Raw genomic sequence first — 288,358 nt, 5'->3', positions numbered from 1 at the left:
CGTTCAGGGCTAAGGCTATCGCGGTTTCCTCCGCCTCGTTTGCGTGCTTAGTGCAAACGGACGCAGCGCTAATCAGCGTTCCGCGCGCGTCTACGACCGAGATTGCAAACCTGTTTTCGTTGCCGTATTTGGCCGTCTCAACGAAGAGTACGTCTGCCCCATAAGGATTAACTCTTTGAAGGATGGCTTTAGCCTGTGCGATTCTTCGGCCCTCGTTATATACCGGATGAATGTTTCTCGGTACGGGATCGACCGTTATACCTTCCTTGGCCTCTTTGGACAGGGGGTATCTGTCGAGCGGCGGTTGTATGGATGATATACCTGCTTCGTTAAGGAATTTGTTACCCGGCTTACTTAACGAAAGCCTGGAGATCTGTGCAGTGAGATGTGCCTCGATTAATTCGTCGATAATATTGTGAACACCAAGCTCCAATAGTTTCTCCGTGCTAGCACATTGTGGGATGCCGAGTAGTCTTTTGATACCGGACCTAATGATCGCGTTGAGTTTGTTCCTTTCTGCTTTGCTCCATTTGAGGAAAGGCGCCTTGTAGGTAACTCGACTGATGAAGAAGGCCTGAAAGACCCTGAGTAGGCTGTCCTCCTTGAGTCCCCCCTTTCTACTTGTAACTCTGGCAAGTTGCCTGAGTATATTGTGCGCCTGTGCTCCGAGCTTTTTTAGAGCTTCTGCATTACATCCTTTGGCGTCGCAGTCTGTGTTTTTCTCGCTTACGCCTCGTCCGGTACCTATGTCGAACCAAACAATCGGCATGTCGTAAACTTGCGTCGAACGAACGAGAGCAGAAATCTCGCCCTCGCCATCATGCAATTTTCGTCACCGTAGTCAAGTTGCAGCGGTCGTGGCACACCCCACGCTCGCCTCACACTCAACTGCTCGCCGTACGTTAGTCCACCCGGTAACGCTTTGTGGAACACCGAATAGTGCCGGATAGCCGGCTATCTGCAAACTGCTTCGCATAACATTCATTCGCACAGCGCGTGGGATCAGTATATTTCTTTAAGCTAAGCTTTATAGGGCTCACAAGTTTCGGTGGTGCTGGTGGTATCACGCCGAAAAGTGGGCCGATCCTGGCGATAGTGCAGAAAGGGTCCAAGCTCAATGGCACATTCCTTGGACAAAAAAAAAAAAAGAGAGATCGAAAAAGAGAGAGAAAGAGAGAGAAAAAGAAAGAGAGGAAGAGGGAGGGAGTGAAAGAGAAAGAGAGAAACAAAGGAGAGAGAGAAAGAACGAAAGAAAGAAAGAGAGGAAGAGCTAAAGAGAGAAATAAAAAGACAAAAAGAGAGAAAGGAAGAGAAAAAGATAAAGAAAGACAGAGAGAGAGAGAGAGAAATAAAGATGGAGAGAGTGAAAGAAAGAAAGAAAGAAAATCACCAGCCCTTCCTTTATGTTTAAAACGTTTATGTTTTATTGCCGTGACATGTGAACTTTACGTTACCCTGACGAAGATCAGATACACACACGACAAGTTTCGCTTACCCCCATTTTCTCGACAGGGGAAGGGCTGGCGATTTCGTTCTGTTATACATTCTTAAATGCCACGGCCACGGCCTGTGTGTGCATGTTAGTGTGCGTGCGTGTACGTTTGAACGTCAAAACAGCTACGGCTACATTCCTTTCTTTTTACTTGCTTGAAAATTTTGCCCCACCTTTCACATCTCACCTCTCTCTCTCTCTCTTTCTCTCTCTCTCTGAAACTTTGGTAAACATTTGTTAATTAAAAGACGAGGAGCAGCCGGCGCTGTATGCAAGCGCCAACATCTTCTTGAACAAAGATAATAAAAAGAAGAGGCGGCTGTGTAGGTCATGTGATGCGCGGAACACACAGCCGACTGTTTATTATAGTAAAAAAAAATAGACGGCAAGCGAAGGCAAGCGCATTCGACGGTGAAAAGCCATGAAAGGGAGCCATGATGTGGGGAAATTAGGAGGCGTAGGTTGTGTTGGGCGGGATCATGACAGAGGTAATTTATGGTCTCTATAGAGGGGCCTAGGTATTATTGTCTTGTTCTATAGCTGGTAATACTAAAAGCACAATAAAGACGATCATGCAGATAAAATTTACCGGCTATTCCACCGCTGCTGCTGATAAGAACATGCGTTTATCCGGTTTACGATTCATTCTATACTTTACCTCAGAATTAACTTCCAGCACTAATGTCTTTGAAGAACCACTAGTGACGTGGGTTCGATTCCGCTCAGCATCGGATAAATTTAACCCTTTAACTAGCAAGATAAGAAAGACGACCTAGAATGCTTTTATTGCTTTAGTTCTTTACTTTGCTCAAGTAAATGTCAATAGAAATATTAAACGGTTTCTCTCAAAAATAAGCGAGATACAGTAGGTCAAAAGTATTGTTGACCCTGGGGCGCTATAATGTAAAATGATTCCAAACTGTTTGATTCCAATTTCTGCAACCAGCCTCCACGATTGGTCAAAGCATTTTCGGGCCACTCCCAACTTCGCCTGTCTGTCACGTGACGTCACGAAAACCGCGATAGCTCCCCATCTGATATAACGTGTACACAGTGATTATGCATGATTAAGCTGCACAAAAGAACAACAATCATTCCTCATTCGACGCCTTTTCACCATTAGCCCTCTGCTATTGGTCCAATGTTTTCTGGCTACGCCCACTTCTCCTGTCTATCACGCGACCTCACAGAACCGCGAAAACTCACCACGTCAAAGTGACGTGTACGCGCAAAAAAAAAAATGCAGTAATATGTCGAACAAAACTGAAAATTTTTCTGAATAGCCACAGTCTGCCCCGTTCCGAAAGGAATAGAAGATGGCTGCCAGCCGATCGCTCAGGCCCTCGCTACTCGCACCTGCCGGTGAGCGTGTATTTATTTGCGCATGATGAACCTTTCTGCATGGCAGTAAAACGTTATCCAGCCCTTTCGGCACGTATACGACATCGCTCTGCCAACTCTTCCTTGTTGAGGATCCGTTTTAGTGGCACTCTTATCCTTCCGTTGCACACCGCCGCGATTTTCGACCGGCCACCGCAAGCTAAGTAAAGCGAAGCGGACCAATCAGAGAAGGCGGCACCACCCTCTTCCTGCGGTGATCTATTTTCAGTGTGCTGGCTCGGCCAAATCGAAACCCTCTCCACTAGAGCATGCTCCTCGCCTGTTGTCAGCCAATTAGATAACAAACGCCTCTCAGTGTAGACAATGTTATTGGTTTTGAAAGCGAACAAAGGTGACCTCCTATAAACGAGGAGAGTGTTTTACTGGGTTGTTCAGACAAAACAGCGGGTCACCGCCCGATGCTTGCGTCGGTGGTTACGTAAATTTGACGTCAGGAGTTTGGAATCGAACAGTTTGGAATCATTTTACTTTATAGCGCCCCAGGTGGTGAAAGGTACACGTATGGTTCAAAACTGGTCTCTGGCACTTGCTATGGCAAGGTCAATGTGTGTTCTTGAGATGGACCTTTATGGAGTTAAGAAATAAGGGCTTGCTTAAAAAAGAAAAAAAATCGCATTGGTAAGAATATGATAAGATATGAATACGCAGGGTAATCTCTACGAGCTTCCTTTGGCGAACCCTGTTGGTGCATAAAAAATGGCAGCGAAACACGTATTCCTGCCATTGAGTCTCTAACGTTAATCCGCTGCATTTTTCCGTGGCATGCATTACACGAACTGGCTGCGAAATTTCATAGACCTATTTCTTTTCGATTTTTCAGTATTCTATTGGTCTATTCAGCACATTGGATAAGTAATTGAAGAACAATAGGCCTAAGTGTGCGGATGATATATTTCGAAGACTGTCTTTGCACAATACATTGCGCAAAACAATCTCATATTCCGTAGCACGGTAAACTACGAAGGAAAGCGATGGATACATGCGGCAAACCCGCCTGAATGTGGACGTGCAAATTGAGGAGCGCTTGTGCTTCGTTGAAATACCGTTACAATATGAAAACGAAATATCCTCTAGACAATGCGTGCCCGGCTTATCAGCTTCATGCACGCATGATCGTTTCTCGACTTTCCCACGAAGAACGTTTTACGAAACACTCGCAACTGAAAGACAGCTTACGAAATCGCTAATGAATGGCGCGTTGCGGTTTCGCGTTTCTGCTGCGAATCATTATTCGGCATACGCATTTAAGTTGACCCTGCAACGCACCCGAGAAATCTCGTCAGACGATATCCAGTTAGCAGAGTCACGATGCGGCAATTTCTTGCACTTCGTGCGAAGGACGTGACATTGATCTGGGTCACAATGACCATTAGTCTAATGTGGGATTTTCAATTAACGTTCGCGTGACATTACGAATAGTGCGAGGAATCTGCGGCATTACGTTTTACAGCCATTTTAATTATAGCGTAATTAGCTAAATACCATTAGCTCATTCATCTGAGGGCGTCGCCCGAGCTCGCGGAGACACCGAACTTCGCCAAACTCGAGCATTCCTGCGTAGCCCTCCAGGGCTTGATCACACAACGGTTCGGACAGTGAACCATGCACTTGCACTCGCGTGATTGACGAGGATCGCATTTTTGCGGACGCGTTTTGCTGACCAGTCACGCAATACGAACGTTACAGGTACTTTTGTGCTTCAATGAATAGAATGACGTTTTGTTAAGAAGGTAACTGGAACGCCAATGCACTTCTCCTACAGTTACTTTTGTGCTTGAATGCATAAAACGACGTTTTGTTAAGGAAGTAAACGGAACGCCAGTGCATTTCTCCGGAAAGTTCGGGAATTAATATCTCAAAACTGCCGTCATCCTGAGAACTCGTTCCAAGTGGATCCGCCTCGCGAACTCCATGGCTACAATTTGTAAATTGCAATATAGGACATAACGTAATTAATTAAAACTTAATTACTGAATTTTGTTATTTATTAGAATAGGCATTTCAATTTGTTCTGCAAGTAATATCCGCCTCTTCCAGTAGATCAGCTCATGAACTAGAATTGTGCCATCTGCCACAGGCAACCTGTAAACATTTTTGGAAGTGTTCGCTGAAACACCCTGTACGTGACTCGTCCAAGTTCCAGCGCAATCACTGGTGCCCGCGTGCCTTCCACAAAGTACTACACAATTCGTGTCGCGTATACAATCTGTTTGCAAAGAATTCAGCGAGAACACACACAACAGATAGAATCAACCATAACATTCGACCAAGTTCCATATCATGCAGGGGCGTCTTGCGCTGAGCGATAACCTTAAGTTAGCGGGTGAAGTATACAGTCCCCAGAAAACTATACCGTCCAAGCACTCCGTACAGATAGTTAACCAGCGTAGCTGAAAGGTGCGGCCCCGGTGTTTATCTCCGGGGTAATCCTGACGGTTCATTAAACGACGGCTTAGTAGGCTGCCGGACCCTCGGCTCGCAGTTGCTGCTTGCGCTCGGCCACCCGGGCCTGTTCTTGTGCCCGGACTGCAGCACCGGCACGGCGAACACGAGCTCTTTCACGGTGCTGCTGTCGGCGCTGTTCTTCGTAAGCTGTCAGCTATTCGGGAGTTCGTACGATGCGTGGCCTACCCATGCTGAAGTCGGAGAGGAACGGCTGCACGCGCGCTCGGCTGCGACGAGGACAACGACGTCACTGACGGCGCAACGAACGGCGCACCTCTTTTTCTCTTTTACGTGTAACAAGGTAGTTCAAGGGCGCGTCACAGGTCCCGGAGCCCACGACCCGGAGTCCACAGGGGTATGTGCCATTGCGCTTGGACCCTTTCTGCACTATCACCAGGATCGGCCCACATTTCTGCGCACATCGGACGGACAGATTTTGGTTTCGCCTAGCCATATACAGCTTCGCTGTAGAAAGATATGTAAGTACAGGTGTCAATATAACCATGGAAACAAAGAGTCAATAAAACTTGAGAAAGCATAGGTGAAATTAACTGTTAGATTTAACGGAAATGAAGAAACAATAAGGAAAATATGAAAGTGGAAGAAAAGGCACTTATCGCAGGTGGGAGCCAAACCCACACTTTTCGCGTTACGCGTGTGGCGGTTTAGCATTAAGTTGGCCCTAAACCACTTTTTATCAAAGTGTAGAAAGCCATTTGAAGTCAAAAAAGGCTATTTCAGAAATACTTTGCCGTAGAAAGTACTTCAAAGCGTTCAGCAGAAGCGGAGTTATTTGCAATCAAACACGACTTGTGCTCCTGTTCCTTCTTCAATGCCTTGCACTACGAATGCTACGGCGGCGTGGGGCGTAGCCACAACGCTCCGCCTTCGAAATGTCACCGTGGCGCACAGTTCAAATTTCATTTTGGATGTTAACGTAGACGCCACGACTTCCGATTTTGGTGCCTATGACGCGCTAAACATATATCCAAACGCGGTTGTCCTCAACGAGCCGCGGTTCGCTTAGCCGGTGGACTCGTGACGGCACCCCGCGGCGGCCGCGGTTTAGCCGACCGCAGCGACCAATAGCAGCCGCGTATGGGAGTGCGCTTTGTTACGAAATAACGCATCCTAACAATGGTGAAAATCATGGCTTCTGTTGAAAAGAGAGCGTGAGAGAAAGGTGACTTCGCACTCGACTTGCGAGCTCCCGGCACCGCGTACGACAGAAAAACTTGGCTGAGATGTTCACAGCAGCCTATGCTACCCGCGGACTATGTTATTTCACCAAGCATGAGGGGTGGTTCAGGGCCCCACTAAAGTAGTTCGGTGGCAGTATCCGGTCCACTTCTCTCGGCAGTTGTGTTTGTGTACTAGATCTACAGCCATGATAGTGTTAAACAGCGCGACTCACGAGCATTTCGGTTGATGTAAAGAATATTTTCAACCCCAAGCGTACATCAGCCTATCCCAGATGCATCGGCCTTCATTGACGCAGTCCCGTCGTTTTCTACAACGCGCTCATCACCATGAATAAACTTTCTGTGTTATTCCCACACCATACCGTATGCTTTGCGCCAAGTGTGCGGCCCTTGAGAAAACGAAGCGAGAGTCAAAATCAAGCCCCTCGGTTTCCCTTATTCTCGCTCAGACAGGAGATGTGTATCCTAAGCAGTTACAGAAGCAAGCTGTGCGCTGTTATTTGTCGAACCCATCGTGTACAGTTGTATATGTAGGGGAAGCAGCACAATACTGTGAACTAAGCATTATGAACGGTATGCAACGCCATGCCTTTATTTGACTTGCTTTATGATTCTTACCTCGCGTGCTTTGTTACCGTAGTGAAGTAATTAGGCGCAGTTTTGTACTCCCGCATTCACGCACACACCAACACGCGCAAATACTCAAGAACACCCCCCACACACAGCGCTCAATACCAGCTGTTTATTCTGCGAATGGAACCCACATTTAAACAGAAACACGCATATGCCGTGACCAACATCAAAGCCAAGCATATCAAAAACAAACAATTGACACACTTTAAAGCCTTGCATCATGAAAGGAAAATTCCGCCGGAAACAAATATATGGATGATTCGCTAATGCACTGATCCTTATTCTTTTCGATGAAAAAAAGCTTCTATAGTGTTACACCTGCCGTTGGCACATAAGAAAGCATGGATCAGATTCAAATGAAGGTACATGAATCCAGGCATTGAATTGGCCAACGTTGGGTCTACAATAATCCCATAGATTGAGCTTACTGGCCGAGACACTTATGCAGAAGCTAAAACCTGGGATACAAAGGGAGTGATCTGGTTGGGAATCTTCAAAGATCAAGCCACAAGTTGTGCCCTATATACACAATCTCTCCCACAATCTAAAGAACGTCGCGGAGAGGCATGGAGTGCCGCTGGTTTTTTCGGCGCCCGAGAAACTCTGGAAACTGTACCCGCGCATACGCAATGGCAGAAAGCGCGGATGCCAGAAAAAAAATAAAAAGAAAAAGAAAAAAACACGAAAAGGCCTTCGTAAAGTGCTTTATGGGAGTAGTATACTCCATTACATTGTTCTGTCGAAAAGTGTACGTCGCGCAACCAGAGGCATGTTCGAATGACCGGTTAGGGGAGCCCGGGCTAAAAATATTTTTTTAAAAAAGAGGACAAGAATCGCCACCTCGTTGCGCACATTGCATCATGTAGGTGCGAACCACGATTTTCTGATACGCAGAGTCTCGGGAAAAGCGCAAAACTAACGGCACATGTAGCATTACAACTTTTTACGGCGAAGCGGTATACCTCTCATTGGTCGGAAAATTTCGTGGCGTAAACACGAAACTCCATTCCCCATACCAGCTGTGCGATATGGTGTATGGAGAGAGAGAGAGAGAGAGAGAGAGAGAGTGAAACGAGAGTATAAAAATAGCCTCGCGCAGCATAGCGTATGCAAGGTGGAAAGGAGGAATGAAGGCATGTGGTAGTGGGACGCGTAGAGCTGTTGCCGACGCCGATCGCGTTTCCCCGCGTTCGCGCCGAACGCGCCTGGTGTCCGTGACTGCAGCCGATGCCTCTGGCGGCGGCTTGGCCGGTTTCGACCAGACAACTGGACACTAGTTGCTTCCGAAAGACTGAAGCGACAGCTAGGTAAGCTGAAACCAGGCGTCGCCGAAGAGAGCATCCCGAGTTTAGATTGAGGGAAGCCGAGCATTTAAATGAAGATCCCGAGGCTTGTGAACGTGGCCCGTTGCATTCATCGCGATACTACGCAGAACATCGCGAAGAAATCCTGGGCGCCAGGAAACTACGTGTGTGGTTTGCCACTACTTCAATAGGCTTCCGCTGGTCTCTGGTGTTTGCGGTAGCAGAGCCACGCATAATCTTTAGAGCGAAGCTGTATACCTCTCGTTGGGCGGAAAATTCGTGGCGTTAACACAAAACGCCATGTTAACAATTGAAGGCAAACGGCATATCTTGCTTTGCAATCAGGCATACAGCATATATGTATATATATATATACAGGGTCTTTCAGCGAACACTCAAAATTTATTTAAGGTTGCCTGTGGCAGATAGCACAATTCTAGTTCATGAGCTGGTCTACTCGAAGAGGCGGACATTACTTGCATAATAAATTGAAATGTATAGTCAAATAATTAACAAAAATTCACTAATTAAGTTTTTAACTAATTACCTGAGGGCCCATATTGCAATTTTCATATTGTAGCCGCGGAGTTCGCAAGGCGGATCCACTTGGAAATAATGCTCAGGATGACACCAGTTTCGAGATATTAATTCGTGAACTTTGCGGTGAAATGCATTGGCGTTCCAGTTAGTTTCTTAAGAAAACGTCGCTTTATGCATTGAAGCACAAAATTAACTACAATATATATATATAAGGTAACTGGATTTTTCAATGGGCCAAGGGTATTTAAAACAATGAGAAGCAGAACTTCGGGGTTGTCTTCGGTTTATTTACTCAACAGTTTCGATCGGTGGACCGACCATTTTCAAGGTCGGTCCCTTGGAAAAGGTCGGTCCACCGACCGAAACTGTTGGGTAACTACACCTAAGATAACCGCGAAGTTGTGCTTCTCATTTTTCTCTCTATATATATAAGAGGCAAAATGGACCTGGGCTGGCCACGTTGTGCGTAGGATGGATAACCGGTGGACCATTAGAGTTACAGAATGGATAACAAGAGAAGGGAAGCGAAGTCGAGGACGGCAGAAAACTAGGTGGGGTGATGAAGTTGGGAAATTTGCGGGCGCAAGTTGGAATCAGCTAGCGCAAGACAGGGGTAATTGGAGATCACAGGGAGAGGCCTTCGTCCTGCAGTGGACATAAATATAGGCTGATGGTGATGATACTTGGTGACGGGTCACCATGCTTTCATATATACAAAGGAGACCCGTCTAGCAACTCATTCAGGTCATTCTAAGACTGCCATGGGTAGACCTCGGAAATTAAAGACACCAGAAGAACAGCGTGAATACAATGCTCGACCATGTGTGTTGTTTGATACAGCTTCGCTGGACATTCACGTTTGCAGGGCGGGATGGCGTCCAATTTTTTAGACCGCAGCTCTTAGCCGCCCGTTCTTGCCGTGAGCGTCGGCGCGTCCCTCGTAAGCCAGCAAACGAGCACTGCGAATGATGAAAGAGCGAACGCGGAGCACAGCGGGGGATGAAAGACGGTGATGGCGAAGAGGGCGCGAGAAGGAAATCGGAGGAGGAGGGTGCAGCGGAACCATGAGGCGGAAAGTAGAGGAGAAGGGTATGGCGATAGCGTGAAGAAAAGCGTATAGCCGCGCAAGACTGGCTCTGCGACGACGATGGCTACGAGATGGCGCAAGAGTAGAGACCGTCGTCTGTTCACCGATGACGCCAATGATAAGGCATGCGGTGAGCGCGTCCACAATTACCATATGTGGAAACAAAGCGCTGCATGAGCGAAGGTCTGCCTGCGGCGGCTGCTGTGAGTCGCGCCCCCGCGTCATCCACGCGTTGCCTCTCGCGGTCTTTCGATTAGCGAGGCAGTCACTTCAAAAGGTCGGAAAGCGAGCTCGTTGGTATGCATCGATGGTGAAAAAAAATGTTGGCTCTCCCGTAATTGAGAGTAGATGTAAGCATGCAATGGCGGCCGGCAAAGCATATTGGTGCCGCAACGCAGGCCTGAAAGCTTACTGAGCCGGAATGAACCTGTTTTGAACTGAACCTAATTGCAACTTTCGTCTCGGCCAAACAACCATCCGCGGCGCGCCGGACGCTGCCAGCATGGTCCCGCAGCATGGCGCCATCTCTCGAAGGAGGTGGCACAAAACCCGCGCCGTGGAACTCATGGACCGCTGGCGTTGAAAAGAGCACAGGCAACCCTGTCTCAGCGCTAAAATATGACAATCAGGTGTATGATGCCATTTATCTGCCTTTTGAACGTCGTTATTGGAAATGACAAATAAAACTTCGGTGTATTAGAAGTCAGACACCGCTTTTTCTTAAGTTTTGACTCGTTGGCCCGATGAACTCGTTTTGTTCCCCTAATGATGCCCGGATGTTCTCGTTTGAGTGCCCTGATAACGGCTCTTGGCTTTTAGCTCTAGCTCACGTGAAGGTCGCCGACAACGGGAGCTGAAAGCATTTCATGCCTCCAGTCACGCACGCTTCGCAGTCACGCCATACCTCGAAATGAAAACACGTATAGAGCAGCGCTCAAATTTCGCATTAGGGACTATCGTAATCGTCGGTAAATTTTTTTCATGAGAAATAATAAGGATCAGTGCGTGAGCGAACCATCCATATCTTTGTTTCCGACGGAATTTTGTTTACCTGATGTAAGGCTTCAAAGTGTATAACTTGCTTGTTTTAAGCGAAGCTTTATAGGCTCACAAGTTTCGGCGGTGGTGGTGGCGTCACGCTGAAAAGTGGGCCGATCCTGGCGATAGTGCAGAAAGGGTCCAAGCTCAATGGCACATACCAGGGACAAAAAGAAAGAGAGAAGGAGAGAGAGAAAGATAGAAAGAAAGAAAGAGAAAGAAGGAGAGAATGAGAGAAAGAAAGAAAAGGAGAGAAAGACAGAAAGAAAGAGATAAAAAGAGAAAGAAAGAAATACACACAGAGAGAGAGAGAAAGAAAGAAATAAAGAAAATCACCAGCCCTTCCTTTATGTTTAAAACGTTTATGTTTTAAACGTGATATGTGGTTAACGTTACGGTACCATGACGACGCTCAGATACGCACAACAAGCTTCGCTTACCCCCATTTTCTCGACAGGGGAAGGGATGCTATTTTTTTTTTTTTTCATTTGTTTGGCTTTGATGTTGGTCACTGTGCATGTGTGTCTGTATAAATATGGGTTCCATTCGCTGAATAAACAGTTGGTAGTGAGCGCTGTGGTGTGTATGTGTGTGTGTGGGGGGGGGGGGGGGGGGGGGGAGGTTGGCTTTTGAATTTATGCGTGTGTGGGTGTGTGCGTGAATGCGGGAGTGCAAAATTGCGCCTAATTACCTCAACATGACGAGTTACCAACTAGCCCAACAGCAAGTTCTACTATGCTTTGTTGCCATTCTCATGAATTCAAGAATATATAACGATAACACATTATAACCTCCGTGCTACGGAATAACAAACCACAGGTTACACCGGGGCAGTTACGTTCACTCACTGAACATTTACGTTGATTATAGGCATATCGCGATACTAGGTTATCAGTATGAAGTTGGTACCAGATCGAAGGGGTTAGCAAATGAAGCAGTTACTGCCTTTATACTACTCGGAATCAGAACAGAATGTATCAAAAATATTGAATATAGGGTATCTAGAGCGGGATAAGAAAAAGTCAAGGTTGGATTGCACCTCACAATGCAGTGATAAATTGATGTCCTGTACCTCGATCAGCACGTCGATTTCCGGAAGACGTACGACCCTTTTTCGTGTCATTTGCCGGCAGACTGAAAAGGCATTGATCGACAAAGACTCCAGGCTACAACCTCATGGTGATTTCCAGATCTCCACGCCGGTCGTTCGGTGTTGATGGCGAGAGTATAGAGTCAGAGGAGAACTACTGCGACGAGGGAGAAGCGCGGACGACGCAGTAGAAATCGACCGAGAGAAACGAGACTCGTAAATGGAGCGAGAAGTTATCGAGATCAACAGCAATGGCGTTGACGAGGTAGGGGGGGGGGGGGGGGGGGGGGGGTGTTTTCGGCGAATGGCAGCAAGGAAATTACTTGGGGCAATCGTAGATGTAGAATCAGAGGAGATACGTACGAGGACACGCTCTACAGCATACTGCCCGGCCCAACGTGTACTCTCGCAGATCTGAGCTGGTTTTAGCGCACGCCCTCTCAGTATAACAGGAACAAATCAGCTCGATTCGAGACAGTTTTCACAGGCAAAGGTTCTTGGACGGAGGCAGGTATTCATCACTGATGCAAAGAAAACAATGACAGGGTCGCTGCAATTCTTCAAATTGACAGCTTATACAGACAAGCTGCGGTGAGTGTCGTCACGGACGTGTGGCGCTGACGTTAGCGAAAGAGCAGAAATGAATTTGACGAACTCCGCCATGATTCATTTCGTCGTGAAGACAACGTTAGGTTTAAGCTCCTCGCCCAGAATGTCGCTAACCTGAGACAACTCTCCTGACTGCATCAACCCTCATTTCCTTCAATTTTTTCTTCCTTTCTCAAGCTCGTAGACGTGAAATAATCAGATACATCTCATCTGCCCCACATTTTCTTCAATGCCGGTCGCCTCCAGCTTCCAGGCTAGCATTTAGCCAAGCTCTTGGCCAGGCTAGCTTCAAGGGTAGCCCTTAGTGTAGCTTGCTGATAAGCCAGTTTCGAGGAGGCTTGTCAATGGTCTAGGCTGCAGACAAGGAGTCGGACCCTTACTGCGCATCAAATCCCTTCTTTTACTCTCTCTCTCAGTCGATCGACACGAGAACAATTTATGGTAAGGGCAAATGCCTCGCGTAATTGGTATGAGACGGGATTAGGCGACACAAGGATGTTGCAGCAGACGTTTTGTGCGTCGCCAGAGGGCTATTGCAAGTGGTCGATTCACCGTGACGTAGAAATGAGGTCTCGCTACAGTTGTTCGTCGATCTCTGAGGTAGTTGGAGGCAAACAGTGTTCGTGAGCACCATGCACTCCGGAATCCCAGACCACGCGTGCCCCTGCAACGCTCTGAAAGGCCTTTTGGGCGACGTGACCCAATAGAAGCAGCTCTTGGGCATTTCCCGGTGCTCTGTTATCTTGCTTCTCCACAGGAAAGTAGGACTGGTGTCGATGGTGACTCAGAAGTATTTGCCCCGAGGCAAACAGCCGAGACAAATAAGTTCCAATCGTGCAGGCACTATATAGTATATAAACAGGACAGTTTCACGATTCACAGGTTCCTTCAATGACGCTAAAATGTCAACATTGTTGAGAAATATTGTTTTAGATTTGATTTTACCTATCGAAACATTCTTCAAGCTCAAAAAGTATGCATATTCAACACACATGTTGGAATCTATGTGAAGCGAAGCTGTCTCGAAGCGGGTAATGAAATGCTGCAAACGTAAATGCGATGCTTACATTTATCCTTATTTTCATCCCCACGCAACGTGTAGCCTCATGCAAAGTTTATGTTTATGCACTACGCCGTTCACAATCTATGCTGAAATGCAAACAGCAGTTTGCATTTTTCTTCATTTTTCGTCAGCCTTTTTCTTTCATTCTGCATAATTATTACTAATTTGCACCTCAGGCCAATCAAGCTTAAACCGCTTCCTCTTTCCTCAATGCCTCCGGCAGCGCTCTTCGCATGTAAAATTGCATGTACATTATGTCTTACTCGAACAACAAAACCATTGCCAGTGCATATTTTCCTTTCTTTTTTCATCTTTTTGGCAACATGCTTGTTCAAACAGGTGAAGTGGTCAGTAGACTTAGCTTGCGTAGGCGGCAGTGCGTATGTCAATGTAATTGCGTGTTGTAGCCTTTAGTTCAAACTTTTGCGCAAACAGGGAAGGTGGGGAGCAAAAAGTGCGCTTTCATTCATCTTGTCCCGCCACCTTCCTTGGCCTGTCTAGTTTCCGGCGAAGACTTCGTTACACTAAATCATGGAATATTAGGCCTATTCGATTCAAACAATGTTTCCTTGCACCTTGTGCTTATTATTCACGATGCGCTCCACCAAGGCCCTCGAATCTCCGAAGTCCGGCGGGGCACTGTGGGTAGCTTCGTCCTCAACAATGCGGGGTGCAAGGCAAGATGCCTCCGTGGTGCAGTGCACCCTTGAAGCTTGCAGCGAGTGGATGGAGCGCAGCGCACAAGAACCGGCCATTCCGGCACCTTTTCGTTTGTGGTGCCATTCACCTTTTCTGAATCGAACAAACCTATCAAGTGCGAAGGAAGCACTTTAGTGGCCCGGGCTGCCGGCGTGTAATGTGATCTCGTGTCGTCGTGGTCACGCGCAAAAACATGGCCAAAACAAATGCAGAATTGATCCAAATCGGTTCAAAATAAGCTAACGTGATTCATAATATTGCAAAAGATAGGCATAATCAAGCATTAGGCGCATTAATTAGCAGAAACTTGTGAAAATCGTGAAAATCTAGGCCCGGGCTGTCGGCGTGTAATGTGATCTCATGTCGTCCTGGTCACGCGCAAAAACCTGGCCAAAACAAGTGCAGAATTGATCCAAATTGGTTCAAAATAAGCTAACGTGATTCAGAATATTGCAAAAGATAGGCATAATCAAGCATTAGGCGCATTAATTAGCAGAAACTTGTGAAAATCGTGAAAATCTAGGCCCCCGGGCTGTCGGCATGTAATGTGATCTCATGTCGTCCTGGTTCCGGGCAAAAACAAGGTCAGAACAAGTGCAGAATTGATCAAACCCGGTTCAAAATAAACTAACCTGATTCAGAATTATGTAAAAGATAGGCATAATCAAGCATTAGGTGCATTAATTAGCAGAAACTTGTGAAAGTCGTGAAAATCTAGGCCCGGGCTGTCGGCGTGTAATGTGATCTCATGTCGTCGTGGTCCCGTGCAAAAACAGGGTCAGAACAAGTGCAGAATGGATCAAAACCGGTTCAAAATAAACTAACGTGATTCAGAATATTGCAAAAGATAAGCATAAGCAAGAATCAGGCACATTAATTAGCAGAAACTTGTGAAACTCCTCAAAATCTTGTAATGTGATCTCATGTCGTCGGGGTCACGCGCAAAAAGAAGTTCTGAAAACAGAGTCAAAACAAGGTCAGAATTGATCAAATCCCATTCAAAGTAAACTAACATGATTCAGAAGAATTTAAAAGATAGTAATACTCATGAATTAATCGAATTAATAGAGATTCGTTAAAATCACTTCTATCATCAGCAAAGCTTTGGCTCCGTGAGCGTGTGGTTTGGCTCCATGTGTGTGGCGGTTTCCCACCAGTTGTGTCTTAGCACAGGTGTCAAAACGGATGATGGATTGCTAAACACAAGATTAACACAGGATAAAACAAGATAAACACACGGAAAACACAAGGGAAACACCAGCGAATCAGTGCTTCGCACTTCCAAAGCTTTCACGTTGAGTGGAACTGCATTACCGCCGAATTTACCAAGACCACTGTCCCGGACCGGTACCCAATTTCGTTAACTTGGTAAGTACCAAAATTGGCATAGTATGTTCGCTGTTCGATTTATATTCGTCATACACAGGAGTGTATGACGAATATAAATGATAGGTCATGAAACAACTGCCTAAAATGATAATGACACAGCGAAAGAAGATTAACACTCAAAAACTACTGAAATGGGTTTGGACGTGGGCACTAAGTGAAGGAAACACTAAAGGATGATGGTAGAAGTCAGGATCATGAGCATAATTCAACGGAAATGACAATGACTCAGTGAAAAAAGATTGCCACTCAAAAACCAGTGAAATGGGTTCCGATGTGGGCACTAAGTGAACGAAACGCTAAAGGATGGTGGTAAAGGTCATAGTCATCAGCATGACTCAGCAAAAATGACAATGACTCACTGAAAAATATTAACACTCAAAAATAACTGAAATGGGTTCGGACTAGGGTACTAAGTGAAGGAAGCACTAAAGGATGGTGGTAGTCGTAATCATGAATATGACAAAGGCTTTCGCCTTAAGGTCTCTTAGGCGTAGCGAAAGGTACTCCTGAAGACTCATGACATGAATATCATGACATGCGTGTCATGTAGGTCATGAAACAACCGCCTGCTTCTTGGTTCTCTCATGGTCATGTCATTTATAACTTGGTGGGCTCAACACACACTGCTTCGCATAACATCGAATCCACAGAGCGTGGGATCTGCCGGCTTTTTTTTATCGGTATTATGTGAAAAGGATTAGCTGTCACGTTGACAAAATCTGAATCATTAATTATCACCTTTAAAACATTAGCGCAGCTTGCAATATGTTGTGCAAGGCTGGAGAAACAGCGGAGCTGGTGATTACTTAGCTTCTTCCAGTTTCGCTAGGGTCGGCTAGTTTTGCTACGTTCGGCTAAGTTTTGCTAAGCTCCGGATGATACTCCGTTTGAGCACACAATCGCATGCACTCGTTCTCGGCTGGCGGCACGACGAGCTTCAAGCTGAGCGGCATTCTTCTTCTGGAGTCTTGTACTTCTTCGGCCGTCCCATGTTACATTTACATAGTGCGAAGTCTACGAGAGTTGTGTGTGTCGCCGTCGCGGTGACATTATCTTTATAATCAGTGTGGCGTCATGGCCAAGCTTCAAAAAGTGTTGTCATGACTACGCAAAGCAAGAATTGCGGCGCTAAGCAATGACATGGCTGGGCGAATCTGGGTAAGTGATTGCTAGGCGACCGCTTGACGGAGCGGTCGCCTACTGGAACGCGATGTCGGCATTTCAACGCAGTGGAACGCGGTATCGGCATTGCAACGTGGTGTCGGTGTTGCAAGCTGCGCTATGCAACGCGCAGTAACGTCATCGCTGGCGCGGCGATGGAGGAGCGTTGCTAGAGCTAGGAGAAGCGAGGCGCAGCTGTGGCTAGTGGCTGCTAGGCAACGCAGGTGACATCATCGTTCAGCGAGGATTTTTCGTTCGCGACACACGGACTGACGGTCAGCTTAAACAGCTCCGCTGTTAAAAATTATGAGCCCGCAAGGAATAATTCACGAGCATGTATATGGTGCGCGGTTGTCTCGCTCCATTTTCTTAGCTTTCTACCTCCCCTACATTTGAACTCCACTCCTATTCATTTCAACCCACGACCTTCCGCAGCCGAGGTGAACACTCATCCTTAAGGTCATATGGCTGCGGTCCCCTAGAATAAAGAGCAGTTCCCCACAAGTAGTGGAGGCGCTGAGTACCTCACAATACTAAAGCCCCCTGGAAAAAAACTCAAGTAGCGCCATTCGCGTCAGTGTGCAGGTGCCTCCTCTCTCGTGCGTTTTGTAGATTGTAAATCAAGTTAGTTGAGGTGCGCAGCCCTTTGAGCATGTCCCTTGGCCGGAAAGATGGGCTTGTGCAATTATCCCGATAGGGCACACCAGGGCGGTGCGGTTCGGAGTGGTGCAGTGGGAGAGGTTCGATAGTAGGTAAAAACTGGAGGACGCGTATGCTTCGCCTTCAAGAGTGGAACGCGATAGCGCTATCGGGCCCCGTTCGCATCGCATTTTTGTTTTGGTGGGCTTCATCGCAAGACAGGACGTGCGAAAGCCAGCTTGCAAAGACCAAGTTTAAAACCGATGCACTTAAAGTCGGCTTCACTTTTAAACAGACATGCATTGGTGGGAAGACGTTTTTTTTTTCAGGGGCAATATAAGTCGTCTTATATTAAAATGTGAAGGCCCTAGCACATTTTTAATTATTTTATTATTTCTTTGGTATTGCCCCGACGTGTGCGCGTGTCCAAAACGCATTAAGCAGGCGAAGTCCCAGTTTTACCTGCCGAGGATGCGAGCGCCATCTGGATAATATTTCGCAAGTAAATTACCCGAGCGCGTCGTGTTGGTATGGTGGAAATGCTGGAAAAGGGGTTTGTGTTTGAGTTTCCTCGTAACAGAATTTATGTTTTCTCGTACATTCAAATTACAATCCCACGCCACCCATGTCTGTTGGTTGTGGTTAAGTCGTACTTTAGCATTTTTCTTACGGATTTCACTGGGATAAATTCAATTTTTGTTCACCAAAACCCTGCACCACGGGGAAGGCCTGTGCGTTGGGGGTGGTTTGGTATGATTTTCTCCTTCGCTAACACCTTGTGCCACGCGGAGGGCCTGCGCGGTCGGGGTGGTTTGGGATGATTTGTTCTGCCACGGACGCCGACGCTGACGCCGGATTTTCTGCGACATGGGGCCCTTACGCTGTCGCGTTAAAATCTGAAAAGGTAACGTTGAGGACGACAATGGAATGTATGTAGAAGCAAGGGGCGGGATTTGTGTAGTGTCTCATAGTGTAAAAAATATGCGGTATTCAATCAGTCAATATATAGAAGTGCTCACACTGTGTTTAAATGCATGACATAAATCCCCTGAGAAATGAAACCTATTTATTAAAGGTCTTCACACAGATAAGTTTATGCCGATGGTGCGGTTATGATATGTTCACTATTTTAGGGGGACACCGTGTCACGGAAGTGGTTTATAGAAGATTTAAGTCAGTTAAACGCTTATACTGGCAAGAACCATCCACGCAAGCAAGCGGGGCAGAACGCGAGTGCGTTTGCATGCAGACGCGCTCAGCGTTGATGCTCCTTAAGGCAGCGCCACTGCGCTGGAAATAGACATCAGGGTAAGGTCAACACTCCTAGACACTATGATTTGTTGGTAAGGCCGGCGGCGCTGAGAAATCACACGGTTTCAAACGTGACGCACTATGTTCTTAGAAGTAGGGTGCCTACTTAGAAGGACGAGCAAGCGCCATCTGGAATGTCTGCTCGCTTAGGCGTTGTTTACTTGATGGAACGCAGCACGCTCGCCGAGGCAGCGATGGGCGCCGAAGACGCAGCTCCCGGGTCTGTATCGTCCGGCTCGTGGCTCTCGCGTCCGTAATTTCTACAAATTCTGGAAAATGCTGGGGATGAATTGGTAGTGCTTATCCTGGCCCAAAAACCAGGACTAGCTAGGTGCCCATCAGCTCCGCTGTCTCTTTAGCACTGCGCCTCCAGTGCAAGCTACGCTACCTTTTTTAAAGACGACAGTCTTTCTTGGGCTACCTAAACGCGAAAAACTTTGCATGTCTGTCTGTCACGCGGTTCAACCGGCTGGCCAAAGCCGATTCCACCGCCCGGCCAAAACCAACCAAGCTACTAGCACTGGTGGCGCTGTATAATGTCAACATTATACAGCGCAAAAGAAACCTCAGGCCTATTTGAAGCAAAATATATGTACATAACGGTGACCCGCAGCATTCATTTAATAAAGAATACACATTGGACTGATTTTATGTTATTATGTATGTTAGTACATGAAAAAAATAAACGCGTTAGAAATGGTGTCTAAGAGACGCGGCGCGTTAAAAACAAAAGCCAACAGTAATAAAATATTTGAACAGATGGCGTGATAGCCGGGCGGACGCGGGAAATTTGAATTGAATTCAGCAAAACCTCCTTTGCATCCATCATGAGAGGAGTGAGAGGGGAGGAGAATAGCGTGAGGGGTGGGAAGGGGGAGAAGAGAGGTTGTTACGTATCAGGGGCGGCAGAAGACTATCGTCTTTCGACGTCATTTGCAGCAAAACAATCAGATAAGCGGCCAATTTTTTCCAGGGACTTTATACAATGTAGTACTGAAGGCAGCCGTCCAATGGCAAAAAACTTTCTCGTATGAAAGAAAAGCTTTGTGAAGTTTCTCAGATCGCATTAAATGCGCCGTCAGCGCGACATCTATTTGCAGGCGCCTCTCAGGGCCAAGCACTTCAGTAAAGGCTCGGTGGAATAGACATTGTAATTTGTAACTAGCGTATTTTTATGCACGGTATTAGGATAGGAAACAAGATGCGTGCCGTACGTGCAACAAAACTGTTTTCCGTTTTCGTGGGAAGTCCGGGCCATGTGCAGACCAAGTACACAGCCTCTCGTTTGCATGTTCCTGCGCTCCTTAATTAAGAACGCGTGTTCTTCCATCTTCACCCTTCTTGTAGACGTTACAGATGAGGCACCTAATTTGTGCCCTTACCCGTAGCGTCTACAAGAAGGATGAAGCTGAAAGAACACGCATCCTTAATTAAGGGGTGCAGGAACACGCAAACGAGAGGACTGTTTACTTGGTCTGCACGCGGCCCTATAGTAGAGCGGGCCCGGGTGGCAGTCCTGTCCAACGGAGTCCCGGAACAGGGGCCCGCCTGACCCTAGCCAGCATTAACTTCACTACAACATATAATTTTTGCAATAAATGTTGTATTCATTCATTCATTTCAACTTCATCCGTGTCAGCTTCAGTAGCACGCCAAGGTATCAGGCAACAGAGTTAACACCTCTAGACAGCTTGTCCCCTCTCTTCCCCTCCCTTTGCGTTTCTTACGCTCTGCAAAACAGGAAACTTGACAACGCCAACATCGCTACGCAGAGAAGTAGCTATCACTTTTTGTGCTGCTGTGCAGAAAAAAAAAATATGCAACTCCAACGCATATATAGGGTAGGGGGAGGTGGGCAAAAGAAAAAAAAACTCCGCTTTAAGCGTAAGTGTGAGCTGAATAAGGTTAAGGGGAAGTGAGAGTGAAATTTCATAAGCAGGGGTCGCTGACAATGAGGTTAATCAGCCCCGTGTGAACAAGCAGCCGTCGCCACTATATTGTGTCCAGAATTTCCGGCTCTACATCAGTACACCTCGACTACCGAAATATAAACATATTGCACGCGATTAAAGTAGGGACACTTGTGGTGAATAACCATAAACATCGCAAGTGGTTGCACGCTGAACAGGATGGAAGCAAACACAAACGTACGCATTGGCATTAGTTGTGTATAGGGTTTAATAGGCATCGCTTGACTGGAGCTTCGCTTTCACATGGATGCCGACATATGCGTTGGATCAGCATGCTCCATGAAAAAAAGTATATCTGCCCTGGAATGCAAATTGTAGACTTTGCAACCAACCTGAGACAATACAATCATCATCATCATCATCATCATCATCATCATCATCATCATCATCATCATCATCATAATCAGCCTATATTTTATGTCCACTGCCGGACGAAGGCCTCTCCGTGCGATCTCCAATTACCCCTGTCTTGCGCTAGCGTATTCCAACGTGCGCCTGCAAATTTCCTAACTTCATCATCCCATCTGGTTTTCTGCCGACCTCGACTGCGCTTCCCTCCTCTTGGTGCCCATTCTGTGACCCTAATAATCCACCGGTTATCCATCCTACGCATTACATGGCCTGCCCAGCTCCATTTCTTGCGCTTAATGTCAACTAGAATATCGGCTATCCCCGTTTGTCCTCTGATCCACACCGCTCTCTTCCTGTCTGCTAACGTTAGTCCTAATATTTTTCGTTCCATCGCTCTTTGCGCGGTCCTTAACTTGTTCTCGAGCTTCTTTGTTAACCTCCAAGTTTCTGCCCCATATGTTAGCACCGGTAGAATGCAATGATTGTACACTTTTCTTTTCAGCGACAGTGGTAAGCTCCCAGTCAGGATTTGGCAATGCCTGCCGTATGCATTCCAACCAAATTTTATTCTTCTGTAAATTTCTTTCTCGTGATCAGGGTTCCCTGTGAGTAATTGACCTAGGTAAACGTACTCCTTTAAAGACTCTAGAGGCTCACTGGCGATCTTGAATACTTGTTCCCTTGCCAGGCTATTGAACATTATCTTTGTCTTCTGCATATTCATCTTCAACCCAATTCTTACACTTTCTCGATTAAGGTCCTTAATCATTTGCTGTAATTCGTCTCCATTATTGCTGAATAGGACAATGTCATCTGCAAACCGAAGGTTGCTGAGATATTCGCCGTTGATCCTCACTCCTAAGCCTTCCCAGTCTGAGAGCTTGAATACTTCTTCTAAGCATGCAGTGAATAGCATTGGAGAGATTGTGTCTCCTTGCCTGACCCCTTTCTTGATAGGTATCTTTCTACTTTTCTTATGGAGAACCAAGGTTGCTCTGCAATCCTTGTAGATATTTGCCAAGATATTCACGTATGCCTCCTGTACTCCTTGATTACGCAATGCCTCTATGACTGCTGGTATCTCTACTGAATCAAATGCCTTTTCATAATCTATGAAAGCCATATAGAGAGGTTGATTGTACTCCGCTGATTTCTCGATTACCTGATTGATGACAGGGATATGATCCATCGTAGAATATACCTTCCTGAAGCCAGCCTGCTCTCTTTGTTGGCTGAAGTCAAGTGTTGCCCTGATTCTATTGGAAATTATCTTGGTGAATATTTTATACAATACTGAAAGCAAGCTAATGGGTCTATAATTCTTTAATTCTTTAACGTCTCCCTTCTTATGGATTAGTATAATGTTGGCATTCTTCCGGCTCTCTGGTACACTTGAAGTTGTGAGGCATTGCGTATAAAGGGCCGCAAGCTTTTCAAGCATGATATCTCCTCCATCTTTGATTAAATCTACTGTTATTCCACCTTCTCCAGCAGCTTTTCTCCTGGTCATGTCTTTCAAGGCCCTTCTAACTTCATCGCTAGTTATAGAAGGAGCCTCTGTATCCGGTTCATCACTATTTCGAATGAAAGTAGCTTGGCTGTTTTGGGAACTGTACAGGTCAGTATAGAATTCTTCCACTGCTTTTACTATCTCATCGAAATTGCTGATGATATTTTCATGCTTATCTTTCAGTGCATACATCTTGCCTTGTCCTATGCCAAGCTTTCTTCTTACTGATTTCATGCTGCGTCCATATTTTACTGCTTCCTCAATCTTTCCCACTTTATAATTTCGAATATCCCTTACTTCTTCTTGTTGATCAGTTTCGACAGTTCAGCGAATTCTATCTCATCTCTTGAGTTGGACATTTTCATGTTTTGTCGTTTCTTTATTAGGTCCTTTGTTTCCTGGGAGAGCTTACCTACTGATTGCCTTGGTGCCTTACCTCCCACTTCAATTCCTGCTTCGGTGATCAACCTAGTTACGGTTTGATTCATTACCTCTATGTTGTCTTCATCTGCCTTTTCTAAAGCTGCATATTTGTTTGCGAGCACCAGCCTGAATTGGTCTGCTTTTACCCTTACTGCCTCTAGGTTGGCTTGTTTCCTCTTGACTAATTTCACTCTTTCTCTCTTCAAATTGAGAGACCTCACTAACCTATGGTCACTGCACTTTACCTTACCTAACACTTCTACATCCTGCACGATGCTTGTATCGGCAGAGAGTATGAAATCTATTTCATTCCTTGTTTCTCCATTAAAGCTTTTCCAGGTCTACTTCCTGTTGCTGCGCTTCCTGAAGAAGGTATTCATTATTCGGAGCCTATTCCTTTCCGCTGTTTATTACTACAATACTGTTTTATTAATTGTCGTGCCGATGTCTTTTTTTTTTTTTTGGGGGGGGGGGGGTGTTGGGAAGGGCGAGGGACATTTTACAAGGAACTATAAAAAATTCAATGCCCTTGCACTACAGTGAAGATGGAAGACAGTGAAGCTGTGGCTATGGTGGGTCTGCTGTAGTGAATATTGTCCCCACGATGGGAATGGGGGTATCGTCGTTGGGTATCACCCAACCGAACATGTCTATCATGAACGTTCCGGTTGAAAAACTCGCGTTGAAACCTGGCCGTCACACCGGGGAAGTTGGCGCTAGTATTGCCGAGGCGTACACCACCGTTGTCGGGTTTCTGGAGGGCATGGCACACCTTAGAATCGGCACGTCGACGACGAGACCTTTCCGGAGCGCGTTCGCGGCGGCATTGCTCAAACGCGTTAGGACACGTCGTCAGTTGCTAATGAATGGCTCATACCCCCTGAAGCAATGATAGATAGATAGATAGATAGATAGATAGATAGATAGATAGATAGATAGATAGATAGATAGATAGATAGATAGATAGATAGATAGATAGATAGATAGATAGATAGATAGATAGATAGATAGATAGATAGATAGATAGATAGATAAACTTTAATCCAAAGTTAGTTTTGTCTTGCCCCAATGGGGCATCGCGAATGGTCGGGGCCCCTATTCCAGGGCTCCGCTGGCTCTTGCCATCTTCTCTGCTCTCTGGATCAGCTTGAGCTGGTCGTTGAGGGCCGAGCTGGACAGCAGTGCCTCCCATTGCTCCCTCGTGGTGTTCGTGTCATGGTGTTCTATGTTGTGTAGCGTGCACTCCCACGCAATGTGGTATAGGGTTGGTGTAGCCCCACACCACGGGCATTCGTCCCTGTAGGCTGTGGGGTGCATGCGATGTAATATGTGTAGGTTCGTGTGCCTGTCTGGAGCCTACGCCAGGCAGCGGCATGCTCCGTCTTTAGTATTCGATGGGGTGGGGGATATCGCAAGCGACTCCCTCTGTGGTAGTTCAGGATTTCTGAATACAACTCATACCCCTCTAAACGCAGCTTCCCCATTACGACGACAGAAGAGAAGCGAAATTCTGCGCTGCAATGATTAGCGGCAACGTAGCCAGCTGTGTAAGCAGACGATGACGACGAACGCGGGATCAGTGGCACGAGCGCGGGCCGAGCGCGCACTTCGTGCTCGGCACGCGTCATCCAATGGCACGAGGGCAAACCGAGGGGCGCGAACGAGCCAGCTGCGGAAGAAGACGACGACGCTCGAGCCAATGCTGATGATGATAGTGTTTTTCTACACGCGGACACAATCATGGGGGAAGTAGCCCTTAACAGCTTTGCTGTAAAAATGAACTACCTATGACGTCTTACGCGGTATCCGGCTGATCCCGTTCAAGAAGACAACCGGTACCACCCCATATGATTTGCTCATGTTATTAGAACTTTATTTATCATGGAGGAGCCGACATGCCAAGCCACCTCGCTCGACAAGGTCTGTTTTTCGAGAAGAGGCTGGTCGAGTGCGTAGTGTGGTTGGAACCTTCGATGCCGTTCCTGAGTGGCTTTCGCAAAGTGGGCGCTTGTGTTTGTATGCCCAGTTTTTGAACTCTCATTGGAAGTGTAGCATATAAGCGTTTGTTATTCGTTTGTATGTTCAAATGTAATGTAATTCACGTTCGCTCGACATTACTAATATTTCCATGCAATAAAGCAAAAAAAAAGCAAACGAAAAAAATTGGAGGACGCTAAGTTTCGCTTTTAAGAGTGGAGCGCGATAGCATTCAAAGATCCCTGACTGCTTCTCACGCTTCCCGACAACTGCAGCTTAAGCAACCGCAATAGGTCACCGGGAAACACTGGCGGCGAACGAAGGCGAGCTTTCTGGTAGAAACGCGGCCTCTCGCAGTGCCTACACTGCGGTGACCGCCCCACCCTACTGCATATGGTCTGGCTTTGCCAAGACGTTGTGCATCCCATTCCAAACCCCACCCTCACCTCCTGGGAGGAGCGGCTGACCGACGCGACGGCGACTGGACAGCAATGGCTGGTTGACCATGCCGAGGCGGTGGCTGCTACCGATGGGGCCCCTGACTAAGGGCCCCACCTTCGAGGCACAACTGGTCTCCATGATATTTTAATAAAGTTTATTCTCTCTCTCTCGCGTGGGACGATCCCGGAGATATTGCACAGCCGCGCCAAAAAAATTGCATAATTTTCAGGTTTCCGTTTTTGTTTCGTACTTTTAATATTTCAGTCTGAGAAGATTTAACATAAAAGGCATGCGCTGTGGGTGTTTTGTTTCATGACATTTGTTTGTGGATTGCCATTCTCAAACTTCCGAGGAATAGTTTTGCCAAGAATGCAAGACAAGGTATGAGCAACATTAATGATAGAATGGTGTGGCAATATAGCCTGCACACACCGTATTTCATATAAGAAGGCGTGGCATGTACATGTACCTAAATATATTCGGATAGCCTGCGTGGTTGGCGATGATTTTCTGCGCCACCCGCCGACATCGCACACCAACACGCTGGTTGCCGACGCCGGATTTTCTGCGACACGGGGCCCTTAACGCTGTCGCGTTAAAACTTGTGTAGCTCATATGGCAGAGCCTTCACCCCGGAAAAGTGTCGGTCCCGGGTTTAATCCCCGGATCTGAACTATATGTCAACTGCAAACTTTTTTTTTAATGAGAAAGCTATGTGAGCTTTTTTATATTATACATTGAGATGGATACCAATTTTCCCCCTCTCAGACCACATCGAAATGCTAAGTCAAACAGCTACCTCTACCATTTGACCAGCCCAACAAGCTAGGCAGGTGTATTAGGAAGACAGGCCTTTGACCACTGGCATAAGGTAACTGCCGTCTGTTTCTTTCTTTTTCGTAAGCTAGCTAATAATCTAAAACATCACCTGTGCTCCTGAGCCGGAAAACAACCATCTGTACACGTACTCTTCTTCCACAGCTTCAGAGCTTCTTCACAGCTTTCATTAGCTGCTTCCATCTCATATTTGTTATTATTTCCAGCAAACTTCCGGCATTACTACCTCACATAATGGAAAACAACGAATTCATCCGAATTAGCATTCGATAGACAGGAGGTTCCAGATCGCTCGCTGAGAAAGCACTTTGCCCCAATATCAGCTCAGCGAGCTTCTGAGGCGTGAACACGGTGCGGTGGCTAAGTATGTGGTCTGCATACTGCCTTACCAGTGCAAGTAGCGGCCAAGATAGCGGCGCCTGCAGGAATAAAAAATAAAAATATAAACACGACACCGCAGTCGCCGTATAAACGCGCTACTTCAGCAGATCATTTCGGCAGGAAACTCGGGCGCTTAGCTACCATTCCCATTTTCCCGCACGTGTCCGCACTTTACTGCCAGCGATCTGATTACTCTGCCGGATGCGTCGGCCATCAGTCGACGCTCTGAAGCAGACGAGGCATCGCTGGCCGGCAGTGTGTAATTTGCGGTCGCAGCCCCAGTACCACCGCCATGATGTCGATCACTGCGTCTGTCGGCGTTTCTCTTCTGTGTGCATAATTTTCTTCAATGCAGGCGAAATCGCGATGCAAATTCTGCGACACGCGGTCGTCGATACGCTGTCTTTGGGCTCCCACTGCTTCGATCCTTTTTATTTGTGCTCATTCGCTCGGCCGCCCGTCCCGGGGCTTTACGATAGCCCCACCTGACTTTCTCCATTTCGTTTCAGAAGCAAAGAAAGCATAATCATAATTTGGCCTCAATTGGGAAGAAAAAAAATATTGCCGAAAATCTTTCGGCTTTCATTTTCTTTGGATGGGCGCGAGCCTTCATTTATTGGGCCGTTTCAGAAGCTTTGGAAGTTCTTCTTTGCTGAAAGGTTTAGCCTTCTTGTTTCTAAAGATTGGTATGTAGAGTCAAACACTATTGTATAGAATCCAGCTAAATTGAGTCATCCTTATAAAGAACCATTAGACGATCAATACAGAAAAACAACATCTATGGCAATAAACGTTGTATTAAAGAATTAAAGTGACATGGAGAAAGGAAACGAATGATGATGATGATCATTTATTGGCATGACCTTTGAAACGAGGTGGCGATAAATAGTCACCTGCCCTGCTTGAGTTAGTCCGGCATGCAATACCTGCCTTTCATTCCACCATTTTTGTATAAATCTCCTTAATCTTTTTTCTCTTCCTCAAAGCTTCTATATCTACTTTGTATCGCTACTTATGCCTGTAACGGATCCGGTCGTATTAATCTCTTCCCTGCCCTCTTTTCCACTAGTACGCTAAACGTCTCATGCTCATCTCGACTGCTGACCATGTGATGCTATGACCCACTTTAAATCCAAGCGCTTCTGGAAGGTATACGTTACCTATGGATCTCACTGGGTGAATACCTTCGCATTCCATTAGGTTGTGCTCAGTTGTCTCCAGATTTTCGCTACAGAAGATACATGTCTCATCGCGAATATTTGCTCCGGTATGTTCTTGTACCCAGGCAACCAGCTCAAGCCTCAAATAGCAAGCCACTGCTATTCGTGTTATCTTACAGATTTTCCCTTGTAATTTATTTGTTCCGATTCCTGTAAACCTCCATGGTATTTTTGTTTCATTCTTTGCATCCAGTTTACTGTCTGTTTCCCTGACTTTCTTTTTGATGATTCCTGTTGTCTATTTACTCTTTCAATTACCTTGTATTTGGTTGCCAACTTTTTTGACCTCTTCCTCTGTTCTGTGCCCAGGCTTCTGAGGTAAAGAGAGAGAGAGAGCAAGCGAGAGAGGAAAGGCAGGAAGTTTAACCAGAAGCGAGTTTCCGGTTTGCTACCCTACACTGGGTTGGGGAATAAAGGGGTTGGAAAGAGTGCGACGATAACCCGGGCATAGGTAACAGAAGAGGCGTTCCGATCACAGGCGTTCACACAGGCCAGTGGACTTCTGGAAGCACAGGAGCGCTTGCATGGCCTTCTGATGCAATGTTGAGTCGCGTCGATGTTGCAGAATTCTTTCTTCCGATAAAGGCTGGTCGTCCAACTGGTTCAGCACGACGGAAAGCGACTGTCTCTGCACACTGTATTGTGGGCACTGACAAAGAACATGACGAATCGTCTCCGCGTCCGCACAATCGCCACATGCTGCACTGTTGGCCATCCCTATGCGGAACGCGTAGGGATGGCGTAGGGATGCGGAACGCGTAGGCATTGGTGAACGCGACGCCCAACCATAGCCTACACGGAAGGGTCGCATCTCTTCGAGGAAATCTTGGTGGAAGTCGAAGGCTTAATGTTGGATCCAAGGTGTATAATCGGGCGTGCATAAAATGTGGTTTATTCCAGTCTGATGATACATGTGCCCTTTAGCAGCCCATTTAGTTTGATCCATGTGCAAAGTCTTTCATAAGTCTTACTTGAAAACTAAATTTGCTTTGTGCTTGTTTGACTTTAATAGAGCCCCAACCTATGTCACCCTGCACTGCCTCATTGGTGGTTTTACCTTGGGCTCCCAAAGTCAGGCCGGCCTACCAATCATTGATTGACTTGACTGAGAGATATCTGACTTTAATCACGGAATGTCACTTGCAAATGTTAGCGCTGGCGCCATTGCTCCCGTTCCAGATTCTATGCACCACCTCAGATTTATTGCGGCCCCAAAGTTACTGCATTCCGCTTCCCCTTCATTCTTAGATTATTTTGGTGGGCGCTTTAGTAAGCCTTTCCTTCGTTTATGTACGAGGGGAAGTCAAAAAGTAAAGGGACTTATGAGAAAAGGTACATATATTCTAATGATAGAAAACTGAAACATGCATTATTTTTCTACATAACCTCTGTGCACTTCAACACGCTTTGCCGAACGTTCAACAAATGTTTTGATGCCGTCGGAAAATAAGTTTTTTGGGTTGCACCTGTAACCAATTTTGCACCGCATCAATGACTTCTGCATCGGCTGCAAATCTTCCCCTGAGCGCTTCCTTCAATGATCCAAACATATGAAAATCGTTTGGAGCCAGGTCTGGACTGTATGGCGGGTGTTCCAGCAATTCGAATCCCAACTCCTTTATTGTTTCAGCCGTCCCTTTGGTAGAGTGTGTCCGAGCGTTATCTTGCTGCAGGATGACACCTTTTCGCAGTTTTCCACGACGTTTGGGTCTGATTGCCTGGTTTCAGCTTAGTTCGCAACACATCACAATAATTCTCTGTTCACAGTTTCGCCTATTGGGGTGAAATGAATGGCTACCGCACCTTCCATGTCCCAGAATATTGTTAGTATATTCTTACCAGCCGATGGGTGACGTTTAAATTTCTTAACTTCTGGTGATGATGAGTGTTTACAAACCATGCTCGCAGCCTTACTTTACGGTTCGTGATGATGTACCCAAGTTTCAAGTATTGGCGATTTCTTCCACTGTGATTCGTCTGTTTTCCATCACCATACCCTCCACAACTTTCAAATTGTCCTCAATCGCTGACGTCGATGGCCTGCCTGATCTTTCCTCGTCCCATAAAGAAGTTCTTCCCAGTTTGAAATGCTCTATCCATTCGTAGATCTTGCTTCGCGATAAAGAACTGTCACCATACTGCGCTTGCATTCGACGAATAATTTCCGCAGGTTTAACACCTTCCGCAAACAAAAAGCGAGTCACTGCCCTCATTTCCTCCTTGGTGCGGATCGACAATGGAGCTGCCACGTTTAACGGTCTGCTACACTCTGACAACTAGCGATGGGAATAAGAGTAACACGTTCCACCAATACGTGTTGCAGACGACACTGATTCAGCGCTGTATACTAGCAGTGTTACCAAATTTTAGAGCGAGAAATTGCAAAAGTTCCTTTACATTTAGATTTCCCCTTGTATATGCCCAGGTGTTTGTACAGCTTGACTAGGGGTATGACTTGCTGTTGAATTTACACCACGTAATTACTCGTCTTAAGATTATGATCATGATCATTAAAGATCATAATTCCTTATTTTTCTGTGCTACACTTATAGCCAAGATTTTTCGTTGCGTTGCCACACATATTCGCAAGTCTCTAAATCTCTTGCATTGTCCGCTAGTAGCCCTATGTCATCCGCATACATCAGTCCATGGACGTCCTGTTGTATCCTTTTCCCATAACAAATGTCAGATAAATCAAACCCTACTTCTCTGTTTTACAGCCGTCTTTTATGCACTTAAAACAAAGCGTGAGTAGCAATGGAGGCAGAGGAAATTCTTGCTTGAGTCCTTGGTGAGATTTCACCGCTCCATTGCATTTTTGGCCTTCCCATACAGATTGCACTTGGTTATCCCTCTATATCTCCCTCAGCAGCTCCACGAAATCGACATCTATGCCTTCGTGCCTGCGAATATTCCATAACAATTCCCTGCAAGACTTCTGCTGGAGACGTCTTGTGACGTTGTGGTCAAACAGTGCGTGGAAATCGTCACCGCATTTTTGTCAATAAGCTATAAGTTCTGGTCATGTGCCGGCGCAAATATACAAGTAGCTACAAAGATTTCAGATGGGTAGCCACCGGAGGGTACGCAAGATTCTTTTTTGCGTTTTGCGAGTCTGCAAATGATGAATATCGTACACAATTTCAAGTTCAAAACAGGTATACTTTGAGACATTGGAGTAAAAAATCTCGCTGTAAATATATTGGAGTCACATTGTTCACGTGTAGAGTGGACCGTCTTTGAAATTACTACTTTCAAAAGGTGTTTTAAATGTTCGAACAGCGTGCATGAAAGGAAAAAGACATGTCATATCGGCCGTTGCATTTTCTGACCAGCCGACGCAATCACCAAGTTTCTGTTCTTGCTTACCTGCTTCACCGCAGTGAAAACTTTCTGATCTCATTAGTTTAACGCATCTGCAGATGACAGTAGTCTGCTACAATCTACCTTAACTGTATTTGTCGTAATGAAAGCTCGTAACCATCATTCCATGCACTGGTTTTCTAATATTATCCTGAGCTATAGTCAAGCAGCCACGCGGGAACAATCCCGTTAGGTTCGAGTATTAGGTTTAGTATGGCGACTGCAACTGCAACGTCATCAAAACACTGCGCAGTAGACTGCCGAGGCAAAAGAGTTTGCTACGGTGACTCTAGAAGCACAAAGGTTTCCAGAGAACCGAGATGAGTTTGAACATACTCATCCTCCATTGCAAGCCCCATGTAGACAATGTTAAAACAGATGTCGATATAGAAGCAGTTTCAGGACTAGCGATCGTTACAATGAGTGAAATGGTGCGAGGAAGCCATCAGCAGAAAGCCAACTGGCACATTCTGACAGTGTGAGTAATGACTATCGCGTTGGCAAATCGCCGAAAAGTCTACTGAAATGTAACCAGCCGGTTTAAGTGGTTTCATAAGAGATCCTTTTCTGTGCTGGTGAATTCGGTCTTTATTAGACAGTGTACCTTCTTTTTTTATTGATTGAAAGGACTGATCTGCTACATTAGTCTATGCTTCGCCGCACAGATGCAGCGTCAGTCATTTAAAGGTTTTTGTTTTTTGTGAATGACAAAGTGTCAGCTTGGTTGAGTGGAACTGAGAGTGTCGTTAACCGAGGACCGAGGTAAAATTCCTGCTTGCTATTCAGAAAATTGCACAATCCTGTAGTGAGCAGCGGCTTTGCAAGCGTATAGGCAAACAGACCTCAGACGAATGTTGGAAATGTTAGTGGGGACAAGGTAAAAGCACCAACTACAAACTCAGCTGTAAGTATAATTTAGGAGAACAGAGACTTTTTTCTCTATGGCACTTTAGAAGCCTTCCGCATGCAGTACTAAGTTTATCAGCACATGTGAAAAGGGTGGCAGTTTGGGCCCCCACGTTGGTATACTAATAAACACGTGTGAACAAGACACGGGTGGTAAAAAAGAGAATGTAGCACTTCTTACTAAATCATACGAGGAAAGAAAATTGATCCAGATACTTTTAGGCGGAGCTATCGCGCGATAAACATTTTACAATCTAAATACCTTTGCTTTATTTCTGTACATACTGACGAAGGTTTTTGAAGCAGCAGCATTTCACTTCTCAGTATTTAACTACTGTCACTGAGGTTTACAGTTTTAATTTCGGCAACTTCCACATTTTTCAAACTGTTTTATGAACATCTTACTTTAAGAAGAAGCTAAAGGGGAACGCTAAAGCCATATAAAGCCGAAGGCTGCTATCCACCAATTTTAAAAATCCTGTTCGCTTATGGTAAAACAGAGTACGCTTTCGGTAAACTTGCCCCGAGTAAAACAAAAATAAAAATAAATTTTGTAGGTTATTTTTTGTAGCTCGCTACTGTCATTTTCTTTGTACATTATTTCTTCGTTTACACAAGCCTGCATACGTAATAAGGTTCTCTTACTCACGAGACCAACCCCTTTCCAGGCCGACAGTCTCGTAGCTATCGCCCTAACCAGCAACAATTACCATCCTCCTAATGTATGTTCATGCGTTTCTTCGGCTTTATTTTGAGAAACGGCAAGCGCGAAAAAAAAAAAAAACGACGGTTCCCGAAACTTTTTCGAAGTTTCAACTTCTTTTGTTCAAAGTGGCTTCCTCAGTTTCCGGATGGTTAAATAATCGCGAAGAGAGCTAGCTATCCGAAACTCCCATCGCCGGCGCAATCACTTAGACGGGCGCGAAACGCTGCGGCGCGAATGAGTTCCTAATTTTCTCATTCACAGCCGTCGCTTCCAACTCAAATTTCGCAAGAAGTTTGAGGAAGTCGAGAAAGGAAGTCGCGAACTTTGACGAGAGAAACGCAGCTCCTGACCAGAAAAAATGACATCTGAAGAGAAATGGAGGCCACGTATACCAGCGCTGCGCCAAATGTCCGTTCTGCGATCGGCGCCTCGTACCGGCTGGTATATAAATTCCCAGGAAGAGGCTCGAGAACACCGAAAGTAAGTCACGGTTCGAGTTTCTTCAACGCTCAACTTTCCATAGAAAAAAAAGACACCTTTTTATTTATTTTCGTCGGGGTCGCAATCACAGACGTGACTCAGCATTTCCGGCTTGGTGGCTTTGCTCCTATTGCGCGACGTCAGTGAGCCGGCATTTCAGGGATTTGCGACGTGTCTCTTTGCCTTATATTCAAGAACGCCGACAGGAAGTAAGCCACGGCACCGGAAAAGATGCTGAGGAATTGAAGCCGAAACACCACGAAGGGGGCTTTACAACCAGAAAAGGTTCACCGTGTCGGGTCCTCTTAGGATTCACTGCCTCCAAAGAGATGTCTCTGCATCTTCGTCGAGAGTAGAATAACATGTGCGCTCGCCGCAGACGCCTAGTGCCTCTGGAGTGCTGCTCACCACGAGGTCGCGAGTTCAATTTCGGGCCCAATTTTCGATTGAGGTGTAGTGCAAAAAGACATGTGTACTTATATCCAGGTGCACGTTCTCTTTCCCTACAATCGGGAAAATAGGTGTTTTTTTTTATGTCACGGCAAATTTTTTTTTATGAAGGAACTACTGCGCTCAATATTTAATGTAATACATAAACAGAAAGCAAAATGAATGCACTTTTCACGCATAAAGGTTTTATTAACGAGATGTATGTACTAAAAAAGATATAAATTGTTAAAATCGAAATTGTGAGATAAAATTGAACAAAGTTTGTAAAGACACGCTTGTATCTACTAAGCAAAAATTGTTACGAAAATTATGAGATATACAAAATTTGTTGCCGTCTGTTAGGATCTATCTCCGAAAAAATCTAAATGTTTCATTCAACAGGTATTTCGCTACAAAAATCTCACTGTAAGCACTACAGTTGGGCGCGCCTGGCGGCGGCCGCCGATGTTCCGGGCCATGGTTTGCGTCGTTCTCGCTTTCAGACTCAAAGTCCGACAAAAATTCGGCGTCCTCTGACTCGCTGCTATTCGATGTATCGATAAGATCAGCCGCAGAGGCAGCGGAATCGCGATATCTGCGATCTGCCGAAGCGCGCGCCCAGTTTCTGGAGCCGGACATTTTTGCCTTCTGCTTTGACGATCGCGAAACTTTGGAGCGCGTTTATAAATCACCGATTGGCTAGAGTGACCTAGAATTGACCTAGTGACTTCAAACTTCAAAATATAGGGGAGTGTCCAAAGCACCGGCCCCGCGAGGGCCTTTTTCTGTGAACTGCCGCGCCGCGCCGCTGCTGCTCCTGCCCCGTGGGCTTTCCGCGCTCGCGAAGCGCGCGGGAAGCGAGGGTCGTCTGCTACGCGCTGTAGTTTTTCGCGTTCAGTTTCCACGCAAAGCACTTAAAGTCTATTTAACTTCAACAGTGCGGTGCTGCATGGAGATTACCCATCTTTGAGCGTTGTCTCTGTGCTTGGGCAGCAAGAGAATGCAAAAACTAACGCGTCAAACTCATCAGCGCGGACTAGCTCTGGTGCTAGAGTTCGGGAACGGTAATGCGGTAACTGTGCGTGCGCATAGAAACGCGCTAAATGAGCCCGCGCAAAGAAAGAACGTAAAAAACGGTATTCGCATGAGTACGCACGAAATAGCACCATGCTTGCAAGAATAAGAGTAACGAATAAAGTAAATTACTCGCAAAGTCAAGTGAAATACCTACGCACGTGCAGTAACCGCTTCGCTCACCACTACGCGCTTTTCACTCACGGTCCGTAGTGGTTTAGAGCCATATACATATGTATTTATTCATAATTTTTTTAGCCTCGACAATACTTTATTATGAACAGAGCGTAGTGAGAAGGTATAAGGGAAACAAGAGAAGGAGCAGAGACGCCCTAACGCCGCAATATTGTTGGCCGATTTCGCTTCAGAGATAGCGTACACGAACAATTCTTGCTGTACTCTATCTCTTCAATACGAACTTCGCGCACGATGTACCTTAAGGTTCACCGTGAGCGAAGCTTGTTTCAAATTCAGACATTCGAAAGAAAAGCCACCCCAGCCAATAGGTAAAGAAACATGAAAAAGGTGAACAAATATATATTTTTGTAGATTGAAATGAATAGATAGCTACTAGTGGCCTAGCTATTTACTCATTTCTTATGCAAAAGTTATTGCAGCAATAGCCTTGTTTTAATAATCCGCGAATCCTCTCTGAAATGATCAACATGTAAATTCTCATGATATCATAGTTATTGCTTAACGTGTGATTTTTTTACATAAACTAACAAGCATTCATGGCACGTGATGATGTTTGTGCTTGCATTATATTGAGTGGAAAATCGTCTTGAAAATTACAATCTTTTATGCACTACAAATATTGCTATTGATTCTACATATCCCTAAAATAGTTACCTTCAATCAGTAAAACATGAAAAGTTTATGTTCTGGTGATTGTTGCCTCTTCCATTACGTGACTACACGAACGTAATTATTTATCAGTAAGTATATTTGCTGTGTACGAGCCAGCGAGCATACGCAATAAATATTCCTAAAGTTACTTTCATTTTAAAATTCGCTTAGTGTTTGCGCTCTTGCAACACAAGAATTAAGGCGAAAGACGAGTTGCACATCCGTAATGCATCACGTTCGTTTTCTGACGTTCGCTCGTAATTATGAAATGAGGCGTACGCACAAATTGTTGCGCTGTTAGTGTTTCATTTATTTTGGTTTGTCTTATTTTTTGCCGCCGTATATTTCTCGCGTACCCTTTACCTACACGGCGTGGTAGCTTAGTAGCTTCGGTACGTTGTCCAGGACTGCTAAGCTCGAGAAGGCGGGTTCAATTCCCGGCCATGGCGGCTTACATTTCAATGGAGGCGAAATGCATAAAACACCCCTGTACATAGATAGTTGCACGTTAAAGAACCCCAGGCGGACGAAATTACCGGAGCCCTCCAATACGGTGTCTCTCATAGCCATATCGTGATTTTTCGATGTAAAACACCTGAAATTATCATTACTATTATTACCCTTTACCTGTGCTGTCAGTTCTTCATGATATATGGGCAAGTTCGACACGCGTTGAGATCGAGATTGGCATTCAACACGTTCTTATCGTCACACCCACACCATCAGAGGGATTTCTGGCCGAAAAATGCGGGTTTGCACCACACGTGATATTGTTTTCGTTAATCGCGACTTGAATGCAAGTATGTCAAGCTACTAATGCCATGACCAATCAGTCACCTTAGTCACAAATTCGTGCCTTTCCACGCTATACTTTGGTATATATACCAAGTGAACGAGACGCGAAAGTTACGCGGTTTGTATTTATTTTTGGTACCGCGGCCGCATCGACGGACACATTCCGCTTCCCAAGAGCCTGTTAAGGATTTCGCCTTAATAAAGAAACAGCAGAGCGCGGAAGGCAGTCTTATAAAACAAACCGAATGCACGAAATAAAAGAAAGGGAACGATAGAGTGTAAAAGCGTTAGCATGAGCTAGCCATATCTGCCAAGTTCACCTGGTTATCATCGCGATCTCCAGCTTATTTACTTCTGCAGCACGTTCACGTTGCTGATTTCACGCATAACTAAATGAAGTAAGCGCGCGGAATGCGTTGCTCAAACAGCCGCGTTAGCGCGGACCAAGCGAGCTAGAAGGATAGAGACACAATACCCGTATTCACAGCCGGCAAGCGCGTTCTCTGTGCGGTGCGTCACTGCGGTATTACCTTGCGATGACGTGGTACTTAATCTATCCCAAATTATCGCGATCTTGACTAACAGCAACCAAAATATCAGGCTCGTAGCAGACGGCCGCCGCCTTGACGCGGCTTCCGCAGCGGAGAAAGCCCCCGATGTTGATGATGATGATTTATTGGCAACCCCTTTGAAACGGAGCGGCGACAAATAGTCGCCTAGCCTGCTTGATTAAATCAGGTATACTATACATGTTCTTTATCGAGCATTTTTGTATACCTCTCACCATTTTTCTTTTTCAAAAATTTACCTTGTACCGCTACCAATGATTTTAAAAGATCAGGTCATATCCATCTTTTCTCTGCTTTTTTTTCCACCAGTACTCTAATCGTCTCTTGCTTATCTCTACGGCTAATCTGTTGACGTTTCCTTCCACTTTAAACCCAAGCGCTTCTGGAAGTTGCACGTTACGTACGGTTCTCGCTGGGTGGATCCCATCGCATTCCATTAGGATGTGCTGAGTGGTCCTGGATCTTTACTGCAGCACACACATGCCTCATCTAGTTCCGAATATTTGTTCCGGTATGTTTTGGTCATTAGGCAACCGGCTCGAGCCTCAAATAGCAAGGCACTGCCCTTTGTGTTATTGTACAGATTTTCCCTTCTCATTCGTTTCTTCTCATTCTTGTAAATCTCCATTGTCCTTTTTGTTTCCATTCTTTGCATCCAATTCACGGCCTCTATTTCTCTCACTTTCTTTCTGATGACTCCTGGTTGTCTATTTACAGTTTCGATTATCCTGTACTTGGTTGCCACCTTCCTTGACCTCTTCCTCCATTCTGTGTCCATGCTTTTCATGTAGAGATACTTGTGCACTTCAGCCGGATATTTATTTTCATCCATGTTCCTGAGCCTTTCTTCAAAACTAATTTTGAACTGTGCTTCTGTGACTTCAAAAGAGGCCCAACCCATGTCACCCTGCACTGCCTCATTTGTGGTATTACCGTGGGCTTCTAAAGCCAACCGGCCTACTGATCTTTGGTTAACTTCCAAACCCGACAAGATATCCGATTTTAAGCATATATTGGCATTTACGAATGTTAGCGCTGGCACCATTACTCCTTTCCAGATTCCACGCACCGCCTCATACTTATTGTGGCCCCACAGTGCTCTGTGTTTCATTACTGCTGCATTTCGCTTCCCCTTTATTTTCAGATTATCTTGGTGGATGCTTGAGTACTTCTTTCTTTCATGTGTACGCCGAGGTACTTATATTGCGTCACTGTGGGTATTACTTGCTGTTGAATTGGCACCACGAAGTTACTCGTCTCTTCATTAAAGATCATAATTCCTGATTTCTCTGTGCTAAACTTAAGGCCTAGATTTGTCGCTGCATTCCCACAGATATTCGCAAGTACCTGTATATCTTTTTTATTGTCCCCTAGTAGCACAATGTCGTCTGCGTACATCAGTCCAGGGGCCTTCTGTTGCACCATTTGTCCATTACGCATGTGGAATAAATCAAAACCTAATTCGCTGTTTTCCAGTCGTCTTTTTATACCCTTGACGTAAAGCGTGAACAACAATGTTGACAGAGGGTCCACGGGTCCACGGGTCCGGTACAGCAGCGCCGCGGCGCGGGAGTTCACAAAAAATGTAGTAGTGGTTTATTAAGGAAAATGACACTCGCTCCTGCCATGCATGCGCGCGGCGCTTTGGATACTCCCCAATATTCGAGGTCACTCTAGCTTAGCGGGGGAAAAGCGAACTGCTTAGAAAACAAAAATACAGTTTCTCCTCTTTCACGTCCGATGGCGCAGTGTGTCCGTGAGCGGCGCGGAAGGTGTCGAAAACAGCGTTTTGCACTAGAATACGGTTGAGTGGGACGAGCGGACGAGCTTTGCAGTGAGGCGCCCGACGTGGAAAAATACTGTGGCGGCGCTGCGATCGAAGCGGATTAGGCCGCATCAAGGTCGCGCCGTTGGAAACCGCTGGCGATACGTCTCGGCAGGATCATTTCTACTACTTCGCGCGCTCGTATTTGCATTCAGACCGCTCAAATGATCTTTATAATTGCATATATGACATATATTTATGCCTGAAGAATAAATTCCTCTCTTTCTCTTTATTTTATTTTTTAATGCCACTCGGTGATTGCGCGTGCATTACGGCCGCAGTGTCGGCTTTCATTATACTATGTTATTGTACGGTTCCCTTTGGAGAACAAATATTTTTCTCGTTCTTCAAGCAGCGTCTATCTCTCGTGTGTATTGTTGCGTATATAGTTTCCCATCAGTAGGTCTTGCGAAACGCAGACGACGAAACATATGTAACCTTCCTGCTTGCCGCTTCAAACAAGTAAAGCATATCTGCCCCATCCGGCGCCTTGTACTCAGATTTACGGGAAGCATCACTATAAATAAAAAAAAAAAGGGTAAACTGCAGCCATTCAAGTTTGCGCCTTCCTTGCGTAACAGAATGCGGAGTAATTGGTACGGGGTCATTGATTGCGGTCGGACTTCGAGTGCCGAAAACGGTTTTAGTTAGTCATTCTATATGCTAATCTTTGGCTGTAAGCCTTACGTGAAATTTTTTCCACTCGATACTTCAAAAAAGAAAAAAAAGGAAGAATAGAAAACAAAGAAAGCCTGCGCGGTAGCCTTATTTGTGGCTGTTAGTGGATACGGCTTTGCGCTGCTAAACTGCATGGAGTTCGCGGGTTTAATCCCGGTCGCGGAATTCGATGGGAACGAAATGGAAAAAGACTCGCTCACTTCTATTTAGGTGCACGTTAAAGAACCCCAGGTGGTGAAAACTAAACCGGGTGCCCCATAATCATATCGTGGTTTTGCCACGTAAAACCGAAGAATTTGTCTAAATTAAAAAAGAAAAGCAGGTGGCTGCGTTCCTCGGCTTTTTTTTTTTTTTAGGAGTGTAAAAAAATTATTCTCGAGTCTTATTTCCGAGAAAAACATGTCATGATGATCCTATATTTCATACATAAATGTAATGCCGTTCTCAAATGTATGACCGCTCAACTGAGCAGCTTGTATATTACAAACGGCTGCTTTCAGTTATCCGGTGCACTATCATAACGACCATGATGAAACAATTAAAGGAACGGCATGTCTCACATACACGTAGAAATTTGCGTTCGTTGAAGATGATGATTGTGGTACCACATGGAGCACCCAGATTTAATGGGTTGCAAACATGGCGAGACTGCCAAAAAAATTTTCTTGCATGAATCAAATTTCCTTGCTTGTATCGGGCACGTGCTATTCACCTACAGCCGATAGGGCTCGCACATGCGCAGTGTACTTATACAATGTTATATATACGACGCATGCATTAAAAACCTCGTTCGTTCTTGTGCTGCACCCTGCTGTTGCCTCAGTCATTTATAAGCGCGATACAGTTATCAGATTTACAGGCTGCCCCAAAACGGGGCGTTTATATTGAATGACCGCTAAGAACTTGTGCGTTAAGTCTCTCAGGAAGTGCGCCTCTGCGCAACAGCCACGACTCTCCGGCAGCACAATCATTCGGAATAATAGCCCTCACTTACATCGGTCACTCACCTTTGAGACTTCAATAGTGCGTTTATGCGTTAAATTCGAACGGAAACGACTATTCGGCGTCGTACAGTATATCAATCACACTTGCATGTATATATATATATATATATATATATATATATATATATATATATATATATATATATATATACACCGTCACTCAGAGCTGAAAGCGCGACGTCCGGAGCGGAAGCTGGGCGCGTATAGAAAGCCGTTGTTTGCGTAGCTCTTCAATGCTCTGGCAAAGCGTGGTGAGGTCGCTGACCGTCTGAGGATTCTTTGCCAAGAGCATTTGGAAGGCGTCATCGTCTATGCCTTTCAATATGTTCTTGATTTTGTCATCTTCGGACATATCTGGGTTGATACGCCGGCAAATGTCAACTACATCTTCAATGTAGCAGGTAAAGTTTTCGCCCTCTTGTTGGGCACGACAGCGAAGCTGTTGTTCAGCCCGAAGTTTGCGCACAGCAGGGCGACCGAATACTTCTTGAAGTTTCGTTCGGAACGCTGTCCAGGTAGAAAATTCAGCCCCGTGGTTGCGTAACCAAAGATGGGCGACCCCGGAAAGGTAGAATGGTACGTAACCAAGCTTGTCAGCGTCATTACGTTTGTTGTGGGTACTCACTCGGTCGTACGATGACAGCCAGTCCTCTATGTCATGATCGTCAGTGCCATTGAATACGGGAGGATCCCGTTGGCGTGGCGCACCAAGACAGACAACCGGAGGTGGTTCCGGGGGTGGATTGGTAGGACTAGTCTCCTCAGGCATGGGAGATGTGACAGGGATTGTCCGGCTTCAGAGATCCAGGTTTGCAACAGGTCCAGCACCTCCACCAAATGTCACGAAGCAGTTGGGGAAGTCGGTGATCGCGACTAGAACGATAAAGCCGTGAGAGGTAGCACAGCCGATCGAGCACAGACAAGGTTTATCTCTCTCGTCGTCGTTCTCTATCTCATAGCCACATCCCCACTGCTCCTTATTTAACAGTACATTATATATATAAGGTTTGCCTGTTGTGAATATTATGTATGCGAATGAGAGTTTTGTGTGCAGTATTCACTAATACGTGTGTTTGTTACTGCAAACACGTGCGCTTATTCCCCCCGATCGGGAGTTCTCTCTTTTTCGATTAGTGCATTTAGAATATGTTATTTTTTTCCTTACATATACACGTATATCGTGCAGATATATATATATATATATATATATACCCTTTGATTTAATTACCTAGAAATGCTGACACGTACACATGTTTATCTTTCACCGGTGGCCGCTTTCAACATTGGCTGACAAATGTTAAACGTTATCGCTCGGCGCAGTACGCGCCTGCATCGGAAGCTTCTCGGACGTTATCAATGCTTCTATCCGTCGTCTGTGGTCACCGACGCCCATGTAATCTGATTGTATGAGCGACGCGAATTGTCTAGAACTTTCTGGAAGACACGCGGGCATCAGGGATTAATCTGGAACCTTCGATGACTCAGGTATAAAAGCCTACGCGTTTCGCCGCTGATCAGATTTTCGACGATCGCCGACTGTGTTCGCCGCTATCGTTGTGCTTTGAGTGTACCTTGATTTTGTGGGCACAGGTTCGCCCAATAAACAACCAGTTTCGTCGTACACAGTTTTACGACTGTTTTCTTCAGCGTCACTACTACGTGACATCTGGTGGAGGTGCTGGGTGCGTTCATGCAGCGAACGCCCCCGCAAAGCCGCGATCCAAGCCCGAAACCGGAGGACAACGCCAACGTCACCAAGGACCAGCGAGCTAGCCGTAGGCAGCAAGGACTTCTGCCGGAGTACGGACTTCTTCCCGAGAAGACCACAGCGATCAAGGCCAAGTCAACGACCTCAATGGCAGCCCCAGCGTCCCCCATCCTGCTGCAACAACCTCGGGAGCCCCCGACCTTCCGTGGATCATCGGCTGAAGACCCTGAAACCTGGCTGGAGACATACGAGCGGACTGCGACGTTCAACAAATGGAGCGACGACGACAAGCTACGCCATGTCTATTTTTCGTTGGATGACGCTGCTCGGACGTGGTTTGAGAACAGAGAGACCACCCTGGTTACGTGGGACCTTTTTCGTGAAAACTTCGTGAGGACCTTCACGAGTGTCGTACGAAAGGAGAGGGCAGAGGTTCTCTTAGAAACCAGAGTGCAGTTGCCGAACGAGAACATCGCGATCTTCACGGAGGAGATGACTCGCCTCTTCCGCCACGCCGACCCCGACATGTCTGAAGAAAAGAAAGTTCGGTTCTTGATGCGGGGTGTCAAAGACCAACTATTCGCCGGATTGATGCGCAACCCGCCCAAGACTGTCGCCGAATTTCTTTCCGAGGCTACAACGATCGAGAAGACGCTTGAAATGCGCGTCAGGCAATACAACCGCCGTGCCCTGACAAACTACGCCGACGCTCAAGCGCTAGGCGCCGACGACCTGCGCGAGACCATCAGAGCGGTCGTTCGTGAGGAGCTGCATAAGTTCTTTCCCAGGTCGCAGCCTCACGTGGCATCTATCGCCGACGTCGTCAAAGACGAAGTTCAGCGCTCACTTGGAGTTCCCGATGTGCAGCCACAATCGCCGCAACCCCAGCCAGAAGCGCTGACCTACGCCGCCGTCGCCCGTCGTCAAGGCCCCCCTCCGCGCTCGCGCCAGGGCCCCGTAACGCCGCAGTTCCGTCGTCCACCGCCGCCGCCACCAGCACGCCCGCCCGTCGCCCAGCGCAGCTACCAGAGGAAGACGGACATTTGGCGCGCCCCCGACCACCGCCCGCTCTGCTATCACTGCGGGGAAGCCGGCCATGTCTACCGCCGATGCCCATACCGCGAAATGGGCCTACGAGGGTTCCCCGTCAACGCGCCGCGTCCCCATCGAGGTGAACGACCGCGCGACATCGCTGACTACCTCGCCGGAGCCCAGTGGCAACCACGACCATCCTCACGCTCGCCGTTACCAGGCCGCTACATCTCGCCGCATCGCCGTCAGTACAACGGTCCCACCCGGGGCCGATCTCCCAGCCCTTACCCGGGAAACTAAAGGCAGCAACCGATGGAGGTGCGGTTGCTGTACGACGCAATGCCGAAGATCCTCCGACGCCGCCGACGACGACGATTCGCGATTCATCACGACGAGATATCAGCACGCCGCCTAGCAACAGCCTCGACAACACTTCGCCGCCGAAAGAAGACCTTCCGACGCGACGTAGCAGCAGCGAAGCAAGCCGACGTAGCCGTGATCCGACGCCACGACTTAACCGCAACGCCAGACGACGGTCTACCGACTTAGACGTGGTAATCGATGGTCATAGCGTCACCGCTCTCGTCGACACTGGAGCTGACTATTCCGTCTTCAGTGGCCCGTTCGCCGCCAAGTTGAAGAAGGTGAGGACGGCCTGGAAAGGTCCTGATATCCGGACAGCGGGAGGCCACCTAATAACGCCGGCTGGAATCTGCACAGCGCGAGTCACGGTTAACAATCGCACTTACCCGGCGAGCTTCGTAATCATGCAGCACTGCTCCAGGGACGTCATCCTAGGCATGGACTTTCTAAACCAACATGGTGCAGTCATCGATTTAAGGTCCAGGTCAATAACGCTTTCAACGCACAACGCGATACCACCGGATACAGACATCAGTTACCATGCCTTGAATGTGCTAGAAGAACAAGTCACCGTTCCGCCTCGCTCCAGTGTAATGATTTCCGTCGGTGCCGAAGTGCCTGCAGATATGGAGGGCGTCATCGAGGGTGATCATCACTTACTGCTCGATCGTGAAATTTGCGTCGCTAGAGGCATAGCTAAGCTACGTGAAGGGAAAGCAAGGGTGATGCTCACGAACTTCAGCCCCGAATACAAGCACATTAACAAAGGCACCACGGTCGCCTACATCGACGAAATAGTACAAGCCAGCAGTGCGTTCGCCTTCACGGATTCCAGTGCACCTGCAACGACGACTATAGTACCTGAACCAACTTTCGACGTCAATCAGAACCTTCCCAGGCACAAGAAAGAACAACTAAAGGCTCTGCTCATGCAATACGAGGATTGCTTCTCGTCGTCGTCAAAAGTTCGACAAACCCCTGTCGCCAAGCAACGCATCATAACCGACGAAAATGTCCGGCCACTCCGTCAGAGCCCGTACCGAGTTTCGGCGCGCGAACGCGAGGCCATAAGGCAACAAGTCGACGAAATGCTACGGGATGACATCATCCAGCCGTCCAAGAGTGCGTGGGCGTCCCCCGTGGTGTTAGTGAAGAAGAAGGATGGAACCCTACGTTTCTGCGTCGATTATCGTCGCCTCAACAAAATCACGAAGAAGGACGTATACCCCCTCCCACGGATTGACGACGCCTTGGATCGACTCTACAACGCAAAGTATTTTTCGTCGATGGACCTCAAAACCGGCTACTGGCAAATCGAAGTCGACGAGAGGGACCGGGAGAAGACTGCGTTTATAACACCAGACGGACTGTTCGAGTTCAAGGTCATGCCGTTTGGTCTTTGCTCGGCGCCTGCCACTTTCCAACGTGTCATGGATACAGTACTGGCAGGCTTGAAGTGGCAGACTTGCCTCGTCTATTTGGACGACGTCGTTGTGTTTGCCTCAAGCTTCGAGGAACACCTCCGGCGCCTTGAAACAGTTCTTCAAGCAATCAAGACCTCCGGACTCACGTTGAAGCCAGAAAAGTGCCGCTTCGCATATTAGGAGCTCTTGTTTTTGGGCCACGTCATCAACAAGTCAGGAGTGCGCCCCGACCCTCTGAAAACTGCGGCCATCTCCAACTTTCCTCCGCCCGCTGACAAGAAGACAGTGCGTAGATTTCTTGGACTGTGCGCCTATTACAGGCGCTTCGTCAAGAATTTTTCACGGATCGCTGAGCCACTAACGTATCTCACGAAGACCGACGTCGAGTTCAAGTGGGAGACGGCGCAAGTCGAAGCATTTGAAGAACTGAAGCGACGCCTGCAATCGCCACCAATACTTGCGCATTTCGACGAAAATGCCGATACCGAAGTCCACACCGACGCAAGCAGCGTAGGACTCGGCGCCGTGCTTGTGCAGAGGACTGACGGACTAGAAAGGGTTGTAAGTTACGCTAGCCGGTCGCTATCGAAGGCGGAAGCAAATTATTCTACAACAGAAAAGGAGTGTCTCGCCATCATCTGGGCTACATCAAAGTTTCGCCCCTACCTCTATGGCAGGCCCTTTAAAGTTGTAAGCGACCACCACGCCTTGTGTTGGCTAGCTAACTTGAAGGATCCTTCAGGTCGCCTCGCACGATGGAGCCTGAGACTTCAAGCATTCGACATCACCGTCGTTTACAAATCCGGGCGAAAGCACGCTGACGCCGATTGTTTGTCTTGCGCCCCCGTCGAACCGCCGCCCCAAGACGACCAGGATGACGACACTTTCTTGGGACCCATCAGTGCCGACGAATTCGCCGAACAGCGAGCCGACCCGGAACTAAGGAGCCTTGTAGACCACCTGGAAGGCAAGACCGTCATTGTGCCGAAGGCGTTCAGGCGAGGATTGGCGTCGTTCTTCTTGCAAAACGACATTCCCCTAAAGAAGAACTTCTCGCCTCTCCGAGCCAACTATCTCCTCGTGGTACCCTCAGCATTGCGTCCAGAGGTTCTGCAAGCTCTCCATGACGACCCAACGGCTGGACATCTCGGTTTTTCCCGCACTCTCGCGAGGATACAAGAAAAATACTACTGGCCTCGCCTCTCTGCTGACGTCGCCCATTACGTAAGGACATGCCGAGACTGTCAGCGACGCAAAACACCGCCGACAAGGCCAGCCGGGCTTCTACAGCCGATCGAGCCACCTCGCCGACCGTTCCAGCAGATCGGGATGGACTTACTGGGGCCTTTTCCGACGTCAACGTCCGGGAATAAATGGATCATCGTAGCTGCGGACTACCTCACCCGCTAGGCCGAAACAAAAGCCTTGCCCAAAGGCAGTGCCGACGAGGTAGCCCGATTCTTCGTTGAGAACATCCTCCTGCGTCACGGTGCCCCGGAAGTCCTCATCACCGACAGAGGTACGGCCTTCACGGCTGAACTAACTCAAGCCATCCTGCGATACAGCCAGACAAGCCATCGCCGCACCACCGCCTACCACCCGCAGACGAATGGCCTCACCGAGCGCCTAAATAAGACCATCGCCGACATGCTGGCAATGTACGTCGACGTCGAACACAAGACGTGGGATGCCATCCTTCCGTACGTGACCTTCGCATATAACACGGCCGTGCAAGAAACGACGCACATGGCGCCGTTCAACCTGGTCTACGGAAGGAACCCGGCAACGACGCTTGACGCCATGCTACCAGACGTCGCTGACGAAGAAAATCTCGACGTTGCCACCTATTTGCAGCGTGCCGAAGAAGGTCGACAGCTCGCCCGCCTGCGCATCAAGAACCAGCAGAGAGCCGACAGCCGACACTACAATCTTCGACGACGCTACGTCGAGTACCAGCCCGGAGACCGTGTTTGGGTCTGTACTCCGATACGCCGACGAGGACTTAGCGAGAAACTATTACGTCGCTATTTCGGACCATATAAGATCATCCGACGTATTGGTGCACTGGACTATGAGGTCGTGCCAGACGGCATTTCGCAATCACAGCGGCGCCGTGCACGACCCGAAGTCATCCACGTGGTGCGTCTTAAGCCTTTCTACGCCCGCTGACAAATTTAGGTACTTTGTTACTTTGTTATTGTTTTTAACACGAAAGTGTTTTATTCCGGGGTCCACCAAGACTTCAGTGACGTATTTCCGTCACGGAAATACGTCAGCTTACAATGTACACGAACATAATACAAAGAAAGAAACCAGAAGAAAAAGTTCCACAAACATGCAAAATTTGGAAATCGAACCCACGACCTCTCGGTCCGCGACGATAGATCGCCGAGCGTTTAACCCATTGCGCCACAAACGCAATTGCAGAGAGCTACACAGACGCGCCTTATATATCTAACACTCCTCCGTGTACCTGCGCTCTTGCTCGGGGCGGTGCCGCCGCCTACGAGCAGAAAAGAGAAGTACTGCATTATGACACTAACGCGCACCGACAGTGAACGCTTCGGTGGTCTCATCACTACGACTATAGTGCCTAGAATATACTTACTAGTGTGCCGACCGCCGGGCGTTTCTAATGGGAGACGCTGGCACCGCCGGTGATGCCTTCCGCCGGAGGCCACCAGACGGCGACACTGTTTGGGACCGTGCTAACCGAGCGGCGCATCGCGCGTCGCTTGCGCTTCGGATGCACTTTGGATGCGCGTTCGTAAGCGCAGTCGGTTGCGGCGCGTTGTAGCTTTCGAGCAAGTAGCATGTGGTGCCGCCGCATGTCATTGAAGACACGTTTCACTTTCGTGTTCTATACCGATTCCTATATAAGAGGGATCAACCACATTTTTTTGTTATTTTGTTTATTACGCATGGTTTTGTTTTCGCTTTCGTGTTTGTAGCATCGGGACGATGCTTTTTAAGGGGAGGGTATTGACACGTACACATGTTTATCTTTCACCGGTGGCCGCTTTCAACATTGGCTGACAAATGTTAAACGTTATCGCTCGGCGCAGGACGCGCCTGCATCGGAAGCTTCTCGGACGTTATCAATGCTTCTATCCGTCGTCTGTGGTCACCGACGCCCATGTAATCTGATTGTATGAGCGACGCGAATTGTCTAGAACTTTCTGGAAGACACGCGGGCATCAGGGATTAATCTGGAACCTTCGATGACTCAGGTATAAAAGCCTACGCGTTTCGCCGCTGATCAGATTTTCGACGATCGCCGACTGTGTTCGCCGCTATCGTTGTGCTTTGAGTGTACCTTGATTTTGTGGGCACAGGTTCGCCCAATAAACAACCAGTTTCGTCGTACACAGTTTTACGACTGTTTTCTTCAGCGTCACTACAATACAATACATTGGTCATTTTTCGCGCCAAGTAGTAAATAAACCTGGTTTATTTCACTCTAATATTTTTTTATTCGATCATTGTTCCTGATCAATATCCACCAACAAGAAGCGCGCATAAGATGATACGATATCAATATGAAGATTTTCTTACGTAGCCTCATGTTGCAGAGATACCAGTTACTTTTCGAAGACAGTGCTAAAAACAGCAGTTTACCTGGCTAAACTACATTTGGTACCGTCCGTCAAGAGTCATGGGCGCATCAAAGCAACTAAAACATAAAAATAATGTACTGCACAGACGTTTTGCGAGAAAAGCTGGGCGACTGCCAGCGTCTGCGTAGCGAACGCGCGCTCGCTAGCAAACGACGCGCTTGACAACGACAGCAAAATTGAAGACGTCGCGTTGTATAATCTGCCTCAAATATATATGTTTGGCAAAATGGTGTAAACATACATTTGCAGTTGAAATAAAGCACTATTTTAAGAGCGTACTATGCGCAAGCAGCCTCGGTGCTCGCAAGGAAAGTTGATCGGCTTGATCGAGCTGAGCAGACTGCTGTGCAGAGAGCATTACAAGCCGCAGCTCGCCGTCGACGCTGGGCGGACAGTTGAGACCATTCTCGTCTAAACGAGACGAAGAGACTTTGCCGCGAAGACTCTGTTATGCGTGGTGCCGAAATTGGAGCTACTCTTGAGCCGCTCCACCAGCTTACGCTGTGACTGTGCTGCGTGTGCCGCGCAGGCCTGTGACTTTTTTGGGTCCTTCGTAGGCCTTACGTAGAGCTTGTACTCTGGCTTGCCTCCTTTCTCTGTTGTATTCAGGATGTATATTTCACGGCATAATACAGCCACCGTGATCTTCTCCCTCAGGGGTAGAGGGACGCGCTGTTTTATGGATTCTTATTCAACTGGGTAGCCCAGTCTGCTTAGCGTGTCCCTGCCCGTGCTGGTGAGCTTGAGTCGCTCTATCTGATTTGTCTTTTGGGACTCTGCTAGTTCCTCCCAAGTATTGTGGATGCCCAGGCTGAGTATCTTCCCCGTGGACGTCGTTGGTGAAAGCCCCAGTGCCAGCTTGTAGGTCTTTCGTATTAGAGTGTTCAATTTGTCTCTCTCACTGTTCTTGAGACCCAGGTACGGGGTGCCATAAATGATTATGCTGATTATCAGGGCTTGTATTAATCTGATCGTGTCCTGCTCTTTCATGCTGTGCTTTCTGTTAGTCACTCTTAGCACCAAGTGCGCCACTTGTGTAACTGTCACTTGCAGCTTTTTAATGGCGGCGAGACTGGCACCGTCTTTTTGGTAAGTTAAGCCCAGGGTACGGAGTATGTCCACCTTGGGTATGTTGACTCCGTGCAGGATCAATGTTGGGTCCGGTGTCTCCTGGGGAGGCCGCCCTCTCGTCCTCTTTGACAGCGTAAGCTGTTATGGGCTCATTCCAGTAGCCGTTTCGGTTCGCGGTCATCTTCAGAAGATTGACAAGTTGCACCTCGTCGATGGCTGAGACCGGTTTATGTACTGTGTTTGCGATGTTCTCCACTGTGGTCGCAGTTTTTGCAGAGACTTGTTCCGACGATTTCGATGGCAGCGCTGGCCACGATGGCTCTGAGAGGCAGAAGGCCCCCCCCCCCCCCCCCCCCCTTCTTTTCGATGCATTGTATCTTTGTCATTCTTTGGACACACTGTGTTTTGCTTTGTCGAGGCATTTCCAGTCGCTTGACCAGCACTACGGCAACGCATGCTTTCATCTCCTGCTGACTTTTTGGCTTTCTTTTTTAGTACATTTTGTTCTTCCTTCAATGAGGGACATCCTTTATCCGTTGCCAAATGTTCGCCTTTACTGTTAGGGCACCGATATGTCTGACTTTCACAGGAACCTACATGGTGATTCCCACCGCATTAAGCACAGGCCAGATCTTTGGCGCAAAAGCCCTGAAAATGGCCAATCTTAAGGCATTTATGGCACTGTAAGGGCCGTGGTACGAAAGGGCGAACAGGTTAGCGCACAAGTCCAGCCTTTATATGACTAGGCAGCTTTCTAAAGGCAAACAGTATCTTCATACACTTTGACGAGCCAAACTTACGAAGGCTAATTATTTTGCATGGTGGTGTGCAAACGATCCTGCTCTTAAAAAAGTCCTCTTTGAGATCCAAGTCGACATCAGATACCACACCAGCTGCTATATGCGCACCCTGTGGTATGTATAGGTCCGCGTTTGGACACCGCAGATTTCAAACAAACGAATAGCAGAGTTTGCACCATCCTATCCTCTGTTGTGTCAATGACTATGACATTTTTTCAGGGGTTCACGCGAACTTCTTGGATTAGTCCAAGGGCAACTTTGAAAAAGAAATCACTAAGTTTCTGTCAGGAGATAGCATACAGGCTTACCGTCGCGTCAACGGGCATGAAAGCTACTGTCGTAGTCACGATGCTGTGATATATGATGGTCGCTTCGCTTGAGGACGATGCCGGAGACGTCCAACTCGGACGGCGGTGCTTGGCAGGTATGAAAGCATCCGAATCTTTCGATCTTAAGTCACAAAGCTTACAATCAGCAGCGCCTGATCTATACTGAAGAACTGAGCCTTTTCCGAGACGTCGGAGGTCGGTGATGGCCGCCAGATGAGTCCAAGACCATCTATTCCATAGCAAGCTCTGCGGGGAGGATCTGCCAGCAGAGTAGGAGTCTTCAGGGTTCAGCACAAACGTCCTTGCTTGTTACTGATGTACGAAAAGCACATAAATAGAGAAAAACTTCAGCACCCGCAACAAACCACCAACCAAGCACGAAACTTCGTCATCGTCTACCAAGCTATAAAAGAGCGTAAGAAGGCGTCTAGAGATCATCGAGAAGCGAAAAAGTTGGGATTACACGAAGGAGAGCTTCTCATTAGATGGAACATATACCGACAAAAGAAAAGGGTTGTGAGTGAGCTCGTGCAAGAAAAAATTAAATGCACAACTGAACGTTGGGTGCATAACATTTTCGAGAGAGACAAAGGCGCACCAAAAAGATTCTGGAACCATGTAAGAGATTTCGGAGCTCCAAATTAAAGTAATGCCGTTTGGATTATGCAATGCCCCTGCCACATTTGAGCGTATGATGGACTCCTTGCTCCAGGGTTTTAAATGGTCCACGTGTCTTTGTTACCTCGACGACGTCATCGTCTTCTCGCCAACGTTCGACACTCACCTTGAGCGTCTAACAACTATACTTGATGTATTTCGAAAGGCGAAGCTGCAACTGAACTCGTCCAAATGTCGTTTTGGCCGCCGCCAAATTAGGGTTCTGGGCCATCTCGTCGACGCTTCCGGAGTACAGGCTGATCCCGACAAAACTCGTGCTGTCCGAGACTTCCCGGTTCCGAAGACAGCCGCAGACGTTCGCAGTTTTGTTGGGCTATGCTCGTACTTTCGTCGTTTTGTTCAAGATTTTGCGGCAATTGCTAGACCCCTCACTAATCTGTTGAAGAAAGGCGTACAATTTTCGTGGGGTACTTCAGAAGCCACCGCCTTCTCTCGTCTCGTCACTCTTCTCACCTCACCACCCATTCTCGCCCACTTCGACCCTGATGCCCCTACAGTACAGATGCCACCGGTCATGTTGCTCGTCGGCGAAATTAAGGAGCTTGGATACTGAGAAAACGCAAGCAGCAGTGCTGTCAATATTAGAGCAGTCAGGGTCGTCAACAGGGTAACGTGACAAGCTGTCAGCGTCTTGGTGCAGGCGGCCAGACTTGTACACCACGGAATATGAGAACTCTTGTAGCCTCAAAGCCCATCGACCAAGCCGGCCTGTAGGATCTTTTAGCGATGAGAGCCAGCAGAGGGCATGATGGTCAGTGACTACGCAGAAAGGACGACCGTAAAGGTAAGGCCGGAACATCGCAACTGCCCAGACTACAGCAAGGCATTCCCTTTCCGTAATGGAATAGTTGCGCTCCGATGGTGATAGGAGGCGGCTTGCATAAGCAATAACGCGATCCTGGCCACGCTGACGCTGGGATAAGACGGCACCTACGCCATGACCGCTGGCATCTGTACGCAATCTGTAGGGGCAATAAGGGATGAAGAAGGTAACATCTTCGAAGGAGACGATGCACTGCTCTACGTCAGAGACACTGTTAGGGCTCATTTCGGCACAAAAGAAAGCATAGTCCTAACAGATCCAGAACCATAAGAGAAGCTTGAGATTTCAAAATTTACCATAGATAGTTTTTACTGGAAAAAAGCAGAAGAAAATGTCCCCAATAACACCGCCGCAGGACCCGATGAAAGCCCGATACAGCTAATCAAGAACCTTGGTCCAAATTGCAAGGCACTGCTGACTAATGCCACTGAACAACTTACTAAAACTAAGAAAATGCCAGTTGGATGGCCTGAAAGCAAGCTGAACGGGATCTACAAATGCAAAGGTAATAAGGATAGGAGGATATTGTACAGACCAGTTACAGTAACGTTGGTGGTATATATAATGGACATGCAAGCGATAAAATTACAACTGTCAAAATAGGCGCAAACAATGTACTGGGGTAACTACAGAATTGGTTCAGACCAGGCAGACGCTTAGAAAATATTTTTGTTCTAACTCAGTGCATAGAGATTTCAGCAGCTCAGAATAGACCTTTATGGATAGCATTTGTGGATATTAAGGGAGCCTACGACAACGTGGACAGGCATTTATTATGGTATATTGTCAAGCACGAAGGTATATTTCACGATTTCGTGGAGCTGCTGAGGGAGATATATAGAGACAACCAAGTAATATCTGTATGGGAAGGCCGAAATTGTAATAAAGTGGTGAAAATTCACCAAGGAGTGAAGCAAGGATGCCCTCTGTCTCCATTGTTGTTCACGCTTTATGTTAAGGGCATAGAAAGACAACTGGAAAGCAGTCTATTAGGAGTTCATTTACCATACATGCGTATTGGACAAATGGTACAACAGAAGGTCCCCGCACTGATGTATGCGGACGACATAGTGCTACTAGCGGACAATGCAAGACATTTAGAGGCCAAAAATGTGGCAACGCAACGACAAATCTAGGCCCTATATTTAGCACGGAGAAATCGGGAAATTATGATCTTTAATGAAGAGACGAGTAACTACGTGGTGTCGATCCACAGCAAGTCATACCCATAGTCAAGCAATATAAATACCTCGGCGTATACATAAACGAAGGAAGGACTCAAGCACCCACAAAGATAATCTGAAAATAAAACGGAAGCGGAATGCAGCAACAATGAAACATAGGGCGCTTTGGGGTGACAATAAATATGATGTGGTGCGTGGAATCTGGAAATCAATCATGGTGGCAGCGTTTACGTTGGCAAATGACATTATGTGCTTAAAATCGGATCTCTTGTCGGGGTTGGAAGTTAACCAAGGATCGGTAGACCGGTTGGCTTTGGGAGCACATGGTTAAAACCAAAATGAAGCAGTCCAGGGTGCAGTGCCGGGTTGGGCCTCTTTTGAAGTCAGAGAAGCGCAGAGCAAAATTAGTTTCGAAGTAAGACTCAGGAACATGGATGAAGATAAATGGGCGGCTAAAGTGCACAAGTATCTGTACCTGAAAAGCGTGGGCACAGAATGGAGGAAGAGGACAAGAAAGTTGGCAACCAAGTACAGGGGAATTGAAACTGTGAATAGACAACCAAATTCATAGGAAAGAAAGTGAGAGAAAGGGAGACATTGAATTGAATATAAAGAATGGAAACGAAAAGGACTATGGAGACTTACAAGAATGAAAAGAAAGAAATTGGAAGGGAAAATCTGTACGATAACACAAAGGGCAGTGCCTTGCTAATTGAGGCTCGAGCCGGTTGCCTAATGACCAAAACATACCGGAACAAATATTCGGAACTAGATGAGGCATGTGTGTGCTGCAGTAAAGATCCAGAGACCACTCAGGACATCCTAATGGAATGCGAAGGGATTCACCCAGTGAGACCAGTACGTAACGTACAACTTCCAGAAGCGCTTGGATTTGAAGTAGACAGAAGTATCAATCGGTCAGCGGTGGAGGTAAGCAAGAGACGTTGAATATTGGTGGAGAATAAGCACCAAAGAGACTGATAAGACCGGATGCATTACAGGCATAGGGAGCGGTACAATGCAGATACAGAAGATTAAAGAGATGTATACAAGAATGCTAGAAGGAAAAGTATTGATAGCTTATCTGAGTAATTCAAGCAGGCTAGGCGACAATTTGTCACCGCCTGGTGTCAAAGGGGATGCCAATCATCATTTTCGACAACGCGGTGCCCGATGTGCACGTTCGCGACGTCGCTTCTTTGCATGTGTAGCAATATTCGCTTTCCCTGTGGCACACGAGGCGTCGCACAGTCTAGATGAATGTAGCATCCACGACCGCTTTCGCGCCCTTTCCTTTTATGCTTCGACGCCGCGGTGCTGCTCGCTGTGCATGTTCGCGCGTCCACACGCTTGCGCGTAACCCGCGTTCAAGAAGTGAAACGTCGAGAACTTTTTGGTAAGCTGACCTAAGACAATACTATACAAATGACATTATCGGATGGCATAGCGGCTGCGTCTTAAAACAAATTAGCAGCGGGCTGTCAGCTTCTTTTCTAATACTGTCCTAGGCAAAAAATGACAGCGAGAGTGGGGACGGTTATAGAATTTTTCATGATGTACACATGTTCAGACTAAACCGTAGCACTGAAACCAAAGGAATTTAATTACCAAGCTTCCTCTTTGCAGTCCTTGTTTTTTTTTTATATTCAAATGAGAAGTATGGCTGCGGTAATTAAAATGCGCACTGTGGAATTCTCGCGCACGTTCGAAGTTCCCTACTGATGTTTTGCCGGGATCCTTCTTCTTGATTCGGTGTCATGACCTTAAACGCGCCTGTAACCCGGCGATCTATAAACGAGTCACGTACGAAAGCGGTGACAATTATTCAAGAAACATCAAGGAGATCTTTCGTTTAAAACTTATGAATTAAAACCTTTGGCAAGGACTTCCTGCTTTAATTTTAATAATGATACGGATCTCCTTTAGCGAGTGCTTCTGAAAGAGTTTAGTAATGTTTCTCGCTTTCTTTGTCTTTTCTTGATCGACGTATGTCATTTGAGCTTTTGCGTGTATTTTTGTGAATCGCGACGATGTAAGCGAAATCACGCCTGCGTTCGTTCCTTCGCTATCTTTGCCTAATTCAAATCGTGCCTCTGAGTTGGCTGCTGATAGTGGTAAATCATTTCAGCAGAAATGCACAGTGTAGAAAAAAATTGTGAGTAAGTAATAATTGTTATCCAACCGATAGTTTAGTACATAGATTCGGGCTTCGAGAAGTAGCATGAAGCTGCAAAGGAAATTTATGCGCCTTTGAACAGCGGAGCTGTTAAAGCCGCCCGTCAGTCCGTGCAGCGTGTACAAAAAACCTCGCTGAACGATGACGTCACCACGCGTTGCCTAGCAACCATCTCGCGTAGCGGCGTGTGCTTGGCCTCCTCTCCGTGCCGTGCACATGTTCCTTGAATGGGGCGTTAAGGAGAGGGAAGGACAGCATGTGCCTGGCGCGCGCTATGCTCGGGAGAGAGAAAAAGAAAATGAGAGCGAGAGAGAGAGAGATAAATCGTAGCAGCAGCAACGAGGCAACGCTCAGAGCTGCTGCCGACAGGGTTCGCGTTTCCCCCGTTTCCCCGCATGACTGCAGTAGGAGCCTCTGGCGGCGGCTCGGCAGGTTTCGACCAGCCACGCCCCGACAAGTGTGGAGGCGCAGCTTGACCGTGAAATCATCGGGGAGATAAAGCTCGGGGCCACAGTGACGGCGGCAGAACTCTCGTTACTCTGTGGCAAGTACATGTAGCCTTGACATGGGACGACCTATGAACATCCGGACATCCGAAGAAGCCGCTCATCTTGAAGCGCGTCGTACGGCCAAGCAAGAATCTGCGCGTCGGCGGCGAGCCGATTCGGAATACTGTGCCTAGCAGCACTTAGCATTTCCTAGCAAAACTTAGCCAAGCCAAGTAAAACCTGTAAGAAGCTAGGTCGATCACCAGCTGCGCTGTTTACTCCAGCCTGCACCACTAGTGCAAGCTGCCCACGTTTTTAAAGCGAGAGCTTTACTAACCTAGTCGAGCCGAGTTTCGCCGTCGCCAGCAATTTGACTTTCATTTGACCGCAGCTGCACCGTAGCCTTGGCAACGGATCACGTGACTCGCCGCGCCGAGCTTCACCGCCGGCTTGGCTATTCTAGGTCCCTCTAGCTTGGCATATGCGCTCTCCACAGCTGGGTTGCCGCCTGACCACGTGACTGGCCATGAGCCTGGCTAAGAGGAGCGCCGCGATCGTGCGAGCTTGGCCATGGGGCTGAGGCGCTGGACTTTTGAAATACTGTGGCGTGCAACGAAGTTAGCTGGGTATAGGTTAAGATGAACAGCGTCCCTTGAGTTACAGAGGTATCGCTCACTTTGTGCGTTATATTGAATTCTGTGAGTAGTTTTCAGACTCTAAAAGTGCTTGAAACGTACGCATGACCTTGTGCGCTACCGCCTGCATCGTCGGACATGGAAATCGAGTGCTCTCTGTTTCGACAAACCGCGTCGAAAGCAGGATTACCTGACGATTACGCTGAGCAGCGCGCGGTCCCGAAGCGCGGTAGCCGCCGTTATTGGTGCTTGATAAATTGCCATGAACATGAGGGTTGTAATCCTTATGTGTGATTCTATCGGTTGGCCGGAAAGCCGTACGAAGCGGAGCGATGAAAGCGCTGGACACGTGCTGTTCTACGCATTAAGTACGCAAGAGAAACGCTGTCTGCTACGTATACATGTAGGGTATTTACAACCTATACATGTAGGGCAAGCAACGCGGCTCGTTCACCTGCCGAGTGCCCCGAACGAATTAATGAGGTTAACCAGGCAAAGTTAACAAAGGGCTCCGTCAACGCCAGCGAATAGCAGCCCAACGTAGTTTCGGAGCGCGCAGCCAACACGGGGCAGGTTGCAAAACCATGGCTGTCAGCATGCGAATTTGCGAACTGCCACCGCGCACATGTTGAAAATAATGCGTAACTGCCGTGCTTGCTGCAAAAGTGCTTGCGAGATTGACTGTGCTACAGAAATGGCAGTGGCCCGAATGCGCGAACTGGGGCCGCCGACGGCCGCGGCCAGCAGTCGTCGGTAGACCTTTCATGATTCCGTTTCATCGTTATTTGCAGATCATTTTGGGTTTTTTAAGAGCAATATCTTCATACATTCATTGTCGCTAATCGCCTAAACATGCCTCGTAGAACTTTCCTGTATTTCAATGTCGTATGACATTCGCTGAACTTGCGAGTGGCAGCGCGCCGAAATAGTCCCTGCGATCTCCTGCACGTCGTAAACGTACTGGGCGTTGATGAGCTTCCTGCTTTTTTGAAGAGTGCTTGGCCTGATAAATTCTTGCACGCCTGAAGTTCGCTGAAATCCAAACCGCAGCAAACGCGACAGCGGCGGCTCCATTGCACTCCTAAGCTTTCAGCAGCATACGGCCACCTTTCCGCCTACTCAATACCCAACGAACTCGCCGTATGGGGCGCTGTTTAGCGGCGTTTTGGAGCGCCGCCTAGGTAGCGAGCCTTTCCCATTGACGAGAGTGAGGCCGGGCCGTCTTCTCTCAGCGTTGTGGGGGAGCGGGAGGCTTTGAGCCGTCGTCTTCAAGCGGCGTCTGACCACCCCGCGGATATCGCCCTGGAGTTGCTTCACTGGAGAGGGTCCGGAATGCCAAGCGCGCGAAGCAGCAATCTCTTTTGTAGCGTTAGCTACACTGGCCTAGCCAAGCCCGTTTCGCGCGGCACATCAAGAGCCGTGCTGCGCATGCGCAAGGATCAGTGATGTCACACGGCTTGCGCACCGGAGCCACCGGAGCCGGCACCTCTCGCGCACTCCGCCGCCGCCGCGCGCCACTCACCGCCGCTGGTCTGCGCATTCCAGAGGAGTGACGTCGTAGCTGTGGTAGACGCACTGGCGCCGGCGCGCGCTCGCTGTGCAGTCGCCGTCTGACACTGCGCTGGAGCCGCTGCGCTTCTGACTAGCGTTTGCCAGTGTGGTATAGCCATGGAGAAAGAGAGCGCAAATGCTGCTCAACAGCGCAGAAGAACGGAGAAGCTTGACTCATCGGATCCCGAAGAAGTTGCCTGGCAATTAGCGGTTGAGCGTAGGAGACAACCAGGAAAGCTAAGAATAATCATCTGAACCTTTGCTAACGCTACGTATATCCTGGCATAGCCGAGCTAAGCCACTGCAACTTTTTTTCAATGAGCTTCTCAGAAAAAAAAAAGCTTCATTGTGCAAAACCTTTTCCTGGTCGGGAAGTCACCCGAGACCAAAGGTTTTCTGCGGCGATCGCCCTACCATTTCAACTGAGGAGGCTAGCAGACCGCATAGCGAGCCCTAATCGATCGACAATTAACTCGAACCGCAGGGAAATTAAGTATGTCAAATCAGTTCTGCGGAAATTTGCTATGTGGCGGAAATTTACAGAAATTTTGTTTACTTTTCACCCACGCGACAGCATTATGTAGCTACAAATAAATCCCATTCGAGAAAACCGTATGGGTTTCCTTCGTAGCGGCATGCTGCGTGTCAGGAGAATGACAATTACATTCCCTTTTCAATTTTACGCTAATGTGCCTCCGTGACGTATTTCTTGCCTCGAGTCTCTCTTATTTTGACTATGTATTCTCCGTATACAAATGTCTGCACGCTCATCACTGAGCTACTCTAAGGCCTGGTCTACACAGCCATCGTCAGGTCTTCCCATACCCTTCAGGGCACCGGAATACGTCAGGAGAGAGAGCATCTCATCGCCGGTTTATCGTCTCCCCACTCGCTAGTCCCGTTGGTTATGGATCTTGATATATTTGTCGTTGTTCTTGTCAAAACGCCTTCAAACTTCTCAGACGGAATCATTTCGTCGACCCCTGTCAAGAGTAGGCTCACTTCCTCAGCTGTGTAGAAATTATGTTGTACAAGTATAACGTTTACTAGAGGGATGCTCTAACCGTCTCTCGGGTAAACGCAAAAAAAGAACGCAGTTTTGAGCAATCATTTTATTAAATGCACGGTCCGCAAACTTTTGGGCAAAGCCCGTGTAGGCACGTCAATATTTCATAATAATCACGTTCATAGTAATCACGTCAATAGCGAGGGCAGACAGTGGCTCTTCTGTGCAACATGCCACATTTTTATTGGCAACCGATTCTCTTGACGCGTGATAAAGTTATCTCGCGCTGTCACTTCTGCGGTGCACAAGTGGCCGCCATCCCGTGAAAGACGTGCGTGCGTGCGTGCGTGCGTGCGTGTGTGCGTGCGTGCGTGCGTGTGTGCGTGCGTGTGTGCGTGCGTGTGTGCGTGCGTGCGTGTGTGTGTGTGTGTGTGTGTGTGTGTGGTGTGTGTGTGTGTGTGTGTGTGTGTGTGTGTGTGTGTGTGTGTGTGTGTGTGTGTGTGTGTGTGTGTGTGTGTGTGTGTGTGTGTGTGTGTGTGTGTGTCTGTGTGTAAGCATGAGACGTGATCCAATATTGAAGGAACAGTTTCACTCGTTAGCAATGGATACATCATCGCCATCTGCACAATCTTCCCGCCTAGATTACTGAATGAGTGAAGTACGTGACGCTCAATAAAATGATCGCCGAAGTGGCACTCGTACAGATCTTAAGTAGTTTAAGCTTTTTAGCTGCACGGCGAAGTGCAAGCTCTCTTTTCCAGAACAGTTCTGAGTCGCACGGCTTCGAGAGCAGCGATATATTCGCCCGCTGCTTGTATTTTGCAGCCTGACTTATATCACTGGGCGCGATGCAGGTGATGTCCCTCCTGTTGGTTTTCGTCTGTGTAGGAGCATTTCACCTGGTCCCAGAACCCGAGGGGTGTCGAAGATCGCCCACAGCACCCATTTCACTTCTTAAACATCGTCATAAATTACTAGAACTAAAAAAACCTATCGTGGCTGGCAGCAAGCTCAGCTCAAGGCGTAGTCTAATGTTCAGACGATCTAAATAAGCGTGTTTCGAGGTTGGTTCATCGCAACAAAAAACACAACACATTTATATATTCTCTTACCCTAAGTTGATCATATTGTTTACAGATTTAAGCGGAAAATAAACAACTTGAAATGTTACAAAACCGCAATAACAACATACTGCGTAGCAGACGACCGGCGCTTCGCGTCAGATTTCTGAGCGTGACGCCAACCTTGCTGTCGTAACGCGGAGAAGCAGTGAACTACGCCGGTCGGCACGCTTACCCATCTGGCCGCCGTATCCATGTTCACTCACGCACGCTCACTGTTCTCGCTGATTTCTCTCTCTCATTTCGTCCTTCAATCTCCTTCTCCCTGCGTATAGGACAGTAAAACGGATGGGCTTCCAGCCGGTTGACCTCAGTTCCTGTCCTTTCGTTTTCTGTCTCAATTTCTCTATAAAGAACATGGAGGGCCTACCCTTCTCGTGGGATGCGCTGGCTACATTAATTATTTTGGCCTCGTTACAAAATTCGTAACATAAAAGAACATGACGTCTTGTGACATTTTTTTCCACGCCACGTTGTTCTCCTACTTCAAGCGCAAGCTGCAAACGATTTTCGGATTTCAATCAGCTGAATCATCAAAAAATTTGGTTACACCGCTCTCTCTCGAAAAAAAAATGGCGGACCGAGACGTTTCAATTCCAACGCATCTTCGCTCCCCTTGACGCGTCTGCATGAAGAGGATTATTTGTCGAATTGAAAATGTGAAACTCTGTTCACTGACATGACGCTAACTCCTACTTTCGCGTCGCAAACAGCCGAGTCCACCTCTGTGGGTAAAAAAGCTATAAGGACAAGTATGCGATCACTGCTCATTTCGTAACAAAGTATTTCAGAACACGGACGACGACAAGTATACTAGTCGCGCACCAAAGCGAGCGATACATCGGTCAGGACTTTGTGCATTTGTAAGCGTGTACGCGCGACGAATTTTGTAAGCAATGATGCGGCTTACGTATCCCATTTCTTGTCGCTCCCACTAAGGAACCTTATGCGTATGGATCAAGATATGTAGGTGTTGGTGCGTGCTAGTGTTTGGTGTAACAGACGCTCCTTTTGTTGGTTTGGTTCGCTTGCTCGCTCGCTCGCTCGTAAGGGTGAAGGTTGAGCTTGGTTGGCGTGGTTGAGCCAACCTCGTTCGCTCGTTTGCTTGTTTGTTTGTAGAAGTGCAGGGGGGGGGGGGGGGGGGGAGGTATGAATAAAAAAGTGAGGCGAGCCATACCCCCCGAGGGTCTCCACACGATGAGCCACGGTCGCAGTGAATTTCTGCGTGACACGAGGAACGCCTTCACCCTTGTAAAAATCGTTACAATAATCCTGTTGTGTTTCTATTACATTTCTTCCTGCAATTGAAATGCTTTCCGTTGAAATGCAATTGAATGTCATCCGCAACTTTCGCAAACGAAATTTTGCTTTGGGCCGACCTTTCTGCCAGTCGCCCAATCCGCGTGATGTTTGCGGCCCTCTGCCTTTCCTTAAATGGTGCCGCAGCCTCCACGGTAGAGTGATTTCAAGACATCGTTGTCCCGCTACCAACCCCAAATAAAAAAGAAAGAGGAAGAAAAGAAAAGAAAAGCTTTGCAATGCTGACGAGAACGGGTTAAGTCTCCAATTGCAAACACGCTGCCAATTTCTCTGAAAGGATTAAGTTTGCTGCAGCCGTCCTTCTTTGATAGTCTTCGAGCCAAGTTTTTGGAGTCTGGATGGGGAGAAAAAAAATGAATGCTGCAATCCCGTAGTCGAAATCAGGTAACAAGAAGCGGCCTATGAAAAACGAGAACGTATAAAATGTAAAAAAAAAGTAGAAATAGGGCTTGGGGGCGTGAGGTCTCATTGCTCCGAAAAGAAGGGTAAGTAATATTGACAAAAAAAAAAAGAAAATTTAGGAGTGGAACGCTCATCTTAGTCCACTCGAAGACCACAAAAATACGGCAGGTCGGATCTGGTTCCTTTTAAGCGATTGAGCAGAGGAAAGTTTCCTCCTTGCCGGTGTTACATGTCTTTTCGAATTTCAAGCCGCGGAGCGATTTTTTTTGTAAGGGGATTCCATCTTGCTTTGGACCCGTAGAGCTAGCCCTGGAGCACTGCCTATAGCTTGTACTGCTGTTCCCATAGAAAATCCACAAGTAAACTACGGAAAAAGTAAACATGAAGGAAGTGTTGCGTTTGTGGAAAAGCCAGAACCACTTTCTTAGTCCCCCGCACATTCGTGGTGCTTCCCCAGCGGCGAAGAACGGCCCACAGCTTTGATCCCGGCCGCGGCGGCCGTATTCCCATGGGGGCAGAATGAAAAGCGTCCGTGTACTTAGATTTAGTTGCGCATTAAAGAATCCTACGGCGTGCCTTATAATCCTCATTAGGTTAAAGAAATTGGCAGCCGATCCATGAAGTGAATGCTGATGATGGAGCAAAGCTCCTTGGACGTTTACGGCTGCTGCTCGAGCTTTCGCTTCGGGGTCTTGCTGCCGTTGCCGGCGTGCTGCTGCTTCTCGTGCTCGTAGCTCGGGGTTAGCTTCGCGGCGTTGCCGTTGGGCTGCCGCGTCTCGTTCTCGAAGTGTCGGACCACAGTCACGACGTTTGCACTTACGTTCGCGCTCCTCCATACTGCAGTGCTAAGTCTAGCGACAGTGGCGCGGCGCTGGCGCCACACCTGCGCGCGGTCGGTATATGCGCGCTTCGTGCGCTCTGCGAACGGTTCTGCGCATAACGTCGTGCGCTTGCTCGGAGAGGGGTTATGGTTGGTTATGGAGCGGCGCCAGCGCACCGCAACACCTGTGCGCGGTCGGTATGGGCGCTGCGTGCCGACGGGGAGCTACGACGACGACGGCGACAACGGACATCGTGAGAGCCTAAGGAGCTTCGCTCCTAAAAAATGTCGTAGTTTCACCCGCAAGGCGAAGCATAAATTGCGATAGCAAATTAGTAGAGAGCAAGGATAGTAGTTTTATCAGCTGTATAAACTTGGACATGCAGCAGCACCAGCAACGCGCACAACAGCGTTGTCGGCGCCGTCGGCGAGTCGGCGCTTTATCCGCGTTCGATGGGAACGCGCGCGGCGTTGGTGACTGCTGCTGGTGCCTCTGGGTGCGGCTCGAAGGTTTTCGACACGATCAGAACGGGACACTCGTCGAGTCGAGCAGCGTCGGAACTCTTTACCACCTTCTCGCCTCGCAACGTTTTTACATAAATACGCATTTGGTGCCGCAGCTAAACGTCGCCTCCCCTCCCTCCCTCCCGTCTCCCCGGGGCCTTTCGCGCAACGGAAGAAGTTGCGTTTGCTTTATATATATGGTGATTGTAAAGGACAGAAAGAGACGCTTCATTCTGCAGCCCTTCAGGGAGCACGGTGCAGAACGCGCGTTTGCTCTCCGCCGTGCATTCGCTCCCCGTGAAAGCGCGCGTCCCTCGCGCCCTTTCACTCGCACATACAGCATACGGTGCGCGGTGACGATTTCATCGCCGTTTGACGTCATACGGAACCTCACGGCGACGACGACGATGACGACGCCGACGGAAGATATCTGCTCTGAGTGTCCGTGTATATAATTGCTATCGCAATAAATTGTGCCAGCCAGATTTTATTGATTTTAGGCACCTATTGACCTATTCACACTGTGACTTCGATGTAATAATTATGACATCCTAAAACACTAAGCGCAAATAAAATACGGGCAGCGGAAAACAATTTTTGGACTGTTATTTTTTTAAGCGATGCTTTAGATGTCTAGGCGAAATCACCTGTGTACAGAAAGCTATCATCATCAGCATTGGCTCGAGCGTCGTCGTCTTCTTCTTCAGCTGGCTCGTTGGCGCCCTTCGTGTTGCTCTCGTGCTCGTGCTCGGCACGCGCTCGTGCCACTGCTCCCGCGTTCATCGTCGTTTTCTTCTACAGCTGGCTGCGTTGCCGCTCATCGTTCCAGCGTAGAATTTCACTTTTCTTCTGTCATCCTAATGGGGAGGCCGCGGTTACGGCGTATGACCCATTGCTTAAGGGAGTATGAGCCATTCGTTGTCTTACCGTAACGAACAGATTTAATTTTGAAGCAATTTAATTTCGGAGATCACATCCTATGGGCATGTCCAGCATTAATCAGCAATACTGGGGTCGCGGCCTCCAATGAGGGCCTTCGGGCGCGTTGGGGGACTGCGCTGCTCAGTTCAGGCCTGGACCAGCAACTGTGGGCTATCCAGCAGGCCGAGGAAGCTGCCGGGAGACACGGTCTCTCCGCTGGCTCCTAGGTGGGAACCCAGCCCAGCAATCTGCCGGAAATAAATAAAGTTCTTCTCTCTCTCTCTCTCGGAGAATCGCAAAGGACAATAGCAGGCGAATGTTGCTATCCACGCCGCCGAGCAAACTCGAGACATCGAAGGCAAGCGACCACGGCGGACTGCAGGCGTACCATCAGTGATGTTCTCTCCGTCGCAGCCGAGCGTGTGTGTAATCCCATAATTGAGAAATACTTTAATGAACCCTCGGAATTAACCCAGTGATAAACACCGGGGCCACATGTTTCCACTTCGCTGGTTAACAATCTTCACGGAGTGGAAGGGCCAACAAATTTTTACCTTTCTAACGATCTCCCTTTTCGAGCTATGATCTTCTCTTTTGTTTTTAGGGGCGAAGCTCCTTAGGGTGTGGGTCTGTCCCTCCTCTGTAGTATGTCGTAGTAGTAGTAGTAGTAGTAGTAGTAGTAGTAGTAGTAGTAGTAGTAGTAGTAGTAGTAGTAGTCGTAGTAGGTAGCCACGTCTACTTTTGTGAAAAAAAATGTCACAGTTTCGCCCTAAGGGCGAAGCAATGAATGCGATAGCAACACAGCAATGTCATACGAAGTAAGGTGAGCGGCTTTGGTAGCAATATAAATTGTAGTAAACATGAGCTGATTAAGTAAGCAGGTGTGCTGCGGCGTAAGTAGAGCGACATGAAGAGAGGCTCGATGACCACGAGAAGACGCGTGTGAAACGGTGGTGTTGACGAGAAGCGCTTCCCGTGGGCAGCGCGTGCGAAGGGACACACCTGTAGCGCTGCACTGCCGATCCGGGCAGCATTGCATGTGTAGCGTGCGTTGGAAAATGTGACCCGACTATTACTAACTGAATAAACAAGCGTGGTGTGAGCGCACACAAACAAACACGAATAGATCACACTGAATGACTGCAGACAACGACTGTCAAAACGCTGGCAGCGAGCACATACGCCGCGCAGCGGGCGAAGGTACGTGCGGTCTATCGCTTCAACGGAAACTGAGCGGCGAATGCACGGCGCATTAAGGTCAGAGCCGTGTGGAGATAAGAGACGGTGCGGATGAGCGACGAGCGCGGTTGTTGGCAGAGTAGAAGTGCGAGGCCCTTGGAGCTATCGCTTTAATGCGCCCTTGTAAAGCTGTAGTGCCGTGTGGTGCGGTGGAGCACTGCCGATTTCAACTCCAGACCCAGAGTTAGAGTTACTGTATCTGGCTCCCTGTGGGAGCCATATACAGTAACTTTACCTGGAGTCACCCTTCAGCGCCCCAGCGTCCTGTACGGCGAAAGAGAGCGAATGCGGCGATAGGACAGGCCAAAATGCCAGCGTTCCACCGCGGCCACGGCTGCTCCGACGGTTGGTTTAGAACCCTGTTCCCTCAGCACAGCCAGCCCAATGCTCTAACTACTCGACCATGTGCTACACATTGACCGAGGTTTGCGGTAAAACGGTTAGATAATGCAAACACAACCCCTGGAAAGTTCGTGAAGTACCCTAAGAATGCTGACCCATTAACAGGAAGTGCGTTCCAAATAAACCAGATGCCCTAATGTGTGTGACCCAGATCATCCGGAAAGAACGGGGACTCTTGCGAGAAAGGAAGCGCGGGATTACGTTTCAAATGTCAATGGTTTTGGCACCGTGCAGCGGTTTGATAATTTACAAGTCCGATCGCCGATGCGTTATCTACGGAATGTGTGCGATGTCCAAACCTGGTGAGGAGCGCTTCAGTATTGCCTCCCTCCTATCCTTAAGGAAACAATTTTCCATTGGGAACTAGGTGCCTGGTTTTGCTCGTTCCTTGTAATTGCAGAACATTGTCGAAACAAAAATCGTGATTGTTGACATTCCTCTGCACTTTTAGTGTCTGCGTTCTTTGTTTATTTTATTTGCGTTCACCTTTATTACGAGCTCCACTGATTGTTGAGTCAATTTCTAAACGTGTTTTCATTTATGACTTCACTGGTTCCTCACGTTGTTTTTCTTGCATGCCAAATTTTCGATATTTGTTTCACTCCCGACACTTGCGTAGCCGTATATGGAGCTGTAGTTTCGCAACCTAAATGTCTGTTCTCACTATAAAAGCAATGACCAGGAATATATTTCACAACAAACATGAAATTTCAAACCATCGCATAAAAGTTTGTTCACCCGAATTTGCCTTTACTTATGAATGTAATGGTAATTTAGCCTTCCTAAATTGAAGACACTTTTTTTCTTGTTGTTAAATACGTGTATTGGTGCGAGCGAAGCCAAAGTTTTTTGTTAGCAACAAGAACAACTCTGGACACCCCGCGACGTGGTAAGGGGCTCCAGCGCGTGAGCTTAGACTCTGATCTCACATGGAGAAACGTTTGCCCCGAGGTACACGGCAGAAGCGCTTACAAATTCTCCGAACGATCGATTGCCGGCAAATTAGCTTTCTCCACGTCGGCCATCACTCGGCATCTATGCAATGCCAGATAAATTAGATTATACCGAAGAGCTAACGTGAATGCAATTAACCTCGTATCCGGCGCTCACTGACGCAATGCATCTGGGTAATTAATTGGGCTCCAAACTTTAACGTGACCCTGTAGAATGAGCCAGCAATCTTCCTTCTATGTGCTGAACCCAGCGTGCTGTGGTAATTGGTTTAATCAAAGCTTCTATGGTGTTTACGAATAACTCTGTTTTGTTAGCGATCATTTGTAGGTATAGCGTACACGACCAACTTGTATCAATTTTCACAGGAAACGCCTCGCTCAAAGTAAACGTGTGGTGCAAGAACATGCGGATCCTTCACATGACGACGATTGCATGACGATGAAGTAACAACAATTATGGCATAATGAGCATGACGAAGATGGCATGGCAATGAGATGACGACACAGCATTGACGACGATAGAGCAACCACGATGACATGACGACGCACTGAAACCATGGCCTGGTGAAGGTGGAATAACGGCAATGGTGTGACGACCACGGCATGACGGCAATCAGATGACGACACTGAAATGGCTACGATATAAGGAGGATGATGGAATGACAACGATGCCATGATGACTAAAGCCCCTATACTTTCGGAAAAGTACCGCCATCCTATGAACAACGCCGCTTCTCTCTATCCTGTATCCCCGATTGGACGATTGCTGTCACGTGATAGCGTGCGCTTTCACTTCTTTATATATATTGTCACGAAGATAGCGTAAATACGAAGTGAACTTGACCGCGGGCGCTCACAAGGCGGGCGCTGGGAGAAGACGAGGACGAAGGAGAATATAGAACAGCCGGCCCAGTAATTTTTCTTCCCACTGCCGCCCGATTCATGGCCAATCCCCCATAGTGGGTTGTGCTATTTCTATAGGCACCGAACCAAACCAAACCAGGAACGGGTGCTGTCTCTGTGTCTCTCCTTTACAATGGCACAGCTGACGAAAGCTCAGTCTTTAAGGCGCTCCAGCCTTCAGCACCGTGCTGCGGAGGCCTTGCATCCTCTGGCATCTCGCCGTCCAGGTTCCTTCTGGCGAGGGAACGCCATCAACGCTTCCCTTGTCATAGATGCCGCGCCTGGGACTACCTCGACCTCCGATTCGCCAAGGCATGCCGTCCACGCTGCCTTAGACATGGATCCTCGCCGTCGTACCTTCCTCCTTCGGCCAGGGAACGCCGTCCACGCTTCCCATGCCCTGGATTCCTGTCCCATGATATCAACGTCATCTCAGCCAGCTGGGGATGCTGTTCACGCTCCCTTGACCATGCTTCCGGCTGCAGTGAGTACCGCGGCCACCACCAGTTCTGGCTCAACGGATGCCGTTCGCGCTCCCTTGGCCACTGGTCCGGCTGGCCCGAGTGGTATGGCCGCTGCTGCCGCCTCAGGGTGCGTGGATTCCACCCCTGGCTTAACGGGCGACTCAGCCAGCAGCTTGACGAACGTCATGCGAGCCATCTCGTTGCTGACACAACACTCCTGTTTATGACGAGCGCCTTCGCATCCGTCAGCGGTTGCGTCCTGCCTGGGAACGCCGTCCACGCCTCCCTGCAGCCGGCGTTCGTGGACATACCGATGTTTCGCGGCTTTCAAGACGACGTCATCCTTTTGGTTCGCACCATCAACGCCCTGGGTGATCGCCATGCCTGGCCAGACCACACAAGATGGCTGGTTGCCGCGAAACGACTTTGCGGTGCCGCCAAGGCATGGGACGACTACGCAGGCACTAAACATGGGTCGTGGCCTGAATGGAGTGCAGCTCTGATGGCTGCTTTCGGCCCACTTCCTCATGCCTGCGGTGAGTCCGATCAGCGCAGTTCTGCGCCCGACTCTTCGGCGAGCGACTGCTCCGATCCTGCGGCAGGTGTGGCCAGCAACGCCTCGAGAGGGAGGGCCGCCGGCTGCCCCGCCGTGGACACCGGTTCACCGGGTGTCGCCGTCGGTTCTGCCGGGGACGGGGGGGCGGCATGGCGATTTCTTCCCCTGCTTCTACATGGCCGTCTGCGCCGGGCTCGCCGTTAATCCGAGCTCGCCGAAAGAGAACAGCCTTCTTTAATGATTGCCGGCAGTCAACATAACGTGCGCACACCTGCGCCCTTCGTCGTCCTCTCTCTGGCAATCTTGTGCCTGTAGTGGGCAGCTGACTTATGACGAACGGTGCCTGTAGTTGGTAGCTTACTTCGCGTCAATACGCCCCACGTGAAAAGCGACCGTCCCAGTCGCCGGTAAGAAAGCGCAAAGGGCGACAGAGGGCGTTGGAGAGAGTTGATCAGAGGGGAACTTCTTCGCGGACGTAGTCCGTACTACGTGGACAATCTCGGCTCGTGCCCGCCGTCGGCTCGAGCTCATATTAGTACTCTGAGGGACGACCTCGTAGTTCACGTCGCTGAGTCGCCTGACGATCTTGTACGGGCCAAAGTATCTGCGCAGTAATGTTTCTGACAGCCCCTGATGACGGACGGGTGTCCACACCCATACGTAGTCGCCGGGTTCGTACTGAATGTTAATTCGGCCACTGTTGTAACGGCGTGCGTCGGCACTCTGCTGGTTGCGGATGTGGTTGCGAGCAAGCTATTGAGCTTCTTCGGCTTTCTGGATGATGTCGTCAGCGTTGTCACTTGTCGTTCCGTTGTCTACCGGGAGCATGACGTCTAACGGTGTTGTTACGCAGCGCCCGTAAACCAGTTCAAATGGTGTGAATCGGGTGGTTTCCTACACAGCCGTATTGTATGCGAATGTCACGTATGGTAGAATTTGGTCCCAGGACTTGTGCTCTACGTCAACGTACATCGAGGTTATATCGGCCATAGTTCTGTTGAGGCGCTCGGTTAGTCCATTAGTCTGTGGGTGATAGGCCGTGGTTTTCCGATGATTGGTGTGGGTCAGCGTGACGGTCTCCTGCATTAAGTCAGCAGAAAACGCAGTTCCCCGATCGGTGATTAAGATGGAAGGGGCCCCATGACGTATAGTACGATTTCATGGACAAAAAACTTCGCGACTTCTGTAGCGGTTCCGCGGGGCACAACTTTGGTTTCTGCGTACCTCGTTAAGTAGTCCGTTGCGACGACTATCCATTTGTTTCCTGCGGACGACGTAGGGAACGGACCGAGGAGGTCCATTCCCACCTGTTGAAACGGTGCTGGATGAGGGTCCAGGGGTTGCAGAAGACCAGCAGGTTTCAAAGGTGGAACCTTGCGCCGTTGAGAATCACGGCAGCTTCTCACGTAGCGCTGAACGGACGAGAATAATTGTGACCAGTAATACTTCTGGCGTATGCGCGCTAACGTCCTGGCGATGCCTAAGTGTCCGGCACCCGGGTCATCATGACACGCCTGTAGCACTTCTGCGCGCAGGGAAACTGGTATGACAATAAGGAACGTTGGTTGTTTTCGGAGTTATTTTTGTAGAGCACGTCGTTCCGGAGGCAGTAAGAAGTCAGATGTCGGTCGTGGGACAACAACGTCGGCTCCCTGAAGGTATCTGATGAGGGGAAGCAATGTGCTGTCTGCACGTTGGAGGTCAGCCATCTCGACAGTGTCTACTACAGCATGAAACGGGAAATCTTGCTCTATGTCACAGGGCTTTCAAGGTATAGGTGCACGTGAGAGGCAGACAGCGTCGCCGTGCTTCTGTCCGTATCGATATACCACTGTGACGTCGTACTCCTGAAGGCGGGCGCTCCAACAAGTGAGGCGGCCTGAAGGGTTCCTAAGACTCGCAAGCCAACACACTGAGTGGTGGTCACTTACTGCGCGAATATAGGTCGACCGTAAAGGTAGGGTCGGAACTTGCCGATGGCCCAAACGACAGCTAGACACTCCTTTTGAGTCGTGGAATAGTTGACCTCCGCCTTTGTGAGACTGCGGCTCACGTAGGCTAGTATTCGTTCGGCGCCGTCTTGCCACTGAACGAGTATAGCACCGAGCCCCACGTTGCTAGCGTCTGTGTGGATTTCTGTGTCAGCCTTGTCGTCGACATGCGCGAGTACGGGGGCTGTTTGCAGTTGCTTCGGTAATTCTGTAAAGCCTTCCTGTTGTTCTTCCGTCCACTCGAAGGGTACATCTTGGCCTGTTAGTCTCGTTAATAGTTCGGCGATCCTTGAAAATCCTTCGACAAAACGACGGTAGTAGGTGCAGAGACCTAAGAATCGCTGAACTGCCTTCTTGTCTGTTGAACGCGGGAACTCAGCGATGGCAGCTAGCTTCTCGGGGTCTGGCCGAACACCGCGGGGGCTGACTACGTGTCCGAGAAACTTTAGCTCCTGAAAGCCAAAATGACATTTCTCAAACTTGATTGTCAGATTTGCTTTGCTGATTGAGAGGAGTACATTCCTGAGTTGTTCTAGATGTTCATCAAACGTTCTTGAAAACACCACAACGTCGTCTAAGTAGACTAAACACGTCTGCCATTTCAGTCCAGAGAGAACAGTGTCCATCATCCGCTGAAATGTCGCAGGTGCGGAACACAGGCCGAATGGGAGGACCTTAAATTCATATATTTTATCAGGAGTCACAAATGCCGTTTTTTCACTGTCATGCTCATCTACTTCAATGTGCCAGTTTTCCGCCTCAGCGCCATGTTGAAATTCCCTCTCGCAGCCACCGTCACCGGTGGAGGTGGCGGCGTGCGCTCGGCCTGAAAGCTTCAACGGGAACTTTCAAGGGGGCGCCACCGTCGACTTGCTTTCGCAAGCAAAATTTAGAGAAAAAAAATCACCAGCCCTTCTCCTGTCGATAAAATGCGGGTAAGCGAAGCTTGTGTGTATTATCTGGCCTTATTCAGGGTAACATTCGGAAGCTGTCGCCTCGGGATTCTCTGCTCGCCGCTTACGGAGGGCATCTGCTTCGGAAGCCCTCGTCGGGATTCTCTGCTCGCCGCTTACGGCAGGCTTCGGCTTCGGACGCCCTCGCCTCGGGATCGTCGGCTCTTCACTGACGGCGAGCCTCAGCTAGGGAAGCCCTCATGCTAGAATCGGCACGTCGACGACGAGCGCTTTCCCAAGCGAGTTCATGCCGGCGTTCATCAAACACGCAAAAAAAAAAAGCGATAACCAAGACGCAGGACAAGAAGGAGGCAGGCACACACACAGTCGCGGGACCTACAACTAACTTATTTGAAACATCCACGTACTTTTATACACCGCTTTTCCTGCGCAAGTGCACGTACAGAAGATGGAAACCAATCACACACATTGAAGAAGTCAAACAAACCCCGATAAAAACCGCCACCGCCAGAAAAAAAAAGTGTTTTATATACAAATTTACATGTGGTATTTTACAAGAAAGGCTCCATGATATTGAAGCCATCTACATGCTAACATCTTTGCATGTTCTAGCGTTTACATCTCCGAGCATCTACATGGTCCAGTGTCTACATGGTGGAGCCTTTACATGATCAAGCGTCTCGATGGTCAAGCGTCTGTCACAGCACTCCAGCTCCGCTTTTTGTGCAGTTAATTTACCCCTTTCCCTCGATGAGGGAATTCACTGCAGTCCTTCTTGGCCAATCACAAACTTTGAGCAGTTTGCAATATCCCGCCCAATGATGTGTCCCGTTCCCCGTCGGGCTCCGCCTCTAATGTCGCCTGATCGCCCCCGCACACCAGTCAACAGGTGGTAACTTTGCAATATCCCGCCCAATGATGTGTCCCCGTTCCCCGTCGGTCTCCGCCTCTAATGTCGCCTGATCGCCCCCGCATACCAGTCAACAGGTGGTAACTTGGGAATCAAACGTCGACGGGGTTCCCACGGGAATGCTCGGCGTTGGACCCGTGCAAGTATTAGTGGCCTCTCTGTGACGGTCAGTTTCACGGGGCCCGGAGACTGGCCTTCATGGACACCACCATTTCCAGGGAAGGCGGCGGCTGTTGTCTCGGAAGGGGGGCTCCTGGCTTGCGCGTCATTGTCGGCACCGCGGGCCTCGTCGTATAGTTCGGGCAGGCGCCGGTGCTTCCTGGAAACACCCCAAAAGCGACGTTGTCGCTTTAGCGCCGCACGAGGCCGACGACCCATTGAAGCGGGGTCCCAGAACTCGTCTCGGCGATCAGCTCTGGGCAGTCGAACTGCCGAAGATACAAGACAATTGCTCGTTCATTCGCCCCCGGGGACGCTGAATTAGTCACCAGCTCCTTGGCCTCGAGGAAATGACGAAGCGTGCACCAGCACTCTACAGCTGCATGTCTGCCGGCGAAACATTCTTTGTCCCGAGGGATCTTCAGACACAAGAACCCCAGGACGAACTTCTACAACCAGTGCGGGAATTAATCGAGGATAACGGGATGGTTGCCTTTCAGAACAAATGCGGAATTGCACTCGTGTCTTTTCTGGAGCTTCTGAGTGTGTATTTGAGGTCCACCACCGTACAGCACAGGGACAAGTATGTGGTGCAAAAACAAGGCATCTGTATTGGTTCGAGCGTCGCGCCTGTTTTGTGTAACATGTTTTTGGCCAAGTTCGATTCAGCGTTACCTAAAGCACATCATGATGCGCGTGTTGTCAGGGTGTACAGATATGTCGATGATTATTTAATCATGCTAAATATTTCTCCAACTGACCAGCTATCACATGTGGCAGATCAGATCAGATGATTACTGACACCAACGGATAATTAGATTAAGTTATGGAAATATTACGTTCTCTGAATGAGGTATCTAGGATAGTCCTTCGATGGCACTTTAGGAGGCCTTCAGATACCCGTGTCGAATCAATATTTGCCGCTGTAAAGCCTGGCCATAAAGGTTGTAGTCATTTTGTGATTGATAGCTGAAAGGAAATAATTTGTACCATTCTCTAAATTATCGAGGTCATGAACCTGGAAATATTTTTCAAAATATATTTCAGTGTGTATATAACCCAGATCACCTGTGAAGGAAACCAACAGTCGGCAAAACCAAGGCAAGTATAAGGGAGTGTTTCTAGCTTTTTTTTTTAAGTTGTGGTGTTGAATACTTCTAAATTGATTGTGTAATCATTTAGGAAAGAAATAATTCATTAGAAAGTTTGATCATGGTCCACGTGACACGCGCAGTAATACAGGACGTACCACGTCGGCCACTATGGAGGAGGGTGGCACTGGTCAACAATATCGAGATTAGCTTACACTAGACATAAATACCCACAAATGTTGAAGATTGGACAGCCGTCGCCGTAGATCAGTTGGTAGTGCACCGGACGCGAAATTCGGAGGTTGTTCGCCTGGTTGTTTTTTCTTCTACTTTCTAATCAATTATTTCTTTTCCTGAATGATTACACAATCAATTTTGAAGTATTTAACGCATCTTAAAAGGGAAAAAAAATAGAAATACTCACCTATGTTTGCCTTGGGTTTCGCCGACTGATGGTTTCCTCCATGTGTATGTCATAACGAGAGCCTCAGTATCCTCCCCTTGTTGGCAGATCACCTGCAGCGAGTCAAGGCTCGCGTGAAAAGGTATTTCTCTGACTTAATGAAAGAGCGCGAGCGTTGTGGTGTCGCGACGGTGGAGCGAAGGCCGTTATTGGTCTAAACAGATGCATATAACTGTTAGAAAATGTTTAAAGATCCGTTTAGCTATGTTCTGGTCCTCCTTTGCGGATTTCTTCGGTTTATTATAACAAACTATTGTCTTACTGATTCACCCAGGTGTCATTTTTTTGCAATTCACACGTAAAACTGTCAGTATGAACAGAAAAGGCTGACAGCACCGGTCGAGAGGAAGCTGCAGGGTTTTGACATTTTGCCTGTTTCTTCAGGCCATGGTAAAAATATCAAGCGCTGTCAAAACAAATTTCGAATCCCGAGTACAGGCCTGGAGCATCGATTACACAACCGCAATAAAACAACAACTCACAACTGCTCAGGTGCAATTTTTATTTGAGGTGTCTCCTGAAACTTTGCACGAGAAAGACACGGGAAAACAAAGGAAGGAAATAAAAGGTGTTAGGCAAAGCTGAGTTGTAGAAGAAACTTGTGGAACCCTGGCTGAGGACACGTGCTGCCTTACAATCGTACGCATGAGCATCAATAGGAAGGATTCGAATATTCTTCCGTATTCCGGATACCATGGCACGCATACCAATACTCTTGCTTCCGTACTTGCTGTGTGCACCCAGGCATAAAAAAGACCACATAAAAAGCAGACCTGCAAGAGTCAGAACGTACCCCTCGTACTCCGACGGAGCTTCACTCGCCACAGAGGGAGGCGGCCTGCTAATGGCGCCGACGAAAAATGAAAACACAAGCAAAGCGTCATTTCGCAGCGCGTTTCCCTGGCCACGGCCCGAAGGGCCAATCATCGCTCAGAAAAGCGCTGATTCGAGAGGCGGGAGAGGAGGACGTGCGAGGGTCTTCGGCGCGGCGGCAGAGTTCAAAGAATTTCGGTACTTTCAAATTATCAAGGGACTTTATGCCGCTCTAAGCCACTCACGTATACGTGTCCAGAAACCGGTAATCCGCAACGGTAAGAAGATTGCGGACAAACTAAAGCACTGTTCTAGAGATTTCTAGTTGGTCCGCAAACGTCTTACTCTTTAACAGCTGCTTCTGTTTAAAAAAGAAAAAGTAACATAAATGCTTTTTAGACTTCGAAAGCACACGGAGCACCGAAGCATCGCACACTTTAGCATACACTCTCAAAGACGGTTCGATATAAGTTCAGAAAGCGATTAACGACGCATAAATGGCGTGTAATGTTTCGCAGCATCGACATCAAAGGAGTCGCCCGACGTTGCAGGAACAGAGACTTAAACATCGTTTGTACAGTGCGCGTGTACAGAGCGTAACAATAATGGCGCGTCCTGAAAGCCGAATTCCTGCAATCGTTAATTGCAGCAAAAAAAAAAACTTTTTTGTAGTAACATATATTTACGCTATTGAGGATGCAACGCGTCGGACTATTGCTGTCGATTTTTGTCAGGGACAGCGCCGACACGTGTCTGACAAAGCATCGCGGAGTTGGAAATTTATTGATCGGCCACGTGTCCTTGGTGTTCACTGTGCAACATAGAGCTGCGGGCCCTTGACGTAACATGAGACTGTCTGAATCATTAATAGCTTGTCGCAACAAACCTTTCAATAGAATTTGCGTTCTAAATTTTTGTATTAATAAGTGTGTAAACATCTATATAATTGCCACACAGAGAGAAACAAAAGCGTTCTAGCAATTGCCCCCCCCCCCCACCCCAGAAGGACATTACGCACACTACATTTAGAAAAGCAATAATCTGAAAAATTATCCAGAAAAGCAAAATCGCAATATATTTATCATGCGGAACTTCCCTTATGTTTAGGTCCTTCGCTCTCAAGGAGCCATTATGAGCCTGCGGAACGACGGGAACTGGTATCTTTTGTTCTCTCTCTCTTCCCTCCCAGCACTCGTGTTGACGCGCGACACTGTGAACTCTGACTTTTACGTACTAAGGCATTACCCAGCATTAAGAGCCTTTCTCGATATATTAGGCTGGCGTCAAGGGTAATATAAGCCTGACTGTTCCCTGAAGCACGGTGAATGAAAAGCACGCTGTAAAAAGGATGGTGAAGCAGTTGAGACACATCGTTCGCTGTCGGTGATTGAGCGTTTGTGTCATCTCATTCTACGATGACGGCGAGTAGTTAAGCTTCAACCGCCCACTGAGTGGCACTAAATGTATGTTTTCTATCGATAATGAGCATTTTTACGGGGGTGAAAAAGCTTATAGAGAAATGGAGTCCCTGATCGTAAACGAACGAGGGAATAAAAAAAAGTCGCAGCTTCGCCCGAAAGGTCAAGCATCGATTGGGATAGCAAATTAGTGGACAGCCATACAAAGTAAGGATAGTAGTATTATCGGCCGTATAAACTTGTAAACATAGGCACACTAACTAAATTAACAAGCATGGTGTCACGCGCGCATAAGCAAACATCAACGCATCTGATTCGATGGCCGCGGAAACTCGCTGTCAAAATGCTGGAGTGAGTCAGCGCGCCAGCAGCCGCGAGTGAATTGAGCTTCTTGCCGGCGCTCGCATAAACGCGATCTTAGCCTCGAAAACAGCGAGGGCGGAGTCTGCTCCCGCCTTCGATTATCACTTTCAAGATACAGGTGCGCGGGCGGGCGCTCGCGGCGCAGAACGCCCCCCCCCCCCCCCCCCCCCCCCCCCTCTCCGGAGCCTTCCGGCCCCGCTAGGAGCGCACGGCCGCAGTAAAGCGTGGCTCCTCCACGCCTCTACGCCTACTCTGGAGCATTGTGCGCGACTGGAAGACTGCTCACCTGCTTCCCGCTTCCAGCCCTTGCGCGCGCGAGCCGCGATTGCCGGCTCACAGTTGCATGCTTTTACTCGCACGTACAGCGGACGGCGCGTGGCGACGATTTTATCGCCCTTGGACTTTATACAGAACCTCACGGCGACGGCGGCGGCAGAAATGCGCATGGAGTGTCCATATAATTGCTACCGCAATAAAAGGCTAGACAGATTATGTAGATCAACTCACTGTGGAAACCGATGGTATGCCGAGCATTTCGCAGCTAGCTGGATATTCAACACAGCTTGGTGTTCTGCGAATGATTCCCAGATTTACCGACATGTTTGTGTAAGGTGACCAATTGTGTGTGCCCCGAGCGCAGTGAATGCACCTAGATGATGGCGATGACATGACCTTTGATTTATTGCATGATACACCAGCATAGAAACGTTACAGCTTGCTCCGTCACGAGCTGAACCGATCCCGAAGGCGGTCGAATATGGTGATATTCATTGATAAGTTTCAAGGTAGCGCCAAATCTCCGCTTTCCCGCTCCCTTCTTCCTCTAATCCTTCCACATGGAGCGCCGCTAGCGCCCCCAAAGGTTCCAAACCTCTCAACACCACGTGCAAGGACAAGTTGCTTACCGTTTGTGTCGTACTAAATTTATTATGAATACTCGTTTTATTGCGATAGCAATTATATGGACACTTCAACCGGATTTCTGCCGTCGGCGTCGCCGTCGCCGTCGCCGTGAGGTTCCCTATAGATAAAATCTGCGCCGCGCGCCGTATGCCCGAGCGGAAGCGTGCGGGGACGCGCGCTTATCACGGAGAGCGAACGCACTCAACCTCCCACGCGCAAGCAAGGAAGCGGCAAGCCAGAGCCGGAGGGAGCGGGGGGGGGGGGGGGGGGCGCAGTTCTACTCTGCCAACAACCGCGCTCGTCGCTCCGCCCGCACCGTCTCTTATCTCCCCACGGCTCTGACCTTTATGCGCCGTGCATTCGCCGCTCAGTTTCCGTTGAAGCGATAGACCGCACGTAACTTCGCCGCTGCGGCGTAGGCGCTTGCTGCCAGCGTTTTGACAGTCGTTGTCTGCAGTCATTCAGTGTGATCTATTCATGTTTGTTTGTGCGCGCTCACACCACGCTTGTTCATTCAGTTAGTAATAGTCGGGCCACATTTTCCAACGCACGCTACACATGCAATGCTGCCCGGATCGGCAGTGCAGCGCTACAAGTGTGTCCCTTCGCACGCGCTGCCCACGGGAAGCGCTTCTCATCAACACCACCATTTCACACGCGCCTTCTCGTGGTCATCGAGTCTCTCTTCATGTCGGTCTACTTACGCCGCAGCACACCTGCTTACTTAATCAGCTCATGTTTACTACAATTCATATTGCTACCAAAGCCGCTCACCTTACTTCGTATGACATTGCTGTGTTGCTATCGCATTCATTGCTTCGCCCTTAGGGCGAAACTGTGACATTTTTTTAATCTGCATTCCATGATGTAAATCATTATTAATGAGTGTGTTACGGCAAACAATGCTACGTGGCAGAAGTTTGGAATCTTTTGGGGGCGCTGGTGATCAGTGCGGGTATGTGGAAATGCCACGTGACCACATTAGGCCAATTACGCATGGGCAATGGATGGAGCGCGCGAGGAAAGGAAGATAGCGTCTAGATGAAAGAATGGCGCTAACTTGAAGCCTTACAATGTGAGTGAAAGAGGCGCACTTTAGATGCGATCTGAAGCACGGGACGGACAGCGGTAATATTGAGAATTATTTGCGCGCTCCATTTCTAGGCACGCTCGCTCGCGCATTTTTAAGGAAATTGTTGCTATGCAACATGACGTACGCGCCAATCGCCTCAAAGCGCTAGTTGGCGTTGGCACGAGAGAAATACGCATGATAATGTATTTCGAGAAGAGGCTGCTCAAGTGCGTAGCGTGGTCGAAAGCTTTCATTCCATTCCCTGAGTGGCTCCCTCATCCGGACACTCGGGATTGTTGGTCCGATTTTGAAGTTTCATTGGATTGTGTAGGCGTAATGCGCGTTATGTTTGTTTGTATGTTGTCTAAGTGTACTGCGAATAATGTTCGCTCTACATTACTGACATCATTTCAATGCATGAAGAAACATTATCTAGCGCAATGAGTAGAGCATCCAGCTGTTAAGCTGAGGGACTCCAGGGCGGTCCACCCTCAAACACGTTTTCCTAATCTTTCTTTTTTATTGCGATAGCAATTATATGGACACTCCAAGCGCTTTTCTGCAGTGGCCGTCATCGTCGCCGTGAGGTTCCGTGTAAAGTCCAACTGCGATAAAATCGTCGCCGCGCCGTATGCTGTAATGTGCGAGGGAAAGCGCGCGAGGGACGGGCGCTTTCACGGAGAGCGAACGCAGGGCGGAGAGCAAACGCTACGTCTTCCGATCGTGCTAAAGGCCGTGGGGGGATGGGAGGGAGGGAGGGGAGGCGACATTTAGCTGCGGCACCAAATGCGTATCTTGCGACCGCGCAAGGGGAACTGGCGACTGAATCTACCACGCAAAAGGAGGAAAGGGGGAAAACAGGGCGAGAGGGAGGGGTGCTGCTTTTAATCCGGCAACAACTGCGTACTTGTACTTTGCGCGGCTGGGAGATGTCGCGCGCACTGTATCTCGAAAGCGATCTCCACACGGCTCCTACCTTTGTATGCGCTGTGCTTTCGCCGCTCAGTTTCCGTTGAAGCGATAGACCGCACGAAACTCCGTTTACTGCTTTTGGCGCACTTGCTCACGCCAGCGTTCTTACAGTGATTGCCTGCGGTCATCGAGTGTGATCCATTCATGTTTGCTTGTGCGCGCTGACACCATGCTTGTTAATTCAGTTAGTAGGGGAATGTGTCCAAGTTTATGCAGCCGATAAAACTACTGTAGCGCCCACGTCGGTGGGCGCTACACTACTATCCGTACTCCGTATAGCTCTCTACTAATAAATTTGCTATCGCAATTGATGCTTCGCCTTTCGGGCGAAACTGCCACCTTTTTTTTCTTTCTTTTTACACGAGTTCTGCAGCTGCTTTCGTGTGACACTGAAGGCTGGCGTGCCGCGACTAGAGCACTGCACGGGCCCGGGCTGTCCGAAGCACTTTTCGCCATGCTCGGGCCGGGCCCTTGCTTATTCAAGCCGGGGCTTGAAATAAATTATACAATAAACCTCTCTTCCAACCATTTCCCTGTTACCGCTTTTGCGATTGCAATATTAGCACTCTCGACACTATTATGTTATTATTACAATATTATAACGCTAACGCACGGGATGTCTCTGTCTACTTGTGCGTTTATCTTATGCTGTATGCTCGTGAATTCGCCTGTTTACGTGCAGGTATATATATTGTAAAAATTACCGCCTCTTCCACTCCGTGCAGAAGGTCGAAGAACGAAGCTGTGTTATAATTACACCGAGTGGTACGAGTGTTACATGTGCATGTGTTGTACGTGATGCAATTGCGTAAACACAAGTAAACACAAATCTACAACATGAACCATGCTTTTTTTTTCGCATGCAAGTTGCGCCGCCCCTTTTTTTTTTGTGCGCCAGTAATGAGAGCTAGCGACGAGCCCGTTCACGAGCCAACTCTCCCTGACGTTCGCGGTAGGCAGCCTCTTTCTCAGGAGTACGCATTTTTCGTAGTCTGAGCGCGTGGACCGCAGTGCGTCTTTCTCTTCATTACACTCGGCCAAGCGGCCAAAGGTAGCTCAGGTGGTTGGGAGGGCGCGCTGGTGATGGAAATCCGCAATCGCCAAGACTTGGGAATGGGAGTGGTCATCATAAGGGCCATCAGGTGCGCAACCAGCTTCTCTGGGGTCGGCACTGAGTGTTACGCTCGTGTCGCAGTCTCGCCGACGATTATCTTGTCGCACTTCGCAAAGCACGGCACACTGAACAGTGGCTGGCCGCTCTGACGCGTCGTGGAAAACGCGAAATCCTCTGCTCAATCGTCGCGCACCTCTTCGCAACGTTGCCGGTGACAGATCAAGGATCGCCGATGCACTCGAATCTACCAAGCTCGACAAAATACCGACTACGGCCGCGTTGTCCATGTCCGAAGGTGGAGTCAAAAGCTATGCCTGGTCAGAAGCCGCGATATTTTCCGCGCTCGAGCCATGGAGCAGCTGGTCTCTTGTCCGTCTGATAGGGAGCTTTGGGTGGGACGATAAGGTCTTACAAAGCACCATAATATCCTTGCACAAAGCGATTGCCTTAAGCGCATATTTGTAGAACCGCCCCGCGTCGTGTATAGGAGAAATAAAAATTTACGCGACAGTTTGACAAAGTCAACCTTAAATCCAAGCCGTGGCACAGGCCTTGCAACAAATCACGTTGCCAGGTTTGTCCTCACATGAGGACGACACAGAAAGCAACCAGTACCGCGTCCGACTTCTCTGATCAAATCAAAGGAAACTTTACATGTGACCCCACCAATGTCATCTACCTTCTTGAATGTACAATTTGTAATCAACAGTATATTGGTCAGACGGAGACACCTTTCAGGATACGATTTAATAACCACAGGTCAGACACAAAATCTCTTTTGAACCTTTCCTTATCCAAACATGTCAACCTTCCCAGTCACTCTTTCAATGACTTGAAAGCGACAATATTGGAATCGGGCTTTCGTTCACACTATGACCGGGAAATTCGCGAGTCCTATCTATCTATAAGTTTAATACCACCGCCTCGGGTATTAATGAAAGCACCGGGAAACTCACGTCCTTGCCTTCTGATTAGAAAAATGTGGTTATAGCCGAAAGTAAATTTCTTGTAGTCTAACCGCGACGCATGTAAAACGGTCTATATATATATATATATATATATATATATATATATATATATATATATATATATATATATATATATAAGCTGTATGCCCACCTAATTTTCTGAAGCTATGCCATTCCTTATATATCTTATTCATCGCTGTCAATACAAAGTATAGCAGTCACCGTTGCAAAAGAAAAAGTAGCCATCTCTTGACGTTTCCGTACGAAAAAGGAAACGCATACATGTTACGTGACAGAAATTTCTCATATTAGACCGATGTCGAAAATTGCCTTAGGCGACTCTATCGCACAGTTCAATTACGTAGGTTCGCAAATCAATCTAGTCACAAGTAGGCAACTACGTGAGTTACCGGTACCAAGTGGAGTTCTTCGTTTGCTGAATCTTTTAGCAAGAAAACGCCTGTCAACTGTCTCTGTCCAGCTCGTGGGCGGGTTGATGTGCAAAATTACAACCTAAGGCGGAGTGCACACAACTAAGTTACCAGATCAAACTGATGTGTTCGCAAAATGTGGGTCATGTTCTGATCCAACTACATATTTGAAAACGCCACAAAAAACACCGCGCTGAGCACTGACTGTCATGGGCTTGATTGAATGTATTTTCGGTGTTATGTAGTGACATAGTCCATCCTTTTTGTAGTTTAGACGCCAATGTGTCAGGAAGGAACGACGCCCAGGGACGCTGGACGTCTTGCCTCATTTAGGCAGCATACGTGAAGCGACTGTACTTCATCCATTCCCGCATCCGGCGGCCTCATCGCTGATGCAGACGGGAAGCGACTTAAGTGGGGCACGTCAGCAGCACAAGTGCATTCAGCAGGCTCAATACCTTTGGACGCCCCGAGAAAGTACGCCTCGTTTACCCCAGGAATTCGAAATTGAGCTCGGATGAGATACGAGACAGAGAAGGAGTAGTTTGTCGTATCTGCGACTCTGTGAGCATTCTCCTAACCTGACACACCGGGTTTACGGAGAATACTTGGTCAATTTTGTCTTTTTTGTTTGTTTTTTTTGAAGGGGGGGGGGGGGGGGGACACGCGTTTCCTCTTGAAAGTTCAGCGAGTATTGTTATCGTGTAGGAAATCTAAGGACCCTACCAAGAGTGCTCGGAAGATGGCAGGCATGCATTTAAGAATTGCGATGAAAGCAACATAAATTAGAGTGAAAACGCTGGTGAGTGATGTAGTTAGCATTAAGAGCAAGTGAGCTATGCACATAATGCAATGCATCTAACAAATAATCCAGTGTTCGCTAAAGGAAGATATTGGGCGCCAATAGAGCAAAAATCTAACCCAGTCGAAAGCGACGCCGCAGGCTCAAATGAATTCATTAAATGAGGAAAATTTTCGGCATAGGTTAGAGCCTAATGACGCGGAACAGGGGATACTCCAGATAGTTTGAAGATGCCAAGGTCCTTCGGTGGAGGTAAATTCAAAGCCCTAAATCCGTCAATGCAGTTCACATTGGTGTTAATAACCACAAGTAGCTTCTGATTTGCCAAGCCTTGTCATTTTTATTGTCCCTCCCCTGCCAGCTTCGTCGTCTTCCCGATGTTCGCAACTTGTTCGTGGACACGTACAATTCCGTTCTTTGAAGATTCAACTCTCGTGCGACGATACAAAAAGGTATTCCCAATGATCGCAAACTCTAGCACGCCGTCATCATTGACAATGACAATTCCACTTTCTTCAGGACAGCTATTTGCATTACAGTTTGCGCTATGCGATACGGTCCCGAGTGTACTTCATACTGGGAAAACCTTTGACGAGGGCGAAGTCATTCAGCTGTATACTGGCGATGTGCATGTTCTGGCGACGGTCGAAACGTCTATTCATCGTTTCGCAGTATTGCTAGTAAGCCTCCGGTGTTTTCTGCTTCTCACACAATCGCAGGTGGTCAGGAATACTGAGCTGTTGATCAGAAGGATGCACCGGTGCCTTTCCAAACCATTCGAAATTTGAACCGCAGTAAATGCTTGCAGTGTGCGACCGATTGAGATGAGAAACTGCACCATTCAAGCAACACTTTTATCCTTTAAAGCTTGTACATGTGGCAATAAACTGCTTGAAGTCCCATGTTTCTCAACCAATCATTCCATGTTCTACAGAATGGTAGGACGCACTGTGTTGCCAGATGATCGCTCATGTCTTGGCGCATTCTTGCAGACACCGGCTTAGAGTAGCTGGTTGGTTCATTGTCCGATACTTTTAACGCGATAGCGCTAAGGGCCCCGTGTCGCAGGAAATCCGGCGTCGGCGTATGCGCCGGTGTCCGTGGGGGAGGAAATCATCCCGAGCCACCCAGACCACACAGGCCCTCCACGTGGCGCAGAGGTGTTAGTGAACAAAATTGAATTTCTCAAAGTAAAAGCCGTCAGAAAAACCATAAAGTACGACTTAACTACAACCTACAGACATTATAGCGTCGGATGGTAATTTGAATGTACGAGAAAACATAATTCTGTTACGAGGAAACTCAAACACAAACCCCTTTTCCAGCATTTATACTAGCAGACAGTGCAAGATATTTACAAGGACTTGCGAATGTGGGTGGCGACGCAGCGACAAATCTAGGCCTTACGTTTAGCACACAAAAATCAGGACTTATATGTATGATGTTGAATGAAGATACGAGCGATAACGTGGTATCAATCCAACAGCACGTCGCGCCCATAGTCAAGCAATTAAACAAAAGAAAGACCTACTCAAACATCCACCGAGATAATCTAAGAATGAAGGGGAAGCGAAATGCATCAATATTATTAAACATGAGCACTTTAGGGCTACGATAAATATGAGGTGGTGCGAGGAATCTGGAAAGGAGTATTGGTACCAGCGCTAACGTTCTCAAATTCCATTCTGTGCCTTAAGTAAGACATCGTATCGGGTTTGGAAGTTATAACCAAAGGTCGTTAGGCCGGTTAGCCTTGGATACCCACGGTAAAACCACAAATTATGCAGTGCAGGGAGACATGGGTTTGGCCTCCATTGAAGTTAGAGAAGCGCGGAACAAAATTAGTTTTGAAGAAAGACTCAGGACTCTATGGATGAAAATAAATGGGCTTCTAAAGTGCACAAATATCTGTACCTCAAAAGTGTGGACACTGAATGAAGGAGGATGTCAAGAAAGTTGGCAACTAGGTACATGGTAATTAAACATGTAAATAGACAATTAGGAGCCATCAAAAAGGAAGTGAGAGAAACAGAGACAGTGAATTGGAAGCAGAGAATGAAAAAAAAAAAAAAAACGACCATGGAGTTGACTGATGCTTCACGTTGGGCTTGTTGGCATAACATATATGATCGAGACAAAAGGCATAGCACATCAGAAACAGGACACAAGACGAAGAACACAGACAGCACACACGTTCGGCACTAACACGTTTGGCGCTAACACGTTTGGCGCTCATTGTTGAAAGTTAGAGCCAAACGTGTGTGTTGTCTGTGTTCTTTTTTCTTGTGCCCTGTTTCTGGTGTGCTACGCCTATTGCCTCGACCATGGAGATTTACAAGAATGAAAATAAAGAAATTAGAACGCAAAATCTGTATACTGTAATGCAAAAGGCAGTGCCTTGCTATTTGAGGCCCGAGCTGGTTGCCTAAGGACAAAAACATACTGGAGCAAATATTCCCGACAAGGTGAGGCATGTGCCTACTGCAGCAAAACTCTGGAGACAACTCGGAACATCCTAATGGAATGCAAAGGGATCAACCCAGTGAGACCCGTAGGTAACGTGCACCTTCCAGAAGAGCTGGGTACCCAATCGTAGCAATCGCGATTGCTACGCGATTGCTACGATTGGGTGGATTACTCATTTTTCCTTTAATTACTTCTCTCCACCTAGCGGGTTTCCGCTGAAATATTACGTCAAACACTAACATTTGCGTGAACATTTGAGCAATCATCAACGAAGGCTTCACAAACTACCGATTCCTACAGGTTCATGGGACCCGCTATATCTGCTTTTTTTTTCTTTTTAGAGAGATTGATTGTTTGTTCCCGAAATTAATCGGGTTACCTGGTCGCCTCGGCTGCACAAAGGGAGTGACGCGTTTTCTCCGAACAATCACATCACTGTCTGGCAGAGCGGAGCTTGACGGCCCACGTGGCTAGGATGAGCGCTGCACAAACATCGCGAGGACGCAGGCACAATGCCCTGGAGGGGGACCCCACTGTATTTGCACGTGGTAACGTCTTACACAGCCTGCCGGGACTCTTGCAATAAAAACGACGAGGAGAATCATTGTTTAGATTACGTGCCCGGGAAATGTAAACATTCTCGATTCTGGCGCAAGGACAGCATTCAATACACTAAAAAAAAAGAAACAATGGGATACAGATATAGAAACAAACGAAAGGAAACACAGTGTATACCGTGCTCAGAAAGATTAGGATAAGCAAAACACTTTTTCTTTCTAATGGTTGTGCAAGGAATTGAGTAAAGACAACGAACACAAAACATTGCAGAGTTAGGCAATCATATATAATATCGCAAAGTTACGCAATAACATGATAGGTGGATGTAAGACAAGTTCACTACCCACGCGCGGAAATATTTAAAATCGGACAGGACATTGCACAATAAGCGGTACATAACATTGTGTGCGCAGTGCAAAAGCAAGCGATTGGGTGGAAATAATTATTCACATGTTCATGCTTAACAGGAATTACGAGTTTAAACGGAGCTTTCTCCACAATGTCATATTGGTACCACGCGAAGATTGTGCGCTTTCTGTAGTTCGGGATGTTACGCCCGCGGAAATCTTTGAGGTGCCTCTTGACGCACATCGGCCTGCTTAGCGAAGCGTTCCACGCATTCCTTGTATGCGTGTATCTGTGGCCTTGGCTCAGTGATTATGGCGCTTCGCCTCTGAGCACGAGGTTTGGGGGTTCGACGCTCAGCCCAGCCGGCCGCCACTTCATTGCGAACGCAAGAACGCTTAATTGTGGGCTGTGTTTTGGCTGCATCTTTAATTAAGTCCATCAGGAGCCTTGCCCTAAGCAGCGCATCGAAGAGCATCTATGCTGATTAGAGGCGTTAAACCTCGTCGATCAATCAATACGGTTGCGTGCGACGTACCAAATGTAAGAGCTCTTAAGTCAAACCAGTGGCGATACCAGTGGCAATACCAATGGCGAAACCCCTGTCTTCACAATAAAAGAGAGACATTGCGGGACGCTTCCGGCCGACTGGACGACAGCTAGGGTCGTTCACAGAAAAAAAAATATTGGGATGGCCTGGACCATCATCCGCGCTTCGCTGGTAATCTGCTTCGCTGGTAACCCACCTTCGCAGTAGTGAAATGACACGTGATTTCTCTCTATTTCTCTCGAATACTTTCATTTGTAAAACGCGTGGGCAGTCTGCGGATTGTTGCGACATCTATGTAGAAGAAAAGTAACAATAAAGCATCGTTTTGCCAGCACAGCAGCAACTAAAAGAAAATAGGAATATGATACGAACACACTGCAGTTTTCAGTCAGAACTCTTTATCATTCGGATTAGTGTTTCGTAACATTTTTTCGCCTTTACACGCCAAAATGAACAGTGGGTGGTCGTTAGAGACGTGGTAGAGGATCGGCATTTTTTTCTTGTGTGCTGGTATTTCCTCAAGCCTTGCATTGCCGATGCTTACGTGGGCGTTCTTGGCAATGTCGACATTGTGTCATCAATCTAACGTCCCTATCTTGCCCCCAGTTCTGTATTTTTACATGTTACCATGGGCCCTCTCTTCTGACGTGGCTTTGGGGTGACGTAAATGCCCTCCGAACGAATGACACAAGCGGTGACTTCAAAGGCAGCGGCATCTTGTACCATTTCTTGGGCGACGACGGTGGTGCTGACATTTGCGCTTATCATGCGTGCTTCCAAAAGTGACTTTCTGCTCTGGCTTTTATGTTACTTTTCTCGTTTACTTTTATTCTTCGCCATGATCAGCATTTACTGATTTATTAGAGCGTATCTTCGTTCATTTGGCATATTTGTTTACGCAGTTGCTTATACAATAACAGGACAATTTCATTGTGTTCGCGTATTACTGTGGCTGCTCGTGCTGCATTTTTTTTTTTTTTGGCTCAAGTGCTGGTCATAAATGTACCAGACTTCAGCCCATTCAAAACGTCTGTGACGTTTTCCGCGCAAAGGCAATGTGCGTGGTTAAAAATTGATTTTTATTCTAAATTGTCATTACAATGTGCAACATACGCGGACCATGACAGGACGGTAATCAATACTCAAAAAACAGAAATGCTGAAAACGGGGTGTTGTGTCCAATTAACACGCGCCTTTTTTTTTTCTTTTTTCAGATTTGACTTCCTGTAATTGATTAACTATTCAGCAGCGCAGACGTGGACGCTTGCCATCTGGCGACGAGAATAGATGGCTGGCGCGCGAACACTGGCGCGCGAACATTGGCGCCCTATCCTGTCTCCCCTTGGTTTTCCTTCTTTCCTTGCGCCACAACTCATTTGTTTAGCTATGCACCAACTCGCCCAACGCACTACCTTACTGCTGCTCAGCTTTTTATCGTTTCATGCCCGACGCGCTGATTGAAAATGGACAAGAAAAGCTGGGACGTCATTGCCTTGCATTTTTATTGAGCGGTTGTGTCCAGCCTTCAAATATTGTTCGATTAACGTAAAAAGCTTCAAAAGAAAGAAAGAGAAAAAAAAAGAGGCAAAGGAAGAATTAAGAGTAAAACGAGGAATGGACGAGGAATTCCAAGTTCTTCTCGATGACAGAGAATAAAATTCCGGCGAACATTCTGTTGGTCGAACTAGAAGCCTCCACCGCACTTTTAAATTCGAGGACGCATGCATTGGCTGTGAAGGTGTTTTGTTTTTTGTGTTTTCTCCGGATCCCTTACTCCGACAACTTTTGAAGCTTAATGTGGTGAGTAGGGATGGTCGATTAAATTGTTTGTTGTATTGCGTATTTATTATTGATCATTTTAGCCCTTAATCGACTAAGTGCTTTCGATGCAATGTTTTTCATTGTATAATTGATTAACCTAAATTTTTGCCAGGCACTTTTAAAAAGAATGAAGCACAGTTATCTGCTCTTGTAGGGCCCTATTTTAATGTTTGGGAGGTGGAACCAATTTTGAAACTGAAGTTGCAAACGTTTGACAAACGATAATCTTTAGCTTGTTAAACACTCAATAAAGTTGGTACTGGTGGCTTCTGAAAAAATAAACAAGTTATAAAATGGCCCCTAGTGTAGAATTAAATAAGATACATGCAACTAGTGAATCCTTGCACAGTACAGTTAAACAAGGAATAAGAAAAATGATGAAACTGAGAAGCAAAGTCCAACTGAAATATGCCAGAAAGTGAAATATGCATAGGGGAAAAGGAAATTACTCGTTTAGGATTTTAAACCACATAATCTTTTATACAGAGCGAAGCAATGTCAATTGGCTGGAATGTTTGGATGAAACCAACACGTTCCTTGAATATCCACACGATGAGTATGCGAGAATAGATGCTCGGACGCTATAGATTTGCTGAAATCGACATGAACTCCATCGCCATGTCAAATACCTCCATGTCAAATGTCCTCCAAACCAGCGCGAATGCTGTGTCACGTCTTTAGTGGACTGGGAGTGGAACGACGATCAACGAGTGGGTTTCTATACAGTATGCCTTGAAGTGGAAGTGCGTTTCAAGCCTCCGGCTTCGGTAGGCGGGGTGGCGTGTGCGGTGCGGGGGAACAAAGGGGAAGTGCTCGGCTCGGCATCACTCGGAACTCGGAAAAACAGTGGACAGTCGCTCCACCACATCTACACAGTCACTGCTCGTGCGCCGTCATTCCAGTATGATTTCAAAGTTTTTGCTCCACTCCTGTCAAACTTTCGAAAACGTATAATCGAAGATATATATCTAATCGACTAAGTCGATTAAACGATAGGTGGACATCGATGAAGATTATTCGTTGTGCGGGATACACTTAAATGATTAATCGATTAATCATTCATCGATATTACCAAGCCTAGTTGGGTGTCGCGATACCTTACAGTTGCGGCACTGATTCAAAGATTGAGCAAGTCTTCATCATCTTGATGATGAATGAACTTTACTGTGCGAAGATTGGTGTGGTTATTCTCGGGTGAAGCCCTCTTGTAGAGCCCCACTGGCCGCGGCGGCTCGCCGGGCCTGCTCCAGGGTCACCAGTTGGCTTCCCAGTGAGAGCTCGGAAAGCCGTGCGCCCAAGTCATCGGCACTAATTACGAGAGGTAAACATGTGGGTGCTAATGGTATTATAATCGTGTACGTATCATCACTTCTTTATTATTTATTTATTCAATACATTGCACACCATAAGGACGAACATATTGCTTTGCTGTTCCAGTTATTTCTTCATCATTTCAAGTTATCAGGCTGCGTAAAAAACGTTGTGCACTTGACACTATAGTTTCTATAAACAATGTATCAGCGACATACGGTTTGCTACATTGTGGAAAAGGCTGCAGAGCCCTTGGATGCTACGATTCACGTCGTATCAGATAGCCCACCGGGACCCTCGCACATCACCTATTGAAGGCAACTCGGGATTTCATGAAAACAATGGAGCCAGCTGTGACTGCCAGTATGTAAAGCTCCAAATGTGGTTATGTAAAGTTGATGTCGTCATCGTAAGTAAACTTAGCAAAAGAGGTTTTTAGGAGCGAAGCTCCTTATAGCGGCACTCGTTCCGTCCCCGTCGTCGTAGTAGTAGTGTGTAACCAGTCTCAGAAAAATGAGAAAAAAAATTCCGATGTTGTGTCCGTAGCGCGGAATCGAACCAGGGACCCCTCGCTTCCGAGCGCGCCACGTTAGCCCACTACGCCACGAAGCGGACATGGACGCACGCACCACGATGGCAATAAATACCCAACATTAACGAAAGGCCGCGTTTCTAGCGCGTTTCTAGCGCGTTTGTGCTAGCGCGTTACGACCCGTGTAAGAAGCTGGTGTAAGACGCTGTGGCCTCTCCGCCTTACCTTCAACGCGTTTCGAACGCGCTGCCCAAGGCGGTGGCAAGTCAAGTTCAAGTCGAGGAGCGTTTATAAATACGGGGGATATACTCTATCAGCAGTCATGTGATGGCGTCGGCAAACGCGGTGCACGTTCCGGCATGTGTAAATGGCTGCGTAAGACGCTGTGGCCGCTCCCCCTTACTAGAGAGTACTGCACGTTTCTAACGCGTTTGTGCTAGCGTCCCCTTAAGCGGGAGATCCGATGATTCCCTCCGGAGCTTCGCCCACTCATCATCATTCACCCCGTGGATATGCTGTGATTTTTTTCTGCTTCGCCACGGCTGCTGGATAAAAAGAAAGGCAATTTTTTTTATCCAGCGGCCGTGGCTCAATTCTCCGCTTCCGTGTTTTAGCATGCTCCAATTCGAGCTCTGAGCAAATGAGACAAAACTCTAGCTTAGGTTCACCTTCAGTATCTCTTGTCTGCTACCCGGGTGCCGATTTAACCATAACATTCTCATGTTTACGTGATTTTCAACAAAAATGGCGATGATTACGGTAAAGACTTGCGCAGGCGAAACTACTGGGGTTTTCTGAACAGTATAGAAAAAATCCATAGCGCCTCCCCTGTCGAGGAGACGGGGGTAAGCGAATAACACTGACGAGTACCACGTTGTGCTCGAACCACAACCGGTCATACGCACTGCAGCTGGCTCCGAAGTTCCGTTTGAGAAACACGCGTTCAAACCTGGCCGTCGCATCGGAGAAGTTGGCACTGGCGTTGCCGAGGCGTGCACATCGGCTGTCGGGTTCCTGGAGATCTAGACGACGCTGACGTTTGGCCTCAACGCTACGCTCCCTCAACTCGGGGTCCGCGGCTCTTCGCTGATGATTCGCCTGGGCTTCGGAAGCCCTCATGCTAGAATTGGCACAGAGACGACGAGCCTTTTCCAGAGAGCGTTCATTCTGGATGGATTTCCATGAAATTTCTTCAAAATGAAATCGGTCCGTTACATAAGACAATGAATGGTTCATACCCCCTTAAGCAATACCCCCGTAAACGCGGCCTCCCCATTACGACGACAGAAGAGAAGTGAAATTCTACGCTGGAATGATTAGCTGGAACGCAGCCAGCTGTGGAAGCAGACGACGATGACGAACGCGGGAGCAGTGGTGCGAGCGCGTGCCAAGCACGAGCCACCTGTGCAGCTCCGAGAGAGGCTGGGTTTTTTTTTTTTTTTTTTAGCGTTACATATTAGGCTGGATTCCGTGAAGGATATAAACTAGAGATGGGCAATACGACTCACTTCAGTGAGCAGCTCGGAACGGCTCAGCTCACTGAAATGAACCGGTTCATTTGAACGGCTCACCGGTTCACTTAAGCATGTAACTTGTGTTATGCATATTCTATAGTTATTTGGCTTTGAAAAAACGATATATGCATAATTGAATAACCGTGTTATTGGTATTTTCGATATGTTTAGAGAATGTTATTACATATATTAAGAGCGTGAATTTTAATTGTAATGAAACTTTCTTTTCTCATATTGGGGATAAAATGCTTATGATACTGTAACAGGCAGAATGCGACGTACTTTTTTCAGAAAAAAACTGAAACTTCGTCGTCATTACAGAAGGTTGTCTGTATTGTGGTACTTTAAAATCAACTTTCATCAAAATAAGAACGCAAAATGATTGTACATTATCTTTCAACTTTATTCATTTATTCACATACGTACGTTCGCTATAATATGAGCGAGCTGTAACACCATGCAAAATGAATGTAGAAATAGTTTCTTGAAGTATAATACAAAAATCATACGAAAGATCCACAAAACTGCCGCACGTACGTACCTTTCGTTTTTTATTATTATTTTTTTTTGCTTTTTTTTCTCTTGAGCGCACACGTGATACTCGCGATCATGCCATCATGCGCCAGGACAAAAAAAAAAAGAGAGATACGAAGTTCTATTACAACACAACAGATCATTGGCCTCGTTTTAATGACGTGATAATGATACACGCTCAGAAAATGCACTGAAGTGGATGCCATGGGTGACATTTTCATGACTACGCTAATTAGCACAAATGAAGATCAGAACGTAAACTGTACGTTAACCTGCTGGATTTTAAGACGCGGAAGACCATCGTCGAAGTGTTTTTGCATCAGCGCACGATGTGCGATCGGTGAGAGTTGTGAGACATCGTTCGAACAGCAGCAGGCAACGAACGGTACCATCCTTTGCCAATTAAGGCTTCTTCTCCCCTCGGGGGCATCGGGTGCCACACCATAGGACGCACAAAAAAGCAAAGGGACTGCTGCACACACCACACATTGTGAGCGAGTACGAGTAGCGCGAATCTGCCCACTGCGGCCACCACTCGTCGGTCAAAAAACGAAACCTCGAAACCCAGCAGAAGACCCGGCGCTGACAGAACGGTTCGTCACGGCTCACTGAACGAGAGAGAAGCGGTTTCCTCTCTCCGAAATAACCGCCGCTCACTTACTGAACCACGGCTCCCTCGCTCTTCAGAAGAGCGGCTCAAAAGATTTGGCTCGTTCCTGAGCGCTCTCTAGGAACTGTTCCTTCCGGCTCACTGAACGAGAGAGAACCGGCTTCCTCTCTCCGAAAGAACCGCCGCTCACGTGAACCGCGACTCATTCGTTCTTTCAAAAAGTTGTCGCAGTTTCACCTGAAAGGCGAAGCATCAATTGCGATAGCAAATTTGTAGAGAGCTATACGGAGTAATGATAGTAGCTTTATCAGCTGTATAAACTTGGACATGCAGCAGCACCGGCAACACGCAGAACTGTTGTCGACGCCGTCGGCGTTTTGCCCGCGTTCGCACAAAATGCGTGCGGCGTTGGTGAGTGTTGCCGGAGCCTCTGATATAAATAGGCACTTGGTGCCGCAGCTAAACGTCGCCTCACTTCCCTCCCCCTCCCCCCACGGCTTTTCGTGCGTCAGAAGAAGGCGCGTTTGCTCTACATTTATGGTGATTGTAAAGGAGGAAAGAGACGCCTACTTCTGCAGCCCTTAAGGGAGCACGGCACAGAACGCGCGTTTGTTCTCCGCCGTGCGTTCACTCCCCGTGAAAGCGCGCGTCCCTCGCGCCGTTTCACTCGCACATACAGCGTTCGGCGGCGCGCGGCGACGATTTCATCTCCATTGACGTCATACGGAACCTCACGGCGACGGCGACGCCGATGGCATAAATCTGCTTTGGAGTGTCCATATAATTGCTATCGCAATAAAAGAGCGGCTCAAAAGACAGCCGAAGGTGAGGGGGTGAATGCGACTCTTGCGAGGAAGTGCAGTTGCTTTCTCGTACCGCTAATAGATGGCGAGGAAGTCGCACCCAGCAGTAGACCCGGCTCTGACGGAACGCATCGGCACGGCTCACTGAACGCGAGAGAACCGGCTCCCTCTCTCCAAAAGAACCGCCGCTCACTTTTACTGAACCACGGCTCACTCGCTCTTTAAAAAGAGCCGCTCACAAGATCCGGCTCGCTCCTGAGCGACCCATCTCTAATATAAACTTATGTTACAGCAAAGTAAATTTGATTCTAAGGCATTCCTAAAATCCTGCCACCGCAACTCGCACGATTGGTGGAGAATTGTCCATTCAGACCGGTAACAAGCTTACACCGTTTCCACCGCATTCTCATTTCGCCCTGAATCGCGGATGGCGATTACAATCGGTACACCGCTGCTCCTTCTTTCCTTTTTTCCTGGTATTTCTGGGCCCATTGTTTTCTGAAAACGTCGAGCATATAGGAAATGGTTCCCCAGCCATTCTCAGGCCGAACTAATATATCGCCGCGTCCTATCCATATCAATGTGCGCCACACAGGCACGATTTCACTGCAATGGCCCTGCTATTTTCGTGGCCAATATTCCGCCGTACCGCATTTCGCTGTGGCGGTATACACAGTGATTAACGACGGCACGTCCATCCTGCTTTTTCTCGGTAACGGGAACATAATTTTATTTCCGCTGGCAGTACGTGTTTCGATGCGACCCGTTGTATAACTCACCGAATATAAGCACTCTCGCAAGCCTGTCATCCCGGCTGAGCTACAGCATCCCGGCTAAGATTTACGTAAACCTTATTTTCGTGGCGTAGGATGCAAATGCTTTACGTCCACACAAGCTCGGTTTTCAGATGTCTGAACAAAAGCCAAAGAACAAAATAAAAAAAATATAAAAGAAGGAAGTTTTACATCCATCCATCCACCCATCCATTAAAAAGAATAAGAGCGTAAAATATAAGTGTACAGTTGATAGCGCACATTCCCCACATTTTTGGTCAGTGAGGCTCTACAGTTCCAAGTCCATAAAAATGTTCATTCTGCGAGACCCTGTTTCCTTTTTTGTTAACTTCTTCATTTAGTTTTTACTTAGCGCATGCCCTTATTAAACTGTCATGTTCCATCTACATCCGGCGCAGCCCCAAACGGACGTGCTTCAAACCAAAGTATCTCGTCCGCACCATTCGCTGTACGTGTTTCGATGTGACCCGTTGTATAACTCACTGAATATAACCACTCTCGTAACCTCCGCACGTGTACTGCTGACAAGATTGCCAGACGGAAATATTGACGTCGATGTTTTCCCACGACGCTATTCCCGGCAAGCGCAGATGTGTTCACTTACATACTGACCGCTAAAGACGCGGAATGTTTTATTGTTGCACGTCAACAACCTTGTTTTTTATGTCCGTGTGAGAGCGGGAGTAATTATTGAAACACGGGGTAAATATAACATTGAACAGCATGAAGGGAGACTGCAATTAATGCAGCACCCGTGTAATTAATGCAGCAAAGCAAGTACCTCAACTGGTTGGTTTCAGACCAGGCTTAAAGCTTCCCTTGGCTTGTAGAGGTTGCACGAACACCTGTTATGACCAATGACAATATTCGGACGATGCGTAGTGTCGTTTTCAACGTTTCATCGACTTATACGAGTTAAATGAACACTTGCTAGCTTCACTAAGTTCGAAGGTTATCTTTTACCGCACGTTTTCATTCTCATGCAATTGCTCTAAGCGTGGTGATGTTTGAATTATGAACCACCTTTACCAGTATGTTCCGAAGCCATTCCTCTTCTTACAAGAGCTGTCGCTGGCTTTGTTGCTTTTTTAAGTCTTCTGTCAGAAGCTCGTATATAGGGTTGACGAGCTTCGGAGATTGATATTTGTCCCTCTAAATATTTGTTGTCTTGATGTAATGGAAGCTCTACAGATGCTCTAGTAATAAACGCTTTGGTGGTACATTCCTTGGTACACTCTAAACAGTGTAACATATAATAGAAGTGCGCAGTTTTGCAACTTTATATACATATCCATGGCAGTTAGATTCTTTAGGAGTGTGCCGTTTACTAGAAGATTACATTTCTGTTTTGGCAATGGATACATTTACTGTATACGTTTACACCATGCCTGAAGTTAAACGTATCAATAAATGTTGAGTAAATATAGCTGTTTAATTATTGTTCATAAAACCTTTACAGGTTTGATATACTGGACATTCTGAAATAAAAAGCTTCTTTTGTAAAAATTATATTCGCCCTGCACAAGTTTTTTAGCTTTCTTTTCTACATCGAGAGCATTTTTTTTTCAACAATAGCAGAGGGCAGTGCGCCTTGAAACACCGCCCCAAATTCACTGCAGTCCAATGTAAACATAAAAGGAGAAACAAGAAGATACGTGCTCTATTTACAAGGACCCTTAAGTTAGGAATTGGAGCTTTTGTTAAAACGTCAGAAAATATCGGTGCATGCGACGTTCAATTCAGGGTGGGGAATTTCGGTCTGGTGCTCGAACCCAAGTACGTGCAATAACAAAAATATAGAGGACGATTCTCTCTCTCTCCGCCGTGCGTTCGCTCCCTGTGAAAACGCGCGCCCCTCGCCCTCGCGCGCTTTCACTCGCACACAAGTCGCGTTTGCTCTCCGCCGTACGTTCGCTCACCGTGAAGACGCGCGTACCTCGCCCTCGCGCGCTTTCACTCGCACATAGAGCATACGGCCAATGAGAGCTTTACAGCGTAAGCTGTTATGGGTTCATTCCAATAGCCGTTTCTGGTCGCTATGATGCCGCCGCCGCCGCCGCCCCGTAGCCGCTATTGCGGGAAATAAAAAAAGTACCGCCCGGCATCGAGCCCAGGTCCGCTGCGTGGGAGTCGGACACTTTACCACTGAGCCACGCAAGCGCTTGCTATCAGGCAGAAGAAACATACCCTGGTATACGCGCCCTGCGCCTCTGCGCCGGCGCGCCTAGGCAGGCGCGCAGGCGCCGACGTCCCGAGCCTCCGACAGTATGGTGGCGCCATCTAGTTAACGTGCCTGCAACCACCGCGTGCGCCGAGATGCGATTCAGACGAGGCGCGCAATCAACGCTATCCCAATGTTACATGTGCGCCGTGTATTCTGGGTACCTCTTCGGTACACGTTATGGCGTCTCCTCGCAAGGTACGAACCGCTGCTGAAGGAGCGAATCGTAGAGCTACGTGCGCAGCTACAACCAGGCATCATCGGGCTCAGCAGACTGTTGTGCAGAGAGCATTACAACCGCAGCTCGCCGTCGCCGGGCGGACAGTTCAGATCGTTCTCGTCAAAATCGAGGCGAAGACACTTTGCCGCGAAGACCTTGTGCGTGGTGCCGAAATTGGAGCTACTCTTGCGCCGCTCAACCAGCTTACGCTGTGACTGCGCTGCGTGTGCCGCGCAGGCCTGTGACTTTTTTTTTCTATTGCCGGACGGGACCATCGAAAGGTGAGCCGTTAACAGCTTCGCTGTAAAATGGGATACGAACGGAGCCCGATAACCGCTATCGCGTTGCACTCTTAAATGCAAAGCTTAAGCGTCCTCCATATATATATATATATATATTTTGTAGCGAGAGCTACACTGGTCGCATTCTGGCCGTTTCGCACTGGCCGGTGGCCGCACCGCGAGCTTAGCTGTTGCCAAGCAACCGCCGCAGCTGGCAGCGCCGCTCGCCGCGCCATCTGGCGTCGTCTGCTCGCGTTACAACAGCGCGGCGACGCGCCGCCGCCTCCGCAGTTGTGTTGCAAGCGTTCGCCGCTTGCATCTGGCATAATGTGAGAGAAGGAGCCGGTGAAACCGCGTTGCAACAGAGGAGGAGCCGGCGTTGCATCTTATATATAGAAGCGCGGCTCGGTGGGATTCGTCGGCAGATATGGAAAATGAGCCGGAGACTGAAAGAAGCCTGGCTTCGTCGTCGGAACAAAACCAAGAGGAGGCAGCGAGCCGATGAGACGGAGGAAGAACGAGCCGCACGCCTCGAGAAGCGTCGTAAGTACGAAGCGGCCAGGCGAGTGGATTCACAATGAGGATAGCACCCGAAACGTGTTCAAGTCACTGGACGACAACCCCTTATGCTCCCGCCTCGAATACCATCAGGCCGTCTAAGTGGAAGTTGAGAAACAACAAGATGAAGACTTTCAAAATAAATCCGTTACACTTTAAAAATGTATGTAATGTAACCATAACTTAACGAGAGGTAACAACCAAACCTAAACACTCAGACGTACGAAGTTAAACGATAAAGACGTAACCGTAGAGAGAACCAAGCTAAACAATATGGATTAACCGTACCTCGCTACGCACACCAAGGCATAACTGAGTTAAGCCACAGCCAATTTTAGATGCGAAGCATCTTACGGTCGGGGCTATGTCACTCCCTCCATCCATCGGCCGTGCGGCGTCCACACCCGCACTGCGCATGCGCATCCTCCTCCCCCTCCTCTCCTTGTCTCATCTCCTCTCCTCTCGGCATTCCTCCTCTCTTCTCCGACGCTCCTCTCCGGATTGCGCAACGAATGGCAATCCCTGCTGCTCCGCGCGCGATAATGCGAAGCAGCTTAGGTTAGAGGCGCGACGGTAGGCGCTGCATACTCCGCTGGAGGGCGCCACTGTAGCTCGCGGTATAATGACGCGCGCGCGCGTCCTCCCGCAACGCCGCGATGAGTGCCACGGACAGCGCCAGCGTCAACGCCAGTGTCAGCGCCGTGGACAGCGCCGCGGAGTAGAGGGCTCGAGCCGCTGCCACGAAACCGCAGCGGCGACAGGCCGATCTGAAAACTAGTGGGAACTTGAGTCGACCCCATGGCTGCTTCGCATACTACTCAGGGTTCCCCTACGGGAAGATGGTGTAATTTTGTGTGTGTGGCGTCACCTGTCGTGCAACATCGAAACATGATCGAAGCCGAATTAACACGTGCGGTGAAGCCGAACTTATGTTTGTAGGTTGTACTTCGGACGAGCCCAGCTTGTCATTGGTAGGTACGGTACATATTTCAACGATGAGCCTGGCGCACCCGTGGTTGGAAAAGGTTTAGAGTTTCATTGTGCAAGCCAATGGTTTGAGACGCTTGACACGTGAGCTGTGTCGCGTGGCAATAATTTCCTGACAAAAATGAGGACGCACGCTTTTCTAGCTGATAATGAAAATTATATTTACGCCTGGAAAAGGAGTCTACGCAATTGCACCGTAGTTAAATAAGTCATATATGCTGAACCGAAATTCTATGGTGCCAGCAGGACAAAACTTGCTGCGGTTGGGAAGCCACGTTCTGGGAAGTATTCTTTGTTCCTTCAGAAGGTTTCGAGTTAAAAGAACTGACCCTAATATGCGCATTCACAAATGAACCAGAAGCCATATGGAAATCTGAGAATGACCACTACAGGTTGTAAATAAAGGTGCCTTCAGCAGTACTGAGTGTTTCTACATTGGTTGAAAGCTAATCACATTAACGTCGTGAGTCATTGTGAAATGGGTTCTACGAATATTTTTAAACTTATTTAATTATTTATTTATCGGCTAGTTTATGAATGAACCAAATGGCTTCACGGAAAGGCTTGAAACGACAAAGAAAAAGGAAAGTCAGGTCAGCTACATGCACATTCTTTTTGCTACCATGTGCTGGTAAAATCTGATCAAGAGCTTGTAAGAGAAAAAAAAGCCGGCAGATCCCACGCCCTGTGGGAATCAATGTTATGTGAAGCATTGTGCGGGGAGCCTACGAAGGTAACGACACGACCTTGAGAGAACCAAGACATAGGCGGCTGTTTCGAGATCTACATGACATGCACGTCATGACATTCATGTCATGAGTCCTCAGGAGTCCCTTTAGCTACACCTAAGAGACCTTAAGGCAAAAGCTTTAGTCATGCTCATGACTATGACTTCGACAATCAACCTTTAGCCTTTTCCATCACTTAGTACCACATCCGAATCCATTCCATTGGTTTTTGAGTGTTAAACTTTTACGCTGAGTCATTCTCATTTTTGCTGAGTCATGGCCATGACTATTACTTCTACCACAATCCTTTAGTGTTTCCTTCACTGAGTGCCCTCGTCCGAATCCATTTCAGTGGTTTTTTAGTGTTATTTTTTTCGCTGGGTCATTGTCATGACCTACATAACACGCATGTCATGACCTATCCCTTATGTTCGTCATACATTCCTGTCATGCTATGGTAATTTTGGTACGTACCAAGTTAACAAAACGACCATGAGAGCACCAAAACGTAGGTGGCTGTTTCATGACCTACATGACACGCATGTCATGACATTCGTGTCATAACATATCATTTATGTTCGTCATATACTCTTGTCATAGTATGTCAATTTTGGTACATACCAAGTTAACGAAACAATCATGAGAGCACAAAGACGTAGGCGGCTAGATAGATAGATAGATAGATAGATAGATAGATAGATAGATAGATAGATAGATAGATAGATAGATAGATAGATAGATAGATAGATAGATAGATAGATAGATAGATAGATAGATAGATAGATAGATAGATAGATAGATAGATAGATAGATAGATAGATACCGTCAAAGTAGCAAATATTCGCCAAGAAATGCTTCGCATTTAAAAGCCGGCAGATCCCACGCCCTGTGGGAACCGATGTTATGCGAAGCAGTGTGCGGGGAGCCTACCAATTTAACGAAATGACCATAAGAGCACCACGACGTAGGCGGCTGTTTCATGACCTACATGACACGCATGACATGGCATTCATGTCATGACCTATCATTTATGCTCGTCATACACTCGTGTCATACCATGCCAATTTTGGTACATACCAAGTTAACAAAACGACCACGAGAGTACCAAGACGTAGGCGTCTGTTTCATGACCTATATGACACGCATGTCATGACAGTTATGTCATAAGAGTCATGTCATGACCTATCATTTATGTTCATCATACACTCTTCTCATACTACGCCAATTTTGGTACATACCAAGTTAACGAAACGACCATAAGAGCACCAAGGCGCAGGCTGCTAGATAGATAGATAGATAGATAGATAGATACTGTCAAAGTATCTTCGCATACTTTGATAGATACTGTCAAAGTATCTTTTATATGCTTCGCATATAAAAAAGCAACCTGGCGCACATCCGGAGCTGTATCACGTCTGTGTATAGCCCTCTATACAGTTGCATTTATGGGTTAAATGTCACATGCCCTTTGTACGTCATTTAATTTATCGTCGCAACCACCTGGAGTATAACATGCTCTACGTGGCGCCAGGCAAACCTCTGCAGTTTTCATTACAGTACTTCTCTGTCTAAACCGTATAAATCTTAACAAGTGCAGCGTCGTCACGCGGCTTAGTGTCCAGTCGAGGCACGAACGTTGTGTGTAAACTATTCCCCGTTCAGTGAGTGCAGGGCTGCCAAACGAACTTTGCGTCTGTTTTAACTCCCTGCCCTTATATTTTATTTCTCCCTTTCTATTTCTGTCTTTGCGACAGATACGGCGATATAAATTCTTAAGCTTACAGAGCTTAAGACCCGCGGACGCACGACAACGATGGACTGGCTCACACTGGCGGGCAGCCTGCTGGCGGCGTCTCTGCTTTACCTGGTCACGCAGGGTTGGCTACACGGCAGGAGCATGCCACGTGGCAGACGTCTACCGCCAGGTCCCCCCGGTCTACCACTGGTGGGCCACGTGCAGTTCACGCACAAGGACTTCCACTGCAACCAGGCGATGAAGTGGGCCAAGCGGTATGGACCCGTGTACAGGTGCGCTCGCGTCGCTGTCATCAAAAGCCTCTCAGATTTTATTGCGAAAGGAAATATATCAGTGATAGAAATGACATTTTACTTTTTGGAGCAGATTTGGAAGCAGAACAAATGCCACTTTGGAGCAGCCATAAGTGTTTTCGGAGCACACACACACACAAAAAAATGCTATATTGGAGGAGCTGTTGGTGTCTCCGGAGCAGATGGCAAAATATGTCATACGACTCAAGGAGTTAAAAGCATCACCGAAGCGTCTCATGAATATTAATATTTATTATTAAACATAGCGCATCATACAACAATCAACGCAAGTTGCAAGAAACAAACAATTAATAATGTGGATGGTTATCGAATGCGCAGTAAAATGAGCTGTACGAGTATATTTACAATACCAGTACTTGTGGCAGAAATGAGATCAAACCTGTAAAGCTGAGCACCACATTATAAAATAATCACAATCGCATATAACCGCTACCAAAGTAGCAGTTGATAATCGGTATGCGATCGAAGCAATCTCAGTCACTTTCCCATTTGAAAGCGCCTTAGGCACCATGGAGACCGTGCTCCCACGTGCGCCGTGAAAAGTACCTCGGCGGTCTCGGCTGCAGCCGAGGCTACAATTGTCTTCACTGCGTTTTCGAAAATGATAATAGTATACAGCTTGTTTTCGGTTTCTTTATGGCTGAGGGTAGGACGGTCTACTCCGGGGGCAGCTGAACGCGACCGCCCGGGCCCTATGTTGAAAACGACCTGCGGTGCGTACAGAGTCAAGGCGCTCCGAGGGCTGGTGGCTTCGTGTGGATTGTGGAATCGCCGCTTAGTTCATGTTGAAGCAAGGGGCAACATGGAGGTCAATATGCTGGCTGCTGCTGCCGCTCTTCCTCATGCCTGCGTTTGAACTGTGAGCGTCCGCGGTCATCTAGTGAGATGTGTTCATGTTTGCCCGTGCGCGCGTGACACCATGCTTGTGAATTTGGTTAGTGAGCGGATGTTTACAAGTTTATACGGCCGATAAAGCTACCATCCTTACTTCCGACAGACGGTTTCATGCTTGCGATAGCAGCAGCGAGCGTGCCGCCCCCAAGAAACTTCCGGTCACGTGCCTTATCAGTCTGCTACGCGGGAATAAAAAGCATGCTGTCAAGTTGTTTCAGTGTACGGAAAGTCTCTTTCTACGTTTTCTTATAAAAGAATGACGCATAATGCCTCAAGGCTAATGCTTACATTTTTTTTTGTGTAACTCACTGGAAACTGCACTTGTAAAACTATGGTTCTGTATATAAAGGGTAAAAGTGTTGCAAATCTGAGGGCTTATGTTTTAACGCATGGTTGCTTCTTTGCCAGTCACATTCAGCATCTACGTAAGTGGGCGAAACCGGAAGCCGTGCAGGGCCTATGTTTGTAATCAGTGAAACTGTCTATAGCTCTCTAATAATGTTCTATCGCAGTCGATCCTTCGCCTTTCGCGTGAAACTGCGACATCTTTAATAACATCGCTTGAACGTCGACCGCACGGCATGTCAGTGCCTTCTAATGGCGAGAAGCGGCGCGATCGATGATTTCGCGGGCTTGCGTGTAAAGCTCACTACAGCTCGAGCATCGCCTACTACACGCTATTCACAACAGGAGGATACACGCCCTGGCGTAGTTATGTGAGCAGTCCTGCTTACAAAAAAAAAAAAAAAAATCGCGCCATCCCGGTCCTGCGAAAGTGGATGACCAGCGACGAAGTTGAAAACCACCAGTACAACTGCGGAGGCGGGTATGCAATGCTTTATGGGTTTAGAGTAATGGTAGTAATGCATTTTTATAGTAATGGCTGTAATGGGAGTAATGATAATTTTGACAGCACGCCGCAGCCCATAGAGGTTCTGCAAAAACTTTGAAATCAGTTGCTGGGCTGGTTATTTTATATATGAAAGGCTAGTGACGTCACTCCCCACGTCAAAAGCGGCTATCACCGCGGCAGCTTGCGCAACAGTAATCTTTACCGGGAAACGCATGCGGGGAGAGCTACGTGCCTTGCATTGTTATCAGGAGCGCCTTATCATCAATTATGTGGTTCGGATGCTTCTCTTGAGCTTGTTCTTCATTGAAACATACGCTGTTCTGTATGTTGTATGCGTGATTCCAAAGAATGTATGCACTGTACGCTTCACTTTGCTGGGTGCTTATAGCCTAAGCCTTACGGGGGTATGCGCTATTGCATTTTTCAAGCGAAGCTTGTTATAAGGCACAGGTTTCGGTGGCATCCATGTACGAAAAAAAAATCAAAGTCCCTTTCTTAAAGAAAGATGGCTGAACGCGAAGCTTTCTCCCATGCAAACTGAATCAAAGTCTAAGTCCAAAATCAACAACCACGCAAGGAGCCCAAGAAATGCTGAGCGACCCGATGCGATGCATATTTAGGATTGTATTTTTTGAACGTTGAAGTTGAATGAAGACACATTTCGTTAAGTTGCATAGCCTCTATTTTAGATCATGTAGCGGTTGATTACACGCACACACTCACACTTTCACGGACAACTCTACGCTTGCACATTAGTGCCTTGTGATCGCTGTGGTAGATGGTCAGAGGCTCTGCCGTTGCGGATACACGGGATCGGAATTACGGGCACGATCGCACTCGCGCTTACGTATGCGTACGGCAGCCTCTTCTGCCGTGCGCTGCACCCGTGTTTCTTTCATACACTGGACACGCGCATTCGCCATGGATATAAGAAAAAGAAAGGAAGTCTGGGTATTTATCAGCACCTGGTCTGAATGATCTGACTGTCAATGATGGGGCCTCACAGATAAGAAAGGGAGGTCGTATATCCACTCACGAAGGGAAGATCGTCGCAGACGATGCTTGTGCGTACCGTTGCCGATCTTGTTGCTTCTCCCCCTTATAGATAAGGTAGTGACAAAGCGTGCGGTCGTCGATCGCGCGATATTATTAAAATCTCGGAAGCTATACAATGTTTATCTTTTTGCAGCGAAGATGTATAGCTCTACCTCCCAATGGGTCTGTCGTGTGCGTGGACAAACACAGCACCATGCGCCGCCGCTGGGTTCCTTACAGTGCCACCAGATGGTGTTCGCCTCCGCGCAATTTGTTATGTGTTATGGTATTCAATTAAAACAGAACAGACAGTGTCAATACAGGGCTAGGGAATACTTCGGATAATAGAATATAAATACCTTAGGATATGGATAAACGAAGGAAATATATATGGAAGCACAGGAAAAAACTATTGCAGCAAAGGGGAAGAGGTATACGGCCCTAATGAAACACAGAGCGGTATGAGAGCGGTATGAGGATACAATAGGTATGACGTGCTCCGGGGTATAGTGGAAAGGGGAAATGGTTCCAGGACTTACATTTGGAAATGCAGTTAGTTGTTTGAAGTCAGGGGTACAATCGAAAGCAGGGTGATATGGGCTGCACAAGTATAGAAGTGAGGGAAGCTCAATGTAAAATTTATTCCGGAAAACGACTGAGGAATATGGAAGTAAAAGGGTTGTGAGAGGGTTCAGATATTTGTACAGGAAAAACATCGACTCACGGTGGAGGAAAAGAACTAGGAAGCTTACCAACAACTATGGGATCGGTATAGTGAGCAACATGGCAACAAAGAGCGTCAAGCGCAGTCAGTGTCTGTCTCAGCCTCTCAGTGAGGCTGAGACAATCTCATGGGTGGCGGCTATGGAAAAGAGACCTGTTACGAATAACTACTTAAGAGGAGAAAAGCAAATTAGGAAACAAGCAATTTATGATAACTCAAATGGAAGCACTTTACTTTTGGAAGCGAGATCAGGATGCTTTAGAACGGGCACGTATAAAGCGACGTACAACAAGGACGAAGAAGCATGTGCTTGCTGCGGTAAAGATAGGGAAACGAAGGAGCATGTTTTATTAGAATGTGAAGAATGTGTGTGCCTAGTGGTCGATTTAAGATCCTCTGGCCTCCTTGAAGACCTTGTGTTCAGCGATAGCACGGGGAAATTAAACATGTCTGCAACTGAGATTAGTACGAGGCGATTGAATTATGGTGGAAGAGAGAGAGAAACAACTTTATTTAAATTAAGATCGTGCTTGGAAGAAAAGTAAGGAGACAACACACAACGCAGAGGTACAAAAACAATGTTCCCAATAGGGGTTCAGAAAGTTTGGGGACAAAAATCCTTCGCGACTTTTTTTTTTAAGATAGGCAGGATATTGGTCAAACTAATGAGCGCTTGGTGGCTAAACCCACCACCCCTTTCCAAAGGGGACGCTCATAGTATCCATTCAACCATCCGCGGCAGCGGCCGTGGTGACCGTGCGGGGGGAGAAAAATAACAACCAGAAAGCTCGCCTTGGCGCATAGCGTTCGCAGAAGCGTTTTCCGGTAAAGATTACGGTTGCATAAGCTGCACTTAGGCAGACGCTGCGTGTGCTGCTGCGTTCCTTTCTGCAATCATATCAAGTCGCCTGCGGGTTGTGCGCGCCATTACTACCAGCGACGGAATCTTAATTTCCACGGTCTACATCTCACCGAATACACCAAAAAGTGACATCAAATGCTTCATGCGAACGCACTTCTCGTCACTGGTAATGCATCACTCTACATCGCTGATCATTGTCGGGAGTTTAATGTGGATATTTCAAAACCGCAAAACAAGTGGTTCATCCAATTCGTCATGCAAGAGTTTGCACTCATGTGCTTCACCGATGCGGCTCAACCAACCTCCATTCATGGATCATGCATAGATATAACGTTCGCCAAGCATCTCTCTACACTGAGAACGAAACATCTCAGTGTCTATCACAGTGATCATAAGGCAATCGTGAATGTCGTTGCGAAGTAATGAAGAGTGTCGTTAAGTGCATTTCGTTTGTATCTGGTCCACTTTGTGTAGGTGCACGAATTAGCGCCACAAGCCAAGTCGCAGGCAGTTAAAACGTCTTTGGCTAATAATTAGGTACAGTCCATGTGAATGTCGCATGTAATTCATTTCAAGCTACGTCGGAATGAGTAACCGTTATAAGTGTCGTTTACAGCTTTGCTGTCCTACCAGCTTCACAGCGTGGATTGGAGACCAATTTTTTTCGGTGGTCGTTTTATTGCGATAGCAATTATATGGACACTCCAAAACGGAATTCTGCCGTCGACGTCGTCGGCGCCGTCGCCGTCGCCGTGAGGTTCCGCATGACGTCAACGGCGATGAAATCGTCGCCGCGCTCCGGACGATCTATGTGGGAGTGAAAGGGCGCGAGGGACGCGCGCTTTCACGGGAAGTGAACGCACGTTGGAGAGCAAACGCGCGTTCTGCGCCGTGCTCCCTGAAGGGCTACAGAATTATGCGTATCTTTCCTTCTTTACAATCACCATATAGAGAGAGCAAACTCGACTTCTTCCGTCGCGCGAAAGGCCACGGGGGGGGGGGGGGGGGGGGGACGGGAGGGAGGGAGGGGAGGCGACGTTTAGCTGCGGCACCAAATGCGTATTTATATAAAAACGTTGCGAGGCGAGCAAGGTGGGTAAGATTTCCGACGCTGCTCGACGAGCGTCCCATTCTGATCTCGTCGAAAACCTCCGAGCCGCCCCCAGAGGCACCGGAAACAGTCACCAACGCTGCGCGCGTTCGGTGCGAACGCGGGCAAAACACCGACGGCGTCGACAACAGTTCTGCGCGTTGCTGGTGCTGCTGCATGTCCAAGTTTATACAGCTGGTAAAACCACTATCCTTACTCCGTATAGCTCTCTACTAATTTGCTATCGCAATTGATGCTTCGCCTTTGGGGCGAAACTGCGACATTTTTAACCGTCTGATCACTGCTGGTTCATTCCACGCCCGACGCAGCAGACATTGACCTCGTTGTTCTCCAAAATAGTTTTCAGCAGTATGATGGATCGCGCTATAGTGGCAAATGCTTCCGTAGCGTACTCACAGCGTAAAAAAATTTTGGTAAGTTTCTGGGCGCCATTGGGTGCACCACTGCTGTTTGTCTGCGTAGTCCACATCACACACAGAGAGACGTGTTCACTTGAGGCGTTGTTGTGCGTCACTGTTCATAATCTTCGAGAAGGTTGAGGACTATCATTGCCTCACATGGCACATCGCATCGTGGCAGAAGTGTTAAACTTTAATTGAATTATGGGGCTGTACGTAAGTCAAATTATTGTTATAAATGTACGTATACACTGTATACATACAACCGCAGTCTGCACCGCGTTTCGCTGGGTAGCTGAGACGCTCCTGTTCCGCGCGACTCGTCTTTCGGGCCTGGGTGTCCTCGACGCTGAGCGCACGCTTTGGAGCCATCTTGCTGGCACGTGTTTGCGTGCTCCTTCTGCACACGGGGCCAGCACGCTATTGAGACGCCAGCTGCAAGCGCTCTCTTCAGTCTATGGATGATTTTAAGGTTTACAGTATCACAGACCAGTAGGCGATCTCCACAGCGAAGCACGTACATTTTTGTCGCATAAGAAAGCAAGCACAGCACGTGCAATATGCTCAAACTGTGAAACGCTGCCCTGGAAGCGCTGGCCGGGATTCGCGGAGGCGAGCGCCATCTCGTGGTGTTGCAAGAAAACCAGCGGCGCGCGCGAGCAAGACGACAGCAGCAGCACCCGAAAAGTCTGGAAAAAAGGCACTTCGCTTTAAAACACAGAACGTTGTGTCTATACATGCCCAGCATCATTAGTCTTTGGACAATGAATGTAACGCGTTCGTCCTTACTAAATATTTCGCAAGTCCGGCGATCTAAATTTGTGTCGCTGGCAATAACACCGTCCTTCTCTTCTTGCAGAATAAGGACCGCTTCTGCAGACATGGTCATACTGAACGACTTCCAGTCAATAAAAAAGTTTCTCACGAAGAAAGAGGTCCTGTACCGTCCCCATAACTGGCTTTTCAGGGGACAAGTCTATGGAGGTAAGAGTGTCGCCGCCTTTGCTTTAGCATTCTCTTTTCGAATCGAAGCTGTCTTGTGCTCTTGCCCTTAGTTTAGTGTCAGTTCCGAACCGTTTCATACAACTATCAACTTGCTGCGAACGCACTCTCGCACCACACGTCCTGCACCCTTTGCGCACCCTTAACTCTCATGAATATAGCAACTCCGGTCGGCTGTGGCGTTTCATTAAAGCTTTTGCGGTACATTTACACATTGTACACACGTGATTTGTGAGGTGAGGCATGCCTATACCAGCAAGCGATATATAGGCGCTAAACATTTTCACCACGGGGCCTTTCGGTAGTAACAAGAGCCGTCACACTTCGTAAATAACTGGGAAAGGTGATCTGTATACTACTATAGAGTCGGAAAGACGCTGTTCACATCATCAGACATATATAAAAAAACTGACTCGCCGTCCCGGTCCTGCGAAAGCGGATGTCCAGTGTATCTATTGAAAACACCCACCACAATTGCTTGAGGGGGGGGGGGGGGGGGGGGGGTATGCAATGCTTTATGGCTTTAGAGTAATGGTATTAAGGCTATTTTCGAGTAATGGTAGTAACGGGAATAATAGTAATTTTGACAGCACGCCACCGCCCTTAGCGGTGCTGCAACAACATTGAAATCAGTTGATGGGCTGTTTATATTATATACGAAAGGCTAGGAACGTCACTCCCCATGTCGAAAGCGCCAATCACCGCGGCAGCTTGCGCAACAGTAATCTTTACCGGGAAACGCATGCTGGGAGCGCTACGTGCATTATTATCAGGATCGCCTTATCAATTATGTGGTTCGGATGGTTGTTTTGAGCTTGGTCTTCAATAAAACATATGCTGTTCTATAGAAAAGTAGAAATTTACCTATTAAGAAAGGGCTCAGGCAAGGAAACATAATCTCTCCAATGCTATTCATTGCATGCGTAGAAGTATTCAAGCTGTTACAGTGGGAAGGCTTAGGAGTGAGGATCAACGGCGAATATCTCCGCAACCTTCGGTTTGCAGATGACATTGTTCTATTCAGCAACAGTGGAGACGAATTGCAACAAATGGTTGAGTACCTTAACCTAGAAAGTGTAAGAATTGGGTTGAAGATGAATATGCAGACGGTAAAGATAATGCTCAATAGCCTGGCAAGGGAACAAGAGTTCAGGATCGCCAGCCAGCCTCTAGATTCTGTAAAGGAGTGCGTTTATCTAGGTAAATTACTCACAGGGGACCCTGATCATGAGAAGGAAATTTACAGAAGAATAATATTGCGTTGGAGTGCATACGGCAGGCATTGCCAAATCCTGACTGGGAGATTACCACTGTCGTTGAAAAGAAAAGTGTACAATCATTGCATTCTACCGGTGCTAACATATGGGGCAGAAGCTTGGAGGTTAACGAAGAAGCTCGAGAACAATTTAAGGACCGCACAAAGAGCGATGTAACGAAACATTTTAGGCCTCACGTCAAGAGAGTGGTGTGAATCAGACAGCCCACAGGGATAGCAGTTATTCTACAGGATTAAAAAAAATGGAGCTGGGGAGGTCATCTAATGCGAAGGATGGATAACCGGTGGACCATTACAGAATGGATACCAAGAGACGGGAAGCGCAGTCGAGGACGGCAGAAAACTAGATGGGTTGATGAAGTTAAAAAAATTTTAGGCGCAAGTTGGAATCAGCTAGCGCAAGACAGGGGTAATTGGAGATCACAGGGAGAGGCCTTCGTCCTTGCAGCTAGGACATAAATATAGGCTAATGATGATGATACAGTTCTGTATACTGTATGCGTGGCTCCAAAGAATGTATGCACTGTTCGCTTCACTTTGCTGAGTGTTTTATGCACTGCCTTACGGGATGCCATTGATGAGTCACAGCTTGTAGCCTCTGCCTTACGGGGCTAAGAGCCATTGCTCTGCCCTGCACTGCCGCCGGGATCGGTCCGTCATCATTTTCTGTGGACGTCACGCCGAGAAGAAATCAAGGGATCCTGTAAAAGACTGCAGAACACGCTTCCTCTCAGTTGTAAATGGCACCCCTTCAGACGATCCAGACAGTTACAGAACAAGAACAAAAGAAACGACCCGAAAGATAGACACTTCGTAATATGTAAATAAAGAGACTTACTGTGCACAACTGAAACGTGCTGGGCGACTGAAACTTGATACTCGGAGCACATGGCTGCCGGCGCTTCTTGTGCCACCGATGGGCCCTGGGGGCACCGAGCTGATGCATTGTGGCATACAATCAAAGCGAGAGCCTATGGTACTCGTTATGGCTGCATTTGATCTTCCAGCGATTACCCAGCGCTCTCCAGTGGCTCAAAAAGGTCGGCCACCGTTTCCATGTACAGTTCTCCAAAACAAAAAAAAAGAAAGCTTTGCTCACGTGTAGAGACATCAGGGATGTGCCCTGCCTAATTTTTGCTTAAGTATCTCTTTTCCTACATTCTCACAGTATATCCCAAAATCTCACCACTGTTAAAAAAGCATCATCATAGGAGGATCTATAGTACGACAAACACATGAATGAGTTTGCGGTAGTCACGAGAAGAACTCGCCTTGTAATGAGAAGAGCCAATAAGCTTACGACAATACCAACTTTCTTGCGACCTAAGTAAAACAGGCTGGACTGCAGCAATTTCTGGCGTAACGCAAGAAGTAAGTTTCAAAATAAAACAAATATGTGTTGTCTGTGTCCATGCATCTGCTTGACTAGGTGTGGCGACACTAAATGGCGATACCTGGGTGGACAACAGAAGGTTCTGCTTACACGTCTTGCGGGATCTGGGATTCGGCAAGACTTCCATGGAGGAACATGTCAAGGCAAGCACCCCGCATCTTCCCTTCGGCTATTCGCGTGGTAATATATTTGCAGTCTTCAGTGTTAACTTAATTGTCATGGCAAGGTGAACTGTGGATTTACTCGCTGCCCCGATACGCATAGTAGCTGGTGATGAAGCATGGCCATATGCATACGTAGCGTGTTGTGCGCCACTTCTACTTGACACGACAATGAGTACTGCTGACAGGACTTTAGATATGAAATATGCATTGTTGTGATTTCGTTTTCCCTGCACCTTTACCGAAATTTCTGTATCAGCTGCCTGACAGATGTATATTGATATTGTGGCTGTTTTGTCTGTTCTGAAGTATATTCGGGAGCTTCGCGCCTGTCTTGTTTACGTGCCCCTTCGCGTAGCGCTGTCTATACATAAATAATGAACCAACTAGCCCAAACCAACGCTTTTTTTTTAGTGTTACATTGCCGGCGCAGGCTAGCGTATACAAGCTTCGCTTGAAAATTTCGATGTGGCTTAACTCAGTTATGCCTGGGTGTGCGTAGCGAGAGGTACGGCTAATATTATTGTTTAACTTGGTTCTCTCTACGGTTACATCTTTATCGTGTAGCTTCGTACGTCTGAGTGTTTAGGTTTGGTTGTTACCGCTCGTTAAGTTTTGATTACATTAAATACATTTTAAAAGTGTAACGCATTTATTTTGAAAGTCTTCATCTTGTTGTTTCTCAATTACCACAAAGACGGCTCCATAATCAGTGAGGCGGGAGGATAAGGGGTTGTCGTTCAGTGACTTGAACACGTTTCGTGTGCTATTCTCATCTGAATCCACTCGCCTGGATGCTTCGTACTTACACTTCTCGAGGCGTGCGGCTCGTTCTTCCTCCGTCTCCTCGGCTCGCTGCCTCCTCTTGGTTTCGTTCCGACGACCAGGCTTGGCTTCTTTCAGTCTCTCCGACTCAGTTTCCATATCTGCTGATGAATCCCACTGAGCCGCCCCTTCTCTCTCTCTCTCTCTATATATATATATATATATATATATATATATATACGATGCAACACCGGCTCCTCCTCTGTTGCAACGCGGTTTCACCAACTCCTCCTCTGACGTCATGCCAGATGCAAGCGGCGAACGCTTGCAACGAAACTGCGGTCGCGGCGGTTTGTCGCCGCGTCGTGGTAACTCGAGCACACGATGCCAGATGGCGCGGCAAACGGCGCTGCCAGCTGCGGCGGTTGCTAGGCAACGGCACAGCTCGCAGTGCGGCCACCGACCACAGTGAAACGGCGAGAATGCGGCCAATGTAGCTCTCGCTACAAAAAGCGTGACTCAGTGGCGCTAGCAGCGCTATATTGAGCATAACTCTTTATTGTGGATACAACAATGGGTCCTCGAAAATATCTAGTGGAAAAGAACGTAAGAGTGCAAAGGCTGGGCGGAGACTAAACAGGTATGTGATGCCACGGCCGCTGGATAAAAAAAAAGTCACAGTTTCGCCCTAAGGGCGAAGCAATGAATGCGATAGCAACACAGCAATGTGACACGAAGTAAGGTGAGCGGCTTTGGCAGCAATATGAATTGTAGTAAACATGAGCTGATTAAGTAAGCAGGTGTGCTGCGGCGTAAGTAGACCGACATGAAGAGAGACTCGATGACCACGAGAAGGCGCGTGTGAAACGGTGGTGTTGATGAGAAGCGCTTCCCGTGGGCAGCGCGTGCGAAGGGACACACCTGTAGCGCTGCACTGCCGATCCGGGCAGCATTGCATGTGTAGCGTGCGTTGGAAAATGTGGCCCGGCTATTACTAACTGAATGAACAAGCGTGGTGTGAGCGCGCACAAGCAAACATAAATAGATCACACTGAATGACCGCAGACAACGACTGTCAAAACGCTGGCAGCAAGCGCATATACGTCGCAGCAGGCGAAGGTACGTGCAGTCTATCGCTTCAACGGAAACTGAGCGGCGAATGCACAGCGCATAGAAAAGGTCAGAGCCGTGTGGAGATAAGAGACAGTGCGGCCGGCGAGCGACGAGCGCGGTTGTTGGCAGAGTAGAAGTGCGCCCCCCCCCCCCCCCCCCCCCCGCTCCCTCCGGCACTGCCGTCCCGCTTCTGCTTGCGCGTGGGAGATTGAGTGGGAAGTTCCCCTTGCGCCCGATTGCAAGATAGGCCTTTGGTGCCGGAGCGCAGCGTCGCCCCGCCTCCCTCCCTCCCTCCCTCCCATAGCCCCACGCGCGACGGTCGCGTTTGCTTTCCGCCGTGCGTTCGCTCTGCGTGATAGCGCGCGTCCCCCGCGCGCTACCGCTCGGGCATACGGCGCGCGGCGATGATGTTATCTATACGGAACCTCACGGCGACGACGACGGCGACGACGACGGCAGAAATCCAGTTTAAGTGTCCATATAATTGCTATCGCAATAAAAGGTGCGGCCTGCCGCGTCGGGCGCGTTGCAATGGGAGCGAATGTGACAGCCGTAGTTGCATTGTCGGCCGCTTGGCTGGGCCGAACGGCGCTAGTCATCGGTAGTAGAACGCGCCGTTGGCTGGCACGCGCGACGGCGTTCCGAGCGCGTTCCTGACGCATTTGCTATGCCAATGCCAGACAACAGCTCCCGACGTGTGGCACCGCGGCGGATCACACCGTTTTCCATGCACGCGGTAGGCCGCACCTTTTCTTTATCCAGCGGCCGTGGTGATGCTTACCAAAGTGGCGAGGAAGGAAGTGAAGCGAAGCGCCGACGAGATACTCACAATGGTGGTGTGCGAGCAAGAAGAGAAGCGACGCGCGGCCGGAAAACAGTGGCACGCCAAGCGAATGGTCGCAGAACAGGCCGCCGAGGCCACGTGGCGCCGACTGGAGGGCCGCCACTTGCAGGACGTAGACGGGTGCTTTCTAAAGCACTTGGTCGATGACGAATTTGGTGCGGCGCCTCTGGGTCCGATAGTACATCGTCAAGGTGTCGCGGCCGCACAGGGTGGTCCGTGGACGAGCGTTCTCCCGGTAGGTAGCGAGTTCGTTCGGGCTTTCCGCCGCGTGCAGGGAACAAATGCTTCGCATTGACTTAGATAATAATCGAGGATTGTTACTGCGGTAATTTTATTCCTTTATTGCGATATCAATTACATGGACACTCAAACCGGATTTCTGCCGTCAGCGTCGTCGTCACCGTCGCCGTGAGTTTCCGTATGACGTCAAATGGCGATGAAATCGTCGGCGCACGCCGTATGCTGTATGTGCAAGTGAAAGCGCGCGAGGGACGCGCGCTTTCACGAGGAGCGAACGCACGGCGGAGATCAAACGCGCGTTCTGCGCCGTGCTCCCTGAATGGCTGCAGAATTAAGCGTCTCTTTCCTCCTTCGTAATCACCATACATACAGAGAGCAAACGCGACTTCGTCCGTCCCGCGAAAGGCCGTGGGGGGACGGGAGGGAGGGAGGGGAGGCGACGTTTAGCTGCGGCACCAAGTGCGTAACTATATTAAAACATTGCGAAGCGAGAAGGTGGTAAAGACTTCCGCCGCTGCTCGATGAGTGTCCCTTTCAGATCTCGTCGAAAACCTCCGAACCGCCCCCAGAGGCACCGGCAACAGTCGCCAACTGCCGCGCGCGGTCGGTGCGAACGCAGGCAAAACGCCGACGGCATCGACAACAGATCTGCGCGTTGCTGGTGCTGCTGCATGTCGAAGTTTATACACCTGATAAAAGAACAGTTAATATCCTTATTCCATATAGCTATCTACTAATTTGCTATCGCCATTGATGCTTCGTCTTTCGGGTGAAACTGCTACATTTTTTTTTTTTCGACTACCGATGTGCTCTGCAGGAAGAGTGCCAGGGCCTGGTGGAGAAGATCGCCGAAGCCAAGGGAGCACCCCTCGCAATCCAGGAGTACATCTTCCCGAGCACCTCGAATAACATTGCTGCGCTGGTGTACGGAAGCCGGTACCCGTTTGAAGACCCGCGCCGCCGGCACCTGGACGAGCTGCTCAGCGAGCTGTTCAAGGCCATTGGCGCTGGCACCATGATCGAATTTCTGCCGCCATTTGTGCGCAACGTTCTCACTTGGCTGCCTTCAACCCGGCGCACCGTCATCACGTCCAAGCTCTCAGAATTCATCAAATACACACAGTACTTTGTTTCATTCTCTTTCAACTTCTGTTTGCTGCTTTGATCAAGTCGCTAACCCAAATGTTACGTTTTCTCGGTTACATTTATTCTTACATTTTAGCTACAGATAACTATTAACGTGGAATTTGTAAGAAAGAAACAGTGGCGCCCTCTCCTAATCAAACGGCAAAATAAGGTGCGCGCCGTGTTTTGCCTTAACAATGACAAACGGCGCCATCATTCCCTTTCCACGAATTATGTATTTTAACGCGATTGCGTTAAGGGCCCCGTGTCGCAGAAAATCCGGCGTCGGCGCCGGCGTCGGCGTGCATGTCGGCGTCCGTGGCGGATAAAATCATCCCCAACCACCCCGACCGCGCGGGCCCTCCACGTTGTGAAAGGTTTTGGTGAACAAAAATTTCTCACTGAAATCCGTCAGAAAAATGGCAAAGTACGACTTCACCATTCGGTGTCGGATTCGGATTGTTTACCATTCCGCGTCGGATTGTAATTTGAGTGTACGAGAAAACGTAATTCTGTTAGGAGGAAACTAACCCAAACCCCTTTTCCAGCATTTCTACCAGAGCTACAGCGGCGCGCTCGGGTAGTTTACTTGCGAAAATGATATCCAGACGGCGCTCGCATCCTCGGCAGGTCAAATTGGGACTTCGCCTGCCTAATGCGTTTTGGACACACGCGCTCGTCGGAGCAATAGTAAACAATTAATAAAATAATAATAAATGTGCTAAGGCCTTCACATTTTAATATAAGACCACTTATATTGCCCCTGGAATAACGTATTTCTAGCAATGCATTTCTGTCTAAAAGCGAAGCCGACTATAAGGGGACTGGTGTAGGCTTGTTCTTTGTAAGCTGGCTTTCCCAGGTTCTGCGGTGCAGCGAAGCCCATAACGCTATAACCCGATAACGCTATCGCGTTCCACTATTAAAGGCGAAGCTTAAGCGTCCTCCAATTTTTTCTTTACAGTGTCGCCTCAGACGGGGCGTTTCAGATTTATCATGGACATAATATGTCAGAGTCCTGCGTGGCACACACAACACAGTCACATCGTAAGCTGGAGGAGCGACTCCATAGGAGATCGCCGTAAACTGCTAGAAGACTTTAACTTGAAGTACGGAGTCTACGGAAAGCAGTCTTGATTTGCACACATTTATTGAAACACACTCGTCGTCACGAAAGCGAACTGAACTTTCCGCCCGGCGCCGACGGCGAGCTGCGGCTTGTCCTGCTTTCTGCAGAGCGGTCTGCTGAGCCCGACGTTGCCTGTTTTCAGTCGCGCGTAGCTCTACGGCTCGCTTCTTCAACAGCTGCTTGCACCTTGCGAGGAAGCGCAATGACTTGTATCGTAGAGTATATACACAGGTATGAATACGTGGCGCGCATGTCACGTCCCTTGACGCGTGGCACGATACGATGGAACTGCTACATGTCGTGACAGCGAGTGGAATACAACGCAAGTGCAACGCAAAGATTGCCCGTATCGACGCTACGCGGCGAGCACCTCGCATCGCGTGTAGGGGCGTTGCGTGTAGGCTCCCTAATTGCGTGACTCCTCGCGCGCTAGTACGCCTTTACAGGGCATGTTTCCGAGTCGCGAAAGTTATCAAAATGTAGGTCTCAGCAAGACAAGAAGCGTGACATAATCACAGAGTGGTTAAAATAACGGTAGGGGCGTAATTAGTACCAATGTATACAGTAAAAGAGTAAGCATATTCTGTTATATACTGCACAATTTCCGGGATAGGCCCACCTGGCCTCTTTGTCACAAAATAAATTGCCAACCAAAGGTCAACGCTAATGAAAACAAGGTCGGCTCTAATTGGCGCGAAATACGATTCGAAGAAGACACGAAATGAGTGAATACTCAAAATGAGAAAGAGGCAGAATAGATAGATACAACTAACCTTTAATCGTCGAATCATCTGAACTATCCATATACGTTGACCTTGTCTTCTTTAGCTTGACACTTGGTTGACCCTTTCCTTTTCTTCTGCTCTATGTGCCTCTATTGTCATCGCCTTATTTCCGGCCTAGATGGTGCGGAATTATGGGTCTCTTCAAACTGCTGACTCCGATTTTTACCCATTATTTTTTTCAGGCAGTTTCTGTAGAATAACCTCAATTGAAATTCATTGAAATGAATAAATAAGTCTAAGTTAAAGCATAATAAAATTTGCGTAGCTTGCACTGGAGGCGCAATGCTAAAGAGACAGCGGAGCTGATGGGCACCTAGCTCGTCCTGGCTTTTGGGCTAGGCTAAGCACTACCAAGTCATCACCAGTATTTCGCGAAATTTATTTATTATTGATCGATTATAGATTAGCCATTGATTGGCTATCGATTGCCTATCGCAAGGTATTATTGGCCACGTATTTGGGCTAGACGAAGCACTACCAAGTCATCCCCAGCATTTTCCGGAATTTTTTTATTGATCGAATATTGATTATCTTTGACTGACTAATCTTAAGTAGTCCCAACCATGCTTAGCTAGACTTAGCCAGGTTCAGCTTCGCTAGTTCACAGGGGTATGTGCCATTGCGCTTGGACCCTTTCTGCACTACCGCCAGGATCGGTCCAGATTTTCTGTACACGATCCATGGACTAACGGTCGGCTTAAACAGCTCCGATGTTAAAAGAAAAAAAAATGTCAGATGTTGTAGACAAAGTATGTCTAGCCCTTCGTCCGATGTCTTTTTCACGTTATTACATGACAGGCAGAAACAGAATGGACATACAAAGAAAATAGAGGCAAGACGATCACCTGTCTGTTAACTCCTGTCTTTTAATAGCTATGTTCCACAAGCTAGCGCAGCATAGAATATTCCTTTTCATACTGTTTATTCTTGAATGAGAATTTCGATCCGGTACTTTCAAGTAATTTAACCGCGCTATTTGGACGCCATCTACGTGCACATGTACGAAAATCAGCCCCGAGAGAAAAGTTAGCTGACGCAAGGGAATTTATATAGCCTCAACTCAACGAGCACCAATGCGTGAGTTGCTCTCTTTCTTTACGCTCCCTTTCCTTTTCCGTGGCGGATTGTTTCAACAGTTGTCACCCAACGAAGGGCCCGCTTTCTCTGTAATCCTGTCTATCCGTACGTTTGCTATATATAGTTCACGCTTTCTTATCTCATAACAAGCATAAACACCAACATTTCTTTCCAACCGACATTTCTCTTTGTTTGCTCGATTCACTCACACAGTGCGTATAGCTTCAAATAGAAAACTGAAATAACTGCGCTCGGTGTTTCTCTACACAAGCGCATTCGTGCGCTCTATGATTATGATCGATATTTTAAAAAAAAGTGCCAGTGGTGCTGTTACGCTTTCTACCTAGAAATGAGAACGGAGACTGCAGCAATTACGGTTCCACGTGTCCGGCTGAAATTGCGACGAGAAGTTCTTTTCGCTCCTGAATTTTCCTGGGCGCCATCTCAGTGGAGTCTGTATAGTTGGTTGATCGTCATCAAAGCTGAAATATCGCGAATGAATGAACGCAAATGAGAAATGAGTTTTTCAAGCGGTGCTTGCTTCACCCAGAGTCCTTGTTATATTTCTTCCTGCTTCAGCTCGTAATTAATTCCTTTTTTTTTTCCAGTAGCAGTAAAACGTGCTCTGACATTGCTTCCCAACCTGTCACCGGTTATTGTCGCAAGTAGAAAGAACTATTTTGAGGCCGTACGTTTCAAGTAGAAATAGACAAAAAGGGTGAAAAAGAAAAGACAACAGCCACCTATAACAAAAAAGAAAGAAAGAAAAGAATGGAGAATGAAGTTAAACGCTCCGTCATCACTCCATTTCCTTGGCGGATAATGTGTGACGTACGAAAGAAGTCTAATTCAATTTGTATGGAGGCGATGATAGCATCAGAACAACGTTTTTCTGCTGTTCTGTTGCTGAGTATTTAGGGTTCACCATGGCGCAGTGGTATTGATTCGCCTTACGCCTATATTAACCCTTCAAACCGCTTTAGACTCTACACTTTAGTTGTCTATTAATTGTGTTTTAGCGTATAGACACTTATATTTACATTCCTCTTGCATTTTTCTTTTCTACTCTTCCTAAACTTGCGATCAATGCGAATTCTGCAGGTATAGCTCATGGGACTCGTCTATGTGTCATAGCGATTTGGGCATTTTATTTCAGAGGACAAATCGATGAGCACAAGGCCACAATCGACGAGCATTTCGACCGCGACTTCATCGACGGCTACCTGAGGAAGATCAAAGAACATGAAAAAGAGCAGAATCCGAACTTTCAACGTGAGTCGCCAGTCGAAGGTGGAGACGTTCTCCTAGAGGGGTGGGGGTGGGGGGGGGGGGGGGGGGCATTCTGTAAGAATCCACCTAGGGGACTATCCAGTTTGGCTGTCCCGATTGGCTCCAGCAGCACGAGCGAGAAAGAGACTGGCTGGCTCCTACTCGTACTGCTGGCGCCAATCGCGACGGTCTAGGTGGACAGTCCCCAAGGTGGGATCTTACAGAATACCCCCTGTACTCTGTGGTCAAATGTTTCCCCACCGGTAGCACAACTGTCGAGGCAGGGGTCCCCTACACCCATCTTCCTCTACACAGGAAACTAAGGCAGAGATTTAATCTAAAAACACATTTCTTTCTTCAAAAAAGTACTGAAAACGTGCACTATCAGAATGTAAAATTAACTGTGATGAATCAAATGAAAAACTGTAACTCTCTATTTTTATTACATGAATCTGAACTTAAAAAGTCGAGATATCTTTACTTACAAAAAACTTCTTTCTGCTTCCTGTGAAGATATTCTTTATTGATTTTCATAGAATTGATCCCTATAGGCTAAAGTGAAAATTTTGTCACTAATATTTGAGCGAAATGAATTTTATTCATTTCCTTCCTATCCCCAGTGTACACTTGTGTGCAGCTTCATTAGCGACGTAAATGTAGGGCAATAGATCTCGTATGCGTGAGCTAACGCGTCACCAACGCCGCGCGCGTTCGGTGCGAACGCGGGCAAAACGCCGTCGACAACAGTAGTGCGCGTTGTTTGTGTGACCGCACACAACCGCTGTCAAAACGCTGACTACGTGACGGAACGGCTAGTAAGTGGTTCATGTGGAAAGGGGAAATGTTGACGCTATCTTCTGCAGCCCTTGAGGGAGCACGGCTCAGCGCGAACGGGAAGGGGTAAGTGGGGGAGAAAGGAGGATAGGGTGGAGTCGCCATGGCTGGGCGAAGCAAAACCGGCAGGCTGTGGCGGCACGTATCAGGCCGGGATGGAAGGCCTTGGTGTGCCGCAGAGACTGCAGGGGGTGTTGTTCCGGACCTGTTAGGCCCGGGGTGGGATGGTCCCGCTTGCAGAAATGATGTCTTAGAGGCGTGCGGAGAGCCCTGACGAGTCAAGGTACTCCACGACGCCTCGACTAAACGCCGTTGTCGACACTGTTAGGGAAGAGGCGGGCGAGAGCCCAGAGAGAGTCGGCAGCACAGGCGGCAGAGGCCGGCAGGGCTGCGCGCATGTGCCGCAGAGGGAGAGTGGGCACTCACACGCACAGTCTAGGGTGCCTCGATGCCCTCCTCGCCCACCGCTCCCCTTCCACTGGGAAGTCGCGTTTGCTCTCCGCCGTGCGTTCGCTCCCCGTGAAAGCGCGCGGCCCTCGTCCTCGCGCGCTTTCCCTCACACATACAGCATACGGCCAATGAGAGTTCTTAGATGCGAAGCAGCTTATGGTCGGGCAATGTCACTCCCTCCCTTCATCCATCCGCCGCGCGGCGTCCACACCCGCATTGCCCATCCCCCTCCCCCGCCTCTCCTTGTCTCCTCTCCTCTCGGCATTCCTCCTCTCCTCTCCGGATTGCGCAACGAATGGCAACAGCTGCGGCGCTATAATGCGAAGCAGCTTAGGTTAGAGGCGCGACGGTAGGCGCTGCATACTCCGCTGGGGGGCGCCACTGTAGGAAGGAAGGAAATCAACTTTATTAAAGGTCCTGCAGGCCACGAGAGCTTTGGGGCTCTCATGGAGCGGGCGTCTCCCACGACGGAACCGGGAGGTTGAGCTTCCTGGCGGCGTCGTGGACCTGCTGGACGGCCCAGAGTTGGGGAGCGAGTTCTTTGTTCCGGATTGCTTCTTCAAACTTGCGCTTGTCCGGTTCGGAGTTTATGTGAGCTTGCGAGCACGCCAGAGTAAATGATAGACGTTAAGGGATGTATTACAATTGGTGCAATAAGACTTGTCGTAGAGCTCAGGCATGTAGTGGTGTAGTAGCTCGCGGTATAATGACGCGCGCGCGCGCTCCGCTCTTCTCCTTCTCCTCCGCAACGCAGCGATGAGTGCCACGGACAGCGCCAGCGTCAACGCCAGTGTCAGAGCCGTGGGCAGCGCCGCGGAGAAGAGGGCTCGAGCCGCTGCCACGAAACGGCAGCGGCGACAGGCCGATCCCAAACTTCGAGCTCGCGAAGCCGGTAGCTACGTACCTCAACCTAACGGAAACGACGAACTGAAATCTAATGGGAACTTGAGTCGATCCCATGGCTGCTTCGGATACTATTCAGGGTTCCCCTGCGTGAAGATGGTGTAATTCTTTTTTAACACGAAAGTGTTTTATTCCGGGGTCCACCAAGACTTCACTGACGTATTTCCGTCACGGAAATACGTCATAGAACATAATACAAAGAAAGAAACCAGAAGAAAAAGTTCCACAAACATGCAAAATTTGGGAATCGAACCCACGACCTCTCGGTCCGCGACGATAGATCGCCGAGCGTTTAACCCATTGCGCCACAAACGCATTCGCAGAGAGCTACACAGACGCGCCTTATATATCTAACACTCCTCTGTGTACCCGCGCTCTTGCTCGGGGCGGTGCCGCCGCCTATGAGCAGAAAAGAGAAGTACTGCATTATGACACTAAAGCCCGGGATACATGGAGCGAACTTTCTCGACGAACTTCACGCGTCAAGTAACGACGCGGCGACACGACGCAGGATGTTTGCTGTGTTGCAATACATGCGGCGAACGCCGCCGCGCGTTGGCCGCCGTGTTGGCGGCGGTCCCGGCCGCCCGCTTCGAACTGAATTTGGCGTTGTCCTTGTAGAATTCACTTAGTTGGAAGCAAATGACTGCGTAAACGGCTTTCGCTTAGTCTCAGGCCGCTTCGACGACAGAGTATTATGGATAACCTTGAGTAGTTTTCGAGATCGCTTCTCGTTTCGAACGCGTCTAAGCCTAGCGAAAGAAATATCCGATGCCAACGCCATCTATCGGGGAAGTCGGGAGATAGGCATGACGACAGCATGTGGCCTCTGAGATCAGAAGATTTCTGTTGAAGGTTGTTGTAGAGAGCTTGCACTGCTTGTCTGTTTCCTCGCAGATCAGCGGATATGGGATGTACAAATACAACGCGATTCCTGAGAGATCATACTAGGAACTACTCAATCGGTGCAGAGACATGCAGACACGGCAACACCAACGCGATTGCAGACGACGCGAAAAGGCGCGCGCGCGCGAAACACCAGCATGCATTGCGACCGGAACTAGTGCCTCCTGATTGGCTGTCGTCCACCGCTGCGCGCTAGACGCTTCCGGCGGCGGCGTTCGCCCGACGAAAATGTTTGGACAGGCAGATCGGCTGCGGACGGCAAATTTCTTGACGCCGGCCGTCGGACGTTCGCCGCCCGACGAAGTTCTTCGCTCGGACGCCGGTTATTCGCTCCATGTATTCCGGCCTTAACGCGCACCGACAGTGAACGCTTCGGTGGTCTCAGTACTACGACGCCTCGATGCCAGCATTCGAAGGGACGCTGGCATCAAGAAGCACTACCAACGCCACCTAGGTGGCGTTCACCATACTCAGCACAGCGGAGCGTGGCCTCCGCAATTAGCTCTGAAAATGTTTCTGAAGTTGATCGCGGAGGCTGCAATTACGACGCGCTGTACGCGCTGATTTGACTCGGTGACGATTCAGTTACGTGCTTTGTCTTGCGCGTTGTATTAGTGTGTCAGTTACGTGCTTCGTCTTTCGCGTTGTGCTAGCGTGTGCAGCGTAGTGCAGCTTCCATATGCACGACGGTTGCTCATGGTCATCGACGTTGGTAGTCGTGATGGAGGAGACGTGCCACCAGGCGTCAGCGTGGGTGCATCAACGCCTAAGGGCGCTTTAGCCACAAAACACCAATAGACATATATATCAATGTGCAATAAACATTACACTACTTCTGTGAAGACACGTTTCACTTTCGTGTTCTATACCGATTCCTATATAAGAGGGCATCAACCACATTTTTTTTTCTATTGCCAGACGCGACCATCGAAGAGTGAGCCCTTAACAGCTTCGCTGTAAAACTGGTGGTATTTCGTAGTGTTCTGTTGTGAGCAGTGCACAAACTGACAAACGAGACTAAGGCCTCGCGTCCGTATCATCGTTACGTGTCGTGTCCCTGTGTGTGCCACCTTACCAGCGCAGCCAGACACCACGAGGTTTTGTTTGTTGCGGTTGAACCAAGACTGCCAGCAGCATACAAGAATGCTGTCTATTCACTGAAAGTCTAGTTTATTCAGAGCAACGTGCTTATATGAATACGGCCAGGTTTAGAATCGACTAAAAAAAGACACATCTTAAAGTCACATGAGTAAAAAGTTTGAAACCATCAATAAAAGTAATTTCGTCTGTTGGAAGCATTAATGAACCTTGGTTGATACACATACCCTCGAGTTTTACGATGCGAAATGCTCCAGCTATTTCCCGCGCCCGCTGGTCGCGATGCTTCGTGATTGCCAGCACGTTTTCAGAAGACGGCATGCAAACACACGTGTGACAATGACCCGACTGGAGACAAAATGGCCTTCACTGAAGGTTCACGAGTTTTTTTTTTTTTTTTATGCCACATTAAGGGTGTTTAAGGTTGTCACATTAAGGCACGTGTTTTGTGTGTGATGTATGACCATTTCTTAAGTTATGTCATGCTGATTATGGTGCCATTACATAATTTATAGCTGTGAACAAAGTATTGTTCTGCTTGTCGCTTCTGGTCGTGGTGCTCACCACGCTCCTCGTCTTCCATGGCCGGCATGAGTTGTTGCTCTTCTCGCTTCAAATAGTAGTGCTCACGACACTCGTCGTCCTTCAAGGCTGCCACGCGTCGTTGCCTTTCCTCACGTCTTCGAGCTAGCACACATTCGAGGTCTGCACCACGTTTCACTGCGTGGCGAAGACGCTCCTGTTCCGCGCGACGCTTCTTTCGGGCCTGGGTGTACTCGACGCTGAGTGCACGCTTGGGATCCATTTTGCTGGCGCGTGTTTACGGGCTCCTTCTGCGTACATGGCCGGCTCCCTGTGGGAGCCATATATAGTAACTCTAGGGACGTGCAGAGGCGAGCTCCATCTGGTGGTGTTGCAGGAAACCCAGCGGCGCATGCGAGCAAGACCATAACAGCAGCAGCAGCGCCCGGAAAGTCGGGAGCCCGGAAAGTCGGAAAGTCGTCCTGTAGCCTTCTTTAGTCGACCTCGTCAGTTTGCTAGCTGCTTACAAAGGATCACTTCCGCGTTGCCCACTTCTCCATCCATGTATGTTGTGTTGCTTGTCTTTTGCCGCAGAGCGGTTTCTCCTTGGCAACGTGCTCAGCTTCTTCATCGCCGGCTCGAACGTGGTGGCCGTGACCATCCACTGGCACATGCTCAACTTCGCCAACAATCCGGACACGGTGCAAGCGAGGGTGCAGCGAGAGATCGACGAAGTGGTGGGCAAAGAGAGGCAGCCCTACGTGGGAGGACAGGAACAAGATGCCTTACACGATGGCCTGCATCTGGGAGATGTACCGCTGGAAGACCGTGTTGCCTCTCGGTGTGCCTAGAGGGTACGTGGGGATGCTCTCACATTTTCAGCTGCGCAGAAACGCAAACCTTTAGGTATCGTTTACAATCCGCGAGTATCAGCGACTGCATTTTATTTGTGATTTATTTATTTATTTATTTATTTATTTATTTATTTATTTATTTATTTATTTATTTATTTATTTATTTATTTATTTATTTATTTATTAAATGCGAAGCATTTCTTGGGGAACATTTGCTACTTTGACACTATCTATCTATCTATCTATCTATCTATCTATCTATCTATCAATCAAGTAGCCTACGTCTCTTTGCTCTCATGGTCGTTTAGTTAACTTAGTATGCACAAAACTGGCATACTACGACACGAATATATGACGAACATAAATGATATGTAATGACATGAATGTCATGACATGCGTGTCATGTAGGTCATGAAACGGTCGCCTACGTCTTGGTGCTCTCATGGTCGTTTCGTTAACTTGGTAGGTACTAAAATTGGCATAGTATAACAGGAGTGTATGACGAACATAAGTGATAGGGCATGACATAAATGTCATAACATACGTGTCATGTAGGTCTTGTCAATGACCTAGCAAAAAAGATTAACACTCAAAAAACACTGAAATGAGTTCGGACGTGGGCACTAAGTGAAGGAAACACTAAAGGATTCTGGTAGAAGTCATAGTCATGACCATGACTCAGGAAAAATAAGAATGACTCAGCAAAAAAAAGTTTAACACTCCAAAACCAATGGAATATGTTCGGATGCGGTACTAAGTGAAGGAAAAGGCTAAAGGTTGATGGTCGAAGTCATAGTCATGAGCATGACTAAGGCTTTCGCCTTAAGGTCTCTTAAGTGTAGCTAAAGGGACTCCTGAGGACTCATGACATGAATGCCATGACATGCGTGTCATGTAGATCATGAAAGAGCCACCTACGTCTTGGTGCTCTCATGGCAGTTTCGTTAAATTGGTAGGCTCCCCGCACACTGCTTCGCATAACATCGATTCCCGCAGTGCGTGGGATCTGCTGGCTTTATTTATTTATTTATTTATTTATTTATTTATTTATTTATTTATTTATTTATTTATTTATTTATTTATTTATTTATTTATTTATTTATTTATTTATTTATTTATTTATTTATTTATTTATTTACGCTTTCGGAATTGCCAACCTCTGTTGACCCACCACTGTTTCCCAGATCCGTATACGCTTTCGCTTAATTACTTTTTTTATCTATTTGCATTCTCATCTTTTCAATATATCATCTACTCAGTTTGAGCTCAATTCCTTTGTTTCGTACACACTGAGTTGCCTATTTTCCCCCTGCTCAGTCACTTACCTCTCTGCTCGCACAACCTAACGCACACACCGTAAGTTATGCAAGTTAACGTCTGTGTGAAGAGCTTAAAGAACACCCTGCGAACGTCCGCTACCATTCTTGCGCCACAGTGTAGATCTGCGTCCGTGCTAGCGCTCCAATTCTCTGCAAAGCCTACGATAATGAATCCTCTCGATGCCTTCAGCAGGCTGTCTACTAATCACAATACGAATTACACGGCGAAATACAGCTGCGCTCGCTTATGAAGCGGCTTGAGGGCTTTATCGCAAACTGGCAGGGGACTCAAAGTTGCCTTCGCTTGCGGATAGAGGGGTGGGCGGGGGGCGGCAGGGGCTGGTTGACCGTCACTGTGTCGCCTCGTACGAGTGCTTGCATGCGGAATCATTCCTAAAGGCCGTGAAGTGGAGACGTGTGTTGTCTCGCCGTACTTGCGGTGCCGTATTTATGACCCCGGCCGTTTCTAGCCATCGATACATTTACGGATATAGCAACAGCTTTCCCATTTTGTGTTTTATCTGACAAGTATTCTTTGGGTGCTTGTTCATAACTCTCCCGGAATGAATTTCTCGCGCAATCAAGGACCTCGACCACTTGTAGTAGGCCGGCAAGAAAAGTTGCACTCCGGTGTACTCGCCAATGGGCATACGCTAGTGCGAGAACCAAGAAGGCAGCAAAAAAATAATTGGTCAGCTTCTGTCTCCTTCTCTTCTTCTCCTGCTTTATTAGCTGCAATCTATATGCAGTTCCTGTGAGACGTTATCCTGACATTATATGTCCCTACCACATCATACGTCAACAATAAACGCGTCACTCAATTATCTTTCTCGACTGCTGTGGCAGGAGTACCGTTTTCATCAAAGGATCATAAGAACGCAGCTGCTGCTAACAACTTTGTTTTCAGGCATCAGTTGTCACCCCCGCGTTACGCAGGGTGGCATAGGCCGCCAACGATCTGAATCCCAGAATTCATCTTCTGAGTCATCCGTTAGACTTCACGCTACGTGGTCTGCGTGCATGTATCGCAGCGAACTTTACTTGACCTTGACAAGTTCCGTTCTGGCGTGTCCCTTAAACATATCTCCGCTTGAAACTTTATTACTTTCTTTTACTGTTGACGTCTGTAATGCACGGTGTGCACTATTTTCCAAATATCAACGGCAGAAATAATTCCTTAGAGAATATAGAAGGCTCGGTGTCCGCCGACATCCTCAGCTATATCGTAAAGAATAATGCAGATCTAACGCGTCTGTTCTAAGCTATGTGAAACAAAGCTTTTTAGATTAAGCGGTTAAATAAATTCTAAAAATTTTTATTTACGCTAAAGACAGCGCAGCCGTAGAAGGGAGTTCCAACAACCTTCAGAAGTTTTAGTGGCCCGTTTCGCACCTCTCCGAAATCTATCTAAGGCTTTGCAAACGCTTCACTATACACGTGCCTTATCATATATACCTGACTATATCCGAGGTTTGTAGTGAGACTTGAGTTTTTCCTTTAAAAACAATTTAAAAAGGGTATGGCAGAACGTACTCATAAGAACAGATACCAAAATTGATCTTAGCCAAAAGGCCCAAACGCAATACCCACAAAATGTTTTTGCCGATTTGGGATCCTCCTTGCTCACCTCCAACGTGGAACCGGTAAGTATGTACTACATTGATTCATTGATTCATTCATTCAATCATTCGTTCGATCGATCGTTCTTTCGTTTTTACTTCATAAATAAGCACCCGAAATGCGTGACCCCTCGTTGTAGAGGTCATCGGATTAGCTTTGACTAAGTATCATTTTCGCCCTGGTGAAGTGGCTTCAGTGAGAAATAACGTGCACGCGTATAGGGAACAGTGCGTGTTTGTGCGGACTTAATAATTTTTACTAAACACAACTTACCGGCATGAAGTTGCAAAACAACGGTTCCCGCAAGCCGAGGAGGGTCCGTAGGAGAAGCCTTTGTCAACAATTGTCAGACAAGCTTTTCAAGCGAACTGCTCAAACGCAGCGAAAAAAAAAGAAAAAAATACGGTCACATGAAAACACAGACATACGTGCCCCAACTAGCCCTACAGCTTTTTCTTCTTGGTGATTTTCCTTGAGCGCTATATTTAGATATTTATACTTTTTCCGCGTGCATAGTGGGCGAAGGAACAAGATTAACTAAGTATTAGGTCCACTCAATTATGCATTTTGCTGCTTTCGTTTCATTTCTTATTGATACCGCGTCTACTCTCTGCCTAAACCTTGCTATTAATCGGCATTTCTATTGTCTGCCGCATGCGAGGCATCGTATGAAGGAAAATGGCACTCAGTTTCTCCTGAATAGCGCTTCAAATTCTTTCCCTACCTTTCTAAGAATCGGTGGATAATCCCCGCGGGTTTGAGGGATCTCAATCGCTGCAGCTTATAAGATTTTTGGCCAAGCAAAGCATGGTCGTGCGGTAAAAAGAGAACGCTATAAGAAAATAAAATAGATGTCTAAAGCGGGTTCATTAGTTCGGATCTCGTTTCCCTTTGACAAGAACTTGCGAGCAATTTCGTTCGGTACCACGTAAACCCATAATACCATGGCGAATATTGAACTCGCCCCCTGCGACTTCTTTATCAAAGTTCGTTCGATCGAATTACGCAGTCTCCACTTCTCATCGCTACAAAAAATATGAAAATGAGGTATTAAATTTTAAATATTGTTGGTCAAGTTTGTAGTAGCGCGCGGCAGCCGAGCAGCCGATAGAAGAAACAGCAGTGGTCGGTGCAGGACGAGATGCATGCGTTTATTCATTTGACGCGCGTTAATAGGCCGCGGTTGCTTATCCGCGGCTGATCTCAGTGCACGTGTACCGCAGTGGCGCATGAGCGCTACACGTTATCACAAAATCCATCTGTTTCGTTCTAAGAAATAGTGTAAATAATTCGGATACGCAATATCCCGAGCAGAATTTCTCGATCACTCAAGCAATAGTTTTTATGCGCATGTTAGCGTGAAAAATGTGATGGCAAAAAAAAAATCAGAAGAACCCATCTAATAATGACTGTCGAGGTTAATGCAATTAGCATTCACGCAACGTAGTGACGCATCGTATAGCTGAAGACAGCTTAATTTAGAATTTGTAATGGTCATTTCGACCATTACAAATTCGGCTTCGGCTATATGCGAAAACACTGTCTCCGAGATCGGTCCACTTGGCTATGACATTCGTTCACCAGGGTTGGCGATCACCATGACGGTATGACGACGAGTGTGGGACGACAACGCAGTGACGACTATGGAGTGGCGAGAGCACGACAACGGCGGCTAATCACGATTGAATGACAACGGCATGATTATAATGGAATGATGTCGATGGAGCGACGAACGCGATATGACGACGACGTCATGACGACAATGGGATGACGTTTCTGAAATGATGGCTGTGTTACGACAACAGCATGCCAACGCCGGCATGACGGGAGTCGGATGAGGAAGCTGCGGCGATGATGATGCAACGACCGCGAGGGCATCACTACCACGAGCACATGTACATGGTGGCTGAAGCTAGTAAACAACTTGAGCCGCTGGGTCGGCGCAAGAGAGCATAGACAGTCTCAAAGTACTTGAAGTAGGGAAAAAAATGCCAATCGCATTATAACGTGTGCAGAAACCATGGAAGAAATATGTTGCAACAACTTCAACTGCAGACACAGTGAAATACTTGATCTCGTGCTGTAAAACACCCTAGCGTAGAGACAGCTGAACACCACAGCGCTCTACTTGTCAGAGCACCACACCACAGGGTTCTAAATAGAACGCTGTCGGTTTTCAGCTCTTTCTATGTTTCTGTGTTTTCTAGCATACCAAGAAGCCCAAGCATCCAATTCATCATATTCGGGTGACCGCGAAGTTCGATGGGCTGTGCGAATAGACTTGCACGTTTCATTTTACTAGAGACACCTAGACAGCAGGTTCAGTGCGGATTTTTACTCGTGGCGTATACGCCGACAGTGGTGGCGTTTGGACATCCGGATTTTGAAATATTGTATGCATGGATGAATCATCAGTGAATGGATATCAGTGAATGGATAAATACATCGTTAATCACAACGGATGACCCGAGGTTTCAGTGTGGTGAAAGGAACGGAGGGAATGATACATCAATACTCGTATTGAAACCACACGCCAGCTTCTACGACAAAGTCTAACGGCGAGTTAAGAGCGCCGCGTGCGTCACCTGCAGGAGGATAGAGCCACTCATTCAGGGCCCGCACTGTCTTGGGCTTGTGTTGATTCCTGATCCTTCTAGTATTCTGGCCTGAACACTCTCACAGCAAGCGTCCAATATCCGGACAGTTGTCCGTAAATGTAGATCTGTGTAGTCTGTGCCTGCAAACTACTTTATAAAGAAATAAATGACATAAGGCAATGTTAACCTCAATGAACTCGGCATAGCGTAAAGCCTTTGTTTCCACAGCCGGCGCGGCGGCTAAGTGGCAATGCCTTATGGTGGTGAGGAAGAGATCGTAAGTTCCGATGCCTAATCGCGCCGGCCGCATGGCTTGTCGAAAAGTTGGATTCCGCGACATTCTTAGTACGACTATACTGTTGATTTGATCTCTTCACGCTTTCATCTTCCTGTGAACGTCTGTCTTGTTTGCATAATCCATATCCTCAATTCCTGTTTTCTTTTCTTATTTGGTGTAAGGCAGAAAAAAATGGAGTAGCCGTAGTATTTTCTACGTCTGGTCTCTCCCCAGCAACCCGTTTATAGCCAGACAGAACGTAAGAGCTGTTCGGCACGACCTTTGTCAGTGCCCACAGTGCAGCTTAGATAGTGGAACTTTATGAGTTATTATTTATCACTCGAGTTGTCGCACTAAAACTCCTACAGTCTCTCTCTCTGTATGTGTGCGTGCTTACGTTTGTTCATGACTGCTATAAAACTCGCCTTCCGTAAGAACAACTGAAAAACAAAGGATAAATCCAACATTACCATCTGAATAGTTTGACTGTGTTGGAACCCGAACGAAAATGAAAAAAAAGAAAAAAAACATAAATACGAGTTGACAGCTGTGATCCGAACGCGGGTTTAACGCTTCTTTTTCGCTCAAAGTTCCCGCAATGCTTATTTTGATTATATATATATATATATATATATATATATATATATATATATATATATTACTATCTATGGCCGGGTGAACGTGGTGTATTCTGGCTTAGACGCCATAAAACAAAAATATCAGCCTGACTGCTCGTTACCCCATCACCCCATTTTTTTATTTTCTGTTTTTCCCGCGGAAAGAGATTCGTCACAATAAAGTTACAGAAGTCTTTTACTGAGTTTCCTGCCTGTACTCTATCTCGCAAGTTGTTTTCAGCACTGCGATAGCTACAGGCCTCCTTAGCCAATAAGAAGGCCGAATGCCGCTCGAGATGTGTTCATCCGCGCCGCATCTCCAGCTCACCGTCACAGTAATTCGCGGCATCCGACGTGCATGCGTCAAGGCATGTCACGTATCGCTGTAACGTATCATGTACCAACCAGAAATAAAACTCTCTAATCCCGCCAATAATCACAGTTACGCCCGGAACTATATTCCGCTGCGCAAGAATATTGTCTGTGTATGCGTCGTACTTTCGGTAGGGCTAGAAACGACTTGTGAGATTGAGGATAGGTATGTTTTTACTGACCTTCAGTTAAACGGGCTCCATTGAACAAGAAGTTGTTCAGCGGAGCCCGTTGAACAAGAAGTATCATAAAATGATTTACGAAACCTCAGCAGAGTGCGGAATGATTTGGTCCACTTCATAGTTCCACTTCAAAACTGGGGAGTTATATCTGTGTCTCTGTAAGGCGACCTCGGAGTCCGTAGAAACAACTGTACCGGCTGTGGCTTGGGGTCGCGATTACCAGGTCATGCTCGTTTATTGCATGGACCGACAGCCCTACCTATGACACTTGTGGCTGGGATGAAATATTCGGCCATAATTTGTGCATCTGTCCGCGTTACAGTGGGGAAACGCAGCTGCTGTATACATTAAAGACGCTGGACGGCCGGCCATTACCAGAAAAATATTAGGAAAGTGACCACAACGGACGTATGCGCTAAGGTATGCCTATGTCCGCAAGTTGATACGGCCGATAAAGCTACTATCCTTACTTCGTATAGCTGTCCACTAATTTGCTATCGTAATCGATGCTTCGCCTCTCGGGCGAAACTGCGCCATTTTCAATACCAGAAAGAATGACTGGTATTAAAATGCGCCACAGCGCCACAGTAAGAATGAGAGACACGCAGCGAGTTTCGTAGCCGGGTGCGTCCCGTAACTTCTATCTTCATCGTCAGCTAGAAGATGCGCGCGCCGACTTTTTGTATTAGATTGTTGCTACGCGACTAGCCTAAACCGACATGCGTCTGAAAGCGTTGGCTTGCTCGAGGTAAATCCATGAAGGTGTTCTTTTTTTCTTCCTTTTCGGAATGCGTCCAAGGCCTATTGGTTAGAGCGTCGGGATTCTGTGCTGGGGGAACTGGCCTCGAAATCAACCATCAGAAACGTAATTTATTTATATATACCGTGTACCCCAGCTAACATTAGCCAAGGTGTTCAAGAAAAAAAAAAGCTTGCCATCCCATCCCTGCAAAAGTGTATGTCCATCAAAGCTGCAGAAAACCACCACAATAACTGCTGAGGGGACTACGCATTGGTTTATGGCTTTAAATTAATGGTTGTAGCGCTACCTTGGAGTAATGGTAGGAAAGAGAGTGATTGTAATTTCGACAGCGCGCCACCACCCGTAGTGGTGCTGCTAAAACATTGAAATCAGTTGCTAGGCTGATTATTTCACATACGAAAGGCTAGGGACGTCACACCCCACGTCGAAAGCTGGCGTCGCCGCGGCCGCTGGCGCAACAGTAATCTTTACCGAGAAACATATGCGGGGAGCTCTACGTGCTTGGCATTGCTATCACGAGCGCCTTATCAATTATGTGATTCGGATGCTTGTTTTGAGCTTGTTCTTTATTGAAACGTATGCTGTTCCGTATGTTGTACGCGTGATTCCAAAGAATGGCATGCACAGTTCGCTTCACTTAGCTGAGTGCTTGTAGCCTCTGCCTTAAAATGAACCATTGCATTTTCTGCTTGCTTACGGGGGTATGAGCCACTGATGATGATAGTTTTTGTTGACGGACGCGAAGGACATCCCGGGATCCTAGCCGTAGGCAGCGTCGCAGTAAAATATATTAAGAAATTCAGCAGATCCAACGTGCCCCTTTGGAATTTATATACAGCGAAACTTACGAGGCAGTGTTAACACGCAGCTTCTCATCTGGCTCAAGGATGCCCCGAACTAGAAGCTCTGCAATACTATGCACCTGTGAGCGCAACTAGCGTTGCAGAGGGTTTGGAAGAGGCTGCCTGGCTTTCTGCGCCGTTTGGTTTCGGTACCCGACCTCCCCTTGGAGGCGCTGATACGACCGTCCACGTGGTTGCCAGGCGGCGCAACACATGAGCAACGTGAGGCCATCACCTCCGGTGCTCTTTCTCCCCTCTCTTCTGTCTCATCCCAGCTCTCCGCGTCGCGGCTCCCTTGCCCTCTCCACCAGTAGCGCGGGCCGGCTTCCCGCCTCTTTCTTCCACTGCTGCAAGCGAAGTAGTATGAGCCATCGCTTCCAGCTGGCGCCACCGTCCCGCAGACGAATGTGAGCTATTCGTCGAGAAAGTACAAGCAGCAGGTGGCAATCACGGTCAGGAAAGTCTGGGATGGCTCGCACAGAAAGCTTCGCTTTAAAAGACACAGTGCAAGATACGATTTAAGACATGTGTTGTTCTGTCATTAAAGGCCTGGTTGCTGAACAACATAGGTCGCAAAATTTTATCTTGCACTGTGCTATTCAATTTTTTTTTTCTTTGAACAGCTTGGCTAACTCTAGCTGGGAAACCCTATACATGGCTTGCACTGACGTCACTTCCGCCAATGCTGGGTTAGGTTTCCGCCATACCGGAGCACCCGGAGCACCACCATATGGCACCACGCTGTTAGTCGTATGCGAATGGCACTGTTTTGCAATGGCTATTTGCGCAGTTGTTGGGTGTTGCAACCGCAGTAAAAGCAGCTCGAGGAAGGAGTCGGCAAACACGAACCTTTTTCGGCTTCCGAAGGTTGTGGAATGGCAAGACGAACGAACGAAAGCACTTAGCTCGAAGCGGCGCAGCCTGTGGCTTGCGCGTATCAAGCGTTCTGATCTCAAGGGCGATCTCCCAAACATTCGAGTGTGCGGCGCCCATTTTGTAACAGCTAAGCCTGCGCAATATTACATAATGCGCACTTAACGCTGCACTAGAATCACATTTGTTTGCATTTGTAGGAAGACCGTCCAAGCTCTGTGAAGAAACGAACCCGGACTGGGCGCCAACGCTTTTGCTAGGCTACAAAGCAAATAATGAAGGCAGTGCGCGCTACGAGCGTGCTGCAAGGCGATGGTTTAAACGAACGACCCCCGAGGTCGACGCGGTGACCGCTGCACCGGCAAGAGCTTTTGGAGTCGGCGCAACGCCACCCGAAAACCGCTACGACGACGGTGACGACGACCGCACATACACAGACAGCCCGTTCAAAACTGTTGAAATCAAAACATACATGTAAACAATGCAGAAATATCGATCCAAATAAAGCATTGAAAGTACGCACATCATTCTTCCAGCCACAAAACACTCGCGCAAGCTGCATATCCTGTTTGAAAATTTTCAGACCCTAGCACATAAACTCCGCTTTTGCGTGATTGTTAAATGGACAGTATCAGTTCATTTCTTCTCTGCACCAAGCTCCAATCTTGCGTGTCTCCTGCACGCACCACTGACTAACCAGGGAATGCCTCTGAATGTTATAAACAAAATGCGGCATGGAAAACGGGGGCTGCAGCCTACATCTCCTAGTAGGAGCACCTTTTCTCCTTGCAGCCGCTTCGCCGACAGTGTTTTCACCCAACCGCTTGTGAAGTAGTTGTGGGATTCAAGCGATTTATAAGCCTTCATTTCCTCCAGTGTCGCGAAGCTTGAAGAGAAAACTAGGCAGTTTACAATGCATCCATGCGAGACCTCGGGGAAAGCGCTAACGTCCATCGTCGTATCCGCACTCAGTCGCAACGTGTACGGGTCCACATCGTCGCACAGTTTCACTTTTTCTTGATATCGTGCACGCGCCGAACCGATCAGTCCTGCGTAAAATGCCTCGTTAAACGCAGGCCTACTGTAAACGGGTGGCATTTCTCGCGAGGAGCGGTGAAATCCGCTTAGAAAACACAGTGAGACCGCATAAGCGCACGCGATCAGATGCGAAGGCGGCGCGCGCGGTGCTCCGGCATGGCGCGGACGCAGCGGCGCGGGCGGACGTGACGTCACGTGCAAGCCATGTATATACAGGCCCGTATGAAGGTCGTCGTTAAGGTCACATAGACATCCTCACAAATACATATGTACACACAAACCGTATGGTGGGAGAAGTGGCAAAGAAAGGTATCATTTTAATAATAGCCCAACCTTCTGTTGCACATTTTTTTCCCAAATATTTTCCGCTGGTAAGCAACAATAAAAGTTTAGCAACAACTGCATCTCTATGAGATGTCGAAACCACATTATAAAACGTCCTCTTGGAAGGTTTACAGGACAAATAGTGAAAAATTTCTCGTAGAAAAAACTATCAGCAAACTGGCTTTCGCTCCATTCAAACCATATGTTGGGCACTAAATAATTAAATATAAAACAATACTACTACCTGTTCACCTCACCTGATTTTACTCTTTTGGACGTTCTCTTCAATCTGTTTCATAGTGCCGGCGAGGACACCGTGTTCGACGATTACTTTATCCCCAAAGGAACCACTGTGATTCCTAATGTGTGGGCCGTACACAACGACCCGACGATGTGGAAAGAGCCGTCCAAGTTCGACCCGACGCGCTTCTTAAGGGAAGACGGCTCCCTCATTCAGCCGAAACCCGAGCACCTGATTCCCTTCTCTATCGGTAAGACAAGTCTCCCTAGATGGTTTATTTCACGGAATCGTTGGAGTTGCGCCATCATTGGCTGTTAAAGGGGCATTACAGAAAATATGGCTGTTGTAGTTGGTCACAACCTCAGAATGTAGTGGCAAATCGACCGCTGTTGAACTTGAAGAGAAATTGTATAGACGAGCCAGCCAATTACGTACGCCCATTTCCATGATGTCACGGCGGAAGCGATCGTCTTGAAATATTGCCGTCTCTCGGGAACTGTTTCCGAGCGCGAAGACAATGCCGGACCTTTAAGTAGAGAGTGCTTCTGCGAGCGGAACTAGTACTGCATTCTTAGGTAGTCATGCAGTATAGTAAATTACATTTCCGCAATTTCAACAAGTTGAACTTTTTCCACTTGGTAAGCCTGGAAATAAGCGATAAGGGAGAACTGGTGGCAACGCCGCTCTGAAGTACCCGAACTTTCTCGAGGTGATGTCAAAGATTTTGACAGTGACTACTTGGGTAAAATTAACATTTTATCGGTGAAGCAAGATTACATTGTATTCTAAAGACATCAAATACTGAAACTAGCAATTTTCGAGATCTTTTAGAGCGTCAAAATGGACTCAATCATGACAGTACGGATACTTTGAAATCGTGACGTCAGAAAGACATATACGCTCTTGCTATCCTCGCACGAAATTTAATAAAGCGAAGTATGTCCTTCCCTTTCACCACTGCTGACCATTATAGTCCCGCCAAATTATTGACACCCATGTTTTCAAATAATTTACCACTCTAGTTTCCTAGGTATCTATTTTATTGCGATAGCAATTATATGGACACTTCAACAGGATTTCTGCCATCGCCGTCGTCGTCGCCGTCGCCGTGAGGTTCCCTATAGATAAAATCTTCGCCGCGCGCCGTATGCCCGAGCGGAAGCGTGCGGGGACGCGCGCTATCACGGAGAGCCAACGCACTCAATCACCCACGCGCAAGCAAGGAAGCGGGAAGCCAGCGCCGGAGGGAGCGCGAGGGGGGGGGGGGGGGGGGGCGCATTTCTACTCTGCCAACAACCGCGCTCGTCGTTCGCTCGCCCGCACAGTCTCTTATCTCCACACGGCTCTGACCTTTATGCGCCGTGCATTCGCCGCTCAGTTTCCGTTGAAGCGATAGACCGCACGTACCTTCGCCCGCTGCGCGGCGTATGCGCTCGCTGCCAGCGTTTTGACAGTCGTTGGCTGCAGTCATTCAGTGTGATCTATTCATGTTTGTTTGTGCGCGCTCACACCACGCTTGTTCATTCAGTTAGTAATAGTCGGGCCACATTTTCCAACGCACGCTACACATGCAATGCTGCCCAGATCGGCAGTGCAGCACTACAGGTGTGTCCCTTCGCACGCGCTGCCCACGATAAGCGCTTCTCATCAACACCACCGTTTCACACGCGCCTTCTCGTGGTTATCGAGTCTCTCTTCATGTCGGTCTACTTACGCCGCAGCACACCTGCTTACTTAATCAGCTCATGTTTACTACAATTCATATTGCTACCAAGGCCGCTCACCTTACTTCGTATGACATTGCTGTGTTGCTATCGCATTCATTGCTTCGCCCTTAGGGCGAAACTGTGACATTTTTTAACGCTTTTCTAATACGGACGTTCTCTGATAGAATCAACCGACGCACGGTGGTACGGTCGATTCCTATACATGAAAATCTTTGAACAGATGTGTTCGCTGTTGCACGACCACGTCAACTGCATGTCGCTGCTCACATAATCGAGTAGCAGCTCACATAGAAGCACAAGATGGCGGAGCCTATGAAGCAAAAACAAAATTGTCCGTACAAAACACTCCTGCAATCCTCGACAAATCGTATCGATGCGCACCGGGGCCCGTTTCATTCAATCATCGTCGCCCCAGGGCGAACCGTTGCGCACTGGTGCGATTTCTTGAGGATGCCATTATCATCACAAGGGAGTTGCGAGTCAGGAATTGCATTCGACAAATGCCACGCGCCGCAGGTGACTTTCTCTCGTCCGGCGTACACAGGCTGCGACTCTAGACCTCGGCACCGCCTGCAAATCAGTTGCGTGCGTAGACGTCATACTGGGAGAACAGAGAACAGCGACTTAAGAGCGATTAAGCTATTTCATTTAAGGATAAGTGAAAATGCCACACTGCGTGTGACATTTTGGGCTGTCCAGCTCGGCAAGGCTTCGCTATGGTCCTTAATGCTCTATCACAGATTAAGTTTACGTGATGCAAGCAGGTGTCCCTAAGACACTGTGCTTATGTGTTAGCCCACGAGTCAATAACTATGTATCAGCGTGAATGCAGTGCCCGTATTTTGTCGTCTTTACCTGTATATACCAATCACCATCTCATATTTTTTTTCTTTTGGTGGACTCTCTAATTCTTCAGTCGACGTTCACCTCAGAACTATAACGTTCTTTTATTTCGTTTTTTTTTTATGTCTAGGGAAACGCATGTGTCCCGGCGAGATCCTGGCCTCCGTCGAGATTTTCCTGTACATCACGTATCTTCTCCAGAAGTTCCGGATCCTGCCCGAAGAAGGGAAGATCCATGATCTCGACTCCGACATTCCACTGGAAGAACCGAACCGCTACAAGTTAATGTTTACGCCGCGGTATAGGTGCAAGTAAAGTAGATTGCTCAGCGCCCAATTTACAGTGTTGGTTTTTGTTCGTCTATCCTGTGTGTCCTGCCAGGCGTCAATAGACAGTTTCAGCAGAGCGTTGCTTACGCTCCACTCCGCTAACATTAATTTCCCGCACTCTGCTGGCTGTATGAACTGCGTTGATTTCGCTTATTTGACACGCCCGTCTTCCAGAGACGCCGGCCACGCGCTCTCAGCGTGGCTGTAAAACGACGAAACAAGCAGTAGACGAACCGTAAGGCTCCGCTCAAACGGATTTGTAGCGGAGCGTTGGCAGCGTTCTTCGTTCCGCTGCTGATGTGAGCGTTGTGCGCACGCGCATTAGCGTTCCCCCAAGCGTTCCGCTGAGCAGCTGTGCTCAAGCCGGTCTGAGCGGAGCAGACTGTAGCCGCGTTTACATGAATGCGACAGTGGCGCATCGCATCGCATTTCTAGCGCATCGCATTCATGAAAACAGTGGTAATGCGCTAGGAAGGCGCACCGCATTAATGCGCGAGGCGATGGTAGATTAACGGGCGGGAGTCGACTCACGCACGTAGCGCTACGTTCTCGGGAGAGTTAATACGCTACATGTAAACGGCGTCGCATCGCCTTTCCCAAATGCGCTTGGAAATGCGATGCGCTACTGTCGCATCCATGTGAATGAATGAATGAATTCTTTTATTAAGGAAAGGGAATACCGAAGGTCGCTGATGGGGGAGGAGGGACATACGAGGAGAGGTAAACACCCGCTAAATCGCGCGAGCCAGGCCGCTAGCAACGCCGAAGTGGGCTAATTTTACCAGGTGATCGGGGTTTTGGAGAATGTCGTTCTGTAAAGCTTCAATGTTGCAATGCAGAAAGATATTGCTGTCGTCTCGATAAATATTTAACGTGGGACAGTGTAAAATGAGATGCTGCAAGTTGGCTTCGCATACGGAGTGGCAGAAGGTGCATATTGGGGGTGCAGAGGCGTCAATGCCCTTCTTTTGGTCAGCCAACGTCTGCCATTTGTGAATTCTGGCAGGGGTAGTAGCTGTGTTGGTAAGTATTTTATTTATGAATATTTCCTGGTATCGGTTGAGGGCGAGGTCCTTAAACATTTGAGGAGGAGGGAGGTGTTTGAGTCTCTCCCTGTTAGCGTGCTTGAGGAAGCGACGTATTCGTGCCATTTCGAAACGAGAGTTTGGCGGCAAATCCGCATATGGGTGGTCACCAAGGTCAGGAGACCCGCGTAGGAGAGGTTGGAGACGAAACGTAAAACTCCAGATTGTGAGGTGGCAAGACCATGCGCCACCTCGTTACCTCCCCCCTGGGCCCCCAAGTGTCCCGGCGTCCAGGCGACCCTAACGTCAATGCCCTTCTTCTGCTTGGGCTGTAGAATATGGCTGAAGCGTAGAGCAGTGATATCTTCCACAGTGGGGTCCTCAATGTCTTTTAATGCTTCGAATGAGTCGGTGTAGATGGTGGATGGCACGGCATTGTCTTGTAAGGCGGTCCAGATGGCCAAAAGTTCTGCCTGTGCAGGTGTCGCGTAGTTTAGTGTACAAATATAGCGCCTGGCCTCACCGGCCGAGGGTTTGTACCAGGCTAGAGTCATGCGGTCGCCATCGAGTGCGGCGTCAGTAAATATTGCATTGGTGTCGTACTGATTGTGTCTGTGAGAGAGGCACTGTCTGGCCGTAGTGGCCCCTGTTGCGAGTGGCGTAGAAATCTCGGAGGGGTAAAGGGTAGGAAAAGCAAGGGTGGTTTCTTCGCCTGCCGTGTTCCGCGGTTCTATGCGAACGCATCGGGTGTCCCACAGCAGTGTGTCCTGGCCCTATGTCGTGAGATGCAGTCGATTATTCAGTGATGTCTGAGCATGTTTGATGATGTCGTCGATGGGTGGCAGGGGCGTTAAGTCTTGCAGTTTGCGTATATTCGTGAACTTCGGGAGACCTGTAATTGTTCCAAGGATTTGTCGGTAGAGTACTTGAATGTTTTTTCGGCTGTTTTTGATGGTGTTACGACTGTGCTTCCATAGGTGATTTTACCAATTGCGATGGATCTGATGAGGGTGGTGCAGGCTGCCTGCCGTGCCCCGCCGAACTTGTTGGAGACGCGCTTATAGTGTACAAGAGCCTGGGTCATTGCTTTTTGAGCTCAGTCATCCAAAAATTGTCCCGTATTGTAACTGTGGATGGGAATCCCAAGAATTTTAACCTGACCGTGGGTGGCCCTGAGTTCATGCTGAGTCAACATTATTGCCTGTTGTGGAAGCAGGAGGACGCTTCGTCTACCATTGACACATAGAAGTGGCATTTTCTCAGGTGCTCAGGTTAGTCCCAGTTTAGGAAGGGTGTCTTCGAGTGCAATAAGGGCATCTTGAAGTTCGGTGCACATGTGCTCAATGTTCCCGCCATAGTCTTGGGCTTCTGTCCAAATGGTTATGTCATCCGCATATATGGTATAGCGGGCACTAGTGCTTGACTCTAGTTCGCGGGCCACAATAAGCATGGATGCATTAAGAAGCAGTGGTCAGTCGCATTCATGTAAACGCGGCTTGTGAACGGTCTGCTAAAACTGTCTAATATTCACAACTTTCATGTTCCTTTTAATATTGAAACCCTAATCTTTGCAATCTTGCAGCAGCCTGTACAATTGCGCTGGAATTTTGTTCAATCAAAACTGATTTTCTGTTATTTTGTCTAAGATTCTTGAGATCTTTCTGGAACGTTTGGGCCACGTACTGTCAATTTCTGTATGTATGTGTAAGTTTGCTATCAAAACTGTAACTGCGACTGTAAACTGTAATTTTGCTATTAAAACAAAGCTATCACCAAAATATTTAGTCACAATGTCTTCATTGATCCCACACTCAGTATCTTGAAAACAGATCTGGCACTTTCACTTTATCACATACCGTTAGGATCATCAGAAAATTCTGTTCTCTTTGTTAAGTTTAACTTTTTGCGTCATGGGATTTGCACATTAGTGAGCTGCTTCGACAAAGCCCACGTGACATAAGGGAAACAAAACACTCGCAGTCAAGCAGGAATCTGTATAAAATAGAGAGATAACATTTGGAGATGTAAGGAGGGATGAGCTTTGGAAACGGGACCCCCAATTGAGGTTATTACACTCATTTAGATGAGTGTAATTTGGAATAACTTTCCGTGTGTTCACGCAATGCTTCTTTTGAGGGCTCAAGATCCTTTTCACCGCATATAGGCAAAGAGATTTTTCCAGGAACCAAAATTCACAAAAAGCATCTTTTAGAAAAAATTGTGCAGGTCTAACGCACATATGGGAAACTGTGGGAAGATAGGCCTATCGTGAAGTGGGTAATCAAATGCTACAAGTTTGCACTTTTCATTCCTGCGTCTTTTGTGCAAAGGAAACAGACGCATGTGCATGTGACCTCGTGCACTCTTACTTCGCAATGTGGCACTCGAGGTGCAATCACACAGGCAAATCGGAAACCAAAAAAAGTTCTGGTGATGCCATACATACACGCAGTTTCGCACAACCTGGAGAAAGTAAGAGGCAAGCATGAGATGGACGTAGTTTTCACAGCTCCTTGTAAGCTCTCTAGGTTGTGCTCCCTAATACGTGATCGGAGCGAAACGCGCAAAAAAATGCAAGTGAGAAGAGACACGTAAACCCCCTTGTGACTGGCGCCCCTGAGGTCGTTTACAAGATTCCGCTCCGCTGCGGTAAAGTTTACATTGGTCTAACGGGCGATGTTTAAACGACCGACTCAGGGAGCACTCAGGGTCTTTAAAGGCTGTCGCGGGTGGTATGCACCTACCTGCGCATCTCAAAGATTGCGGTTGCATTCCGCTATTTAGAGATGCAATGATTTTAAACTAATTGAATGACAAACCGGTGAGGGATTTTTTTGAGGCTGGCCAGATCTATGTGTGTGTGTGTGTGTGTGTGTGTGTGTGTGTGTGTGTGTGTGTGTGTGTGTGTGTGTGTGTGTGTGTGTGTGTGTGTGTGCGTGTGCGTGTGTGTGTGTGTGTGTGCGTGTGCGTGTGCGTGTGCGTGTGGTGTGGTGTGTGTGTGTGTGTGTGTGTGTACGCACAATCTGCCTCGTGTGTCACCCGTCAGTTGCGCTGACGAATACAGAAATTTGTATAATTAGTATAACTATATAATTACTAATCAGTATAATTAGTACATTTTTATGAGAAATTAGCAGAAACTTTTGCATGTGATTACGTATGCGTTTTGTATCCGCCTCCTCACTGCGCATGTGCGTCCCTCCGCTTCCTGGAAAACTTTTCACTAAACTTCAGTTGTAAGTGAGCGTCTGTCCTTTCGCCTCTTAGTAGTTAGGCAGTAGTTCCGCTCAACGACACTAAATGATGCACCTACTGGCCCAACAATCTACGCTTCTGATACTTTTTATTGCGATAGCAATTATATGGACACTTCAAGTGGATTTCTGCCGTCGCCATCGCCGTCACCGTGAGGTTCCGTATAAAGTCCAAGGGCAATAAAATCGTCGCCGCACGCCGAATGTGCGAGGGACGCTCGCTTTCACGGAGAGCAAACGCACGGTGTAGAGCAAACGCGACTGTCGCTCGAAAGGCCGTCGAGAAATGGGAGGGAAGGAGGGTGAGAGGGAGGGGGGCGACGTCGTGCTGCGGCACCAACGACGCAAGGGGAACTGGCGGCTCAGTCTCGTACGAGAAAGGAGGAAAGCGGGAAGACAACGCGAGAGGGAGGGGGTGCGTCTTCTACTCTGCCCGCAACTGCGCACTTGTACTCTGCGCTGATGCGGGTGGTCACGCGCACCGTATCTTGAAAGCGATCTGCAAACGGCTCATAGCTTTGTATGTGCCGTGCTTGCGCCGCTCAGTTTCCGTCGAAGCGATAGACCCCACGAACCTTCGCTCGCTGCTGCTGCTGCGCTTGCTCACGCCAGCGTTTTGACAGCAGTTGTCTGCGGTCGTCGGAGTGGATCGCCGAGTGTTTGCTTGTGCGCGCTGGCACCATGCTTGTTTATTCATTTAGTAAGCGAATGTGTCCAAGTTTATACAGCCGATAAAACTACTATCCCTACTCGTGTACCTTTCTAATAATTTGCTCTCGCAATTGTCCGCCTTTCGGGCTAAACAGCGACATTTTTTAGTTACGAGGCACGCAAACGCAAGTAGTAAACAATATTATTAAATCGTTCCTTTTACATAAATAGGAGGAATGAAATGTTTAACCTCAGCCACTCCAGAGGTGGGAACGGCCTAACTGGAACTATTCCGAGGAGTGGAAAGGAGTGAAATTAACGGGGATTTTGACTCTCCGGGATGGGCTGGGAATTGAATTGAGACTCCCACGGCGCTACTCAGACTTAGACACAGCAGGGAGATAAATCAACTAGATTAGTGACACATGTCATCATGTCGATTTAAATAGGATGCGCACATCATCATTGTCGTCATCATCACGACAACGGCATAATGGGTTTGCGCTAATATTCACAGTGCGTGTAACTTTTGGTGAAGGTCAAAGCTCAAGATGAAACTTCAAGTAGACGCTGCTGATGATTGTCTTTCAAATATGCATCTTAATTTCACTTTGTCCACATAATCAGATCGTGGATTTGGCACGTAAAACCCCATAATTAATTTCACTTTGTACTCATCAGATGAAGAAACGGTAGATTTTCTGCGTATACGATAGCTTACCGATTATCATTAGCAGCGTCAGCTCTTCGCTCAAAGCTTTAAACAAATATTCTCACAAATAGCTGGGGGAGATGTGAGCGATCGCCCATTTGTCAACAGACTCATTTTTTAAATTCTTATAGGAGGGCGTTAAAAGATATGCGCAATTTTCGAAAACAATTGACTCACAGTTCAGAACGTGTGAAAATGTGCCCGAAACTGATGGAAGCGTTGGCAGTGGCATAAGAAATGGTGTTCAACTTAAAATTCCAGACGGAAAAACGGCTTTTTGAATAGGTAGATGGAGAGGAAGCAAGCAGTAAACATGCATTGAACACCAAATAATGAAATAAAATGAGAAATTTTGTTATATTTCAAAGTGCTGAACACTACTGTTGGAACCCGTATAAGAGTACATGGCTCTCTGAATGCGCTGTTATATAAGACAATTAGCCGGTGATGCATATTGCACCCCAGCGTCTGTAAATAGCGCAGAAAATACTGAGAATGTTCTGCTATAATGCCAAAATATCCGTACAGCGATAAGCCAAGGTGTAGTTACTGTGGTTTAAAGGAGTAGGAGAAAGGTAGATGAACTGGAGGAGGAAAAATTTGGAGGACGCTTAAGCTTCGCCTCTAAGAGTGGAACGCGATAGCATTCAAAGATGCCTGACTGCTTCTTATGCTTCCCGTCAACCGCAGCTTTCTTCTTTCTTTCTTTTTTTCTCTACCTTCAGCTCCGCGCGCCGTGGCTGCGCGAAGGCGAGCGCCATCTGAATGCTGTTGTTGGAAGGAACAGAGCGGGCCGCCCCGCTTCATGAATGGTAGAAACGCTGGAAAGAGGGTTTGCGTTTGAGCCTTCGCGTCATAGAATAATTTTCTCGTATATTCAAATTACAATCCGACGCTATCATGGTGGTAGGTTGCGTTTTAAGGTTGTACTTTACGATTTTTCTGACGCATTTTACTTTGAGAAATTCAATTAGTTCAGTATTTTTCTCCAACACTTCGTAATTCTAATACGAAGCGTTTTTGCAAGGATTTAGTGGTTACAAACCACCGCTCGTAAAGTGCAATTACAGAAAATCTGCGGTGATGTGCTGTGATCCAGGTATGTTTCAGCAATGTGCAAAATATCATTTTAAAACTGGAGCCTGGAGCAGCAGTGCACACGACACGTGTTCCGGATGTTTTTCTCAAATTGTTTATAAGCACTAAATTTATATAAAAATATTCTCTAAGCACCAGCTTGACTTCCATTATGCAGTTGCAACATTCCACCTTCAAACTAATTAAAATTTAATTAGTAAAACTCTATTCGTTATTATTGTTAGCGCTGGACAGCATTCAATTTCCTTAATCATGTTGGGGTATTAGAAAGAAATTAGCATAAATTCTCAGAAAAAGCTTTAGGTGCTATCAGTGACTCTGGGTGTCATTGTAGATTTTCGCATAGGTGTACATTGCATCCCGAGGTAAACGATACTTCGTACTTCGTATGGTGCATCGAAAATACAGATATATTGATACACGACTAGCCGAATGTATCATGATGCAGGTATCTTCTATAATTCCCAGCCCTGCGAATAGGCGCTTCGCCTCGGATAGCTGTGGCAAATCTAAAGCAAACTCTGCGCTCTCTGCCGCTGTGTCAGTGACCCTCTTTTTCGTCGCCAGAGGATGCCACGAAAGGAGCTATGGCAATTGCTCTGCTATTGGTCGCGACAAGTTTCGCGGAATGGCGATCATGACAGCGACAAAGCGAGCGCTCGAATGACACAACAGTGCGCGTTGGGAAGCCAATAAAGCTTTCGAAATCTTGCGCAATATACATGAACTCACGCAGCGATGGCAAAGCATTTACTTTCCTATTACTTCTGCTGTGAGCATTTTCAGCTAGTATTGTCTCACAATCAGCGCCTTCAGCCCGTTCAGCGAAAGTGCCTATGATGAGCACCGTAGTGCTATGTAAGGCCTCGACACAGAATCATCACATCCATGACCGTCGAAGTCAGATACACGAATGCCAGAGCGACAAGCGAATGACGCTGCCATCGTGGGGTCATCACGCCACCGTCGTAAACCTCGTCGTCGGTGCATACAGCTAAAGGGGTTTTAACAGAATTCAGTGAGTTTTTCACAAAAGTTGGAGGCGTCGGGAAAAGTCAGAAATGTAAGTGTTGTCCCTCTCAAGAAGATCAAAGCCGGCAAAATTGCTTATGTCCGCTAGTTTACTAGGAGAAACGTAAAATTGAATATATCTGTCTTCTATAAAGTTACGTATAGCATGTAGTGCAACTAGTGCAACCTACGTCGTGCATGGTCTCTCTTTTATCAATTTACCAATTTATCAATACCGCGTGACAACGCGCCCATATGGCGTCACATTAGTGGCCTCATACGTGAGTCTCATCATAGAGAATGGTAGATATGTTACGCACATTTCAACCCAAGGCTTCGCACCAGAAGTTGCCGACGGGTGCGGGAAAGTGCACGACTGCATGGTCAGATCGAGCGTCATAAGCTACGCCGTTATTTGACGAGGTTTGCACCTGAGAGCACGGCAATCCTTGACGCACGGACGTATGTGGTTTTACTTCGCGGGCTTACTTATTTCATCGAAAAGAAGTAACGCACGAGGCCTACGTCTCTTTAAATTTGGTAATCGGCCCCATCTCGACATTCTCCGCTACATTTTGCGCTGGAAATCTATACATCAATTGACCTAATTGCAAGTTAGCTGATTAAACTAGTCAGTTATTCCAGCTTTTTTCCGCAACCTCCCCCATTGCATTGTTGAAAATAAACTTATTATTATTGTTTTATGCACACTATTACAATATTCATTCTAGTACGAACAGCTGTCAGCGTACAGGGAGCGCTGTTCGGAAAATGCCCTTCATTGTTTTGAAAATTTACCGCAACGTTTAATTCCCACTATTTGCAGCGTTAGCAGTCATTCACTGCATCGGTTGAAATAATAAATTCATTAGATAATTTCTCCTGCCCACAATACACAAGGATACTCATAGTTCTTGACATAGTAAAAGAGTCGTCAGAAAAGGAGAGCTGGCTCAATATTTTCGTTGGTGACCCAGCCAACTTCAGTGGCTGCACTGACAGCGAAAATGCACGTCTGCCCATAAGATGCGTAGATGAGCGTTGCGGTAACTCAGATGTCCTCCTCTTCGGACAAGGGGTTTGCAAATAATTGCTGTAGCACTAAGGTCAGCAGAATCACCTTATTTCCTGTTATTTATCTTGTCCTCGGTCTTGGATTACAAAAGCCTTCCTATGGAACAGTCCCTGGTAATTACAAGACCAAGACTATGTAACAATATTCAAAGGTGCTAGCAATTAACAGAGCAGCAGACAAGCGGTCACCACAATATGTTCGTACGAGCCGCACTATCCATTCTACCAATGCGTTGCACCCCTGTGACACGGGATAACCACTAACAGCCAAACGCGTTCACCATTATTTGGCACACATTACGACATTACCAACTGAGCAGCACAAAACTAAGCTGGCTGTAATGAGTTGCGTCAGTAGTGAGCTAACCAGTAATATCTTTTAAATTGTCATTGTGCTATAAAGTCAATATATGACACATCAAAGCAGCTTACCAAGCTCCGATTGCCGGCCATGAACGATTGGACAATAGTTGCAGTACTCACATTTTAGCCTCGGTTTCAAGTCGTCTGACGGGCTGAGGACTGTGTGCTATATACAGTTACAATATGGCTCACTGCAACGGCCGAACATGTCTCTTTTGCTTACCGGCAATGCCACTCAGACGAAACTGCGCAATAAAAATTCCGATGACAGCTGGAAACCTCACCGGTGGTAAAAGTACACATCCACGGCCACGCGCACACAACGGCAAACTGGTGGCTTTTCGCGATGCAAGCAGACGCAAGTCTTCCCGGCGCGCATCTCGAGCGAAAGATAAGAGCGGCACAAAGATGACACTGCCCGACGCCCGACTGCCGCTGAAGCAAGCAAGTCGAACGAAATAAAAAAAGCTGGAAGGCGATTCAACCTGCATTGGACGCCGATGAAAGACAATGTCTTCCTGAGTGAGGGGGAAAAAAAACTTACATTACGCCAACGTCTGACACTCTGTCTTCCTGAGCGTGTTAAAACTTATTCTGCGGTTTTATGCGTTAAAACCACGATTTGATTATGAGGGGCGCCTTAAAGGGGGGGGGGGGGGGGGGGTTGGTTGGGGGAAACCCCGGAATAATTTTGGCAATGTGGCGGTCTTTTACGTGCCCCCAATGCACAGCACACGGGCGTTTTTGCATTTGGCCCCCATCGAAGTGCGGCCCCCGCAGCCGAGATTTGAGCCCGCGACCTCGTGCTTAGTAGCGTTACCTCATAGCCGCTAAGCCACCATGGCGGGTGAGCGTGTTAGACGACAGCGACTGCGTCTTTGACCAGCTGCTCAGCGTCTCAACAGCGTGTGACAACGCTACCTGTCAAGATGGAAGAATGCCAGAGCACTCCCCTTATCACCGACACCATCCCTGCCACTGCACTGCGGAACCACCACAGCGCGGTGGTACCATCGGTAACAATACCACCGTGGTAACAGCCGTGCCGCTAGTGCTAACGGTACGACATGGTGGTACTACCGCTACTACCGCCTGTTACCCCCAGTACTGATACCACTGGAACCACTCGTACCAACGGTTGGATGTCGGATGAAGAAGTTACAAGGATGTCGATGGAACGATGGCGACAGCATCCCGAGGTGGTATGACGACGAATACATGACGGCAATGGCAAGACAACGGAGTGAGTACAATGGGATGATGACGAGTGTATAATTGCAATGGCGTGATGATGACTGTATCTCGCAACCCAGCTGTATGACGGTGATGACATGATGACGTCGACATCACGAGAGTCAGATTGCTTAATTGGAGTGACCATGATGGCACAACTACGACGGAATAATGATGCAGTTTGTTACGTTTGTCTAAAATTAGGAGTACACCTGTGACTTTTAGATTCGAAAAGGGCACTGGTGTAAACGTTACCGCGATAAAAGTGTACTACGTGACCTGTTGACAGGGCTGGTTTGGTGCGCAGCGTCATTGAATTTTGTTAGGAATAGTGTAGGCATCGTCTAGGATAAACACACCGAAATTTAGCTGCAGTGCTGGTTCATTATTATCCGCACTTATAGGAACTGCGATCTAATTAGCCAGGCAACACCACAGCCAGTCACTAACCAGGTGTCCTTTACGGAGAATGAATTGAGACCGATTCACTGGAGTCTGCGTTAAGCCATAGTATACTGGTGAGCGCGAGGTGACGATTTGGAGTCCACACGCCGCGGTCGCCGCCATCAGATGCAAGCGGAATGTAAAACGCACTAATACGCTTACAATGGCAGGCATGGTAATCTCATGAATGGTCAAAATTTAACCGGAGCCGCCCACTATGGCGCGTCCCACAGTTAACAGTGCAGCTTTTGGTGCGTTTAATGCTAAAAACGATTAATTACACCGCACTCAATCTCATTTAAACCACAACCACTGATTGTCGTGTGTTGTTTTTACTTTCACTCGCGTGATCTGTTCGCGTTACCCGCACCTTGACGTGAACGTATGCACCGATATCATATCCAATGCCTTTCCGGCCATGCATGCTCCATCATGAAAATCAGTCCTGTTGCGCTCTTTAAGCGGCCATCTATTCTTCCTTAACAGCTGTTTCATTTTGCTCTACAATTTTCTCATTTACACTTTTCATCTAATCATAACTCAGCTGGTTCTTTATCACACCTAAAGCTTCATCAAATGAGCGTTTCCATAAACCTAGCTTCTCCCTTCCCCAAGTTGACAGATGTGCTGCGCTTACGCAAAAGCCCCCCCGTGATGCTTATTTTCCTTGTTTTTTAGAGCCCTCGCACTACTAAAGTTGCAGGTGTGTGTCATTGTTTAGCGAAATAAATATATTAGGTAAAAACAGCGATGCCATGGCGCGTGATATCTGGGAGATTTTTTTTATCAAGAAGAGGGGTTGGCTGTGCGTTAGTGACACATCTGTTAACTTGAGGAAGGCAGAAGGTAGGTTGCTGGAAACGCTAAACTGACGAGCTCTTTAGGTCTGATTAAATCCCGGCCACGGCGGCCGCATTTCGATGGGGTAGAAACGCGAAGACACCCATGTACACCCGTGAGCAAAAGTATACGGACCAGGTATTGCGCGAAAAACCCGATCTTTTCAGCTGTCTGCGAATCAAACTTGAGATTGAGGACTGCAGTCCAAACTTGGCATTGCGAACTTTTCAGTGTAATCGTCAATTTCAGTTAATGCGTGTTAATTACGAAGCAATGCAGTTTTTTTCGGCGACCCTGTGGTCCGTATGCTTTTGCTCACGGGTGTACTTAGATTTAGGTGCTTGTTAAAGAACTACAGGTGGTCAAAATTTTCCGGAGTCTCCCACTACGACGTGCCTCATAACCAGATCGTGGTTTTGGCACGTAAAACCACATATTCTCTCTCTTTAGGTCCGGTATAAAAAGGCTGCTAATCGTTTTTTTTTCTATTTTTAGCACACCTTGTGACGCTTGTTTTCACGCATGTGCAGACCATCAACTCTCCTTCGGCCTTTTCCTGAGATGCATCATGTGTTAGTGAGCACCTGTGTTGTTAGTATCGCTTATGCCTCTTTTTTGTACTCTTAATCTTGCTTTATGTGAAAGCTTATATATCAACGAAAGTGATAATTTGTGCGTGAGCCAACCATCGGTGGCCCTCCTGCACAGGGAAATGACTCTATTGGATGATTTTCTAGTACTTGTAACTGAATTGTCATTGTTAGTTTAGGCAGTAACTGTATGTCACATCGATGAGCATGGGCGAAGGGAAACCAGTTGCCTTTAAAGAGACACTAAAGATAAACGATAAAGATGTTCGGACTGATATTTAGACTGATAAATTATTGTTTGAAAACTCAATTTTAGTTCATGATACGACAATATGTTAATTATTAGCAAGGAAAAGGGAGGTCGAGATCGCTTTTTGAAATTTGTGCGGGAACTTCAGAGCTGGCAGGCCAGTGTGACGTCGCAGATTTCAAGGTAATTTTTTGTGTGTGTTTGGGCCACGTTGGCTCCGTAAAAGTGCCCGAAACTTGTCACGTTCAATCTTTGACTCATTTAGAACACAATATGTAGTCCATTTTTACCGATGAACAATTAACTAGATCCTGGAAGTCACCGTCAAAATCCATGACGTCACGGCAAGCTAGTGCGGGAACTTCCGGTTGGCGTCACCACCCGTGATTAGGTGCTGCGTCTTTTCTGACTTATCAAACCACTTTGCACCGTAACATTGAGTTGTCTGTTATTATACAAGGGTAATTTACTAATACTACAGGTGAAATGAACTTTCTCTGTAGTGTACCGCTGTGCTCCGATCAATAAAGCGTCAGTTCCTAGTCAGCGCGAGGCCATGTGGTTTCTATTTCTCTCTCTTCAGGCTTCGTTCTTCGTGAGGCTGTACTCGCTTTGTAGGTTATTCAAGTGTGATTTTGTCTTGGATTGTGTACTTTTTTTGATGATATATTGTGTTTCTCGTGTGGAATTGCAAAAAATGTTCAAAAACTCTCTTTTCGTTTTTTTTTTTTTTACTTTGCTTTTTTATTTCTTTCGAGTGACTATCCATGAAGTGTTTGGTAAATGCCTGCGAACAATAGAAGGTCGTTTTGGGCAGTGTGTATGTCATATTGTGAGGAATGTAGGAAATTTTATTTTTTGTGCATTTGTTTAATTGCAAGCGACTGCCTCACGTTTGGTAGCGAACTTCTAAATAGCTGAGAGGTTTCACTTGACCTGTCATTATCCTGGATTCATTAAACAGTTTAACGTTGCGGAGAAACCAGAGACATACTGCACCACATATATACCGTAGACCAAATATTGTATTTCATGTATGTCGCCATGTTGTTCGGGGGGGGGGGGGGGGGGGGGGGGTTGGTTTCTAGGAGAGGTACGGCTGGTAAAGCTGTTGTTGCGGAGATTTTTTCCCACCATCTGAATTTGCAATATACTTAGGAGCCTGTATGGCGATGTACTTTTTGGGAGGAAATAAAATAATCTCTACTCTCCTTGTTGCTAAGAGCACCTGCTAATCTACAAATAAATCAAGCCAGGTCAACAATAGACAAAGATTTCACTTGTGCGGCCACAGGCCAATTTAGGTGTTATCGGTCTTTAAGTACTTCCTCTCGCTACACCGCAACAAGAATGACGATTATGTGCATGGCTTATTGGTGACCCTCACCTTATCGAGAATATTCGCATTGTGTTTTCCTTATCGCAGAATATCCTGTAGATGGCAGAACCATGACAGACGCCCACAGCGCTCAATGTATGCGTTCTCGCAAGCGTTTGCCAAACAAACAACGTTTTGTTCTTTCCTTCCAATAACGATATGCCTCTATTAATTCCATTTCCCTCTTACCTTTTCCTTTCCCTATGAACTTTATCTTTTCAAACGTGGAAGTGCATGCGCACTTGTTACAATGTCCCGCTAAATTACTTCCATATCCTTTCTTTACGTCACTGCAGTGCTTGCGAGCTCTGTCAATGAAACACTGTCCCGTTTTTTTCTATTTATGTTTTTCCACAGCTCATCTGTATCTGATTGATAACGTTGCGCGTGCAGTCAGTGAGACAGGTTTTATGATAGCTGGTGCCCACAGGCTTTTCGAGCGTTTTCATGCTATTGCATACCGGGGAAACCTTGCACGGGGCACTGAGAAGCAAATGAACATGATCTCTATTGGAAACTTTCTTTGGAATGCGTGACAAGTTGTGCAAGTATACGGCAACACGTGCACTGGTATCTCGTCTTTATTCTTTTCTTTGTGTGCTGGTTCCAAAGTTATCTTTTTTTTTCTTTCTGCAAGATTTCTCCGTTATCTATCAGATACCGCTGAGCTGTGGAAAAATGTATAGGACAAACGGGACAGCGTTTCATTGACAGAACTCGTCAGCACTGCAGTGACGTAAAGAATGTATATGGAAGTAATTTAGCGGGACATTGTAACAAGTGCGCATGCACTCCCATGTTTGTCTTATTGAAAAGACAAAGTTGATAGGGAAGGGAAAAAGTAAGAGGGAAAGGGAAATAATGGAGGCACATCATATTCGAAATGAAGGAGACAAATGTGTAAGCGCTCTCTCTTGCTTGGTCAGAAAACGAAATAGCTTGTTTGCATGAAAGATTATGATTTTGCTGATGTATATGTGACTGGTGTTGTAAGCTCCCAGTCAGGATCTGGTAATGCCTGCTGTATGCACTCCAACCCAATTTTACGTATTCTTCTGTAAATTTCCTTCTCATGATATGATATGCATACTGGTGTACGCATGATATGATGGGAAAGGTACAAAATGGCTGGTGAACTTTAAAAAAATGACAGTCACTCAAGTATCCTTACTTGATTTGAATGCGAAAGCATTATGACTTCTCTAATTGGTCACGTCCATGATACGTGACGTCATACATTTTCACATATCCTTCCCAACTCTACCTTAATCCGCCTTAATGCACTCTGCTCTAGTTTGCACCAACCTTAATCCACCTTGTCCACCTTGCCCTAATTTGCACAAACCTTAATTCACCTTGCACTAATTTGTACCAACTTTCATCATCAGCCTGTATTTACGTCTACTGCAGGACGAAGGCCTCTTCCTGCAGTGGACATCTCCAATTACCCCTTTCTTGCGCTAACTGATTCCAACAAGCGCCTGCTAATTTCCTAACTTGATTACCCCACCTAGTTTTCTGCTGTCCTCGACTGCACTTCCCTTCTCTTGGTATCCATTCTGTAACTCTAATATTACACCGCTTATCATTCATATATGCATTACGTGGCCTGCCCAGCTCCATTTTTTCTGTTACTATCAAATAGAATATTGGTTTCCCCGTTTGCTGTCTGATCCACACCGCTCTCTTCCTGTCTCTTAACGTTAGGCCTAATATTTTTCGTTCCATCGCTTTTTGTGCGGTCCTTAACTTGTTCGCGCTCTAGCTTCTTTGGTAACCTCCAAGTTTCTGCTCCATATGTTAGCACCGGTAGAATGCAACGATCGTGCACTTTTCTTTTCAACGACAGCGGTAAGCTCCCAGTCAAGATTTGGTAATGCCTGCCGTAGGCACTCCAACCCAATTTTATTCTTCTGTAAGTTCCCTTATGATCAGGGTCCCCTGTGAGTAATTGACCTAGATAAACGTACTCCTTTACATACTATAGAGGATCACTGGCGATCCTGAATTATTGTTGTCCTTGCCAGGCTATTGATTATTATATTTGTCTTCTACATATTAATCTTCAACCCCACCTATTACACTTTCTATGTAAAGGTCCTCAATCATTTGTTGTAATTTGTCCTCATTGTTGCTGAATAGGACAATGTCATTTGCAAACTGAAGGTTGCTGAGATATTCGCCATTGTTCCTCACTCCTAAACCTTCCAGTCTAAGAGCTTGAATACTTCTTCTAAGCATGCAGTGAATAGCATTGGAGAGTGTGATGACAGCGTCATTTTTCTCTTTAATTGATTCTGACGGTTCCTCAATTGCGGAACAAAGCCCAAGTGGGGAATGGAAGAAAAAATTGAGGGTATAAAAGTGGCGTCCGTCCCGGAAATAAAATCTACACTGAGGACAAAGTTTAGTATAACTAAAAACGAAAAAAAAAACCATAAACCAAACACTCAATGAAAAACTCACAATAAGAAACACTCGGAGCTAGAATGCTAACGATATCAGGCAAGTTCGGGCAGACTGCGAGCGTGTGGGCGCACAACAGTCTCGACGCGGAGAAGCGGAGATGAGACGGTTCAAGAAGTGGCGGTCGATCTCACCAAAGGTCGGTGTATTGGATCGTTGACCGGGCTACCGGAGCGTAGCAACTCTGTCGTGGAGGGAAAAGGCAGGCGGCTTGGTGGCACGGGCAGACGGCGGCAGCGTTCTGGCAGGGCAGCTGGTCTTGGAACTCGGGCCCGTAGCCCGACAGCTCAGGTTGTGCCCATGGGCCTATGGGCATGCCGCAGACACTAGCCGGCGTCGGGCAGCAGTTTACGATCGGGCAGAGTGGCGACGATCAAGCATGGGTTGACAAGAGGCCCCCGTCGGGTGAAGTCCTGGTGGCTCGGGTCCGGAACCCGACGGCCGTCTTCAACGCCATGTCCGGTGGCCGACCTTCTCCTGGTGCAGCTTCTGGAACTCTCCCCCTCTTCTGACAGCGCGGCTCGCTTTTCTGCCGCTCTGGCCGATTCGTCGTTTTCTCATTGGCCACTTGAAGCTCCGTGTTGTCTTGCGATTGGACGGGTTTTTTCCTTTTAGTTTTTTTTTTCCTTGCGCCGCGTATTCACGTGCCGTTCTTCGACATTGTCGTCTTTCAATCAAGCACTGGAATTCGCCTCGGCGCGCGCACTTCTTGTCATCTGCTACTTGTCATCTCCAACCACCGCTCCAGTGTCGCGCACACCACATACCACAGAGATGTTGCGTTTCCTTGCCTGACCCCTTTCTTGATAGGTCTCTTTCTACTTTTGTTCTTGAGAACCAAGGTTGCTGTTAGAAGCGCTATGAATTGGGCTAGTTGGTGTGCATTCATTTTTTCTTGCGCTAAGTATAGTAGGACGCCACAGGGATGGAACAGACACTGAAATGAAGCGGACACGAAGTCTGAGTGTTTCCGCTGTAATCATAGTTCACGCAGTCGCAATATGGCGCTGTGTGCTTTAAATACTGTATAATGATCTGACAATAAACCAGTTGGTAGTTTGCGCTCCCGTGTGTCACTTCGTGTCCGCTTCATTTCAGTGTCTGTTCCATCCCTGTGGCGTCCTGCTATACTTAGCGCAAGAAAAAATTAAAATCAAGGTTGCTGTGCAATCCTTGTAGATATTTGCCAAGATATTCACCTATGCCTCCTGTACTCCTTGAAGCGCAATGCCTCTATGACTGCTGGTATCTCTACCGAATCAAATGCTTTTTCACAATCTATGAAAGCCATATAGAGAGGTTGATTGTACTCCGCCGATTTCTCGATTACCTGATCGGTGACATGGATATGATCCATCATAGAATATCCCTTCCTGAAGCCAGCCTGTTCTCTCGGTTTACTGAAGTCAAGTGTCGCCCTGATTCTATTGGAAATTATCTTGGTGAATATCTTATACAATACTGAAAGCAAGCTAATGGGTCTATAATTCTTCAATTTTTTAGCGTCTCCCTTCTTATGGATTAGTATAATGTAGGCGTTCTTCCAGCTCTCTGGTACACTTGAAGTCGTGAGGCATTGCGTATAAAGGCCCGCAAGCTTTTCAAGCATGATATCTCCTCCATATTTCAATAAATCGACTGTCATTCCATCTTCTCCAGCAGCTTTTCCAGTGGTCATGTCTTGCAAGGCCCTTCTAACTTAATCGCTAGTTATAGAAGGAGCCTCTGTACCCTGTTCATCACTACTGCGAATGAAAGTAGCTTGGCTGCTCTGGTAACTGTACAGGTTAGTATAAAATTCTTCCGCTGCTTTTACTGTGTCATCGAAATTGCTGATGATCTTACCCTGCTTCTCTTTGAGTGCATACATCTTGCCTTGTCCTATGCCAAGTTTTCTTCTCACTGATCTCAGGCTGCGTCTATATTTTACTGCTTCCTCAATCTTTTCTACGTCATAATTTCGAATATCTCTTACTTTCTTCTGGTTGAGTAGTTTTCACAGTTCAACGAATTGTATCTGATCTCTCGAGTTTGACGCTTTCATGTTTTGACGTTTCTTTATTAGGTCCTTTGTTACTTGGGAGACCTTACCTACTGGTTGCCTTGGTGCCTTACCTCCCACTTCAATTGCTGTTTCAGAGATCAGCCTAGTTTAGGTTTCATTCATTACCTCTGCGTTGTCTTCATCTTCAGGTTCTAAACCTGCATATTTGTTTGCGAGCACCAGCCTGAATTAGCCTGCTTTTATGCTTACTGCGTCTAGGTTGGCCGGTTACTTCTTGAAAAAATTTATTCTTTCGCTCTTCAAATTGAGAGAAATCCTAGACCTCACTAATCCTAGACGTCACTGCACTTTACCCTACCTAACAGTTCTACATCCTGCACTATGATGGGATCCGCAGAGAGTATGAAATCTATTTCATTCCTTGTTTCTCCATTAGGGCTTTTCCAGGTCCACTTCCTGTTGCTGCGCTTCCTGAAGAAGGTATTCATTATGCGGAGTCTATTCCTTTCCGCGAATTGTACCGACATCTCTCCTCTAGTGTTCCTAGAATCGATGTCGTAGTTGCCAATTGCTTGCTCACCGGCCTGCTTTTTCCCGACTTTAGCATCGTGGTCGCCCATGACTACAGTATACTGAGTTTGCACATTTCTCATTGCTAATTCAACGTCTCCATAAAACCGGTCTATTTCTTCATCATCGTGACTGGAGGTTGGGGCGTAAGCTTGTACTACCTTCATTCTATACCTCCTAATCAGCTTTATTACGCCGACTGCTACCCTCTCATTAATGCTGTAGAATTCATCAATGTTGCCCGCTATGTCCTTATGGACTAAAATCCTACCCCGAATTCTCTCTTATCTGGAAGACCTCTGTAGCAAAAGACGTGGCCGTTAGTCAACACTGTATAAGCCTCACCCGTTCTATCCTCACTAAGGTCAATAATATCTCAGGCAATGCCTGTTAATTCCTCAAGTAGCCCGTCTAAGCTAGCCTCACTCGATATGGTGTGCGTGCTGAACGTTGCCAGGTTCAGTTTCCAGTGGCGGCCTGTCCGGACCCAGAGATCTTAGCACCCTCTGCCGCGTCGCAGGTCTGACCGCCGCCTTGGTCATGTGCTCCGCAGCCGCTGGGGCACTGAGGGCCTATGGGTTAATTGTAGGAGTGATGAGGGAGGTAGTGGCCGAATACTGCACCAGGGCGGCCAATTCCTGTTCTGGTGAGGGATTGTCTTTGTTGAAGCTTAGTGGGTCTTCCTAATTTGGTTGCACCTGGGCTAGTATAGCCCCACTAGCTCTCAGCGATATTTATTTTGCCGGTGTCAGGCATGACTCCATGCCTGAAAATGTAGCATATAGCACACATGCACCTAAATATATTCGGAACCACATGGCGATGTCAACGCTGAGAGAGAGAAAGAGAATAAACTTTAATCCAAAGAGCACGCGAGCGTAGGTAGCTCCTCCGCTCTGCAGTGGGTGGTCCCCTCAGTGCAGGAGTCCAGCGGCCTTAGCTGCCCTTCTCGCTCAATTGACCAGGTTGAGCTGGTCCGTCGAGTCGGAGCTGGACAGCGCTGCCTCCCATTGCCGTGTGGGGGTTGTGTTATGGGTGTGAGCTGTGGTGTGTTTGCGCAAACCCATACCATGTGGTAAATCGTTGCACATTGATCACAGTGTGGACATTTATAGGAATACAGCGCAGGGTGTATGGCGTGGTAAAGACTCAAATGTGGATATGTGTTTGTTTGGAGTTTTCGCCATATTACGGCTTCCTCTCGCGTCAGAGCACTATGTGGGGGGGGGGGGGGGGGGGGTAGTGTTCTTCATGAAAGGCGATAGTGTTGTAGGATGTGAGTGTAGGTTAATGGTATGGGCTCTGGTTGGAACTGCTCGGCGCGGTCATCTCGCGGCTCCCGGTGTGCATGCGCTCGGGTGTAGGCCTGTGCCTGCTGATTGCCGCGTAAGGATTCATGCCCCGGAGTCCACACGATTTGTATGTAAGGTGGCAGCTGCTGCGCTCCATTCAGAATTCGATGTGCAGCCCTGGAAATTTTGGCCCTGGAATAATTTCTGCATGCCATCTGATAGTCCGTCAGAACTATGACGCAATCCCAGTGCGGTCTCGCCGTGATGGCTAACGCTATCGCTAGTTCCTCTGCCTCCGCAGCGCTCACTCTGGAAACCGACGACGCATTTATTTCGGTCCCGTGATTCTGGACTACACTGGTGACGAACGCGGTGCTTCTTGCGGTGCTGGCCGCGTCTACGTACAAGACATTGGGGTGGTTTCCATACTTTCTAGCGAGCGCCTGCGCTCGGGCTTGTCTCCGTCCGATGTGGAAGTTTGGGTGCATGCATGTTCCTGGGAATCGGTGAGACGTGCATAGTTTCTTGTATTCGTGTTGGGATCTTGATCATTGCGCTGGTCTTCCGTACGGAATATCCCAGACGTTCCAAGACGCAGCGTCCCGCTATTGTGCGTAGTAGTCTTCCCTTCTGGCTTACCAGGTGGGCCTCCATGATTTCCCGTGCGTTGTTGAACACCCCTGTCTCCTCGAGACGAAAAGTAGCCGTTCCGGGTGGGAGTCCAAGCGCTTGCTTGCGTATCAGCCGGTCGAGTACCTGCACTTTCGCGTTACTGAAATTTAAATGTGGTGCCGAGTACGCAATGCGGCTCACAATCAGAGCCTGCACTAATCGGATAATGTCCTGTTCCTGGAGTCCCCTCTTCCTGCTGGTAATTCGTTGAATCATGCGCAAGATCTGCGAGGTCGTGTGTTGTAGCTTCTGTATGGCGTATCCTCCGCCCCCGTCCTTTTGTAAGTGTAAGCCAAGGATACGAAGTCTGTCTACCTTGGTAATTTCTCTAGGACCTATTCGCAGGTGGATGGTTGGTGCCGGGGCTGTTGATCGTCCTCGTGAGCGCTTCTCGATTATGAGGAGCTCCAACTTCTCCGGCGCGCATTGCAGTCTGCATGTCTCTACGACGTCGACTGCCTCCTGTAATGTATCTTGTTTTTCTCCTATGGACCCTCCGACCGTCCATATCGTGATGTCGTCTGCATACAAGGCATGTCTGATCCCCGGTATTTTCTCGAGTTGGGCTGGTACTTTCATCATGGCTACATTGAAAAGTGTCGGCGACAGCACTGCTCCTTGTGGCGTTCCTCTGTTAGGTGCGTCTATTCGCTGTGACCTCACATTTCCCAGCCCTATTGTGGCTGTGCGATCAGTGAGAAAAGCCCTCACGTAGCTGTACGTTCGTCGGCCGCAATTCGTGTCACTGAGATTGGATAGTATGGCTTCGTGCCCCACGTTGTCAAAGGCTCCCTTTAGGTCTAGTGCGAGAATTGCTTTTGGGCAGCACGGCGTTGCTGCAGTCAGTACTTCCTCTTTGAGCTGCAGAAGCAGGTCTTGCGTTGACAAGTTGGGCCGAAAACCAAACATCGTGTTCGGCATCAGTTGACGTTCTTCGAGATGCGTCTGTAGCCTGTCTAAGAGTTGAGCAGAATAATGCCATAGCCACTAAGCTACCGTGGCGGGTATAGGAAAGTTTGGGACTACATATTCATTTACATATAGCTGATACAAAGAGTTTGCCTTGCCGATTTCTTTCTCAACATAAATAACTGACAGTATTATTGCAGCTTTTTTTCTTATGTTTCTTAACATTCACAATACCAAATTTCAGAGAAGTACGCTCCTCGATTATCACTATTTATAATGTACAAGTAAAATTCCTTAATTATTTTCTCCTTAAATAAAAAAAATATTTTAGTGTAGTTCTTGCTACGCCACAATTCATAACCTACAATCCTTGTGAGTAGCACAATACCACTTAGGCTTGCAACCAACCAGCTATCCTCCCGTAAGAGCCTTGGCACGCCTCTGCGCCGTGTAATGCTGCTTGAGCAGGTGATCTATCCACAAGAAATAAATATCAATAAGAAGGCAACCCTTCGGCAAGAAGCATTCGTCATTTCTTTGCTTTATTTCAGCCATTTGGCCAACAATTTAATAATCTTAACGACCGTTAGCTGTACTAGCGATTGGTTGTTTATTAAAACAAGTAAATCAAATCATAAAGAAAAAAAATCAGGAAAGGAAATTGCTGCCGACCGCGGGGTAAGTGCCTGGCGCAGTGTGCTGACACCTTAACGATGGCCTGCAGCAGGTGGATGGGGACAAGGGAGTAAAAGAACTGAGAGAGAAGATAGCAGAGAGGACACAGCAAAGAAAGGAACTGTTTACATACATAAACCGGATCGACTTGGTAAAAGTTTACCCAGAGTTCACTTGATGAGTGACTTCCTTGAGATAGTTCATCTGCCGGTCCCACACACCGGAACTGTCACGTAGGAGCAGCAGGGCGGCGAGGCCCAGCTGCTCGAGGCTGCTCGAGGAAGCCACACAGTGCTTTATCAGCTGCCTCGCGCGCGCCAGAGGGTCGCATACTCACGGGCGGTTGGTTCTGTAAACAGAGCCAGTGTATGCGGAAAGATCCTGCCGTAAGAGCAGATGGAAGACGATCCTGCTGCTGGGCATTCACTTCATTTCATTTAATGTAGCCTTAAAGGAGACCCGGAGGCATTACCATGAAAAGTATTGAAGGACCCTGGCATTACGTAAGGCTGGGTCTCTAACAAGGTAGTGTGACACATACGAAAGAAAGCATCAATAATGGAAAAGAAATAAGATAGGATAAATGATTAACATTGAGTTGTGTGGGTACTCAAACCAGCAAGCAGTGAAATAATAAAGGAACGAACACTAACACTGGTACGTTAATAAGGCAGTGGAAACGTTCGTTTCAATCCGCCGTGGTAGCTTAGTATACTAAGCAACCACGGCGGATTGAAACGAACGTTTCCACTGATGTTTCGACTGATGAAAAGATGTTCTTGATAAAACGAGCGCAGGCCACGAACAGTCCTCCTCCTTGGCGTTGCACTGCTAAGCGGGAGGTCGCGGGTTCAAATCGCGTTCACGGCGGCCCCATTTCAACTGGGGCGAAGCACAAGAAATGCCCTTGTACCGTGCATTGGGTGCACGTTAAAGAACCCCAGATAGTTCAAATTAATCCGGAGCCGCTCGATACGGCGTACCGCAGAATGAGATTGCGGTTTTAGCACGTAAAGTGCCATATTTATTTTTTCGCGTTTCAGTGTGAAGACCAACAATTCAAGGCAAGAATATTCTAACATGCTAATAGCAAGTGATTTTGACGGTGAGCTGATAAGATACTGTAAACACCTTGATTTTTGTGACGATGCTGGACAGTTGTTGCCGGAAAGAGGCGCGATCTGTACACGAGGTTGTGCTATTAGGAAGGGTGTTCCATATAGGGTTATTGCATTTGGGAAAAAATTGCTTGGTCATCGCTGACGTGCGTCCGCGAATGTGCGCTATCGGGTGACTGTGAGTAAGGCGGGAATACGTATAATCTTGACGATTCTTTCAGTAAGAGGTGCCTTGATTGTGGATTGTAGTAAAAAGAGTGCAAGAGGCAGAGGCGGAAGATGAGGCGACGGAAATGAAGAGGTGGTAGGTCATGGATGCGTTTCAGTTCAGTTACACAATATATTGGGCCCTATTCGGAAGCGATAAACTGTGCGGCACGATTTTGTACTGCTTCTAGTTTGTTAAATAGGTATACTTGGGGCAAATGCCATACAGCGGGAGCATGCTGAAGTTTAGGGCAAATTAACGCGCGTCTGGCATGCGATCTTTTTAATTCCTGGTAGATCAAAGTAAACATTTTGCGCACGTAACCCAGCGTGCGTCGTGATCGGCGATAGAGATCCCCATACTTATAATATTAAAGATACACCTCGCGCTTCGCGTGCTTCGCCAGGCTTAAGAACAAAATAGCATGAAAAAAATTTGCGTAGCTTACACTGGAGGCGCAATGATAAAGAGACAGCGGAGCTGATGGGCACCAAGCTAGTCCTGGCTTTTGGGCTAGGCTACGTACTACCAAGTCATCCCCGGCATTTTCCGGTTTTTATTGATTATTCATCAATTATGGATAAGCTATTGATCGGCCATTGATTGACTATCGCAAGGTATTGGCTACGTATTAGGGCAAGGCTAAGCACTACTACGTCATCTCCAGTATTTCCCGGAATTTATTGAATATTTATCAATTATTGACTAGCTATTGATCGGATATTGATTGGCTATCGCAAGGTATTGGCTACGTATTTGGGCTAGGCTAAGCACTACGAAGTGATCCCAAGCATTTTCCGGAATTTATTGATTGTTGATCGATTATTGATAGCTATTGATTGGCTATCGACTGGCTATCGCAAGGTATTGGCCACGTATCTGGGCTAGGCTAAGCACCACCAAGTCATCCCCAGCATTTTTCAGAATTTATTGATTATTGATTGACTATCAATTAGCTATTGATTGGCTATCAATTGCCTATTGATGAGTGACTAAGCTTAAGTAGTCCGAACCATGATTAGCTAGACTTAGCCAGGCTCAGCTTCGCTAGTTCACAGGGATGTGTGCCATTGCGCTTGGCCCCTTTCTGCATAACCGCTAGTATAGGCCCACATTTTTTTTTTTTTTTTTTTTTTTTTTTTTTTTTTTTTTTTGTCCGCGACGGACGGACTAACGCCCGGCTTAAACAGCTCCGCTGTTAAAAAGCATGACTAAGCTGAGCTTTTATTCTTGCGGTATGTTACCAGCGAAGACGGCCGGCTGGCCATTGGCCATAACAGCACCTCCTAGCTCTATTTAAAAAAGAAGAAAACGTAGAGGAGGCGCTGGCCAAAGGCACTTACGAACAAAAATCTTTGTGAATTCGGCCCCATGGTTCTTCAAGGAATGGCACTAGACAATTTCCAACTAATTGAACGCTCCAGTGCGCTCTAGTGATCACACTTGAAACGCCTGGGACCGAACTCAGTACTTTAAAACCCTCCAAATCGAAAAAGAATAGAGCATATATAAAAACTGCCCCTTATTTTTAGCAGCACATTCTCCACATGTGATCGGGAGAATAATTTTTCATGCAGAAAAATATAATAATGAAACAGCGTTTTTGGCATCAGCCGGTATCATTAGAGCGCGTATAACCTGCTGAACATTCTCATTAATTTTGTGTACATTGCATCAGATTATTTCGTTTTCCCATCTGCCATATAACAATGTTCTTATGTATTCCCTATCACGTGCATGTGCACAATGACAATTAGCTACTCTCAATTCTGTCAGGCTATTTAGGCAAGCACAAGAAGCCTTCGAAATCTGTTGGTCTGTAGAGCTCGCTTATCGAGCTGATGTATTATCTACCGAGTCAGACCGAACGACTACCTTGTCGAAATCGGCGATAGTGTTTCATATTGAGCATATTCAAGATAACCTCACGCTCTGCATGCTTCGCCACGCTGAAACACAACAAAGCACGAAAAAGCTTGGATCCATACCAACAAGCCCAGCTTTCATTCTTGCTATAAGATATGCTAGTTTGCCTCTATATACGACACTTCAGCCAGCATAGAAATTACGGATAGGACTTTGCCACTACGCCGCTCCAACCACCAAAGAAATTAAGGATACTACGTTTCCACTGTGCTCCAACCAGCATAGATATTATGGGTAGTTATTTAGCCCATTACGGTTCTACAACCAGCATAAACATTACGGATACTACTATATGGCATGCTGATCACTGTTAACTGAAACATTAACGCGTTTGCTCACACATTTCGAGAACGCTTTTCTCGAAACTCAGCTCAGAATTTCTGCTGTGTAGCTATTGTGCCATTATTGCAGGGCTTAAGTTATACAATTGGGACATATGTGCTCTAAACTGACAAATTGCAAATTTATTTAGATATTTTTTGTTATGTAGCTAATATCACTCTGCAGCTTATCTTTCAAATAAGTGGTGCCCGCCTCATCAAGTAATGCAGCTGATGCAAACGAATAGCAATATCTGTACGATAGGAGATCTTTAAATCTGGTGCGCTTAATATAGATAACCTGGCAATTCATCTATCTATCTATCTATCTATCTATCTATCTATCTATCTATCTATCTATCTATCTATCTGTCTGTCTAGGTTTATTCATTTATCCATCTATCCATCTATATATATATATATATATATATATATATATCTTTGTCGCCAATTCCATCGAGAGTCCAAGATTTCTCATATGAACCGTCGTGTTTCTGCAGTGCCCTCTTCGCCGTCGTTTCGTTGTCATTGTCGTTTTTATCGTCCTTACGCCCCCTACCACTTTACAAGATTGCACTCAAGGGTTTCGTTTGAATGGCCCTCTGCAGCGTTTACCTGCCTGTCTTTCCCGCCTTGTGACCCAATCGTCGGCGCTCGCCAGACACTTTTGGCATGTAGTGGTACCCTCAGGCACCTGAGACTAATATTGTAAGCAAAGCTATATACGGTGCGCAGCGTGACCATCGCATTCGGAGAACATGAGTTTGTTTGCCACTGCTCGGCGTGTGGAAAAGCTCGGAAATTCTCGTGATCTAATACGCATTGAACCTGCGTTATACCACGGCGGTTTGGTGTTATCCGAACCGCCGTTTTCGCTATGTATGCAACAAAATAGTCATAACTATAGCGCAATTTCAAATTTCTCTGCACTGGTGAGGAAACATTCTGTGCTGATTCCACTCTCTAGTTACTTCGCTTTTTTACTTTTACAAAAAGAAATAATATATTTTTGTAGTGCTTGCGCTAAGTCTTACATTGAATGGGAAACCTTCGTGGCGTCTGGGCAGATCTTTAACTCTACTTTGATGTCACGTGACGCTTGCGTGTGTTGTGAGAAACAGTTCCTCCCACCGTCTTTCATTTTTCAGCAATTTGATGTCTCTCAAACTTGCGTCGCTGTGGGCCCTTGTTCACACACTCTCCTCATCATCTAGGTGCTTCTTTTTTCTTCAGTTCCTTAGAACTAACGCAAATGAATGACGTCTTTAGGTTTCTTTTCTCTTTTATTTTATTTTCTTACTGCGTAGGAGTTGTCATTTGAACAATGGGACGTATATGGCACAGCTATCGATAGCCCCAAGCGTAATAGCAGCGGCATGTATCTAATCATGGGTCAACACGGGTGTCTGTAGATAGGCGGAGTGCTTTCTTTATGTGTGTCTAAGGTTGAGAAGCGCTATAAATATGCCCATTCCTGTGTACACTTTGTTTCTCCTCTTGAGTGAGTGCTAAGGTTCAAATACCTCTGCGGCAAACTTTCCATTCAGAGTGCCTACAGCAGCGTCCGAAGCCAACATTTTCCGCAACTTTCATCTCTAATTTATCAGAACCCAAGTAAAGAAGTGCAGTATAAGGACGTGTTCACAAATCGTAATCCATTCGGTCACGTCAAGATCACTAGAAAAAATACGTACCGGACAAACAATGTACGATGGCGGTAGCGGCGCCGGCCGCAAGTCCTGTCATATTGTGAAATTCGATAATTGAGGACTATTTAGCCAGTCAGAGAGGCCGTACCACCATCTGGGCCCTTCGTAACTGACAAGATTACGAAGTTAACAATATTGCGGAATTTGGCGATGTCCAGAATGATACCCCAGAGCCGGCCGGCAAACACTGCTATAAAGTGTTGGCCCGCTGAATCTCGCTTCTGCATCAACCAAGATAATTATACTCAAAATAATTGTTCTGACTCTTACTGTCACGTTCACTTCAAGGTCATTATTGCGCATAAATACTACACCAAATGTTGTTCAGATCAATAAAGAAAAGACATTTAGCACGGCGCTCTATAGACTTCGAGATTAGCTTCATGATAGAATGCTTATTTTCCACGCGGCGTGCCCAGGCTCTAATCCTGGCGGGAGTGAGGTTCTTGAAACATGCCTGCAAACATCGGCACCCGCGGTAGCCAGCTTCTCTCGTTTTAAATGCCCAGACAACATGAAATGATACCTACTTCGGCTCGTAATCGCAAAAAAGTTCGTACGTAAAAAAAAATGTTTCTAAGTGTGGATGTAAGCCAATCACGATGATGGACAAATTATTAGCAAAGGCGGCCGACCAATCGCCAACAACACTTACGAAGGAGAGGCTTTGTAAATTAGACAACCGTTCCTTGCTGCTGGTGCCAAAGAAAACACGCGGCAAAAACATGAGTGTGAGATAACTCTGCATGGTATACGGCAGGACAGGTAAGCCACGGGATAGGTGGCTAAACATTGGAATATTATTGGCGCATATCTTCAATACTGAGTGCACGATACTCTGTCAAGTACGTATATTACAGTTATAAACCGAGTTGTGCAACTATTTAATGTATACTGAGTTGCTTTGTAAAGTATGTAGCATACGGCAACGTGAGTATTTAAGTGGTACGCCAGTCTGGTGGCAGTCTATTGGGTCCTCCTCACCTCCCCCATCTCGCATTCTCGCACTTCCACTCGTTAAGCCACTGGTTTCAGTATTCCAGACTCGAACGCTTAAAGCAGTGAAACCCTGGGGTCCCAGCTCGTTCATTTCAGTAGTCACTTCGCGTAGAAATTCTGAGTGAGTGGTAATTGTCCTGACCACTCCCACTGTGTCGACGCTTATTGGTCCTTCTGACCCACTAAGAGCTTTCTCTTCTGTTATCGCCGAAAAGCAATACCGAAAACCTCACAGACCACACAATCTCTCATTGTTGCAACTAATTTATAATATCCGGCGCTTCACGTCTCCGATGCCTAGCCTCCTTTCCATCTCATACTCTACATTTCACACCACCGTCACTAGGGTCGCCACAATTGACATGCGCGTCAGTTAATTCCGCAACAATTGATCCAATAACGCTATCTCGCTTAAGACAATGTATCTTCCGTAGATGTAACGAAGCTTTCGCTTCCTGGTCATGGTGGCCAGTAATGGCAGCGTTGGCCAGTATCGCGCAATCGAACGCCATTGTTCTTTCTCTGCAAACAGTTTGCTCCTACTACTGCCTCTAGTTTTGCGAAGAGCAATCAGATTTCCGTTACTAGAACCGTCCTGCGCTCGTCTCCTCCGCAGGCGGCCCACGTCGAGTTCTGTTTGCTTTCGGGGACGACGGATACGGTGTTGCCCTCCGAGATAAAACTGCTGACAAGTGCGTTTATCCTGAACACAAGCTTGACTGCGAGCTCACGTCCAAATTCGTACACCCTCTTCGTCACCCCTCCCCTTCCTCCTTCCCTCTCTAGTCCCCCACCTCGCCGCTTCCGCACTGTCTGGCCTCTTAGCAGGCGCCGAGTCAAGTAGAGGAACTCGGACCGGGATTGGCAGTGTTTGCCGGCAACTCCTGACGGACTGCTAATTCGCCACCGCCTACGCCGCCTGCCTCGTCTCGCCGACCCACAGGCTGCCCAGTAATTAGATAATTGGTGAGTGCAATTTCAGCTATGCCGAAACTCCTGCAGACAGTGCATAGCATTAGTGCAAGAACATGCTCCGTTCGCCCTAAATATTCACTCCGCCAAACCTTTCCCTAATGCTAGATAGATGAAACGCAGTATGCGTGAACTTACCATGTTATAAACCTTCTTGGCTCTTGGTGGCCTGCAAATGCACATGATAATTATTGCACACGGCGTGGAAAGTGCATAAGAACGTTAAGGATAAAGGTCAACTACACGTGATCGGTGTTACGCACAATGAGGAATATGAGTGCAAATCAGGATTTCATTGCGATACACGGAGTCCTTAATTTTTAAAAGGCGTATAGGCTGTGCGAATTCCTATACAGTGTCGTCAATGTAGTCTTGTCACTGTTGTATATTGTGGTTATCGGCGGCAACGTTTTCGACGGCAGATAAAGACTTCTTTTGAGTTGCCTTCTACATTTTTTTAAAGGGAAGATGTCATGGGTGAAACACATTTCTCTTGAAGCCGGAAAATAGGATATTCGAAAATTATATGAGAAGTAGATCTGATAACACACTAATGGAGAAACAAGAGATCGAGAAATAAAATAGCGGCAATATACTCTCTGCCAACCCTAGCAAAGTGCAGGATGTAGAAGCGTTAAGTAGGGTAAATGGAAGCCACCATAAGTTAGTAAAGTCTGGAATTGATCGAAATTTGAAGAGAGAAAGAGCAAAATTAGTCAGCAAGATGCAACGACACCAAGAATAAATAGTCTTACGGCCACCATTACTGTTTATTCTCACTACTTTCTCCTCGACTTCTCAGTTCACCCCTCCTGTGGTGATAACGGAGAACATTGCATACGGCAGCGAATTCTATAGCTATCCGTTATTGAGGTACTCGATAGTCTTAAGCACACTTTGTTGTACCGATATCTTCATGACTTGAAAGGACCAAGTGCTCTCGTATAGCTGACGTGTAGTCCCTTTCATACAAGCACAAGATTGTTTTGTGCAATATGAACCCGGTGTCCTTAATTCAGAGAGTCAGAGTCAGAAGTGGTTTTATTTAGGCATTAAATGAATTACAAAAATTGTATATACAGAAGGAGGTCCCATAGTGAGAGACTGAATCGGGACCTCCTATAGCGGTGAATGTTAAAAAAAAATTATTTAAAGCAGGAAACAGCAGTAGCGAGAACAAGCAATAAAATACATCGCAGGCAAAACAGACAGTTCGACAAAACAAAATTGGTGCCCACTTGTCAAACTGCAACTTCATCGCTTTTCGATATCTGGTTTTCTCCTAGTTGCTTTTACGGCACTCAAACAGGCACATATCTTCAATTCCGCTTTCTCTGTGAGCTGGTAGCGTTGGTACTTTGCCATAAGCAGCAAAAAAAAAAAAAAAAAAGATTTGAACGGGGTCACAAGCGTACTTGCACGCTATTGCCCTGTCCCAACTTAGGAGCCTATTTACAGAAAATGTGGTCAAAACGTTTTTCCTTCAACCTGCCCAAGGTCAAAACCAACGTTTCCCAAAACCACCATCTGATTATGAGGCACGCCGTAGTGGGTGCAATCGGTGCATTCTGTGTGTGTGTGTGTGTATGCATTCTTTGCGTAGGTGATTTCGGCTTTTGTTAGCATGATTGAAGGCGTGCTCACGCAGTTGTCTTTTTCTTCTTCAATTTATAAAGCCTCTCGTATTTTCCTAGTCATTTGTCTTTTTCTCTATAGCGTCGACTGTCGTCTTGTCAAAGTAAGCTGTGCATTTGCACGTTCTACGATGCATGGCGAAATCAACTACGCAAAGAATGCATACACACACAGAGTGCACCGATAGAATCATAACAACCAGAAACGTGAGTACGTGATCTGAGTGTTTCTGCTGTAATCATAGTTCACGCAGTCGCAATACGGCGATGTGTGCTTTAAATGTATACTGTATAATGATCTGACATAAACCAGTTGGTAGTTTGCGCTCCTGTGTGTCACTTCGTGTCCGCTTCATATCCAGTGTCCGTTTCATCCCTGTGGCGTCCTATACTGTACTTAGCGCAAGAAAAAATGCACACGAACTAGCCCAATTCATAGCTCTTGCAAAAATTTTTGCCGCAACAACAGTACCGCACCACAGCGGGCTCGCGCTGGTAATCGTCTCTATGGGATGCACCTTTATATTTCTTAAGAGACAATTTCTTCGAACGGCATTGTTAAGCGAGCAAACCTGTGCCCGCATTCACGAAGGAGCTAATATGCTAGAATTCTTCGTAAGAGCAAATGCAAGCCAATCCTTATGCTCGACATTTAATGAAGGCAGGCGACGGGCCAATGGTAAGGAGATCTTATGAACGTAAAGCTTTGTCAATTCAGTTTCGGAGGCTAAATTCACAAAACTTTTTGTTCGTAAGCACTCTTTGCTATTGGCTGGTCGCCTTCCATAATAATACGTCCAGCATTAGGATTGGTTGGAATGTTCTATTATAAACAATTCTAGCATAACAGCATATTGTCAATGCGGGCCCAGAATTTCGGTGGTTTACGACAGAGGCCCAACAAACTAGAAAAAAAAAAGAAAAGTTCTCTTTACAAAGAGATGGTTCCAGATGGCCATATATTTAGATCTCTTACGAACGCAAGTAAAACACCGATATGTGTTGCGACTCGAACCTTTCGGAAACTACGTTACTTAACCTATTCAAATTACATGGTCACTGAGTTCAGGCGAAATGCGAGGCAGTTGTGCAGTCGCAATGGTGCTTAGACATACGGCTTTATAAGTGCCGCATGAATGGCTCCTCCGGCCGTTTCATATCACCTGACACGCACTCTCTATTTCGGTTATGCCTGCAAGTGCCTGTCCTTGTGCCGCTGCCCTGTCGCTGTGTGAAGCCTGCGCAATGTCGAGAGGTACGACAGGTGCACGCCGCTCGTAAAAGAAAGCCTCACTGCCACACACGTAACGTCTAATCTCGGGCATGAGTGGACGCCGTCTCGGAAGAAAGCCTGTATGCGATGCCCATAACGTGTCAACTCGTGTATGAGTAGATGTCGTCATGGAGAAAAGCCTGCGTGACAGGAGCTTTTCCCGGCTTCTTGCGCAGACACCCATGATCCATTCCCGAAGTCTTTTAGCTTTATTACAACCTAGAGAGATGATATCCCTCGCTGTATGTTCCGCGCGGTTCTTCATCGTATGTACCTACTTAAGCGACCCGCATGCAGTTCCTTCTCGTCCATACTATGCCCACAGCTTTTAGCGCACAGTATATAGTGTGTGTGTGTGCACTGCCGTCTGTGTCTTAGTTGCGCGATTATCCGCTGTAATACTTTGCTCGGCAAACAAATGCAGATTACGAAACTGCTGTAGCTTATCTTTGATTACACCTATCACAAGACCTGCTTTCACGTTTATTGTGCGCTTACTCTGTTCCTCTCTGGTCGTTACTTCTTATCACATGGAGGAGTAGGCATTTACAACAACGTACGTTTGCTTGACCTCACTGCCTATATAAGTATCCTTTCTTTCTCTCGCTCTCTCTATCTCTAATATCGTTGTCATTATTCCACTGCCCTTCATCAGATTCACTTCATCCGTAGTTTTTTTTTTTTTTTTGCTTTTATTTATGGCGTCTACTCATAAGAGCACCGCCAGGAAACACCAGTTTTCTGCATGCCGTCTTGGGGCACACTTATCTGATCGTACCAAATATGTGCGGCTAATCTCAAACGATCCCCCCCCCCAAAAAAAAAATTATGAGACGACATATTGAGAACGCTTTGCAGAAAATAAGTCGACTGTGTGCAAAACTGCTCATTTCTCGACGCTTTACTTGTCGTAAGAAAACCGGTATCTGTATCTTGATCACTGCTGATTTGAATTATTCCAAAAGAAAGAGGTATAAGACCAAATGAGCTTTCTAAAAATTTTCATCGTAACTTTCGCAAAACCTCAGGAGCAGAAGCAGGAACCAAAATAAAAGTAATAAATTCTGGTGATTTACATGCTAAAACCACAGTCTGATTGTGTGGTATGTCGTAGCGGTAGACAGTATATTATTTTGACCACCCGAGGCTTTTTTTCTTCTTTTTTTATGTTGTTTTAAGTGCACACAAAGCAGAATACACGGGCGTTTCAGCAATCCGCCACCATCGAAAAGTGGCTGTGGCGGCCAGGTTTGAACCCGCGACCTAGTGCTCAGCAACCTAACTTCGTAGCCATAGAGCTATCGTGGCGGCTCATTAAGTAAAATTCATTTTTCTTTGTATTTTTCTTCTACTGAAACGTACCGATAATTAAAAAAGTTAAGTACACAAAACATACGCCTTGCCTCTATTTTTCAACTTTACAGAGAGAGGGCACGTTGCAAATATGAAATAGATTAACCGACATTGGGGACAGCCTAGAAAGATACCGTCGCTACGCGGAAACAAACCTAGCTTTGTAGGTGTGAGAAACAAAGGCCGCGTTGGCATGTCTTTGCCTTCAGCTGTGTGCTACTGACCGTCCGCCTTCACTCATAGCATGTCCAACACCACCACTGGCTAGCACCTGATCTTACCAATAGTGCTTGCGTAAGGCTCTCCGGTGATTTCGGGCTCAGGTAGCCCATCACTAAGTGCTGGTTTTGAATCACTGTAGCAAGCATCTCAGACCGATTTCACAAGCAAAGTGATGGCGGCCAGCCAGTGCCAACGAGAACTTCCTAATTAAAAGCTCTGTGAATTCGGTCCCTGATATCCTGCATGCCACGCATACTGCGAAGATACAGAATCGTCCATGGGATTGAGAATGGAGATGAGATGTTCGAGCAGGAGATATGAGCCTGTTGGTTTAAAATTTCGCGTGAGCAAACCAAGTATATTTACCACGACGCTGAACATTGAAAGGCAAGGGCACTAGGGAACGCGTGCCGAAACCGACACGAAAGCACGTGCCGATAGGGTACTGAAGTATCGGGTAACAAAGTACATGAAAAATAGCTGCCAGATAAAAGCTCGCAGAGATATGAGCGAGCAAACATGCGCGAGCCAAACGGATATTCATAGTGTCCAGGAGATTGTACACATGCACTGTAAACACTACGCATTTGAAACACAATAACGCGCGTTTGAATTTGCAAACGCACTCGGCAACCGTGTGGCGTCTTTTTCATCTTTGTTTAACAGCGCGACGATCTGCATGGAAGCGAGATGACAGAAAAGAGCGCTGACTTACAACAACTTTTATTGCGCACATAACCAAGGCTCAAATACCACGCTAAGGCACAGCAGAAATAACAGAAGGGTTGCAAGTGTTCGGGTCTCAGCTTCCAACATACGATACGCAAATCATCTGAATAAATATTGCCCTTCTTTATCGCACAGTGACAATGAAGGGGCACTTACACAGTGTTCTCCAGACTTGTTAATTTCAAGCGCTTCAATAATTTCTCTAGTATGTTTCTTTTTGTTGCGACTGATAATTTGTGTGCTATCGAATAAGGGTTTGCAACAGTGGTCCCGGCAATGGATGGCGAGATGACCAGAAACGGAGTTAAAGACATAATTATTGTGCTCCTTTAATCATTCGTTCAGACAGCGTCCCCTTTGACCAATGTATTCGCGACTGCAGGAAAGGGGAATGTTGTAAACAACACCTACTGCGCACGTGACAAAGCGGTTATCGTCTTCCTTGTTGCGCCGTTCTGAAGCCATGAAAGCGGTTATTATGGTTGGTTCTGCGGCTATTCTTTCTCTAGGATTGCAGTTAACCTGCCTGCATAAGTTTGATAGCTTATCTGGTGCCAAAAACCCAACATCGACGCCAGCACGCCGACAAACGTTCTCGAGATTATGGGACAATGTGTGAATGTAAGGGATGACGGTGACTCTCTTCCTGGGAGTGGCAGAATCGGGATTACTAGTTTTCTCTTGCTTTTGCAATCTTCCCGCTACAGATATCAGACTGCCCGGGTAGCCCGATTGCTCAAGCCTCCGCGCCTGTTTCCCGAAACTAGTTTCCATTAAATGGTGACATGACTTTGAAAGTGAATTATTGAAGCATAGGCTAACGATTCCTCGCTTGATCAAGCTTTGAATGGGCTGAGCTAAAAGGTAAAAGAGCTTTGCTAGCTCTGGGTTCATGCATTCAGCACAGCTGATTGTTCCTAAAAATGAGTCTGAGATCTAAAAACCTAATCGAGTCGGCAACTGGCAGCTAATGGGTCAAGACTAATGGATGAAGATAATCTTCAAACAGCGATAAAGCAGCACGCCAGCTAGTTTCTACAGTGTCGGCGTCAATATCTAAAAGAACTAAAAAATCATCTACAAACCTAAAGACTTTGTCCATGAAAGACGGAAGGCGTTTGGAAAGTGCACGGCCCTAAGAGGCTAGCAATATGTCACTCAGCATGGGCGCTATGCATGAACGGATGCAAACTCCGTCCCTTTGTAGGTACGTCTTCCCGTTCCAAGTTGCGAACGTCAAATTCAAATACGTATCTAAAAGCTTAGGAAATCCCCCTATGGTGATGCCAGCGGCATTTTGAAAGGCTACGCTGCCATACTTGTCAATGCAATCGGAGACAGCAACGTGCACCGCCTCCTGAGGCAACGAATAATAAAGGTCCTTAATGTCAATGCAAAAGGCGAATTTCACTCGGCCTTGCTGATTTTTCAGAAATTCTATGATCTGTCCAGATCCGGTCACCCTAAAAGGATCGTCAATTGTGAGACATTTCAAATACGTTTGCTATAACTTCGCAAGTGACTGCTGCCAGCTGTTCGCCTCTGAGACAACCACACGTAAAGGCCAGTCCACTTCATGAGCTTTTTACAGAGAAAAACACTTCTAGGCTCAATTTGGCACTGTTCTTTAGTGATTAGCCTAATTTGGGTAGGTTTAGTTTCTCGCAAAGCTATTGTGCTCTTTTTTTAACGACGGAGAGCACCACATCATCACGACACGAAAAGGACGCATCCAATAGCCTCTTTAGCTTTGCACTTGAAAGCAGTCTTAGGCATGACGGAAAATCCCACTTCTTGTCGGATGTGGGTAGAGATAGGGAGTTGCTTCGCAAAAAATTGTACAGTACTTCTCAGAGAAAGTTTACATTGGTGCTTTTTGCATCTTAAGAGGACGTCAACGCCTTCTGATGTACACCTGTTCACTTCAGGACTCTGGTGCGCGACACGACACTTGCCTCACAAGCGACAATAGTTCCGGAGCACTCTTACTTGGCTCAACGGCGAATTTGGGGCCTTGGCAAAGAACACCCCGTACGTGTGTCGGAAGATTCACAGCGTCCAACGTGTGCACTATGGGCGTGCTGCTCACTTCCTTTTTGGGTAGCGGCCGCAAATACATTGGTCAAACGGGACGCTGTCTCGAACGAACGATTAAAGGAGCACAATAATCATGTTTTTAACTCCGTTTCTAGTCATCTCGGCATCCATTGCCGAGACCACTGTTGCAAACCCTTACTCGATAGCCCACAAATTATCAGTCGCAACAAAAACAAACATACTAGAGAAATTATTGAAGTGCTTGAAATTGACAAGTCTGTAGAGCGCTGTGTAAGCGCCCCTTCATTGTCACTGTGCGATAAAGAAATGCAATATTTAGTCAGATGATTTGCGCATCGTTTGTTGGAAGCTGAGTCCCGAACACGTTCCACCCTTCTGTTATTTCTGTTGTGCCTTAGCCTGGTATTTAAGCCTTGGTTATGTGCGCAATAAAAATTGTTGTAAGTCAGCGCTCTTTCCTGTCCCTTCTCTCGCTTCCATGTAGATCGTCGCGCTGTTAACCAAGATGCAACTTTACCAACACGCCCGGTCAGCCACCCTTGCGCCCTTTTCATGCTACACCGTGCTCGTTCGCACGATCTTTTCCAGAGTACATGAACCCATACCAACTAGCTCACTATACTCGGCTGTAGTAGTGTTTGTTGCTGAACTAGTTGATGAGTATTTCTAAATTTCAAAGAAAAAAAAACACCGAGTCAGGAAATGCGACAAGAATGTGAGACACACAACAACCGTATTCCGGCGCTGCCCTGTTTTAATTTAGAACTATCATGCTCCTTACCATACTTTGTGAGCGACAGTTTTAATTCCCTCAGTGAAACCGCCTTGCGACAGTGAAAACTTTCATAGAGCGCACAATACTAGCGCTTCGTTTAACTATACGAACGAGCAAGTGATCGAGCTCACTGCAATGGCGACTAATAAAGCGCTTCGCACTTTTAGCCCACTTCACACATTTTGCGTGCGGCTGCTGCCCGCTATCGAGCCCCTTAAATGTTCCCTTCGCTCTAGAAACAACCAAAGAAGTAAATTGCTTTTCCGACACTTGTTTTTGAACCCGGTTTCCTTAGTCACAGTGTAGCGGCCGTGCCTCGGTGCCGCAGCGCGACGCGCTGCCCATAATACCACGAACTTATGCCTAGATATTCCACATAACAACCTTGAACTCTTGGCTACCAAGCACTATCTGAAAAAAAGACGACCCAAATATAGGGATTGTTTTTATTTATTCAAACATATACGCGAAGAAAGAGCCAGAATATATGCATATAAGAGAGGGCTGTGAAAAAGAAAGTCTTGAAAAAAAATTTTTTTTAAGTTTGCTTGACCGCAGGGTTTATAAAGACTTCACTGCAGCGCTTCGAAATTCTAAGCTCAAAATTTCGCGCAGTTCCCAGGCGCTGTGGGAATTCATGTCATGCGAAGCATTCTGCAGGTACTTGGCTACTATCATTGTTTGCGGTTCCGCAAAACGACACCAGGTGGACCCACGTATTTGTGTAAATTGAGCAGTTGTGTGTGCGTCCAGCAGGCAGCAGCGTGCTGTCCCTACGTGCTCCTCGCTGTTGCAGTGCGCTGTCTGGCTGCTGCTTGCTGACGTAAGCAGAACGTCCCCTGGAGGAGCGCGGCTTTTCGCCCGCTGCAACCTCACAGTTTCCGTTTCGCGTGCTCTAATAGTAGAAATTAGTCGCGCCGTAGTTACGCGAGTAATCACATTTTCCCAGATGCAAAAGTTGCTATGGCTTGTACTCTCCTTCAATTCCCAATTACGATGAGTCCGCTGAAATTGAAGTTTCAAAAGTAAATTAGGGATTTCCGTTAATTACCTAGTGATTACCATGTGTCCCTAGTCATCCGCTTGTCGCCACCACTAATGGTATTTCTTCCAAAGAACCGTCTTTTATTGCGATAGCAATTATATGGACATTCCAAAGCAGATTTCTTCCGTCGGCGTCGCCGTCGTCGTCGCCGTCGCCGTAAGGTTCCGTATGACGTCAATGGAGATAAGTCGTCGCCGCGCGCCGAACGCTGTATGTGCGAGTGAAAGGGAGCGAGGGACGCGCGCTTTCACAGAGAGTGAACCCACGGCGGAGAACAAACGCGCGTTCTGCGCCGTGCTCCCTTAAGGGCTGCAGAAGTAGGCGTCTCTTTCCTCCTTTACAATCAACATATATGTAGAGCAAACGCGCCTTCTTCCGACGCACGATAGGCCAGTGGGGGGGGGGGGGGGGGGGGGGGGGAGAGGCGACATTTAGCTGCGGCACCATGTACGTATTTATATAAAAAAGTTGCAGTGGCTTAGCTCGGCTATGCCAGGATATACGTAGCGTTAGCAAAGGTTCAGCTGATTATTCTTAGCTTTCCTGGTTGTCTCCTACGCTCAACCGCTAATTGCCAGGCAACTACTTCGGGATCCGATGAGTCAAGCTTCTCCGTTCTTCTGCGCTGTTGAGCAGCATTTGCGCTCTCCTTCTCCATGGCTATACCACACTGGCAAACGCCAGTCAGAAGCGCAGCGGCTCCAGCGCAGTGTCAGACGGCGACTGCACAGCGAGCGCGCGCCGGCGCCAGTGCGTCTACCACGGCTACGACGTCACTCCTCTGGAATGCGCAGACCGGCGGCGGTGGAGTGCGCGAGAGGTGCCGGCTCCGGTGGCACCGGTGAGCAAGCCGTGTGACATCACTGATCCTTGCGCATGCGCAGCACGGCTCTTGATGTGCCGCGCGAAACGGGCTTGGCTAGGCCAGTGTAGCTAACGCTACAAAACGTTGTAAGGCGACAAGGTGGTAAAGACTTCCGACGCAGCTCGATGAGTGTCCCGTTCTGATGTGGTCGAAAACCTCCGAGCCGCTCCCAGAGGCCAAACGCCGCACGCGTTTTGTGCGAACGCGGGCAAAACGCCGACGGCGTCGACAACAGTCCTGCGTGTTGCCGGTGCTGCAGCATGTCCAAGTTTATGCAGCTGATAAAGCTACTATCATTACTCCGTATAGCTCTCTACAAATTTGCTATCGCAATTGATGCTTCGCCTTTCGGGTGAAACTGCGACAACTTTTTATTTCAAAACAGCTATTTTTTAATAATACTTAAGGTCTTCGTAGAAACACCCGATATATATTTTTGTTTAGCCTCATCTGTCGTGCAACATCAAAACATGATTGAAGTGAAGCCGAACTAACATGTGCGGTGAAGGCTAACTAGTGTTTGCAGGTTCGGCCTAACTAGTGTTCGGCCGAGCTCAGCTTGTCCACGGTACCCGCCGTGGTTGATTAGTGGCTATGGTGTTGGGCTGCTAAGCAAGAGATCGCGGGATCGAATCCGGGCCACGGCGACTGCATTTCGATGGGGGTGAAATGCGAAAACACCCGTGTACTTAGATTTAGAGAGAGAGAGAGAGAGATAAATGAGATGCGAAAGGCAGGGAGGTTAACCGGAAGGTAAATCTCCAGTTTGCTACCCTACACTGGGGAAGGGGTATGGGGAGACAGAAAGATAAAGAAAAATGCACACACTTAAAGAGGGAGACTAAAAAAAGAAAAGAAAAAAAACACACACACACAAAGGAACTCAGGAGCGTCACAATCGTTCAAACAGGTCGCTTGACCTGAGGAAATTCAGCAGCGCCCTCGTCGCCTTCTGCTGTGAAGACCATATCAGCCGGCATTCTAAAACCGTCTGCTCATAAAGCGGCCGGTAGTCGAGGCGTGCCAACTCCGTTACGAGCGACTGTCTCTCGGAGCTGTAGCGGGGACAATGACACAGGATATGTTGCACTGTTTCCTCCCTGCCGCAAGTATCACAGGCAGCACTGTCAGCCATTCCGATGCGACAAACAAAAGCATTCGTGAAGGATACTCCAAGCCACAGTCGGCAGAGAGCAGTTGTCTCGATTCGAGGAAGTCCAGATGGAATGCGTAGTCGGAGGGATGGGTCCAGGCGGTGCAGTCGAGTACGTTGGAAACCAGGTGTGTTCCACGTGGCTCGTGTGGCATCACGCGCGATTATGCGAAGCTTTGTTGGGGCATCGGCTCTTGATAACGGGATGGATTCAGGTGCACGTTAAAGAACCCCAGGTGGTCCAAATTATTCCGGAGTCCCCTACTACGGCGTGCCTCATAACCAGATCGTGGTTTTGACACGATTACTGAAATCTTCCTTGGTAGGAGCGGTACATACTTAAACGACAAGCCTGGCTCGCCCTTGGTAGGGAAGGGGTTAAAGTTTCATTGAGCAAGCGAATGGTTTGAGACGCTTGGCACGTAAGCCGCGTTATGTGGCAACAATTCAGTGATGAAAATGAGGACGCAAGCCTTTCTAGCTGGCAATGAAAATTAGTTTTACACCTGGAAAAGAAGTCTATCCAATTACGCTGCAGTTCAAAGTCAGATATGTTGAACCTGAATTCTACAGTGCCAGCGGGACAAAACTTGCTGCGGTTGGGAGGCCATGTTTTGGGAAGTATTCCTTGTTGCTTCAGAAGGTTCCGAGTTAGAAGAACTGACCCTCATATGCGCAATCAGTTATGAACCAGAAGTCATGGAAATCTCAGAATTACCACTACGCGTTGTAAATACAGTAATGTCTCGTTAATAAGGACGCCTTCGTTCCCCAGAAAAAAATTGTACATAATGTCAGTCGTCCATGATAACGAATCAAAGTCACAAGCACAAGCATTAAGGAATCATTGTTACGTAAAATAACATGGTTTATTCAGCCAAAAAACGAGCAGATGTGGGTTAGCACTGCTGCCTTCGATCCTACTACATGTAGTGTCCACAAAGCGCAACACGTCGGCTACTTGAAGTGCGCCTGTCCCTCCTGTTCAAGGCACGTGATAACCAAGCCACGGCAAGCTTCACGTCGAGTAATGGTTGGTCTCTCTTCATCATCGGCTGTCGGCACAGAGCTTTCTTCGAGTTCATGTTGAGCGGATCCGCCGACAAGCTCCAGGATCTGCTCGTCGCTCACAGGCTCCCAGGCGTTGGTCCATTCCTCTTTTTCCAAGAACGCCATTGCTTCATCATCCGGGTTTTTTTCACCAAGCTGTAGCGGCGAGCATGATCGTTGGTCTTCGATAATCTGATGCTCGGCGAAGCGTGACGGCTTTTAAATGTTTACCATCGAATTTTCTAGCGTTATCACTGGTCGCCGCGCCAATTCTAGTATGTGCTCGATACGCGCGTCATGCGGGTAATCTGATGAGATCAGTTCGACGCCATCCCGGAATGTTTCTGTGCATGCAGGCGCGTCCTGCGCGAATTCCGGGTACGCACTAGGGCCTCTGGGGGTCACTAGTTATTTTTCAAGTGAAGCTTGTATACGCTAGCCTGTGCCTGCTCGTCAGTGCAATAGAGCCTCTATTCTCGACAGGCATGGCGGCTGCACGGCCGTCGTTATCCGCCTTGTTGACTCTCTCATTTGGCTGTCGAGAGGTCACGTGTTTCGAAATATGTGCCGGGAAACGGAAGTTTTCCAAAATGCAATTTTGCGTTTTCATCAGAATGACGAAACGTGACATGGAGCTGCAAATTTGATCGACTAATACTTTTTTTGTGGCCCTGGGCCCCTATATTGCGACTTTAGCGCTTTAAAAAGAAAGTGGACGGTAGCGTGCAGAAGCCCGTGCAATGCAACCGAAATTTCGCGAATATGTGGTAGCGTTCCAAGATAGCCTGCATGCCAGCTTGTTGATTGGCTGAAGGAATATCCCGTGAGGAGCGTCACAGGAAGGGTCGCTTCGTAAACGTCAATTTGTCGTTGCGTGACGTTGCGCTGGGCCGCCATTGCAGAGATTTTCCGCTATAATTTGTGGTGCGACGAGCCGCGCGAATTGTGGTAATGAGCGGCATATGCAATGACGGTCGAGAGGCATGCGTATCGCCGCATTTTCACTGTCATTTTGGGGCCATGAAAATCTTTTGTTCACAACGCGTGCTCATAGCATTTGCATCGCTCTCGGGTGGTGTTAGGATTTGTGTTTTGGGCCATCATTTTTCATTAAAAACACGTTTATTTGAAATAATATTGGTTGAACATTACAATCTTTCTGCGACGTTTTGCATTTTTCGCTGCTGCGTTTCTAATCAAGATTAATGACTTTTCGCATCATTAGAGGATATATGACAACGGCGGCTTTTCAATTTTTAAAAAGAAATGTGCGCAAGGCGGCGCCTTTAAGTTTGCTCTAGCGGTGCGAGTAAGCAGCGAAGTGAACAAGCGATGGCAGCACCGGCGCTTCCTTCGCGCAAGCGGATACCTGTGGCGCGCGCAACGCTATCGATGATATTCGGCTGCTTCTCTGCCAAATGAGTCGGGCTGCGTCACTTGCATTTCACGAGATATAGCGATAACGCGGCCTAGAGCGTGCGCTCATCACCACTGGTAGGTCGCGTATGTTGTCTCGAGGTAGAAGGCAAGCGCCTGGGCACCAATATACGATGACTCATTTAGTTTCCCGTGGGACACGGATCATACCTAAAGAAGCAGACGATGGCTTGTCCGCAGCAGACGACGGGAGCGAGAAGCGTTTTGGACTGAATAATAGCAACGCTTTCAGCCAGCTGCTTTATTTTTACTGAAGAGGAAAACTGTTTTTCTTTATCAGGAACGTTAGGTTCAGTTCCCTCATTTCCGTTTGTTAGTCAAAACGTCATACACGTTACGAAAGCAAATCGGGCCCATCAGCGCCATTTTGTAAGCGTTGCGCCTACGTCATGCCTCGAAGAAAATGGCGGAACGTCCAGAATAGCAGCTTAGAGCCTTAGCTGACCGGTAAAACTAGCGATCGCAAGGAATTGTGGGGAGCGCCGTCTGCATACTGGCAGCTTCCGGTTCGACGGACGACGAGGCGGCATCGGCGGCCATGTCCGGGGCACGCGTTTTTATGCGCGGTTTCAACTGTCAACAGGCTTTCCGTGCGCTCTGTCGACCATCAATGTCGTACCATTCATGCAGCTGATTTCTAGGTTTCAGTTCACTCTGGGCGTGACGATGACAAGCCAAGAACGGTAAGGATATGCTTATATTTATAAACGAACTTTGGTTTTCGTTTCGGCAGTATTTTTTGTTTCTGACAGGTTTAGCTCTACGACATTTGCCGCTGCTTGTACGCATGGTCACTGACTGCTCTGCCTGTGGGTCGGTGAGACAGATGAAAAAGTTATCTTTATCCGATAATTTATGGAGCGTATAGAAGCATTACTTTAGAAAATCCGGTGCTCAGGCGAAGGCTACAGCGACCTGGTAAATCCTCCTCTGTGATCGTCGCTGCAACCGATATCGTCGGTAACGCAGCTAGCGCAATTAGAAAACGAACTGCTGAAAATATTTCAAAACTTTGCGCACTGTGAACGGCATTTCTCGGTCGAAACTCGAGGTTTATTTCAAGTGGTACGTAGTTAGAAGTTCCCGATTTTTTGTCAGTTAGATGGGGGAATGGCCGTATCACCGACATATCACGGCTGCGGTTATATGGGCTAAATGGTTACGAGTATTATGTATGTCGCTGTTAATAAAATTAAATTATGAAGTTTTACGTCCCAAAACCACGATTTGATTATGTGACACGCATAGTGGGGGTTCCGGAATAATTTCGACCACCTGGGGTTCTTTAACATGAACCTAAATCTAAGTAGTGGTGGCGTGGAGCAGAGATCGAACACCCGGCTTCTAATCTGAAGGTCATAAGTTTGAATGCTCCTTCAGTCCACTACATTTTCAGGCATGAAGTGACGCCACACACCGGCAAACCATGGGTTAGTGAGGTCTAGGATTTCTTTTCTTCAATTTGAAGAGAGAAAGAGTAAAATTAGTCAAGAAGAAACAAGCCAACCTAGTCGCAGTAAGGGTAAAAGCAGACCAATTCAGGCTGGTGCTCGCAAACAAATATGCAGATTTAGACCAGGAAGATGAAGACAACATAGAGGTAATGAATGAAACCGTAACTAGGCTGATCTCAGAAGCAGCATTTGAAGTGGGAGGTAAGGCACCAAGGCAACCAGTAGGTAAGCTCTCCCAAGTAACAAAGGACCGAATAAAGAAAGGACAAAACATGAAACTAGCAAACTCGAGAGATAAGATAGAATTCGCTGAACTGTCAAAACTGACCAACAAGAAGAAAGTAAGGGATATTCGAAATGATAACGTGGAAAAGATTGAGGAAGCAGTAAAATATGGACGCAGCATGAAATCAATGAGAAGAAAACTTGGCATTGGACAATGTAAGATGTATATGCACTGAAAGATGAGCAGGGTAATGTTATCAGCAATTTCGATGACATAGTAAAGGCAGCGGAAGAATTCTATATACTGACATGTACAGTAGCCAGAGCAGCCAAGATACTTTCATTCGAAGTAGTGATGAACAGGATACAGAGGCTTCTTCTATAACTAGTGATGAAGTTAGAAGGGTCTTGCAAGACATGACCAGGGGAAAAGCTGCTGGAGGAGATGGAATAACAGTCGATTTAATCAAAGATGGAGAGGATATCATGCTTGTAAAGCTTGCGGCCCTTTATATGCAATGCCTCACAACTTCAAGTGTACCAGAGAGCTGGAAGAACGCCAACATTATACTAATCCATAAGAAAGGAGACGTTAAAGAATTGAAGAATTATAGACCCATTATCTTGCTTTCAGTATTATCTAAAATATCCACGAAGATAATTTCCAATAGAATCAGGGCAACACTTGACTTCAGTCAACCAAGACAGTAGGCTGGCTTCAGGAAGGGATATTCTACGATGGATCATATTCATGTCACCGATGAGGTAATCAAGAAATCGGCGGAGTACAATCAACCTCTCTATATGGCTTTCATAAATTGTGAAAAATCATTTGACTCAGTAGAGATACCAGCAGTCATAGAGGCATTGCGTAATCAAGAAGTACAGGAGCCATACGTGAATATCTTGGCAAATATCTACAAGGATTCCACAGGTTCTCCACAAGAAAAGTAGAAAGTTACTTATCAAGAAATGGGTCAGGCAAGGAGACACAATCTCTCCAATGCTATTCACTGCATGCTTAGAAGAAGTATTCAAGCTCTTATACTGGGAAGGCTTAAGAGGGAGGATAAACGGCGAATATTTCATCAACCTTCGGCTTGCAGAGGACATTGTCCTATTTAGCAACAACGGGGACAAATTACGAGAAATTATTGAGGACCTTATCCGAGAAAGTGTAAAAGTGCGGTTCCAGATTAATATGCAGAAGACAAAGATAATGTTCAACAGCCTAGCAAGGGAACGAGAAATAAGGATCGCCAGTCAGCCTCTAAATTCTGTAAAGGAATACGTTTATCTAGGTCAACTACTCATAGGGGCCCCTGATCATGAGAAGAAAATTTACAGAAGAATAAAATTGGGGTGGAGTGCATACGGTAGGCATTACCAAATCCTCACTGGCAGCTTACCACTTTCGTTGAAAAATAAAAGTGTACAATCATTGCATTCTACCAGCGCTAACATATGGGGCAGAAACTCGGAGGTTAACAAAGAATCTCGACAACAAGTTAAGGACCACACAATGAGCGATGGAACGAAAAATGTTAGGCCTAACGTTAAGAGACGGGAAGAGAGCGGTGTGGATGAGAGAGCAAACGGGGATAGCCGATATTCTAGTATGACATTAAGAAGAAAAAATCAAGCTGGGTAGGCCATGTAATGCGTAGTATGGATAACCGGTGGACTGTTACAGAATGTTACAGAATGGATACCAAGAGAAGGGAAGCGCAGTCGAGGACGGCAGAAACTAGGTGGGGTGATGAAGTTAGGAAATTTGCAGGCGCAAATTGGAATCAGCTAGCGCAAGACAGGAAGATTAATTGGGGATCGCAGGGAGAGGCCTTCGTCATGCAGTGGACATAAATATCGGCTGATAATGATGATGAAATCTAAGCACATGGGTGTTTTGGCATTTCGCCCCCACCGAAATGCGGCCGCCGTGGCCGGGATTCGATCCCGCGACCTCGTGCTGAAGAGCGCAACAACATTGCCATTAAGCAACCACGGCGGGTTATCTCGCTGTGTCCCGTTTAAATTTGCGCATTAAAACCATGTTTCATAATACCGCTGTATGTGCATGCGAGTACTGAAATAGTCGTGGTTGTTTGAGTCAATGTTAGAGTATGAGATATCTTGGGGAATCATTCCGTGTCGGCCCTTACACAGTTCATCGCCACCTGATAAGTGGAACTGTATACGTTCATTTTCTTTTTGTTCACTGATGGTATCTGCCTTGTTAAAGTTTGGAAGTGGCAGCTATGCCTCTGATGCTTGTGCACAGCTGACTCAGCAAGGGATGCTACAAGGCAGTAGTTACATGCGTTTACCTTTAACGATTGACTTTGAACAGCCGACAATGGTTTTGCTTGGCGCCTGCAATCGGGTAATCTTCGTGTGTGACAAAGCCGGACTGCAAGCGCATAAATGGCCTTCAACGGCGAAGCGGTGGCGGCGGCTGCGCTGACTCGAACCGGAAACAGCTAGCGGGCGGCGCATCCCAGAATCCCTCGCTCTTTTACAGGTCACGTATTCGTTCGGAGGAACACCGAAGAAAAGCACGACAAGCTTCGCCTACCCCCATCTCCTCGACAGGGAAGGGGCTACTGATTATTTCTATTTTTTGCTTTGTGGACCCGTGTCCATAACAACGAGACAAAAACATCTGTATTTACCCGTTTCGTCCCCAATGTTGCCGTACATAGTCCGGACAGCGAATTTCTATATTAACGAGGAAAATTGCATGGCGAGAGACCAGTAGCCGAAAATTTTGTCCATATTGCCGGGTGTCCATATTAACGGGGTCCATATGACTGTAAAGACATGACTTTAAAGGTGCCTTCAGCAATATTGAATGTTTCGAGAATTGCTCGAAAGATAATCACATTAACGTCGGCAGGCATCGTGAGATGGGTTCCAAGATAATTTGGTTACTTATTTAATTATTTATTTATTGAATAGTCTATGAATGAACCAAATGGCTTCACGGAAAGACTTTAAACCGCAAAGATAAAAAAAAATTAGGACACCTTCCACTACCGTGAAGATGGAAACCAGCGAAGCTGTGACTTGGTGGGTCTGCTATTGTAAATATTTTATAGTGAATTTAACTATTATCATTATTTACTGTATTGAGCATCTTCGGCATGTTCGTCAAAGAGCAAGGACGCCGGCGTTTTGTTTTCGCCCAGTGCGATGACCAAGTAGTGCGTTTGCTGCGCCAAGTCCGCTCCATCATCATAGACTAGCCTATGAGCCACAGCGTACATAGCCGCGGCACACCGCACGGCAACGTCAGGATCCTGACGTAAGGATCCTGGAAGATTTTGGTAAGCGAGCGTCCCCGTCTCGTAGCGAGTCCAAAGGGCAACCCCTGATAACAGCGCTAGCGCGATCTCTACGTCACGAGACAAAGGGGCACAACGATTGGTGGGACGTGCCGCCGCCGAGTATCGCGACACTTGCGAAAGAGGCATCGGCGGTGGCGAGGGGTATAACAATCGTCCATCCATCATCCGATCTGACACCTGTGCTATGGCACAACAGGCGGGAAACCACCACGCACATGGATCCAAACCACCTCGCATATCGAGCCAAAGCAGTTGCTGATGATGATAGTTTTTTTTTTTTTTTTTTTTTTTTTTTATACACACGGACACGATCCTGGAGAACCTGGCCCTTAACAGCTTCGATGAAAAATTGGTCGGCCCTTCCAGTCCGTGAAGATGGTTAACCAGCGAAGCTGAAACGTGCGGCCCCGGTGTTTACCACTGGGTTAATCCCGAGAGTTTATTTGTGAGGTTGCACACACGTTCTGCTGCGATGGAAAGTCCGCCGTTGTCACTTGCGTTCGATGTCTCGAGTTTGCTCGGCGGCGTGGTTAGCAGCATTCGCCCGCCATGGCCACTTGCGATTCTTCTTAATTAGATTGCTTCAAAGTTAAATCTGTCCGTTACGTGACAATGAATGGCTCATACCACCTTAAGCAATGGCTCGTCCCCCCGTAAACGCGGCCTCCCCTGTACGACGACAGAAGAGAAGTGAAATTCTACGCTGGAATGATTAGCGGCAACGCAGCCAGCTGTGGTACAGTGTACTAGTACACTGTAGCTGTGGAAACAGACGACGACGACGAACGCGGAAGCAGTGGAACGAGCGTGTGCCGAGCGCGATCACGAGCCAACGAGCCAGCTGCGGAAGAGGACGACGACGCTCGAACCAATGCTGATGATGATAATTTTCTGTAGACAGGCGATTTCGTCTAGCCATATGAACGTTCGCTTTAAAAAGTGAGGTCAACTACGAGCACATTCTTTTTGCTACCATGCACTGCTAAAATTGGATCAAGAGAGCGAAACAAAAAAATAATAAATAAACAGCGCTTCCCCTGTCGAGAAAATGGGGCTAAGCAAAGCTTGTAGGGTGTGTATCTGACCTTCATGGTGATTTTCTTTCTTTCTTCCTTCCTTTCTCTCTTTCTTTCTTTCTTTCTCTGTCTCTTCCTCTCTCTCTCAATTTCTCTCTCTTTCTCTCTTTCTTTTTTGTTCCTGGTATGTGCCATTGAGCTTGGACCACTTTTCCGCGTGACATCATCACCACCCCCACCGCCGACACTTGTGAGCCTATAAATCTTCGCTTAAAAAGCAAACGGGCGCACATCCGGAGCTGTATATCATGCCTACTGAGATGCGTGTAGGCCTCTATACCGCTGCATGCATGTCCTACATGTCGCACCTCCTATGTAAATCATATCATTTATCGTCGCAGTCATCTGGACTGCGACAATACGTGATCTGTACGTGACCCCTGGCAAACCTCTGCAGTTTTCATTACTGTGCGCCGTCACGTGGCTTAGTGTGCAATCGAGGCGCGAGCGTTGTGTGTAAACTCTTACCTTTTCACGGAGTGCAGGGGTGCCAAACGAACGTACGTCTGCTTGAACTCCCTGTCCTTACATATTTTTTTTTCTTTCTGTTTATCTACTGCTGTCTTTGCGACAGATACGGTGATATAAGGAAGGGAGAAGGAGGAGAGAAAGAAAGGTGTTATAAATTCTTATGCTTACATTGCAGAGCCGTACCTCGCGGACGCACCACAATGATCGACTGGCTCACACTGGCGGGCGGCCTGCTGGCGGCTTCGCTGCTTTACCTGGCCACGCGGAGTTGGCTACACGGCAGGAGCATGCCACGTGGCACACGTCTACCACCAGGTCCCCCCGGTCGACCACTCGTGGGTCACGTGCAGTTCACGCACAAGGACTTCCACTGCAACCAGGCGATGAAGTGGGCCAAGCAGTATGGACCCGTGTACAGGTGCGCTCTCGTTTTGCTGACTCATGCTGATGACTATGACTTCTACCACCATCATTTAGTGTTTCCTTCACTTAGTACCCACGTCCGAACCAATTCGATGGTTTTTGAGTGTTATTCTTTTTCGTTGAGTCATTGTCATTTTTGCCGAGTGATGCTCATGACCGTGACTTCTCCCATAATCATTTAGTGTCTCCTTCACTTAGCACCCCCGTCAGAACCCATTTCAGTGGTTTTTGAGTGTTAATGTTTCTTCGCTGAGTCATTGTCATTTTGCTGAGTCAGGCTGATGACTATGACTTCTAGAATCATATTTTAGTGTTTCATTCACTTAGTACGCACGTCCGAACCAATTTCAGTGTTTTTTGAGTGTTAATCTTTTTTCGCTGAGTCATTGTCATTTTTGCTGAGTCATGCTCACGACTATGCCTTCTTCCATCATCCTTTAGTGTTTCTTTACCTTATTTTCCACGCCCGAACCCATTTCAGTGTATTTGAGTGTTAAGATTTTTTCGCTGGGTTACTGCCATTTTAAGCGGCTGTTTCATGGCCTACATGACACACATGTCATGATATTCATGTCATGCCCTATCATTTATGCTCGTCATACACCTTTGTAGTACTATGCTAATTTTGGTAAATATCAAGTTAACGAAACGGCCATGAGAGCACCAAGACGTAGGCGGCTAGATAGATAGATAGATAGATAGATAGATAGATAGATAGATAGATAGATAGATAGATAGATAGATAGATAGATAGATAGATAGATAGATAGATAGATAGATAGATAGATAGATAGATAGATAGATAGATAGATAGATAGATAGATAGATAGATAGATAGATAGATAGATAGATAGATAGATAGATAGATAGATTGGCAAATGTTCGCCAAGAAATGCTTCGCATTTAAAAGGCAAAAAAAGGACAACATTGTAAAAGAAAAAGGTTCACTAGCGGCGCACTAGGGTCCACCACTCGGAGAGTCGACTTTTCGTCACCATCGCCGCAGCCAGCAGCACCTCGTCCCCGTTTCCTGATGTGACATCGTCAGCTGAGTGAAATCCCAGGGCGCGTGAGAAGGTGGCGTCTTCTGGCGGAAAAGTGGGGAGGTTCTTCTGTCGTAGCACTACGTGTTCAATGCTGTCGTCCTCCTCGCCGCATGCCCTACACATAGTGCTGGCTATGGTGGCGTCGCAGTGGTGGAGATATGCCAGCGTTCTGAGTGCGCCGGCCCGCGCCTCAAACAGACTGCTACCAACGCTGTTGTCGTAAAAGTCCTCCCGGTGGATGTCTCTCTTGCACGCCCTGTACAGCTGCAGCGTCGACTTGGTGTCCATGGCCATTCGCCACATTTCTGTTTCGCGTTGGCGCACCTGACTGCTTGTCGCCTTGGCCGACATCTGAGCGTTTTCCGTTTGCGTAGGGCAACAAAACAAAAAACAAACTTCCTGCGCAGTTGCTGCAGATGCTTCATCCACCTTGTTGACAGACGCTTCATCCAGCTGTTGACAGTGTGTAGTCAAACACCCTGCGTGCCCACCGGTGCTTCCCCATGGCCAGCAGTTGCTCGTCATACAATATATTGCTGTTTGCCTCGCGTGCCCACCGGTGCTTCCCCATGGCCTACAGTTGCCCATTATACAAAATCTTGCTGTTTGCCTCGCGTGCCTCAAAGCTTGACCACCCAAGGTCTCCCTGGACGGCCTCGCTGGCGACGTTCCCATAGCATCCCGTTCCGAGGCGCCCGACGACCCGCTGGCCTCGGTCTAGCCACTCTCGAATCGGTGAAAACATGCAAATTATGGCGTTGGCAAAGGTGAGGGCAGGGACGTGCGTACCGCCTTCCAGAGCTCGCCAACCATGACGTAGCGGTTGAAGCCAAGCCCCATAAGCCTCGCCGGCGTAGGACACTGCCAGCCCGCCTTGACGCCGTACGTAGGTGATCTTCGTGGTTAGCAGTATATAGTCAGGCTGCGTGCACAGGTTGACACCCAAGTACCTACACAGTCGCCTGTTCAACAGCCTGTCCTCCGGGTAAGCGCGAAGGGTCGATCAACTTCGGCAGGGCCGGAAAAATTCAGCACGGCAGACTCCTTGGCGTCAAATGAAAGGCCTAATGCCTCCATGTTGTCCGCGCAGCTGTTCATCTGTGCCTGAAGATCTGCCGCACTTCGCGCCATGAGCACGATGTCATCCGCGAAAACAAGGCCAGGTAATACCTAGCAACCCCTAATCCCCCAGTCAACGTACCCAAGGGTGTTGGGTACCCATCGTACCGAACTTCAGAAGCTGGCGTTCCACCCGGGACACATATAGCATGTAGAGGAGAGGGGACAAAGGACATCCCTGTTTTAGCCCTAAGGTCAGGGAGACCTCGCCCTACCGGACGCCGCACATGGTCGTGACTACCGTGTTGTTGTACAGGCACTGGAAAACACTGATCCACGTTAGCGGCATCTCCATATCGCTCAGGCACTGGAGCAGCTCCGCATGTGGAACGCTGTCGTATGCTTTAGAAACATCCAAAAAGCAACAGACAAGAGTACGCGCTTCCTTGCGGGCAATTTCTACACACCATGTGTGAGAGCAAACACATGATCTTCAAGCCGTCGGTCCTTGCGGAATCCGTTCTGAAGCTCTGTGAAATGGCTATTGGCTTCAGCCCAAACCCTCATCCACGTTTTCAAAACCTGGGCGAAAACTCTGTACGCGTATATCACAGACGTGAGCGTGACAGATCGGTAGTCGCGGAGCAGGCCCACGTCAGCCCCTCTCTTCGGGTTCAGTGTCACCCTGCCACGAAGCCATTCTTCTGGGACAGTGTCACCTTTGAGGATGCCAGTGAAAATCTCCGCTAGCTGCTCTTGATCGCGCGCCTAGGCTTTTCACAATGTCTGCAGGAATGTTATCAAGGCCGCGGGCGGTGCGCGCGCTGATGCGACCTATCGCCTTATCCACAGCCAGCCGTGACACCTTCCAATCCAGGTGATCTGGTGCAGTTTCCGCGCCACTGCTGGGTGTGGGGGTGCAACTGGCTGCCTGTAGCGCGAGTGGCGTTCCGTAGAGCTGCTCCAGATGGCCGGATAGCAGCCTTTCCAGGTCGTCAGCCTTCCTGTCGGTTAGTGGGTCTCGTAGCATGGGCTCCGTTGGTCCGCTGTCGAGGGACGAAACGTATACCCAAAACTTAGCCCCTGTACTTTTACCCTCCTTACGAAGGGCCAGCGGTGTCCTGCTCTCGGCCTATGCGACCTTGCGCTGTGTGACGGTCTGCATTTTGTGCTTTGCTCGGAGGTAACTTTCCCACGCTGCCTGGCACGCTGCGTCGTCGGACAGTTTCGTATAGTGGGGCGATGCTGACGGTCGGCTATCCGTCTGGTCTCCAGGGCAGCATGACAGCACAAACGTCCCTATGTAGTAAAAGTACCGCCATCTACGCTTTCCTCCGCCGTCTCCTCTCCTAAAGCGCTTGCTTTTTTCTTTATTTCTTGCTTGCGCTAGCAAGTCGACGGTGGTGCCCCTCGAAAGCCCCCGTTGAAGTTTTCAGGCCGGGCGCGCGCCGCCGCCGCTGCCGGCGACGGCGGCTGCGCACAGTGACTTTCAACATGGCTCTGAGGCAGAAAAAAGACAACATATAAAGAAGGGAAAGCGTGCGCTATCATCGTCCAATCGGAGATACAGGAGAGAGAGAAGCGGCGTTGTTGACAGGATGGCGGTACTTTTCCGAAGGTATAGGGACTTTAGACAGCATTAAAGTCCCTATATAAGAAAAGTACCGCCATCCTTTGATAAACGCCGCTTCTGTCTCTCCTGTATCTCCGATTGGACGATGATAGCGCGCGTTTTTCCCTTCTTTATAATTTTTTTTTCCGCCTCAGAGCCATGTTGAAAGTCCTCTGCGCAGCCGCAGTCGCCGCCGGCGGCGGTGGCGGCGCGCGCCCGGCCTGAAAGCTTCAATGTGGACTTTCTAGGTGCGCCACCGTCGACTTGGTTTTCGCAAGCAAAAAGTAAAGAAAAAAGCAAGCGCTTTCGGAGAGGAGGCGGCGGAGGAAAGAGTAGATGGCGGTACTTTTCTTATATAGGGATTTTAGACAGCATGTCATGTCAGCGCCTTCTAACGGCGAGAAGCGGCAGAATCGACGATTTCGCGGGCATGCGCGCAAAGCTCACTGCAGCTCGAGCAGCGCCCGCTATGCGTTGATCACTTCAGGAGGATACCCGACCCGTCAGGGCTATCTGTGCAGTCGTGTTTACAAAAAAATGGTGTGGAACAGAATACCTGCATGACTAAGATGTGTCATCTGCGATGAGCTTTCCACTTTTTATGATACACTGGACACGCTCATTCGTCATGGAGCTAAGATAAAAAAAAAGAAAAAAAGTGTAATTTATCCACACCTTATGTGGATTACTAACTGTGAATGACGGAATCTCACAGATAATAAATAGAAGGCTGTTATGACTGCGCTAGAGAACATGCGGTTTGTCACGCGCCAGATTGGAATGTAAGAACCACGTACGCTGGGAAGATAGTCGGAGGACCGACTATCTCGATTCAGACGTGATGCCGGAAGCTGTTGCGACTGCTGTAGACAACATGCTGTTTGTCACGCGCCCCAGTGGGAGGCGGGAACCACGCTAGGAAGGTAGTCGGAGGACCGTTACCACGCGATGCTGGGCGCTGCTAATGATCCCGAAACGAGCTCCCCTCATCAAAGAAGCGCCACAAAGGAAAGAGAGAGTTGGCGCTCCGGGGGAGGCAGGGACGACGCGAAGGGGTGCCAGCCTTACCGAGAAGCAGCGGAGGAAACTAGTTCGGAGAAAAAGATCTCCTCACCCATTCCCGCGACCAGACTTTCCCTCCGCCTTTGCGCCCGCTGGAACTTTGCGGTGTTGTCCACCGAAAGCCCGTCTGGGAGAGTGTTTGTGCTTCTTGATTGGCTGTCGGCATAGTGGGTTGTGACCTGTGTGTGATTGGCTACCGCCAAGAGGTAGGGTTCTTGAACAAGTGTTAAAATGAGGGTGCGGAGAAGAAAAACGTTCTCTGGGCCACGGAAACAAGGCTTATCCAGACGCTCGTTGCTAAACACTTAACCCTTTTCTGTTTTGCCTATTCGACTATGTAAATAAGTTTTGTACAAGCGATCCTAAAGTCGCAGACGATGCTTGCACGTACTGTTGCCGATCTTGTTGGTTCTAGCCATTATATGGCACTGACATACCATGCAGTCGGCGATAATGCGATATTATTAAAATCTGGGAATCTGTACAATGTTTAACATTTTTCGGGGGTCGTTTTTAACCGTCTGATCACTGCTGGGTCATTCCACGTCAGACGCAGCATACATTGACCTCGACGTGAGTGACTGAGTGAAAAAACTTTATTGGAGTTCCGGCGAGGACGCGAACTCGTCGCGCACCCGGCTAGTCAGCACGTCGGGTTCTCTTCCCATAAGAATATGCTTAGGGATCCTGCAACTTTTTTTTCTTTCTTCTTCGTAGTTGGTGAATTGGGTGTCGAGCGTACATGTTTCAATTCGCGCCCGTCCCCTGAGTCCTCCTCGGCGTTAACCAAAATAGTTTTAAGAAAATGATGGATTTCGCTGTAGTGACAAATGCTTCCGTCGCGTTCACAGCAAAAAAAAAAAAAAATTGTTCAGCTTCTAGACGCCGTTTTGTTTTCGCGAATGTGGCAAAAACCGCTCGTGGAAAAAAAGAATTCAAAAATCATTTTTTTATTGCTTTGAAATCGTCTTGGATAATTCATTATATATACGAGAGAAAAAGGGAAACCGAGGGGCTTAATTTTTGTTAATCATGATAATATAGAGCCAACAGACAATGATGCAAAGGCAAGCTTCGGGGATTTTAGCTGTGGTGAATATTGAAATGTAGAAAATATTTAAGAAAAGCGACATCACAGTGGAAAAAAAAAAAGTCGGTTTCGCCCGAAAAGCGAGGCATCGATTGAGACAGCAAAATAGTAGACAGCTATATTAAGTAAGGATATTAGTTTTATCGGCCGTAAAAGATTGCAAACATTCGCTTATTAACTGAATTAACAAGCATGGGGTCACGCGCGCACAGGTAAACATGAACACATCTCTCTCGATGAGCGCGGAAACTCGCTGTCAAAACGCGGCAGTCACGAAGCGCTACAGCAGCAGTGAGCGAATTCACATTCGTGCTATCTCTCGCTTCAATCTGAACTAAACTTCGAAAGCGCAGCGCATACAAAGCTACCGGAACTGGGCGTACTTTGCCCATATCGCAGATCGCTGTGAAGATTATGCCCACGCGTGCGCGCACTTCGTCAGCGTCGCAGATCGCTGTCCAGATACGCGCCCGCGCGGGCACCGTTGCACGCTAGACTCCGGGAAGGAGGGGGAGGGGGGGCGTTGTATTCCGGCATGAACTGCGTATTCCGTGGCCGCGCGCCCCATATCTTGAAAGCGATCTGCGTTGAGGGAAGAGTCTAGGCGCATAGACGGCTCAGAGACGGCTTTAGAGTCTAGGCGCATAGACGGCTCATGTGAGCCGTCTAAGCGCCTGGAATGGATGCAGCACGTGCATGCATCCATTCTCGCTGCTTAGTTTGCGTTGAAGCGATGACTGCGTGAAGGTGACTTTGCTTGCTGCTGCTGCCGCGCTTCCTCGGGAGTCTCCTGGGCGCGCGAAGCCCGGGCATTTTGCCGGATTTGTTCATCTCGTGCCCGGCGCTTGGCGACGACTTCGGGGTCGGTCTACTCGCGGTCGGCGTGCCGCCGTTTGCGCTGCTGCTCCGTCCTTCGCGCTACGCGCTCGGCCACTCGATCACGAGAGGAACCCGATACCTCCATAACGTACACACAACCCGTAGCAACTGCCAGAGAAGGTCAATCTAGAACGCCTCCGCCTGTCCTCCTCCTTCCTGACGCTTCGCCTCCGGTTGCTTTCCGCGCTTAGCTGAACGCCACCTAGACTTTCCTCTAGGTGGTGTTGCTCTGCCGCGCGCTCTATAGTTACTGTATATGCTCCCTTTGGGGAGCAGAGTTGCGCACCTGATTGAACGCGCCGCTCGCACCCCTACTCGCGAAACCTGGTCACATGCGCAAAAGGCATTTTTTTTTAGGGAAAGCCAACTTCACAGCTTGGCCAGCACCATAGAGTTTCCAGGGCCCGCATTGCCGCCCGCCGCGCCACCGCCTTCGCGGAATGAAGGAGCAAGCACACTCCGCAGCTGAGCCGCGCCGTGTATTTCATTCAAAATGAGTGGCTTTTCTGCTTAACACGGATGCGTCGGCGGGTAAGATGGCACACCTATGCGTAACTCTGCTCCCGTAGGGAGCATATACAGTAGCTCTAGCGCGCTCAACGCGCTCCTTCGTACTTTCCCTGGCGCGGCTTCAAACATAGCATCGCTGATTTCACTGGCGAGCCATGTCCGCTTGCGTGTAAAGCACGGAAAGTTGTGTTTATACATGCACAGCATAACGAGTCCTTGGTCGATGAATGTAACGCGTTCGTGCTTTCTTAATAATTCACAAGTCCAGTAATCTAAATTTGTATCGCTGTCAATAGCACCGTCTTGTCTTCTTGCAGAATAAGGACCGGTTCGGCAGACATGGTCATACTGAACGACTTCCCGTCAATAAAAAAGTTTCTCACGAAAGAAAGAGGTCCTGTACCGTCCCCAGAACTGGCTTTTCAGGGGAGAAGTATATGGAGGTAAGAGAGGCGCCACCTTGCCTTAGTATTCTCATTTCAAACTGAACTTTTCTTGCCCTGTTGCCCTTAGTTTAGTGTCAGTTTCGAACAGTTTCATACAGCTATCAACTTCCAGAGATCGCACTTCATTGGGACCATACATTCTGCACCCTTTACGCACCTTTAACTTTCATGAATGTAGAAGCAGCTCCGGTCGACTGTGACATTTCAATAAAGGTTTTGCGGTGTGCTCATAGCACGCACGTGATCCGTGAGACATGCCTTTACCAGCAAGCGATATAAACGGGCGAAAAATTGTCAATACGAGCTCTTTTAAGCATTAGCAAGAGCAAGCGCATTCCGTAAATAACTGGGAAAAGGTCTTCTGATCTACTACACTTTTATACTACACTACTATACTACTTCAGAATTCGCTGAACTGTTAAAACTGATGAACAAGAAGAAAGTAAGGGATATTCAAAATTATAAAGTCGGAAAGATTGAGGAGGCCATAAAATATGGACGCAGCATGAATAAGTGAGAAGAAAACATGGCATAGGACAAGGCAAGATGTATGCACTGAAATATAAGCAGGGTAATATCATCAGCAATTTCGATGACATAGTAAAAGCAGCGGAAGAACTCTCATCTGACCTGTAAAGCTCCCAGCGCACCCAAGCTATATTAATTCAAGTAGTGCTGACCAGGATACAGAGGCTCCATCTATAACTAGCGATGAAATCAGAAGGGCCTTGCAAGACATCATCAGGGGAAAAGCTACTGGAGAAGATGGAATAATACCCCTGTCACGCGACGCATGTAATGTCATTCGCAGCGAATGAGATTACGTGTCAATTCTATTTTTGTTGCTTCTACACTGGGCATAGTGAATGACATTCACAGCTAAGGGCATTTGCCCATTGAATGAGTTTCCCTAACTCATGTACGTGCGACTTGTGTAATCTCGACGACAGGGGCGTCGCAAAAAAATGCGAAATCGATAAGTTAAAACGCAATGCAATATATTTTCATATAACGTTCCAATTTTTACCATTGTATTGCTGACAATATAGTGAAAGTATGTAAACGAGAACCATGATTTGTAAGGTTTCGTTATCATAGCAGCCTTGCCGATAAACATATAGCCTTGAATTACGAGTGCCATTTTGTTTACCCGTGTATAGACCGGGAAGCAAGACAGTGTACAATCAATGCATTCTACCGGTGCTAACATGTGGAGCAGAAACTTGGAGGTTAAGAAAGAAGTTCGAGAACAAGTTAAGAACCGCACAAAGAGCGATGGAACGAAAAATGTTAAGCCTAACATTAAGAAACAGGAAGAGAGCGGTGTGCATCTGAGAGTAAACGGTGATAGCCGACATTATAATTGACATTAAAGGGGCCCTGAACCACCCCTCGGGCTTGGTGGAATAACATAGTCCGCGGGTTGCATAGGCTGTTGTGAACATCTCAGCCAAGTTCTGCTATCGTACGCGGTCCGTGGAGCTCACAAGCGGAACGCGAAGTCACCTTTCTCTCAAACGCTCTCGTTTCAAAAGAGCCCATGATACTCGCGTGCTTTATTTCGTAATAAAGCACACTCCAATACACGGGCTGCTATTGGTCGCTGCGGTCGGCTACACCACGACCGCCGCAGGGTGCGACCACATGTGCAGTGGCTAAGCGCACTGCGGCTCGCTCAGGACAACCGCGTTTAGCCTACGGTTTAGCGCTTCGTAGGCACCAAAATCGGAAGTCCAAAATTAAATTTGAACTGCGCGCCACGGTGACGTTTCCGAGGTGGAGCGTTGTGGCCCCGCCCCACTCCGCCGTAGCCTTCGCAGTGCAAGGTATCGAAGGAGGAAGGGGAGCACAGCGGAGGCTGAACGCATTGAAGTACTTTTGGCGGCAAAATGATTCTGAAATAGCCTTTTTCACTTCAAATGTACTCCTCCACTTCGATAAAAGGTGGTTCAGGGCCCCTTTAAGAGAAAAAAAATGTTGCTGGCCAGGGCATGTAATGCGTTTGATTGATGACCGGAGGACCTTTAGAGTTACAGAATGGATACCAAGAGAAAGAAAACGCAGTCGAGGAAGGCAAAAAAAAAACTAGGTGGGGTGACGAATGTATGAAATTTGCAGGCGCAAGTCGGAATCAGCTAGCGTAATACAGGGGTAATTGAAGATCGCAAGCAGAGGCCTTCGTCCTGCAGTGGACATAAATATAGGCTGATGATGATGATGATGATGATGATGATGATGATGATGATGATGATGATGATGATGATGATGATGATGATGAATGCTATACTGCTATACAGTCAGAAAGACGCTGTTGACGTATATAAAAAGACTGCGTATATAAGGCGTATATAAAAAAGACTGCAGAAGACCCTTTCTCTCAGTTGTAAATGATACACCTACAGAAGATCCAGACAGCTGCAGAACAAGAACAAAAGAAATGACCCCATACATTGAGATGTCGTATACTATGTAAATAAACAGACTTGCTGTGTGCACTGTACAGTGCACGGTGATTGAAACTCGATACTCGAAGAGCATGGTTGCCAGCGCTTTTTGAGCCACCGTTGGGCCACCGAGCTGATGTATTGTGGCATACAATTAAAGCGAGAGCCTTTGCTACTCATTATGGCTGCATTTGGTCTTGATGATGATGATGATGATTTATTGGCATCCCCTTTGAAACAGGGTGGCGACAAATAGTCACCTAGCCTGCTTGATTTAATCAGGTATACTACACATGTTCTTTATCTAGCATTTTTGTATACCTCTCATTATCTTTATTTTTCAAAAATTTAGCTTGTACCGCTGCCTATGATTTTAAGAGATCAGGTCGTATCCATCTTTTCCCTGCTTTTTTTTCACCAGTACTCTAATCGTCTCTTGCTGATCTCTACGGCTGATCTGTTTATGTTTCCTTCCACTTTAAACCCAAGCGCTTCTGGGAGTTGCACGTTACCTACGGTTCTCGCTGGGTGGATCCCGTCGCATCCCATTAGGATGTGCTGAGTGGTCTCTGGATCACACAGCGCTCTCTGGTGGCGCAAGAAGGGCCGGCCACCGTTTCTATGCACAGTTCTCCAAAACTAAGAAACCTCTGCTTACATGGACAGACATCAGGGATGTGTTCGGCCTAACTTTTTTGCCTAAGTATCTCGTTGTGTAGATTTTACAGTATATGCCAATATTTAACCCCGGTTGAAAAAGCATCATCATACGATGCTCTATGGTGCAACAAACACATGACAGAGTTTGCGGTATAGTCACGAGAAGAACTCGACTTGTAATAGGAAGAGCCAAGCTTAGGACAACTGTGTTGGTATTGTATGTTAAACGACGTCAGTAAAACAGGCTGGTCTGCAGGAATTCCAGTCGTAACGCCAGCAGTGTTACAGAATAGAACAAAAATGTTGAATTGTGTGTCATCATCTGCTTGACTAGGTGTGGCGACGCTCAATGGCGATACTTGGGTGGACAACAGAAGGTTTTGCTTACACGTCTTGCGGGATCTGGGGTTCGGCAAGACCTCCATGGAGGAACACGTCAAGGCAAGCGCTCCGCATCTTCACTTGGGCTATTCGCGTAGTAATATACTTGCAGTCTTCAGTGTTAACTACATTGTCATGGCAAAGGAAACTGTGGACTTACACGCTTCCCTGATGCATATAGTAGCTAGTGATCGAGCATGGCCATTTGCATGAGTTGCGTGTTGTGCGCCACTTTTACTTGGCGTGACAATGAGTACTGCTAACAGGATTTTAGATATGAAATATTTATTGTTGTAATTTCGTTTTCCCTCCACCTTTACCGAAACTTGGGTGGCAGCTGTCTGCTAAATGAATATTGATATCGGGCCTGTTTTGTCTTTCTAAAATATAATTCCGAGTCTGCGCCCGTGCAGTTTACGTGCCCCCTTCGCGTTGCACTGTCTGTACTTAAATAATGAACCAATTAGCCCAAACCAACGCTTTATTATAGCAATAGCCACGTGGTTGTCTAGGGCAAGACGACTAGTGGAAACGACCTATGGTTGACTAGCGCCTCCTATGTGGCCGAATAGCACTGGACCGCTAGCGCAATTTGGCACATGGCTGACCAGCCCTAGGCCACTAGCACAAGACAGAACAAGCCCGGCGGACTGACTAACGCTAGACGACACAGGCCATGTGGTTGACTTTCTATAGACGACTATAGGTAAAGATGACATATGGGTGACCAGCCCTGCAATGGGGCTGCTTAGCGCAAGCCTTGTGGCTGACTAGCGCAACACAGTAAGCCATGCTCAGTCATGCGTTGCCTTGCCTCCTGTCTGTCCTGTCCATAAATCCAATCTGTGCGCTACAACACTTGACTGTTTTCAATGCGAAGCGTATCTTTGCCTACTCGGAGCCTAGGTTAAACGCTAGGCCGTTCAAGGTCGCGGAGTTTGCCGCCGATGCGCGCGCACCCCCATGCGCCCACTCACTGACTGCTATTGGCTCACCCCCTCCTTGGTCCACACGCATGCGCGGGGTCTCGCTCGCGCCAGCTTGCACGCCGCGATTTGGCTGGCGCCCCCTGTCCTTGCTCCACTCGCCGATACGTGTGCTCCCGCCCCAAAAAAGCGTCACTCAGTTGTGCTAGCGGCGCTATATTGCGCGTAGGTCTCTATTGCGGTTGCAACAATGGACCCTCGAAAGTTTTAAGCGGGAAAAGAGCGTAAGAGTGCAAAGGCTCAGCAGACACTACATAGGTATACGATGCTTACCGAAGCGGCGAGGGAGGAAGCGAAACGAAGGACCGACGAGATACGCACGGTGGTGGAGCGCGAGCCAGAAGAGAAGCGACGTGCGGCTGAAGAACAGCGGCACGCCTAGCGAACGGCCGCTGCACAGGCCGCCGGTACGAAGCTGCTTGAAATGGAGGATCGCCACTTGCCAGACGTAGACGCGTGGTTTTAAAAGCACCTGGTCGATGACGAATTTGGCGCGGTGCCTATGGTTCCGCGGCCCATGTCGCGGCCCACGATGTCGCGGCCCACGCACGCGTGGCGGTGTTCGAGCGAGCGTTTCCCCGGAAGGACGTGAGTTCGTTCGGGCTTTGCGCCACGAGGAGGGAAGAAATGCTTCGCATTGATATAGATAATCATCCAGGATGGTTTCTGGCGTAAAATTTTTGTTTTGTTTTGTTTTTTGTTTTTTTTTCGACTACCGACGTGCACTGCAGGAAGAGTGTCAGTGCCTGGTGGAGAAGATCGCCGAAGCCAAGGGAGCGCCCCTCGCAATCCAGGAGTACATCTTCCCGAGCACCTCGAACAACATCGCAGCGCTGGTGTACGGTAGCCGGTACCCGTTTGAACACCCACGCCGCCGGTACCTGGACGAGCTGCTCAGCGAGCTGTTCAAGGCGATTCGCGCTGGCACCCTGGTCGAATTTTTGCCGCCATTTGTGCGCAACGTTCTCACCTGGCTGCCTTCAACGCGGCGCACCGTCATCAAGTCCAAGCTCTTGGAATTCATCGAATACACACAGTACTTGGTTTCATTCTCTTTCAAATTCTGTTTCCTCCTTTGATGAAGTCGCTAACCCCAATGTTACTTTTTTCCGGTTACATTTAATGTTACATTTTATCTACCGACAACCTTTAACGTGGAATTTGCAAGAAAGAAACAGTTGAGTGCTCTCTCAATCAAACAGCGCCACCATTCCGTTTCCGCGAATTATTCGTGTTTGGTTAGTGTCGCCTCAGACTCATTTATCTGCTCAGTGGCTATGGTGTTGGGCTGCTGAGCACGAGGTCCCGGGATCGAATCCCGGCCACGGCGGCCGCATTTCGGTGGGGGCGAAATGCGAAAACACCCGTGTACTTAGATTTAGGTGCACGTTAAAGAACCCCAGGTGGTCGAAATTTCCGGAGTCCCCCACTACGGCGTGCCTCATAATCAGAACTGGTTTTGGCACGTAAAACCCCATAATTTAATTTTTTTACTCATTTATCATGGAGACATTTTCATGGATACTGGTTTATCATGGAGATTGAATTATCATTGAGATTCTGATTCATCTTAGGAGAAACAAATGTCACAGGCCTGCGCGGCACACGCAACACAGTCACAGCGTAAGCTGGAGGAGCGACTCCATAGGAGACCGCCGTAAACTAATTGAAGACGGTAACTGCAAGTAATGAGTATACTGAAAGTAGTGTTTTAATTTGCACAGATTTACTGAAGCACACTCGTCGTCTCGCGAACAGAATTGAACTGTCCGCCCGGCGTCGACGGCGAGCTGCGCCGGCGAGCTGCGACAACGGTCTGCTGAGCCTGACGGTGCCTAGTTGCAGCCGCGCGCCTAGCTCTACATGTTCAGCAGCGGTTCGTACCTTGCGAGGAGGCGCAATAACGTGTGCGGTAGAGTAAACACAGGTATCGAGAATACGCGCCGCACATGTCACATTCCTTGACAGGTGGTACGATACGACGCAACTGCTACATTTCGTAACACCTGGTGGATTACGAAGCAACTGCAATGCCAAGTTTGCACGTATCGACGCTTCGCGGCGCGCATCTCACATTGCGTGTAAAGCCCCTATATATAAAAAGTAGCGCCATCCACTTCCCTCCTCCTCCGTTCCACTATCGCGCTCGGCGCGACCAGCGCGATTGAGGCGCGATATCGACAGTGGCGCCGCCTGCGTCGGGCCTGCCGTGGCAGACGACAGCTAACGCGCTACCAGAGGAAATCCGAGGAACACTTCGATCGCGCCCTGCGGAGACGTTTTTGAGGCGCGATTTTGCTTCGTCAGTCAGTAACTGGTCTTAATAATGCCGTTTTGGAAGTAGCAACGCGACGATGCGAGACGGCGCAAATATCAAGTGTGCAGCAAGCGTTTGCGCACGCCGGATGGTAAACAAAAAAAGCCTTTTGCCCTCGCCTTGTCGGTTGCGGCAACTTAAGGCGCAGCAGCATGCCATCACAACGAAGTTCTTGTCCCTAATACGTTTGATCCGTTTGTGCGTACAGCACTTTCGTCGCACAGGCCCGAGAATGGCAGTCGGAGCGCGCTGGAAAGAAAAAAATATACAAAAGCGCGACGCGAACTTCCACGTGACACGGATTGCCCAATGGGGGAGCGGAGGAGGCTGGGGCGACAGGAGGCGGCTAAGAGAGGACGAGGAGGGAGCGCCGGGGTGAGCGCGGTGGCGGCAAGATCTAAGAATGGCGCTACTTTAATAAATATAGGGGCTTTAATTGCGTGACACCTAGCGCGCTAGGACGCTCTTATAGGGCATGTTTCTGAGTCGCAAAACGTATCAAAATGTAGGTCTCATCGAGACAGAAAGCGTGAATTAGTCACAGAGTAGTTAAAATAATGGCAGGGGCGTAATTAGTACCAAAATTGTAAAAGATGAACCACATTGCACTATAAACTTCACTATCTCCGGGATTGGCTCACCTGGTCTCTCTATCAAAAAAAGAAAAGAAAGCGCCAACCAAAGGTCAGCGCTAATGAAATCAAGGTCGGCGTTAAATTGCGTAAAATACGATACGAATAAGATGTGAAATGAGTGAATACCGAATATGAAAAACAGACAGAAAATCATGAGCCATTGCACTCTGTGAAGATTGATGACCAGCGAAGCTGTTTAGCACACCACACTAAGGTTACACAGAATTTTGAGCAAAGGTACGAACACATGTGCGTGTAAATTTCCGACATCCCCGGCGTCCGGAAAGGAGTCCGACAACACTCGCAGTGCACGGGTCCGCTTTGCAGAATCCCGCACATTGCCGATCTTCGTCAAGTCGTTGTCGAACCATAGTCGATCACACACCCTGCAAGTACACCCCAATTGTCTATCCAGAAAGTCCCTTTTGAATTTAGCTTATGCTCCATTAGAGTTGCCCAATTTAGCAGCATGGTGCTTGCGTCTTTTTGCCGTGTTGCGCGCCTCACCCCGTTGGTCGTCTTGCATGGCGTCCCGCATGCGTTGTGTGGAGAGAGAGAGAGAGTAACTTTTATTGATTGTCAAGGATGGGATCTGGGGTGGGGAAGGTTGGAAGTACCTCTCCCTCCCCTCTCAGCCATAGGCCAGGAGCCCCTGCTCCTTGGCGGACGCCTCGGGCATCCGGACTGTCGCCTGGGACTGAGTCTCGGCGTCCGAGCTAAGCAGCACCGTCTCCCACTGCTCTGTTGTAGATATCATTTTTTTTTTTTTTTTTGCTTTGTCTGTGGTAATGATTGTAGGGTAGGCCCACGGTATGTATTTGAGGTCCGCCCTTGCTGGGCAGTTTTTACATCTGTCGCTGTGTAGTAGTAGTAGTAGTGTAGGTAGTAGTGGCTATAAAGTACCCGGTTGAGGTACATCCCTGTCTGTAGTAGTCTCCATGCAACTGATTGTCTTGTGTCTAATGTTCTGTGTGCCTCTGGATATTCTAGCCTCCCCAATAGATAGTGATCTAGGATCTCTCTGTAAGTCACCATGCGGTCTCTGTCGGTTCTTCTGGGCGCGGGCTGCTCTGGCGGGTTTCTTACGCTAGCTCTGCCGGTTAATTCTTGAGCTAGGTTGTGAGCGTCCTCATTGCCGGGTAGGGCTGTGTGAGCTGGTGCCCATATTATTTGTACTCTTCTGAGCCTTTCTCCCTTAAATCCCTTCATAATCTTCAGTGCTGAAGTCGAGATGCGTCCTCTCGCGAAGTTTCTGACTGCCGTCTTGGAGTCGCTTAATATATGTCTTGCTTGGGTTGACGCTAACGCCATGGCAATGGCAGCTCCTATCTCAGGTGTACTTGTGTGAACCGTGCCTGAGGTTATGAGGTGGCCTTGTTGATTAACATCCGTTGCTGCCATGGCTGTGCGGTCCCAGTAGTCAGCAGCGTCGACGTATATCGCGTCACTGGTATTTTCAAAGCGTTTGTAGATGGCTTTGGTCCGTTCTTGTCTACGCTCTTGATTATGCACTGGGTGCATGTTCCTGGGTAAAGGGGGAATGTGCATATGTGTTCGTGCTTCGGGGGGTATTTCAACTTTATCTCCATCTTGCGAGTCGCAACCGATGTTTAGGGAACTCGCTAGGTATCTTCCAGTCAGGCTTGTCGTGACTCGTTCAAGCCTGATGTTTAGCCCTTCGTCCGTTGTCTTTTTCACGTTATTAGATGACAGGCAGAAACAGAATGGACATTCAAAGTTGCCATCCTTCATTTCGAATTTCACATCTCTTCTGTAGTAGTATATATTCGCGTGGACGGCGAGACCACCGCCCCGAGTAGCCGGAGGAAACTAGATACGCAAGCGCGTGGAACGCCGACAAAGAGAGGGCGGTGCGGACGTAGACATCGCCGGCGCGGGTAACACAGTGGCAAATCTTTGAGAAACTGTTATTATCGACCTGGTAGTCTACTGATCTTGAACATAGTGCCTATTGATAACTAATCTACTCAAAATGCTTATCCAAGTGGTGATACGTATTAGCTTTTGCATAAAATCACAGGATTTTGCATCAAATTCGGGACCTGAGGTTTTGCACACGCAGAACAAAAATGCACGGAACCCTAGCCATAAACAGCTTCGCTTTAATACAGAGGTACAACCAACGTTTATTCATAGTATCATCTGAACTACCATATACGTTGACCTTATATTCTTTAGGAATGACACTTGGTTGAATTGACCCTCCCCTTTTCTTCTGCTCCATGTACCTCTACATATTGTCATTTCATTGTTTCCAGCATTGAGAATTCTGAGATGGTCGGGAATTACGGGTCTCGTCAAACTGCTGACTCGGATTTTTACCGATTAATCATCTGAGGAACTTGAGGAAAATGAACTCAATTTAAAGTAATTGAATTCAATAATTAAGTCTCAGTTAAAGCGTAAAAAATGAAAGCAACAGTCAGATGATGTAGAGAAAGTATATGATTAGCCCTTCGTCCGTTGTCTTTTTCACGTTATTAGATGACAGGCAGAAACAGACTGGACATACAAAGGAAAGAGAGGCAAGACGATCACCTTTCTGTTAACCCCTGTCTTTTAATAGCCATGTTCCACAAACACAGCACCAAATATTCTTTTTCACACTGTTTATTCTTTAATCAGAATTCCGATGCGGTAGTCTCAAATAATATAACTGCGCTCTTTAGACGCCATCTCCGTGCACGTGTACGGAAATCAGCCCCGAAAGAAAAGTTAGCGGACGCAAGGGAACTTATATAGCCTCAACGAGCACCGACGCGTGAGTTGCTCCCTTTCTTTACGCTCCCTTTCCTTTTCCCTGGCGGATCGTTTCAACAGGTGGCACCCAACGACGGCCCCACTTTCTCTGTTATCCTGTTGATCCGTATCTTTTGCTATATATAGTTCACGCTTTCTTATCTCGTAACAAGCATAAGCACCAATATTTCTTTCCAACCGCATTTCTCTTTGTCTGCTCCATTCACTTACACAGTGCGTCTAACTTCAAACAGAAAACGGAAATAAGTGTGCTCTGTTTCTCCCTATACAAGCGCTTTCGTGTGCTCTGTGATTATGTTCGATATTTAAAGAAAGTGTCGGTGGTGTTGTTACGCTTTCTACCTAGAAATGCGAACGGAGACTGCAGTAATTACGGTTCCACGTGTCCGGCTGAAATTGCGACGAGAAGTTCCTTTCGCTCTTGAATTTTCTTGGCCTCCGTTTCAGTAGAGTCTGTAGTTGGTTGATCGTCATAAAATTTGAAATAGCGCTTATGAAAGATGGCAAATGAGAAGAAAGTCCTCGTTATATTTCTTCCTGCTTCAGCTCGTAATTAATTCCTCGATGTTTTTTTTTTCCACTAGTAGTAAAATGTGCTCTGACATCGATTCCCAACCTGTCACCGCTTAATGTCGCAAGTAGAAAGAACTATTTCGAGGCTGCATCAAGTAGAGATAGACAAAAAGGATGAAGAAGAAAACACAACAGCCACCTATAACAAAAAAGAAAGAAAAGAATGTAGAATAATATGAAACGTTCCTTCATGATCATTATATTTCCTTGGCGGATAATGCGTGACGTACGAAAGTCCATTTCAAGTTGTATAGTTGCTTAACATCCGATGATAGCATCAGAAAGACGTTTTCTTGCTTTTCTGTTGCTGAGTATTTAGGGTGCGCCATGGCACAGTGTCATTAATTGGCTTTACGTCTGTATTAGCCCTTCAAAGCGCTTTAGACTGCAGACTTTAGTTGTCTATGCAGTGTGGTTTGGCGTATAGAAATTTCTATTTTAATTCCTTTCGAATTTTTATTTTCTACTCTTCGTAAACTTGCGCTCAATGCAAATTCTGCAGGTATAACTCATGGGACTCGTCCATGTGTCATAGCGATGCGCAAATTTAGGCATTTTATTTCAGAGGACAAGTCGAAGATCACAAGGCCACAATCGACGAGCATTTCAACCGCGACTTCATCGACGGCTACCTCAAGAAGATCAAAGAACATGAAAAGGAGCAGAACCCGAACTTTCAACGTGAGTTGCCAGTCGAATGTGGAGACGTTCTCCGGTACTCTGTGTTCAAATGTGTCCCAACGCCAGCTCTACTGTCGAGGCGGGGCGCCCCTCAACCCACACTTGCTCTACACTTCTACACACTTCTTCCCTACACTTGAAACTGAAAGAGGTTGAATCTAAAAAAAAAAAAAATATTTTGCTCTTGAAAAAAGCATTCAAAGCATGCACCATAACAATGTAAATTTATTGTGAGGAATCAAATGGAAAACTCTAACTTTCTATCTTTATTACAGAAAACCTTTATGAACCTAAAAGGTGGAGAAACCTTGCTTCTAAAAAAAAAACTATAAGTGCGTAAGCATTTCTATGGCTACCCAGCGAGGAAACGGTATTCGTCCGTCCGTCCGTGACGTAAGACGATCGCTTTCAAGATAGGGTCCACGCGTGTCGCTTCAGTGCCAACTAAGAGACGAGAACAGAGCGCGCCCGACGCTATCAGCACTCACCGCACCCTGTTTCCATCGCAGATCGCTTTCAAGATAGGGCCCGCGCGACCGCGTCATACGCAGCCGCCGCCGGAGTGTACGGTTGATCATGGTTCATAATGGTTCGGACGCGGACGGATAATGTGCTGAAGAGCGATAACGGTTTCTAATGATCGGAACGTCATCGGCGCACCTGGCGCCGCCGCCTGCAATAGTTTGCTTGCGTCAACAATTGATCAGAGGTGGTCATATAGCGCTAGAAGACACGGACAAGAACGAGAGAACAGGACGAGCGCTAACTTTCAACTGAGTGTTTATTTCGAGAAACAAGCGTATTTGTAGGCCCCGCGTACAGAAACGGCCCAATCATCGCACATGAAAACCAGCCGCATCCAGGAACGCAAATTCATTTGTAGTCAGCGCAACTGAAGGGGAGCTGATGCAGCTATCACCGGCCCTCGCTGTCAGAGTGGCTTCAACAACCTCTCGCGTAACTTTATCTACATTTCTATACAAAATGGAACACTCATTGAACAAGGGTTTGCACCTACAATCACTGCAATGCACAGAAACATGACCATCTCGGTATCGGTTCAATTTTTGTTTGTGTTCTCTTAACCTATCATTCAGGCACCTCCCAGACTGCCCAATGTAAACTTTCCCGCACGATAACGGAAGGCGATACGCAACATTCTTTACGCACGACAGAAAAGGGGTAGGCGGGGCCTACAAATACGGTTCTTTATCGAAATAAACACTCAGTTGAAAGTTAGCGCTCGTCCTGTTCTCTCGTTCTTGTCCGTGCCTTCTAGCGCTATGACCACCTCTGGTGTATCTAACCAACTAGCCCAAAAAGCCATACTTGTAGTCAACAATTGAGCTTGCGCCGCCGTCGGCAGCATTTCGTGTCGCCGCAGCGCTGTCATTTGTACTGCTCGGATGAAGTCTCATAACATTGATAATGACAACGGGCTACGTGGAGATAAGAAAGTGGCACGATGCTTACGCGTACTTTTTTTTTTTTATTCATACTGTCAGCACAAGCCAAGACAGGAGTTGCGGTTACATTTCTGTTATCTACAAACTAGACATAGTACGTGATTAAACAATTCAATAGAAAGCAATTAAGATAGGAAGGCAGAGCATATAAACAAATATGAAGCCATAACAACATGAGTTACAATTAACAAGCTATAGCATATATGGGCCTAACGAAAAAGTAATGCGCCAAACAACTTCCACCGACAAACAGCTAACAATAAAACGTATTCTCAACCGTTAACAACTAATTGGTAACAGCCTTTACAAAATTTTTTGTAATCAGTACATTCTACTATATCACGTGGCAAGTTATTCCAATCGTCTATGCTTCGAACCAAGAACGAATTTTTGAATGATTCTGTTCTATAATTAAGTGGTTTAATATGTTTTTTGAATGCTTTGTTACTGGGGTTAGCAGATCTCTCTAACGTGATGTGTTTTTCTAAGTCTACTTTATAGTCTCCGCTTAATACGTGAAAACAGAATGTCAGCGTGTTAAGCTGCATTTTCTGTTTGACAGTCATGAGGCCAGCTCTATTTTCAAGTTCGGTGACGGAGTGGGTTCTAGCGTATGTGTTAAAAATAGACCTCAATGCCTTGTTTTGCACGCAGCTCACATTTTAGTGTGTTTTGTTGAGTGTACGGCTCCCAAACATGACTTGCATAAGTCAGTACAGGAAGTACAGTCATTTTGTAAGCCATTGTTTTTACCTCTGGGGTGGCGTCGTGAAGTTTTCGTCGCATTGACCAAACTTTACACATGGCCTTATTACAGATGTTGTCGACATGTACCGACCAGTTCAAATCATGTGTGAGATGAATCCCTAGATATTTAAATTCCTTAACCTCAGCTAATTCGGCTCCGTTGATGCTGCTAGGGGAAAATTAAAGGATCCTTTTTACGCGTCATACGCATACACACAGTTTTTATTGTATTCAGCTCCATTTGCCACTCGTCACACCAGAGAGTGACTTTTTGTAAATGGGTACTAAGCTTCCTGTTGATCATTAGGAGTGCATATTTTAGCATATGCAATGGTGTCATCGGCATATTGTTTGATGACTATTTGTGGTGAAAAACCTGCTCCCGTATCGCTAATATAAATGGAAAAATGTAAAGGGCCTATAACAGATCCTTGTGGCACACCCTATCAAACGGATTTATTGGTACTGCAAGCAAAATTTAATGAAACAAATTGTTCCCATTCTGACAAATATGCCTCAATCCATTTTAATAGCTGAGTATTACCTAAGAAACGAGACAGCTTCATAAGCAGCTTTCTGTGAGATATTCTGTCGAATGCTTTGCGGAAATCGATAATAATGTATTTGACCCCTTCCATCAATGCATTGACCGATTTCATGTGTAACTTCAGTGAAAATAGTGACTGTGGAGTATCCTCGGCGAAAGCCATGCTGTTTTTTACCCAAAATGTCGTTTTCTTCCACAAATTTTGTTAGGTGGGTAGTTAAGATGTGCTCTAGCGTTTTGCAACATGTACTTATCAAAGAGATTGGTCGGTAATTAGTGACATCATGTTTGGAACCCTGTTTGTGAATTGGTACTACCTTAGCCCACCTGCAGTCTCTCGGAATGTCGCCAGATTCTAGAGATTTAGTATAAATATCCGAAAGAAAAAATGAGCACCACTCAGCGTATCTCTTTAAAAAAGCGTTGGAAATTTTATCAGGGCCAGGACATTTTTTTCTCGTCTAGTTTAAGGAGCAGGTTCAAAATGCCGTCTTGTCGAATAGTTGGTTCAGATATACAGTGCTTAATGGAATGCAGTGTTTGAGGTGTAGAACCATCATCCCATGTGAAAACTGATTGAAAATAATCATTGAAGAGACAAGCCATTTCAGAGCTATTAGTGATAGACTTATTTTCACTTGTCAGAAATAGAATGCCGGATTTGGGCCTTGAAATGTACCTCCAAAATTTTCCCGGAGAGGTTTTAATGAAATTGGTAAGTGTTTCATTCATGTAACAATGTTTCGCTTTAATAATTTACATTTTAGGTTCCTGTGAAACGGAATGAATACAATGACGTGTTCTTGTAGAGAAGAATGTTTTAGGCCTTATTCTTTTCAGGAGACGTTTTTTATTAATTATTTTCCGTGTAATTCATGTTTTTTTTTTCTGTTAACTTCCTTGGGGCGCTTGGGAACATATAGTTATATCGATTCCAATACCACACTTTTAAACTTCTCTCAAGCATCATTTACTGATGTAGTATTTAGCGAAGTAAAATGGCTGAAATCATCATAACCTTCCTCTAAGTGGTCCAATACTAAACCATCATCTGCTTTAGACAAATCAGAGATTAACACAGTTTTATTCTTTTCTGTTCAGTTATATGTGGTAGAGACATACGTGATCACCATTTTGTGGTCAGAAATCACTTCTAAGACTTCACACGAGTACTTGGATTGTGTGACAGATCTGCTCAAGAACACCAAACCAAGTAGTGATTCACCTAATTCGTAGGTTCGTGTGGGCATAGTTACTATTTGTGTTAAGTCAAGAGGTAAAGTCAGATTCAGAAGAACACGAGACATGGCCTCATCATTTTGACCTTCCCGATAATATACCCAGTCAATATGTGGTAAATTAAAATCTCCGGCCATTATAATCTTACAGTTGCTGTTGCCAAACTTTTCAAGTAAGAAATCATTCAGCAATAAATAGCATGTGTTCTTCGGTGGTGCCAGGCGGGCGATATACTACAACAATTACAAAATACAAACCACCGATCTCTGTGGTACCCATAATGCACTCCAGTTCTGGAGGGGATGAAATTTCAACCAATACCATTGAAGTTTTATGAACAATAACAACACCTCCTCCTCTGGATCCTCGGTCTTTGCGACAAGCCCTATAGTTCGGAGGAAGGAAATCAGCACTCTCAATTGATTTATATTACCAGGTTTCAGTCACAATTACGACATCCGTTTCATATTCCAAGAGGTGAGCTTCCAAAAGTGAAGATTTGCTGCATATGCTCCGTGCATTGACGTTTAAAACTACTAGTCTGTCAGGGACACTGTTCACTGCTGTCAGAGCTGTTTCCCTTCTCGTAGGACTTTTCTCTGCCGCCTGAGTTGCTATTTTTGTCATGACGACGAGGCTCCCGACAGGGCCTACGTGTGTCATCATCCCAGTAATACGCCTTGCCGTCCACATAAAGTCTGTCATGCACTAGGTGCACTCGCTTTCCACTCGACTTCTCCTTTTAGCGCTTTCCCAAATGCACTTTCTGCTATGCACCACGCTCTTTGAGAAGTTGTCGCTTTTCGAAACGTTCATGCATTTCAACATGGGACAATTGCGCATACTTGGAGAACTACCAGAGGAGTTTCTGCGTGATTTTTTTTTCCTGCTTCCAGTGCAAGTAGTTTTTATTGAATTTTACAAAACTGATCCCTTCAGGGTAAAGTGCAAATATTGTCAGGAATATGCGAGCGGAATGAGTTTTGCTCGTTTCCTTACTATCCTTTATTAACAGTTGTGTGCAGCTTCATTACCCAAGTGAGTGAGTGTAGGTAAATAAATCTCATATGCGCAAGGCTAACTAGTGAATTTCAGCAAAAGGTGCATGCAGCTGCTTAAGAGCCCGTCACGCCACTCCAGGGCACGGCTATATGTTGGTAGATTCGATCTTCGGATTTGTCGCAATGTGCCAGGTCTCTTGTCGGTTCTTATATGTTCCATGCAGCGTTTATATCTGTTCATGTATATGAACCGTTAAAAACGTTTGGCTATCTTTGACCGTTTCGTACTCTCTAATAGTTGCAGACACGAGTCTTAACGTTAGTGGCGGTGTTAGTAAAAAACTACACAAAAAGTGAGAAACAGAAAAGTGATGTCAATAAAATATCCATAATTTTCCCGTTTCCATCTTTTCACAAACAAAAAATGCGGTGCTCATATTTAATCTCCTCGAATGAAGCCATGGGTGCGAGAGTGCACCGAGTGTGAATTCGTCCCTATTGAATATGGAAACTATGGAATTTAAGGACATTCATATATAAGGCGGAGGCAAGCAGGCACCAGCGAATCTGCAAGTAAGCAGTAGGACAGTCACACTGCTTTTACGGCTCTGATCACGTCGAGCGACACTTTTGCGTTAGAACGCACCGTCCACCATGTTTACGGTGCGCAAGAGGTGTGTAGAGAGCGTGCTCTGGCAGGAATGCATGGCTTTTTTCTTGGCATTTTACTAAGCGCTGCGTTCGTGACTTCCGCGGTGCTCTCCCTTCCTAGCTACCGGAATACAAACTCGCGTAAAGCTTGGGCGTGTGCCGAACTTGTGGCTTCCTGCACAGCACCCCTACGTCGCACTTCGATCCAATGAAACCCATTGTCACTGCCAGGGCTTCGTCATGTGTGTTCTCTGTCCCACGTTAGCTTCTCTCTTTCTCTCCCTTTCCCATCGTTTCGGTTGTGTGCCCTCATCAAAGGTGCGCGAACAGTTGCACAACTAAACATTTTGGCAGGCCTCGCCCAGACTTATCGAACCTCGAAGACGGCTTGAAAACTCAGGTTGTATGTACATATCTACGATACTCCTCGGGGACAGCGCGAAGGGACAGGACAAGATTGCCTAGTTGGGATTGCGCACCTGTTGTCTTAGCTTATCCCGTCTTTTCGCGCTGTCCCTAAGGATTACCAGATCTACGAGGACTTCCACTTGGGCACGAGTGAGGGCCTTCGCAAGCAACGGTTCTTTTTTCAGGCACTTAGGGATCTGCGGGCTGGCCCTAATGGAATACTCTCATGGCGAAATAACTCACTCGCTAATAGCACCTGTCACGAAACTCTTCAATTGTCTTCACCTCACGGTCTTGCTTTCCACCAACAAGATTTTATTCAGTGTGGGATGGTGGATTATCTTAACAAATCCGGCAGGCGAACGGTTCCGAAAGATCAGTCTTTCTATAACCAAGGCAGAATAATGACCGTGAGATAGGCCAATAGGTAACCACAAGGGTGGTGCGCTATAAAGAACGAAAAAATAAACAGAAAGAAATACATTAATGCTGCAAAGAAAAAATAAGATTACGTTGCGATTGATCCAAGGAACATTAAGGAGGACGCATATACCGTACTTACTCGAATATAACGCGACCACGATTGTAATGCGAGGGCTGACTTTTCATCCCGCGAAATAAAAAAAAAAATAGACAAAACCGCGAATGTAACGCGAGATGAACGGAAAAAGAAATCGTACCTTTATTCAAGGAATCAATTCGGAAACGAGTTCTCTTCACTTATCGTCGTCGTCTGAGAAGGAGCGTTCCTGGGGTGGTATTCTCGGGCGATCACTTCGGGAGATAATTTACTTTCGCGAAATTTCGCGTGACTCGGCACCGAAAGCGTCCCCGTCAAGTGTTTCTGGCGTTGTGCCAAGCTCGTTAAGGCTCATTCACACTAGGCCAACATGACACTGACGCCGACCAGATAATGACAAGACGCCGACCATCGGCCGACTAGTCGACAGACTGTGTCGCTGAGAAGCACTCTGTCACACTAAGTCGTCAACGCGGGCCGCCGACGCGACTGACGACAGCGAGTCGTCGCAGTGCGACAGGCTTTCGAGACGCGGACAAAACTAATCTGCCGACCTTCGTCCGCGGCCAGTCGTCGTGCGATCGGTCACAGAGCGAGAACATCGCACTGACAACGCGATTGCCGAAGCAGCTACGCTTGTATATATATATCATCATCATCCTGTATTTATGTCCACTGCAGAACGAAGGCCTCTCCCTGTGATCTCCAATTACCCCTGTCTTGCGCAAGCTGATTCCAAATTGCGCCTGCAAATTTCCTAACTTCATCATCCCACCTATTTTTCTGCCGTCCTCGACTGCGCTTCCCTTCTCGTGGTATCCATTCTGTAACTCTAATGGTCCACCGGTTATCCATAAGCTGTTTTTTACCCAGCTTACCCGCCAAGACAAAGAATACCACTTGTTTGGTGCTCCAATGAACATTTTTTTCTTGTTGCCTCATGCATTTCCTAGCGATCATGTATGCATATATTATATGGCATGTTTTTAATGTGATATGTATATTTCTGCATCATCAATTACAAATTCTTCTCGCCCTTCTGTTATGCTGATGTTTATTACTTCACCTTGTGATATAATTTTTCATTTATCTTTTGTTGTATTTTTGATACACACACAGATTTTGTATAAAAAAACTGCTTGCCCGCAAATACAAAGAATGGCACTTGTGCAAAGAAAGCAATGGAACGCAGTTCGTGGAATTGAGAGGTCAGTCGGAGGTCACAGGTGTCCCATAACCAGGTGGGGGTGCACTGACCGTCTGCGTGGTCATACAAAAGTTGCAGCAACCTTAAACAAACAACAAAAGAAACACTCTCCTGACAGCTGCCGCCCCTGACATACCCTTTATTACCCTCTGACCTCCTCCCCTACATTCCATTGGCCGTGTCGTTCCTCCCTTGCGGACACGACTGAATGTGCACCTGTTCACTTGTGGGTTACTCACAAATTACTTTCTCCTTTTTTTTTTTTTTTACACTTGTGCGTATGCACGCGCAAGTGTCTAGTCACATTGATTTCTCTCTCTCCTATTTCCGTTGAGTTTGACATTAGTCAGTGTACTTGTTGGTATGTATGACGTCACTAGATGTACACGTGGTTATGGTGTCATAGACCAGCTATCAAGTTTTTTTTTTTTCGCCATTGTATGCACGCGCACGTTTGTAGTCACATTATAGCGCCACTGTTTGTGCACCCGAAGTTTGTAGTCACGTTGATTTCTCTCTCTCTCTGTCCTATTTCCGTTGAATTTGACATGAGATAATGCACGTGTTGGTATGCATGACGTTACTACATGTGCACGTGCTTGTGGTCATAGACCAGGTACTGTGGTTTTTTTTTCGCTTTCTTTTTTGTTACAGGTAAACTGTATAAATTGAGCTCTGTGTGTTTGCAATCGCACCCTTGATGAAGGCTGGACCCCAGCCGAAACGTCGAAATTAAATGTTGCTTTTCTACGGGCGCCTGCGCTTCTGTTAATTTATTAAACACCGGATCCGAAGAAATACGTCCGTTATTATATATATATATATATATAATCACGCTCAATTTGAATGGAAAGATGCTTTAGTTGAAATGCACGATAGCCGGTATATGTCAGCTGGCTGTAGTCGAGGGCACTGCGCGCGTTTGGCGTGATCGCGGGGAAACGCGGACGGCGTCGGCAGTAGTTCTGCCTCATATTTCAGTGTATTGCCTCGTGAATGCTACTACAATTTCTCGCAGTGAATGAGCAAAATGATCAGAACATGTAGAAACAAGACGTACTCGTATCCAGCGTCTTCGAGAGCTAACTACCGCATGGGGTTTTCGTGAGCTCCCTGATGCGTGTTCATTTATTGCAGCCACGGAGACACCCAGCATCTCCTTGGCTTTTTAACCATGAAATGCTTTTAGCTCCCGCTGACGGCGACTTTCAAGTGACCTTGAACCAAAAGCCAGAGCCGTTATTCAGGCATTTAAACGAGAACATCCGGGCAACCAGTCAAAACTTAAGAAAATGCGGTCTCTGGCCCCCAACCCTTTGCACAGGACCGCATTACATACGCTAATCACTGCCCAAAGAAGTTTAAAAATATGACTTCCTATTTCTGCCTGATCTTTGTTCACATTATCACTCAAGCTGTAACTTGTAGTACGCTGAAGATTTATTTGTAATTTCCAATAGCGACGTTCAAAATGCAGATACAGGGCACCATACACTTGATTGTCATCTTTTGGTGCTGAGACCGGGCTGCCTCTGCTCTTTTCAACGCCAGCGGTCCGTGAGTTGGCCGTACATTTGCAGCCGACCACTTCAACGCGACAAGAAGAGAAAAAAAGTCGCACTTTTGTCCGAAAGGCGAAGCATCAGTCGCGATAGCAAATTAGTAGAGAGCTATACGTAGCAAGGATAGTACATTTATCGGCTGTAAAAACTTGGACACATTCATTCGCTTATAACTGAATTAACAAGCATGGTGTCAGCGCGCACAAACGAACATAAATAGATCACACTCGATGAGCGCAGGCAACCGCTATCAAAACGCTGGCGTGAGCAAGCGCGGTTGCAGCAGCGAGCGAAGGTTCGTGCAGTCTATCGCGTCAACGGAAACTGAGTGGCGAAAGCACAGCGCATACAGAGATAGGAGCTCTGTGCAGATCGCTTTCAAGATACGATGCGCGCGACCCCCCGCAGCAGCGCAAAGTACAAGTGCGCAGTTGCTGGCAGAGTAGAAGCCACACACCCTACCTCCCACGCTGCCTTCCCACTTTCCGTCTTTCGCGCACGAGATTGAATCGCCAGATCCTCTTGCGGCCGGTCGCTTAATACGCAGTTGATTCCGGAGCACAACGGCGCCCCCTTCCCTCGCCTCCATCCCCCACGGTCTTTCGTGCGGCGGAGGCGTCGCGTTTACTATCCGCCGTGCGTTCGCTTTCCGTGAAAGCGCGCGTCCCTCGCGCGCTGTATGTGCGTCCCTCGCACATACAGCATACGGCGTGCGGCGACGATTTTATCGCCCTTGAACTTTATACAGAACCTCACGGCGACGATGACGGCGACTGCACAAATCCGCCGCAATAAAGGTAGCTACAGACGCTGAGCGCGCTGCACTGTTGCAAGAAGAAAAGCGGTTGAAGGCGGCGGCACCACAGACAGCAAAAGACGCCATATGGTAGCCATTTCATGCTTACATCTCCTTTCGATTACGGGAAGCCAGCAATGTTTTATGTCACATTGAGGGTTTTATGTCATAATAAAGGTCTAAGACTCGTGTTTTGTCCCTCATGAATGACCACTTGCTAAGCCATTTCATGCTGATTACGGTGTCATCACATATTTTATAGGTGCGTTTTTGTACACGCGTTCTTTTATTATGTGGGTGTTTTGTAGCTGGACCAAAATTTTAAAATTTGGCTGTAGCAAATAGCACAATGATATTTATTGAGCCATATAGATCGATCAGGCGGCCATTACTTCTACGAGAAATCAAAATGCCTAATTGAATAAATAGCATAAATATACTATTCACCTTCTTTAATAAATTACTCTGCGGCACAAATTGCAATTTACGAATGATAGCTAGCGAGTACGCAAGGCATATCGACTTGGAATGAATTCTGAGCATGGCACTGTTTTCGAGATATGCGGCGTCAAACTCTGCTGTAAAAATGCACGGTTGTTCACTAGCGTTTTTATGAAAACTTATGCATTGAAGCATAAAAGTAACTGGAACCCCAATGCATTTTGTTGGACCAATTGAAAATTAATATCTCGAAACTGACGTAGTGCTCAGAATTTGTTCGAAGTGGATACGCCTCGCGAATTTACCGGCTACAATCCATAAATTTAAATATATGCGGGAAATATTTTTTAAAAGAGTAATTAGTGTAATTATGTTAATCATTCATTGTAGAATTTTGATTTCTCGTAGAAGTAATCGGTGCCGCATCGAGTAATTTAGCTGAATGGTTCGAATTGTGTTAGCTTTCATAGGCATTTTTTTTTAATTTAGTGCGCCATCTGGTGTGTCAAAAAACTTGTAGGTGAAATGTATACGTGCAAGATGAGTGTCAACGGAAAGGAAAAAAGTCGCAGTTTCGCCCTAAGGGCGAAGCATCGATTGTGATGTTTCGCGTTTCGCAGGGCGGATCGCAATAAAACAGTTGTCAATGTGCTAATGACCGCGTCCGCGTCATGTATACGTGTCGTGTTCCTGTGTGTGCCACCTTATAGCAGCGCAGCCAGACTCTCCAAGGTTTTGTTTGTTGTTTCAAGACTGCCGTATCCATATTAGAAGGTTCCTATTTAGCAAACTTTGTGTTCATAGATAGCGTTCGTCCTGTGTCCTTCTTTAATGGACCTCGTCAAGTTTGCTAGCTGCTTACAAAGGATCACTTCCAACTCGCCCGCTTCACCATCCATGTACGTTGTGTTGCTTGTCTTTTGCCGCAGAGCGGTTTCTCCTTGGCAACGTGCTCAGCTTCTTCATCGCCGGCTCGAACACGGTGGCCGTGACCATCCACTGGCACATGCTCAACTTCGCCAACAATCCGGACACGGTGCAAGCGAGGGTGCAGCGAGAAATCGACGAAGTGGTGGGCAAAGAGAGGCAGCCCACGTGGGAGGACAGGAACAAGATGCCTTACACGATGGCCTGCATCTGGGAGATGTACCGCTGGAAGACCGTGTCGCCTCTCGGTGTTCCTAGAGGGTACGTGGGGATGCTCTCAATTATTCAGCTGCGCAGAAACGTGAACCTTTAGGTATTGTTTAGAATCCGCGAGTATCAGCGACTGCATTTTCTTTCTGATCCTGATTTATTTATTTATTTATTTATTTATTCATTCATTCATTCATTCATTCATTCATTCATTCATTCATTCATTCATTCATTCATTCATTTATTTATTTATTTATTTATTTATTTATTTATTTATTTTTTTAATTTTTTTTATCCACGCTTTCGGAATTGCCAACCTCTTTGTTGACCCACCACTGGTTCCCATATCTGTATAGGCTTTCGCTTACTTACTTTGTTTATCTATTTACATTCTCACCTGTTGAATATGTCATGTGCTCAGTTTCAGCTCAATTTCGTTCTTTCTTACTCACTGAGCTGCCTACTTTTCAACTACTCAGTCACTTACCTCTGTGCTCACAGGCACAGCCTAACGCACACATCTTAAGTTATGCAAGGTAACATCGCTCTAAAGAGCTTAAAGAACAAACACTCTGCGAATTTCCGCTACCATTGCTGCGCCACATCACAGATCTGCATCCATACTAGAGTCCAAATTCTCTAGAAAGCCTAAAATAATGGATCTTTTCAATGATTTCTGCGTGCTGTCTAATACTCGCAATATGAATTACACGTTTGCAAAACAGCTGCGCTCGCTTATGAAGTGGCCTTAGGGCTTTATCGCAAACTGGCATGGGCATCGAAGTTGGCTTTGCTTGTGGAGAGACAGACTGTGTCGTCTGGTACTCACAATATGAATTACACGGTCGAAAAACAGCTGCACTCGCTTATCAAGTGCGGAATCATTCCGAATGCTAAGAAACAGTAAGGGGGGGGGGGGGGGGGGGGGTTGCTCAGATGTGTGCCTTCCTTCCTGTCAGCGCCCTCCAACGTTCACCACTTCTAATGCCAGAGGCAGTAAATGTATTTCTACTTTGTTCATGAGGCGCAGGCTTCTGTCGCAAATGCAGCAGACTCAAGCTTCAGAAACAAGGCCCATTGAGTAGTCCTTGAGCCATGACGAGAGAATCTCTTGCTGTGTACGTGAAGGCAACCTTATTAAGTTGTGTCGGCTGTCAGCGCTGCCCGTTGTTCGAAGTGCCGGTTTTCCTTGAAGTGTCGCTCATGGCTAAGGGCCGTGAAGTGGAGGTGCCTATTATCTCGCCATCCTCGGTGCCGTATTTATCGCCCCAGCTGTTTCTGGCCAACGAAACATTTACTGATATAGCAACAGCTTTCCTATTGTGTGTTTTATCCGACAAGTGCTCTTTGGGGGCTTGCTCGTAGGTCCTCCCCAATCAGTTTCTTGCACAATCAAAGTCCTCGAACGTTTGGAGTCGCCCGACGAGAAAAGTGGCACCCCGGAAAAAACATCAACAGCAGAAACAGTGAAATACTTGATCTATTGCTGTAACACACCGTGCAAAGAGATAGCTGAACACCACAGCGCTCTATGTCTCACAGCGCCACACTACAGGGCTCTAAATAGAGCGCTGTGGTGTTCAGACCTGTCTTTGTTTCTGTGTTTTCTAGCATACCAAGAAGCCCAAATTCAATCCATCATATTCGGGGGACCACGAAGTTCGATGGGCTGCGCGAATAGACTTGCGCGTTGCATTTTACTAGAGCCCCCTAGGCAGCAAGTTGAGTGCGGATTTTCCCCCGTGACGTGTACGTCCACAGTCCGTATACAAAGGTGTTTTAGGGACGGCATTTGGACATCTGGATTTTGAAATATTGTAGATCAGTGAATAGATGAATACATCTTTAATCACACAGGATGGGCCGAGGTTTTATTGGGGTGTATGGAACGAAGGGAAGGATACATAAATACTCGTATTGACACCCCCACCAGTTTTTACGACGAAGTCTAACAGCGCGTTAAGAGTGCCACGTGAGTCATCTGAAGAAGGGTATAGCCAGTCGCTCAGGGCCCGCACTGTCTTGGGCTTGTGTTGATCCGAGATCCTTCTATTCTGGCTTGAACACTTCCATAGCAAGTGTACAATATCCGGACAGCGGTCCGTAAATGTATATCTGTGTATTCTGTGCTTGTATAGCGCTTTATTAAGGAATAAAAATCATAAGGCAATGTTAACCTCAGTCAACTCGAGATAGCGTAGAGGCCTTGTTTCCACAGCCGGCGTGGTGGCTAAGTGGCAATGCGTTCTGGTGGTGAGCAAGAGACAGCGAGCTCGATGTCCAATCGCCTTTGCCGCATTGCATATAGAAAAGTTGGCTCCCGCAACATTCTTAGTACGACTATACTGTTGATTTGATCTCTTCACGCTTTCATCTTCCTGTGAACGTCTGTCTTGTTTCCATAATCCGTATCCTCAATTCCTGTTTTCTTTTAATTTCTTTATTTGGTGTAAGACAGAGAAAAATGTAATAACCGTAGTATTTCCTGCGTCTGTCTCTCCACAGCAACTCGTTTATAACCGAACAGAACATAAGAGCTGTTCGGTACGACCTTTCTCAGAGCCCACATTGCAGCTTATAGGTAGTGAAATTTATGTATGACTCGCGTTCTCCTAAAAGAACTGCTACAGACTCTCTCTTTCTCTGTCTGTAAGTGTACGTGAGTACGTATGTTCATGACTGCTATGAAACTCGCATTCCGTAAGAACAACAGAACGGCATCATAAAGCCAACATTACCGTTTGAATAGGTTAACAGTGACAGAGCACGAATGAAAGTGAACAAAACTTCCGAATTGACAGCCGTGATCCGATAGCGGGTATATTGCTTCATTTCCGCTGGTTGTTTCCCCGATGCTTATTTTTAGGTTATTTTTTCACTATGTATGGGCGGAAAATCGTGGCGTATTCAAACTTCAAAGCCATAAAACAAAAATGTCAGCCTCACAGCTCGTGACCCCATCACCCTATTTTTTAAAATTATTTTTCGTTTTTCCCGCGGAAAGAGATTCGTCACAATAAAGTTACAGAAGTCTTTTACTGAGTTTCCTGCCTATACTCTATCTCGCAAGTTGTTTTCAGCACTGGGATAGCTGCAGGCCTCCTTAGCCAATAAGAAGGCCTAATGCCCCTCGAGATGTGTTCATCCGCGCCGTATCTCCAGCTCACCGCCACAGTAATTCGCGGTATCCGACGTGCATGCGTCAAGGCATGTCACGTATGGCTGTAACGTATCATGTACCAACCAAAAATAAAACTCTCTAATCCCGCCAATAATCAGACAGTTGCGCCCGGAACTATTTTCCGCTGCGCAAGAATATTGTCTGTGTATGCGTCGTACCTTCGGTAGCGCTGCAACGACTTGTGACATGGAGTATAGGTATGTCTTTACTGACCATCAGTTAAACGGGCTCCGCTTAACAAGAAGGTGGCTATCACCAAATTGTTTACGAAACCTTTTTAGTCCATTTCATAGTTCCAATTCAAAACTGGCGAGTTACCTGTGTGTCTCTGTAAGGCTACCTCAAGGTCCGTAGAAACTATTGTACCGGCGGTGGCTTGGGGTCGCGAGTAACATGTCATGCTCGTTTATTATTGCATGGACCGACAGCCTTACCTATTAAACTTGTGGCTGTGATGAAATCTTCAACCATAATTTGGTCATCTGCCCGCGTTATAGTGCGGAGACGCAGCTGCTGTATGCAATAAAGACGCTGGACGGCCGGCCATTATCAGAACAAAAATATCAGGACAGTGACCACAACGGACGTATGCGCTAAAGTTAGCCAAAGCGCCAGCTTGTTTACTGCGTTCTACGGGCCTGCAAGGTAGACTATGGGCCTATATAACGTTTGAGCTAGCGCAGTGAAAGTAAATAACCGGATGAGGAGTGCAGTGCCGCCGTCCGCTTCCCGTTGCTTAGCTTGCGGTGATTGCTCGAAAGTCAGGGCGGCGTGCAAGCAACGCAAGGTTAAAGAGATCGTTAAAAACGCATCCACAGGGAAGAAAAGTTCGCAGACTGATGTCGTTTATATGCGGAAAGGGTTCGACAACATTCTACTGTCGCCCAAAAACTTTATTATACGCACATAAATCCATTCTCCCGGCAACTCAGAATAAAGCCAATGCGCGAGCTATCGGTGGCAGGCCGCAGCCATCTTTTATTCCTTTCAGAACGGGGTAGTCTGCTGTTGTTCAAAAAAATTCAGTTTTATTCGGTATATTAACGAATCTTTAGGGCGTACACGTCACTTTAACGTGGTGAGCTTTCGCGGGTATCTGACGTCACGTGACAGATAGACAAATCGGCGCAGGCCGGAAAATTTTGACCAATAGCATAGGCCTCATGGCGAAAAAGGCGTAAAATCGTAAATATTTTTATTGCGATAGCAATTATATGGACACTTAAACTGGATTTCTGCCGTCGGCGTCGCCGTCGCCGTCGCCGTGAAGGTTCCGTATAGATAACATCATCGCCGCGCGCCGTATGCCCGAGCGGTAGCGTGCGGGGGACGCGCGCTATCACGGAGAGCGAACGCACGGCGGAAAGCAAACGCGACCGTCGCGCGTGGGGGATGGGAGGGAGGGAGGGAGGGAGGCGGGGCGACGCTGCGCTCCGGCACCAAAGGCCTATCTTGCAACCGGGCGCAAGGGCAACTTCGCACTCAATCTCCCACGCGCAAGCAAGGAAGCGGGACGGCAGCGCCGGAGGAAGCGAAGGGGGGGGGGGGGGGGGGGGGGGCGCATTTCTACTCTGCCAACAACCTCGCTCGTCGCTCGCCGGCCGCACTGTCTCTTATCTGCACACGGCTCTGACCTTTTCTATGCGCTGTGCATTCGCCGCTCAGTTTCCGTTGAAGCGATAGACCGCACGTACCTTCGCCCGCTGCGACGTATATGCGTTTGCTGCCAGCGTTTTGACAGTCGTTGTCTGCGGTCATTCAGTGTGATCTATTTATGTTTGCTTGTGCGCGCTCACACCATGCTTGTTCATTCAGTTAGTAATAGTCGGGCCACATTTTCCAACGCACGCTACACATGCAATGCTGCCCGGATCGGCAGTGCAGCGCTACAGGTGTGTCCCTTCGCACGCACTGCCCACGGGAAGCGCTTCTCATCAACACCACCGTTTCACACGCGCCTTCTCGTGGTCATCGAGTCTCTCTTCATGTCGGTCTACTTACACCGCAGCACACCTGCTTACTTAATCAGCTCATGTTTACTACAATTCATATTGCTACCAAAGCCGCTCACCTTACTTCGTGTCACATTGCTGTGTTGCTATCGCATTCATTGCTTCGCCCTTAGGGCGAAACTGTGACATTTCTTGCTCGGCCTAATGATGCATAATCAGTGTGTACAGGTCATACGAGATTGGGGAGTTTTCGTGATGTCGCGTGACAGACAGGCGAAGGGGGGCTGGCCCGAAAAGTGCTTCACCAATCGTGGGGGACTAGTGGCACAAACAGCATAGAAACAAATTGGAGCGCCTTTCCGCAACAGCGCCTTATGTTCGTGACATACGCCACCTCAAAATCTTGTACGCCGATTTACGTTTTCCATCTAATCTTTCTGCCTTACTATCACTTTGACTACTTTTTTCCCTTACCCCCCCCCCCCCCCCCCCCCCCGTTCTGGGAAGAAAAACAGACTTCTTTATCGTTAAGATCGCTGCCATTTATCTCAGTATTTTTGTTTATTGGTTGGTTTATTTATGTACAAGATTACAAAACGCTGCAGGCCCATTCTGGGCCCCGGAAGGCTGAGTAAAATAACAAAACATAGCAGAAATAATTCCCAGGAGCATTCAGCAACCAAACAGAGAAAGCTGTATGATGTTCGCGCAAACCTACAGCAGGCTACCAACGCTGCCAACTGAAGTGGCCATCAACAATTGTCCCAAGGTATCGACCTTGTTTTTTTTTTTTACCGATAAGATAGAATAATCGCTCAGCCGAAACCATTTTAGTGACGGTTTCCTTATCTTCAAAAGGTCGAGCTTCATTCAATTCGATAGGAGGCTCACAAAGCTCTATTAGAATTCCACTCAACCACGCGACTTGACTCTCCTCTTAGAGCACATGCTCAATGTATGTGCTCTTGTGTTGTGTGCTTTTCTTTTCCGTTTCCCCTTTCCTAAAGCAATGTTTTTTTTTGCCTGTTCCTCCCACTTTGCGGTGGCTCTATTGCCAATTGCCCAGTAAGAACAAAATGACGATAATGATTATTATTATTACTACTAATAATAATAATAAAGCAGATACCACGCGCTACGCACTGTGGGAATCAGTGTACGCGACGATTTCCTTGCCAGCAAAGCGATGTACTGCATTGGGACAAGGGACGCGCTGCAAATTTTACTGACAAACGCGTCCCTCAGCCACCAGAATGGACCTTGCAGAGAAAGCGGAACTTTTATTCAGCATTAAAACATTATGAATCAAAAGACGCGACGTATTTGACCTTGTAGAAATGCAATCTATTTCAATTCATTGGTTTTTTTTATTCTGACATAATTTCATGATGTCATGATGTCAGGCACGCGGACAAAAAGTCACAATAATGCGGCTTGACGAGGACCTCCATACCAACGCTTGGCAAATACATTTGAAATACACACAAAAAAATCCGAGGACACCTAAGCACATTCTTATGAGTTGTGAATGCGAAAGCATTATGTCCAAATGAACGCCGCTGAGCGGTCCTCCGAGTTTTGCACTGCGAGTAATGTTTTCGAGTTTTAACGCGATAGGCGTTAAGGGCCCCGTTTCACTGAAATTCCGGCGTCGGTGTAAGCGCTGGCGTCCGTGGCGGAGAAATTCATCCCGAACCACCCCGACCGCACGGGCCCTCCGCGTGGCACAAGACGTTAGTGAACAAAAATTTAATTTCTCAAGGTAAAATCCGTCAGAAAAAGTGTAAAGTACGACTTAATTACAGCCTAGAGACATCATAGCGTTGGAATGTAATTTGAATGTACGAGGAAACTTAATTCTGTTACGAGGAAACTCAAACACAAACCCCTTTTTCAGCATTTCTACCATAACAACAGCGGCGAGCTCGTGTAGGTTACTTGCGAAAACCGCATCCAGATGGCGCTCGCCTCCTCAGCAGCGTAAAACACTAGCGGCGCGCCGAGGCGAAGGTGGAGAAAGAAGAAATCTGCAGTTGCCGGGACCTCTGACAAGCATTCAGCGATCTTTGAATGCTATCGCGTTCCTCTCTTAAAGGCGAAGCTTAAGCGTCCTCTAAATTTTTGCTGCGCGGTATGTCATCGAGTTTTGCGATTAAATTGGTGCGGGTAATTATTAAATGCGAAACATTTCTTGGCGAACATTTGCCACTTTGACAATATCTATCTATCTATCTAGCCCCATACGTCTTGATGCTCTCATGGCCATATCGTTAACTTGGTATTTACGAAAATTGGCATACTATGACGAGAGTGTACGACGAACATAAATAATAGGTCATGACATGAATATCATGACATGTGTGTAATATAGGTCATGAAACAGCTACGTCTTGGTGCTCTCATGGTTGTTTCGTTAACTTGGTAGGTACCAAAATTGGCACAGTATGACAACAGTGTATGACGAACATAAATGATAGGTCATGACATGCGTGTCATGTAGCTCTTGACACGCATGTAGGTCATGACAATGACCCCGAAAAAAAAACATCAATACTCAAAAACTACTGAAATGGGTTCTGACGTGGGTACTAAGTGAAGGAAACACTAAAGGATAACGGTAGAAGTCGTTTTCATGAGCATGACTCAGCAAACATGACAATGACTCAGCAAAAAAAGATTAACACTCAAAAACCACTCAAATGGGTTCTGACGTGGGTACTAAGAGAAGCTAATTTAAAGGATGGTGGTAGAAGTCATAGTCATGAGCATGACTCAGAAAAAATGACAATGACTCAGCGAAAAAAGATTACCACTCAAAAACCACTCGAGTGGGTTCTGACGTGGGTACTAAGTGAAGGAAATACTAAAGGATGGTGGTCGAAGTCATAGTCATGAGTATGACTAAGGCTTTCGCCTTAAGGTCTCTCAGGTGTAGCTAAAGGGTTTCCTGAAGACTCATGACATGAATGTCACTCCTGAGCACTCATGACATGAATGTCATGACATGCGTGTCATGTAGGTCATGAAACAGCCGCCTAAGTCTTGGTGCTCTCATGGTCGTTTCGTTAACTTGGTAGGCTTCGCGTAACATCGATTCCCACATGGCGTGGGTTCTGCCGGCTTTTTTTCATACGGTTTTTGCGTTAGTATATTGGCATTCGTATATTGGAATCTTTCGGCTGATATTGCTGAGAAATCAAAGACGCCATATGCCACCGACGTCATGCGCTAAGAGACCAAGGAAGCAGCAGCTGCCAACAAAGACGGCAGGCGCGCGCAGCAGCGTCTCGCCCCGCAGCGTCGCGTCGCCGTATCTGTTTCGCCGAGGCGCGCTCGTGACGTGGCGTCGCGGCGATGCCCTCTCCCCTCACGCAACACCTGGCGCGCTATCGACCAGCAGGTGTTGCGATCCGCCGGCTCTGCTGCGTTAGGCGCGCTCGTGACGTGGCGTGACAGTCAGTGGCAATTTAGGTGCCGTTTCGCTGCTACACACGACGCCGGCATTTTCGCTCAATGGGCCAATTGATCCTTTCAGATCAACAATACAAAAACAAACAAATTACGGCATAACCTATCTCGCAATGACTGTCGACGATAATGCGAATAGCATTCGAGCAATGTAGCGACCAACCGTATTCTTGAAGTGACTATTAAGGTGATAGCCTTAGGTGTCTATGCTGGAGGTTCTCTTAGCGTGCGCTTGGCGGTGACCTTGGCGAAACTGGGCCGTGACGAAAAAGTGCCGACGCCGCAAAAATGCTCGGATTGACGTAACATTCCTCAGGGAGGTTCCAGTAAACAAATTAAATTAGTGGCCTTGAAAAAAATTTGATACAGTGTGGTCTGGGTGGGAATCAAACCCGGGCCTCCGGGGTGCTTCTATGAAGCCACAGCTACTCCACGGTTCTCGCTTACTAAAATTGTGCTTAGTGCGTGCGTGGTTGTACACGTCATGCCGCAGTCATCTCGCTGACTAAAGGTGTCGCCTAGTGCGTGCACTAACATGCTACACTTTAGGTACTACGTTAAGTGTTAATATTGTTACGAGGCATTGCGTATGAGCCTGCCCTTAAAAGACTGCTGTGCTACGCGAAGAGGAAGAAGACGGGACATGCTTCGTGAGATGCTGTCAGCCATTCCCTGGTAGCAGCAGCCTGTATATATATTGTCTCTCCAGTGTACTTGTGAATCCCCGTGACAATTTGGTGGAGGTGCGGGGTACCAGAAGACGCGCTGTACAACGGAGCTCCGCAGTGGTCGTCGAGTCGGGGTCATCATTATGACAGACGAGACCACGACCACGCCGCCTGCGCCGGCCAGTGCGATGCCTGCACCAGCGCCGACCACAACGTCAACGATCGTCGTTACGCACCTTAAAGACCCAGGAACGTTCTGCGGTACGGATGAAGTTGACGTCGACGATTGGATTGCCAATTATGAACGCATCAGTGAGGTCAATCGTTGGGACCCGACGATGATGCTGGCGAACGTGCTGTTTTACCTCAAAGGAACGGCAAAGGTGTGGTTCGATAACCATGAGGCAGAGATTGGCAGTTGGGACACCTTCAAAACAAAACTTAGTGCCTTGTTTGGGAAGCCCATGGGTCGAAAGGCGGCCGCTACGCAAGAGCTGTCCATCCGCGCTCAGACGTCCACCGAACCATACATCTCCTACATTCAGGACGTCTTGGCTCTTTGCCGTAAAGTGGACATGAACATGACGGAGTCGGACAAGGTTGGTCACGTACTAAAGGGAATCGCAGACGATGCGTTCAACCTATTACTGTGCCGAAATTGTGCGACCGTCGACGCAATTATTGAAGAATGCCGGCGTTTTGAGCAGGCCAAAAGTCGGCGTATTGCGAGGTCATTCGCTCGGCTACCGAACACCGCCCCGACGTCATCATGCGAAGACGGACAGGCCTCTCGTCTGCAGTCATCACCACCGTCGGAAATTACACGAATCGTCCGTCGGGAAATCGAAGCTATTGCTCCTGCTCTCCCCAACAACGGCCACGGCGATTTTCACGTGCCGGCCGTTTCCCTGGTCCAGTCCATTGTGCGGGAGGAACTCGGCAACTTGGGTTTCGCCGTCTGCACCGTTGCTCAGTCTCGGACAACTGACTTTCGCCCTAGGTCGCCGCCTCGCCCGAGATCACCGCCCCAGGAACAACGGTTTTATCCGCGCTCTCGTAATCCGGCTGAATGGCGGACGGCAGATGATCGGCCGATTTGCTTCCACTGTCGCCGTATCGGTCACGTTGCGCGCCATTGCAACAACCGTTGGGTGTCGCCGTTAACCCGGGATGAAACTGCTAGCCGCACCGACAACTACCGCCGTTTTCAGCCCGCTCAGCCATACCAACCATACAACACTGATAGCTACCGCCGCTTCCAGCCTTTTGAGCCGTCGCGGCACTAGACGTCGCGACGTCTATGCGACGTCGCGGCACTAGACGCGGACACTTGTTCGTCCTTTCTCGCAAGCGGTCCGGCGAGTCCACTCCCCGACGAAATTACCACGATGATTGCCCCTGATCTTCCGACTTGTCAAGCCACGGAACTCCACCACCTCCTAACGACCTATAGGGATATCTTCGACTTCGATGACCGCCCTCTCGGTCAAACGTCTCTCGTAAGTCATCGAATAAATACCGGAGATGCTATTCCTATCAGACGGCGACCCTATCGTGTGTCCCATTCCGAACGCCAGGTCATACAACGAGAAGTCGACAAGATGCTCTCTAAAGACGTCATAGAGGCTTCCTCAAGTCCGTGGGCGTCACCTGTCGTCTTGGTCAAAAAGAAGGATGGCAGCTGGAGATTTTGCGTCGACTATCGTGCCTTAAACAAAATAACGCGCAAAGACGTATATCCGCTGCCACGGATCGATGACGCCCTGGACTGTCTTCACGGTGCGAAGTACTTCTCATCCATCGACCTGCGCTCGGGTTACTGGCAGATTTCTGTTGATGACTTGGATCGGGAAAAGACTGCCTTTATCACACCGGACGGCCTCTATCAGTTCAAAGTTATGCCCTTTGGACTGTGCAACGCCCCCGCAACGTTCGAACGCATGATGGACGCTCTCCTTCGTGGCTACAAATGGTCTATCTGCCTCTGCTACCTAGACGACGTCATTGTGTTTTCCCCAACGTTTGAAAGCCACCTTACTCGTTTGGCGACCATTCTAGCTATCTTTCGTCGAGCAGGGCTCCAGCTAAACTCCGAAAAGTGTAATTTCGGCAGACAACAAATCACTGTGCTTGGTCATCTTGTAAGTGCTACAGGTGTCCAACCTGACCCTGCCAAGATTAGCGCTGTTAAGAACTTCCCTGTGCCCTCGTCTACTAAAGCTGTTCGGAGTTTCATTGGATTATGCTCCTACTTCCGCCGTTTTATACGCAACTTCGCCATCATAGCCCGACCCCTCAATGACCTTCTCAAGAAGGACGTGCCCTTCTCGTGGGGCCCCGACCAAGCAACCGCATTCTCGGCGCTGACCAACTTGCTCACTTCACCGCCTATCTTGGCTCACTTTGACCCATCTGCGCCTACTGAGGTTCGCACAGATGCTAGTGGGCATGGAATCGGCGCCGTCCTCGCTCAGCACCAGCATGGCCACACACGCGTTATTGCATACGCCAGCCGCCTGCTCTCCACATCAGACCGGAACTATTCTATCACAGAGCGCGAATGCCTTGCATTGGTTTGGGCTGTCGCAAAATTTCGCCCGTATTTGTACGGCCGCGCATTCTCGGTTCTTACCGACCACCACGCTCTTTGTTGGCTGTCCTCGCTCAAGGACCCAACTGGTCGCCTAGGTCGCTGGGCTCTGAGGCTACAGGAATATACCTTTGAGGTACTTTATAAATCGGGTAGGCTGCATCACGATGCCGATTGTCTTTCGCGCTATCCTGTGGACCCTGCTAGCCTCGCTGACCATGAGCATGATTCCTGTGTGCTGGCCATCTCTGATCTACGCGACATCGGCAACGAACAGCGTCGGGATGCAGCCCTAAAGCTCACCATTCAGTGACTCTCTTCTGCGCGTTCCGACCCTGCTCTACGCCAGTATGTCCTACGCGATGACGTCCTTTACCGTCGCAACATGAAACCTGACGGTCCAGAATTCTTGCTAGTTATTCCCCGACACCTGCGCACCGCCATTCTTCAACATCTACATGATGCTCCAACTGCCGGCCACCTGGGCGTTTCACGCACCTATGACCGCGTGCGACAGCGGTTCTTTTGGCCTGGCTTATATCGTTCAGTGCGCCGATACGTTGCTGCCTGCGAACGCTGTCAACGCCGCAAACGTCCTGCTCTTCCTCAGGCTGGCCTGCTTCAACCTGTCGACATTCCACCGGAGCCTTTCTTCCGCGTCGGCCTTGACTTGCTCGGACCTTTCCCTACGTCCGTATCCGGCAACAAATGGATTGCCGTCGCAACTGACTACGCCACCAGATATGCCATCACGCGCGCCATGCCCAGTAGCTGCGCTACCGACGTTGCAGACTTTCTGCTCAATGACGTCATTCTTCGACACGGAGCTCCGCGTCAGCTTCTTACGGATCGTGGACGCTGTTTCCTTGCAAAGGTCATTGACGAAATTCTGCGTAGCTGCTCTACTGAACATCGCCTTACGACAGCCTATCATCCACAGACCAACGGTCTTACCGAGCGGCTCAACCGAACTCTTACGGATATGCTGTCCATGTACGTCTCTACTGATCACCGCGATTGGGACGCCGCCCTACCCTACGTTACATTTGCCTACAACTCGTCCCGACATGACACTGCCGGCTATTCGCCGTTCTTTCTCCTGTACGGCCGCAACCCTGCGTTGCCCTTCGAGACGCTCCTTCCTGCTGATCCATCCGTACCAACCGCATATGCTCAGGACGTCCTCTCCCGAGCCAGAATGGCTCGCCAGGTTGCTCACACTAGGCTGTGTGCGTCGCAGGCCTCCCAAAAAGAGCGCTATGATAGCCGGCACCGCGAAGTAGAGTTCCCTCCTGAATCTCTGGTCCTACTCTGGACGCCGTCTCGACGCCAAGGCCTGTGCGAGAAGCTCCTCCCTCGCTACACAGGACCCTACAAGGTTCTCCGCAAGCTCAACGATGTTGACTACCTCATCACTCCGCTCCGAGATCGCCCATCTTCTTCTTTTGCGTCTGCTGCTGATGTTGTACATGTGTCGCGGCTAAAACCCTACTACACCAGCAGTGCTGACTCATTTTAGAAGGCGCCGTGACGGCGCTCAGTCCGCCGGGGGTGATGTTACGAGGCATTGCGTATGAGCCTGCCCTTAAAAGACTGCTGTGCTACGCGAAGAGGAAGAAGACGGGACATGCTTCGTAAGATGCTGTCAGCCATTCCCTGGTAGCAGCAGCCTGTATATATATTGTCTCTCCAGTGTACTTGTGAATCCCCGTGACAATATGTAGCGTTCAGGAGGTCGCCTTAGTGCCACACGTGTACTTCCCATTGCCCCTCGTTATGAATTGCAATAAGTCTAGCCCCGATCGCATAACGTCATGTATTACCAAATGTGCAGCAGGTTTTCGCCTTCTTGTGTCACAAGAGTGTAACACCTGCCGAGCTTTTTCAACGCCTACAGTGGTAATTCTGACTATTTGTTGCGGTTATATGCCATATTCGATATCGTCCCACTTTGACATAGTACTCTTGGAAAAGTAACCCGTCAGCATGGGAGAATGGCGACGACAGTATTATGCCGATGCAGTGACGATGGAATGACGACGGAATCATATCGATGGGACGACAAAGTGAACTTTGTGTTGCTGTGTTGCTGAGTTGACTTTCAAATTTAGTGTGGCATTAGTGTGTACTCGTGTGACTGGACTTGGTGTTACTGTGATTTCGAGTCGACTTTTAGTTTTTTAGGTAAATTCTTTTTTTCTTTCATATCTCTATGTGAAAAGGAGTAGCCGGCGCCAATTAAAGGCGACAAGATCTCCTAAATACAGTATAATAAAAAAGGCAGTATAACGATGACGGCATCACGACAATAAGATGTCAATTCTTAAATTAGGACGATAGTGTAGCGACAATAGCTTGACGACAACGACATGATGACAATTAAATGACAATAGAATGACGAACAGATTGATGTCGATGAAACGACAAAAGCGGTATGACGACTATGGCATGACGACAATGGGATGACGCTACTGAATTAATGACAATGATAAAACGACAGTGTGAACACGACGGCACGACGACGACTCTGTGACGACGATGGCATGACGATAGTCAGATTACAAAGCTGGAATTTTTTATTTATTTACATATACTGCAGCCCAATATAGGGCTATAGCAGCAGTCGGGAACATCATCCATTACTAAAATTAGAGCACTGCACGGGCCCGGGCCGGCCCGAAAGCCCGGGCCGTCCGAAGCGTTTGTCGGCGGGCTCGGGCCGGGCCCGGGTTTAAAGCCGCGTTAAAGCCCGGGCCCGGGCCGGGCTCGGGCTTGAGGCCGCGGGCCCGGGCCGGGCTCGGGCTTAAAGCCACGGGCCCGGGCCAGACCCGGGCCCGCTCATTGAAGGGCCTAATTAGGCCTTCTAACACACGCGACCGTTATGCATTGCATGTTTCAATGCATTCTGTGCCAAGCTGAAGTGACACGTGCAAGATGACTGTCATCATCATCATCAGCCTATATTTATGTCCACTGCAGGACGAAGGCCTCTCCCTGCGATCTCCAATTAACCCTGTCTTGCGCTAGCTGATTCTAATTTGCGCCTGCGAATTTCCTAACTTCATCACCCCACCTAGTTTTCTGCCGTCCTGGACTGCGCTTCCCTTCTCTTGGTATCCATTCTGTAGCTCTAATGGTCCATCGGTTATCCATCCTACGCGTTACATGGCCTGCCCAGCTCCATTTTTTCCGCTTAATGTCAACTAGAATATCGGTTATCCCCGTTTGTTCTCAGATCCACACCGCTCTCTTGACTGTATATCTTATCAGATGACTATATCTTATCAAAGAAAATAGTAAAACAGATGGAGTTCTCATTTTTAACAGCGGAGGTGTTTCAGCCGGGTCTAATGTGTCCGCTGAATCCAAAAATGTCGGCCGATCCTGGCAGCAGTGCAGAAAGGGTCCAAGCGCAATAGCACATACACCTGTGAACTAGCGAAGCTGAGCCTGGTTAAGTCTAGCTATGAATGGTGGGGACTAATTGCATATCGATAGGAAATTGATAGCCAATCAATAACTTATCGATAATCGATCAATAATCAATAAATTCCCGAAAATGCTGGGGATGAATTTAGCCTAGCCCAAATACGTGGCCAATACCTTACGATAGCCAATCGACAGCCAATCAATAGCTAATCAATAATTGATCAATAATCAATAAATTCGGATAAGTTGGTAGTGCTTAACGTATCCCAAATACGTGGCCAATATCTTGCAATAGACAATCGATAGCCAATCAATAGCTAATCGATAATCAATCAATAATAAATCAACTCCGGGAAAGGCTGGAGATGACTTGGTAGTGCTTAGCCTAGCCCAGAAGTCAGGACTAGCTAGGTGCCCATCATCTCTGCTGTCTCTTTAGCATTGCGCCGCCAGTGCAAGCTACGCTAATTTTTTTTTTTCCGCAAAAACGAACATTGTTTCCACGTAAGGAAAAATAAATTATACAAAGAACCACTCCTGAAACCATTTCCATGTTACCGCTTTTGCGATCGTACTATTACAAGTTTTAATACTATGGCATTATTTTAGCGCTAAGGCCAGTTACTTTTGTGCTTCAATGCATAAAACAGCGTTTTCCTCAGAAGGTTAACTGGAACGCCCATGCATTTCGTCGGACACTTTGAAAGTTAGTATATTGAAACTGGTTCAGTCCTGAGAATTTCTTCGAAGTGGATACGCCTTGCGAACTCAGCGGCTATAATTCGTAGATTGAAAGATGCGCCGTAAAATAATTAATTAAAAACTTAATTCGTGTAATTATGTTAAATATTCAATTAGGCCATCAATGTAAGAATTAGCTTGGAACTATATAAAACAATTAGCATCCTTAGAGCGTCGTCGCATTAATGCGAACACAAGAAATCCTGAGATATGGTCCATTCCATACTTCAGAACACTCTGTAAGCTTCAGTCGTTAATACATTACCTACCATTCACTTTGAACAGATACAAAAATGGCGGTAATTTCAGTAAGAAAGAACTCAGCTGACATTTTGGTCGCTTGTTGTGTATCTGATGTGATTATTATTCTTCCTTTGCGTATGGTTCTGAGTGTATAATGTAAATCCTGTTTCGTTTTCTTAGCAAATGTTGATCTTGTAAAATTCAGTCTCATGCTATGTTGTATAGGTGGTGTTGTTTTGTTTTGTATAGCTAGTATTGTTATTGTAGTGATGTTTAAAATGCATTCTGTTAAAAGTTTTTCCAATTCTGTTAACTCGCCGTGACGCAAATATTCTTTGTCTTTCCGTTCATAGCTATTTCGTCTATGAGGAATTCCAGCGAGAGCTGGAAATATATGTGAATTATTGTGCATGTGTGCACACTGTTTGCTGTACTATTGCCTTGCCTGGTCTTTTGGGTCACGTCAAGCTACATCATCATCATCATCATCAGCCTATTCATGTCCACTGCAGGACGAAGGCCTCTCCCTGTGATCTCCACTTACCCCTGTCTTCCGCTAGCTGTTTTCAACTTGCGCCTGCAAATTTCCTAACTTCATCATCCCATCTGGTTTTCTGCTGACCTCGACTGCGCTTTCCTTCTCTAGGTATCCATTCTGTAACCCTAATGGTCCACCGGTTATCCATCCTACGCATTACATGGCCTGCCCAGCTACATATGTAGCTTTTAGTCCAAAATGACCGTCCAGCATGTAAACTGGACAATAAATTGATTTGATTCGATTGATTTCGTCGGACACTTTGAAAATTATTATCTCGAAACTGGTTTAGTCCTGAGAATTCGTTCCAAGTGGATATGCCTTGCGAACTCGGCGGCTATAATTCGTAGATTGAAAGATGTGCCATAAAATAATTAATTAAAACGTTAATTAGCATAATAATGTTAATTCTTCAATTAGGCGTTTTGATTTCTCGTGGAAATAATGGCCACCTCATCGAGTAGTTTAGATCAAGGATTATAATTGCGCTATCTGCCACAGGCAATCTTTAAAAATTTGGTTCAGCTAAAATGAAACGCCCTTTATATTTGCATGCTAAATGACATAATATAACCATATCATACAAATCAAGGTTAGTGCATGCGCACCAGCGGAAAAATAGCAGCACAGACAATGGGCCGGATTACTGATGTTCCCGTGGGAGAAACAAAGATTTCGGCCTTTTATTGCTGATATACTGCAGCTTATTAAACCTCTAGAAGGTGAGGCTGACAGATACGGCACAATCTGTAAGTAAAAAAATATATTTTTTTTATTACAAGCCGGGCCTGGTCATGCACACGCGAGCCCTAGCTAAGCTTAGTAATGAACGCCCGGGCCCGGGCCGGGCCCGGGCTCAGTTACACGGGCCCGGGTCGGGCCCGGGCTTGGAACCACGGGTCCGGGCCGGGCCAGGGCTGGTCTCGGTCATGTACGCCCGGGCCCGGGCCGGGCTCGGGCCGAAAAATCAGGCCCGTGCAGTGCTCTACTATAAATTATACATTAAAAACATATACATACACAAAATAATGAAAAAAGAAGTACTTTACATGTTAGCGAGTTCCTTACTGGTGGTAGCTATAAAATCATTTAGTGATAGTGAACGAATGTTACCGGGAAGAAAATTACATAGCTCTATTGTACGTGAAAAAAAAAATAAACTGGATTTGAATGTGTTAGCATGAACAAAAATATGTGTTAGGGTCAAGGCGTGGGAGCTACGGGTACAACTTGCGTTCGCAAATGTGATGTAGTTACAATCAGAAAGACCAGAGGTGGAATTATTAATTGAATATAAACGTTTTAAGACTTCGATGCGATAACGTGAAAGTAATGACTCGATCTGTGTTCAGAGATTGTTCAGAGAACGACGACGATTGAATTACCACGACGGCATGATTGCGAAGTGACAAGGAATGAATGACGACTCTATGACGGTGATGGGAACCGTATGACAAAGCTGGAACGGTGATGATGCAATGACCCCGATGACATCAGGAACATGATCCCATACCTTGTGGCCCAAGCTGTTAGCCAACTTGGGACTCTGGTTGCGGAGTAGAAGGCGTGGCGACAATGGCATGACGAGAGTGAGATTAAGAAGCTGGAATTACCACGACTTAACGACCACGATGGCACCATTACCACGAGTACATACCCTGTGGCCCAAGCAAGCAGACAACTTGGGACGCTGGGTCGGCGTAAGAGTTTAGATAGATAGATAGATAGATAGATAGATAGATAGATAGATAGATAGATAGATAGATAGATAGATAGATAGATAGATAGATAGATAGATTAGATAGATAGATAGATAGATAGATAGATAGATAGATAGATAGATAGATAGATAGATAGATAGATAGATAGATAGATAGATAGATAGATAGATAGATAGATAGATAGATAGATAGATAGATAGATAGATAGATAGATAGATAGATAGATCTAGGGCCCGAGGGCGAAAGCCCCCAGGCTAAGTCGGTGAATAGCAAATAATGCTATTCACAATAAAAGCACAAAATACAAGAATCTGTGTCCACCGTGTGAAAGTGTATGACCAGCGAAGCTGTGTATGTGGTGATTGACCGTTGCTCTGGTGAAACATTGCAAGTTTGCGGGATTGGGTCCACATAGGCAGTTCGCATGCACGTGGCCACCAGGGTAAGCTACGTCACGTAATGAAGAAGCAAACATAAGTTCCTGCGAAAAGCGCGGTGTGGTGCACACATTTTTTACGATCCCGCAGTTTAAAAGCGCCGCCATCCTGACGTTTTCATACGACGCCCCAAGGTGACGCGAACGCCGCCATCCTGACGTTTTCATACGACGCCACATGTGGGCCCGACGCGTCTGAAATTGTTTTACGATCCCGTAGTTTAAAAACGCCGCCATCCCGACGTTTTCTTATGACGCCACTCTTCCGGTCTGTTGCCGGGCGCAATCTGCTGGAACCTATAACAGTGTCTGAAATTGTTTTAAGATCCCTAAATTTAAAGAGGCCGCCATTACGACGCGTCTGAAAATGTTGATCTATCTACTTGCATTGCAGGGCGCGATCTCCTGGAACCTAGCCTATAACAGCTTCGCTTTATAACAGAAAGAATGATCTTGCTCAGAGGAACGGTCCCTCAGTTACCTTCCAACCGGTACCTGGTCACTGCGGCTTGGCCGGAAGCGAGCTAACTGATGCGCAAGCCGCCGACCTAAAGATTTCTTACTCAGGAAGCGATGTAAACTCTTTGTTGACTACGCTCATACGAGAGCGGACATCACATTACTTGGCTCAACTAGATCATCGGTACAGGCACCTGCGGGCAATAGACTCTGGCAGGACTTTTCTCCTCCCGGTTAAAGTCAAGCGATGCTAAGCAAGTATGCTTCACCTGATTCGTCTGGGGCGTCACCTTCACTCGACGTTATGCCCATCTTATCGGCCGTGCGGACAGCCCGAACTGTGAACGCTGCCAAGTGTCTGAGACTCCAACAACTGTTTTGCGACTGCCGTCTTAGGCATCACAGTGGAAGAAGCTGGCTTCGACGCTAGAAGACACTGGCAGGCAAACATTTTCCGAAAGTACTATTTTGTCCGCAATATGTGACCGTACGAGTGTAGGCAGGCTCAAAATGGCTACAAGGGCTGAAGACACTTCAGACCAGGCTGAAGACACTGAAGACACTGAAGACGCAAGGCTTTAAGTAGACTACTGTGTTAGTGTATATATGCATTATTTGTTCCTGTCCTGATCATCATATTTCATCATTCTTTTTTGTCCCCTTTTCGTTTTCCTATGTGCAGAGTAGCAGGATGGCCAGAGCATGCTAGCTCAGGCCGACCTCTCTGCCTTTCTAATAAGTTATCTCTCCCCTCTCAATCTTATCCACAGTGCCGGCGAGGACACCGTGTTCGACGAGTACTTTATTCCCAAAGGAACCACCGTGATTCCTAATGTGTGGGCCGTGCACAACGACCCGACGCTGTGGAAAGAACCGTCCAAGTTCGACCCGACACGCTTCTTCAGGGAAGACGGCTCCCTCATTCAGCCGAAACCCGAGCACCTGATTCCCTTCTCTATCGGTAAGACAAGTCTCCCTAGATGGCATATTTCACGGAAGCGTTGGAGTTCCGCTATTATTGGCTGTTAAAGGTGCCCCTTTAACAGCCAATGATGATAGCCAATGATTCTTCTTAAGAAAAAGAAATAAACTTATTGAAAGAGCCGGCATTAAAGAAAATATTGCTGCTGTAGTTGGTCACAACCTAAGAATGCAGTGGCAAATCTACCGCTGTTGAATTTGAAGAGAAATTGTATAGGTGCGCCAGGCAATTACGTTCGCCCATTTTCATGATGTCATGGCGCAAGCGACTGTCTTGAAATATTGGCGTCTCTTGGGAACTGTTTCCGAGCGCGGAAGCAATGCGAGAAAGTAGAGAGCGGTCCTGTGAGCGGAATTAGTATTGTGTTCTTAGGTAGTCATGGATTATAGTAAATTACGGTGCCGCAATTTTAAAAAGTTGCATTTTTCCACTTGACAAGTAAAAACTAGTCATACTAACGGACTGGTTGCGACACCGCTCTGCAGTACCGGAACCTTCTCGATGTGATGTCAGTGATTTCGACAGTGAGTACTTGGGTCAAGTTATTACTTTATCGGTGAACCAAGACTACGTTGAATTGTGAAGAAACCAAAGACTCGGAGCTAGCAAGTTTCGAGAGCTCTTCGGGCGCCAAAATAGACTGAATAATTTCCATACGTATACTTTGTAACCCGTGAAGTCAGACACACGTATCGGCTCTTGATATTCTGGCACGAAATTCAATTCATTTCATTTCATTTTTTGCCACTGCTCACCAATATTTCCGGCCAAATTAATGACAGCAATGTTTTGAAGAGAATTTACCATTATAACTTACTAAGTACTTCTTTTTAGTGCTTCTATATACGGACGTTTTCTAACAGTACGAACCGATGCACGGTGGTACGGTCGAGTACTATGCATGAAAACCTTTGGACAGATGTGTTCGGCGTTGCACGACCACGTTAACTGGATGTCGCTGCACACATAATCGAGAACTCACATAGCAGCACACGATGGCTGAGCCCATGAAGCAATAACAAAATTGTCTGTCCAAAACACTCATGGCCTCTTCGACAAATGGCACCGATGCGCACCGCGGTGCCGTTTCATCCAATCACCGTTGGCCCAGGGCGAACCGCGGTGCGCACTGATGCGACCTCCGCCTCAGAGCATTCACGTTAATTTCCTATTTCTTTTGTGTCAAGGGAAACGCATGTGTCCCGGCGAGATCCTGGCCTCCGTCGAGATCTTCCTGTACATCACGTGTCTTCTCCAGAAGTACCGTATCCTGCCCGAAGAAGGGAAGATCCACGATCTCGACTCCATCGACATTCCACTGGTAGAACTAAACCGCTACAAGTTGACGTTTACGCCGCGGTAGACGCGCAAGCAAAATACGTTGCCCAGCGCACAATTTACGCTACCTGTTTTGTTTGTTTATCTTGTACGTTTTGACTTGCGTCAATGTTCGAAACTGTCCATGTTACTTATTATTATTGAAAACGTAAGGGTACGGCCACGCTAGCGGCAAGAACGCGCGCGTCATGCCGCGAGCGGAAAGTTGTCAGCGTCTTGGCCTGAAGGCCACTGTGGCAATAGCGTCTCGCCGCGCGGCAGCGCGATAAGATCTCGCGCGTTCGCGGAACGCGGAATCACCGTGAGGGGAAAGGGTACGATCGGACAGCGTCCACAAATCCCTCTATGGAACCGCGAGAGCCGACGAATAACCCGGCGCGGAGCGCGGCGGCCCGGTTGACATGGCTCCGTGACGTCACCCTCGTCGCTCTTGATTGGTCATTCATCTCGAGGCACGCGGAACTTGCCGCAGAAATAGGTTTTGAACCCATTACGCGCGGCACGCCACAAAACCCCCGATTCATGCCACTTTTACCGGCCGTGCGTGGCATGACGCGTTGCCGCTCGCGTCATGACGCGCGCGTTTTTGCCGTTAGCGTGGCCGTACCCTAATATTTGCAATTTTCAACAACCTGTATAATTTAGCTGGAATTTCGTTTAATCGCCACTGAGTTTCTGTAAGATATTTTGTGTGAGATTCCTGAAATCTTTTTCTGGAACGCTGCGATTTGGCCTCGGAGTGCCAGGTCCTGTAGATATGTGTAACTTTGTTATCGAAGCTGTAATGTGCCTGTAAATTGTAATTTTGCTATTAAAACAAAGATATGACCAAAATAGTCAGTCCCAGTGTGTCAGTTGATTCCACACTCGGTATCTTGAGAACTGATCTGGCACTTTCACTGTATAACAGAAACGTTCGGAACAGAAAATTCTGTCCTTTTCTTTAACTTTAAAATTTTGCCACATGGGCGTTGCACATTAGTCTGAGCTGTTTGGACAATACTTAGGTGACATAAGGGAAGCAACACACTCGCAGTCAGTCAAGAATCTGTGTAAAATAGAAAGATAGCTTTTAGAGACAACATTTACAAGAATGAATGACAGGCAGGGAAGGTCACCAGGACTGAGCCCGGTTGACTCTCCTGCCCTAGGGGAAGGAAGTTAAAAGGGTAAGAGAAGGAGAGAAGTCAAGAGTTTATGTGCGCTCCAGGCATAAAGATGGCGAAAACTAATGGATGTCGCCCACTATTGAAATAAACACATTCAAGTTCCGCCTGCGTGAGAAATCTGGACCAATTTATCCTTGAAGATATTCTGCAAGATCGAGCGTGAGGTATAAAAGAATTCCATTCGGCAGAAGCCACCATGCTTAGAGATGCGTGAAAAGTGTAAATAAATACTGTTAATTGCTTACCGATGCCAATTCAAGGCAATAGAAGCCACCGTACTGAGAAATGTGTGAAACAAAAACGAATACTGTTAATTTTTTCCGATATTAAGCACGCTAAGAGCATTCCAGGTTTGCCGAGTGCCACACATTTTATTGGTAGGTGCTTCTGTTTGCAAACTATCACATTTTTTTTTTTTTTGTAGTCTGCATCAGAAACTGGGAGGCGATGTTTTGTGAAACCAATTTCAATGTCTTTGTACACTGTAGTCACATGTCTCACCACCCCCAAGCACTTTGAGGAAACCTGCAATGCAGAAATTAATGTTGTGGGATTATAACATCGCTCTGCTTTTCAAAAAAAATGTTATGCAGCTCGTACTCCCGATCTTCCCTAGTTCAAAAACGCTTAGCACCACTTACTTGGTAAACGTCACATTAACATAATGATAAATTATATTTGTTTTGGCGACAGCTACGTGCTATAAGTACAAAGACTTGCAAGGGCTTGTGACAATATAATGAATTAAGTGCCTAATCTAAACAGCGCGCGATTGCCAATTGTGTAAACTACTACAGCGGTCGTTCTGTCACGTGGCCGCCTCACCGGACAGCAGATTGCGGAAACCATTCCCGGAAAACACCCATGAGATTCACGCTTTTCATTTATGTCAAAACGGCTGTCACAATTACAGCATTTCAAGTTATTCCACATTGTGCACTTAACCGCGACAATGTCTCCTATCAGTAGGCCCCGCAGCGCACTTCTTCCTGAAAGAGATCATCATTGAGTTAATGCACCCATGCTAGCTGGGCGAAACATTACTGAACTTTATCGCTGGGTACGTAAGGGCCCCTCAATTAACCACACGACACGGATCAAATGAAGGCATGGGTACCCAAAAAGTCACAGGCCTGCGCGGCACACGCAGCGCAGTCACAGTGTAAGCTGGTGGAGCGGCTCAGGAGTAGTTCCAATTTCGGCACCACGCACAACAGGGTCTTCGCAGCAAAGTCTCTTCGCTTCGTTTTGACGAGAACGATCTGAACTGTCCACCCGGCGGCGACGGCGAGCTGCGGCTTGTAATGCTCTCTGCACAGCAGTCTCCTGAGCCCGATCAAGCCTGGTTGTAGCCGCGCACGTAGTTCTGGGATTTGCTTCTTTGGCAGCGATTCGTACCTTGCGAGGAGACGCCATAACGTGCACCGAAGAGGTAGAATCTTCTAGATTGGGGGAGTGGGGGAAGTGCCGAGGGTGAAACAAAAAACGCGGGAATTGTGGCGGCGCTGCCATCGCCTTATTCTGATTCTCTGGCCAATAAACGTCGGCTGCAGTTGTTTCGGCAGCGCTCATTGGCTGAGGCGAGCTCACGGGCTGAGTAGCTGTCTTCTGCTCGATGCACTGTCGTTGTTGCGACGTTTGCATTCTTCCCGCCGCTGTTTTCTATTTCATTTACAAAAGATCAGTGGGGAATAACACCAGTGTTGCCGCCACCGAGTATCCGCCTGTAAAAGCTCCATGCAGCTGCGGTAGATTCTCCGAAGCGACAAGCGTCCGGCCGACGCGCCGGGCCGCTCATTCGGGAGAAAGCGACGGTGGCGCCTTCCAACTTTTCAATAAAAAAAAAAACTCAGCGGGGAGCCTTCGTTGGACCCACTCCCTCAATCTAGTACACTCTAGAAGAGGTATCCAGAACACGTAACGCACATCTCACATCCCTTAACCCGTGGCACGGTACGTTGTTGTTGTTGATGATGATGATCATGATTGTTTATTGGAATCTTCACAACGGGCTGGTGACAAATAGTCACCTAGCTTGCTTGAGTGAACCAGGTCCAGTTACATGTAGCATGCAATTGCTATATGCAACTTACATGTCGGGCACGCTGTGTTTGGAGGCACCTTAACTAGATGGCGCCACCATACTGGCGGAAGCTCGAGCAGCTCGGTATCGCCTTGATTGCGCGCCTTGTCTGAGTCGCATTATGATGGCTAGAAGGGGGCAGTGTGACGGGCAGCGTATCTGCGCCGTGCGCGGGAGAGGCGCGAGGTGTGATGAAATTTCCCGGCGCCGCTAGGGGCGCTGCAGCGCCCTGGTGAAAAAAGAATAATGACAGGTGTACAAAAATGCTAGATAAAGCACATGTATAGTATACCTGATTAAATCAAGCAGGCTAGGTGACTATTTGTCGCCGCCCCATTCTCAAAGGGGATGCCAATAAAGCCATCATCATCATCGTGCCAGGACACGCCAACGCAGGCCATTCGCAGTGTAGCGCCAGCGAGGTCTGCCGGGCCAGCGTACAGGCGCTGTAGACCGTGCTTGTTTGCGCATTGATCGTGATCGAAGCTGGGAAGTGTCGCTCATGTGCCACTGTGATTATTTTGAGATACGTAGTGCGTGACATTGTGTTGTTCCTGTGTTACAGTGTGTACGCATGGCGTCGAAAGCGCGAACATGTTCTGCACTCGGGCTGCTGAAGCGGCTACAGAACGTGCAAAGCGAAGGCCTCTCTTTTCAGACCGCCTAAAAACGCAGTTCGGCGTTAATTGTGGTCGCAAAATATCAAACGTGCTGACAAGGAGTTGACGACAGAGTGTGTCGTTTGCGAACGGCACTTCGAATTGAAGTACATCGAAAGGACCCTTCGGCATGTGTTTAATAGGGAAGCAGTCGAAATTCCAAGTGGTCGTCCGCAGCTGACTGACGACGCTATTCCTACTGTCTTTCCGGATGCCCCCAAATACTTCACCAAGAAAGCGCCTGTCAAACGGAAGGAGAAGAACTTGTGCAACAAAGTTAAACAGCCTCCAAATACCTGGCATCTTTAGGTTTAGTTTTGTGGCAACATTTAATGCCAATCTTGTGCTTCTGGCCTCACAGTCACCAGAGAAGCAGCTGAATGCAATGCAGACAGCGTGTTCACGCAAAAATTTGACGGGGGAGGCCTATTGTACCCTGGATATGAGTTAGCCATGCTCATAAAAGTGCTAGAGGAAGCATTCACTTTCTTTTTTTTTTTTTCAACAGAGAAACTTTATGCTTTCAGTATGCATGATTCTATGCAGTTCTTGAGAAGTTTAGCACTCCGCCAAGGGGGATGCGAGCTCCATTGCAAAGAGCTCACTGCAAAGATTATCCAGTTTGTGGTGCTAACTAGGCTGCACTATTTCACAAAATCTTTAAACAAGGACAAGGCTTTACAAAGGGAGCGCCAGAAACATTTGAAGTTAAAGCGAGTGAAGTAGAACCTACTGTTAAGCTCGGTCTGATGTGTGCATGTGGATTACTGTACTATATAATAAAGTGCTTCCTCTCGTCTTGTGGACCTGTGCAACAAAAGCAGTGATGGAAAATATTTAGTGCATATGTTGAGGTTCGCCAAAGCGCCCACATGCGTACCAATTGTTTTCTTATTACAAAGCTAAAGCTTTTAAAAAGGCATGTTGCTCGCTCGACCACATATGTACCAATTTTTTTTATTACAAAGCTAAAGCTTTTTGAAAGGCATGTTGCTGGCTCATGCGGACGCACACAGTGAACTGAACGACGCGGTGTTGTCATTCCCCGGTTTATTGCGCGCAGCCCCAGCATTGTTATTGTCTGTTTGCGTGAATGATTTTCTCTGCGCCCACTGGGTATACTTTGCAGCAGACGACCAAATGACAAAAGTTGAAAGTCGGCGTTTCCAAACCAACTCGTCCAGAAGGGCCTCCAAATGTGATCTTACTCCTCTTTTAACTCGCATGGCTAAGCATCTGCTGCTCATTCTAGAGTAGAAAATAACGCATCTTTCCTTTCTCTGCTCTCCGAAGTGTCACCCTTCTTACTGTTTTATCTCTGACCTGCAAACACCGCGGATTACATAAAAATTCAAACGCGACACAAAGTGAACACGACGCGCGTGCTAGCTGCCGCGCGCCGCCCGCATCTAAAGCTGCGAAAGCTGCAAACCAGCTGCAAGTAGCGCCATGTACCGCTTTCATCACTCCTCTGTGCGCTCCGCCGGCTTCTGCCCGTCACACTACCCCCTTCTAGCCACCATAGTCGCATCTCGTCGTCTGCGCCTGCACACGCTGCGTTTGCAGGCGCCTTACCTAGATGGCGACAACATACTGGCGGGGGCTCGGTTCGTCTGCGCCTACGCGCCTGCCTAGGGAGCGTTTATAGGGTAGTTTTCCGCGGCCCGATGGCAAGCGCTTGCGTGACTTAGTGGTAGAAAATATCTGACTCCCATACATGCGGGAGCGAGCTCGATCCTTGCAGGAACCGGGTACTTTTTAAATGTGAAGCATTTCTTGGCGAACTTTTGCTACTTTGACAGTATCTATCTATCTAGCCGCCTACGACTTTATGCTCTCATGGTCATTTCGTTAACTTGGTATGTACCAAAATTGGCATACTATGACAGGAGTATATGACGAACATATGATATGTCATAAGATGAATATCGTGAGATGCGTGTCATGTAGGTCATGAAACATCCGCCTACATCTGGGTGTTGTCATGGTCGTTTCGTTAACTTGGTAGCTACAAAATTAGGCATATTATGACAGGAGTGCAGGACTAACATAAGTGATAGGTCAGGACAGAAATGTCAGGACATGTGTGTCATGTAGGTCAGGACAATGACCCAGCGAAAAATATTAACACTCAAAAACCACTGAACTGGGTTCGGACATGAGCAGTAAGAGAAGGAAATACTAAATGATTCTCGTAGAAGTCATAGTCATAAGCATGACTCGGCAAAAATAACAATGACTCAGCGAAAAAAGATTACCACTCAAAAACCACTGGGATGGGTTCTAACGAGGGTACTAAGTGAAGGAAACACTAAAGGATGATGGTAAAAATTATAGTCATGAGCATGACTCAACAAAAATGACAATGACTCAGGAAAAAAAGATTAACACTCAAAAGCCACTGAAATGGGTTCTGACGTAGGTACTAATTGAAGGAAACAATAAAGGATTATGGTAGAAGTCATGGTCATGAGCATGACTCAGCAAAAATGTCAATGACTCAGCAAAAAAAGATTAACGTGCAAAAGCCACTTAAATGGCTTCCGACGTAGGTACTAAGTGAAGGAAATAATAAAGAATGATCGTTGAAGTCATAGTCATGAGCATGACTCAGCAAAAATGTCAATGACTCAGCGAAAACAATAGCACTCAAAAACCACTGAAATGGGTTCGGACGTGGGTACTAAGTGAAGGAAATACTAAGGTAAGGTGGTAGGTCATAGTCATGACCATGACTCAGCAAAAATGACAATGACTTAGTGAAAAAATGTGGTTGATCCCTCTTATATAGGAATCGGTATAGAACACGAAAGTGAAACGTGTCTTCACAGAAGTAGTGTAATGTTTATTGCACATTGATATATAATGTCTATTGGTGTTTTGTGGCTAAAGCGCCCTTAGGCATTGATGCACCCACGCTGACGCCTGGTGGCACGTCTCCTCCATCACGACTACCAACGTCGATGACCATGAGCAACCGTCGTGCATACGGAAGCTGCACTACGCTGCACACGCTAGCACAACGCGAAAGACGAAGCACGTAACTGACACACTAATACAACGCGCAAGACAAAGCACGTAACTGAATCGTCACCGAGTTAAATCAGCGCGTACAGCGCATCGTAATTGCAGCCTCCGCGATCAACTTCAGAAACATTTTCAGAGCTAATTGCGGAGGCCACGCTCCGCTGTGCTAAGTACGGTGAACGCCACCTAAGTGGCGTTGGTAGTGCTTCTTGATGCCAGCGTCCCTTCGAATGCTGGCATCGAGGCGTCGTAGTGCTGAGACCACCTAAGCGTTCACTGTCGGTGCGCGTTAGTGTCATAATGCAGTACTTCTCTTTTCTGCTCGTAGGCGGCGGCACCGCCCCGAGCAAGAGCGCGGGTACACGGAGGAGTGTTAGATATATAAGGCGCGTCTGTGTAGCTCTCTGCAAATGCGTTTGTGGCGCAATGGGTTAAACGCTCGGCGATCTATCGTCGCGGACCGAGAGGTCGTGGGTTCGATTTGCAAATTTTGCATGTTTGTGGAACTTTTTCTTCTGGTTTCTTTCTTTGTATTATGTTCGTGTACATTGTAAGCTGACGTATTTCCGTGACTGAAATACGTCAGTGAAGTCTTGGTGGACCCCGGCATAAAACACTTTCGTGTTAAAAAGATTAACATTCAGAATCCACTGAACTGGGTTTGGACATGGGTACTAAGTGAAGGAAACACTAAATGATTCTGGTAGAAGTCATAGTCATGAGAATGACTCAGCAAAAATGAAAATGACTCAGCGAAAAAGATAACCACTCAAAAACCACTGAGATGGGTTATTACGTGGGTACAAGTGAAGGAAACACTAAAAGATGATGGTAGAAATCAGTCATGAGCATGATTTAACAAAAATGACAATGACTCAGTGAAAAAAAATGTCACAGTTTCGCCCTAAGGGCGAAGCAATGAATGCGATAGCAACACAGCAATGTCATACGAAGTAAGGTGAGCGGCTTTGGTAGCAATATGAATTGTAGTAATCATGAGCTGATTAAGTAAGCAGGTGTGCTGCGGCGTAAGTAGACCGACATGAAGAGACACTCGATGACCACGAGAAGGCGCGTGTGAAACGGTGGTGTTGATGAGAAGCGCTTCCCGTGGGCAGCGCGTGCGAAGGGACACACCTGTAGCACTGCACTGCCGATCTGGGCACCATTACATGTGTAGCGTGCGTTGGAAAATGTGGCCCGACTATTACTAACTGAATGAACAAGCGTGGTGTTAGCGCGCACAAACAAACATGAATAGATCACACTGAATGACTGCAGACAACGACTGTCAAAACGCTGGCAGCAAGCCCATACGCTGCAGCGGGCGAAGGTACGTGCGTGCGGTCTATCGCTTCAACAGAAACTGAGCGGCGAATGCACAGTGCATAAAGGTCAGAGCCGAGGTCAGAGCCGTGTGGAGATAAGAGATGGTGCGGTCGAGCGACGAGCGCGGTTGTTGGCAGAGTAGAAGTGCGCCCCCCCTCCCCCCCTGCTCCCTCCGGCGCTGGCTTCCCGCTTCCTTGCTTGCGCGTGGGAGAGATAAGAGACTATGCGGGCGAGCGACGAGCGCGGTTGTTGGCAGAAAAGTGCCCCCCCCCCCCCCCCCCCCCCCGCTCCCTCGGGCGCTGGCTTTCCGGTTCCTCGCTTGCGCGTGGGAGATTGAGTGCGTTTGCTCTCCGTGACAGCGCGCGTCCCCGCACGCTCCCGCTCGGGCATACCGCGCGCGGCGAAGATTTTATCTATACGGAACCTCACGGCGATGGCGACGCCGACGGCAGAAATTCGGTTGAAGTGTCCATATAATTGCTATCGCAATAAAATCATTAACACTCAAAAGCCACTGAAATGGGTTCTGACGTAGGTACTAAGTGAAGGAAACAATAAAGGACGATGGTTGAAGTCATAGTCATGAGCATGACAGCAAAAACGTCAATGACTCGGCGAAAAAAGATTAACACTCAAAAAAATCACAGCATATCCACGGGGGGAATGATGATGAGTGGGGCGAAGCTCCGGGGGATCATTCGGGTAAACCACAGCTACGGACGAGAGATAAAGAGAGCGCGCGTCGGGAACGAGAGAGAACGAGAGCGCGCCGTCGGGAACGACCGCCCTTGTGCAATGCAGCGCCCCTAGCTACCCCTAGCTACGGACGAGAAAGAGAGAGCGCGTCGGGAACGAACGCCCTTGTGCACCGCAGCGCCCCTAGCTACAGATGAGAAAGAAGGAGAGCGCGCGTCGGGAACGAGAGAAAGAGAACGCGCGTCGGGAACGAACGCCCGCCCTTGTGCACCGCAGCGCCCCTAGCTACGGACAAGAAAGAAAGAGAGCGCGCGTCGGGAACGAGAGAAACAGAACGCGCGTCGGGAACGAACGCCCTTGTGCACCGCAGCGCACCTAGCTACGGACGAGAAAAACGCCGGAAGCGTTCTCCGGAAGCCGGAAGCTGGCTTCCGGAACCGGAAGCGGAACCGGAAGTGGAAACAGAAGCGGAACCGGAAGTGGAAGTCGGCTTCCGGTTATGCTATACATATACATATATATGTATATATGCGTATACATACGTAGCGGTCTCCATGCAAACAAGAGCTACGGACTTCTTTCTAGTGAACACTTCATAAAACTACATGCGGCGTCTCTTTCACATACTAGAGTTACTGTATATGCTACCAAAGGTAGCAGAGTTGCGCGTCTGATTTATGAACGCCGATCGTGCCTCCATTGGCCGAACGCCATCACGTGGGTTCCAAGCAACCGTGAACTGAGGAGAAGGTGATGCTCCGGCCAGTTTTTTGTATTTCCCGCCGCCGCCGCTGCAGTGAACTGGATTGACGCAAGTTAACGCTAGCCAAGTTCAAAGCGAATCCGGCCGATCTTGGCGTTCGCTGTTACTTAAGTAATCGTGTTGCTTCCGAAAACTTACGCCAGCAGCGAAGTAAAATACACTTGGTTACTGCAATATTAGCTGTTTTTGTCTGTTTGCGCTCTGCGCCATCAGGTGGCAGCACCATACAGGCCGCTCACGTTTACGGTTCCGCCAACACGCCGCAACACCCGGTACGCCTGCGTTTACCCGATTACCGGACAAGCTAAACCTCTCTATTGACCGGGTGCTCTGCTTCCAACTGCACCAATCGCTCGGAAAGCGAAAAGTTCCGAGAAGGTGCACAGGTGAACGCACAAGTCCAAAAAACAACTAATAATATTCGTGCTGCATCTCACGTCGCGCGTTAAAAATCAGCAGCGCCTTTTTTCTTCTTGACTATTTTATCCAGTGAGCTGTTTCCATGCGCTTTGTTTGCGATTAGACGGAAAAGCGGTCCACACGCGATGGAAAAGCGCCCACGGTCGACCGATGACATGGTAGGCATGTCGCCTGCAAAAACGGAGTTCGGCTTCGCCACACAGTTTTGGTTGCTTGCTAGGCAAGATGGCGGACCTACGCGCAACTCTACTCCCGTAGGGAGCATATACAGTAACTCTATCACATACGGACACACAACGCCATCTATTGAGCAATTCACAAACTAGAGGTAGCTACATACTACTACTACTACTACTACTAGGGAACGACCACACCTAAGGAGCTTCGCCCCTAAAAGAAAAGTTTGGCACCGTGTTACACTCTTGTAACACGTGAAGGCACAAGCCTGCTGCACATTTGGTAACGTGTCGTCTCGCATCGTCGCCTTGCTGGCTGGCTCGTGGGCGCCCCTCGTGCTACTGCTCCTGCACTCGTCGTCTTCTTCTTCTTCGTTAGCTGGCTCCGTTGCCGTTCATCATTCCAGCGTACAATTTCACTTCTCTCGCCGTAATGGGGAGGCCACGTTTACGGGGGTATGAGCGATTGTCTAAGGGGGTATGAGCCATTCATTGCCTTACGTAACGGACAAATTTAATTTTGAAGCAGTTTAATTTTGAAGAGTCGCAAGCGGCAATGCAGTAACGGCTGACTGCGGGCATACCGTCAGTGAGGTCGTTCTCTTCGTCGCAGCTGATCGTGCGTGTAACTTCATTAAGAAACACAGAGACGTAAACAATAATTGACAAAGACTTTCATGAACCATCGGGATTAACCCAGTGATAAACACCAGGGCCGCACGTTTCAGCTTCGCTGGTTAACCATCTGTACGGAGTGCTTGGACGGTGATTTGTTTTCTTTCTTTCTTTTTTTTTTGCACCACTCAGCTAGACGCCGCGTTTCTGAACGTTGTATGCGTGATTCCAATTAATGTATGCACTGTTCGCTTCACTTTGCTGAGTGCTTGTAGCCTCTGCATCACGATGCGGATGAGCCATTGCATTTTTGCTTGCTTAGATGGGTATAAGCCATTGCTGATTATGGAAATTTTGGTACCACTGGACCGGACTACGCGTTTTTTTTTCAAGGTCTTAGGGGACTTAAGGCTTTCGCCATAATAATGCGTACGAAGCTTGTAGGATGATGAGGCCACGCTTGCTGCCGTGGAAACGCAACCATCGGTAGCACGCGCTCCAACGCAAACGGGCGAGCCAGAGGCGCGCGGTCGCTCCGACGGGACACGAGGCATCCCTCAACGTTGGAATGAGCCCACAAGGAGAGCAATCGGCGCTAGTGTCACGGGCGGAGGTTGCCTCGTCTATCTTTTCGGACCCTGTAAATAGAGAACCAGCGCGATGGGCGCCTATATACGGGAGCAGGCAAACATTTGATAGAAACAAGACTTTTTGTTGTCGTATACTTCGACATTCTGATAGTACGCGCTCTATATATAGCTGACATCTAGAAGGGAGCAACACCCAATCCCTTACGGCAGCACTCGAATAGAAACCTTTCGTACACACGAGCGCGCCAACACTGTCAACAAAACGTGTTAGATCCGTCAGAACCGGCCGATAGTCCTTTTCATAGGGGCACCACAACACTCCTATATGAACTTTTGCTCGTGGAAATACAAAGGGTGCGTGTTGAACTATTCGTAATGCTTTCGGTCTGTTATTCACAGGCTCTCACAATCTGGAGGGTATTATGTCAATGCCCCGGAGCTCTCGTTGGAAAGGTTTATACATCATTTCATGCTCCCTTACTCTTTCTCTTTTTTTTTACATCCCAAGTACCCCCTCTCATATTTCCCAGCAAAAAAGAAAAATATAACAAGGAGGAAAGAATGGCTTGTACGTATCTGCCTTGAGCCATCGAAGCCCGATCGTATACTGCCCCCTCTCTCTTTGTGAGCTTCCCAACGAAAACAACTTGTTTGTCTGGCCATCGCTCTCGTATAAGGCAGTGAATATGAACTCCATATGGCCTAAAGGTATGTGGAAGTTGTCTAATATTGCAGCCATCTACTGCAATTCTTCGTATTTGCTTTTAGCGCTCTGGGCGACTACGCAACTGACTCACCAAAATTGAAAGCCAGAAACATCTGGGGCCAGATTCACAAAGCTTTTCTTTCTTAAGTGCTCTTTGCCATTGGCCGGCCGCCTTAGATAATATGTCTTGCATCCGTATTGGCTGAAATTCTTTCTTACGAAGAATTTTAGCGTAAGAAGACTTTGTGAATTCGGGCTGTGAAGTAAATGTTTGATTGTGTACACGACGTCTACCAACCGTTGATTTATTTTTATTTATTTATGTTACCCTCAAGGCCCAAGGGCATTACAGAGGGAAGTGGTAAAACAGGAAGACTAACATTGACATATGACAAATAAAGTAAATAATGTAACATACTGTAGCAATTCCCAATTGTACAATGCTAGCTAATTCCTTACGAAATAGTTTTCTATCGACAATGGTGGAATAATTGCTGGATCACTAGCATCACTAGTGATCACTAATAACTGCGCGTAATCGATCAGCAGTGGTAACCAAGTAAATAATAATTTAATGACTTTTGCATTGATATCAATGACGACGTATATGAATAAAGGCAAACGTTTTCACATTAAGTAAACTGATCCGTGGTCATTGGTAACTCAGTCCTGCCGCTCCTAGTTATCATAATTGAGTCACTGTTTGAATGACTTTTCATTTGATATCCATGACGCAATGCTTTATGAAAGGTGGATTTGGCATTAATGTTAAGCAAGATGCTCATTATTTTAAAGTGCGAATGGCCCCAATGACGACGGGCACGAATCAAAACAACTGCTGTACCGGTAAAATAACTGATTCATTATCCCTACTGACTTCATCATACATGTTCCCAGCAGACCGCATTGTTGAATTACTTGTTTTATAGTATTTAATTTGATATCCATTGCATTGCAGGTGTGCAAAACCGAGAGAACTAAACATAGTATGTCAGTAACTAGCGCTCACGAGTTACTATACTTCTATTAATTAGCTTCTTGTGTAATTACTTATTTAATTGTTCAATAATTCAGTTTAATTACTGATGGGCATTCATAGGTTAAACTATAGAACGTAATGTTTATCTTTCTAAATACCAAATAGAACATTTCAACATCCCCTAAAAATTGGCAATATATAGCGCGCATAGCCGGGCTTAGTGCTTGGATGTCACTCCATAAAGTAAATCAGTCCGCTACTTAGTGCAGAATTAGGCAGTGTCATCTTTGTTTGTACATCTGGGCACAAATGTGCATCATAGCTGCACATTCGAGTCTAAGATTTTTAACGTTATCGACGAGCTCTTTCCCTTCAATACAGGGACGGACGAATTTTTGCCCCTGTAGTGCTGCTTCGCCGCATAGCAGCTGAACGAAAGCGCCCCAGGAAAGAAATTCAGCTGGCGGAATAAAACCAATCTTGAACTACATATAGAGGGTGACCTAGAGTATATGGCACCAGAGTGCAATAGCAGATGAGTTCTCGCTGCGCTGCAATCAGCATTTAAAAAATCACCCCTTGCATTTTAAACGGGTCTACAAAAGCGTCCCAGGAAAATAATCTAGACATTGAAATTAAACGAGACACCATATATAGCTTGAGACCGTTGTCAGGATTAAGTGCCTAAAGAGCAATTCCTGAAAAGTGAGACATTGCTCAGGAATCGATTTTTAAAAAATGCTTCGCATAGAGGTACGCCGACCGCATCGCCCCAGGGTCGGCTTCGCCGCAGTAGTTGATGTCCCGGATTCCTGGACTTGATATGCGCCGTCAAACTCTGCTGTAAAGATGCACTATTGTTCCACTAACGTTTTTTATCAAAACTCTGCTTTACCCGCCGTGGTTGCTTAATGGTTATGGTGTAGGCCTGCTAAGCACGAGGTCGCGGGATCAAATCCCGGCCACAGCGGCCGCATTTCGATGGGGGCGAAATGCGAAAACACCCGCGTACTTAGATTTAGGTGCACGTTAAAGAGAACCCAGATGGTCCAAAATAATCCGGAGTCCCTCACTACGACCTGCCTATGGTGGTTTTGGCACGTAAAACCCCATAATCAAAACGCTGCTTTATGCGTTGAAGCACGAAAGTAACTAGAACGCCTGTGCATCTTGTTGGACGCAATGAAAATTAAGATCTCGAAACTGATGTAGTTCCTAGATTTCGCTCCAAGTGGATACGCCTCGCAACCTCACCGGCTACAACTCATAAATTTAAATATGTGCGGTTAAGTAATTATTTAAAAAGGGTAATTAGTGTAATGATGTGAATCATTCATTGTAGCATTTTGATTTCTCGTAGAAGTGACGGGCGCCTGCATAAAGTGATTTAGCTCAATGGTTCCAATTGTGTTATTTGTCATAGGCAATTTCTTCAAGTTTGGTGCGTCATTTGCTATGTCAAAAATCTGGTATGTCAAATGTATGCACAGAAGACGAGCGTCAACGGAATTAACAAAGTCGCAGTTTCACCCGAAGGGCGAAACATTGATTGCGAAAGTAAATGTAGTAGGCGGCTATACGAAGCAAGGATAGTAGTTTTATCGGCTGTATATATTTGTAAACATTCGCTTACTAATTAACAAGCATGTTGTCACGCGCTCACAACCAAATATGAACTGATCTCACTCGACAACCGCGGAAACTCGCGCCCCAGCACCAGGGCCGGTATTTTGTAGCGATGCCTTTCCGGTAATAATGCCTTTTCGCGCTTATCGCGCTTTGTCAGTGGTCGGAGCGACGGTCCGCTCACGTTATCAGGGATCCGCCGGCCGTGAGCGGTGGATGATAAGACTAGAGTGGAATAAGTCATAATGCCTCGCTACAAAATCGCGGCCCAGTAAGCGAATTGACCCTCGTGCTGCCTCTCGCTTCAACGCGAACTAAGCGACGAGAACACAACGCACACCAGGCTATCAACCCTCGTCGCCCCTAGACTCTGTCCCCGTTGCAGATAGCGCTCAAAATAGCCCACGCGCGGCCGCGCCTAACGCAGCAGCCACTGGCGCTGAGTCACAGGTTGGTGCCTAGGCGTGAGAATATTTCTTTAATAGCTTTTATTTACAAGTTGTAATAACATTTCATCATTTCGTATTGTCGGCGCCTCCAGGACACCAAAGGGGCAACGGGAACACCACAGCTAAAACCCGGGCTGGCCCTTGTGTTGGGGTTCGCCAAAGCCTGCGCGTCCTACGTGAGACCTACGCTTCCAATCTACCGTCGCGACGAGAAAAGCACCCCGCGACTTCTGCAACATACCGTACACGTGCGAGGAGAATTATGGAGCGCCAACGAGGAATCTGCCTAACTATTGTCTGCCGTAGAAGTGGAAGAAGAAATGGCTTTTATACTTCTACCTACTTGTTTTCTAGAAATGGACAATGAATAAACGGAAGACGTGGACACCTCAGAAACGGCGGTGGTGGGTTCGCCTGGCTTTGCAAAAGCGCGAGAAGTTGGGTCACGCCAAGGCTTCGTTGCCGCACCTCCGGTCGCGCGACGTTGAATACTATCGCGAGTATTGCTGACAGTACGTTTTAGTGCCACTCTTGTCGTAAAGCAAGCGCGAATCGCGCGAGCAACGCAAGCAAACAAGCCCCCCTACCACACGGCGCGAGAGCCTTCGTGAGCCTTGCGCGCGACGGAAAGACGGGCTGCGCTTCCTTCCCTCTTTCGTCCCTTGCGCGCGCGAGATTGAGCCGCCATCGTCGGCTCACCCTCGCACGCTTTCACTCGCACATACCGCACACGGCACGCGGCAATGATGTTATCGGCCTTGGAGGTTATACGGAACATGACGACGACGGCCGAAAAACATCTGCGCTCGCTTGCGAAATGGCCTGAGGGCTTGTTGACCGCCACAATGTCGTCTGGTACGAGTGCTTGCGTGCGGAATCATTCTGAATGGCAAAAAAAAAAAAAAAAAAAACAGTAGGGGGAGGGGGGAAGGTGCTTGCTCAGATGTGTTCTCATATATCACCGCCCTTCAACATTCACCACTTCCAGTGCCAGATGCAGTGAATGTATCGCTGCATTATTTATGAGGCCCAGGCTCCTGTCGCAAGTATAACAGACATAAGCTTCAAAAATGATGCCCATTGAGCAGTCCTTCAGCCATGACAAGAATTTGTTGCTGTGTGAAGCAACCTTATTTTAGCTTCTGTCAGCTGTCAGCACTCCTCGTTGCTCAATGTGCCGGCACTTGTTTTCCTTCACCTGTCGCTCATAGCTAAAGGCCGTGAAATGGAGATGTCTGATGCCTCGCCGTCCTCGGTGCAGTATTTATCGCCCCGGTTGTTTATAGCCATCGAAACATTTACAGATATAGCAACAGCTTTCCCGTTTTGTGTTTTATCTGACAAGTGCTCTTTGGGTGCTTGTTCGTACCTCTGCCGGAATCAATTTCTCGCGCAGTCAAGGACCTCGACCACTTGAAGTAGCCCGACAATAAAAGGAGCCCCCCAATGCACTCGCCCATTAGCCTACGCTAACGAGAGAACCAAGAAGGCAGCAAAAAATTATTGGTCAGCTTCTGTCTCCTTCTCTTCTGCTTTATTAGCTGCAATCTATGCAGTTGCTGTGAGATGTTATCTTGACATATCATGCCCCTGCCACATCGTAGTTCAACAATAAACGCGTCGCACAATTCTCTTTCTCGACCGCTGTGGCAGGAGCACCGTTTCCACCGAATGATCGTAAGAACGCAGCCGCCGGCTAACAACAGTCCTCTCAGGCATCAGATGTCGCGCCCGCGTCACGCAGGGCTGTTAAAGCCCGCTTATAGTCCGACGTTATGGGCGCGTGGGCCAGCGTCGTTTGCGGCCAGTCGCGCTACGCCGGTTGCGCTGCGCCAGCCGACGCGCGCGCCGTCGGCTATTATCTTCGGAGCATGCGCAGAACTAATCGAAGACCGCGCGCCGCTTTGAACGGCTGTTTGCGACCGTCGGCGAAGCAAGGGCGAAGCGGTGTGGGCGCCTTTATTTCTTCGTGTGAAATGCATTGTGCGTTGACGCAGTCGACGCGACCAATGCGCGAATGGCCTATACGTCGGACTATAAACGCCCTTTAGACCGCCGCCGATCAGAATCCCCCAATCCCTCTTCTGAGGTTTGGTCATCCCTTTTCCTCCAACCGCAGTTTCACGCTATGTGGCCTGCGTGCAGGTATCCCAGCGCACTTTACTTGGCCATGAAAAGTTCCGTATAGCTCGGGTGCTCCTATCTAAATGCATGTAAAAGGAGAACTCGTTTTTATCCGCAACCACTGCATCAAATTTGACGGGGTTTCTTGCACTTAGAAGAAAAACTCGAAATGTAGTGACTACTGGTTTCCAATTTTCTATTTAGGTCATCGATTTTTTATTAAAAATTGGCAAAAATCGCGGTTTTTCAGAAAACTAAGCTATCAAGTTTGCAACTCTGTAAATCAGCAATGGAAAATGATATCACAATTATGAGAATTCTATCTAATAGTACATCTAAAGTGGACAAAATTGATGTGTTACACATGAATCTAAAAAAGGAGAAATATGGAAGCACAGTTTTGCAAAACCCTTGTACATAACGTATCGAATTCACGTAAGATATAAATTGACATATCGAATTTGTCCGCTTTGAATGATCTAATGGATGCCATTTACAGAACGGCGATATGTGTTGTTGATGCAGAGCTATTAATTTGTAAACGTCCGGCTTCTATATTTTTTTTTCGAACTTTCGAATTTTTGAGACTTCATTTAACAAAATATTAACGGCTGAAATCATTTCTTATAGTATATACAAGGTTCAGTGTACACCAACATTCTCAGCTATTGTAAAGAATAATGCACATATAACGCACGTGTTTTATGTGAAACAATGCTTTTTAGGGAAGTCATTAATTAAATTCTTAAATTTCATTTACATTAAAAGACTGCGTAGTCGTATAAGGGAGTCCTAACAACCTTCAGAAGTTTTAGGGGAATGTCTTGCGCCTGTCCGAAATCTATATAAGACTTTGCAAACGCTTCACTGTACCGTGCCTTTTCTTATGCTTGACTATATCCGAGGTTTGTACGGAGACTGGCGTTTTTCTTTTAATATCATTAAAGAAAAAACAAGAACCGTGTGGCGCGAATGTACTCATAAGAACAGAAACCAAAATTGATCTTAGCCAAAAGGCCCAGACGCAATACCCACAAAATGTTTTAGCCGATTTGGGCTCCGCCTTGCTGACCTCCAACGAGGAGCCAGTAAATATGTACTACATTCATTCATTCATTCATTCATTCATTCATTCATTCATTCATTCATTCATTCATTCATTCATTCATACGTTTGATGTTTCGTTCGTTTTACTTCATAAAGAAACACCCGAAATGTGTGACCCCTCGCTGTAGAGGTCATCGGATTAGCTTTGACTAAGTATCATTTTCACCCTGGTGAAGTGGCTTCAGTGAGAATTAACACCACGCGTATAGGAAAGAGTGCGTGTTTGCGCGGACTTATTAATTTTTACTAAACACAACTTACCGGCATGAAGTTGCAAAACAACGGTTTCCGCAAGCCGAGGAGTGTCTCTAGGAGAAGTCTTTGTCAACAATTGTCAGACTTAATCTTTTCCAGTGAACTCCTAAAACATAGCGAAAAAAGAAAGAGAAAAAAATACTGTCACACAAAAAAACACAGACATACGTGCCCCAACTTCTTGGTGATTTTCCTTGAGCGCTCTATCTCGATATTTATACTTTTTCCACATGCATAGCAGGCGAAGGAACAAGATTACTAAGTATTAGGTCGCCTCAATTATGAATTTCTCTGATTTCGTATCCTTTCGTATTGATGCCGCGTCTATACTATCTGCGCTAAACCTTGATATTAATCAGCATTTCTATTGTCTTACGCATGCGAGGGATTTTATGAAGGAAAATGGCACTCAGTTTCTCCTGAATAGCGCTTCAAATTCTTTCCCTACCTTTCTAAGAATCGGTGGATAATCACCGCGGGTCTGTGGGATCTGAATCGCTGCAGTTTATAAGATTTTTGGCCAAGCAAAGCATGGTCGTGCGATAAAAAGAGAACGCTATAAGAAAATAAAATAGATGTCTAAAGCAGGTTCAATTACTTCGCATCTCGTTTTACTTTGACGAGCACTTGCGGAGCAATTTAGTTCACTAGCCCGTAAACCCATTATACCATGGCGAATATTGATCTCGTCTCCAGCGGCTTCTTTATCAAAGCTCGTTCGATTTACGCAGTCTCCACACTTCAACGACACAATGTATATATATATATATATATATATATATATATATATATATATATATATATATATATATATATATATAATAAGGATGGTCAATCTGTTTCGTTCGACACAATAGTCCAAATAATTCCGCTATACAGTCTCTCGAGCAGAATTTCGTGATCGCTTAAGCATGATTTTTTCTGCGCACGTTAGTGCGACATATTTCACGGCAAAAACAAGTGTTACACGTTTGTAAAACGTGAAGGCGAAAGCCTACCAGCTGTAGAAGAAGACGACGACGATCGCGCGAGCATTTGCACTAGCGCGAGGGGCAGTATGGGAGCGCTAGCATGATCAGCGGCATCGGAGCCAGCTGTGAAAGAAGACGACGAACGCGCGAGCAGTAGCGCAAGCGTGTCTCTGTGACTACGTGACGTGTGCAACCAGGCATCCACTAGGCACACTATTAGTAACGCAGAACTGTGGAGCATCCGTGGCTGGTTGGTAAATGTTACATATGATTTTCACGTGCTACTTCGTTGAACTGGGCTGTTGATAAATGAGTGAATTTTGCACATGAGACAATAAATAAAAAAAAAGCATCCGTGGTTTTTAGGGAAGCGTGCTCGGCTCGCACCGCGGAGACCCAGGTTCGATTCCCACCCAGACCCCAATGTACTAAATCTTATTTTCAAACCCACTAATTTACATTGTTAACAGCAACCTCCCTGAGAAATGTGACGTTAATCCGAGATTTTTTAGACGTGGTTCTTACTGTTTGCGGCGTCGGCCATTTCTTGTCAAGGCGCAGTTTCGGGAAGTTCACCGCAGGGGCACCGCCAACATAGACAGCTAAGGCTTTCACCTTAAAAATTCAGCAGAACCCATCTTTTGATGACTTTCGACGTTAATGCAATTATCACTCAAGCAACGTAGTGACAGAGCGTATTGCTCAAGACACCTTTATTTAGAATTTGTAATGGTCATTTAGGAATTTATATTGCTTCGGCCATAAGCGACAACACTGCCTCCGAGCTCGGCCCACTTGGCTATGACATTCGTTCGCCAGGGTTGGCGATGACAATGACGGCATGACGATGAGTGGTTGACGACAACGCAGTGATGACATTGAAATGGCGGAGAAGGTATGACGACGACGTGATGACGACAGTTGGATGACGTTTCTGAACTGATGGCGGTGGTACAGCAACAGCGTGACGGCCACGGCATAATGGAACAGGCCACGAGTGTATCACGACCACGAGCCCATGTACCTAGTGGTGGAAGCTAGTAGACAACTTGGGTCCCTGGGTCGGCGCAAGAGGCCATAGACAGTCTCAAAGTACTTGAAGCAGGCAAAGAATGCCAATTGCATTACAACGTGTGAGGAAACCATGGAATAAATATTTTGCAACAACTTCAACTGCAGCCACAGTGAAATACTTGATCTCGTGCTGTAAAACACCCTAGCGTAGAGACAGCTGAACACCACAGCGCTCTACTTGTCACAGCACCACACCACAGGGTTCTAAATAGAACGCTGTGGTATTCCGCTCTGTCTATATGTTTCTGTGTTTTCTAGCATACCAAGAAACCCAAGCCTACAATCCATCATATTCGGGTGACCGCGAAGTTCGATGGGCTGCGCGAATAGACTTGCACGTTTCATTTTACTAGAGACTCCAAGACAGCAAGTTGATTGCGGAATTTTTACTCGTGACGTATACGCCGGCAGTCCATATACAAAGGCGTTTTAGTGGCAGCGTTTGGACATCCGTATTTTGGAATAATGTAGATCAGTGAATAGATGAATACACCTTTAACTACACAAGATGGCCCGAGGTTTCAGTGTGGGGAAAGGAACGAAGGGAAGGATACATCAATACTCGTATAGAGACCGCACGCCAGCTTCTACGACAAAGTTCAACAGTGCGCTAAGAGCGCCACGTGCGTCACCTGCAGGAGGGCATAGCCACTCATTCAGGGCCAGCACTGTCTTGGGCTTGTATTGATCTCGGATCCTTCTATTCTGGCGTGAACACTCCCACAGCAAGTATCCAATATCCGGACAGCGATCCGTAAATGTAGATATGTGTATTTTGTGCCTGTAAAGTATTTTATAAAGGAATAAATGGGCGTAAGGCAATGTTAACCTCAATGAACTCGGCATAGCGTAAAGTCTTTGTTTCCACAGCCGGCGCGGCGGCTAAGTGGCAATGCCTTCTGGTGGTGAGGAAAAGGTGGTGAGTTCGATGCCTAATTGCGCTGGTGGCGTTGCTTGTCGAAAAGTTGGCTCCCGCGACAATCTTAGTCCGGCTATACTGTTGATCGGATCTCTTCAAGATTTCATCTGTCTGTGAACTTGTGAAAAACTTGTGTCTGTGAACTGTGTGAAAGACCAAATAAGACCGAAAAGAAGTAGTCACTTAGCTCATTTTTGAGCCGATGGCTTGATTTTTGTCGTTTTTGTGAGCGCGCGCCTCGCCGCCCGCGGGAGTTGGAAGGCGTGACGTCACGACACCCTTGTCGGATAGCCAGCCGGCCGGCCGCGGTTATTCGAAGCGCGCCGACGCCGCCATCGCGAGCATGGATTCGAGTTCTGGTGCGCCTACCAGCGATGAGTACACGTCTGAAGACGAGGACCATTCCAACTTGGCAAGATATATTACCGCTCATGGTTACGAGCCTTCCGCGTCAAGCGACGAAGAAGAGCAAGCGGCCGTGGAAGTGCCGGTCAGGTTTTCGCGAACCGTAGCGCGAAGATTTCGCTCTGCACCAGACACTTATGCAAGAATTATTGGTCATTACCTGGTTTAAATTGTCGGCGGTGGCGTAATCGTGTTGCTGCCGAAGATTTGCACCAGCAGCCAGTAGCGCACCCAGGATCTCTGCAAGGAGGAGGGGGGGGGGGGGTGACAGTTTGCCAATACCATCTAAACAGCACTAATTTTGATTGCTTCACAGAAAATTGTAAAAAAATTCGCTTTTTGCGAGTGTGCAGACGATTGCGCATCTTACATCTTAGTTGCAGCACTCAAATGCGTAAGGAAAGAAAAGGGGTTAAACAAAAGGGGGGGTTAAGTCGGCCTCAGGGGGGGGGGGGGGGGTTACAACCCCCGAATCCCCCCTCCCCCCCCCCCCCCCCGTCGGTGCGCCACGTACTGCCAGCAGCGAAGTAGAATACACTTGGTTACTGCAATATTAGCTGTTTGTGTCTATTTGAGCTCTGCGCCAACAGGTGGCAGCACCATACAGACCGCTCACGTTTGCGGTTCCGCCCGAACGCCCCAACGCCCGCGTTTACCCTATTACCGGACAAGCTAAAGCTCTCTAATAGGCAGGTATCCAAAGTTTACGCACCTTCTCGACTCTGGGAAACGTGTGCGACGGCGTGTCACGACCGCATATGCTGTTATAACAGCAATGTCTGGTCATTTCCTTCCGCCGCGACGAACGCGTCCATACCGAGCGACGACCGCGGGAAGCCTCATGTAAGACGCACCACCTGCGTGGAGCGCCTACGGGAATAGTGTTTGAGACGGACCACGTGCGAAGATCGCCAAAAGGGGTTAAACAAAGGCTACGAGGTACCGACACCCCTGGAAATACTTCGACAGCTGTGGCCGACATCGGCCGCGGGTGGGTGTTATGACGTCAAATTTCAGCCTCTGCCGGCGGCCACTTGTAGGCAACGTGCAACAGAAAATCGCAAAAAAAAAAAAGATGTTTCTCGTCTTTTTTTTTTTTTTTTTTCAAGGCTGCTTGTTGTATTCGTCATTTTCAACAGTTCAACTTTTGTTCCGGCGCAAAAAAAACAACCGCCAACTTTTGTGTCCGTATCCCTTTAAAGACTCCTATTGGTGTGTTACATAAGGGGTGGGGTTTACAAGATGCAGGCGTTTACAGCAGTCGAAAATGGCGATGGACAGGATATGGCAGCGATATGGTGGGGAAGGCCGTTGCAGTCAGTTGCTGTTCATGAAAAAAAAAATGAGTTCATGAAGGTAGTAGTACGGGCTCGTGGACGCAAAACTTGCAGAGGGTGACCGATACGATGGGATCTGCCCGGTGGGGGTGCGCAGATGTATGGTTTTTGTCTTAGGGGCGAATAAAATAACTTGTGATACAAAACAAGACTGACAATGCGACGGCGAGCAGAAAGGTTACACAAACCTGATTCCGAGATGATATGCAAGCGTCGTATGACAATGAAGAGTGAATAAATCAGGTAGCCCGATTTTGTACCACTTCGATGGCATTTGTTAAATATGCTTGATGAGGGTTCCAGATGGCCGATGCGTATTCCAGTTTAGTTCTGATGAGGGAGATGTATGCTTGTAGTCTGACGTGTTGAGGGCTTCCCGCAGGTGACGCTTTAAGAAGCCTAGTGTTTTATTAGCCGATGATATCAGGTTAGTCACGTGCAGAGGCCAAGATAAATAATCAGAAATGGTGATACCTAAGTATTTGTAAGACTGGACGAGGTCAACAGGGGAGTTAGAAACGGTATATTCGAAGACAAAAGGGTTGCGACGACGGTGAAAATACATGTACTTACATTTGTCAGGGTTGAGTGTCATAATCCACTGCGAACACCAGTTTAGCACGTGGTTTAGGTTTGCCTGAAGGGATGTTTGGTCAGAAGGGCTAGTTACTGAACGATAAATAACGCAATCATCAGCGAACAAGCGGATATGACAAGATACGCGCTGGGGTAAATCGATAATGTAAATGAGGAATAACAAGGGACCAAGGACAGAACCATGCAGGACGCCGGAGATGACTGGGAGCGGGTTTGAGGGTTGGTTATTAATGAAGACAGACTGAGAGCGATGCCTGAGGAATTCGTTAATCCATGCAATGATGTTTGGATGTAGGTTCAACTGGGAAAGTTTAAGAAGCAAGCGTTGGTGAGATACTTTATCGAACGCCTTAGCGAATTAAGTCTAGGAAGATGGCGTGATGGCGAAGCTTGAGTGATATTGTGAAGAAACATTAGGGAGAACTCGGAAGCAATAATTTTTTTAACTTGTTTGGAGAGTAGCAAGTGTATGTAATGCGGCGCTGTGCAAAGGATTGGGCGCCAGAAACCGCATTTTGTTAAGTTTTGACTGGTTGCCTGGATGATTTCGTTTTGTCCTCACAACTTGCCGGCATATTCTCGTTTTAAGTGCCCGGATAACGGCTCTGGCTTTTGGCTCAAGGTCACTTGAAGGTCGCTGACAACGGGAGCTAAAAGCATTTCAGGCGCGCAGTCGCTCCGACGGAACAGGAGGTGTTTCTCAACGCTCAAATCAACCCGCAAGGAGAGCGATCGGCGCTGGTGTCACAGTCGGCAACTTGAAGTTGCCTCGTCTATATTTTCGGAGCCTGTAAATAGAGAACCGTCGCGATGGGTGCCTATATACGGGAGCCGGCAAACATTTCACAGAAACAAGACTTTTAAATGCGAAGCATTTCTTGGCGAACATTTGCCACTTTGACAGTATCTATCTATCAGCAGCCTACGTATTGGCGCTCTCATGGTCGTTTCGTTAACATGGCAGGTACCAAAATTGGCTTAGTATGACAAGAGTCTATGACAAACATAAATGATAGGTCATGACATGAATATCATGACATGTAGGTTATGAAACAGCCGCCTACGTCTTGGTGCTCTCATGGTCAATTCGTTAACTTGGTGTGTATCAAAATTGGCATGGTATGACAAGAGTGTGTTACGAACATAAATGATAGGTCATGACATGAATATCATAGCATGCGTGTCATGTGGGTCATGAAACAGCCGGCTTCGTCTTTGTGCTCTCGTGGTCATTTCGTTAACTTAGTATGTAACTGGAATGGGTTCGCACATGGGTACTAAGTGAAGGAAACACTAAAGAATGATGGTAGTAGTCATAGTCATCAGCACGACTCAACAGAAATGGCAATTACTCACCGAAAAAAAGATGAACACTGAAAAACCACTGAAATGGGTTCGGACGTGGGTACTAAGGGAAGGAAACACTTTAGGGTGATGGTAGAAGTCATAGTAACGAGCATGACTGAGCAAAAATGACCGTGACTGAGTGGAAAATGATGAACACTCAAAAACCGCTGGAGTGGGTTCGAAAGAGGCCACTAAGTGAAAGAAACACTAAAGGCTGATGGTAGAAGTCATAGTCATCAGCATGACTCAGGAAAAATAAGAAGGACTCAGCGAAAAGAGATTAACACTGAAAAGTCACCGAAATGGGTTCGGACATAAATGATAGGTCATGGCATTAATCTCATGACATGCGTGTCATGTAGATCGTGAAACAGCCGCCTACGTTTTGGTGCTCTCATGGTCGTTCCGTTAACTTGGTCGGCTCCCCGCACTCTGCTTAGCATAACATCGATCGTGGGATCTGCCACCTTTTTTTGTGGCCGTACACTTCGACATTCTCATAGTACGTGCTCTATATACATGTATAGCTGGCATCTAGAAGGGAGCACCACACCAACCCTCACGGCAGCACTCGAATAAACCTTATGTGCACACGAGCTCGCACACCCCGTCAACAAAACGTGTTAGATCCAGCAGAATCGGCTGACAGTACTTTTCATAGATGCACGACAACACTCCTATCTGGAGTTCTGCGCGTAGATAAACAAAGGGTGCGTGCTACCCCTATTTATCGGTCTGTTGTGCACGCGCGGTCACAATCCGGAGGGTATTATATCAACGCCGCAGGAGCTCTCGTTGGAAAGGCCTATACACCCTTGCAGCCTCCCTTAATCTTTATCTGTATCTTTTCGGCGGTCGGAAAATTTCGTGGCGTAAACGCAAGACTCCAGGTTATCAATTGAAGGCAAACGGCATATCTTTCTTTGCAATCAGGCATACAGCACACACACACACACACACACACACACACACACACACACACACACACACACACACACACACATATATATATATATATATATATATATATATATATATATATGTACTTGGTGACGGCACCACGCTTTCATATATGAAAGGGAGACCTGTCTAGCAACTCATTCAGTTCATTCTAAGACTGTCATGGGTAGACCACGGAAATTAAAGACACCAGAAGAACAGTGTGAATACAATGCCCGACCACGTGAGGTGTTTGATACAGCTTCGCTGGACATTCACGTTCGCAGGGCGGGATGACGGCCAATTTTTGTTCATACCAAGTATCCCGTCTCTCACATTTCCCAGCAAAAAAAAATAATAAAGAAAGAAAAGAAAAGAATGTCTTGCACGAATGTGCCTTGAGCCATCGAAGCCCGATCGTTTACTAGCCACTCTCTCTTCGTGAGCTCCCCCCCCCCCCCCCCCCCAGAAAAAAAAAAAGAAACTTACCGCCGCTCCTGTGTATTGCAGTCAATATGAACCTCATATGGCAACCATGTTTGTAACTTCTTCGTATTCGTTTTTACCTCTGTGAGCAACTACGCAACTGCCTCACCAAAATTGAAAGCCAGAAACATCGGCAGTAAATTTTTGAGTCTGTACACGGCGTCTACACCCTAGTTTCTTTATTTAGTAATGTTATGCTCAATGCCTGAGGACATTACCGAGGGAAGTGGTAAAACAGGAAGCCTAACAATGAAATACGACGAATAAAGTATACAATGAAGGAGAGTAATATTATAGCGATTCCTAATCATACAATGTTAGCTAAAGCCTTGCGAGAAAGTCTGTTATCGACAATAGACAATATTCCAAAAGCGCGGCGCCATCTCGTGCACAAGTTGAAGTTAGGTCCGCCATCTTAGTTGCGGCGAGGAAGCGGCATAACTTTATGGGAAGCGGAGATTGTATGGGCGAAGCCCGCATGGATTCACAAGCCTCAGATCGACCCACATATCGTATAGTGAAAATGCCGACGCACTGCTGTGTCCCCTGGTGTAAACAGCGAGGAACCAAGGATCCAGTCGGGAACAAGGTGCGTGGTTTTTACTTTCATACTCGTGTAATCCGTGCCCGGGAAGTATTGGAAACATCGGATACATCGGACAAACCCTTATCGTCTCGTTGAAAAAAAGGAGAAATAAACTCGTGTAGCCTATAAAGGACAATACCTGTTAGAGAAGTAACTTGTTGTACGTTACCCGATGTTAGTGAGTTTCGAAAGGCTTCTTTTCCGTTTCGCGTCAACCCCGTGCGGTTTATCTGCGTATACAGCAGCCGTGTCGTTAGAGCAAATTCAGATGCTGTGAATGTGCAAAGGCTGTACATATAAGGCTACATGGCACTCGCTCTTGTAAGCCCGTGCGCACAAGGACGGTAATGCCGAGCGTTGCTCAGGTACAGGCCATCCCTCGCGCCACGACAGAGGTGCCGTATAGTGCGGGTAAAGTGACGGACGCACATTCCCGCGCCTGTGTGACACGGGCCCTTACAATCGTGATCAGTGATCACTCTTACATGGTCCAACTAACCGCATCAAGTTTCCCGAGCTCTAGCACACCACACGACCGCCTACGATCGCGGCCAATCGCAATTTCTTTAATCCGTATCGAGAAGAATTGCGATCGAAAGCAAGCAAATCGTGATCAAAAGTGCCCGCGTGACGGATATGCAAATCGACCACAACAGCCCGGTAACAAACGCTTGCACCCTTGTGGTATAACTACGTTTATTATCAGGTGAAATATTTTTTTTAAATATCACCCACAGGTCAGAATATTCATGCAATGCACATACGGGTTATTGGTGAATGATTTGCTGCTGCAGGTTTTAACTACATGTATATCGCTTGAAACTTGCAGGTTTCGTATCATCAATTCCCAAGAGATGCCACATTATACATAAAGTGGATCATCGCCATCAAGCGAGATGAAGGAAAATACTTCAAGGTGACAAAATGCACAAGAGTTTGTTAAAGGCATTTCCTGCCATCAGATTTTCTTCCCGGTGCATCCTGCGGCAACAACTTACTGCAACAAACAACCTGCCCCGATGTGTTCAGCTTTGGCAAAATGCCACAGCTTCGCAAGCCACCCAAGAAGCGAACACCGATTGCCTGGCCGCAAGCCCATCGGATTCCAGATCAAGCTGATGTTCAAGCGTTGACTCTAGAAGACAGTGAAGCATGATTTTCTGGTGACCAGTTTATACTGATCAATCGTCTGCAGCAGATCTAGAGTCCGATGCACCTGAAACAGAGGGAGACACAACCAGCTGTTCGCCGGCTGCTGGTACAGTCCCATTATTAGGTGGTGGCGAGCCTTTCAGTGAAGTGGAACGTCTCGAGGGTGTGGTTGCCACAGACAGCCATGAAATAGACAGACTTAAATATGAATGTGAAGTCCTCCAGGAGCAGCTGCTTTAGATGAAGACAGAGATGCACCTTTCTCTCCAAGAAAATCGCCACCTCACTGCTCGTCTTGAAGATAAAGAAATTAGAACGAGGTTTCGCATCTATCATTTTAAACACTCAAATGAGGACTTGCTTGCCTACACAGGAATGTCAACATACCAGCACATCCTGGCATTGATGGCTTACATCAATCCCGGAAAGAATCGGAGTAACGTTTTGAGCAATGCTGGCATCAAAGCCAGCAGAGGCCGATGGCGGAAGCTGACAGCAGAGAATGAGCTGTTCCTCGTACTTGTGAGGCTTCGTCTCGGCCTCTTCCAGCATGACCTGGCACACAGATTTGGCATCACTCATAGAACAGTGTCGCGCATATGTGTGTCACGGATTAACTTCACGCAGATAAAGACTCTGCAAACTGCCACTCTGGGCATCAAGAGCTGTAATAGACGCAACATTTCCTGCAGCATTCAGCGCGTACTCAACAACAAGGGCTATTTTGTACGCAACGGAGATAAAGTATGAGGTGCCCTCCTCACTGTCTCTCCAGTCGAGCTCCTACTCGGCTTACATGTCTTCAAATACCTTTAAATGCCTCATTGGTGTTTCATCAAACGGCTTAGTGACTTTTGTGTCAGAGCTCTACACAGGTTCTATCTAAGACCGGGAGGCCGTACTGAAAAGTGATTTTCTCGACCTCAAGTTTGACAGAATGATTCCGTCATGGCAGACAAGGGGTTCTTGATTGAGGACGTTTTGGCAAGCAAAAATGTAAAGGTGAACATCCCACCATTTCTTCGCAGGAATCCCCTCTCTGAAAAACAAGTCAGGAAAGTAAGGAGATTCCTTCATTTAGGATCCATGTAGAAAGGAGAATAAGGAAGGTCAGATCAACCCGTATATTTGATCGGCCGATCCCGCTCACACTGGCTCCCATAATCAATCAGATCTGGACTGTAGCTACTATTCTCCCAAACTTCCAAAGCCCTTTGAGCAAACCTTCACCACCAAGCAGGCAACAGCTGGTACTTCCAACAGAGCAAATGGATGAATAACTTAGAGGATGACCTCTATTCATTGGCTCAAACCACGGAGCATAACACTGCAGCAGAAACTTCCCTCACCCCCACAATCCGATGAAGTGATGATAAAAAATAAATAATTCAAATATACAATGATATACAATAACATAAAATATGCAATGAATAATATGTACAAAATATACAATAAGTCATCAATAAAAAATTGTCGCAGTTTCACCCGAAAGGCGAAGCATCAATTGCAATAGCAAATTAGTAGAGAGCTAACGGAGTAAGTAAGGATAGTAGTTTTATCAGCTGTATAAACTTGGACATGTAGCAGCACCAGCAACGCGCAGAACTGTTGTCGACGCCGTCGGCGTTTTGCCCGCGTTCGCACCGAACGCGCGTGGCGTTGGTGAGTGTTGCCGGTTCCTCTGGCGGCGGCTCGGAGGTTTTCGACGAGATCAGAACGGGACACTCGTCGAGCAGCGTCGAAAGTCTTTACCACATTCTCGCCTCGCAACGTTTTTATATAAATACGCATTTGGTCGCCTCCCCTCCCTCCCTCCCTCCCTCCCTCCCTCCCTCCCTTCCGTCCCGCCACGGCCTTTCGTGCGACCGAAGAAATCCCGTTTGCTCTCCGCCGTGCGTTCGCTCCCCGTGAAAGCGCGCGTCCCTCGCGCTCATTCACTCGCACATACGGCATACGGCGCGCGGCGACGATTTCATCGCCGTTAGACTTCATTGTGGAGCCTCACGGCGACGGCGACGCCGACGCCGACGGCAGAAATCCGCTTGGAGTGTCCATATAATTGCTGTCGCAATAAAAGAATAGATGATAAGGAATGGACAGTAACAGAAGGGAAGCCAATGCCTAGCACACAAAAGCCATAGATACAAAAAATCACGAGCTGCAAAAAAATGTAGATCACTATGATGAGGGAAAACAAATTTCAGACCACAGACCAATGCAACCTGATTACAACAGATATATTCTAAGAATTATAACACCACAGCAGTGTTGCGAGCAGCAAAGTAAGGCAGAGCTGTAGTGAAAAAGAACTCATCCGACGGCGCCTTAACATTGTCCACTTCCCTTGATCAAAATAAATGCGCTCCACGGCTATCCACTTTTCCGAAAAAACTACAAAGTCGACCTATTGGCATTCTGTGTCAGCCATCTGTCCTAAAACTTGATACAAATATTCATCGTCTCTCTTGAGCTGCGGTGTATTATCAACAAATATAAGACAAAAGTTTTTTGCTGGTTAAAGTGTTAGCTTCAATGCATTTCAAAGAGTAGGGACAATTTATCTCTACGACACCATAGGTGAATCCTATGAACTAGCCCAACTTTCTGCCGTATATACTACGCTGGATTATTCTCATTTGCAATAGCACATTAAAGCAAATTTGGGCGTCGCTGTAAACTGCATGCACAACAGTGGAATCATTTACCGATTGTATTTTAAATATCAATATTTAGTTGAGTGTACTTAGTGATCATCTATGATAATTCTTTTATTCCGATGCTCCTGGCTTGTGCTCATATCTGTGTAATTTTATTGTTTAGCAGTGCCTACTCCTCCTTGTGTCCCAAAAGACTCGCGGTATGCATAGGTTCTCCGCTGTGCGTTCGCTCCCCGTGAAAGCGCGCGTCCCTCGCCCCTTTCACTCGCATATACAGCGTCCGGCGCGCGGCGACGATTTCATCGCCGTTGACGTAATACGGAACTTCACGGCGACGGCGACGCCAACGGCAGAAATCCTCTTTGAATGTCCATATAATTGCTATCGCAATAAAAAATCAGCTACGCGCAGCGCTTCCTTTTGTGAAGCCGGTGTCGTGCGGGGTGCCGTTGACACCAAGTGTACAATACTTGCCATCGCATGTGGTTTGTGACACGGCCAATCCTGGAGACAGCGCAACGTCACAGCAGCCACATACCTCCTACAGTATTAACCAGTAATGCTAACTAATAAGTTAATGACCACGCCACGTCAGCAAGCCTACCGGGAGGCTTTCGCTCGACTTTAACTTGCGATGGCTTGCGATGGTTTCTGGCCATTTCTTTTGTTCTCTTACAATCGGTCCAGACACTACATAGTTTGTGCCATCGCTCACACTTTTTTAAGCGCATAGTTTGTTGCATACACTTCTCCGAGGGTGGAAAATGATTCGAGAGCCGTTAAGTGAGAAGAACAATGGGATTTGATGGACTCGATTTTTTTATATACCCTACACTACGGAGAAACAGCCAATGAAGCCAGGGAAAGCCCAGGGGGAGTTAACTACTATATTTTTGACGTAAAAATATTAAGGTAAAGGGAAATAAAACCGGTTGAAGAGATTACTTCGCGCAGGTGGGGCGGTATTAGACGTGCGGTGCTCCACCAATGAGGTTACCGCAGAGGCCATCTTCCAGTCCGCCCAAGAAAGTGGTTGGGAGGGAGGACGGTATAAGAATACACATCCGCTATGCATCCTCGGGCTTCATTCTTTGTTCTATTTATATGGTTAGTATCATCAAAAATAAAGTTCCAACGCGCATGTTGCAAGATATGTGTGAAGCGAAGCTTAAATAAAGCGGCTAAATAAATGCTTGACAACTAACGGCGATACGTTCAATTTTGTTTCTTTTCATCCGATGCAAATCATTATCTCCGGGAGCGTTTATGTTTGTCCACTACAAAGCTCACAACTTTATTATGATGCGCTGTGTGAGACGTATAAGCATCAATGTCACAAAGACGAACGCGATGCATGATGCCTGTCGAGAGAAGAATGGCGATGACAGCTGCATGCAGAGATAAGCACGACACGTGCTTTTCTGTGCATGCTTGGCGTGTAGGGCATGCAGGTGTAGAGCCTGCAGGACATGTAGGACAATCGGGCGACATCTATAGGGATTCTGGACTTCTGGTGTCACTGTGGGACATGCACATTCTGGAGGATTGAGTAAGAACGGGCACACCTCCAGTGGCACATAGTGAATGGCTAGATCACAGAATGTAAAATAAGTCGACGAATCTGTGAAATATATTTCCCCACTCTATAAAGAGATATATGTGAGCCGACATTGTGTGTTCAGGTTGTGAAGTTAGTGAAGTGAAGTGAAGTGAAGTTTATTCTTCTTTTCAAAGAAAAGAGGGGACCGGGACAAAAGGCGGTAAGGCCTGACGAGGCCCCGGTACCCATACAGTTGGCAGTAAAAAAAAGAAAAAAAGAAAATGTGCATATACAGGTTTTGTTTAGGAACCGTACAGTGGGACACGCCCATTCAGGGGGATTGGCCAAGAACGGACACAGAACCAGTAGCCCATACTCGGTGACTAAATCAAAGGAAAGAAATTAAATCAATTACTCCGTTATATACAATTCACCATTCCATTAACAGATTACTGTGCTTTTGAGATACCTATGATCCGACAATACCGGGTGTCCCACGTAACTTGAGGCAAACTTAAAAATATGCAAATGGCCATGTAGCTAGACAGAGTAACGTTGTTTGCCGTCGCTTGGAGATACTTAGGTAATTTTTTTGCATTTCGTCCTAATTACATAATTGGTATAAAATATTTATTCAACTACTCAAGTAATATAATTAGATGAAAAGTGTCAATGAGAAAATTGTACAGCAACATGAAAGCATCCCGATACAGCTATCTTTTGCTCAATCCGTGCTACATAAAAGTCCTTTTCCAGACATGAGAGAAGCTCGCGAATACACGCAAAGTGCCTCGAGCGGCCAGTCGCGCGGCAATTTTGTGGTGTGCGTGCGGCCAGCGATGCAACAATTCCCAGCATTCGCAGGTACCTGCGCGCCACGCTTCCTGTCTCGAAGGCCCCACGCGGACTTCTCGGCAGCGCCACTCGATGGCGTGGCGTGTCCAGACGGACGCGCGAGAGAGGAGCGCGGTTGTCGCACGATGCGTTTTTCAGCGTTCGTAAGCACCGGCGCGCCACGCATTTTGGAGGCCACACTCTGGCGTCGCGGCGGCAGTGCTAGAGAGCGCCGAGTGTTCTTAGGGAATCACGAAAGAGGAGTCCCGCTGAAGTACACGTCTCATACATAACTCATTTTGATGATGACAATACGTTGTGTGACTATATTGATTTAATGCTAAATGCATTACCGTCGCCAACCATCCTGAGATGGGAACTGCCTAATTTTTTGTATATAGTAAAAAAAACATTGCCGATCTGTTAACGAGGCTCCTGTGAACATGTGATCCAAATATCATTACACTGCAGCATGCAGCAGGCAATTTACAATGTCGTGTCAAAAGCAGTGGACAGTCGCTTGCTCTCGCATCGCAATATCGTCATCAAAAGCAGTTATCCACCAACTCACTTGGCTGATATCGGGATCGCGAGAGCATTCTCAGTAATACATAATTGCTAATTATTAGTTAAATAAATACAATTGTATACGTCTGCGATCTCAAAAAGACAAAAAAAATCATTTAGTTTTTGCCAGTTTGGATATTTTCGTGGCCCCCAAGATGGCAGCGGCGTGCTACGTAGCGTACTCTAGCGCGGCCGCCACGCGATCCCTCTTTGCTTCTCGGCTGTATAGCTTTCAGCGCGCTAGCGGAGACGAAAAGAGCGAAAGTCGGATATCGGTGCCATAATTCCACTTTTAGTTGAAGTATCCGAAGTGTGTTTGCAACACGATATTCGTGGGAGGCCATGGTTCAATAGTGAGGCCTTTTTATGATTAGTTAGAAAAGTGTTTCAGGGCCCCTTTAACCGAAAATAAACTAACATTGCGTTCCTTTTAGTTACCTGTGAGCATACATTTGTACGAACGTTTCACATAGAGATTACAAAACAGAATTCTGTTATATGCGACAACGGATGAGAAGGCGATAAATCACAAAGAAACACGCGTGCCTCAGCTCTCAACGGGAAATCCGCTGGCCTAGTTCAACTAGCGTGCAGCTGCACCTTTAGTTTGCCGGGCGGCGAATGCAGATGCGTGTTTCTAACAGCAAGCGGATGCGCAAAATTACTAAGGTTGGCAACCGAGCCGGCGACAAGCCTGCCACATACGAAAAAAGTACTTTTGTGAAACTCCAACGTTACTGCATGGACGGTCAGCCTGCGACTTCGACTGAAAGACCACGCAAGTCATATTAAAAAGGACTGGTAAGGATTGACCTTTTCTTTTTAACTGGCTGCGTCTGGCGAGAATAGCTGATATAAAGCATGTCGGGGATGGCCGGTGTTCGTCTTAACCTAACCTGTTAACAAGTCACAAGATAACCTGTCCGCACAAGAAGGTATGAGGCTTGCGAAGAAAATAAATTTAAAGGATTCTGGAAGAGAATTTTAGAGTTACTAAGCTGGAATTATAAAATACGCATCTGGTTCAAATATCTTCGGAAATTTACCAAGGAGAAATGCGGCACCATATTCCAAATCATTTTGTGTATTTGACTTGTAAATAAGAACACTTATACTAAATGTAATCTTCATAACATGCAAAATGCATATTTATTTATTAGTATATACTGCTGGCCCTTGTCTGGCCGATAGAGGGTTAGTCTAACAGAAAGAAAAAAAAACGCAGAAGAACATAACATGGAGCATGTGCACCTCGTCCATCTGAGCACACAAGGAAAAAAATACGCCATTTTAAGAAAAGCAAAAACGTAACGTGCAATAAGATCGCACGGGGTTGACAGGATTGGACTGATAGCTAAATCACAAAGAAATGACCAATATGATTCCCTGATTTCAGAGTCGGTGACTAGCGGCGACGCACTTGTGACAACGGCTGCACCGCTTGCCAGCTACCTGCCCGTACCTCGAAAGTGGCAGCTCGCGCAGACTGCAATCATGGATTGGTTGACGCTAGTGGGCAGCATGTTGGTGGTATCGCTACTATACCTCTTACTTCAGCGATGGCTCCAAGGAAAGCGAATGCCCCCAGGAACGCGCCTTCCTCCTGGTCCCCCGGGCCTTCCCCTTGTGGGGCATTTGCAGTTCTCGTTCAAGGATTTCCACTGTAACCAGGCCATAAAATGGGCGAAGCAATACGGACCCATCTACAGGTACGCACGCGCAGTCCCACTTGATATAAAAGCCGCCGTTGTAGCTTTTATTCTGACAGCTTTCCGAGATCGCATGCGCGCGGCTGGTATGTGCTATCAACCATAAAAGTTTACGGACCACGGGATCTCAGAAAACGCTAAATATCTGAGCAGCCTTTAAAAGTAGCAAGTAAAACCGTACATCACAATGTTGTTCGCATATACTAGTAGAGGCTGGAAATGGGTATACCAGGCTGGGCGTTTTGAGACTGCGGAGATATTCAGCTTTTCGTCAGATCCCTTGGTCCGTAAACATTACGCCATATTATAGCATATGGCGTAATATGTTAGCATGTTAATGCGCTGTTTTGTCAAAGGAAAGGGGCTGCCAGCTAGCGATAGTATTTTACTTTAAAAAGACACATCTACGTGATGACAAGAAATTACGCGGATCCCACAAAATGTGGCAACGTGCGAAAGCGAAGCATTTCTATACGGCTTCCATTGCACCCTCAATAGCGAGACGCATTTCGTCTCGCGCTGCAGGTATAATAGCAAGTACGCCTGGCTATAATGAGCAGAACGAAAAGTAATGCTTTTTTTCGGCGCATCCACACAATTTGCACTTCGCCTATCAATTGCACCTTCAAATCGACAGATCTCTAAATGTCGTTTAGGGTCGCACTGAACCAGAAAAACTTAATTTGTGACGTATAAACCAGCACCCCAACGCAAGGGCTTCCTTTGCAAACTCCTCCACGCTAACATCACAGGTACTCTTGGTGCTTATCCTCCCCGCGCCTCAGATGTGTGAGGGGCTTCCGTTTCGTCTATTCGGCGAGACGCCAATGCCAAATACTGCGTAGGAGGCGAAGAGCTAGGTCAGCATTCTACACCTAAACGAGTGTAACGCGATCGCATTATCAGTATCGGCTACCCATGCCTTTGATTAGACTGCCTCCAGGATCGGCTTGTTTCATGAACTACATTAAGGCCCCTATTCACAAACGAAACTTAAGTAGGGCGTCAATAAGTGCGGGAAAAGTGTTAGGAAAGTTTTAGGAGAGTACTTCAAAAACGACACTTAAGTATTCCTTTTTAAGTATCACTTTGAAAGTAACACTTTTCGGGTCAAGTATGTCGTCTGGTGCCGAGGATACGTAAATAATTTTCGTGTACGATCGGTTCAATCGTAAAAAATATATATATATTATTTTGCAGCAGAGTACTGCGGATATAAATGTTGCTGTGCCTGCACGCGCATTCCGCTGAGTAAAATACAAAGAAGTATTTAGTTTTAGCGCTTTACTCAAACTCGTCTGGCCACAAGTTCAAATTGGTTCTCGCAGCCACTGCGGTTGTGTGTGTCACCGTCCTGACTTTTTTAGATGTGTTGTTGGTTTTGTTGCTGAAAACGTGCGGTTTTGTGCGTAGAGAGTGTGTGTGTGTCGTTTGTTTTCAACCCGCGTGGACGATGGAAAAAAATTTTTTTTCCGAAGAAGAACGCGCCGTGCTTCTGGAGTTCGTTTCGCGCCCTCGCAGCGTGGTCGAGAACAAGAGAACGAACGCTGTATCCGTCAGTCGAAAACGGGAGTCGTGGAAAAAAAAATAGAGGACGAGTTCAACTGCCCCTATAACGTGACGCCGAGGACGTGGGTCCAACATAAAAAGTGCTGGTACCGCCACGACATACCGGTTCGCGTTGTGCACACGCTAGCACAACGCGAAAGACGAAGCACGTAACTGACACACTAATACAACGCGCAAGACAAAGCACGTAACTGAATCGTCACCGAGTCAAATCAGCGCGTACAGCGCGTCGTAATTGCAGCCTCCGCGATCAACTTCAGAAACATTTTCAGAGCTAATTGCGGAGGCCACGCTCCGCTGTGCTGAGTACGGTGAACGCCACCTAGGTGGCGTTGGTAGTGCTTCTTGATGCCAGCGTCCCTTCGAATGCTGGCATCGAGGCGTCGTAGTGCTGAGACCACCGAAGCGTTCACTGTCGGTGCGCGTTAGTGTCATAATGCAGTACTTCTCTTTTCTGCTCGTAGGCGGCGGCACCGCCCCGAGCAAGAGCGCGGGTACACGGAGGAGTGTTAGATATATAAGACGCGTCTGTGTAGCTCTCTGCAAATGCGTTTGTGGCGCAATGGGTTAAACGCTCGGCGATCTATCGTCGCGGACCGAGAGGTCGTGGGTTCGATTTCGAAATTTTGCATGTTTGTGGAACTTTTTCTTCTGGTTTCTTTCTTTGTATTATGTTCGTGTATGTTCGTGTGACGTATTTCCGTGACGGAAATACATCAGTGAAGTCTTGGTGGACCCCCGCATAAAACACTTTCGTGTTAAAACATTCTTTTTTTTTGTGACTGGATTACAAAAAAGAACTTTAGTCCTAGCACCAAGCAATAGCCACAGAAGGCATCAACAGCGAGTATTAGTCCCGAGAACGACCTACAGGGGCGCTGCGAGTGCCGCTCGCGTGACGTCAGGGCACGGACTCGCACCTTTCGACTGCTGCAGTTGGGTGCTGTCCCGGCGCCTTCTAAAGTGTTTCCGTTTGTTCGCTCTCGTTTCCTGTGCTTGTATACTTATGACGGTCGTCTCAAATACATTTTTACGATGTCTTTGTTCGCGCAAATTTATTCTAATGGCGAATTCCATTGGGAGAACAGGAGCACTCAAAAGCACGCTGAAAGTGCTCGTTCCAGAAGCGACGTGTTTCAGTGGTCGAACAGGAGTGGGAGAGCCGTCATCCAGTAGTAGAACAAGAGCAGTTGCGCTGCGCCGAGAGCAGCCGGGAGCAGTCCGGACTGCTCTCGCTTGAAAAGCGGAGTACGGAGGAAGTCACGTGACTTAAACCGTCATTTCCTCCTATTTTCTTTTTATTTTGCTTCAGCCGGCGCGCGCGGCGGTAATGGCGGCAGCCAAGCGTAATTGGTGTTTTGGTACCGCTGTTTTTGACGTCGGTGATACGAGCGAGCTTCGCAGCGATTTATCCTGGCATTTCTAGTCCGCCTTGCTTCTCGTTGGATGCGCGGGGGACAGCGGCAACAAAGCGTCGTCGCCTTGTTGAAGTGCTTGAGACGCTCGATGGTGACAGCAGCAAAAGCTGCTGGAGCTCAACTTCAGATTCAAGTTGCAGTTTCAGATGATCTTCGCAGGCGGACACTTTGTGGGATGCGTCGGCGCTGCACAAAAGTATGTAGTACGTGGCCGCAAACGGTGGCATGGTTACGCCCGACAGATTACAAGACGATCACGCGTGTTTTGCCGCTCTCCTGCAGAGAATAGTGGGACGTCGGTGCTTTAGTCACATGGTACATTTCTCCGCACACGTCCCCCTCCCACCTGCTCTCCGAATGCTCGCCGTATTCCAGTGGCGGGTCGAGTGTGCCTGCTCTCACTGCGCTGTCGCCCGACTCCGCACTGCGCGGTTGCCTGCTCCTGTTCTCCCAATGGAATTCGCCATAAGAGCTTATGCCCTAGACAACAACTTATTTCAGAAGGGCAACGCTGCAGGGTCAGCCGAAGGAGCTCAGACCAGCCCATTGCGGGTTTTCCATGCGCGGATCTACACTTTACGGCAGTATCTCACGTGAATAATAGGAGCATAAACGCAATAACATAGCACATAAGAATCCAGTTAGGATACCATGTTTGCAGTGGTGCAACAAGCATGTCACAAACTCTGGCTATATTTACCTTGATTTTAACCTGCTAAAACATGTTTGCTCATGACGGGTAGTTCATGGCATAATATCTAATCTTTCATTTCTTCACAGAAACGCTCGGCAGTAACACAAGCACTTAACTAACACTGCAGCTTAGATTATATCAGCCCCACCACTTGTTTCTTTACCTGCTTCTCAAAATTAGACCTTTCCTCACCGGTTAATTTGAAGTGGCGGTAATATGAAGTAAGGCTAATTGAGGCTTAAAGCTATTTGCAGCATACGCAAAGGACTGTACGAATATTTAGTCTCTGTTCCGTGCTACACGTTTAACTCCCTTGAGCAATTTTACAACTTGCGATATCCAAGCCGCAAATTTTCAGGACTCTCGCGGTTTTGAAGAAGAAACTGCCGTTCAGGCATGACAGCAGAAAGAAGCCGACATATCCTTTCAATAAGTACGGCTCGAACCACCAATATCCCAATCATGCACGAAGGGAACGAGCGCGCGCAGCAGCAGAGCGAGACGGAGCGAGGGCCGTCCTGGCCGTGACGTCACTCGCGAGAGGGCGCCACTCCGACTTCTCGCTGCTAATACCTACCTACCAGTCGTCCACCGACTTAATTTCGCATCCATTCAATCAAATTACTTATAAAGCAAGTTTTCTCAGCGTACGGAATTTATCGTGGTGGTTCGCAGGATGTGACGTCATGCTTTTGAGCTCCACTGATCGGCATGACTCCTGCCGTATTCAATTCAGGGTAGAATGCAAACACACCCGTAGACCTAAATCTAATTGCACAATTAAACACCACAAGTAATCAAAATAGTCTAAAGCACGGCCTCCACTTTAGCGTTTCTCATAGCCTAGTGGGCCGTAGAAGAGCATCAGTTATAACTTGCACATGACTCTCTATACCTTCCGGTATATCCGTTAATACAACCATCAGCGCAAAAAAGCCGGAAAGATCGGCGTCCGGTTGAAAACACCTAAAGTGCGTTAAGTGCCTTTAACGTATGTGCGACTATATTGGCGTGTCGTCAAATTGTCGTCCGGCACAACTGAGCCCGAGCTTTAACTATACCCGTTCACAACTCTATTTCCTTCTCCTATAGGTGGTGACAGCTACATTATCGGGAATTCCAATCCGATGACTGTTCCCCGCCGAAATAGTATGCACACAATAAAATATGAGCACGCAAAGAACACTTGACGTTCTCCCGCTCGTTATTTCTGCTCTTGTCACAGCAACCAGCGTAACATCTTTAGGCGCGGTGTTTTCATATTGAGACACAATAATTACCGCTCCTTTATAAAGCCACCAAGTGATAATCAGAACAGCAGGGACAATTCGCGTTATTCAAGGTTATCTTGCACAAGCATATTTTTCTGTCGTAATGACTTTGCTGATGTGTGACACGTAGGCATGAAACCTTTACTTAGGTAAACATAGCAGTGGTTTCGAGCACCTAGCTTTGTTTGGTGCATATCATCAGAAATTCACTCCCCGTTCAGCTAACTTTCGGGCTCCTACGTTCCGTCACGTGCGTTTTTACTGCCATAGCAGTTACAAGCTCCATGCTAAGTTCGCTGTGCAAGTGCGCCCTTTCCGTTACACTGTGGCTGTCACTATATATATATATATATATATATATATATATATATATATATATATATATATATGTGTGTGTGTGTGTGTGTGTGTGTGTGTGTGTGTGTGTGTGTGTGTGTGTGTGTGTGTGTGTGTGTGTGTGTGTGTGTGTGTGTGTGTGTGTGTGATTGAGTGAGTGAGTGAGTGAGTGAGTGAGTGAGTGAGTGAGTGAGTGAGTGAGTGAGTGAGTGAGTGAGTGAGTGAGTGAGTGTGTGAGTGTGTGTGAGTGAGTGAGTGAGTGAGTGAGTGAGTGAGTGAGTGAGTGAGTGAGTGAGTGAGTGAGTGAGTGAGTGTGTGAGTGAGTGAGTGAGTGAGTGAGTGAGTGAGTGAGTGAGTGAGTGAGTGAGTGAGTGAGTGAGTGAGTGAGTGAGTGAGTGAGTGAGTGAGTGAGTGAGTGAGTGAGTGAGTGAGTGAGTGAGTGAGTGAGTGAGTGAGTGAGCGAGCGTGTGCGTGTGCGTGTGCGTGTGTGTGTGTGTGTCAGCGAGAGAGGGAGGGAGACAAATCCTTATTTTGATGGGGCATGGAGAGGGTTGGATCCCCGTGGCGGGTGGAGCCTTCATCCAGGGCCCCAGCGGTGGTGGCAGTACTTTCGGCTCTGGCGAGCAGCTTTCGCTGATTCTCCACTGCCGAGCAGGGCAGCACCATTTACCACTTCTCGTGCATTGCGTTTCGGTGGAGAGAGTTATTGGGGATTTTTCGCTATGCCCTTGTGGTATGGTAGAGGGTAGCTCGCTTTGTACAGAAAGGAGAAACGGGTTGATAAAGGTGGGGTACATCACGTGGAGGAACTTGAGGTGAGGATAGGTGTTGGTTTGGAGTTGTCTCCAGGGTGGCTTCAGCTCTGGTTATGGATGGGTGCGGTGGCGGCATCGTTCTTCTCGAAATGCGGTAGGGGTGAAGTGTCTCATAGTAAGTATGCAGTCAGTGTGGACTGGGGTCTTCTGGCGTCTCTTGCATAGCCCTGTTGCAGAGAACTCGGGCTATCGTGTGTGCATGATAGTTTCTGCTGACGGCTTCGTGTCCCGGTGTCTAGATTATCGTATACCCACTGAACACACATTGGTCTAGAAGCCGTCTTCAAGACGTCTTGACAAGATAAGCAAGACGTCTTCAAAACCATTTTAAACGTTGACAGGACGTCTTGGAGACGTTCTGGCAAGATATTAAGACTTCTTGAAGACATCTTACCAAGATTTTGTCGGACGTCTTAAAACGCTCTGTAGCCGTCTCTAAGACCGTCTAATGCACCGCCAAATTTGGGATATCAGACGTCTTGCAAGACATCTGGTAGACGTCTTAAAGACGGCTAGAAAGCGTCTTGCAAGACATCTTGCGAACGTTTTGAAAACGGCTACAAAACGTTCTGCTGGACGTTTTGAGGATGTCTTGAAAACGTTTTTAAATGCTTTGAACATCTACTTGCCAACTAAGGCATGACCTTTTCTAGCCGTTCGTATTTAGCTAATTAAGCCCTAAATTGGTTTACAGTATTTACAAAAGATAGTGAGTGTAAATATACTTAGTCTAAAGTGCACAGGACGTGAAATCTGAACACGACGTAGGTTATTTCAACACAATGTATTCCATAAAGTTACCAAGTCTTCCCGTTGTGGAAAAAAAGTGAAGAAACAAATAAGGAATAAACACGGTGACTGTCAATATATACATACTATATTAAGTACAACGGATTTGAACTCTCTAAACTTTAGTTCAACACGTAATCTATTGTGAGCTAGGGGAAGCACTAGCATACTTTAAAGTCTCTAGAAGCTGAAATTACGTCATATTACAATCGAGATGGTCTGTCTCCTTCCGATGTCAACTATCCAACGAAATGTTGCGTAGCTTCAGTGATCTTGCTAGACACGGCATACATTGCTCATTATGGTCCGGGAAGACCCAATATAATTTTACTTACGTTGTCAACACTGATCTAGATTTGCAGACGGAATAATATCAAAGACTCCTGCAACACTATTACAGAATTTTTCCTTGCATGGATGTTTGGCACACTCAAGAATTTAGATACACCAAACACCCTTCCATTATAGCATTAATTATAAAGGAATTGAGTGTCTCCTTGTTATCTGCTACATAGAGAAATCAATGAGGATGTTCGTATTCTTTGCAATATTGAAAAAAAGGTTGGCTTTACCGACAGTACCAATCCCTATGGCCCATTTCTTACAACCTACCATAGCAACACTGAAACATTGGCAAAGCCACAAAAGCGATAAACACGTGTCAAAGCCACGTAGGCTTAACATAAAGCAAGATTGTTCACACAAATAAATTGCTAAAGTGGTCAATGGTTTGAAAGAATTTTTAATAAATCAGTAACATGCCACTACATAAGCAAAATGTTTCTAATGCACTTCCTAGAGTTTTGCATTGTGGCTGTCTGTTATAATTGGTCACTTCACAATTCAGGGAACTGGCTTAGACATTTCCACAAGCTGATGATGCACCCGCAGAAAATTTAGCGCGTTCTAATGATGCTTGGCCTCAGATTTTGCACCTGCAATTAGAAGGTAAGACAAAAGATTAACAAATATGTTACAGTGAAACTTCGTTATAGCGAAACAGGATATAACAAATTACTGTATACAACAAAATGACGTTCCCGCTGAAATCACCGAAGAGATGAATGTTTTTATAACCTCGTTTCAACGAAGTAAAATTATCCTGCCAATAGATACACCAAACTTCAGTTTTCTCCGAAAAAAGAAATGCCCGACCCTTGCAGGCTCGCTTCTGCTTTCCGCAGGGTAGAGCACACATTCCTTGCCGATGTTTAAAACGTTTACGTATTTGCGTTGAATCCACCGTTCAACACTGGCCCTTGTCACCACTACGCGTAGGTGCGCATAAGCAGACTCTAGATCGCCGTGGCAATTCCTCTCACTGCGGCACCGCGCAGGCTAGTTAGTGCAGCTATAGGCGACGCCTCAGAGATTGCGCCGGTGCAATTTCAGAGGCCACGCCTCCCTGTGTGTACCACGTGCTGCTCGCACATGACGAGCATTGTTGGTGTCGCAGCGTGCAACCTATTCAACCGTCACCGTTTCAGCGGTTTCGCGATGCTGGAGACGACCCAAATAAAAGCGGTAACGAAAGATCATCACATTGAAACAGAAGGCAGCTATCGTAAAGGCAATCGTGTCAGATGCTAAGAAGTGGTGTGTTAAGGACACCGAAGTTTCTTTTGCTGTTTTATCAGAAGTTCAGCGAGCACGTGGCCATGTAGTGGTTCTGCTGGCCGAAAAGCCGTCTTCTTCTATACAAGTTGAAATTTGTGCGCGACATTGCGCATGTATTGCAGTGAACGGCAGTAATGAATATAATGACGTAATTTTGGCTCCCCCTTGGGCTTCGCTATAAAAAGATTTTATTGCATATGACTGGTAAGAGTTCCGACTCATTTATACCGCAGCCTTGTTTGGAAACACTAACTGTTAGAAATCCGACCTAGGTATCTTCCGTATGCAGATGCAACAATGCCATCGCTGCAATTCGGCCTTAACTGTAGCCCCGGTAGCAAGCTCCCGATATACTACCGTGAAATCCGGATTCTTGGCGATAACAACATCCTTGTCCAAGAAGGCCAGTGCCATGGTTGGAGGTTGCCACGTCATCCACAACTACATCGCAAGCGACATTTTTCGTTTTCAAATCATACACATGCTGCAAGCCCTTTTTCGAAATTGCATCTTTTGTTGATTTAAATGTAGTAGCAGTTTGCACCGAAAAACAATTCTACACCGTGTCCTTCACATGTACCAGTTCCTGATGCAACGTGCAGGCAGGAACATATATGCGCCGCGCGTCATAGGTTTTCAGAAAACGTGACAAGGCCTCCTCTTGGGACATGTTGAATGGCAGCGTCGACTCAAGGACGCGCGGCCAAGCGAGGTCAC

General features: G+C 47.2%; 2 protein-coding genes across 3 annotated transcripts in view; both read left to right on the top strand.

The window, feature by feature from the left end:
• The first annotated feature begins 102,473 nt into the window (after positions 1–102,473).
• On the top strand, positions 102,474–243,306 carry LOC119449663 (cytochrome P450 2B9-like). Of its 2 annotated transcripts, none has more exons than XM_049665360.1 (9): positions 102,474–102,626; positions 109,405–109,480; positions 198,262–198,310; positions 201,752–201,858; positions 203,516–203,820; positions 209,656–209,771; positions 221,286–221,544; positions 241,690–241,880; positions 243,089–243,306. In XM_049665360.1, exons 1-9 carry the CDS (start codon positions 102,496–102,498, stop codon positions 243,262–243,264), a joined length of 1,410 nt encoding a protein of 469 aa, XP_049521317.1. In that variant the 5' UTR covers positions 102,474–102,495; the 3' UTR covers positions 243,265–243,306. The 2 variants fall into 2 exon arrangements, with proteins under 2 accessions (XP_049521317.1, XP_037568815.2); XM_037712887.2 differs by lacking the exons at positions 102,474–102,626; positions 109,405–109,480 and adding exons at positions 169,859–170,013; positions 190,362–190,604 and having other exon boundaries at positions 198,185–198,310.
• A 34,770-nt stretch (positions 243,307–278,076) lies between these two features.
• Positions 278,077–288,358, top strand: part of LOC119448414 (cytochrome P450 2A3) — a 43,284-nt gene continuing 33,002 nt past the window's right edge. The window contains exons 1-2 of the mRNA XM_049665359.1: positions 278,077–278,224; positions 278,820–279,132. Coding sequence (XP_049521316.1) covers positions 278,918–279,132 — 215 coding nt within the window. The 5' untranslated portion in view covers positions 278,077–278,224; positions 278,820–278,917. The remainder of the gene's footprint in view (positions 278,225–278,819; positions 279,133–288,358) is intronic.

This window comes from Dermacentor silvarum, chromosome 4, assembly GCF_013339745.2.
Source record: "Dermacentor silvarum isolate Dsil-2018 chromosome 4, BIME_Dsil_1.4, whole genome shotgun sequence".
Lineage (NCBI taxonomy): Eukaryota > Metazoa > Arthropoda > Arachnida > Ixodida > Ixodidae > Dermacentor > Dermacentor silvarum.
This window is presented reverse-complemented; position numbering and strand designations above follow the sequence as displayed.

Bases quoted from the DNA above. Each gene is read 5' to 3' on its own strand.
- LOC119449663 (XM_049665360.1), top strand. From the start codon at position 102,496: ATGCCACGTGGCAGACGTCTACCGCCAGGTCCCCCCGGTCTACCACTG. The intron at 109,481-198,261 runs GTCCTGTACCGT...CGAAAGAAAGAG, and splicing joins AGTTTCTCACGAAGAAAGAG to GTCCTGTACCGTCCCCAGAA. The intron at 209,772-221,285 runs GTGAGTTGCCAG...CTTTTGCCGCAG, and splicing joins GCAGAACCCGAACTTTCAAC to AGCGGTTTCTCCTTGGCAAC.